Source organism: Poecile atricapillus, chromosome 9 (assembly GCF_030490865.1).
Source record: "Poecile atricapillus isolate bPoeAtr1 chromosome 9, bPoeAtr1.hap1, whole genome shotgun sequence".
Classification (NCBI taxonomy): domain Eukaryota; kingdom Metazoa; phylum Chordata; class Aves; order Passeriformes; family Paridae; genus Poecile; species Poecile atricapillus.
In genome coordinates, this window is record NC_081257.1 from 2,931,022 (window position 1) to 3,207,808 (window position 276,787).

General features: G+C 42.9%; 5 protein-coding genes and 1 long non-coding RNA gene across 12 annotated transcripts; 5 read left to right on the plus strand and 1 right to left on the minus strand.

The window, feature by feature from the left end:
- Positions 1-4,019: 4,019 nt before the first annotated feature.
- Positions 4,020-54,817, plus strand: BICD2 (BICD cargo adaptor 2). 3 transcript variants are annotated; one of them, XM_058845045.1, is made up of 8 exons: positions 4,021-4,486; positions 33,673-33,885; positions 36,771-36,923; positions 39,738-40,190; positions 41,146-42,165; positions 43,204-43,355; positions 49,293-49,503; positions 52,631-54,817. In XM_058845045.1, the coding sequence occupies exons 1-8, from the start codon at positions 4,247-4,249 to the stop codon at positions 52,634-52,636; spliced, it is 2,448 nt and encodes an 815-aa protein (XP_058701028.1). In that variant the 5' UTR covers positions 4,021-4,246; the 3' UTR covers positions 52,637-54,817. The 3 variants fall into 3 exon arrangements, with proteins under 3 accessions (XP_058701027.1, XP_058701028.1, XP_058701029.1); XM_058845046.1 differs by having other exon boundaries at positions 49,293-49,458; XM_058845044.1 differs by lacking the exon at positions 52,631-54,817 and having other exon boundaries at positions 4,020-4,486; positions 49,293-52,624.
- An 11,092-nt stretch (positions 54,818-65,909) lies between these two features.
- Positions 65,910-162,255, plus strand: FGD3 (FYVE, RhoGEF and PH domain containing 3). Of its 2 annotated transcripts, none has more exons than XM_058845042.1 (19): positions 65,910-66,183; positions 113,506-113,676; positions 118,004-118,172; positions 119,246-119,843; positions 126,252-126,341; positions 127,531-127,667; positions 128,906-129,062; positions 133,627-133,765; positions 134,515-134,573; positions 136,119-136,265; positions 136,928-137,020; positions 138,872-138,951; positions 139,356-139,386; positions 139,857-139,958; positions 144,113-144,175; positions 150,701-150,823; positions 153,109-153,261; positions 154,830-154,970; positions 161,279-162,255. In XM_058845042.1, the coding sequence occupies exons 1-19, from the start codon at positions 66,048-66,050 to the stop codon at positions 161,501-161,503; spliced, it is 2,814 nt and encodes a 937-aa protein (XP_058701025.1). In that variant the 5' UTR covers positions 65,910-66,047; the 3' UTR covers positions 161,504-162,255. The 2 variants fall into 2 exon arrangements, with proteins under 2 accessions (XP_058701025.1, XP_058701026.1); XM_058845043.1 differs by lacking the exon at positions 65,910-66,183 and adding an exon at positions 110,659-110,763.
- Positions 162,256-167,238: 4,983 nt separating this feature from the next.
- Positions 167,239-196,859, plus strand: SUSD3 (sushi domain containing 3). Of its 2 annotated transcripts, XM_058845055.1 has the most exons (6): positions 167,263-167,367; positions 168,355-168,461; positions 182,933-183,121; positions 185,425-185,572; positions 188,376-188,543; positions 195,745-196,859. In XM_058845055.1, the coding sequence occupies exons 2-6, from the start codon at positions 168,368-168,370 to the stop codon at positions 195,956-195,958; spliced, it is 813 nt and encodes a 270-aa protein (XP_058701038.1). In that variant the 5' UTR covers positions 167,263-167,367; positions 168,355-168,367; the 3' UTR covers positions 195,959-196,859. The 2 variants fall into 2 exon arrangements, with proteins under 2 accessions (XP_058701039.1, XP_058701038.1); XM_058845056.1 differs by lacking the exon at positions 168,355-168,461 and having other exon boundaries at positions 167,239-167,367.
- Positions 196,860-200,065: 3,206 nt separating this feature from the next.
- On the plus strand, positions 200,066-215,740 carry CARD19 (caspase recruitment domain family member 19). 3 transcript variants are annotated; one of them, XM_058845057.1, is made up of 6 exons: positions 200,066-200,220; positions 206,011-206,153; positions 207,968-208,121; positions 211,363-211,422; positions 212,974-213,045; positions 213,443-215,740. In XM_058845057.1, exons 1-6 carry the CDS (start codon positions 200,202-200,204, stop codon positions 213,553-213,555), a joined length of 561 nt encoding a protein of 186 aa, XP_058701040.1. In that variant the 5' UTR covers positions 200,066-200,201; the 3' UTR covers positions 213,556-215,740. The 3 variants fall into 3 exon arrangements, with proteins under 3 accessions (XP_058701040.1, XP_058701042.1, XP_058701041.1); XM_058845058.1 differs by lacking the exon at positions 200,066-200,220 and adding an exon at positions 203,710-203,731; XM_058845059.1 differs by lacking the exon at positions 211,363-211,422 and having other exon boundaries at positions 200,068-200,220.
- A 6,478-nt stretch (positions 215,741-222,218) lies between these two features.
- Positions 222,219-238,259, minus strand: NINJ1 (ninjurin 1). The gene is made up of 4 exons (XM_058845219.1): positions 238,040-238,259; positions 230,894-231,128; positions 225,630-225,791; positions 222,219-223,822 (listed from the first exon to the last, which is right to left on the minus strand). Exons 1-3 carry the CDS (start codon positions 238,106-238,108, stop codon positions 225,637-225,639), a joined length of 459 nt encoding a protein of 152 aa, XP_058701202.1. The 5' UTR covers positions 238,109-238,259; the 3' UTR covers positions 222,219-223,822; positions 225,630-225,636.
- A 100-nt stretch (positions 238,260-238,359) lies between these two features.
- On the plus strand, positions 238,360-243,344 carry LOC131582263 (uncharacterized). Its single transcript, XR_009278301.1, has 3 exons — positions 238,360-238,490; positions 238,962-239,079; positions 242,539-243,344. It is a non-coding gene; the product is annotated as an uncharacterized LOC131582263 (long non-coding RNA).
- Positions 243,345-276,787: the final 33,443 nt, after the last annotated feature.

Sequence of the window (276,787 nt, forward strand, 5' to 3'; positions counted from 1 at the left end):
CAAGTGGGTTGTGTCTGATGTTTTAAAGGCTTTTTTCCCCAGACCTAAAAGCAGCATCATGTGAAACAGCACAGGGATGGAGGACAGCAGTTCTGCCATGGAAGCCTGGGACCAAGGGCTCTTGCCACTGCAGGTGACAGTTTGGCACCTGGAAGTTGCCTTTCCTTTGCCTATATCTTTCTCATGCTGCTGGCAAGAGCAATGGCTGTCTGTGAAGGGAAGAGCAGCATTTCAACTGGCAGTGAGCAAAATTGAAGGCAGTAGCTGCTCTAGCAAATGTAATTTTGAGGGCAACATAGATGGACTTGAATACCAGAGTAAAGCTGAAATCTGAAGATATCTCACTCTCCTTTTCCTTTCTCCTTTCTCCCTCTCCTGCCAGCCACAGTGACCTGAGCATTTTTGCTAATTCATCGGCTGATTCAGCTCTTTGCTTGGAAATTTTGTTGCAGGTGACAGAGGTCACCTTAATTAAGTCAACAGTCAGACTCTGTGTTATAGTAGCCTGAGGATGGAGATATCAGCTCCCTTTCAGTACTGGGATCTGGTTTCCTTCACACTATTTGTTTTTTGGAGGGGTGGATCTTTATTTTGGGGATTATTTTGTGGTTTGCAGTTTTTAAAAATTTGACAATCTGCGTATAAAGACTTCAACCAAGGAGAAATACATACTGTACTGAACAATAGTATGTTAAATTTTAATCCACATAGCTGTGATAAACAGGGAAGGAGCATTCAAATTATTATAGCAATCTTCATTAAGTATATTTGTGCTGACAGACTATTTCTCTGGAATTCACTTGTTGTGTAAAAGAGAAGGAAAATACTTTTCTTCTCCTGAAACCCACTTCAGGTATTTCCAAGGCAATCATGCAGTTCTTTTTTTTTTCCTCCAGAATGAGTTTTAATACTTTGAAAAAATAATTTGGTATTTTTTCTCTGACATAGGCCACATATACTGAACAATCTAGAGGATTTTAAGTTCATTTTCACCTAGGATCATTACCATACCTTCACCAAATATCTAAGCAGTCCCAAAGTGGTCTTCTGCCTAAAGTTTTGGGGTTTTAATTTTTTAGTAGAAAATAAGAGGAGAAATTTTGAACAGCTTGCTAGGGTTTCTTCTGGCTGTTTCAGGGCCAATTTTAAGACTTTCTTGTTCTGGTATTTGCTATAGCTGAGCTGTACAAAAAATGCAGTGGATAAAAGGAGATAGAAATTATGATGTGCTGTACCACGCTAATTGTGGTACACTTGACCTTATCCAAAATAATGTATGAAAAGAAAGACATCTAGAAGGAGTTTCCTGTCTACAGTGACCCAAATTTTAAGCACACATTAGGTTGGTTTACACATTCAGATACCTGAATGTTTTGCAGCATTGGATATTGTGCCTTCCTGTTTTGGGATTTGGACCCAGGCTAAATAAAACTGGCATTCCAGGGCTTTGCCTTTGCTATGACTTTCCCACTAGGGATTTTTTTTTTCTGTGGGTTAATTTCCACAAGAAGAAACACTACCCGAATTCATTTTAGCATTCAACATGGTTCCTGTATAATTCTACCCCTTTATTCTTGGTGGATAGCTTTAAAATCTCAACAGGAAAAAGAAGAGCAACAATCTCCAGCTGCTGTGTAAGTCTGTATCACCAAAATACACTTAGACATGACACCTTGAATCAGTGGGGTGGCAGCGAAGCCTTTGCATTGATGGAGTCTGGGGACAGTGACCTGGGGAAATGGGCAGTGGTCTCTGGCTGTGCTCAGGAGCAGGTGATGGGCACTGGCCAGGCTGTATTATTATACAAGTTTTATTATCCTGCATTACTAGCTTGAAGGATGATGGGAACCTTAACTTTGACAAGTGACCCCAGTTTTCTGAAACTGAGCAGGAATGCTTTTGAATTAGCTATTGCAATATTTATAATTTCTGCCTTTGCATCTTGGGTAGTTTATAATATAACAAAGTTTGAAACCTAGAAATGAGCAATTTCAAAACCAGTTCTAGATATGACCTAGAAAACAAATTACCCAGTGAAGTCCCTTGTGCTATGATGAGTTGATCAGCTCATCTCTGTTAACCCTCCAAACTAGTCATATCTCACAATTCACTTGTAATCCCAGAAATATTCAGGATGTGTACTGAAGGTCTGTGTCCTGAGAGCAAGTCATTAAATGCAGGTTTCAGTTTATGAGAGGGAGGAGCACCAAAGGTAGTTAATGCGCTTGAGCCCAGAGTTGCAGAGAAAAACTGGAATGAAGGCTCAGAAAGCATGAGGTGAAAGAAAAAAAGCCAGTATTTATTAATAAAAATATCTTAATGATGAATCAGTTGTGAATGGGTGGGACTAGCAATATTACCTACTTGGGCAGACAAAAGAAAAACATAAAAGACCATGAAGAAATCCTAATAGTGAAAAACAGAGTGTGGAGGAGAGATAATACTGTTCTTTTCCTCACTTAGCTTTATAAAAGAGTCAGAATGTTTAAACCCCTTAAAAACATTCTGTGACAGTCATGATGGTACAGAGGCACACAAGAGTGAAAATGCCTTCTACTGAGAATTCTGAAAATAAAAAACTAAAGGAATTTCACATGTACCCTCTAGGCTGAGGACGGTGATTTGCTACTTCTAAGGTGTGGGTGACTGAGTGTCACACTGTTTGTCAGTGCTCACGGGACAAACACATACCTGCACTTGATGCACAGGGAACTCCAGGCAGTGTCAAGGCCCTGAAGAAAAATTAACCAAGGCAGCTGCATGAGTAACAGGCACGTTCAGCCAAGACACAGCTTATTAAAGGGATAAGGGATATGTTCACAGGCAGAAGTTCAAAGCAGCTTGAAAAAACCCTACAGCTGTGAGCAAATACATCGCTTTATGTTTGAGATCTTGTGTAGCACTCAAACACATAATTGTTCTTATTATGCTTGCTATTTGCTCACCCATTCATTACGGATTGTTTTTGACACTAGAAGAAAGTCCAGGCTGCACTGGCTTGGAATGAAGGGACGGTGAAGCCGCAGGGCTCTCCTGACAGTGGGAGTGAAGCATCTCCCCACCCCACAGTGGCACACACCCCCCACCTTTATGGGGCTGCTTAGGAATTGCAATGGTCCAGCTAGCAGAGGTTTGTCTCTGCTCAGTCTTCACTGTGCTTTAGAAATTAGTTCTATCCGTGGTGCCCCAATGCGTGTCCCGATCTCTGTGCCTTTGCCACCAAACGTGCCCAATGGGGCAGAGGCCGACGGCGTTTTCTTCACAAGCTGGCAAATCCTTTTCAGGCAGTTACCCAAGTGTCACTGTCCCACGGCTGGTCACGGCACTGGGCCCTGATGCGACCCATCCCTCCTTTCATCAGGTAGCTCAGCCACAGGGGAGCACCTTGTCCCGTGGCCGTGGTTATCCTCAGGATGACTCAGGGGACACGGTGAGGTCCCTGTCGGTGTGAGGGGAACACTGTAGCAGGAAGCCCACCTCTAGGTGCAGAACACCGGGAAGAGTGTGCTGGCAGCTCTCGGTATGGCGTGGGGCTGTTGCCAGCCTTCTTCTGCGTCCCTCGGTCCCCTCCGTGCTGCCGTGGCACCGCCCGCCGCACCGGAACGTCTCTCCTCCCACACGCTCTGCTGCAGGGGCCCCATCTCTCATACCCAGCCGATCCCGCCCCGAAAGCCCTCCTGAGCGTGGTCCGGGCCGCCAGGGTGCGTACACGGGCTGTGTGCACGGGATATGTGCCCGTGGTCCCGGGCCTGTGTCCGAATTTGTGTCGGGGGTCACTGGGGGCGTCCCGGGCTGGGCTCGCTGTCCGCCCAGCCCGCCCCCAGGCACCGCCGGGCGGCGCTGCCCGCGCCTCCCGCCAGGGGGCGTCCTCCTCCCCGTCCTCCACCACTCTCGCTCGTCGCAGTGCTTGCCGGGAGTTGTAGTCCAACGAGCTGTTCTGCGGGCGGGGAGAATAGCGCCGAGGACTCCCGCTCCCAGCGTCCCGCGGGGCGCCGGCACGGCCGTGCCTTTTGAATGATTTCACTGCGCTCGGCGCTTACGGCGAGTGCGGCGGCGGCGGCGGCGGCGGCGGGCGGGATCCTGGGAGGATCCGCGGCGGGAGCAGCGCGCCTGGCCCGTCGATGGCGGCCCGAGCAGGCCCTGTCGTGGCCGCCTGCGGGCCGTGCCGCTGTTAGGAGTGACAGACGGGCTGCGGCGTTCTCTTCTTCGCCCATCCGCCTCGGCGGCCGGCGGCCCCTCCGCCGACATGTCGCTGGCCATGGAGGAGGAGGAGTACGCCCGGCTGGTGATGGAGTCGGAACCCGAGTGGCTGCGGAGCGAGATCAAGCGTCTCTTCCAGGAGCTGGGCGAGACCACCCGGGAGAAGATCCAGGCGGCGGAGTACGGGCTGGCAGTGCTGGAGGAGAAGCAGCAGCTGAAGCAGCAGTATGAGGAGCTGGAGCTGGAGTATGAGACCATCCGCACCGAGATGGAGCAGCTGAAGGAGGTGAGGCGGGGGCGGCCTGGGCCCGAGCACGGCCGTGGCGGCTGGAGGGGCCGGACGGGAGAAGGCAGCGGTGGGAGCAGGGCCGGTTTGGAGCCCGGGGGCGGCGGGGTGACGGGCCCGGGGCTGCTGTGGGGCGACCGGCGGCTTCCCAGGCTTCGGCCTGGCTCCGGCAGGGCGGCTGCACCCTTCCCCAAAATGACAGCTCCGAGGCGCCCGGCTGCAGGCCGGCCCAGGAGAGGGAAGGGATGGAAAAAAAATAAAGGCCTTTCTGCCCCGACCGCCGCTCCTCTGAAGGGGGATGCGCGATGGAGCCGGGTAAACGCTTTTCTTTCTCTTCCCGTCTCGTTCCGCCTCGGGGCTGCTGTAGGGCCAGGAGCCGGAGCGGGGTTGCCCCTCCCCGGGTTGGGGCTGTCCCCACCGCGAGAAAGCCGAGCAGGCGGCGGGGGAGAGAGGGCCGGGACCAGGCTGCCGTGGTGATGCTGTCATATGCCTGCTTTTGTGTGGAAGGAGAAACCTTACCTTGGTGTTGATCACTTCCTCAGTGGGGACCACCACGAAAATAATACAGCAAACTCCAGTTCACTTAGCTTTGTTTCGGTGCAGGTCCTGCTGTTGGCATATTTTTTTATTATTTTATATTTAAGGGAAATGCCAGATCCAATCTGTACAGGAGAGTAAAGTTTGTCAGTAGAAATGCTGTATTAGGCAATTGGCACATTAAGTTTTTGTCGTGCAAGATCTCTTCTAGGTGTAGAATGTGGGAAAAGTGCTGTCCAGGGAGCAGTCAGAGAATGCAGAGTGTTGGTTTGCACTCCTTATGAACTGATTCCATAAGCCCACTGTAGAGTATGACCCAGGGGAACTTGTCTGCATATAGCTTTGCTTGGTTCAGTAATTTGGCATGCAGGCAAACCTTGTGCTGCTTTTCAGCTGATTTAGGCCTTGCGATTGCAAAGCATCTGATACAGCCTAAGAGATGAATATAGGTGGATTTGACCTGTACAAATTGTATCCACTGGGACTTAGCTTTAGTTTATTCTGTTGGAAATTGATTTTAAGTAAAATCAGAATACAGTATTTCAAGGAAAAGTAAGTCCTTCTAACAGACTGGTACAAAACCAGCTGAATCAGTGAATGCCCGCCCTTCCTGCATAGCATGTATCTTTTGGTCTTGTAAATAAAGCTTTATTTTGCTTTTATTGTGCTAAACAATCATAAGCAAAGAGATTAATTACTTTGAATTACACGGCTATAAACTGGTTATCTAAATATGCAAGCTGAACTGATATGCTGAGACCAGCACGGTTACAGCAGCATACAGAAGCAGAAACTTGGGAGTCAAGGGCAGAGGCAGCTGTAGAGTTGAGCTCAAGGGAGAGAAAAGTCAGTGAACCCGGTTGATAGGTGTGAAACAGCACGGAGAGGTGACAGGACTGGCACAACCTCACTGGGCAAGGCAGTGCCTGACACACCAGTGGGAGCCAGGATGCTTTGATGACAGGTAGTGCTTTAGTCACTGGGCTGTGCTGTGTGTGTTTGGGCATTACATGTTTTGACTTGCAGATGGAAAAATGCTTGATGATACTGTCTTCTTTCTTTTAGGGCTGTAACAATTGAGAAGCTTTTAAAAGAGATTAAAAAGAAAAGAAAAGAAAATAGCAGAATCAGCAATGATTCACACCTTTTTGCTTTTAACATTTTGCAGGATTTGCTTTGTGGAAGCATGTCCTGCTCTAATTAAGTCAAAACCTGGGAGGCAGACAATTCTGGGAGCAGCTTGAGGAGGACTCTGATAGCCTACACAGGCAAAGAGCATTGCTCCTCTAGCTTTCTTATGATGCTGTGCAGGAATCTGGTCTGCTGTAGGTCTTGTAAACCTTAAACAGATATGTGAAGCATATGCTCAGAAGAGGAGTTTATGATCTTTGCTGTTTTATGCAACTGGTTTTTCTCACACACAGCTAGAGGAGCGCTGCACACAAGACTTCCTACATGTCACGCTCCAACCTAAAGGGACTCCACCTTGGGTTACCTAAATTGTTCTTGGGGAATATGTGAGATTGATGTCAAACTAGAACAGAATTGTTTTCCATCTCTTGCTTCTTAACTGTGACTTCATGCAACCTTCTAAGATATAGCCCTTTTAGTCTCTATAGATCTTACTTTGTTCATCTATGCTGAGAGAGCTAAGCAGCACAAGGCTATGTCAGGCAGGGTGAGGGGCAAGCACACAGTGGTTCTCTGTCCTGCTGGGTATTGTAGATTTGGATATGCTTTAATTTGTTTAATACTATGGAGCACTCCTGTATCATGGCCCTGTTTATACCATAGGTAAATGAGTTCTGAGCATGGGAACTTTGTAATGCAGTTTGTTGAAAGTACATGCTTTTCTGCTACAGTCATCACATCTTTCTGGCCAGATTCTCCTCCCTGTCACCCAATCCCCAATGTGGCAGAAATTCAGACCCTTAACCTTTACTGTTGTATCCCTTTGGTGAGTGTGAATGGCTTTGTCAGAGTTGTACCCTGTTTTGTAAAGATGTCTGTGTACTCTCAGTATTTGCAATCCAAGTTGTCCTGGTGAAAATGGGGAGCTGCTCTGTCCTTGAACTGCTGAGCCTCCACACCAACCCCTTTTTAACTGGGGTCAGGTCTTCTCTAAGTTTGTTCTTTTACTTGTATATGTACTGACTTGATCTCGTGTATTTTTTAAGGTACTTTCTGCTGCATTTCTTCTGTCATTTTATTTGACAGAACAAAACAGAAATACAAACTGTCTTCTCAGGTAGACTTATTGTTGCGATACCACCTTTGCTTTTGTAAAAGGAAACTAATTTCAAACTGTAATAAAGATTATGGTAAATGTTTTCCCTAGTTCAGAGAAATAAGATACTGATTTTCTTGTAGTGAAATACTACATTGTGTTGTGAACATATAATTTTATTCATTTTTTACTCCCCTAAGGAGATGATGTAACTAAGTTTTTTCTGTAGGCTTTGTTTCAGCTGATAAGTCACTCTGCAAGCCTTTGTGATAGTGCTAATTGTATAAATGACAGGGCTGACTGCCTGCCTGAGCTGTAACATTTTTCTTACATGGATAATACATATGTGCCTTTGTGCACTCCAGCTCACAAAAGTGATGGTATGAGGGTGCCGTTATTGCTTTCCTGATGGTTTCTTGGGGAATGTGGCATGGAAAGTTTGCTTGAAAAAGAGGTTATCTGCTTTGCTCAGTAATTCAGAGTTGCTTTGAGATATCAGATTTATAACCAGCTACTAGCTCAGTTATGAAACTGGCAGCTGTCCAAAGCTCCTTTCTCATTAAGTGTCTATGTTGTATTGGTGGTGGTAGAATTGTGTTTAAACCCTTGGAAAACATGGGTATTATGATTAGTTATTTCTGTAATAATGCAAAAATTCATAAGTGGACTATGTCTATCCTAAAAGTCTAAAAGCACATGTCAGTATGTCACAGTTAGTGTAATGTGTATGGTTTGTGATTTTTAAGGGGAAGCAAGGTTACAGGAATACTGGCAATGATCTCCACAGGACTCTTCATTTCTTTGTATGGTAATTTCTTGTTTGTTTTTTGCCTTTAGGAATTGTATATTAACTTTAATGCTATTTTATGACTTCTCTGTAGATGATTCCTGGGTAAACTTGCAAGCTGACTTTGAAAGGAACGTTCAGAAGCATTGCTGCTTTGTTTCCCATGAACCCCAGGTGGGGCATATGATGCAACCGAGGTGATGTCCTGGGGCTGTAATATTTGTGCTGTTTGAGTTTATACTGAGGTGGAGTGTGTAGGATCTGTGATCACTGACAGAAGTTTTGCTTTGCTTAATTGACTTACATAGGTTCTAGTTAGTTGGGTATATTTCATCCAGGCTGGTTTAACATTTAATTATGTTATTTGTTATTAACGTAACATTTAACTGTGCATCTTCAGAAGTGAAGGAGGAATCATTCCCTTTCCTGTCTGTCTCTTGTAGTGCTGGGTCCCTTGTAGACAGACATTGCTTGCTGAAGTAGCAGTGATTTTCCCCACTGGATTTATCAAAGCATTTTGCCAGTTTGTACTGCTGTGCTCATTGTGTGTGTTAGAACATAAGGGCAAAGAGGTAAGAAACAGCTAGGCTAAAGTTACCTGAGAAACCCATGACAGACTGGGATTAGACCCTCTGTGCCTGTGAAACAATGCTGGATTGACCAAGTCTTTCTATTTAATTATGGTAAATAATGATGTTCAGTTGCAATACCTCTAAGGCCTCAGGTACACCTCTGCAGCCTCTTCCTAATAAATATTCAGGTGATATATTGATTCCTGCTGAAAGGAAAGGACATTAATGTCATTTGAGATTACCTCTAACTTGTCAGCACTATTAAAATCAAAGGCTTTAATGCATAAAATGTTTCTTTAAATAGACCAGCTTAGGTGAAATTTAATTCTGGTTATATAGATGTAAATCTAGAGTAGGAAAAGTACAACTGCAAATTGAATTTAGGAAACTGATACAAATTTTGCATATACTAATAGAAAGTGGTTATACTTTCCTGAATCTGTCTTGGAGACTTAATGGTGGTCATTACCTGGACTTCAACACCTGCCATACTTGAAATGTTAGAACACAATTGCTGTCTCTACTGTCAAATCAAACTGAAAACTGTGGGTGGGGTAAGCAAAATATTCCTGTGTAAATTAAACCTCTTATATTTTGATAAATCACTGTTGCTTTATATGAAGAATAGAGGCACCCCTTGATATTAATCTGATGTTTGAAGTGATATAGACACTTAGTGCTGTGTTCTGGAGAAACTATTTTTCTCACATACCCTTATTTAGGAAAAACCAAAATATGAAAAATTGAACGTTCCAGTTCTTCCTGGTGTACTAGAAATAGTAACCTGTAATGCTTCATGTTACTAAATTAATTTTCTTTGCCCGTGTTCCTTGAACTGTCTTTCTTAAAAATAATTAATAATATTCTTGAAGTGATGATTTCAGATTATTTTATGAAATTGCTGGATGTTCTTCTTGGTCTTTTTCTGATAAAATTAACTATACCTTACATATTAGAACATCCACAAATATTTGAGTGAATAGTAAGGACCTTCAGGTGGAATTATTTGAAAAAACCCCGTGTTTCTGCAAAGTGTCTTTCCCTAAACTGCTGTAGTCTCAGCTGAGAGCTGAGGTCTTGGGGAAAAGTCATGTTTTACTGTCTGTGCCATGGCCGAGAACGAGGGCTGTCCCAGGCCTTCAACACGCATTAGATAATTTGTTTCTAAGTTACTACATTAGGTTTTACACGGGGTTTCAGTGTTTGGCAACAGTAGTGCAGTTTGCTACCTGTTTTTTCCCTGGAAGTGTGGCAGTGAGAGTGCTCCCTGTCCTGTGGAGGGGATGTAGTAAAACTATGCTGTGGAACTGGGACAGATTTTCTTTGTTGTTTTTCTTTATTTTGGTTTTGTTCTTGAATTAGGTCAGTACCCCAGTTTGGGTTACAGGCATGTTGTATGTGGTTGTGCAGGTACCACCTCACCTAGAGTGTGTTAAAGCAGCAGCAAACAAGGAATGAGAGGAGCATCTTCAGCCAGTCTTTCTGCTGAGCCTGGCTGCCTGAGCAGCACAGACAGCAGCTGCACAGTGAGCAGGGTCCGCATGGCCTGGCTGCTGGCAATTAGCAGTCCTGGGGATACTGCAGTGGCAACGTTATTGTCAGGATGGTGGCTTTGGAGGTCTGCCCTGGGATGTAGTCTCTTTTGCAGCATTTTGCAGCACAAATAAATTGTTCATTAGAGCCTTCATTTGGCATCCTTCAGTGTGCAGTCCCAGATGTGGGTACGTGGGAGCTGGGGATTGAAGGTGGGATGGGAGGCTGTCTGGGTCTTGAGAGAGCAGGGGCAGACCATCTTCACATAAAAAACACCAGACCAAAGGCTGCGTGCTGGTGGCTTCTCTGCACAGGTGCTGCAAGGGAAGATTCCTTCCAAGCAGTACTGCTGAGGGCTGGAGTGAACTCAGAGGGCTTCAGAGTGGGAGACATCTGTGTGTTCCCACATCCTTGAAGCGGAAGTTTGTGCAGCCCCGATGTGGCAGACGTCCTGCCTGGGAACTGAAAGTCTCAAACCTACAGTCACTGGTGTTTTGTCACATGGGCTGTTGCAGTTTCCTCATTTCAAATCTTGATTCATCTTTTCAAAATCTATGGGAACATGCTTGCTAGTTTCAGGGGTATTAATACCCAATTTATCCCTTTGAACTAGGACCATATTTCTTCTAGTCTGCAAGAGAATTCTAATGATTTGGAAAATTGCCTAATTTTACTAGGAGGGGCAGGAGGGTGGGAACAGCAGTTCTCAAGTCTATGCACTGCCCCCAGACTTAATAGGTTCACCATTTCCTCTTTCACTCTCTGGTATGTGAGCTTGTGACTAATCTGTAGCAGCTTCAGGCTGTAAGATGACTTCCAGAGGGTGATGCATACTCCAGGCATTCATTTGCTTTCTTTCTCTGCTTTTGGCAGACTGCAGAGAATTGTTTGTTCAGATTTGGTAACCCAGCAACAGAGGAATAATATAGTGTGGGTTTGAAATATGATCTACAAAACCTCAGCAGAGGGAAATGACATAGATCAGCTTTGCCATCCAAATAGAATGGAGGACCCTCCATTTCAAAGAAGAGATGAAATTTTAGGTATAATACCTGCAAACTGTGGCTTTTTTTTCTTAGTTTCCCCATTCTTCAGCTCATCTTCCTTCTTTCTGCTTCCTCCTTTCCTCCTTCTCCTCTCTTCTCAGCTGTTTTCACTAATCTGGCTGAAATATATACCAGGCAGCAGCTGTCAGGCTCACCTTGCTTTGGAGTGGGGGTTTGCCTGAGGAGTCTGCTAAAAGGTGTGGTGTGTCTTGCCCACAAACAGACAGGTTTGCCACTGGGGCTCTGGGCAAGCAGGGACATGGGGCTAATTTTGAATGTTTGGCCCCAGCATAGTTGAAGCTCAGCATGGGAATGGATATGGATTCTCTGCAGTCCTGTGTCCATGTTCGGGAAGCAGCTGTGCCATACGAGGACCTGTACAGCTCTCCCTGAAACAAGTGGTGTGTCTGGTGAGGTGTTGAGTTGTGCTGGCTGGCCCAGACTCTGCAGTGTGCTGCAGCCCTTGTTCTCCTTAATTTATTTTTTTTCCACCCCTCAATTGTTGCCAGTGTGCAGTGTGCAAGCCCCCAGTATGGTGCAGAGTGCTGTGCTGTAGGCAGTGACACAGTGTTTGGTAAGTTCATTAGGAAGTCCTTTGGCATGTTCAGTGTCAGTGCTGGACAGAACTGGGGCTGTACTTCAGATCTGGCTCCAAGGCAAAGAAGTTTACTGCCTAATACCATAACTGGCATCTAACCTGCCCAAACCAAGGAAGATTCATTGCTTCCTCTGCACAGAGAGTTTGTTACATCTGATTTTAATATCCAAGGTCAGAATCCACTGTATTTTTTGATGATGAAGGATGTTGTTTGTTTGGAGCTTGTTATGTTGTATGAATGGGTAATGCTAAACCAGAAGGGATTTTCTCGCATCTTGTTGCACAAGGCTGTGTGTGTTTTGAGGGAGAAATTTGTTTGTGATGCCCAGAGTGGCTGAGAAGCATGACAGATTATCTGTAGTCCACTCAGCCCTCTAGCTCTTGGAAGCTATGGGTGGAACTTCTCAACAATGTGATATTAGGAAGCAAATGGAAAGAATGTGTTTTCAAGCAGTCAGTATATAATTATTTAGTGGTTTTCTACAATGTCATTTGGAGAGAGCATTTGGCCTTTGAAATAGAAATGAACTATTGTTGGATGGGTGTGACTGTCCCCAACAGGTAATGAGCAGTAACAAGTGTGTCGTGTAGCATGTAACCCTCAGCTTTGGTGCATACTATCAAATGAAGGAAGTTCATCTTGCCAAAACATACTTCCGTAATAAATTTAGGTCTCCGATTCAGCAGAAATCATCCAGCAGTGGTCCTGATTTAAATTTTTCTCTGGCTCAGTTTAATACAGTAGCTTTATGAGACTTGTATCCATGTGAGTAAAAGCTTCTGTCTAACTTGTATCTTGATTCACTGTGTTCAACAGCTGTGCAAAGCAGTTCCACTTGGCTCCCTTTTGGGGATGCTTTCAGAAAGTACAAGGTTTTAACCAAGAAATGGCTAGCCAGCTTCAAATGAAAGTTTGTCTTTGCAGACAGATAAGTCTGTCAGTGGTGGAGAGCTGATGGTGGTTTTACACCAGATTTGCCTGTTAATAGCTTGCTGTTTGTCTTCTCTTGCTCCAGATGGTTTATCGGGGTAAAAGCATGCTAGGTGCTGTGATGGTGAGCAGCAGAGATGGGATGCTCCCTGGGAAGGTGCCACACTACAGTGCATAGCTGACTTAGAAACTGATGAGAGATGGTATATTTTTAGTGAGAGTGAGATTCATGTTGCAGTGGTTGGCATGGATGAAAAGGTTTCAGGATGTGCTGATGAGGAGTATCTGCTGGTAGGAAGGTTCATGTGGATGTGCTAGACTCTTTTGGCTCTTGGTGCAGTTTACCAGGGTTGAGTGTAACATCTGCTTCCACCATTTCAGACACATTTGACTCAGATACAAAATGCAAAATATAAAGCATTTTTACAAGTTTCTTCTTTTAGGGGTTATTAATACCTCCATTTTTTTCCATGTATGTTCTCTACTAATTGAATCTACTTCAGGAAGCTACTTAAAGGTGGGCTGAAGCCAAAATATCTAAACTATTGCCTGGAAAACAAGACCACTTGCACTTAATGGCTAAATTAGAGCAGTGTTTGGGGAGTAGGATTGCTTTAAAACATTTCCCCTCCCCCCACTGGATACAACAAAGTCTTGTTGTAAGATTGTTCAGTAATCATAGAAATATTTTAAGAGCAGATTTGAGTCACTTGGAACAAACCAAGCTGTGGTGTTGTTCAGCTCTAGCGTTCAGTATTATTTGTGTTGCTACAGAGCAATCCATAAAAACGAAATACTGAATCCTAGCACATACATAAGTAACCACAAACACAAACTTATTTCCTATTCTTTGCCCATAGGTTATGTGACCTTCATCCTGGGAGTCACTGAAATCCCAACTGGACAATGTCCTGAGCACGTGTTTGGTGTGACCCTGCTTTAAGCAGGAAGGTTGGAGTCAGTGACCTCCAGGGCTCCCTTCCAGTCTTCAGTATCAACAATTCTACAATTCTGTTATTTAGCTGCTTAGATATGTATGTTTCTTACATACTGTGCTTTAAAATATGCCCCACAGGTTAAATTCTAAAGCTTAAACTAATTATTATGGTTCACCCCCTCCAGCTCTATTTAGTCAGTGAATATACACTGAAGGATTGAGTAGCTGAATCTACATTTTACCAAGGGGAGCATGTGAGACATAGTTGTTTGTCAGGACTTCAGGAGGGCTGAAGGAATGCTGACTACTGTGACACTTGCAGTATTACCTCTTAGGAAAGGAATGCTGAGAAGAGTTAATTGTCTGTCATTGTCAGGCATTTCAGGGCTTTATAGTTTTATTCCTGCATGTAGGCTTTTGCAGTGATCCTACTAATCCCTCTGATGTTTGGCAGTTTTGAAGCCCTCCTCTTACTCTTGGATGTATTCGGCATCATTCAATCCTCTATGGTTTAAACTGCTAATGTAACTCCTTAAACAATGTGGATGAATTCGGTAACCTTTAACTTCTGCGGGGTTCTGGGGTGGGAAAAATCCTGTATTCCAGGGTTGATTTTCACTCATGTGAGCCATTACACTTTCCTGTCCTCCTGGGATTCACAGTGGAGGTAGGCACAGTAGTGAATTGGAGGGAAAGACTAGGACTCTTCATGGTTTAACTGAGGTTTAAGTAGGTATCTTGTAATCTCTCCTTTCTGAAATCTGGGAGGGTTTTAGGAAGTAGAGAGGGCCTCTGAGGGCTGGGTGTAGACTTTTTGTTCAAAGCTGCTGTGATAGTGGACTTGAGCACTGTCTGTCCTGGAAGTTTAGAGGAAAACTTTCTCACTGAAATACTCTATTTTCCAGTCTCACATGGAAAGGGAGAACACAGCTTTCCTGGCAGTGTCCTGTTTCAGACAGCTCTTCCGCTTGAGCACTTAATAATAAATAGGCTTATTCTTATCCTCTCTGTAGAAGGAGACAAGGAGAAATGCCTACTCATTTCACTTGGGAAACAGGTAGAAACCAAATAATAAGAGTACAGTATATAATATACATATAATATATATATAATATATATTATATATATGTATATAGTGTAATAATAGTACAGTAGAGAGCTGGTAGTATATGCAGACACACACACACATATAGTAGCTATATATAGAGAAGCTATAAAAATAGATACTCCACTGGCTTGTAGCTGGTTGTTCTAATGTAGCCTGTGTGGCCAAGTGCCCTAAAATATAAATGCCTTACTGGGACTGAAGCAAATGGACCCTTTTAATGTGACACAAAGTCTGTTAACATTAAAATTGATCTGATGTTCCCTTTGACCTCCCTATTGTTAGGGTTTTTGGGGAGCATAGTAAGGCATTCATTCCTTTCATGCGCCTCAGTGTGAGGGATTGCAGCTGGGGAACATCTTGGAATCTGGCTCATCCAGGGAGGCTTTTGGGGCTGGCAAAGCCCCTGTGAGACATCTGTTTGCTTTTAAGGTTCTTGGCTCCGGGAATTGTGAGAACTGGCCTCAAAGAGCATTTATTGCCCTGTGGTCTGCTGCTCTCTATGTGTGTGCCCTTTTTCCCCACAATACACCTGAAAGAGCATTAAGGTTGACATGGTATTTCTATGTGTGTTTTATGAGAAATGTATTTTCTTTTTTTATTATCATTGTTCTCTGTGGCAAGGGTCGTCTCCGTAGAAAGTGATTAATTTGATGAAAGTATTTTTCTTGCCCCGGGCTCCATTTGTTGCCTGGTACCATGCTGTGCTAGTCATGTGTTAGCTTTGTCTTAGTGCTCATAACATTAAGCTTTGTATGAAGAATGTGGCCTTAATCTTCAGTAGGCAGTGCTGTACAAGGGAACAGAGCCTTCACGAGATGTGGAGCTCATTCAGATCCAAGTTTTGTGCCATTGCCTCTTCATTCAATGAGGCTCTAAAGCTAGATTTTACTTCTAAAGGATTCCAGAGCTATCAGGAGCAGCCCAGTACTTGGTGTCTGCGTACTCAGGAATGCTCTCCAATGCTCAGGCTTAGATTGTTTAACTCTTGAATTGTTTAACTCCTCTTTTTGTGTTTTATGATCTGTCTTAATGCTGCCTTTGGAACTGGTGCTGCAGCAGAGTATAGTTGTAGTGTTTTCCTATTGGATTACTGACCTATTGTCTTGAAATTTCAGGTCTGTAGCTAATGGGTATATGCCTGTTCTCTTTCTGCAGTGCAGTGGAGAAGACTGCAGTAATAATGGAAAAGTTATATTTGAGGAATTTGAATAACATCTGTGGGGATGACTAGAATGCCTCTTACTCAATTGCTTTCATTTTTTCTTTAAATTTCTGGTCTTCATGTGCATAAAACTAGTGTTGGTTTATAATGCAACAAATCAGCTTGCTGAAATTCAAGCTCTAAATATTAAATTCACTCCTGGAGAGACAGAGAATTCTTCATTGTAGTCTTAAAAAGTAGAACTGGCCTGCTTCAGTGTGTCATTGAGTACAAGATGCAACTCTCAGTTCTATGTTGGAATCATAATTTTGTTTTGAATTAATTGTGCTTTAGACATCAGTCCTGTATAGATGTACCCAATATTTTGTTTGGGAATGAGCAGCAAGGGTAGCAGTGACAGTGAATGAAAAGGAGTGTAATACTGTCCAAGGAAAACTAATAATGTACTCCAGAGTTTCCTCTAAGGTGTTTTTGAGAGCAGTTGCAGGCTACTTGGTGTTGAACTTTCAAAACTTAAATGTTTAAGAAAGAATGTCCTAAGCAAATGACACAATTACTGGTCAGGTTTTTTTCCAGGACTGGAGACAAACGTCCTATCTTCCAGGATGGGAGACAAGCCTTATGCTAAGAAACTGGAAGCAGTTAGGGCACAAAAAGGATGAGGCTGCCTGTTCATATCTGAAGTGAGCAAGCAGCTACAGACTCGTGTCTCTTCTTCCCACTCCTCCATCCTGCACTTGGTTTTGCTCCTCTTCCTTGGTTTCCTGCTGTATTCCATCACAGTCGCTGATCATCCTGCTGCCAGTGTTATCCTATGCCACTGTTTTGACTGTCATCTCTTATCTTTTCCCTTGGACACATGCTCTTTGCCACCTTCTCATAAGATTTGCTTTCTCCCTTGACACTAGTATTTCTTATGGCTCTTCATCTAATCAGTCTTTTTTTGACAGTTTTCTTCTCCAGCTCCCAGCCTCCTTGCTGCAGAGTTCTTTCTCCCCTCACTGGTTCCCAGGAAGCTGAGATGGCTCAGTCAGATGGGCAGTGGCTTCATCTTTCAGGCCTGAGGCTGTCAGCAATGCCGGGCACTGCCAGGCATGGGTAAGAAGTGGAGAGAAAAGGGGTTAAACTTTGGTTTAAGGCCTTGTCTATGCATAGAAATTATTACTTTTCATTGAACTTTTAAAAATAAAGCTGGGTTGAGTTAAACTGCAGTAGGCTTTGGGATGTCCTCTGCCATCTAACCTTGGATTAATCCAGTGCAGATGTAAACTGGACATTGCAGCTGCAGCAAAATCTGTTTCAACAAGAACTACATTTTCCTGGGTGCCAATCTGGAAGAGCACTTAGCTTTGCTCCAAATCAGAAGACATTTGTAACAGGCTCCAGAGTGAAAATGGGCTACTGGGAACCCTTGGCAGGGATCTGGCAACCTTCCACCTGAGGCACATTATGCATTTTAGCAGAGTTCTCAGTGCTGGAGAATACAGCATGCCACCTCTCTTGCCCTGTCACCAGAGAATGGCAGAGCTGAGGTCAGTGGGGAGCTTCCTTTGCTGGCAGGGCCAGGCTGATACCAGCAGGCAGGAAGTGGGCATATCCCAGGACTGGATCTTTGCCCAAACCAGCTGGGTCCTGCCGGGCAGAGCTCTGGGTGGTACTGGCAGCTGAGCCCTTCAGAAGGCTTTGGCTCCTCAGTGCAGTGTGGCAGCCCCACAGGCCCTACCCAGTCTGAAAATGCCAGTGAATGAGGGGTTTGTCTCTGCAGCTGCGTGCCCTCCGCGTTCCACCGCATCTGTCCGGTGGCCTCGAGCAGCTGCCTGGGGACAGCATGGGCTGGCTCTCTGCTGCTGGCCTGGGAGCTGTCACTGACCGCTGGGAAGCTTTGCAGGATCAAGGCTTTTCATTGCTGCCACTGTCTGCCAACTCCTATTGCAATTAAAAGGGTAATCTTTTCTAAATGGTGCTAAATTAAGGCTTAATCCCTCCCTCATGCCACATAAGAGGATGAATCCCTGGTTTTCTGAAAACAGCTTATTGTTTGGGCCACTATCCAACCGACCCGTACAACAATGGTCCTGGACAGTCTGTGGAGAGGACTCAGGCTTCTTGATCGGTCTGCCTGTAGATCCAGCTCCAGTCCCCTATGAGGTGTATGGAGAAATAGAGGAGTTAATTACCACTTCTTTGTATGGCTCATACCATGTGAAACTTGGGAGAAGGTTTCCTGTTGCTGAAGCCCTTACCCTGGGTGCTGTGGTGATGGGAGATGGCTTGGCCTGTGTCTGTGTGTGCTGGGTCCATGCTGTTGGCTCTCCACTCACCAGCCACCAGCCATGTGCTGTGCAAGGGTTGCATTGAAGCAAACAGTCCTGGCACTACAGGTTGGTTTGTTTTAATCAAGGTAGCTCTGTGCACAGAACTATAGTTTAAATTACTGTTGTTACATAAGGCTACTGCCAGAACATAAATCAACGAGGTGGGGGTTAACTTTTCCCCACTCTTGGAATTGCTGATCTGGATTATTAAACAACAAATTTCACCTTTGGGGACAGGAGGAGACTATCTTTTGAGCCCTTGTCAAGACTAGGCTTTTATGCCTCTCATTAAGGGAACTACTGTGTCTGTAGGGCAAGATGCAGTCAAAATGTTCATTTGCCATAAATACGTGGAGTTGTTTAGAGAAAATGCAGTCAAATAGGATGGAGTGGGGAGAAGTAATGGAGGACACAAGTTTGTGGGCAGCTCATCAGTGAAACATATCCAGAAGTTTGCTTAGATACCGTGTTTTTACACAAGTTCCTGGAGGGAAAAAAAAGTAATCTGGAGAATTTCAGTGGGATAATTCTAGCAATAGGACCTGAAATATACTATTATATAAAATCCTGTTAAAATCCTTATTATGTAAGATTTTTTTTTCCATCCTGTTCACTTATGATTCTATATAGCAGTGTCTGTAGTATTACTACAAAGATCAGACCTGGTGTGGGCCTTCTTGATCTGTCTGCAGCCCCGGGAGTAGATGGCTCCTGGAAAGTCTGGTCCTCACCCAAGTGCAAGAGTGAGTGGTTCTGGCTGGATGCTGGCAGAGGGGTTCACATGTATCACTTCCTCTGGTTTGTGACCTTGGGCAACTGAACCTTCACAGAGATGTTAAAATTAGAGAGAACAAAACCTGCATTGTGTTCCTACTGAACATGAGGTCAGAATTTAAGTCCAGATGTGTTTATTTGTTTTAAGATGCATTTTCAGTTAGCAACTACATGAAGGGCTGCTGGCTGGAGGATGGTGACAGACATGAATCTGTGACAGACATTCCCCATCTAACAAAACAAAAACATAGGCAAAACAGAAGAGCTGACCAAACAGCTGTTGTGGTGTTTGAATTAATGTGGCCTTTGAATTAATCCTTGGAACAGTTAGAATGATGGTGCCTTACATGTCCAAAATCCCAAATGAAGTTTACTGTATGCATTTTTTTTAAAGATGATAGTGACATTGATTTATTTTCAGTGTATCTGGCAATAAGATCACTGCTCAGGAATGTAAATATTCCTCCTGCTTCCTGCTGCTCAGCTCTGCTTGGCTGCAGTGTCTTGCTTTGCTGAAATCAGGGGTGTGATGAACTTATGAGCACAAAATAAAATTAGATCCATTATTTGGAAGGAAAATGCTTATTTTTTATTTTTGAGTAATACTTTATTATCTCTTCATTAGTACTCCTTATAAAAAGAGAGTCTGAACTCAGCCCTCACCTCTGTGTATGCAGTTCTGTCTTGTGGTGTTGCAATTTGGGATCTGCTATTCGTGGTCAGGATTTTGTTTTTCTCATGGTGGCTGTATTTATTGCCTACCACACAAACCACTCTGCACACCTTTACACAGAGAGTGTGAAATCATACAGGACCTGCATCAGTAGCACTTCATGCCTGGGTTTGCAGTTGGAAGCAAATAACCATGGAGATTCTTGTCTCCTGAAATGATGAAGAGCATGTAATTATTTTTAAATCTGTCTGGAGGGGGAGAAATTCAGTTCCCTATTTGTACCTACAAAGTCTCAATATTATTAGTTGGAAATTAATTCTTTAATGAAATACAAGATTTCTTTATGGTTTGACTTAGCTGTGTAAAGCTATTTTAGGAGCTCTGTGATCTACTTTCAAAGTCTCCAAAATCCACAGACTTGATTTGCTTCCTTTTAATTCTGAATGTCTAAGGCCTTAGGATAAAATAACAATGTAGTTATTCAAGTTTCTTGTCTTTGACAGTGTTGAACAGATTTCCTTTCTAATTTCAGACTTCCTTTCTAGTTTCTCTCTATGTGTGAATCCATCATGCTGTTTCAACTCTTCCTTGTTTTTCACTGGGTCCTCTGAAGCACTGTTGTCATTTCGGGTTTCAGACCTTGGCCTTGGGCTCCCAAGACAGAGCTTTTGCAAGACATCCTTTGGAACTTATGATCCACATTTTTGTTAATTTCTAACTGTAGTTAGAACTCTTTGTGCATTCTTACGTTTGGGCCGCAGTTTTGGAGACAGGCACACGACTGAACACACTAAAGGTTATGTGTCAACAGCCAAAGTTTATTGATAAAAACTCCCTTTTATAGGGGGTTCAAAATTCCTGTGCTTGAACACCTGATTGGTCAAGGTCTCAACACTGCTCAGTTCACTGGCTGGTGACATTTCTGCATTCAGGATTGAATGGGGTTGGCTGGGGTCCCCTGGTTAAGTTCAAATCCAGGCTATCGTTGTTTTACCCAGGGACTGGTTTATTTCTGCTCTTTATTGTACTAGGCTGGTTGAGTTTAGGGGTTTGTTATGGCCAATTTTATCTGTGCAGCTACAGACCAGCTGTCTGCTATACCAGACATCACAGCATGTAATTAACATTTGCTGGGCAATTTTCTGAAGAATTTGTTAATTCCATCTTTTCTACGTTGACTCCTGTGAGTTTTAAAGTATCTTTTAATTTTGAAGAATTTTTTAATTTTTTAAAAATTTCTAAAGTACCTCTGACAAGGTGCTTTACAGTTCAGCCAATAATTAAAAAGTCTGCACAGTCTTCTAAGTAACAAAAAAGAAGCACCCTTTGCCCCGTCCAATAAAAATCAGGCTTTTGTACTGTTGTTATTCGGTCATTTGTTTTAACTAATTCTGCTCTCTTTTTTGTACCCAGCAATTGTGTTCGATTAATTTGAAATCTGAGGACAGCTTTTGCTTGACCCTTTGCTGTTTCTTGCTTGCTGCTGCATTTCTGGCAAGGACAGAACATTGTGGGCTTTGTTTGGGTGCTTTCTGAAGCCCTATTTTGATTTTGGTGGGGATTTTTTTAATTTTTATTTTTAATGATTGTTTCTGTGAAAGTTTTCTGAAGTCAGGAGCAGGCTGTATTCACAAGCTGTCTTTGGGTTTCTCAGATTGCATCTATTGTAGAGAATTCCCAAGTTTATCTTGGTTTCAGACAAGTTTTATCTTGGGTCTTGCTGAGGTAAGGTCTCCTGTTGCAATTAGCAGCTTTGTCTTGCAAGCAGTGAGACTCATTGACTTCCTGTGGTACCATCAGGCCTGAACTTTGGAGACTGTGGGTTTGCTCATAAGGTAGGAAACAAAACTGAACTTAAATCATGAAAAGAATTTGAATGTTTGGAGAGAAGAGGCACTTGCTTTGTAGCTGATAGTGTCATAGTGATGAAGGACCTGTTAGATGGCCACAGATGACACATCCCAGGATAACCTGCAGTCTCTTTAGGTGTGCTGGATGCTGCTAGAACGGGCTTGAACAAAGCTGCAGGATCCGTAACATCTTCAGCACGTATGTGATGGTGTGCATGACTCTCTGTTGTGCTGTTTGTTTTAGCCAAAACTCTTGCCTTTGCCAGCAAGGACAGTGCCTGTTATTATTCTGTTTTGACAGGTATTCTGCTTCAAAATGAATGAGCAGTGGCTGCTGTAATTCTGACAGGGCCCTGTGAAAACAGCTGCCACTGTGCTTCTCCTGTCATGTGTGAGGGGCTTTCTCCCTTCCTGTGCGCTGCTGCTGGGACCCCTCCAGGGCTGGGGCCCTAAGGGAAGCCTCTGCTTCCTGTTTGCCAGTGTTTAAGTCATGCACCGGGGCTTCACTTCCTCCTGTGTTTTGTAGCTCTCTCTTTGCTAATCCTCCCCTTTACTCCAGAAAGTGTCTCATGGAGTTGAGCAGATGGAAATGCACTCGTCCTCCCTTTTTGAAGCGATGGTAAAACCCTGTCCTTGAATTGTTTCTGACACTGACACCTCTGGCAGACAGACATCTGAAGGGACTGGGCAGTACCTCACCAGCCACACACACTGGGTATCGACTGAGCTGAGTGCTCCAGATTAACTGGTGCACACCAGTGACTTGGCCATGGGGCTGTTGCAGCTGGCAGTTGCTCTCTGCAGGATGTTTGTACAAATTGCATTTTGAGAAGGCTGGGTTTTGTCCGTCTCCCTTCTTGCTTTTTAACCCAAACCTTAAAATAGAGGCTCAAATACATCTAGTGTTGATTTTTTTAAGCAATACACAGCCGTGCTGGGCAATGGTAATGTAGTTCCATGTATGCAGTTCAGTGTGAAGCCTGGATGTAGGCTGCAAGCAGAACATGTCAGAGGGAATGGAGATTTCTCTGGAGTTTGTTGTAAATTCTGTGCTAGTAGGACACAAACGATTATGCAGTTGTATTTGGGTTAAACTCTCTGGACCTTTGCTTAGGTTCTAGGGGGGAAATAAATTTGTTATTCAGATGTAACGAGTTCTTAATTAAAGGGCAATTAGGTAACAAGAAAATGTCTGCTTTTGCCATGCAGAACTAGCTACCATCAAATGGTACGTTTGATGAAATGCCTTGTGCAGTTGTGCGTGTGTGTGTGTGTGCGCCTCTGTGTATGAGAATGATTGAAGACCACTAAAACCAGAATCCTGAGTAGTAGTTTTGGTTTTTATAAAGCTCTTTGAGTACAGGTACAGGAACAGCAGAGCTCACAGGAGCACAGGTAACTTTGACATATGCAGGAAGAGATTCCACACTTAGCATTAGTCTCCTTTAATACTTTGGTGATTAAAAATCTGCTTAGACATTTTAAATAATTAGTCTGAGATTTTAAAAATTTATTTTAGTTTTCCCCAAAGTGCCCCATGTCCTGGTCCATTCTGGTACAACTAGTAGTAGGTACCAACAACTATGTGCTGAGCTGTTTATGCAGCCATAATTCTGACCCTTGTAGTGCAGGGTTTGTTCCTGGAAGCCTCTATTATTGCCACACCAGGGGAAGTCACTATGCTGTAACAAGCAACAGTGTAATAAGCTGTATATTACATATGTTTTGCCGGATGCAGCCTACTTCCTTGTGTTATTTCTAGAGTGGGTGTGCCTGTGCAGCAGGCAAGCATTGTTATTAGGAGGAGTCCTCATGCAGTATGATGCTAATGATGTGAGCTATTGTATTAAAAAAAAAAACCAAACAAAAAAAAACATTTACTTGAGTATCACTGGAGGATTTCATGCTTACTGTTATCCATACAGACAAAATGTCCTTGGCTGGGGAGCAAATCCAGTGAAGAGAATGGAAAGTGTTTTCTGTCACTAGTCTGTGTCTGTGTGTGTGTGTGTTTGGTCCTTTGATTACCAATAATTAAAGAGTGGAAGCTGTCTTCTCATCTCAATCTTGCTCCCAGTTAAAACAATTATCTTCTGGGTTCTCTAATTTCAAGTGTGGGGTTGGAGCAGAGGAGGTGAGAGAGAGGTTAAACTTAATTTCTTGGGACTGGCTGCTGAGCCAGGGAGCAGTTTCTTTGGTGCCAGCTGAAACTCTTGCTTGACTTTGGAGAAGCCTGCACTTAAACATCAGCTGTGTAAATGGATTGTGCTCATATGTAATAAGTAATCTTTCTTGTGTGGGAACAAGGATGTTATAGCTTGTGCTTTATTTTTATGTTCCCTTCCTAGACTAGTAATTAATAATATTGCAGCAACTTTTCTAAATTCTGAAGTTAATCATGTTGAGGCATGCTCAGCAGGCTTTTACAGCCATAGGATGGGCAGCCTGATACTCCAAATTTCTACAATGTCACTTTGTTTCCCTACTGTGCATTACTTTATAGGCACCAAAGGGTAAGCGAGCTCTGCTGCAGGGTTGTGCTGCGGTGACATTCTGGAAGGTATAATCCTTCTCCAGCTCACACCACAACATTTTATGGAAGGCAGTCTAGAATTATTTTTGTGTTAATTTGGCTTTCTCCAAAGAAAGTGTAAACCATTATTTTAACAAAATGAAAAACAGATCGAGGACTGGACTCTTTGCTGGAGTGTGCACAAATCTTCACCATTGCATGACCTTTTGGAAGATACTTGATGTCAGTATGGAGTGGGCTGACATGCTGGGGAGTGATGTAATGTTTTGAAAAGCCTCACCACTTCCCTGAAGGTACTAGATCTCCTGCAAGCTGTTTGTGACTCTATGCCTGCTGCTTAGTTAAGGTTTGTGTTTGGCCTCTGGGGATATTTAAGCGTGGGAGAAAGAGCCTACTCCCAAACTCATGGAAATGTGAGAGCTTTTGTGATGGTGAGGAGCAAATGAGGAGCTGAGATCTGTGTGGCTCTGCTGGCACCCAAGTGGTGGCTGGCCACAGGCTGAATGTGGGCTTGGGCTGTGGATGAAGGAGGTGCTGGTGCTGGGCTGGAGATCCAAGGCTGCCAAGAGGAATTTGGTCACACCTGCTGCTTGCAAGGCCATACACATTCCCAGTGCATATGCCTGACAGACTGCAGGCAAACCCTTGTGTTCAAATAGAAAAATAAAGCTTTTGTTCTTGCAGGTTGTGTGTGGGGCAGTTAATCTATTTCCATTTTGGTCTAATGTGAAGGACAGAATACCTATACTGGCTTTGTTAAGTTGATTTTAGTAAGTTTCTCCTCCTAACTTCAAATACATCCACATACATGTTTAGAGGACTGAGATCTCATTTGATTTTTCTTTCATGCTGTTGCAGGATCTTTTAGTGGTAATGTTTTGTTTTAACACCATCCAGCCTCCAGGCCCCACACAGCCACAGGACAGGTTAAGGTGGAACCAAAACTGGCCAAATAGAAACTTTCTAACACAGTTTTGAGTATTAGAGAGCAGGCATTCTTTATTGCAGCTGTGGTCACTTGGAGGATCTCTCCTCTAATCAAGTGCCCTGGTAAACAGAGATTTTATCATACACACAGATTACATACTCATTAGATATCCCTGCTTAGCTGATGTATATGTGTTACTTTATTTTACGTAATTGGAAGTCCTTATGTGTTCTTTGGAGTCTTCTTTGGTGGTCTTCAATTTCTGGTGTCCTTTTTAGGTGGCTGTTTTTCAACCCCTGCTTTTGAGGAAGTGCAGTATCATTGTTTTGCACGGCTTCTGCTTTGTCAGCCTTATCTGTTTCTCCAAGGTTACATTGTTCCCTTTATTTGATAAGAGTAAAAAAAGTATTGTTCTAGTCTACTGTCTTTATCAAAGGTGAAGATGAGAAGGAAAGCAATGATGTCAGCAGAGGTACTTCATGATGTATTTGCTCAGTTTCCAGTGATTTATTGATCAGGTGCTTACTGAACAGCAATGGGTATAATTTGATTAGTTACACTAAATGAAAGTTTTTTCTTCTATGAATTATTACAATAAGGGCTGTGTGAGTCCTTAATTGGCCTCATTAATCTTAGGCCTTAATTAATTTTAATGTACTTACAGATAACCCTACATTTTCCTTTATGAAATGTGTAATTTCATAAATTACACATTACTACAAACAGTAAGATCTTGTTGAGCTTTAAGTAAAGAGCTAACATTTTGAGAAGTAACGGGCTGCTTCTAAGTTTCTAGTGTCCACTGCACCCTTTGAAGGTTCATAACATATCTTCTCAAGACTAGTTATGGGCTTTAGTGAAATTATTCTTTGAGGTCAGTTGCTAGAGATCTAGTGTGATACTTACAGATCACTGGTCCTGGTTTTCAGTTTCTAAAAGTTATTTCATTATAGATCATGCCTACATCAAGTTTCTGCACAATCATTTGTAATGCGTGTCCTGCCAGGTGCTTATCTCGAGTGCCTGCTGAGGTGCAACAGTCTTACCAGGACACTACTGTACAGAGTCCACTTGCAGTCACTTCTTGTTTTGTATGCAGGGGAAGATGACCCAATGACCTGCTTAACAGGATCAGCTGGCATTGTGAACTGGCCTGTACAAATAAATAATTCCATCGAATTAGCAGAAGGGTTTAAAAATCAGCAATTGATGATCAAATTTCCTGCACTGTGACTTCTGGGAAGAGAGAGCTTGAGCTGTGTTTCGGTACCACAGTGGACAAGGGCACCCTTTGCACTTGTCAGTAAAAATCTCTAGGCTCCTCTGCTGTCTAGCTCCTAAACAGCACTGATGATCAGCAGCATTAACTCCTCCTACACATTTCCTTCTTTCTTTCCTTTGAGGCTTGGTCTGGAGCTGTGTCGATGTTGCTGGCAGCAGTTCATTGATCTGTTATGATGCACAGCAGAGAAAGGTGCCTCAGAATAGCTTGTTTTTCCTTAACCATCAGTTAAAGTTATCCCTAAAGGAGTACTTTTCTCTGTTGACTTGTGTGTCATGCCACCTCACCTTTCTCCCCTCGCACGTACCTTTGCTTTATTGATAAGAAAGCAGAAATCTGTGTTCGCCAAAACTTCCATTCCTCTCTGGTTGAAACTCAGTAGAATGCAATTGGGTCCTTTTTAATTCTCCTTCCCTGTTACAGTTATAGGAATTCTCCTTACCAAAAAACCCCAACCAAAACCAAAACCCCAGGCTTTGGCTGAGTGCCCATTGCAATTGCTGAGAGCAGCTGGACTTGCTGGTGGGCTGTGCTGGGGGCTGCTGGCTGTGTGGCTTTCCTGGGAAGGCGGCTGATGATGAAGGCAGCAGCAGGTTCTGGGGTGGCCATGGGGACACCATCCTGCCCACTGTTTCCAGATCAGGACACTGGGGATGAGGAAATGCTCCACACTGTCAGGGAATGTACTTTCAATGTCAGTAATCACATGTGTTTGTAAGTGACAGAGACCACATTTTGGGAGGATATATATTTAGCTAATATATAGCACGAGCTTTGGAACAAAAGCAGCATTCACATCTTCAATAGCAGCGATGCCCAGAGTCTTTCAATGGCACTGATGAATGACAGTGGTGAATGAAATACCCTGTGACTAATGTCCTTGGCTTTTAACTCCAAGCTTTCCAGGACCTCATCTTGGAAGTCAGAGTGGACTGACAGTCAGAGTCCTGGCAGGGCTGGCTTTGCTCTTTTCCATCAAAGGGAGAGAGCATGTACCTTCATCACAGTTTGGTGCCTGCAGGTGTGGGAGGGGAGGATCAGGGCTGATCTCTGTTAATCAGTAGAAAGCCTCCTGAAAAAAGACTTGAATCTCTCTTGAGTAGTGGTAGAGAGCACCTGAAGGAAAATGTCTTGTTTGATGTTTAGTCTCATGACTGTTATCCTTATTTTTTAAAAAAGGACATCTTGATTAATGGCAACTTTTTTTATTGGGAGCTTGGGTTCTGTTTAATTTTTATGGGTAAGACATTCTTTCACTCCAAAAGTAGCTAATGAGAGCCTTCTAAAAGGGGCAGTTTCTGCAAATCCTTCTTGATCTTCAGCAAAAAAGAAACAGAAACACATCTACCAGAGTGCTCTCAAACCTCAGCACAAAGGTGAATAGGCACCTCTATGTGTGTTTCCTCTGGTGATGGGCATACGTGGTACTGCTCTTCTTGTGCATGCATGCACACAGGCATCACTCTGCTTTTCTGACTTGATTGAGAAAGGCAAGGGACTCTTTTCAGACAAGCTCTCCTTTATTACCTTTTCCCTGTATTTATGTTAGCTTTTCTTGTTAATGAGTTTGAAATTATTTCCTCTTCTTCCTAACGTGCTTCTTGGAGGAACGTGTGCGTGTTCTGGTCTGCTTGTGGTGGTGCAGCAGCTGTGTTAATGTGACTCTGATAGCAAGAGGGGCTGAAGCATCTCTTAAACATCACTGTGTGAGTGAAGGAAGGGGTTAATGCCTCATGCTGCTTCATCTGTTGAGGATGGTTAGCATCATACAGCAGTGTTTCAATGCAGAGGAAAGGCCAGTGTGACATTTACTAAAGACTGCCCCTCCTGCTTGACATTTCAGCATCATGTGTGGCTGGATGCACAGCCTAGAAAATGGGAAGAAATGAGGACATGCACAGGTGAAGGAGACTTCATTTGAGAAGAAATGAGCATGGGGATTGATGATGTCCAGAAGTTGGTATCAGCTCATTTATAAGCAATTGTCTCTCTCTGCCCCCTCCCTACTTTAAATGGAGAACGCAAGTTCAGGTTTAGATGAAAAATGAATTTTTAAGCAATTTACTTTATGAAACTCCTTCAGTGAAATATTTGTGTTGTCTTCTGTTTGCTTGGGTGTGTTTCTGCATGGCACAGGGACCTCCCTGTCATTTTGACTGAGTATGAGGGGGATGTCACTTCCTCTGTTCATCTCTCATCTCAGGGCAGGTGGGCTGTGACTTTCCTTGTCAGTATATCTGCTTTAATATAGATAGATTTTATTTTTTTTTGCCCTTTCCTAGTTGTTGTGGTTCAGTGTGTGTAAGAAGACAGGTAGAGAGTGAAGGTAGTGCCCTAGAGACAGTACAGGGCAGCCTCCAAAGCCTCTAACAGCCCCTGTGCAGCACCTGGATTCTGGTCAGCTCTTGGCAGGCCTTTAGAGACATCAGCTCTTTTCAGAGGTTAATAGAGGGTTTGGAATCCTACTGGGTTTGTTCAAAAAAAGCCCTTTCCAGCATTTCTTTGGGGGGTTTTATTTGATAGTGACATCCCAGAATTTTGTGTTACTCTTCTTTTTAGTTCAGGATCCCAGAAAATATGGAAGCATAACCAGCATATTTTGGATGACTTTTGGGCTAAGTAGAGATCTGGAATCACAGATTATAGAGGCAAATAAGGCAGAACTGCTCTGATTTTCCTGAAGGCCTGAGAGTCTTGCTTTTGAGCATGACCAAGATCAGTCTGTGCTTCTCCCATATCACAGCAGCTGTTCCGAGAGCATTTGGAATTCTCCAAGAAGTGTGTTTCAGAGATTCTTCACATTTCATGTGTTCCATGAACAGCTGCACCGTGATAAAGAACAGCTTTCAAAAGATCATGTTTAAAATTTTAACAATGTTTTTAAGAACTTGGTATCTGAGCAGTACACTAAACTTCAGAGAATTGGGAAAACTTTCTTCTCAAAACTTGGAGTTTTATATGAAAGCATCCTTCAGTGTACTGCTTCATGCAAAAAACTATCTGCATCTGCATAATTGAGATCTTGTTCCTCCTGTAACATAAACAGATGAATCTGTTGTCATCAAACCTAGAGGAAGTTTCACCTTTTATGAAGTCTGTCTTTTGGAAATCAGTACTTTAAACTCAGTCTAAATGTAGTTTGATTCAGGGCTTCATTTGAAGTGAACTGGGTTTGCCCATTTGATATAACGCTGCAGTTTTTGGATTAGTCTGCCTCATCCATTTGCTGTCCAGATTCTTTTTTCCATTATCAATTGTTCTGGAGAGCTTTGAATTCTTGAGATTTAAGACACCATCATTTCAAATTTGTAGTAATCTCCTTAATTCAGCAGTAATATTTTCTGGGCTATTTAAGAATATGATAGAATGTATTTTCTATATGCCTTGAGTCTTCTGATGTAAGTAATTCTGCAAACATGAAAGCTGATTTAATAGTATTTAATAGCATTTTCGGTACTAATTTTTGTAAATCTTCATCAGCAAATTATGGTAAATTTTCTGTGTGTTTCAGGGATGTTATAATTGGGCAATGCTGTTTAGTGTATTTGAAAGAAGAGAGGAGAAGGATCTCATGGACTGGCATGGCTGGTAGGGGTGGCAGCTTGATCAAAGGAAACCTGTCAGGGTTTCAGTTGATCTGCAGCTTTGCCAGCAGGTTATGAGCACGAACCAAAAACTAATGTCTGAATGATTTGGTGCACTTCTCTAAGCTCGCTGCCTTTGCACCACATAACTTTGAGTCCCCAGCTGGGATGTGTTTCATGTTTGCTTGGTTCAGAGCTAAATGGCTATACAAAATTTGGGGTTGTGTTTTACAGAATTTGAAGTTGTGTGTTGGGGGTAGAGGTTCATTTATGTTGGTTTGAGATGGTGTTAAACCCAAGGAGGGCTTTTGCTGTGTGTCCTGTGCACCTTTCTGAAGAGATAGTTGTGAGTAAGTTGTACCTTTGTCCAGAAAAGTACTTTCCAATGCACTGACAAGCACAACTGAGAAAATAGCAAGGCAGCATTTTGGTTCATTAACTCTGATTTTGCTGTTGCCCTGATCTTGGGAATCTGGAAGATAATTGATAATCCCTTAACATTAGTGTCTCATAATTCCTAGAGGCAGCTGTTGGGCAGAGCATGATGTTTTGCAGCCCTCACATCAGAAACTTTTACTCTGTGAAGAGACACTCCAAAGTCTATCATTCCAATATAACTGAGAATAGTTTTCTTCCCTAGTAGAAGAAATAAGGTTTTGGAAGAGGAGGAAGAGCAGGATGCTCTTTGACTTCTGCTTCTGTGTTTTAAATAATGCCAAAGCAAAAGTAGAGGGGGGGAGATGCTGGACTTCAGGATGTATAAAAGTTTAGGGGTTTCATGCATAGCAGTAAAAAATCAGTTTTCCTTTTACTAGCTTGATTTAAGACAGGTCTGGGCTTGTAGCTATGGCAGGTAATTACATTGCCCTGTAATTTTGCTCTATTTTGTTAGAAGTTACATTTCCTGTTCTACACAGGAATTATGAAAATGTCTTGTAACAGTGATGTCTGAGGTTGTTCCTAAGTACATACAAGAGAGATAACAAAGCTTGGTTGGAATGGAAGTGCTTTTCAAGTGCTGTCTTATAAATGCACACAGCTTGAATTGTTCCAGGCTGCCTGTCCTGATGACCATGGCTCTGAAGGAGGTTTCTTGTGTTGTGTGTGTGTGTCAGAGTCTGTTTACTCACAGTTCTGTACCCCAGACAGTAATAGTCAAGCTAACGGCAGGGTTTCTGCTGACACTTCAGAAGCATGCTGGCTGAGAGCAAATAACAGCCTTACTGTGTAGAAATAACTGGAGTCCACAGGGAACAGCAGCATCCTTTGGTAGGAGTGACCATGAGCTTGTTTCTGTAGTTAGTGCATGTGAGCAGTTCCTGTTTGGTTGGGTCAGCTGCTCCAGGTGGGACAAACCATAATAGAAGGCAGTTTCTGAACAGAGAGTCTGTTGTAGTGAATGGAAAAGCTTCTCACACATAAAAGTAGTGATAACATACTGAACTTCAGCTTGCCATCAGCAGAGAATAGAGAGTTGTGATTGATGTCTCAAAACATAGTGAGTGATTGACAGCTGACCATGGAGTTAACAACACACCTTCAAGCCTCTGAACAAAAATATGCATTCTTTTATGGAAATGTGGGAAACTTGTAAACTGATGAAAAACTGTTACTTGGAAAAGTAAGATTTTATATATAGAATTCATTTTTTTACTGAGGCCAAAAAAATGCATAAACCTCTGAAAAATAAAGAGGTCTTTTACATGGGTTACTCAGTGTTAGTAGCTCTTCCAAATTTACATTAGGCATTCTCCTTTGAGGCTTAAGGCAGTCCCCAGCTTGAGGAGATTATGTGGTTTCTTGCACCTTTCTCTGAAGCATCTGGCAGTAGCCTCTGTAGAAGGCAGGATATTGGATTAAAAAAAAAGTCTCACCTTCTATGGTAATTTCTGTATTTAAATACTGCCTATCAATTGTGACTTGGGAAAAATGATGACATTTTCTTTCCAGATATTAAAGAAACCCACGGCCTAGAATCCGCCTTGGAACTTTCATGAGCAAATTAGTCATTATTCTTAAGAATCTCTCCCGTAGTGGCATTGCTGAGCTCCTTGATGGAATCATGCCTGGACTCTGAGGTCTGGCTGATCAGCTGTGGCTTTAAGTGTCCTGAACTTCCATTTGCTGTTTTGGCATGCTGCAAAGCAAATGGTGCTATTTCACAGGGCAAAGAGATGCCCATTGTCCCTTCCTCTGTGCCAGAGATTTGTCGTACATGCTGTGTATAAAAGGTGGATCTTAATTTATTAGGGGGAAAAAGTAGTGTATTTGAGGAGCTGGAGTGCTTTTTGCTATCCCTTTAACATTTATGGAGATCTTGGGTATTAGGCTTTTAAGCTGCTTTGTTGAAATTCATTTGACAAGGACTTGCACAGATGGTGCTTTTTGTCTGAAATATGGCGTTTTTTAATTTCCCTTAGGTTATCTTGATGAATCTGGCTAGAATTTCTGCAATAGATATTTGTTTCCTGTATCTCTGAATTGCTTATCTGAAATAAAATTTAGTCTGATAGGAGCAATATCTGTTTGCCTTTAATTATAGGCAGAGCTAGCATACTTGATCAGCTGTTTCAGCCCTGGTATAGTCAGTAGTTTCTGTGCTATTAATGTGCCTGCTGTAATATACAGGAATAATAAAGCACTGAAATCTGTTTATCTTCAAAGCAGATTTTTTTTTTCTTCTCTGACAGTATTTTTCTGAAGAGCTGGGAAAAGATGATCAATTGAAAGTGCATAAGATAAGGAGTTTGATGAGATGTTTCTCTGTCCTTTACACAGCCTGATATTAATGTTGACTAGGAAAATTTGCCATGTTTTGGTATCTCAAAAAGATACCATGGCACCTGGAAGCTCCAAATATGCCTTGGGTTGGATTGTGGTGCGAGTGTGTACAATTTAGCAGATCACATTTTTAATCTCATTGAACGTGGCTGATCAGCCTGGCAGTGTGTTACAAATAAAACTGCTGCAAGTGGCCATCTCTGCTGTCCAGCATGTGCCAGTGCCAGCCTCAGGCTGTCCCATCCTGCAGTAGCTGGGGTGTCTGTGTGCGCCAGGGGCGTGTGTGGAGAGCACCACCACAGGGACATCACCTGGAAGGGTGTCAAACAGAATGAGGACTCCAAAAAAGCAACGTGAGGAGGCAAAATAATGCCAATGTCAGGACTAGGCAGAGGCAGGCTGTGCTGTGTGGGCTGGATTTCTGACCTGCCTTTGCTGGCACACTGCTGGGGATTGATGTGTCGGGCTGGCTGGGGGATTGTCCGCTGACCTACTTCAGCCAGCGTGACCCCACTGGCTTAGCCTGGATCCGGAGCAGCCCTGCCGACATCGCCGAGCCCAGGGGAGGGGGCTGTAATCTCCCAGCCATGAGCAGCTGCTGGGAGCTCCCAGCCTGGGAAAGGGAGCAGGCTGCTAATGCCAAATGTGTGCTCAGTGATTCTGGTTTTGCAGAATGTGCGTGTGCAGCAGTACCTACATCTTGCAGTCTGAAAGCCAATCCTGTTTTAACAGCAGACTCGGGTCACTGCATTGTTGTTCCCTCCTACAAGGTTTATATGAGGTTCTACTTAAGCGTTCTGCAGCACAAGGCACTGTTTGGGTGCTGCAGTTTACTTTCAAGAGCACAGTGTTTGCCACTTATTAGCTTTTGTAAATCTGACCCCAGAATTGCAGGGTGTAGGAAAAGGTTACGTTTCTCTGCCTTGAAGAAATATATGAGGGTAAATGTTTTCAACTATTTAAAATTGAAGTTACTTATGCAGAGTTATAGCTTTACTGATAAAAGATGTGTTTTCTGACTCTTCTAGGCTTTTGGACAGGCCCATACCAACCACAAGAAGGTAGCAGCAGATGGAGAGAGCAGAGAGGAAACCTTGATTCAAGAATCAGCTACCAAAGAAGAATACTACATGAAGAAGGTTATGGAGTTGCAGACAGAATTGAAGCAGATAAGAAATGTCCTTGCCAACACACAGTCTGAAAACGAACGCCTTAATTCTGTTGCCCAGGAACTGAAGGAGGTGAGTGAAGATGCAGGAGGTTCACTGCAGTTTGGATTTGTTACATTTTCTGGTGCTATGTAACCAAAAAGGGAAAGATTCTTGAGCTGAAAGGTGATTTGACAGACAAGGAGCTGCATGTTTGGCCATGCTGGTCCTGTGGGTACTGAGCATCAGTTTCCTCAGTTCCAGATTTGCTGCCTTAGAAAACAGAGCAACCTTTTTAGGCCAAGCACAGAGACATGCAATTTTTCTGCTTCATTCCCAGTGCATATTTTCTTGCTGCAAATATTTGTGGCGTAATTTCCCTTTTTATCCCTTTTTCCTCCTTAATTTTTGAAGGCTTGGAATTATAACAGAACACTGCAATGCACAAAGAGAAGGATAGTAAAGTTTATAGTTGTGTGTTTTCTCTGATGAAGTGATGGCTTTTGCATTTAGGTACGTTGCTGAACATAATAACTTTGACCTTTTATTGTTTTGCTACTGAAACCACATATTTTTAAGGGGAAATAATTGCTGAGACATTACTTAAAGAGTTTAATTACTTATAAAATCTGTAGCTCAGCAGAAGTCTTTGTGGCATTGGTGCAGAAATTGTTTTGAGAGCTCAAACCATTGCTTAAATTCAGACTGGTAAAACTACAGAGACTGTAAGCCACAGATGGATGGATAAAACAGTCAGCAGTTATTATTCCTGAGCTTTCTTGCACCTTCCTTTGAAATACTTGTCTAGTCCTAAGCTAATCAACTGGCCTCCCCTGCCAGGAGGGGAGGCTGTCCAAGAGCCCACACCACATCTGAAGCTCAGCTTATTCCATGGCACCTCAGCTGCAAGTGTTTCATATAAGTTCTTTAGGACATAGTAACAAATATGTGGATAATATTTGGTGGTAAAATCGATGAGAAAATGTGAGTTACTTCTCTGGAGATGTGGGGATTCACTTGTGCCTCTTGTTGGGGTATAACAGAGAAGATCTGTGGTACAAACGGTCACAAGTGATCAAACAGGCCAGTCAACTTCTTTAACTTTGTGGAACAGAGCTGCAATCAAGCCTTGTCCTTAGACAGGGAAGCAGTTCCTAGAAACACAGGCACAGCTCTTGTCTGTATTTCCCAACCTTTAAGACTAGCTTAATGGAAAAGCTGCCCACCCGAGAGGTAGCGTGTTGTCTGTGAGGGATTCTGGTCACTTCTCAAAGTGCACTGAGCAGATTTCCAGTCTGCTTCCAGTGTCACTGAAACTAGAGGTGATAATTCTTTCAGATACTGCCACATTCTAGTCATCTTTTAAGGAGACATAAAAGTGTGAGTGTTAACCCTCAGCTTTCCTGGGTTTGTGCAAAGATAGAGGGACAGCACTTAGGCATGGAATATGAGCTATAGCAACTTGATGATCTTGAAAGTCTCTTCTAACCTAGTCATTCTGTTCTGTTGAATTCTGCTGAACTTATAATTTTCATTGGTGTACTGTAGTGTCTGATTTCAGCAATTTTGATTTCTTGGTGTGCTGTGAAGTTGCGCTCTCTTTGTGGCCAAAAAAACCAAGCAGACGATTTTATATAGTCTAATCTTTACCTGATGTGTGAGGGAATTGTAATTTAAATTTATTAGTCTTAACAGTTGTATGTGATTCAGTATTTGTGTTTAGAGCATGCCAGATTCAAGCCTTGGCACGTGCTCCAGCTGCAGACATTTCCCTTATCTCAGTGTGTGCTGTGTGTGCCTGTACCCGTGTGGTGACTCAGTGGACCCCTGCTGCACAGCCTCAAGGGCTGAGACCGTGTTTAGCTATCACTGGCATGTCTGTGTCTGGCTGGGAGTGGAGAGCTTGGAGGGAACCTGAGTTTGTAGACCTGAGGCTGAAATTTGCTTGGCTGGGCTGCAGGACAGGTGAGATCAGGCAGCAGATTCTGTGTGCCAGCTGAAGTGACAGGCTGCCTCTGTTAGCAGCTAGCAGAGGTTTTGAATTGGAACTGTGGAAACCCACCCTATTGCATCATGGGCACGGCTATAAAAATCTCTATTCCCTATTTGCCTATATCTGAAGCTAATTCTGTGAATGTTTTAGAACATACTTTCCACTTGGTATGAATTAAATGTTTGAAGATAAGGCTTGAAGAAAAATAATATTGGAAAAGCTAAGTACAGTGAGCCATTCCTATAGTTGTATATATTCCAGCTCAGTTTATTAAGTGTCTGTATATTCATGAAAGATCCCAAGATCATACTACACCAATGTATTGGTTTTTACTTCTTATCTATTTCAAAACAATGGTAACTTTTTCTTTGAAGTCTTTTGTTAAGTCCTGCATAAGTCTTGGGCCTGAGGGAAGGGAGTATTTTATGTCAATCAGTTTCTATTCTTTTCTACCTGAGATCTCAGATTTCATGAGTTTTAACTCTGTGTCTCTCTCCAAAAGGATTAATTGTATCATGTTTTCAGCTTATTGCTCTGGTCAAAAGAAAATGTCTGTTGAAAAGCAGCAGCGAATACATGTCCAAATAAGAACATCTGGAGTCATCTGAGTCTGTCTTTCTCTTGTGAAAAGGCCCTTCTTGTTAAAGTGGAAACAGATTTGGGCACTGACTTCTGGTCTGGAAAACTTTTGCTGGTTGCTACAGCCAGTGAAACAACACAGGTGTGAATGCTGCTTTCCCTGCTTGTTTCTTGACATTTTTCAGAATCAGTGGTGAGAATTTGTAAGAAAAGCAAGAATGCAAAATCTAATTGTTGTGTAAATGACTTGGTTTTCTGTAATTTCAGAGGGTGAGGGGAAGAGTTTCTGTTTCAATACAATTCAATTAATTACTGCACATAAAAAATATATAAAAGATACGAAATTTTGGAATTTAATTGTAGCTGAACCAGTTGCCATCATTTGGGGGTTTGTTTGTTTTTCCAGGTTAACCAGAATGTGGAGATTCAAAGGACTCGCCTGCGGGATGATATTAAGGAATATAAATTCCGAGAAGCACGTTTGTTGCAAGACTATACTGAACTTGAAGAGGAAAACATCTGTCTCCAGAAACAAGTGTCTGTCCTGAAGCAAAGTCAGGCAAGTTTTTCAACCAGTGAGCATTGCTTTGGTAGCACCAGTTAATTCCTGTGTTACAGTATGGTTCTGTCTTATTTGAACATCCAGCTACTCATTTTCTACCTCTGTACTACTTTTGAGACTATAAGCTCTATATTTTACCACAAAGACTTGTCCTTTCTAACTCCATTTATACATAGCCATAATACTTCATTGATTCTGCTTTGACTTCCAAGTCCTTCCATTGCCTTCTTTTTCTCTGATGGAAGAAAAGTCTCTATCACTCTGTTTTGTTACTTGGTTTAGTCATTTTGCTACAGTAGTTTTTCAGTGTCTCTTTACAATGCCCTCCATCCATCCATCCATCTTCCATCCTTCCCCTTCTACAGTATCTGGAAATGGGGTGTTTCTGAAATATATGTTTTAATTGCTACTTAATCCTTACCTTCTCTCTCCATTTCTGTGCTCCTCTTCTCTTCTAGCTATGTTCATTAAACCTGGAATGCTGTTATAGTTGCTCTGCACTTTCACATCTGTGTGTCTGCTTGTCTGAAAGGTCACATTTAATTGTGCAGTGCCAGCTATTTCCAGAGTTTTAGAAAACTGCATTCTTGTAACTTCTTAAGAACTTCTCTGAGTTATCATTTGTGGAGCTAATTAGATTAGATGTGGTCTTTGGAATGCTTCACTTATCTTCATCTATCAGGGTGGGACTTATTATTTCTATCCTAGTCTTAGTCTTATTCTTCAGGTAGCTGTCAGTCCCATTGCTTAAATAAATCTCAGTTGGGAAAGTGAAGGACACAGGCAACAAAGAAGCAAGGGCTGGAGTCCCTCTGCTCTGGAAACAGGTTGGGAGAGCTGGGGGTGTTCAGCCTGAAGAAGAGAAGGCTCCAGGGAGACCTTCCAGTGCCTAAAGGGGCTCCAAGAAAGCTGGAAAGAGACCTTGGACAAGGGGGAATGGCTTCCCACTGCCAGAGGGCAGGGATAGATTAAGTAGAAATTTTTGGCTGTGAGGATGGTAAGGCCCTGGCACAGGTTTCCCAGAGCAGCTGCAGCTGCTCCCTCCCTGGAAATGTTCAAGGCCAGGTCAGACAGGGCTTGGAGCACCCTGGTTTAGGGGAAGCTGTTCCTTACTATGGCAGGGGGAGGAATGAGATGAACTTTAAGATCCCTCCCTACCCAAACTATTCTCTGATTCTACACTTCCATTATAATATTCCTAAAATCAAAGTTCTTTAGAAGCACAACATTAATACATCTGTTGTAGTCAGCACGTAGTAAAATCTCTTTAGTATTTGCTGCCGAGCTCCTTCAGTGTCTGAACGAAAGCTGCCCTCCCAAGCTAGATGTGTGGGATATCAAATGTATTTTATTTATGTCCAGGTGAAACTCTCTGCTAGTCTTTATTACTTTGGGCCTCACTGCCCCAAACTGGGTTCCAGGTTGGACCTGTTCTGCACCTGCATATGTTGGGTCTAATTATGCAGTTTTGGGTGCCCTGTAGGAGGGACAAAAGGGGCTACTGTGCTCTAGATGCAGGCTGGAAGAGAGAGAGAACTGGTAAAATCAAACCTATGCAGTTCGTTACTTTTGGGTTTTACCTTTATTTTTTTTTTTTATTCATCATATTCAGAACAGCAGGTGAAAGTTCCCAGCTCTATGTTCACATTCTAGAATAACAATACTGGAGAGTGCTGCCATTCTGGCCCAAGTCAAATTTAACCCTAGATGCAATCTCAATACTTGCTAGTTGTTATTGACTGCTGTATTTTTATTCTGGAAACTTTGAAAATAGACTACAATCTGAAATATTTTATCTCAGTGGAAGTATACAGAGCAAAGAGCTTGTTCATTTCATGACAGTGGATTATCTAATTTTCTACCTTGTCCTAATCCTATTTTATGAACTTTAAATAATTCTAGTTTTTAATTATTCTAGTTACTGATGTAATTAGAAGCAGCTGTCAGGTTTTCCCAGGCAACACTGAATTGTCATGCTTGGCTCCTGGTTTGTAAGCTGTGTGTGGTTCAGAACTCCCAAGTTACTGTATGTTGACATCAAAGATGCATTTACCGATTTGCAAACAATAAATAATGTCACATATCATATGGTATGAGTTCCTTTCTTTCATGGTAAGGAAAAATATTCTTTGTTTCTTCCCTGCTTCCCACAAGTGATTAAAAATTTTACATTAATCGTTTGTGTACATAATTTCAGTGCAAGAGAGGTTTAAAAAAGTGCAGTATTAGAGGTAATAGATAACATGCCATCAAGTTCATCAATGTGAGTCTGAAGTGTAGAGTCTGAATTGTAGCCTTTTCAAGATGTGCTGAAATGATGATGAGAGAAATGCTAAAGCATTTTATTTTGAATGTATAAAAGCAGAGCTTGATCACAGTTTTAACCCAGTGGTGTATTTGAATGGCAGTGAAGCAGAGTGTCAAAATGTACCTTTACCATGCCAGGTTTTGGAAATATGACACTTAACTTTGTGGGAAGGCTGTCCAGGGAATTTGTTAATCAAACAAATGCTAGGAAAGACTGTTTTGGGATGCTTCTGTATCAGACACACTGTATCTCCCACTTGTCCTGATTGAGCTGGAACATATGACCTCATTTGACAGTTTACTTAATGAATTTATTCTGTGGTCTCTGTATTACATAAGCATGTTTACAGTCATAGTGCTATAACTAGACTCCTGAAACAAAAAAAGTATTTTATTACTATATTAATATTTAAGTGACATCAAACATTCAAAAGCAAAATGACTTGGTGCCTTGCAAGCAGACATTTTCATTAGCGGTTTCTCCCCCCATTTGTATATCTCCAGGTGGAGTTTGAAGGCTTGAAACATGAAATCAAAAGGCTGGAAGAGGAAACTGAGTTTCTGAATAGCCAGCTGGAAGATGCCATCCGGCTGAAGGAGATCTCAGAGCGCCAGCTTGAGGAGGCCTTGGAGACACTGAAGACAGAGCGGGAGCAGAAGAACAACCTTCGGAAGGAGCTGTCTCACTACATGAACATCAACGATTCCATGTACAACAGCCACTTAAACATCTCTTTGGATGGGCTGAAGTTCAGCGATGAAGCCACAGAGCCCAATAACGATGAAATCATGAATGGATTTGAACAAAACTGCCTCAGCAAACTCAGCAATGGCAAGAACAGTACTTCAACACCCAAGAAAAATGAAAGTTTCCCTCCAGCCCCAAGTCTGGTTTCGGATCTTCTGAGTGAGTTAAACATTTCTGAAATCCAGAAGTTGAAACAGCAGCTTGTGCAGGTAAATGGGTTTCCTAAAGACCTGTGCACTTCCAAGTTTGGGATGTACTTTCAGTCTTTTCGGCATCTCATGTAGTACTGTTTATACTGTGTTTTTAAATGCTTCATTTGATTTAGAATTTGAGGATGTTAAATGTTTGTCAGTGAAAAACCACGGCTTTTTTCTTTTCCTTTCTTTCTTTTTTTTTGAAATGCAGTGGAAGTGACAGTCATGTCCTTTCCTTGGTGGAAATGCAATACTTGCTGTGTACTTCACTGTGTCACTAGCGAGAACAATAGCGGTTTGTTTCAAAATTGAAAGTTGCTCTAATCACCTTCATCAAAAGGTGTTTTGTACTTATATTTTCTGTAATTAGTTCAAAGATCATGAAGTCTTAATCAGCACCAAGCATTTCTGTGCTGTATTTGTGCAATTAGGAGATTGGAAAGTTTAGAGCAAGGTACACATTTCTGTTTCCTACTAATATTTTGTCAAGTGTGTTTTAAATTATCTTCTGTAAGAAAAAGCCCTTTTGCAAAAAACTGTCAGAATTTTTTAAAATTAGAAATTTAACAGGAAAAACATGAAAAGGTTTTGGTATTTCTGAGTTTTTCATGAAGTTCCAAGCTTTCGCCATAGAGTAGCTGTGTGTTTTCTAGAATTTACTTGATATTATAGAAGACAGCAATAAACTTTAGCCTGTCGTTAGCTGAAAGGAAGTTTTCACAATGAGACCATCAGCTAGGGAGATAAATGTGTAAAAATGTCCATTTTGAAGAGGAGATAAGAAAGAGTTTGCAATGAACACTGTACTTGAGATAATTTTAGAATACATTGTAGAGCCTTTCCCATAATGTGCAAGTGATTGGATTTCTGCAACCATATGGACCACTGGCTAAGTTGCTGTCTCTTAGAGTTAAAACCATTTAAGTGATACAGTTCCCTTAACCTAGATGTCTGTGTTCCTGCATTTCAGATGGAAAGAGAAAAGGTTAACTTGTTAACGACACTGCAGGAATCTCAGAAGCAGCTGGAAAATACACGGGGGGCCCTCTCAGAGCAGCATGAGAAAATTGGCAGGCTCACTGAAAATCTGAATGCCATGAAGAAACTGCAGGCCAGTAAGGAGCGTCAGTCTGCCCTTGACAACGAGAAGGACCGAGATAGCCATGAAGATGGAGACTATTATGAGGTTGACATCAATGGGCCAGAGATCCTGGAGTGCAAGTACAAAGTGGCTGTGGCAGAGATTACTGACCTGAAAGAAGAGCTCAAAAATTTGAAGGCAAAATACAAAGAATGTGAGTCTAAGTATGAGGAAGAGAAGAGTAGATATGAGACTGAGAGCCAAGCTCTCACTGAAAAGATCACCTCACTGGAAAAGTCCAGTAGGCATGATAGAGAGCAGATGGGCAGGCTGGAGAAGGAGCTGAAGAAAGTCAGTGATGTTGCTGGAGAAACACAGGGCAGCCTCAGCGTGGCCCAAGATGAGCTAGTCACCTTCAGTGAAGAACTGGCCAATTTATACCACCATGTGTGCATGTGCAACAATGAAACTCCAAACAGAGTGATGCTGGACTACTACAAGGAAGGTAAAGGTGGGCGCAGTAGTCCAGAGGCCAAGGGAAGAAGGTCTCCCATTCTTCTCTCTAAAGGGCTGTTAACTATTGAGCTGGGAAAGACAGAGAATGGAAGTGGTGACAGCAGCCCATCCCCAGTGTCATCTCTGCCATCTCCTGTGTCAGATCCTCGGAGGGAGCCAATGAACATTTACAACTTGATTGCTATAATTCGGGATCAGATCAAACACCTGCAGGCTGCTGTGGACAGAACAACCGAGCTGTCCAGGCAACGCGTTGCCACTCAAGAACTCGGGCCAGTGGTGGACAAAGACAAGGAAGCTCTCATGGAAGAAATCCTGAAGCTGAAGTCCTTGCTGAGTACCAAGAGGGAACAGATAGCAACTCTGAGAACTGTGTTGAAAGCAAACAAACAGGTAACCATGTCTTAGAGGTTTGAAGGTTACCATGTCAGGGAATTAGGTCATGAGCACAAGAGGATTTATCTTTGAGGTCATTCTGCCATTTCCTCAGCTCTGTGGGGCTTTTGTTGCTGGTATTTGGCTAGTCTGAGGCTGAAGCTGGCTGTTCCATTAGAGACACCCAGCTATCCCAATTAAAGATGAGCACTGGGGCTGTAGTTGACTTCAGCTTCTCATGTGCTCCTGAGATTTTATTAAGGTTCAGGTAGCATCAATCTACTGTCTGTCTGAATTAGATGAGAATGCCATACATTATATTTAATGTAGGACACCTAAAACAAAGAGGTTTCCTACTTGAAAGAATTCTAGTAGCTACCCTTGAAAGAGATTTAAGTATTGTTCTCTCTCAAACTCAAAAATAAAAGAGAGCTTTCCAAGATCAGAATGTGATACAAGAATGTGGCAAAATAACAGAGGTGAAATATGAAATTAGTCTTTTGGGATTGGACATTCAACAACATCAGCAGTGCAGTAGGTGAAAATAACTTCCATTGAAGCACCACATGACATACTTTGTCTTCTTCTCTACAGTTAAATTGAAATTATCTTAAAAAAAAAAGGTATAGTGTTTCTTAAGAATGAAATAAGCACAGTAAGTTTTCACATTTTAATAAAGGTGTCCCAAATGTAAGATAGGTAAAATTCTCTAAGGGTTAGAGAACTGTGCTAGTGATTGACAAATGCATTTAAAGATATTAAGTAGATTGTTTTGTTCTTTTGTGTTGCTAGAAGATAGGTTTCACTACATCTATATTCTGTAACTTCCTTGATGCTGCTGCATGGTTAATGGGAGTAGAAGACAGCTATGTCTGTTCCCAGTGTACAGAAATGAAATTTTATTTTATCTGTACAAGATAAGTTGACCACAAGTTTAACATTCCAGTACAAAGTAATTGTTTCATCATGTGAATAGTGATTAAAAATCTTTTAGCCAGCCATTTGATGAAGAGTTTAATTAAATGTTATGTTTATGTTCTCCCTGGTAACCAACAGACTGCAGAAGTGGCCCTTGCCAACTTAAAAAGCAAGTATGAGAATGAGAAAGCGATGGTTACGGAGACCATGATGAAGCTGCGCAATGAGCTGAAGGCTTTGAAAGAAGACGCTGCCACTTTCTCTTCCCTGAGAGCTATGTTTGCTACAAGGTAAAGAGTATAGTGAACTCCACAAAATTAAGTTCCTTGATTGTGTGGGGAGGAGTTGAACATCCTTCCCATCCACCCTGCAGAGAGTGGAGCAGTTGGTGCTTTTTCCCAAGCTCATTGCTTGCAGTGTGTGTGTCTGTGATATGCTCCTATTGATGAGGAACATATAGTGTGCTGCTACAAAACACAAAGCTCTTGTGGCAGTATCTATTCAAATTGTCTGGGAGATTACCTGTTATCCCTGGTTCTTAAAGCCATTAGCTTTGAGAAGGAGTGACATTTAACAATGCAGAATGAGCATTTATTGTACACTGAAGATGGGACTCTGCTTTACCTTGATGATCTAGAAAAAGGTAAAACTGTTGCAAACATCCTGTTATTCTTAGGTTGTCCATCCTGCAGTTGTTGTCTGTCGTTTCATTGACCTGTGTCAGCTGATTTGATTGTTTTGTCTTTGGAACTTGCTTCTGCTTAGTTGTGCTTTGTGGTGCTAACAGACATAAAACCCTGCTGACACATAGAATCACTGAATGAATCACCAAGTTTGGAAGAGATCTTTAAGATCATCAAGTCCAACTGTCAACCCAGCACTGCCATTTAACCTTTAACCCACATCACCCAGCACTGGAAGCAGATGCTTTCTGAACACCTCCAGGGAAGGGTGACTTCACCACCTTCCTGGGCAACCTATTCCAATGCCTGACCACCTGAACAGTGAAAACATTTTAATATCTACTCTGAATCTTCCCTGTCTCAGCTCAAAGCTGTTTCCTGTGATCCTCTCACAGGAGGCAGAAGAAACTGGCACAGCAGAAGAAACTGCCCCCTCTGTCACTACTGCTTTCGGGCAGTTGTAGAGAGCAGTGAGATCCCCCTTGAGCCTCCTTTAGTCAAGACTAAATAAACCCAGCTCCCTGTTCTCCCTCAGCTTCAGTTCTTCTGAACTCCCTCAGCTGTTCCTCATTAATGCTCAGAGGAGCCAGAAAGAATTTTGAGAATTTCCAGAAAGGGATTCTCAGATGGGAATAACAGCATTTACCTCCTATTCCTGGTGCTAGATCTAGAGGTAATGAATGACATCTAGAGACAGTAAAAAGTCTGGGCTGCTAGCATCCATGTGAAAGCAAGGAGATGTCCAGGCAGACAAAGGCATTTCAGTATCCAATAGGCATGCTACAAAACCCTGTAAGAGATATTGTACACACACTCACATTTATGGCACTGAGGTGCCTGCTCTAGACTCTGTGACTCTGTGTCTGAGAACTAAAATGTAATGCTGTATATGTAGAGATTCAACCTTGATGAAGGTGCCTCTTGTAGCTAGGCCCTGGGTTGTAGCAGTGTTCTTCCAGGGATTTGTTGAAGTGTCTGTGTCCACACTACCATTTCATGTTCTTGGTGCTCTGCTTGGACACTGCTGCTAAGGAGAGTGAGCCACAGGATGCATTCCTGTGAAATAATAGTGGTGCAGAGAGCTCCTCACAGTATACTGTGCCAGCTCTTGTTTGGCAGTTTGTCTGTCCTTTTGGTTTTAATCAAAGTGGAAAGTCTTTAAAATATGGGAGATTACTGCAGCAGCAGTTACGTGTCTCCATGGTATTTTAGATTGACAAGTCCTTGTTTTGTTTGACAATTCATAGAAAGTGCCAGTGCTTGTATGTTGTAAAAACCAAAGCACATGCACAATTTGGGTGCTGTGGAGAGAGCTGAAGAGCTTGGAATTAGATCCTGGAGTAAGGAAAAGGTGGGGGGAAGGTATTTAAAATCTGTCTTTAGTATCAATTTGTAATATAAAGATTGAGTTAAAAACAGCAGGTGGCTGATCTCTTACAGCTGAATGCAGTCAGTGCTCATTTGCATGTCATTATAACTGTGTCTATGCTAATACATTTGCCAGCTTTTAATAAAGCTGAGAAATTGTGATTTTAATCCTGCATGTTTGAATTTCCTTAGTGGGTTGACAATTTAATCTCTTGAGGGGGAAGTAGTTGATGCTTCTTTCTAATGCCTCCTTCAGTCACTGTTGAGTCGCTTATCTTGTTTCCTTGAGAGTTGTCACATGGTCCTCATTGATTGCAGGGAAGAGAGGAAAACAGAGGAATGCCCAGGTGCACTTGGTTACATCATTTTTTTATTTTTTTTTTCTGGAGCAAAGCCTGATTCACTAGTGAATTTACCTGTAAATGGTATTAAAACTACTACATGTTGACCCTTACATAAAGCAGTCTGTAGAGCTAAGGCCAAACCAGTGTTTGTGGGAAGCAGTGGTATGCAGCTTTGGAAAATGGCAAGTTAGGTTTTTCAATAATTTGGCTTCAGAGAGTTTTTGAAGATTTAGTTTTTATTTCTCATCATTATATTTAACACTCAGGATGTTTAGTTTCTCGGTGTAGATATTTGTATATAGCTGGCATTGTCTTTAAAAAACTAGTTGATGTTTCCTTAAGCTTCTTTTTTTTTTGTTGTTAATTAGCTGTAGTAAGAAAATGGGGAGCATCAAAGCCTTGTGTTCACTATGTACTTAAAGCTGTAAATGTGTGAAAGTACAACAGGCTTATACTAATTTAATATTCTTCCTAAAAGCATGAAAGCAAAATCATTTTCTTTCAAAGGTGTTTTTAAAAGAAAGACATCTTCTATTCTGATTTTATTGAAAATATAGCTGGGAAGTAGCCTAGCACAGGACAAATTTAATTGTAAAAGGGAAGGAGCCTTTATTGTTCTGTCAAACAAAGCAGTAAAAATACACAGAACACAAAGATCTGCTGCCATAGCTGCTGCTGCTGCCAGCTAAAGCAGGTCTAGAGCCTGTGCTGTCCTAGGTGGTTAGGGAGGCAACATTGCTGGGTTTTAGTTTGGTTTTTTTTGAGAAAATTAAATTGAGAGTCAGTGAGCAGCATGAAGGAGGAAAGTGGGGCAGATCCCAGTCCACCTCTGCGTGCAGCATCTACAGCCACTGCTAGGAAACTCCTTGCCATTTCATTCCAGTAAATGATTGCTGTGCTTTGTACAGTGGGATGTTCCTTGACTCAGGACAGCCATGCTTGCACCAGGACAAGGTTTGAGTTTGAGGCTGTATGATTCCTTTTGGATTAAAGAATCAGGAAAGCAGGTTCAGGATGTGAAGGCTGAGTAGTTAACCCTCCTGCCTCTCCCCCAGTCGTCTCTTCTAAAGGAGAAAACAGTTGCTCAGGTACAGTTATAAACTGCAGCTGCATATATTCTACTGACAACACTTCCCTTTTGTGGGGAAGGAAGGAAAAACTTCCTGAATAGAGTTCTATGGAAAACAAAAGACCAAACAACCAATTTAGATATTTGAAATAGTGAATACCTTGTAATTTCTAAGGACAGTCAGTTGATGCTGTGAACTTTTGTGCTAACAGGAAGCTCTATGAGATAATGACTTGTTACAGTAATCATTTGGAGTCAAAATCCTGGCTTTAATTACAGCTTGGCTCACATGGGAAAGACTTCACTGCTTTCTAGACTATGCCAGGCATCTTTGTCACCAGTCAGCCATTGGCTTTGGCACAACTGGCTGTGCTTTGTCCAGAGGCAGGAGCGATACCAGAATATAAGGAAGATGGTGTAGGAAGTCTCTGTTCTGCTATACTGCAATGGTTTTGTTTTCTCTTCCATAATCTCTTTTTGTTCCAAATGGGGTGGGTGTGAAGAGATCTGCCCCCTCTGGCTGGCCTGTATTAACACTTCTCTGCTGTATGTCTTCACTGAGCTGAAGTTTTGGTCTACATTAACTTTGCATTCTGTACAAAAACGTGGATATGTTTTGATTCACAAGAAAGAAGCTCAAAGAGGATGGGGAGAAACCTCCCTGTATTTTTATGTTGCCCAAATCTCTTGGGAGGGTAATACTGAGCATGAAACAAGGGGAACAGGGACAGGTCACTCCAGTGCCAGATCATATTTTGCTGAAGCAATTGCATTCCATTCTTCAAGGAATTGGCAGTGCTATTCTGGGCATCCCCCTGGTTTGCAATAGTGGAGCTTGGAAGAAATCAGGTTTGAGGTGTGCACAGAAAAGACAGTAGAAAGGTCACTTCTGATATAACCAGACATTGCTTTTCACCTCAGATGTCATGAGTGTGTTTGAAAGCTGGGGAAAAAAACCCATGGCCCCACTGACCTCCCGGAAATCTTTAACCTGTGTCTTCCTCCCACCCTCAGGGGAAGAAGACACCTCTCTGACACTCTGGAGCAGGGCACAGGGTCAGTAGGATGCTGGGAGCTGTTCAGTTTTGTGACCACACCCTCCTTCTGGAGCTGGTGGCACCTTCCCTCAGAGGGGAGGACTCTTATGCTTTCAAGATTATTTTAGCCTTTTCAGACTTCCCAGGACTGTTTCAGTCTCAGTTCATCTCTAGAGCTGAAATGAGTCAATGGGACAAGATCTGGCCCTGAGTCTGGTTTCCACTCCCTGGAGTCTGGCGATTGGTGTGGGTCCATCTGAGCACACTGAGAAGGGCACATGTTGGTTCCAGCAAGATGAAGGTTCCTGGGTTTGTTTTCTTTTAGAGAAAGACCCCTCACATATTGGTTTCCCTGGGCTGCACAGTGTGGGAGTGGCTGTGAGGAGCTTCAGAGCAGGATGCCCAGAGATGCGAGGGGACAGATTCCTGTGCATGTGGGAACCCCAAACTCACCCAAACTTCCTGGTCTGTAAAGCTGCAGCGCAGTTATAATTCATGCAGCTTTACATTTCTATTTCTGAGTTACTGTTTAATTTCTCTGCATATTCAAAAATAAAAATCTGGTTTTTTCTTTTTCTTATTTCTATTCCCAGGCAAATATAATTAGGAATATAGGCCTAATCCTATAGGATTTAAAATAATTTAAAATCTGCTATTTAAAAGCAGGGAGAGTAGAATTTTGATGCTTGATATAAGTATAAACACAGCTGATGAATCTGCATATCAATGCAGTTTTGTTTTGTGGTGGGATTTTTTTTTCCAGTCTGCTTTATATTACCTAATGATAAATGTCCCTTAAAGTCAGGGCCTTCTCCATTTCAAAATTTAAAGAAACTTCTCTGCTGATAATTTTGCTTTTATGAAGAAGCTGCATTTTGCAGATGGTAAATTCCAGCTGGTACCTATGAATATTTACTTCTCTATCCATATGCATAAATGTTGTCTCTGTGCAGTAAATATGTACCTACATGTAAACTTTAATTTTTTAAGTTGTTCATGATGCAAGTTAAGCAGCTTCCAGGCTCAGTGACAATGACTGTAGATGGAACAACTTGAGGCATTTATACAGCTTTATCCCAGCCTTCCCACTAAATCAGTTCCTTTAATTGTTTTAAACTTGATTTTGATGGTGAGAACAATTAAATAAAAAGACCACTTGCTATTGAGAAGACAGCACTATTTATAGCATTATTGGAGTAGGTTAAAATAGAATTCTGAAAGATGCTTGTTTTTAATAATACAGTTCAGTCACCACTGGGGATTTGTTGCTTGGACTTTGCATAAAGTAACAAATGGCACAGTTCAGGTGGCCATTTCACAATGCTCCTGTTGCTGCTCTCAGACCCCCTCCAACCTGAAGCTTAGAACCACTGTGATCTCTGTAAGCAGAGACAAAAGTAGTATGACTGCATGGGGTCTACTTGCTATGGGAGGACATCTCACTGCCATTCAGACGTGAGTAGAGTTACATCGGACTCCAAACTTCCACTCTGCAAGGAGGCTGTTAATTATACACCATCTTGAAAGGCACATACATGAAATGCTGAGTGTGGGATTTTAAGAACCCCAGTGAGGAGAAGTTGTGGTTTTCTACAAGTTTAGTTAAGTTCCTGTTTAAGAGTGTAAGCAGCTGCAAAGCTATTGCTGCTGTATGGGCTGGACACAGCGGCTTATATTGGAAGGTGTTTATAATGGAAATGCTAAAGATTGATGTGTTTCACTGCAGATGTGATGAATATGTCACACAGCTGGATGAAATGCAGCGGCAACTTGCAGCAGCCGAGGATGAGAAGAAGACTCTGAACTCCTTGCTTCGGATGGCTATCCAACAGAAACTGGCCTTGACCCAGCGCCTGGAACATTTGGAACTGGACCACGAGCAGTCCAAAAGGGTGCGCACAAAGTCTGCCTCCAAAGCCAAGGGCAGTAACCCCAGTGTAAGTCATGTTCGGTCCTGTGCAGACAGGTCTGACGGGTCTGTACTGAACAACCAGGTGTTCTGTAGTGAGAAATATAAAATCTATTGTGACTAGGACACATGTCTAGAAAAACCATATTCTGCATCTTATTTTATGCTGTAACTGTCAGCGTAAATCCCCACTATCTAACGTCACAGTGAGTTGACTCGTACTAGTATGTTGTTGAACCAGGTAATACAGATTGTATTACAATGATCTAAACTGTAACTAATGCGTAAGTATGGGGATGCTATTTTAACAAGTTAATAGTGGAAAGCAATTAGCTTTTTCCACAATTAACATGTCTGGTGTTTGCTGTTTATGGTAAGTGTTAAGAGTACACCTGATAGAGTACGTATCTGGTGTTACTTACTGTAGTTTGTATAGCACAAATGTGATCCTTTCTCCAGGATTGCAGCATACTTCAATAAATGCTTTCGTAGGCAGAAACAAACAGAAAACCTTCCTTGTTACTGTAGCTTAAGTGGTGAAAAGCAAAGGTTAAAATTAGAGCTATGTCTTGGGAATGCAGAGCATTTGAAAACTGGTGTAAAACTTAATTTGCCTGTTGTAGCGGATGTTAAATACTTGCTGTTGTATCACCACTAACCAAAGTCCTAAAGCTTTTATAGGCTATAAAAGCTAGAAGAAAACTTGGTACATTATCTACACTCTGCATCCCTCTCTTCAGAGGGATAATCAGAAGAAACTTGCACATTTATATTAAAAATATGCAATATTAACTCCATCTGATAGAAAATTTAAAATGTTAAGAATTGGGATTCTACCTGGTACAGTTCCTCTTTAAGAAGTTATATCCTGAAAGGATCTATGTGGTCTTATGTTGTTCCTTGCAAGCATAACACTTTGGAAAGAACCTGTCTGAGATGTCCTGTACAGGAAAGAACCTGTAGCCACACAATATGTATGTGTAGAATTAATGCAACTATGGTCTAGCATTGTTGGTCACAAACAGTTTTTCTCAGCTCTCAGTATTAACCTAAATAGGTAGCATTTCAGAGCTCTGATAATTTTTTTAAGTAAATGGAAGATACTGCATTCCATATGCAAGCCATGTGTTTCACAGGGCTCTACATTAGAGGCACAGGAAATTGATCCAGATCATCCTGCTAATAATGATTTATGAAGTAGCTTAGTGCACATACTAATCTTTAAAAACAAATAAACCTTTGTCTGATACTGGACTTTTAAGGGGCCTTTATACCCACTTAATTACAATAAGTTGATAGTATAAAAGTGTACTTCCTAATTGGTGCCTACATAAGAGAAAAAGATTGAAAATGTTGCTTCTAAAATTGTGGAAAATTTGTGGAGCACTGAGAGGCACAGTTCTTTGTTTAACCCGGAGTTTGAAGTGCCTAGCCTCAGACTTTATTTTAATGTAAATCCCTGTTTGTTTTGTACTCTTTGAAATACTTTTTTATGCCTGTAGTGTTACTAAAAGAAACGTGAGCCTGTGCCGGTGCGGTGGTTCCCAAAGCCATTCTAACCTGTGCTGTGGTTGTGCTGCCCTGCCCTCCCTGTGGATGCTCACAGCTCGCTCTGTGGGCACGCAGGAGATGCCCCAGTGCTAACAGAAGCTGATAAGAGCATGGCTGGTTTTCCCACTGAGGGGAAACCATGGGAGATTTTGGCTTCCCAGATATTTTTAGGTATGTTGAGGGGAAGTCTTCTAAATTAATACAGTGAGATTTTAAGCAAATGAAACTTTGCTACGAAGCTGGGAAATGCTGCAGCCCAGAGACAGAATTGCATTTATTGATCTTGAGAGGAAGGAAAAAAACCTCAAGTGATTAAATTCTAATACATTTCCAAAACAAGACCGCTTGGGGTTTAAACAAATTTCAATTCTGGTTTTAGAAACTAGGCCCTGTGTGTCTGCTATTACTTCTTTTAGAAAATACTGAATTCTCCTGAATTTGAGCTTTAATATTGCTAAGTAGCAGGCTTGATATTTTAGAAGAGACACCTTTTATAATTTTCAATCCTGCTTTTCTCTTTGCTGCACAATCTTCCAAAAGGCCTTTATTTTTCTCATTCCTACATTAAGTACAATTTAAAAATACATGGTGAAAGCAGACTTTGAGTGCTAACTTTCTCTGCTGTAAAAGACTCAGTAACAGTTCTGCTTCCACCATAATAGGGAGCTTTAACACAGTTTTCACTGCTTCCACATCTCTAGTGACAGTACTTTTGCGAAATACTGATGGCAAAAAGGTAAACTGGAGAAACTAATTGAATGCACTGTTAGTTTGTTTTTTTTAAATTAGTTGGAATTTTCTGTAACAATTCTGGTGTTCTGGTGTTCAATAGTCACCAGACAGTGACTATTGCTTTCAGGCTTGGCTCATTCTTTCAGTTCCAAGTATGAGCAATTTTGCTATTAGCCCAATAGCCTTAGTGATCACTTCCATCTTCAGTCATTCCTGCAAATATTTAAAAAACCCTAAGAGTCAGCCTGACTGCTGTGTTAGTCTATCACCATTATGGTTTATCCTGTCAGAAAAAGAACTTAGGAATCGTGTAAAGTGACTTGATCCTGACGTTTGTATTTTTAGGTAATATTTAAGACTGAGTCTTTTAATTCTTGATTAACAATTTCTTGAGGTGTTCATTTGCTACTGTAAGTCTTTCATATCAGTCTCAATGGGTTGGGGTAAAGCATGGAAAATTCCTTAAGCCATCACCTACCTCTGGAAGCAGGCTTTTCTGAATGATTCTCTGTATAGGCCTGCATGATATACTGACCTGCATGTTTCTGGAGAACCTAAAGCTTCACTGAAAACATTTCTTGCACTCTCACTGCTTTTAACTTATGCTTGAAGAGCAAAGCTTTATTCAGTACTTGTAAGAATCCTTCTTTCTGCAAAGCTGTTGCTTCCAGGCTGAGCCCACAAAGGCTTTTTCACCCAGTGGGAAGGCAAATGTGAGCTGGAGTGGCTGCTGTTCCCCCAGCCAGCTAACAGACCCTCAGCCAACTAACCTGCCTGTGCAGCACATGGATGGGGTTAAGTTTTCAGTTGATTGAGAAATAAACACTGATTTATTTTTTTTCCTAATGCTATTTTATTTTTCCATTTTTCAGCTGTAGAGTAGTCCCTGGAGAAGGCCTTTCCAACAGTGCAACATCATTTCTTAGCCCTCCTCACTCTGGTTCAAAGTGGTGGCCCATTGCACACAGAGTGGAAACCACTGACCTGATCCTAACTTTTGAAAACACCTTTTCCTATATACTACCTGAAACCTTCCCTTTCTGCCTGAAGCTATAAAACAAACAAGCTTTACCTATAAGTGCTGCTGCAGTAAGAAACCTTACAAGTGCTGAAGAAACCTACTTCAAATGTACTGCTCACCATATTAGTCTGTGCTCTCCTAGAAAAATGTTGGATGGGGGAATTTACTTCATTGCAGATGCTCATTTTTTACCTGATTGTTAAACCTGTGCACTTTTGATATTTTTCTTTAGCTTCTTTAATTCCTTATGTAGAAGAGTTTATATAAATGCAGTGGTTTGTGCTCATAGTCTTTCTCCAGTTTGAAACTTGTGACTTATGAATTATATATCAGCATGTGGCAGAGATTTTGGGGGGGCTCTAGATCGTGATAAGAAAAGAGTTTCAACAAAAAGCAGGAGCTCTGCTAAACTATGTGCTGTGCTTCAGCATCTTTTTTTTATTAAAATGTTATGCTTTATATGTTTAAATTACTGATTTTTTTAACTGCCATGTTCATTAAGAAATCCAGGGTATTCAAATTCTGGGGTTTTTTTCATATTGTATTATTATTCTTAGGAATAGTTCAATGTAACAAGAAGAAAACTTGACTTTGCTCTGGTTAAAACAGTAATAGGCACTTGAAAAATATTAAATAAGTAGTATTACATATAAATTCCAGAATTCCTGGGTTTTAGGAAGTTGAAGTATTACCGATTAACAGAATTTTATACAACTATACCAGTTAAATTCCAAATTGGAATTGTTTTGTTACTTTTTCATTTTATTGTGCCAAATTATGGTACATTTAGAAAGAAAAATTCTAAAGTGGTCAGTGATAGGGTGTTATCTGTCAGCGCCTTTCTGTCACTCATTATTGCCAGTAGTGCCTTTGATCATTTGAAGGGAGACTCTTAGAGTAGCGTAGGCTAAGTCCTGTCACTTAGAAGGAATGGAATGGCTGGTTTGGAATTTGTTAAAGATGTGGAGCAATAAGTGCAAAGTGAACTCCCATTTCGCACATTTTTAATGGTAGGCTTACTATAGAGTTTATATATTCAAGGAATTGTAAAAAATTCTGTTAGTCAATGATATTTCATCATGCAAATCCTTGCAAATTCAGGGGTGTAGAGGGGAAAAAAAAAAAAAAAAATCAAAACCACAAACCTGAACAAAGCTGACTACACTTTGGGAACCAAATGGACTCATGATGAATAGATGAGCAGTGTATGACCACATTTCTGGTTTGGGTCTGGGAATGTGTGGGGAATGTGGCGGGCGGTGGTGGGGCGGGAGCCACGGCGCTGTGTGCAGATGTGAACCGCAGCACATCGGGATCTCCTTTGCATGTTGTATCTAATTGTGATTTCAGCAAACAGAAACAGACAAGTGCATCAACGAGCCATGCCGGGTTCTCAATGGCTTGGTGAGGCTCGTGTGGATGATTAAATTGGTACTTGCTGGAGGGGAGCCCTCCCACTTCTCAAAAAAAGTACAAATTGAGCTAATATTGACAGTGCAGAAAAGATTTCTGTTTGCTGGAAAAAGCATTATTATTCCTAGATGTGGGGACTTATATTTCCATCTTCTGTTACACTATTGATTCATAAGAAATATTGTTACATTTAAAATTACTACATTTGTATGTGGGTATTTATTTGAAATGATGTCAAAGTACTGTATTATGTTCTATGTGCATTACCTTTTAGTGGTGGGTTGGTCTCCATTTAACGTCCTGTGCATGTATTCTTGCCAAGTAACCTTTACACAGATCTGAAAAAAAAAAAAACTTGTAAAAGGATAACTGTGTGTTAATTGGATAACCTTAGGAGGAGGGGTGGAGGTCAAAACACTGCTTCCAGATTAATAAAACAGTTTTTAATCTAGGAAAGCAATGTGCCTGCGTAAAGGTAGTCACATTGGCAGGAACAATAAAAGACAAAAGGAATTGCGTGTTCTGCCTGTTGGTTTTGTGGCTTAAGAAGGTGCTGGTTTAAGTAGTCTGCTGAAGGGATTTTCAGCTGGGGGCCAAATAAATACTGATTTTTATCTGAAAGAAACTGAATATGTCACATGAAGTTTTCTGCAGAAACTGTTTGTTCTCACATTCAGGGAGCACCGTCCCCTCCTATCCTGTGATATCTTCATGGATTGGTTTTGGTGTGGATCAGACTGGTTTAATGTGTCACTGAATAGCCTTGCAAACACTTGTACTACTGGTACTGGGAAATAAGGGTAGGACTAAGGCTGTGGTGTCAGTGGTGACAAGTCATCCTGAAATTACATTTTAATTTCTTGTATACCCTCCAAAATACTCACATCTTCTTAGGGCCCCATCCAGCCTGGCCCTGAACACTTCCCTGGAAGTATTTCCTGGCCTGGCAGTGTTCCCTGAGCACCCTGCTCTAGTGGGAGATGTCCCTCCTCATGGCAGGGGGGTGGAACAAGATGGTCTTTGAAGTCCCTTCCAACCCATCAGGGATTCTGTGAAAATGCATTAAGTTGATGTTTGTCCAGTAGAATTAGCAAACTAACTCAAAAAAAGCCCTTAAAGGAGAATGCCAAAACTCTGAGGGCAAGGCTGAGGTTTGCCCTACAAATACAAAGATGTTCCTGGATCAATTACTTCATATTGTCTCCTAGAAACATGAAATACGGTTTTATACTCTAGTTTAACAACTCTTGTGCCCCCAGGTAGGATTCTCAGAACCATTCTGCAGATTGTTTCTCTATCTGGCAGCAGTCAGCTGCCTGACACCAGCTCTTCAATGTAATTTATAGCTGGAGTGCAAGATGCCAGTTCTTCCTTGGGCATGGAAAACACTTGCTCAGGGCTATGCTGTGAACTAGCAGAGCATTTATGCTGGGACACTTGCCCTGCTTCTAGAGGTCTGCATTTTCTGTAACAGGAGCTTTACCTGCAGGGTGATCTACAGAAGAAACATGTAAATCCATCTGCGTGCATGTGAGAGCAGACAGTGAAACAGATTCAAGAATGCTTTAGTGAGAAAGAAAACAGTCAAAGGAGAGTATTTACATTAAAAGCTTGTCTAGTGAATGACTATTAATTAAAACATTCATTTCATTGACTCTTTTCTGCATAGAGGAACCCCCTTCCTAAGCTCCGGGGGAAACATTGCCTCTGCAGAGCTGGAGGGTGGGTTCAGCTTTCCAGCTGCAGATGTGGCTGAAATTAAGTCTCTGGGAGAGGAATCTGCCAGCAAATGTCACACTACTGCTTGCTAAGGAATCAGTAATCCAGCAGTGATATTTTCTTTCTTCCAAGTGAGGCTTGAAAATGAGTTGCTCACTTCCCAAAAGAAGAACAGGGCAGATTTCTGGATGTAGTGAGATGCCTAAAGACCAGAGACCTGGAAGTTCCCAGGTACCTGGTTTTGTGGGATGAAGGCAATGAAAATTAAGAGAACTGCTTTTTTGGAGATCCCACTAGATAACATGGTAAAATTCAGCTAGACAAATATTTACAATAGAGTTTCAAAAATATATTTACATTCTTGTGATTTTTAAAGGCTAATGTACTAGATTGACCTACAGGATCAGGAAAAGGTATTTTTGTATCCAAGAACTTTGAAGAAACAATTAAAAACTATAAAGATCACCTCATAACCAAGCAAAGCAGCTAGCTAATGTGATTATTCTGAGTATATTATTAATTTTGAGTGTTACTTTGAATGTTTTTCTATAAAACCTTCAAGCAAACATTCATTAGTTGTTTGGAAAATCACTCAAACCACTCAAAAGGTAATTTCACCTGCCTTTCCCAGGAAAAGAGGAGGATGCTGCTTCCCCATGTAAATGCAAATTTCCCCAAGAAGGAGCTATCACAGCTGGGGAGGGAATGTTTTTCCTCATCTTTAAGGTTTCTCAAAGGTTACCTGAGAGCTGATCTGCCCCTTACCTTACCCAGCCCTGTGACTTTGGGATGTGTTTCTCCTGAACTAGCATCAGGGTTGATAATTATCAAGTGAAGGGGTTGTAAAATGCCCTAGGTCCAGCAACTGTTTAGAAAACTCAAAAAGCCCATGAAAGCCAACTAACAAGCTGGATCTGGTTCTAGATGTTAGAATACTTCTGAACCAAAGGTAATACACTGAGTGGGAGCTGTGTAATGAAAGCTGATTTTTGTGACTGTGCTGGAGAAAACCTGAGAAAAAATTTAAAGTTTAGACCAAACCTGTCCTGATACCTAACTAGGACAATGTATGTAATGTGTTATTTGCAGGTGAAAGTTACATACAGGAGCAAAGCCTGAGTTAGCTACGTGTAGATGAGGTGAGTTTAAGGCAGGCTGAAGTGAATTAGTGCATGTCCAGACCTCCACCAGGCTCATGAGAATAAGAATTTAACTAAGCTGAAAATTAATTTCAGGACAGAATCCCCAAATACTGTGGCTTTTGACTGAATCAAGTGTCATATTAGAAGGACACTCTGTGTAGGCCAAACATGCACCCGTGTGATTCTCTTTATGTTGCAAGAATTTTGAATAATTTTACATATTTGAAGCATCTCTGATGTTACTTTTAAAATAAATGTCAGCAGGTGGACATTTAGGCTGTGAATGTCCTAGGGTAAAATATTATAGCAGGCTTAACAGGCAGGAGAAACTTCCATACTGATGATTAAGAATATGGTTTTAAAGCAACCATGAGAGGAAAAAAGATGTTAAAAGAGCAAAACTTTAAAAAATAAATTCTCACTAGCAATTACATGATCCATTCTCAATAACAGCATTTTAAAATCTTTTTTTTGAAACTGATCATTTCTGCTTTTCAAACAGTGATCTATTTGAGGAATTACAATTCTCCATTATTAAGTTTAAGGAGACAGTAAGAAACAAATCATTTAACTATACACTTCTTCATATTGCTTGATGTCATTTCTTCTATATCTTCTCCACAAAACCTTTGTCCCTATCTTTTACACAGAAATTTTCATTTCAACATTGTCTCAGCATTCAGATACATGCTAACTCAAATTTAGGGAAAACACTCAATTTGGCAGTTCTGTAATAACAAACAATACTTTCTGGTGGTGAGACTGCTCCTTACTATGACAGTTATTTCTAATTATATTGACTAAACATTCAGGCAGCTTCTACTGATCTCAAATGTTACTTAGCTTTTTTCCCTCTGTGGCTTCTGCCCTGGAATTCAAATTAATGCAGCTCAAAGCTTTAACAAGGGATAAAGAATGAAAGATTTGATCCAGCAGTGAAACATCAGCTTCCTGCTATTGCCAGATGAACAACAAACCTTTATTGAGTCACGTATCAGAGTCCTGGAGCTGGAGCAGAAGTGTCTCTCCTGTTTAGCAGCCCGATGTCTCTCTCCATCAGGGAGCAGAGTGCTGACAGTGTCGCAGGGAGGTTTTACCGTGTGATCCTACCCAGCTCTAAGGAGTATCCTAAAATTGCCCTGCCTTATTAAGATGGGAAAAGCATTCATTCTTTTTAGCTGGTAATCAAGGGGTTGTTTAGTAATAGGTCTCAAAAATAAGATTTGGTTTGTAAAAGTAAGTTCCTTGTGGTTTTGTCTTCCTCCGTAGGGACAGAATTCCCAGCTACCAGCTCTCACCAGTGCTGTTTTTCCCAGTTGCTGAATATCCAGAGCAGCTCCCTTTGGAAATCAGCTCGGAGAAATAACATTGACTGTGGTCTACATGAAGGGAGGAGAATCCGTGGTGGGAGTTGAAAAATAGTAAGAAACATGAAAGGGATGCGACCCTTATGCATTAACATGCAAAATAGGATTACTGTCAACTGTGTGATGGGGGAGCAGTTCTGGCGGAGAACACGAGGTGGCATTGCCAGCCAGGGCCAGAGAGACACGGAGGGCAGGCCAGGGCAAGAGAGCCCGGCAGAGCCAGCCTGGGCCAGAGCCAGCACCAGCCACAGCACCCACCCTCTGCTGCTTCAAGGAAAATGGGAGCTGAGAGCCCATCAAAGCTGCTCACACTTCCTCCACACTAAAAGATTTGACTTTTGTCTCAAGAATTCTCCCCTTCACCCCTGCCCTTCTCCCTTTTGTTCAAGTTTGCCATGGTTACCCGTGCACTGCTCACCTTGGATGTATTTCTTGCTCTTCAGCGAGTCACTGGCTTGGCAGCTCAGGAGTATGAAGTTTTATGAATGGATACCAGTGCTGCAAGTAATTACCCTGAGTAACATGACAGGCAATAAATGGAACCACAATTGAGAAGAAGTTTTTATTTTTCTCTCTTTTTTTCAGTTGCTCTGATAACCCAGTTCACTTCCTGAATATTCACCATTTTTCCCCGTGTCACATAACTGTTCTGGGCTTGCATGGGATCTGTTGTGCGTAGTACTTGCCCTGCTTCTTAATCTCAATGCCTAGCAGGAATGGGTTGGGGCAGCAAAAGCTGTCTTCAGCTGTGCCAGGTGACAGGTTTGACAGAGTTCAGTCTGCACCTTCCCCTTTGCTCACCCATAACCCCGAGGCTGAGAGCTCTGCTGCAGTCAGGGTTTCACCCCAGCTGAGTCCAGCTGCCTGTCAGTGAGAGCTTGTGCTCATTCCCAGCTCCAAGGGGGGCTTTGCCAAAGGTAGGAAACCAGGCAGGCAATGCTGAGGGTCCTGCAGCACACATCATCCTATTGAACAGAGAGGAGCAAAGCTAAAAAAACCTGAAATCAGTCAAAAATCTCATTATGTAATGGATAGCGTGGGCACACGCGTGCCACATACATGCCTAGTTTCATTAGTTTTGGAAGTTTTGCTGCCAAGAGCTGATGTGGAAACTACAGTAATTAGTCCCAGTGGCATACTTGCTAAAATTGGTGTAATTTCTCACTAGCAGATGAACCTGCTACATGAAAAGTAATAAATAATTATAGTATTTAATCAACAATTAAAGGCTAATAGCACTCCTGGAAAGATTTGATTTCTCTCAGAGATTTGAAGGTACTCCACCTTGGAACAAACTCCACTCTTTGATCTGCAGTTCATCTCCAACTGTATTTTTTAACTTGTGAGTGAAGTCATATGGTGGAACAGTTGCTGCTGGTGGAAAAGTATTTAAGCCTCACAAATGGATTGCTAGTTAAGACCACACTACTTAAAGCCTGCCTTTTCTCATCATAGTGACAGCTGAGAAAATACAGGTATGAAGACAAACAGATAGTCTAACAGCTCTTGTCTATTAAGTATATCCAAAATGTCTGCACAAGGTGAAAACTACATCTAGTATATATTTTGGGAGATAAATATCTAGAAATAAAAGTGCTTTGGCTAAAAAGCCATTCACAGATTCTGACTTTCAAGGAAGTTCAGGCTTTACATAATTGTACATATATATATATATACACATATGGGGGTTGGAATTAGATGATCTTTAAGATTATTTCCAAGCCAAACCATTCTATGATTCTGTGATTTTAAAAACTTTTGTTTGGAAAAAGTCACCTAAGGTGTTTGTGCAGATCCATCGTACCCAATACATTCTGTGCCAGGGTTGGCCCACTGACTCCTTGGAGACAGGAGATGCAAACTGACGGTGCTTTTAATAAATGAGGTTCACATTCCTGCTTTCCTGGGTACAGATGATCACCCTGGGCTGTGGCACATGAGCTGCAAGGGCAGCTCTGAGGGCTGCAGAGGAACTCCTGAAACTCCTGCTAACACACAGACCAACCACGTCTGAGAGCACAGCAACTGATGATGGCTGGTGTGAAACTTCATGAGAATCTTTGAGTAGCTTCGTGAAGAGTCATAGAGAATCTGTTTTTAAAAAACAGACATTGGTATTCTGGATAATTTAATAATAGATTACAGAAATATTGTAATAACCATTTTGGTTTTGGGTTTTTTCAGAGTAAAGTTTTACTAAATATTTTGGCTTCAGCTGATTCGCTGGGTTACCCTTGAGTAACGGAGTAATTCCATAACTGATGACATGTACGTAGAGTGACAAAAAAAAAAGGAGATGAGAGGTCTTTTATCAGAATTCAAAATTAGTCAGTGTTTGTTTCTCAACCCAGACTAACAGTGACTAGGGTGAAAAAAATTAAGTGCCAGAATTGCCTGTTTCTGTTTAAAAGCTATACCTTATGTCTGCCAAACCACTGTGGCATGTATTAGAAGTCAACATTTCTGGAGTAAATTTCTAATCCAGTGGTGCCCAGGAAAAAACAGTATTTCCCTCTCCTGTTTGACAGAGATTCCAGTTTTAGTACCTTTCTAATCAAAGCAGCAATCTGACAGAATCTCAGTTTGGCTTTCAGGGTACTGAAAATCTTGGGTAAAATCTGCAATGCCCTTTAGATTATTTAATTTCTGAGAGGGTTTAACTCTAATCCTGCTCATTGGTAAAAGCACTTAGGTACCTCTGTTCTTCTTCCTTTTGAATAATGGGATTTGTGTTCCTGAAAGTCATTGATTGCAAAACACATCACCCTTGATGCATGATTCAATTCATAAAGCACATTTTGTTTTTGAAGGTAATGCAGAAGTCAGTGCTTTTTAAAATGTTTGATTGAATGGTGACAATCTGTAGCTCCTCATTTACTTTATAATGTGATACAATAATAAATTATGAACATGGGAGCTGAAACAATCTTCTGGGTCACTGAGTTCACCCCCACTGCTGAAAATTAATGTGCACATCTGACAAGCCTTCAGCTTTAAGTAATCTAAAAATATAAATGCAAACCCACAGTAAACAGAACCCAACCTATGCACAGAGGTTTCTATAACACTACTGTGCTCTGTCATGAATTCAGCCCTGGTATTCTGGCAACAGCCAGTAAACAGAGAGACACCTACAGACAGGTGAGGATCCTGCTGTCTGTCACAAATGTTGGCTGTCAGCTAGTGGGCAGCAACACCTCCTCATCCTCATCATCCTCTCCGGCAAGCATGGACAGTCACATATCAAATGTTGCCTTTCTGGTCAACATATGATGTGTCCCCTAATGATCCACCCTCATTTTATACCCCAAAGACTGAAGTGAATGGATCCACCACCCTTGTAGCTCATTGTACTTTGTCATGCAATGGCAACAGGGTTGCTGTCTTGTCCAGCCCAGCATTTAAAAGATGCAGAATGGTTCTTGTGTCCTCCTTGGACACAGAGGACATTTTCAGTTATGAAGATCAGGCTCTGAAAACAGGTGGTGCACTGGTCATTCATTACCTGTTGTATGAACCTAATTCTGCTTTCAGAGGCCCCAAATAACAACTCTAAGGTATATCACCTTAAAAAGATCTGAATCAATTTAAATAAAAAACAAAAAAAACTATTAAGTCAGTGTATAAAGAATACCAGTGATATTAGAAAGCCCAGGACTGGAAATGTTTCATTGCTAAGAAAAATTAACATTGAAGCCCCAGTAAATGTTTAAGTTCAACTACTTCATGATGTGCAGCTAAAATACTATTCCACTCTGCTATAAAAATCTCATGCCAGAGTTTAAAAGCTACCATAGGACCTGTGTCCCAAAAGGAGACCTGCTTTACTTTTATCTAGAGTTCCTTATTTCTGTATATTTTTCTGTGGGCTTTTTCCCCTTGGATTCTTGGCTGCTGTGGTAAGTGGGGTTGGTGAATGTGGAATAAACTTGCTTTTGCCTAAGATATCATTAAAAAAAAAAACCCAGACCCTACCACAGTATGGTTTAAAAATATTTTCCCTTGAAAACTATATTTGATCAATCATTTCTTTCTGACTTTTTTTTTTTTTTTTTTAATTTAAGAGCAACAGAATGAGTTTCTTCACTGCAGTAAAATTTAATTGTTTCTATTGCATTTGCTGGTGTAATCTCATTGTAAATGAGAAATAAAGTAGTTATGCTTTATCTGCAAGTGCAAAGGCCCAGCTTCAAATTTATGAGAATGAGATTGCACAAATACTCAGAAGACATCACAGTAATCTTTAAATCTTCATTTTCACATAAAAACTAGTCTTTTTAGAAAGGAAAAAACCTCCAATCAAAATTCCAAGATTTATAAATACGGACTCTGTGCATAAAGGAACTCTGTGTTTGCCATAGAGTGTCATATGATGGCAAAGCACATGAGGGTCACCCCAAGGATTAAATGATCCTGAACAAAGCAAAATGTGCATCTCCTACAGGAGAAGCATGTCAGACAAGCCCCATGTATCTGCAAAGCCTTGGCTTTTTGGTCTCCAATGTTTCATTAAATCTAGAAGAGGTTATTCTTACCCTCATTAAATCTATCTTTCCTGGACGTGCAGTGATAATCCTCACTGAGCTACCATGAAGGAGAATTACTTTGTATTGAGAGAGCTCATCTTGTAACAGAATTTTAATGCAATATTTCAGGCAACTTTTTTTATTTTTGGAGAGAAGGAATGTTTGTATGAACTTTGCTAACCACTCACACTACATTTCTTGGCCCTTTACTCTTACCCTTGCACACATGTGCGTTAGATACCAAGGGATTGAAAAGAAAACCAGCCCAAGATACAGACCACATTTAATAGACATTGCCCAGTGCTTCAAGGCTTAAAGGAGTTCATTGTACTGACCACAAAGTAGAATTAGCAGCTAAGATTTAATAAAACTAAGACCTTCAGGTGCTCAGCAAGGTCCAGTTCATTGCAGGTTTCCAACCAGTTTCTAATCTATTTGAGAGAATCTTCAGCTTTGAGACTAACACTGTGAATGGCAGAAATGACAGAAATGTTGACAAGGCAGACTTGTTTCCATTATGACTTCACAAGACACGAAGGGAAACAGCTCAGGTACCTGAGAGCGTTAGGTGAGAAGAAAAGGGCTTTTCAGAGCTGGATATATATCTGTATATATCTACTGCCTGCAACTCAGTGAAAATGAACTCATCCCATGTTTGTTGTTCAAGAGTCACAAACTGTGCTGTAAATAATCCCAGGATCATTTTGCTCCTCACAGTTTTAAAGGACAACATGCCTCTCAATTCAGGTGGGAAGAAAGTTCCAGTATTCAGGGGAGGTGTCCCAGCAATTTTTGTCTTCCCAAATCTGCACTGTTTCACTCTTTTGCTAGTGGTGTCAGACTACCTTCTTCTTAGCTTGTATTCCTTTCAATCCCTAACAGAGCTGCAAAGCAGAGCCCTTCTTTTCTTTGTTGTTTATCTGCTGAAACTTCTCTGACTCCACACGATTTACCTCGGCTGGAGACATGGCTTATTTCCCAGATGTACAGAAACTGACACTGGCCCTCTGTTACAAATTTGCTGGTAAAAAGCAATGCCCACAACTTGCTTAAATTGTTGACTCAGTCCAGAAAAACTTAACTGATTCTGTTCAGAAATATAAATTAAATGCTGCAGATACCCAGACTGTAGATACTAAGTGCCTAAAATGAAAAAATTGTTGAATTAAACCAACAAACAAACAAACAAAAAAGCCCAAAGAAAAAAAAACCAAAAAACTAACAACAACAAAAAAAAACAACCTAAAAACCAAACCAAACTAAAATGCTGGCTAGGGTAGGGAAAGAACTGGACAGGAAATAAATAGGTAATTTTAAGGGATACTGGTTATTTGATGCTCTGGTGTTATATCTAACAAGTTTAAATGCTTAAAATAAAGCTTGTCTCAGCTTCGCACTTGATAGCATGACCTTGCTTTCATGAGAGCAAAGAATCTGGGAAATTTCCAACAATTTGTAAGTTTGTTTCTGTTACTGAATCTCCATTATACCTGATAACCATGCAGCAACTATTGGTAAGCTTGGGTCTGTTCTGGTGTAAATGCTGTAGAGAAGACCCACCACATTTTCCTAAAGGAAAAGACTAATTTAAAAGAGCCATATCAATTTTTACAGCAATAAATGTCTGAAATCATTAGTTGTGTATTTAATTTGTGTATGTATATTAATGCTTTAAGTTAGGATTTTGAAAGTAACAGGCTGGATTTTCAAAGTGATAAGAAATCCACATTGGTTCATCACTGATGAATCTGCTTTCTCACTCTGGTTTATCTAGACCCATCCATAGAGTTGATCTAGAACAGCTACTTCTTTTATTCTGGAATGATTAGTCCTCAGAAATTAATTTTGGGAATGTGACTGCAAAACTGCATGTCCATTCCACCACACTACTGAAGCGCTCAACAGTGTATTTCCACACTAATCATCAACATTGGATATTTCAGGGGGAAGGTAAAGAGCAATGACAAACAACTGGGTAATAAAAAATAGACTAAAGCCCAAAACAGGTAACTTTTCATTTCATTGTGTTGCTGTTTTTTCCTGATGGTAAATGCCTTTGTAAAGACCATTTTACAAGTCTTTGTGCTTGATAGGTACTTTTGTTTTTCTCTTCATTTACTCCTTGTGATGAGAATCTGGGATCCTAAATTTCAGAAATCTCTGTTTTAAAGGTGTGCCTCACCTGAAGAGGCAGGGTTTTACCTCTCTGGAAGGAGAACTTCACCGGGACTACAAAAGAGAGCATCACCCTCCAACTCAGCTGCAATCCCTCCTACCTACAGCGTCCTACGACCTGTCCAGGCACAGAACAGTGATGGGCCTTCGGGTCTGAGGATTTAAGAAGCTCTTGCTGTTTGTAATGGTTCTGGGAGGTGGGAGGAGGCTGGCAGGGTTTGGTCCCCTCAGACTAAATTGGTATTTGAATTGCGCTGTGACACGTACTTGGAAGAACAGGTCGGTCAGAGAAGCCGTACACAGCCCGGGCTCTCTCCTGGGCCTCGGCATGTGTCTCACAGCAGCTGCACCGAGAAGCTTTTGGCTCCACGGGCAACAGCCGGTGGAGAGCCTGTAGCCCTTAGGTTTCCCTTTCTATCGCTTGTTTTGAGCTTCGCCCTGGGCTCGTCCTCCTTCGTACCGAAGGGACCCATCAACACCTTCCTGTGGCATGCGGCTGCTGAGGAGTTTGGGCTCCTCTTTCTCCCTGCAGCTGCATGGCGGAGTCCCCGGTTCACCTGAGGGGAGCGGGATGCCCTCGGTCAGCGCAGGGCGGCTCTGGCTCAGCGGGGGCTCCTCACAGCGCTGCCCCGGGGCCCCGTAAGCGCCCGGCGCTCCTCGCCCGGGGCCGGGCGGGAAGGGGACAGGAAAGGGTGTTCTCCCCCTGCCCTCGGGCCCCGCTCCCGGCTCTAGGGAGGGGCCAGTCCAGGCGGGTGCGCCCTTTCCCGCAGCTGCCCCCGGGCCGGGAGCAGCACCTGGTCCCCCGGCAGCCGGGCCGGCCCCTCCGGCGTGTCCCGCCGCCGCCTGGGCCGGGCCGGGCCAGGGGCGCATCCCGCCTCCGCCGCCTTCAGGGGCGCCGCGTCCCGCTGGCGGCGCCTCATGGCGCGATGCAGCTGCAGTGGGAGGGAGAGGAAACCCACCCCCCTCGCCCGGCGGCCGCCTTTGTAAGCGCCCGGCCCAGCTCGGCGCGCAGCGGCTCGGGGAGCGCCGGAGCGCGGCGGCGGGAGCAGATGGAACCGGAGGGTAAGGCTACGCCCAGCGCCCCGCGCCCCGGCCGCGGCTCCCCGGGGGAGCCCCGCGCTGGCCCGCCGAGCTCTCGGTGGCGGCGGCGGCGGCCGCGGGGAGCCGGGCCGGGGGCGCGGCGGTGCGGGGGTCCCGGCGAGCCGCGGGGTCTCAGCGGCGCGGGGGTGCGGGGAGGTTCCCGGGGAGGTTCCCGGGCCGGCCCCGCTCCAGGTGTGCGGGCCCCCGCCGCCGCCTCCCTGCCCTGCCTTGCCCTGCCCTCCCCTCAGCAGCGGCGGCCACTCCGCGAGGTCCCGCCGGCTCCGCTGGCGCCAGGGCCCCGCTCCGCCCGCGCCCTCGGCGGGGAGCCAGGGGCTCGGGGCTCGGGCCGCTCCGCCGGGGGTCGGCGGAGGCCCAGCGGAGCAGCCCGCACGGACCCGGGGGCACGCTCAACTAACTTTCTTTCTTTAATTGATTTTTTTTTTTTTTTTTTTTCTCCTTTTCGTTCCCCGCCCCCGCCAGCGGCTGGTGCGGTTCCGATGCAAAGCCATGGCCCGCGGGGCCGGCCCGTCCCGTCCTCCCCAGAGCGGCTCAAGCCAGGCTCCAGCTGCGGGCTCACCCCGCACACACAGCCGGCTCCCTGGGCGCCTCACAATGGCCAGGGAATCCATGTTTGAGTAAATGCAGCGCTGAGCTGTGGAAATATATTTTTAGTTCTCCCAAGACCACACAAAATCAGTTCTGTTCAACATTCAGTAAGACTGTTATTAACTGTATGGATTAAATGTATTTCCTGCCAATCCAGGCACTTATGAAATGCAGAGGTTTTTTTCCCTCTCTCCTTTTTAAATATCTTTTGGAACTGTTAGTACTCTGAACGTAAAACATTTTCAATTGTAAATTGGAAATCTCTGAACCATAATGGTCTCTTATGTTTAGTTGTCTGTGTCTGTAAAGGCAGCTTTCTCGTGGAAAAAGAAAGAAAGAAAAAAAAGCAACAAAGGGGGGGAAGAAGCCCTAAAACCTCTTAAGAGATTCATGTTTAGAAAACTGGCCACATGTATCGTAGCTGTTTTATAAACCTCAGTACCTATGTCACATTTTCCATTCCAAATATTGAGTGGTTTAATTATGTTAAAGGGATATACTCTACCTTAGTTCCATTGCAAGATATAGGGAATTTTAACACAAAGGAAAATATCTCTGCAACATAAAAGAATCTTGAAGTGCCTGATACGCAGCGGCACCAAGGAATGGGAGTGACTATTGGCAATTGTTAATGACCAGAATTGGTTTTGTTGAGAAGCATGCAGAATGGAAAGGGGTTCTGTATGGTGACAAATACATTGATAAAATGCATTCTTTAGAAGTTTGTCTTTCATAGAAAGCTGTTTTTCACAATGCTAGGTGGATGTTTTAGAGTTCATACTCCATCTAGCAAGAGCTGTGTTTATAATATCCCTTGAAATAAGCAAGCTGGGTTGTTCCTGATTTAGCTCACTTGTGACCCAGTTCTTTATATTGTATGTTTTCTTACCTTAATAACGCTAAAGAAGAATGATAAAAATGAGATTCTGTTTGAAGGAACTCCTTTTAAATAAATAAATTCTTATTTTCAAGAAGGGGAAGTTTTCTGCCCTGCTTCTTGGGTAGGTAAAAGCTGGATCAACCTAGGAAAGATTAAGGTGACTTGCAGAGCTGCTGAAGTTCCCCACCTGCCCAGGATCCAGAGCTGTTCAGGCAGTCTGACTTCTGGCACCTCCTGAACTTCTTGGCTATCAGTCTCTGTACGTTAATTTTTAGAGTGGTCCTTCCACATGGGTTGGAGCCTGCAGTAGCTGAAATGGCAATTTTTGGCTCTGTCAGTGAAGGAGCCAGGATTCTCATGTCAGTTGCTTGTAGATTACAATACAAGCAATATGTAACTTCAAGGTCAGTTGCTTGTAGATTAATGCAATAGGTGACCCTCTGTACGTGCGTGTTTATTTTCTTGGATGTGGCCAATGCTCTTCATTGAGATGCCAATGAGCTTTATTCCTGTTTTCGGAGTCAGGGCACTCAGTGTGGTGATCTAAGGGAAATCTGTAGAGCTTGCTTGCTCTTGTGGCTCTGATCTGATGTGCCCTGCTTGCACAGTCCTGTCTGGAATCATTCTTGGATGGAGCTGAAATTGCTGTTCAGTCTCATTTGGTGCATTTTCTTGCGTTTAAATGTATGTCTAGAGCTCTTGCTGAAAGTGAACCCAGGACTTTTCTCTTTCCAGAGGACTCTGCCTCTTGCCAAGTGTGCAGATCTAAGGCCTGTCAGGTATCTTCCACAGAGGCAGGGAAGGGAGACGGGGTTGATGCCAGGTTGCCCTTTCCTTAAGGAAACCCAGTGTAGTGTACTAATGCTACAGAAATACTGACCAACACAATTCTTGTGGGTGTTTCCCCAGCTCACAGCTTTGGCTGAGGTGATAATGTGGGACAAGGTTGGGACTGCAGAGCGTATTTGGTCTTGGGGTGTCTCAAAGGTACAAGAGAGAATATTATATTCAAAACAATAAAAACAGTAGAATCATAGGAGTGATGGTGCTCATGGCTTTTTGTGTGGGATGAGCTTCTGCAGTGTGATCCAGAATGAGGAAGACTGCCTTAGGTCAGTAGTGGTGGAAGTGGGATGTTGAAACCTTGTGACACCAGGAGCAACAGACTTGGGAAGTCAGAATCCCAGGCGATGATTTTTCACTCGTGCATTGTTCGCATTGCAGTGTTTTCAAGGCAGTTGTTGTGGCTCGGTGTTCCAAAGTATTGCTGTGGTTTTATACCCCGAGTTCCCTGATCAGGTGCAATGTGTTTGGTGTTGAGAAAGCTTTGTTCTCAAACCAAGTGTGTGAGATGGAGTGGTGTGGGCAGTGCTGCCCTCTGAAATATGGCCTAAACTCTAACCATTTCCTACTGGTTTTCAATGAAAAATGTGTAGCTAACTTCTGTAGGAGGTTCTGGAAACAGCTTTGTCTTCCCATGTGTCTGCAAGCTCAAAGAACACTGCATGTTCCTGACTGAAGTGTGTCTGTTGCTGCTGTCCAAGTTCAATAATTATAGATGCATGGGGTTTTTTCCAGATTGTATGGTCCTTTTTTATTTAGGGATCTTGATAAGATTATTGGAGGTCAATAGTGGTCCTGCTTTGGTCAGTGAGTGTGACCCAGTGGTCTGTGTGGGAATTCAAAGGGCAGGGACTGTACATGCAACAATACTGTGATTAATGCTTTAATTCCTCCATCTGCACTCCGGTTTCTACTAAAGCTATGAACTTGTGAAATGCTTTTGAGGAAGATTAATTTTCTTCTTCGAGCTGTTTTGTTAAAATTTACATTTTATTTCTTAAATTTAAATTTTTAATTTACCAAAAACTCAATTTGAAACTAAAAGAGGTGACTGGTAAAACCTAAGTAATGAATATTTCTAGCTCCCTGGATACAGATATTGCGTTAGACATTTGAGCCATTGATTGTGTAGATGTTAACTTGTTTGAGTTGACTGAATGGTGGCAGATTAAAAGCAGTAATAACTACTGTGGTATCCATTTGTATTGGCATTATCAAACTTTAATGTGAAATTTATGTTTCACTCCAGAGACCGACAATGATTTGCTATTCTTACATAATGATAAATATTGATATCCTTTTGAAAATGTGTCTCGTTCCAGATTCTCTGAACTAGCTGAAAGTTCCTTTTAAGTAAAAAATAACATGACTTCAGATATTTCTCAGATGTGGGAACAGAGTATATGACGTAGCCTGAGCTAAGATGAATTTGGGCATGAGTAAGAGAGAGGAGAGTGAAAATAGGAGGGAGTATATTTGAATTCCTTTCCATGATGTGGCAGCTCTCAAGCCGTGCTGCATGCCTGTCATCAGCTTTCAGGACTCTCGTTTTTTTTTGTCCTCTGCCAACTCCTTTGAGTACCCCATTGAGAACTGAGCCTGGCACCCCTGAGCACAGGACCCCAGGCCTCCATGGTGAAAATCCATGTGAAATTGAAAATAGATGTCTGCAGCTCCGTGTTGCATTCTCTGGAGCATTTAGGAGGCAGTCAAGTCACAGCACAGAACTCTGGCTGCTTTGGAGGTTATGAATGGTGAAATTTGAGATGCCTTTGTTGGTGGAACAATAGTGAGGTAGACTGAAAAGTACTTCCAGGGGAATTTTTTTCCCCTCCCTCTACTCTCCCCACTTCCATTCCCAGCCAGCTCCTAAAAGCAAGGCTTTTTTTAACTAGATTTGCATTTTACACTTTGCAGTATCTTAAAATTTTATGGGTCTTTGGGTTTTATTTCACAGCTTATGGCTGTCCATTCCATCTGTGCTGCCTGTAATTAGGAGTTCCTGGTACTACAACACCGAGGGTTTGCTTTACCTGGGTACCAGGTGGGTGCTGTGCCTGTGCAGAGGTGTGCTGGTGCAGGGTGTCCCCACTGGTGATGCTGACTGGGGTGACAGTCTCATGCTCATCTCTGCTGCCTTGGTGCTGTGGCCATTGCTTTTTCTGGCAGTGGTCACCACGTCCTTCTGTGAGAAGTACCCAGGTCTGCAGTTGTGGTCTGGCTTCTTGGGGTTAACTTGTTGAGTTTAAGTGGCATTATTTAAAGCACGTTGCCTCTGTGGTACCTGACCACTAACTCACAAAATGTTCTCTCCCTGCTTCTTCTTCTGGTTTTACTGACTTTTGTTGCTAATTTGTTGCTATTTTTGTCTTTCTGTGAAAGAGTTTGTTGCTGTTATCTGCTTTCTTGTTTTCTGGGTTGCACTTTTCTCAATATTAGCCTGGGGTTAAGACCCTTGTGTGGGACAGAAAGCCAATGATTTAGCTGCTATGAGAGGGCTGGGTGAAGAATTGAGGTGAAAGACCAAGAAGAGAAGGTTGACATAGCATAATCTCAGTCATGTCATGCAGGACTCCCTGCAGGATCCTTGAGGGGCTCAGCAAAGTGAGTTCATCAGCTCCTCATTTATAGTCCCTCCATTAACAGGGGGATGAAATTCCTGTCTTGAAGCGAGGCAGTTTGAACGACCTTTCAGATATGGGCATGGTACTTTTGTCCCTCAGTCTTTCTTCTCTCCTTCTTAGTATAATTAATTTTGTGCTTATGAACTCTAAAAACCACCTGCTCTTTCACAGTTAACCATTAGCATAAAAAAGGAGTGCAGGAGTGCTAAAATGGGATTTTTCTCCTTTGTTGATGCTGCCTGATGATGTAATGTGTGTTAAGTGGTGGGGCTAATAAATTTGGCTTTACTGTCACACGGCATCCCCAAGAGGCATTGTTGGTCCTTCTCTGCACGTGTGTTGGGCACCAATAGGCTGAGAAGGATGTTTTGTGTCTTGAAGAAATATGTCAAGTATTACCAACTTTGGTGTCTTAAATGCTGGTGACTTTCTAGAGAGCTCAGAGTCACTAAAGGCAAGAATAACCATTTCTGAATTTCAAGATTCCATAGTTCTCTAGAGTACATTTAAATGTGCTGGAAGTATTGATAACAGTTCAGAGGGCACTTTTGAGGTTAGGTCAGAAGCAGTCATTGAGCTGTGAATAGAGTCCTGTAGTATTAATGGTCTTCAAATCTGTTGTTAGTCATAGGAAAAATGCATCTTTTGAGATGACAGAACCTTCAAGATATTAGCAGGGACAGAGCAGACCACTGGCCATTGCTGTGAGAGGTGAGGAGCTCTGAAACATTCTAGGTCCTCATGCATGGCCATGAGCAACTACTTTACTGTAATTGCATTTTAAAAACCTGAAATGTCCCCTTCTGAAAAATTGTTCTAGTTCTTTTTTCTTTATTCATCTAACTTGATGCTGCTTCACAGAAATTCTTTTGTTTAATGTCTGTTCAAGGAAAGAGCATTTTTATGCTGGACTACTGAATGAATCAATTACATATGATATTTGCCATTTTTCTCTCTTCAAGCATTTTGAATAATCTCTGCTGAAGTATACAGAACCACTGCTAAAAGTGTAATACCTTTATGGTTAATTTCTGGTACTCATTGAGCTGGTAAATTAATGTGCATGGCTAAGACACTAACACGGAGTCCAGAGTTGGCACTGGTTAAATATCAGCTTGTTACTGGAAGCCCAACCTCTATCCTTGGGATGGAGCGTTTGGGTACAGTGTGTGCAAGCAGCATACACATCTGCACATGGCATCACAGCAATCTGGATGGAGATTTTTGGAGGATGCCAGTCTTGGTATTAAAGAACCTAATCTCTAAAAGTCCAAAGAACCCAGTAGTCACAGCATTTTTTGAAAGACAGGGTGACATCTAAATATTACTTGGATGTCAGAGGTTTCTCCTCTTTGTTTTATACTTCTGAAAAGCAGGCAGTATTTTATACTTCTGAGAAACAGGCAGGTGTCTAACTATAATGAAGGAATTTAACACTGGGCTCTAGTTTTCTTAAACTCTTGGCCTCTTTTTATTCTTTCTTTTTGGGTTTGCAGGCTCTGAGCAGAAATTCTCTCTTGGTAACTTAACCCTGAGCAAATATTTACATTCATGAGATTCTTGCTACTTCAGTAATCATTTTGGGCCTTGAGGTTGGAATAGGATGAAAGTTAATGTACCAAACACTGGGGCAAGGAACTGTGAAAGGAAGACCAAAGAAGCCTCCAAACATGGGTTTGCCATGTTTGATATGAGTCACCTGCTAAGTGTAGTTTGATTATCACTTCCAGAATGGGATCTACAGAGATACTGTGTTTTCTGCCACTGGCCCTATGTGCCTTATGGGGGCTTGTGATTTGAATTTCACCCAAAACTTTAAAAAGCAGAATAAAAATGTTTGTGTGAAAACTGAAGGGAATGAAGTAGTAGAACAGAAGACAGAGATACAAACAAAGGAAAAAGTGAGTGCAGTGCAAAAAAACCTGATGGGGTGTAGGAAGAGATTTTGGGGAAATAGGGTTTTAAAGTCAAAATTAGTAAGTAATCTGAAATTTTGTAGACGAGGAATCCTGCACAAAATGCTCTGGGAGATTAACTTGTGGGCACTGCAGAGGTAAGGGAAAGTAGCACCAACAGAGAGCTGAATAAATACAGTAGAGGAAGGATTGCTCTCTCTGCAGACCAGTGAACGAAAATACCGCAAGATCTCAGCTTCCTGTGGGTTTTTTTCCTAGATTTTGCTGTTACAATCCAGCATCATGCCTGGTACTGGCTGAAATGTTTCTGGGAAAGACAGGGGATGAGGGTCTACTCAGTTCTCATCCCCTTTGGGGGGGAAATGTGCAAGGCTCTTCATGGAGGCTCTCAGTGGAGGATGGAGCTTCCTCACACAAGCCCACCTTGACCACGCCTTTGGAGAGATGTTTGGAGCTCCAGGGATTTGGTTGTGGTCTGGCCCTTGGGTCAGCCACTGCAGCTCCATGCTGCTGCTGCTGGGATAGCTGAACACAGTGCAAGCTGGGCATTGTATTCCCTCTTAAATGGGATGGAAAAGGGGATTGTGCCCCCATAGGTAAAATTGTGCTGTTGGTTGATTTGGTTGTCCTGGAGCTGTGGCTGAACCTGCAAAAACCGGCAGTGATTAAGGCCCGGTCCCCAGGCTGTAGTAGTGTCTGTCTTGGAGCTCTTAGGGACTTGTATTGAAATAACATATATGGGTTTTCTATTTAATTTTTTTCCCCCATTTTTCCCTTGTTTGTTGATTATCTGCAAAGCCCCTGACTGGGGGTAGATGAATTTTGCCTGATGGAAAACCTCAGCCATTCCAATTTCCTGTTGGAGCCAGGTGTTCCACCTCTGTGAATTGCTCTCACTGGCTGTGGGAGTCATTCATGCAGAGTGAAGTTTCCCATGGAGGAACAAACAGTGCTGCCTGCTGAGCTCTCCCAGATCTGTTTTACTGATTGCTATTGAAATTCTTACAGCCTGTTTCTTGGTAGAAACACAGAGCCAAACATCAGCATTGAGGGGAGAAGTCTCCCTCTAATTGTTGCACACTTGAGAAATGCATTTCCTAAATTTTTTTTCATCTTATGCAAATACGTGCCTTGCTTTGCCATTCCTAATTTACTGGTGGAAGTGCAAGTGTTTATAGCTAGGGGAGAGTAAGATTTCCTCAAAACAGTAAAATAAAAGTAATAATTGTTTAAAATCCTGCCTCATCCATACTGTGTGGCGTTGTTGGAACTGGGTCTTTGGTTGGAGTTATGGCTGCTTGGTCTTGATGGTTGTGCACTCAAAAAAGTTGCTTCACTTGGAATGCAGAACAGATGCTTTTCTTATTCACTTGAAAGGATAGTCTGGTGCTTTGTTGGTATTTCCCAGACCATGCAAGTCCCAAAAGTTATTTTAAAAACTGCTAATCCTCTTCTTAGGACAAAGAAACTGCCGAAGCAAATTCTGAGGATAGGAGAGCTGCTGTGTTACTTGTCCATCTACTTTGGGGTTCTGGCCACAGACCAAAAACCTTTGTAGCAAATGGTTATGGAATAGCTGGCAGCAAGAGGTGGTTTTATTATTTCTTTTCTTTCCCCTATACTCAATTGTTCAAAAATTCCATTGTGTCTTAAAGCTGGAGGGTTCATCAGCTCACAGAATTCATGGAGTCCACGGAAACAGAACTTTTCTTATGGCTGGTAACAGGATTTCTAGTTGTTCAGAAACTGTATAGAGAGTTGTGCCATAGTTTTGCTTGTATGTTTGAGGTGTTAAAATGTTGTATCATGGCAATACAGCATGAGGGTGAATGTTCCACCCCACTCCTCTCTCCTCTGTGCAAAGTGTTGTATTTTGGGTTTGAGCTGATTCATTCCAAGCTGTCAGGAACCCGCAGGTGAGTTGCCTCCAACTGCACAGTGTGCACTGTTTTATTGTTCCTTTTCTCTCCTCCCTCACTGTTGGATTAGGTTTCTCCATGGAGAATCGAGCAGGATCTTGCTGAATGATTTTTGATGACAGCAGAGCCTCTATAGGGTGGTGATTTCCTCTCTCTTCAGTGGAGGGTCAGAAACCCAGGAGTCATAGGTGGTACCTGTAATCTGGAAGAGGCTTGATTAAATCCTCTTAAAAATCTTCAACCATGAGAACACAGGTTTTAAATTTGGCTGTTTGATTCCCTTACATCTGCTTTTTGCACCTACATTGCTCCAACAACAAAGATATTGGCTGCTAAGAGTATATTCCAAATCTGCCAAACACATTAGATTATCCTGTCTCCTGATTCCTGATCTGTTCCGTCAGCTTTATTGGATGAACATCAAACTCCTGTTGAGTCCTGGTCGTCTGTTTGTCCCACTTCCCAGTGCCTGAGGAATCCTCGAGTACTACTGATGTGGCTCAGCATCAACCTACCATTTTTTTTATTTTTTCCATTTCAAACTGTCCTCAGTCTCTTCCCTCTAACATATTCCAGTTATGTGGAACTTCCAGGATATTCCTGATGACATCTTTTCCCAAGATGTTTCTGCTGTGACATCTGCTTGGATGACTAATAAAAATGAATAAACCCTGAGTTACTGCAGTTTGAGCTGAACTTAGCCTTGATCTTTGGATCCTTCTGGAGACCAGATTGCAAAAATGTGCATTCTTGTGCATTACTTCCAACTTTCTTAAACTTTGAGTTTTATATCCAGAACATGGAGGTTTAGATAGATTGTGCTTGTGGACCTATGATAACTCTGTGCTGCTGTTTCCCTGGTTTATTATTTTATTTAATTTAATCTCCCCCCACCACTGAATTTATGTTCCACTATCTAGTGATGGAAGAAGCTATCATATTAAATGAGGCTTTTGAGTGTGTAATCCCTTGGTGTACCTTGAAGATTTCTGGTTGTGGTGATACTATAAATAGCAAAACCCATCATCATTGTCATTCCTTACTACCATGCATCCCCCAGGAAATCCTTCAGGAACATACTGAGGAGATGCTTGGCACTAAAAACTGATTTTTTATTTCACCAGGTAGTGGGAAAAATAAGATGAGAATCTAATATCCATTTGATTAGTAAATCAATGTATTTATCTATCTTTAGAAATGCATTAAAGATGTTTAAATGTCATGTGCCTTAGTTTCTGAAAATAGTGCAGAATCATCATTTGCAGTAAAGGCTTTAAAATACCTTTTTATGAAATAAAATTGTTTTTTCTTTTTAAAATGTTAGTAGGCATTTTCAAAGAGGGCACAGTTATAGAAGGGGGAGTAGTTCAAATGTGGTTCTGTAACTTCCATTTTGGTTTTGTTTGTTTATATTTTTAAGACTTGAAAATCAGACGGTGTTTTAAGGATTTTTTAAGTTGATGCTGGAGATTGCAGTGGTGTGTCCTTGCTGAGAAGGCTTGTGGCAGACCTTCAAATCCAAGTCCTTATTTTTCAGTCTGGTGTAGTGATGATTACTGTCATTTATTTCACTTACAAGCAGAGCATGCTTTTCAGCAACTTTGGTGTTAAAAGACATGACCCAAAGAAATTTTGTAGTTTTCCCCCTGGTGATTGTGCTGCCAGATAGATAATTGGAGGGAGGTCACACTTCCAGGGATTGACACAGGCTGGAGCAGGATAAAGCCTCGTCTGAACAGAGTGGGCAGAGCTTTCCCTGGGTGCAGTTTCTTGGATATCTTCTAATGTCAGTGGGTAACCAGCACAGGACTAGAGCTAATCAGCCAGACTGCATGCCCAGAGTTTCCCAGGGAAAGGGAATCTTTTGGAAAAATGCTTATCCAAAAGGAAGCCTGAACTGAAAATATGGTGGTAATGTTCAAGTTATTGTTTGATTTATAATCAGAGCTCTGCTTAAAATGATGCTTCTTAATTCTATGTATTTTTAGGTGGTGTTACAGCTGGGTAATAGACTTTTGTAAATATGTCTACTGAATGAATGTGTAATTAATGTCCAGAATAAAAGAAATGGAATTAACAAGATTTTTCTTCGTAAGGACTGCATTTATCAGATAGGTTTGTCTTTGTTGTCCAGCAACCTGGTCTAGTGGAAAGTACCCATGGCAGTACCCCCATGGCAAGGGGATTGGAATGTGGTGGCCTTTAAGGTCCCTTCCAAAGCAAACCATATGTGATTCTGTAATTCTGTGAATATGCAGAAACTGGATGTAGATTGTTACACTTCCTTGTTTTGGCTCTGACTTGCAGTGGATCTGATTTTCAGTGACGAAAATGTGCTGCTGCATCTTTAGCTGGCTCTGAATTTGTCCCCACTCCCTGCACCCAGATGGCCTGTTCAAGATGTGGTGTAGAGTCTTGATTTCGACTTGCTGGTATTGATTAAATTGTAGTGTCCCTTTTTTTTTTTTTCCCCCTTTTCCTTTTGGAATACATTAAATGCATTTTTAAGAGCTGGATGTCACAATTGCAGGATTTGAACTAGCTTGTTTAAACAAAAAACCCACAAAAACTGGAAGTCTGTATTTTTTCTACATTGTTATTTTTTACATTTACTTAATGACAGTCATGATAGAGGCTGATTTATGCAGGATTTGAAGTGTAGCTCAGCTGTGGATTTTTACAGCAGTTTATAGATAGCTTAGAAATGTTTGTAGAGGCTACATAGTGACAGTGTTTGGCTGTTGTCTGGCTGAAATATGTAGGATATTCATTAAAGATATTGATATCTTTGTTCTCTTACTTGGAGTTGACATAGATAGGTCAGCGCTGCTGCTCTCTGTCAATCCCACCCATTACATCTGTTCTCCATGTAATCCAAGGGCGAAAATTGAATTAAATAATTTTTCTGGTTTTGTTGATTACTGATATTAGATCTGATGTGGTTTTTGGCTTAGGTTTTATCTTGTAGGGTTGGGATTTTTATTATTGTTTTAAATTAATTGCTTTTTGTGAGAAATCAGGAGTATGACTTCCTTCTTTCCAGTCTGTTTTTCAGTGGTGACGATTATCTCCTAAATGTTAGCTCTGAGCTGACAGAGCCACACTCCATCAGGCACACCCACTTCTGAACACATTCCCAGCACACTGTTCCAGAAAGTTAATGCAAACACCTCCAGCTTCTTCCTTCTCTCAGCTTCTGTCATACTGACCATATTTGTGTTTAGATTTGATTGGTTTCCCTGTGCTAGTCTCCAAATTTGGGACACTCTTTAAGCTCTCTTCTGCTAAAGCATCTTGCAGGTGGTCAGCTCATGCCTTTTTGGGGCTGTCCATGTAAACTCAGCTGAGGTCTGGCCAGCATGGCTAAGGGTCTTCTGGCTGGGAAGAGACCAAAATCTTTGTTACAAGTGCTGTGTTTTGGAGAGTGTTTTTCTTGTTTCTGTTGGGGGATTTGTGGGGGTTTTTTAGGGGGAGGAAGGATATTGTGATTGGTTTTGTTTGATTTTTTTTATTTGGGATTTTTCTTTTGTTTGGTTTGGTTATTTTGTTTGTTTGGGATTTTTTTGAGTGTGTTTGGTTTTTAAGAAGGCCTTCAAAAATAACATCATGTGTTGTATACATGTGGGAATAGCTTCATCCCAGTGATGGCAAACAGCAGATCCTTGGCAGTATGAGCTCGGCTTTAGCTTGCATTATATGTTATTGGATCCTTGGATGGATTTTCCACTAGAAAAGAATCATTATCTTCTCAGTTCAGGTAGGCTAACCCACTACTAAAAGCTGGCTTGCAGTGTTTGTAAATGAGGGCACACCATAGTTTTATATCATGTAGCCAGGATTATTATAAACAGTGGCATGTTTTCTGCTCTTTGTCATTGTGCTTGATTTCATGGTATCATGGTTTGGGAATGATTCAGTGCTCCCACCTCGATTCAGTGCTCCCACCAAGACTTTCCAAACCATGCTCCACTTGCTCTCTCTCTCTTGTGGCAGCTGGAGAGGAGAATTGGAGGCACAGCAGGTAAAGATCATGAGCTGAGAAATCAATTTACTGAAAACAGCAGTGAGGTAAGAAAATTAATAATGAAGGCAACAATAGTAATACAGAATGAACAGGAAAGTGGCCAACAAGCTCGTGTGCAGGACCCCTGACAATACCTGACCATGCCATGCTGTGCCACCTGGAATGGACCTGGAAAATGATATGAAGTGGCATGGGATAACCTCTGGGTTCTGCAGTAAAAATTAACCCTGTCCTGGCTGTAAGCAGGACACAGGGATTTTTTTGGGATGACTCTTCAGAAACAAGCACTGATAGTCAAGTTTTTAGTGCTGTAGTCAGCCTGCAATACTAAGCAGACCCAGTACAGCAGAGGGAAAATACTGACCAGTGTCTTGTTAGGGGAAAAAATATTCTTCTGAGTCCATCAGCTTTGTAAGAAAATGGGTATCTATTTTCTCCATATTTAGGTCCCAAGTATGCTCAGAGTTCTGAACCAAATGTAGAGTTCCCTACAAGTCATGTTATGAGTGTTCTCCATATTCAAATGTTAGGTAATCTCCTTCAATTATCCTTAAAAGTGCTTGAGGATACAGATTGTAAAGTAATCTTAGTTTAAGATCTGGGGTGCTTAACAATTGGGGATTGTCTTCAGCATGCCAATATCATTAAGAAAAAGCCCAGGCTATTCTAAATAGTTTTTATGTTATCTTTTACACTCTCTATTTACAGGCTTGATAGGAGTATTATTGTTTATGTGGCATGAAAGGCTTTGGTCCATAAGACCAGGAAATGACAGGAAAAAAAATGTTTATTGCCTGTTACACCCATCTGTTCCGATGGGAAAATAAAAATAGGGACAAAATTTTGGGTTTTTTCCCCCTTCATTTTCCTCTTTGTCAGAGGGGATGTGTTTTTTACAGTAGAAATTGATGGAAGTTCCTTTTGTACTTCAGCTTGTGGAGTACATGGGTCCATCTGGAAAGACTAAATTTCTTTCAGTTTGGGAGATTAGGAAAAATTGCAGCAGTCAAAGAAAGGTATCTGTCATTCTTGAGGTAAATATAAGATGTTTAGTGATCAGTGGCTCAGGTGGTGACATGAGGGCAGGGGAAAAATGGGATGCTGAAAAGTGGGAGAATTTGGATTCTGCCAAAGGAAGGAGTCTTATTCATTGTGGAATAGTCTAAACTGTTGGCTCTGCAGCAGTTCCAGGGGTCCTGCAGGCAGATGACAGAGGTTGTCTTGGCATCTTAATAATGACTGATCAAATCTGGGAGAAGAAAATAATTTTCTGTAGTTCTGAGCTGTTCAGTAAGTGCTCTGCTGATGTTACAGGAAACTCCTAATTGCTAATATTGTCAGGAATGCTTCCCTGCCCCCCTCCCCCATTACAAAGTTGAGTTGCTACTGTGCTGGCTGCCAGCAGTCTTGGCACCAACACCAAAGGCAAAGCTAGAAAGATGAGTGTTTAAGGAATCTGTAAGATGTATGTGAGGAAAAGATTCCTTCAGGTAGAAGCTGGTGTCATCCTGGAGTTACATCTTTTTGTATTGGATAAAGTGGCATTTGATTGAGTCCTCAAGACTCACTCTCTGTGAGACCACAGATCTTCACTGGAAAAAGTGGGTGTTGTAGGAAACTCAGGATGTGGCCCTGCTAATTCTTGTAAATCTCTCAGCTTCTTTCCATTCTCCTAAACACGGGGTTTACAATCCCTAATGGGGCATGAGGACTCCTCACTGAAGTGGCTTTACTTGTCACAGTGGTAAGACATTCTGGTGCCTCGAGCTGGAACACAATTTTGGCACTGTTGCTGCTCTGCAGTTGGTGGAGGAGGGCTCCTCTTATTATACATGCAGAGTTCAGAGCTTTTTGTTCTTCTAGGACTAACAGCAAGATCATATCTTTACCTTGGAGCACCAGGGGTAAATGCATGGTATGTTACAGTAGACTGATTTTTAATTTCTTTTTTTAAAAATTTTATTTTAATAACTGTATTAACCTCTTTAGCTACCTAGAGTATTTTTGGATTTCACCCAAAATAATTGGGCATGGAACCATGAGGTTACTGAGAGGTAAGGTGCTGCTGTAGTGCTCTGGCTTCCTCTGCAGTTAAGCAGACCATGTTTTGCACTCAGTTGCTTGACAGTTTCTAATCGGGAGAATCAGAAACTTGTCCTGTTTCAAGTACTGACTTGGACTGTATGATTGAAACAACAGCCCCTTCAGATGTTAATATGCAGTGCTTACACTTTGACTGAATCAGCTACCTCTGAATTGAGCTTTGAGGTAATGCTCTTTGGTCTCTGTCAGTTCAGTTGGATGGACGTCTGCAGCAGTTGAGAAAATCAAGAGGATTGGCTTTGTTTCCTCGTGACCTCCTGAAGCTTTTTGGCTCTTCCATACTTCATCTTGGTCACTTGAGGACTTTATTTGGAGCTTGTAAAAAAGAAGATTAGGTTATTTGAGCTGTCTGTAAAACCCTGTTGGACTTGGTTCAGCTCTAAGGCTGCCCAAAAGCTTGGGCTGGATCTAGGCGAGCGTGTTACCAGCAGGACAGCTCTTTGCATGAAGGACTGGTGTGTTTTGGATAACCTTTAAGGTTTCAGCTTGAACCAGAGTGCACAGATACACGGTCTCCTCACAGCCAGATGGATCTGCTCTCCATCTGTAGCACTGCCAGTTATTAGTGGCAGCTGTGACTTGGGATGCAGAGAGTAACAAACCTTTTCTCAGCTGCCTGTTAGAAATTCCTGCTGAGAAGTCTGCTCTCACTTTCTCCTGGATAGACTGGACTTTGTGATTGCCTTCTCTCTTGTGTCAGGTTTGGGGGAAGACTGGATTTGGCTTATAAGGGAGGAGTATAAACAATTCTTTGAGTATTTCTGTTTCTGATTCAGGAGTAGGAAGCAGTTTAGTTGACATTGTTCCTCTTAGGACGTATTCTTAGTTTTTAGTATTTATTTATTAGTTATTTAGTATTTAGTAGATATTAGTAATTTTGCTATTATTACAGGTCGTGTGCTCTGAGACTGTGCTTGGCTACAAACCAAAACACAGTAGTGTGGAGTGAGGTGGGAGATGGCTTCAAAGGAGCTCTCTGGCTAGCACTAAAATGAGGATGGTGACACATCCCTTGTCAGCCCCTGGAAAACCTGCATAGTGGAGCTGGTCAGCCATGGTGGGGCCATGGCTCAAGGCTCAAATTGAGCCTTGGCTGCTCTTCTCTTTGATCCCACACAGGAAAGAAGTGTCAGAGAACAGATAAATTCTGTGTCTGTAAGGTGTCCTTTGCTCATCAATTTGACTTTGGAAAATGATGAAGTTGATGGAGTCTGACTTCATAACACAGAACAACCCAGTTTAACACAGAACTCAGCCAGTAGTCCCAAAAACTAAAGTAGGAGAACCTCAATCTGTCCCACTCCTTCTGGTTTGATGGCAGTGACAGCAAGAGATGCCCAGAGCCTGGAGAGGGATCACAGGTGGCAGGAGAACACCTGAAAGACAACACAAAGCAATTCCAGCTACTCCAGCCAGTAGATTGGCTTCATTAGGGCCTGGATTAAATTCCTCTATGCACATTAATACAGCATGGGAAATAAGAGTTAAGAGTTGTACCAGTTGGAGATGGAGCTAGGCTGAGAGAGCTGGGGGTGTTCAGCCTGAAGAAGAGAAGGCTCTTGGGAGACTTTAGAGCTCCTTGCAGTGCCCAAAGAGTCTCTAAGAAATTTAGAGTGGGACTTCTGATAAGGGCCTGGAGTGACAGGACAAGGAGAATGGCCCCCCAGTGCCAGAGGGCAGAGTTAGATAAGATTTTAAGAAGAAATTCTTGGCTGTAAGAGAGTGGTGAGGCTCTGGCACAGGGTGCCCAGAGCAGCTGTAGCTGTCCATGGATGCCTGGAAGTGTCCAAGGCCAGGCTGGACAGGGCTTGGAACCGCCTGGGACAGTGGAAGGAGTCTCTGCCCATGGCAGGAACATCTTGTTGAAATTAGACTATCTTTAAAATGCCATCGAGCCCAAATCATTCCAGGACCTTGACAAATAAAACCATGCTGTGGAGGCTGGGCTGCCTTCTCTGGCAATTTGCTTTTGCTATGATTTCAAACAATTAAAACTTGTTTTTGTTCCATCAGCAGCTGTGACCATGACCTTCCACAATAAGCAATGAAATTATTTGAAAGGCCAGGAAGATGCTGCTGTTTTTTATGTTTCATAAGTTAATCAACACTTGTCTTCTTCCTATAAACTGGAGTTATTTCCTGGAGGTGTGTGCCCCGTTGTTTGCTTACCAAGATTGCTAAATATGTTTCAAAATCAATGTCTTTAAAGTATTATGTTCATTGGAGGGGAGATTACTTTTCAGATTAAAGCATTAAAACTGATAGAAAATAATAATTTTGTGGTGATCCTGGCAGTGGCTCCTTTTTGTTTGTTCGTTTGTTCTGTGGGGGTTTTTGGTTTGGTTTGGTTTTTGTGGGGTTTTTGGTTTGGTTTTAAAATTTTATTATTTGTCTCCAGGAGCTTCATTAGTAGGAGTTTCTTGTAATCTATCTTTTTCTTCTTGGCTCAGGCTCTTACTTCTCTTTAGTGCTAAAAAAGGAGATGTTAGTTTTTTAAAATCATGATATCAGAGCTGATTAATTTGATTAATTTTGGTTGAGAGAGAAGCGCAGGATGTATGTTTCAAAGGCATAGAAAGAAATAGGGATTTCTAGTTAAATATTTGGTTTTTTATTTATAGGTTTGCAGCATCCCTGTTGGCTTTGATTAAGGCATCTGATTCCTTATCACATTTTTGATTTTTTTTTCCCTCATGAGGGAAAACAGCTTGACATTTCACCCAAGGTGACACTTTTCCTTTAAAGCTCCAGTTCCAAATTCAAGTAGTTGAACTCTATGACTCTCAGATTAGATTAAAAAACTTAAATAAATATTTGACTGAGATTTTTCAATGTCTTTGTTGGAGGCATACAGCTTTTTAGGAACTTTCAGACAGTAATTCATAAAAAAATTGTCGTTTCCCAAATTTCAGAGGTAATTCCACCACATCCCTGGATGTGTTATAAGAATCTTATGGCTGATCCTCTTCTAAACGCCTGCACCTGGCAGAGGTTTGGGCTTCTATTTTTTCTGCATCTCTGAGGCCATAGGTTAATATTGTCTCTGTTTAGTTCATTTAGCTTTTCCTCCCTAGTAAATTTTTTTGGGAGAGGTTCTTTGGTGCAGTTCTGTGTCAATCCACCAGATGACACTTGATGCTTAAGGATGAAAACATAAGTGGCCCTGCATGAAAAATTCTGTATTCCTATGTTGATTTAGAAAAAAGTGCAGATCATTTTCTTTCCGAAATGTTTTCATATGGTACTTGTAAAATTTGCGGGGTGTGTACAACACTCCCCATCCCTGGGAGTGTCCAGGGCCAGGTTGGACAGAGCTTGGAGCAGCCTGGGACAGTGGAAGGTGTCCCTGCCATGGCAGGGGATGGGATGAGATGAGCCTTGAGGGCCCTTCCATGATTCTATACTTTTGTTTAATAAGAAGTTACTGGTGGGAGCAAAGACCCTCAGAAGGTGTTTTCTTACCTCATCAGAAGGTGAGTAGTTTTGATATCCATTTGTGTGGTAGACCCCAGTACCTCTGCAGGTTTTACCACAATATTGACAGCAATTACAAACCCTCCAGGCTGGGATGAAATAGTTTACAGGCCACGGTATGCATTTGTCATGTTCTTTGCTGCCCTCTCTCTTCCCTTACCATCTGTTTCCCAAATCCTTTATTTTTCACTTTCACTCTTTTTTCACAACTTTTCTTATAGTGTTCATTATGTTCATTAATGTTCGTTTGTTCCAATTCAGTTTTGTCTCAAAACTCCATAAAAGAATTAGACCAAAACCATAAAGTGGCAACTGAGATAAACTGAGCTTTTACACTGTGTTCAAAAGAAATTTGAAATTGAACAAGAGGGGGTTTATGCATCCCTAATTAGAGGCAAAGCTAAGTGAGCATGACAGATTTATTGATGATAAACCTCAGTCCTGTTTAAACATCTGTTGAAGCTCAGCTTAATAAGTGATAGCAGATTATTGCTGCCTCAGATGCAGTTCCTGGGTGCCTGTGGGACCCTGGAGGAGCTTCACTGTGCTGTGTTTGCAGGACCAGTCCCAGCAATCCTGGGGCTCTGTCAGCTGTGCAAGGTTTACTACAAGTGTGCAGAAAATTGTCCTTCTTAAAATCAACTTATTTTACCTCCCAAAAAAAAAAAAAAAAAATATTCAGGATATTCTCAAGGTGTACTACTGAAGGGGGAAGAAGATGCATAAAAATTATTTTCTTTTGGATTAAAGAGGATGTGAACAGCTCCTGAAGGCAGAAGACTGCAACAAGGGCAACAGAATATTTACCTTAATATGAACGTGAAATTACTTGTGTGGAAAATCGTGTTTTACAGGTCAGGGAAGAGTGGAGTGGGACACCAGTCATGAGGTGGTTCAGTACAGCTCTGTTTTAGCGCTGCTGGCGTTAACTGAGGGCATGGGTGGTTTGTTTGACTCCATTTACACACATTTTCTCACTATGGGAAACTTGGGAATTTCTTGAAAGTGGTGCTCTGCCTTTTCTGTCTTCACTTGTGCCCCACTTTTTTCCTTAGTCCAACAGGTCCAAGTTTTGCTTTGTTTCATAACCAGTACAGTAGTTTTCCACCTTTTTCATACAGAGATCCCAATTTTTCATATTCATTTAACAGTATGGAAGGATCTTTCCTTGAGAAAATGTGGGGATTTCTGAGCCAAGAGTGTGTTGCCAAATGTTTGTCTAAAGGATGTCATTAGTATGGAGGGAACAAACAATAACCAGCCCAAATCCAAACCTCTTGGCAGCAAGCTACAACAAAGAGCTTTTTTGACTGTTTTGTGCCAAACATTTAAACACGTGTGAGAGGAAAACATTCAAAGCAAAAGGGTGCCATAAAATAGGCAAGTTAGTGCAAGACAAGTGCATTGTAACCTTGTTCCTCAAGCCAGGGTGCAGTTTCATGGCTATTTGAAAAATCAAAAGACAAAAGTAAATCCTCCTTCTGCAGTTACTGAGATAGTTCTGGGTCCACAGCATGTCAGGCCGGGCTCTGGTCACAAAGCTGTGCTCTCCAAATTGCCATGCTCAGCACCCAAAATAGCAGCTGGCAAAATTCAAAGAACTGACTCTCTTGATTTGTAGTTCTTTGTCTGGGTCCCTTCAGCAAAAACCTGCAAAATCTCAGCTGGGAGGTGTTTGAATGTCTGTAATTGATATATTGTTTCATGTGAATGGAAGTGTTACTTCATTAAGTGCTTTGGGGTTTTGAAAAATACCTTTTGTATAATAAGATTATTATTAAGCCTGACTAATTATGATTGAACGCATTCCAAAATTCAAGATGAGGACTCTAAAAACTACAGGCTTGAGTTGGTTTGAATTTTGCAGATCTTTGTACAGGCAGTGAATTTGGATCGATGCAATACTGAAATAAGGATTTTTAAAATTTTTTTAAATTTTATTTATTTATTTTTTTTTAATTTGTGTCTATAAAGCTTTAACTTTTCCTTTGGTGTGGTTGTTGCATGGATTTGCCTTGTCAAGCAAGTGTGCTGCTGCTGGTTCCTGGCGAGGAAATAAGGGCATTTGTACCTCTTAGGCCTGGTAGAGAAATGAGCAATTGAGTGAATTGTAACCTTTTTCTTTACAGCAAAGGATAAATTGAAAGGCAAAATTAAACAAAAATATTTTTGCTTTGTTTTTTAGAGAGCATGCATATGTACAGCTAATTACAAAAGCAGCAGAATAAAGCTTTGAATGTTAAAGCTTTTTTCATAAATCAGAAGTAGAGCAATAGTCCGTGTGAAAATTGCTGATATAATCACAGGCTCTTTGTTACTGTGCAAATTTCTGCAGAGTAATTTGTCTTAACGCCATTTTTTGTTGTTTCTGAAATAATTTGGAAACTAGGTAAGAGAAGGAATACCTCTGGTGGCCTAGTTGGATGTTTCAGTAGAGGAAAGCAGAGTAGCATTCTGCCTGCTCCTGCTGCATGAAGCCAGAAGTGCGGAGGGGAGGTCTCCTGTTCCACCCTGTGCTGGGCACTGATGAGGCTGCGCTTCAGATTCTGGGCTCAGTGTTGGGCCTCTCGTGACAGGAGAGACCTGGAGGGGCTGGAGGTGTCCAGGAAAGAGAACAGAGCTGGGGAAGGGTCTGGAGCAGCAGGAGAGGCTGAGGGAGCTGGGGGGGCTCAGCCTGGAGGAAAGGAGGCTCAGGGGAGAATGTCTCTCTCCACAAGTCCCTGACAGGAGGGGGATCATGATCTGCTCCCAGGGAACAAGGGACAGGACAGAAGGAAATGACCTCTTTCCCACCAGGGAAGATTTAGATTGGCTGTTAGGGACAAGTCCCATCACTGAAAGTGAAGCATTGGACAGGCTGCCCAGGTGGTGCTGGAGTGTTTGAACAGCCCAGAAATGTTCAAAAATTGTTGCTGTGGCACTTGAGGAAGTGATTTAATGGTGAACATGATGGTGCTGGTTGGTGGTTGGACTTGCTGATCTTCCAGGTCTTTTCCAGCCTTAGTGATTCTGTGATTCTGTTGCAGGGTTGTGTCACCTTTAGTCATAAAAAAACATTTCAATGAAATGTTCCACTTTTTTTTTTTTTTTTTTCTTTTTTTTTTTTATTGTCTGAGGCTGCTGCATTCTGGAATTTGGATGGGAATTGGCCCTTTTTTTTTTGGACATCCCATATTTACATTATAGATTCTTACGGAAAGATGGTTTCTGTTCTGGATAGTGTTACTTTGATATAAATCCTTATATGAGCCCACCTGCCTCTTTCCATGTGCATATTTGTTAATATCTTAAAAAACAATTTTTAATGGGCTTGTGAAAACCAATCCAAGGCTCTTCTACTTGTGGAAGACAAAATCTTTGACCTATGAAGCCTTGTATGGCAGCAGTGGCATGACCCTGTTTCAAGTGTGCCATGAAGAGGATTTGCATTCTTTGAAATACTTGAGCTTTTGCTTGGAAGAATTGATTTAAACCTGGTATCTTTCAAATACACTTACAGCTCAGTGCAACTGAACCCATATGGGATAATTCTCTGTTCTTTTTACCGCTTCTTGCATGAGATGCTGTTATGACACCAACTTCTCTGCATGGTGTCAGGCTCTGTGTGCTTCTTCACGTTTTTTTTCCAGCAGAATGGCGCATTCTGTCTGCATAGGGCTGTGACTAATGTGCAGATTCACTTTCTGTAGTGCCAATGGTGTTCTGCCAGTGTTTTAGTAGGGGATTCCCACAAGAATTCCCCTGCCTCTCCCATGTGGAGGAGTTGTGTGCACAAGGAATACATGTACTTCAGTTATTTTTCTTTGTGGGGTGGGAGAACAAAGGCTCCTATTTATTTCTTTCTGTTTGAAACAATGCTACCAGCTCGCTCACTGGTGCTGAAGGGAGTTAGCCCTGTCCCAGGAGCTGGCAGGACACTGGCCAGGAGTCCATGCTACAGTTCTGTTCCTGCTGTGAAACCTTGGCAACACTTTCCTTTTTTTCTTTTTTTTTTTTTAATTTTCTGTCCTTTTCAAGTATTCTTTGTTTGAGCTGCGAACAAAGCCTGTTTTTAGTAAGTATTTGTACAGTGCCTATCTCGATGGGCTCTGCTTTCCTTTGGGATTGTTGAGTGCCTTTGTATGAATAATAAAATTAAAACTAGCCAGTGGTCCAACAAACTGCTAGCAAAGTGCTCTCATCAAGAGCAAGCCCTGGTGTTCTACATCCCTGAGCTTCCAAAAAACTGTGAAATCCCTGGAAATGCAAGTTGCTGACATTATACATGAACGTGTATTCAGCTAATTGCAGAGATTCATTCTCCTGACTGATGACTTCAGGATGTCACAGAGCTGAGCACAGTGTGCTGCTCCTGTGCACTCTTTGCTATGGGAGCACTGATGGGGATTTTGGGAAGAAAATTGTTCAGTGGTGTTATTTGTGGATAGATTTATACTCATGTTTTTATAAAGAGATGATAGATAAAATTAATCATGAACAATTACTGTAACACTAGCAAACTGTCTCCCTAAGTTTGAAATTATTAAAGGGAGTGGTTGTCATGTGTCATATACACATATAGATATGTGTACATATATATAATGTATAGATGCATGCATATATATATTAAAATACTAAATATAAAATATATATTGTAATTTAATATAATGTGTTATAATTTATTAATTTTACTATATTAAAATACTAAAAATTAAGAATTAAATGTAAAAAATTAAAAATAATTGGCCTGGCTCATGATCTTGCTAAAACTGTGTGGTGTTATGCACCATTCAGAGCATATGCCTGTGGTTCTCCTTGCACAAAGACTACCTTTGTTTTTTGGGTGAAGTCATGGTCTGTTTTAAACCCCATGTTTTAATAATGAAGTTCACTGGAAACTGAAGGAAATGAGACCATGAGGCTTTGTCCTGATAAAAACCAAACTGGAGCTTGCAAAGTCAACTGTGAATAAATGTCCATGTCATGGTTTATGGTTTCAGCTTTCAAGTTTTGTTCCACTTTTCTAAATGTTTTGGAAGAAATATACAGCTCCTATCAGTGACCTCTTACAAATAAGTTCTGTTTACTTCCAATGCACTTTCTGACTATGAAAATAAAATGAAAGCGGGAAGAGGCACTTCACACCTTTCATATTTGTTTCTGATAGATTTCACTGAGTTGAACTTGCAGCTCTCCCTGTTCCCCATTTCATGCTGGCTCGGTTCTGGGTTTTCTCCTGCTGTGGTTCCAGAGCAGAGGGCTCTGGGGACACACAGCCCAAGGACGAAATTCAGAAGTGTTTGTGCTTAAAGGAATGGTCAGCACTGCCTGTCTGTTGTCCATGATGGTAATAGTAATTATAACCTCTTATAAGTACAGTGAAATTTAATACACTTATTGAACATGTGGTATGAAATGGCTGGATCAAAGGTCTCTAAAGACCCATTAACCTAGCTTTATTGAGGAGTATTTTTTTTTTGTTTTTTTAGTAGGAAAATTACTCAGTTTAAGTAGGTGAAGTTATTTGGGTGTTTAAACTTTTTTTGCCACCATTTAAACCATACAAGTGATTTAAACCCCTCTCCTTATTTTTACTGCAGGTCTTAATGGGGGGAGTTTCTAAAATAAGTTTCAGAAATTTGTATGACCAGGGCAAAAATTTCTGTTTAGTTTGTTTAAGACTAAAAGAGCAAAGATGCTAAGTTCTTAAAGGAATATATTTTGGCAGCAGAGGTGATTGACAGCAGAGCTTGTGCCATTTTCTCAAAAGTTACTTGGTTTTCAAAAGTTTCTCTTGCAACAGAACAGAACTTTTGCTGTCTTAATGCCTTTAAGGTTCCTCCTAGTGGCCTGGAATGATCAAGGTTTAAAGTTGCAGTGCCCCTGGAGTGACTGCATATGCTGGGGTAAATAATAATTAATGAAAACTGTTTTATGTAGCTTTTTAAAACTGATATTTTAAAGCAGACAGGGTCTGTAGGGTAGCACCTGTATGCCTTATTAGTGCATATGAGGAATTATTCTGCTGCTGTATGAGAAGGAAATGCTGGGTGTTAGCAGAGATGGGGTTTAAAATGTCGAAAACTTCAGGAGAATTGTGAACAGTCACCTTCTAAAAAATCACTTCACTTTCCTTTGAGGTGACTTGGACTAGGTTGAAATATATGGCAAACCTGTGTGGATGACAAAAATACCCTGAGTGTTCTGCCTTCCTTAACCAGTTAGCTCTGCAAAGGAGAAAATTGTAAAAATACATATTGCAAACCACAGAGTGTCTCTGGATGTAACGGGGACCTCTGTAAATCTCCATTTCCATGGGCTGGTGTGCCATTTCACCTTTAGTGAAATTCTGGGACCAGATCACATGATGCACTTGTGCAGCTCTGACAGATTAGTAATTATACTTATTTTTCTTGGTTATTTAAAAGATACTACTCCATTCAAAAAAAACAAGGCTCTTTTGCTTGCTCCACTGTGGCGAGAGTGATTCATTGCATCTTCTAAGGTTTCTTTTTAATTTATTTTTGGTGCATGCAGCTAATGATAGTATGGATATGCAGCAACACAAGTGGCTGCATCAGATACCAGTGTTGTAGTTAGGCAAGCTGACTTTTCCTTTGTTTCATTGGCAGGTGAATGTAGTTGTCAGAACATAAAATACAGGGCAAACAAATAATAGATATCAACTTGTTCTCTGTTTTGCTGGGTACATGATTTGAAGTGATAGTTTGTCCTTAACAATGTCTTTTTTTTTGTTTTGGGATTTTTTTGGTAATTTTATATCTGTTCTTCCAATAAGAGGTTATCAGTCATCTAAAAGCTACCACCAACCATGAGATTAACTCTTCATTTCTTTGCACATGCAAAGTTCTAATAAAAAGCTTCAAGAAGATTACAGGAGGATCATGTAATAATTAATAGCCACTCATTTTTCAATTTTGTTCCATTTATTTTTTTGCAATAAAAGACGAAAGTCTGTTTTTCCCCTCAGCTTTGCACATCTGATACCTTGCCTTGTTACTAGGAGACGAGGTATGATTTGTATGATGCGTATGTTCCTCTCCTGGAGCACAGTGATTTTACCCCTATAATCACAGGAATGTTGGCTGGTCAGTCTGTTGCTGTCTAGCTGTTAGAAAGTCTAAAACAGTGATGCTTTTTTGTTTGTTCTGGGAGGCTTCAAAGAAATCTCCTGGCTGCCCTTTCCAGACACTCCTGGCTATGTACAATTTTTGTATACGGATATAAATAAATATATTCTTGACTTTTAATAATCAGTATTTGCTCTCCCTGCAATTTCTTGGCCTTCTGCTCAACCTCACTGTTTACCTTTGTCTTTCCCTGGCAGCTGCCTTTTAAAGAAAAGAATAATCAATCAGAGCTCCCTGGTCTTGTTGAGTTTCCCTGGTCGTTGATGGTGTGGCTTTTAATCTGGTTTCCTGAGTGAGGTTTATGCACTGTGCTTTCTGTCCCTTCTTGCTCCTCAGGGTCATTTCAGAGCAGTCAATAAAAGGGGTAAGGATCTATACAACATTTTTTTTTCTTTTTTTTTCTGTTTTTCCAAAATTTATTAGCCAGATAGACTGGTCCCTAGAAAGGAGACAGTGGACACGTGAGTTGGCCTGGATCAGCCCCATCCTGGACTGGTTGGTGCCTGCTGGAGCTGGGAGAGGGGTACCATGGAAAGCTGGCATGGTGTGAGGAGATGTGGCTGGAAACTCCTAAGCCCATGCCAGGTGAACCCTGCAGAGCTGCTCCATGGCTTTGGGTTGCTCTGGTTTCTGGCTGTTTAGATTTTTAAGCCCTTTCAGCCCTTCCCCACTGTCTGTGTTTTATAGTGCTTTGCTGTGTTTACATTAGCAGATTTAATTCTGCTCTTCCTTGGCTTTGTGTATGAAGTGAGATTTTGCTGTGGGTGAAATTTTGCTGTTGGTGATTATAAAGACATGATGGCGAGGCCACCTGTAGGAACTCGGGAAAGCAGGGAGAGTTGTACTGTGTGACCTGGAATCATCAAAACTGATTTTTATTGTGATACCATAAAATCAAATTTGTGTTTTATTTGTATTAGGGTTTTTGATTTGTGGCCTTGTAAAGAAATGTTGAACTCGTATTTGGCTGAGGAGGAGGAGAAACGGTGGGAATAAATGGATTGGAGTGTTTGCCCTGCTTCACAGGGAGATGGACCTTCCCTCAGGTCCAGGAGGGGTTTCTCTGCTCCTGGGCCAGCAGTGTGTGTTCTAGGGATTTTATACGTGTGAATGTAATGTATTAATTCATCTTACTGCTGTGACATGTTGCAAAATCTTTTCATACTTTTTTTCTTCCTCTCAATTCAGACTGGGGCAGAAATTGCTGCAAGTGAGGGAGGAGTCAGAAAGGGACCTGGCCTAGGTTACTTCTCCCAGCGGTTTTGCCCTGGTCCCACTTGGGTAGAAGATATCAGCCACTTCTCCTGGGGCACTGGCACCTCGGTGGTGTCTCCTTTTCTCTGACATGGACTGGAGAGATGAGGGAGCCCCAGGGAGAAGGCAGCTGTGTGGGGGCTGGCTGGAGCAGCTGTGGAGCAGCCAGCACTGGGCTTTTCAGAAGAAACTCCAAAGCCTGACAGGTTTTTCCTAGCCTTGTGCTCAGCTGGCTTGTAATTGTTCTCACAGTGTCTCTACTCCTCCTTTTATATGGCCCACAACTTGCTTACCTCCTCTCTTTTTGGCTTTACTTTCTAAACAAGCCCATTGGAAATGATAAATAAATAAATGGTGGATTTTGGAGTGGATCACCTTCAGCTTCTGTGCTTGCAAATCAAAGTGGTCTTTGTGTTAGTGCAGGTTTTTTGGTGTCCTCTACAGAGAGGCTAAGGAGTGAGGTCTGGCTCATGTGCCAAGGTAGAGCTCTCTATTTATAAACTACTGTTAAAAAACTTTTTCTGTGTGTTCACAGACAGTGTTTGGAGAATTTTTTGATGTGCAAAATTAAATTACATTGGTAATAGTCAGTGGTGAACTGATGATTGCAGAAGTTGCTTTGTTCTGTGGCAAATATTGCTCAATGAGTATTGCACTTTGGTTGGAGCATTGTGTTAATGTCACTGTAGTGAGCAGCTCTTACCTCTTTCTGAGGTTGAAAAAGACCTACAAGATCATCAAGTCCAACCTTTGAATCTTATGATGGCCAGTAAACCATTTCACCAGACACCATGTTTGCTCATTTTTTGAACTCTTCCAGGGGCAGTGACTCCACCACTGCTCTGATTAGCCTGTTCCAATGTTTAACCATTCTGTTTCAATTAAAGAATTTTTCTTAATATCAAAAAAATATTACTAATAATATCCTAAAATTGCTAATTGAATTTGTATAAAATATAATCAGTTTGATGAAATTGTATTGGCTGTTCTCACTGGGATTTGGTGCCAGGCTTCCACCTCCCATAGATTATTTTTGTTGACTTTCCATGGGGATCCTGACAAGACCCAAGGAGGGGGAGGGTGGCAGTGGTGTGGGTCAGGATCTCACGGAGGAGCACTGTGGAGCAGTGTGTCACAGTGTCACTGGGCTTTTGTTGATGATCTTTTCTCAGTTCTGCAAGGGACAACAAGATCCTTGAGGTGATCTGCTTCATACTATGTGTGAGAATTGTTTATGAGAGAAAGGCTACCCTGTGTTTTCATGACAAGGTGATGCTCCTTACCAAGCCTTCCTGAAGCTAGTCCTCCTTGCTACAGCCTCAGCACTGCAACAGGTTCATTTTTGTCAATCAAGTTTTAATTGCAACTGAACATTAATTTGTCATTAATTCCTGCATAAATTCCAATATGTAAATAAAGTTTCTTTAGCTCCTCATTGGAGGGATCCTGTACTTGTTTCAAGCAGCATCCTCTCAGCATTTTAGGGAAGTTTCATGCTTTTCAACTGTGTCAAATATGGTACAAATGAAAGGAAGTGCAGGTAAAATTATAGTAGTAATAGTAAAACACATTTTCTTCTCCTGGACTACACTCCCACGCAGTCTGGCTTCAGAACATCTCCACTAAGTAGCAGGAATTGCCATCAGCGAAGCCCCCTCCCCTTCCCACATTTATTTCCATGGTAACCCGGAGAAGGCATTCTGCAGCCTCAAAACTACTTTTGCTCTTTCATCATGCAAGCCGGCATTGTCAAGGGCTGAGTGTATTCCTACAGCTTTGAATGAATATATATAAAAAAAAAGAAAAAGCCTGAATTTGGCTGGGCAATTTTTATTTAGGAGGCCCTGCAGCAGGAAGGAACGGGCAACCTTCAAGTGACCTAGTGTTGGTACATTGCTTAGTAAGGAAAAAACAGTCTTGCTTCATTAATTGATTAACGGGGAGGGTGGGGGTCATCAGGATGGTGTGTGTGAAGCGAATGCCTTGTTTTCCTCGGTGCTGGGAGGTGGGCGGGCGAGGGGCAGATGGCTGGCCAGGCTGGGCTGGCGAGCTGCCGGTAAGCGTGCATGCTGTGATCTGTTCAAACAGCGCTTTCTTGTGCAGTCTGTAATGCTTTTTCAGGTATCATGTAGAAAATGGTGTCTTACTGGATGCCTGCTCTTCAGCTGTGTTGTGCATTAGCCTTTTCCTGGTGTGGAAGTGTGGGGGGGTTTGGCGGTGTTGGGCAGCGCTTGCTGAGTGTGAGCAATTTAGTGCTGGTAGTAAAACATTTGCTCTTTCCATGCAGCTCCATAATGAGCTGTATTGGTCTTGTTTTTTGAAAATCCGTATTTATGCAGCATTTGCGTGTAAATGTTGAGAGGATTTTATTCTTTCTGAGCTGGCTAAGGCTGTTTGATTGCTCTGTATGATAACAGCAGCATGTGGAACACAGTACTCGGTAAAAGAAAACCAATTGCTTGCAAACAGTGCCTGCAAATGGGGGATGAATGAAATGATGTTGTAAGTAATTATTTTTTAAATAATCTGGAAGCGGAAACCTGTTTGGTCAGAATGTTGTATGGTAGAGGGATTGGATGAATTATTAATTTGAATTTTCTGCTGATGTCTGTTTCCATCCTGTCTGAGTACCTGATTCACAGTGCAGGAAAAGTATTTGTTCAAATATTTCAGAGGTGCTGCCTGATCAAAGGATTCAGTTGCCTTTTGATTGGCTTGGGACAAGCTGGCAGGATTTTTTTCCCCTTTCTTGCATTATTTGGTTGGGAGGGGTGAAAATGTAGCCTTTTTTCTAAATGTGTCTGAAGTACATAAATGACTGAGGAGTCACCATGACAACATGGGGACCTGGACCAGACTTCCCTTCCATGCTTTTGCTGTTTTGTTGTTTTAAAATATTTGTTACTTAGGCATTCCTTAAGGTATATGAGGATTCCTCATATCCTTATTCCTTAAGGATATGAGGGAGTATTTTACAGCTCCTGCTGCTACAGGGCTTTCAATGATATCCAGCTCTTAAAGTAAATGATGCATGTGGGGCTTTTTTGGATTAAGCTCAGCACAATTTATGCAGTTTGCTGTACAGTTAAGGTGGGATCTAAACAAGGACATGAGCACCTCCAGCAGGAGTTAAGGGCCCGCCTTTCCTGCAATTTTGGTGTTGCAGATCTTCTGCTGAGCTCTTCTGTGGTCCTGAGGATTCCTGTGTGCTTGTGGTGTTCCCATGTGGAACCCAGAGCCATTCCTGAAAGTTATGTCCAAGCTAAGGTGTAAGAGAATCTTTGTTCAGGAGTGCCTGGAGTTAGGGGCAGGCTCAGGGACAAGAAGAAAAAACACTGATCATGCTCAGGAAACAAAGTTCTTGCACCCTTCTTTGCTAAGAGGTGCTGAGCGTACCTCTCGGGGGGGAAGAGGATTTTGTGAGATGTGTTGCTGGCTGTTCCTCTCCACTTGTTGGGACGTGGTGAAGCCATGCTGCCTGAGGGGAGTAAGGTTTGTGTTCAGCTCCTTTCTTCATCTGAGGCTTTCACATTTCACCACTTACAAATTTTGGAGTGGTGAACACAGACTGTGAGAAGTTGAACCAAACAGAGCATTCTGCACTCTCCTGAAGCCCTGGCACTGTTCAGAAGGGAATGAAAGTTTCCTCAGGTTAGAGAGGGTGTGCAGGGAAGGCAGTAGCTGCAAGCACAGTGAGGTTTTTTTGCGAGGCTTTGATGGGGAGTTGTGGAGGAACAGCGTTTGATTTCTGGTCTCCACTGCCACAGCTGCAGGCATGTGTGTAGAATTAGATGTGCTTATCTTGTGGTTAATATTTTGGGGTGATCCAGCTTAGGAATCTTCTAGAAGAGTATTGACTTTGGGGAGGAGACATCTTACCTGGACATCTCTCCCTGGTGCTGTCTTCTCCCTCCTCCTGTCAGGTTTTCTAGGGTTGGAGAAGTGTTTGTTTTGTACTTGTAGCAGCAACCTATGTAATTGATAATGGATTTGGTGAAATAATGACTAGTACCAGATGTTCTGTGGAGGTGACATTTCAGGGTCAGCAGAGGAGGGTAATTACATACTCCTCAGTTATCATCATAGTTCGTGATGGAAAAAAACCACTATCATTTGGCTAAATGAAAGTAAAAATCATTGCAGTTGTCACTTGTGCCCATCTAAACTTGGAGGGAAAGGATGTCTGTGACATTTTCTGAGAATGTATGGATTTACTTGCCCTTGTGGCAGAGTTGAGTATGTTTCAGTACTGAGGCAATGAAAAGTAAGTACAACATGCCAGTGACTTTCACCTTGTATTATTACACTGCATCTCGACATGAGAATGTGAAGAACCATGCATTTTCCTCTTGATACCCATTAACCTAATGTTTTATTTGATGCCAAATGAATAATAAAATGACTTTTTTAATTTGGAAAATCTTGAGTTCTGTCTTATGCTGGAGCTAAGTTTTCAAGTAATGCTAAAAATAAATTTTATACAGGTGGGTAGGATTTTCTCCTCTGAAAAACCACATGTCTGTGTGATGTAGCCTATTTTCCCTTTTTCTTGAAGTTACCTGATGTTATAATTTTGAATATAGAAAATGTGCAGAAAACGTAGTCCTTTAGAAATTCGTCTCAAACATCTGAGAATATTTATTTTGAGACAGAGGCTCAAATAATGAGATAAATCTCAATATGAGATTCATCAAAATGAGAAAAACAAGTAAGAGCAAGAGCCTGGTGGAGTTATACAGACTTTTGTGGTTGCATACCTTGCTTTCAAGATTCTTACAGTTAGGATACATATCATAATGCTAGAGGCAAAAACTTTAAAGTCCTGAATTTAGGAGTAGCTAAAAAATAAACATAAACCCACGCTTCCTTTCCCTGCCAAAAAACCCCAACTACAAACAACAAAAGAAACCTCTTCTTATTTCAAGTGTTGGAGTCAAGCTTGATGCTGCAAGGAAATCAACACCAAAATAAATCCCTCTAACATATGAAAATCCAGTGGGGAATAGGGCAGAGTGACACTGGCCATGCCATTATAGCATTCTTGGTACTTAAGGATTCTGGTGATGGAAATGATGCTGTTTGCTCCACCTGCTCTCAGCAGTAGTGCTCTAAGCACTCAGTGATAGTCACCTGAAATCAAGGCATCTGTGTTTTTTTTCTTATTAGTTTTATTCATTTCTGAGTGGGAAAAAAAAGTCTTGGTTTCAGTCCTACAGAATAGGAATAAGTTAATTTACAGTGTTTTCTTAGGAACAGCCTTGTTTTGCTGAGTGTCAGAGCTTGCAGTGTAATCCTGATTCTTGTCCCTTCCTGGTGCAGGGGCAGTGTGGGTTCATGGATCGCCATGAAGAACTGCATCCAAAGTTTAAAAATTCTTTCCAGCTTACAGGCTCCCACTTACCACCCCTTCAAAAAAGGGAAGACTTCATCACAGTGGATAAATTCACAATTCAATGTTAAAATTGAATCTTGTTTTTTATAAAGCTGTTGTTCTTTGCCATGCTCCACTCCTCCCCCCTCCCCCCCCCTAAAAAGTAATTTCTTCATGTGCAAGTTCCAACAGGAAACCAAAACTGAGCCTTTTCACTTAAGCATGGGATCAGTTGAAGTTTAATTTCCCCTATAAATGTGATATGGCAATAGAAAACCCTTGCCACAAAAATTGCAGAGGTTTGGAAAACACACTTCATTGAAAAAACTCAAGGTCTCGATCTCTTTGGTTATAAAAGGCAAACTGGTTTAACTTAGGTTATATTTAGTAAATGAGTGGTAAAAATGTCATGGTCTGTGAAGGTGGAAAGATCAAACCGGAGTTATTTTCCTTGTAAAGGTGACTTTGCTTTTAAGAGAAATAAATGGTATCCGTTTTTGAATACTTTCAATATTCTGATTCCCAGTGAAGAAGTATTTTGTTGCAGAACAAGAGGTTTTGATATATTTTTTTTCTGTGCCATTAGGTAATAATAATTGAAAGGAAGTGTTTCTGTTTGCTGGCCAATTGAGTTGCAGTAAACCATGTCATTCCCAGGGTTCTGCAGTGTAGTACCTGTCACAGCAGCAGCCCCAACTCCTCTTTCTGCTGCCTTTGGTGTCACTGTGGCTTTCACACCACTGCCCTGTGCATGGGATCAGCTCAGTCAATTCTGAGTCGAGTCAAAACCTTCTAAGAGGAATGTAATGTCTGTGGTTGAGGGAGCAGGGAAGAAAAACTCTTTCAGTGGGAGGGTGTTAAGTGTAGTATAAAACCACACCATTAATCCCACCACCTGTATCTTGCACCTGTGTTAAATAATGTCCTTTAGCCCAGGATTTACCATTTCTTTCTGCTGTTGGGTGTTTAGTCTGGTTTGTTAAAATGTCCTTTTCTGGAACTACTACTCTGAGAAGGAGAATGACGATAGATACAAAACGTGGAACGTTGGCAGTGCTCATCTGCTGGTCCTGCCAGGTGTTGAGTTTCCCTTTCCTGCCCAGCATTCTTGTGTTGCCTTGGTCCAGCCTGGATGGAAAAATATGAAGGGCTTCAGGACTGGGCCCTCAAAGAGTTAAATACAGAGAAGTACTAATCAGTGAATATTTAGGTCATGGAGGACTGAGACTGGAGAAAGGCAGAACATTACTGACAGCCAGGGGGTTTATGTTGGGGAATATCTTGTGTGGAGTAGTAGTACCAGATTTTGACTTTGTAATTGTACTTTCTGTTGTGTTTATGTTCGTAGTTGCATTGCTGTTGCTTTGCAAGAGGTGAGGTGTTCAGTATGACCCTAAATGGGCTCTCTAGAACCATTGCTTGTGTCTTTCATCATGTCCTGGAGCACTAGTCAGAGCTGACTTTCTAATAATCACAGATACTTAGAAGATTACCTTTAATCTTCAGGCAATTTGTTGTCTTTTCTGAGGAAATGGTTACAAAATTCAGTGTCTTACTGACTTTTTGCAGGGCTCTGACCCCTAAATTACTTCTCAGTGACATGGATAGTTCCAGTTTGAAAAGTGTGGTATACAGGCTTTGCCCTGTCCTTGAGGGCTTTGGTTCCTGAGGGCAGGGCTTTCAAGTCTTATCTCTCTGTAAAATGTCATTGAATATCCATGGTGAGATCTACATAAGAATAGTAATGATGAGCTCACAGTGTGTGTATGTCCCTGGGGAGAGAGGCAACTCCTGCCTGCTCTCCCTTATGGCCAGATGGTGGTGACTCCTAAAAGGCTTGTTTGCATCCTCTTTGAACACCAAAACTGCTTGAAGCCTTTGCCACTTTCAGGTGATTAAACAATTAAATTTAACAAATTTAACAATTTGTTTGTTTAAATATTTTTTCAAAGTCAAAATCCAGTAATTTTAATTTAATGTTATTATGTGTATTTCTAATAGATTGCTGAGTAGATTGGAATTTTGTGCTGTTAAATGTTAATACAATTTAAGTTCTTTAGTCAAAGAAGCCAATATATTGTTGTTTTTATACAGCTTTTATGTTTTTAATTCTGAAAATGTTTTGGAATAAAACATATCTTACTGTATAGAAGAAGGAACCCTAATGTATAACATAGTTTAGAAAGTGTAATAAATTAAATTTTACTTGATATGAAGAAATTTGTATGTTTTCGTGGCTAGAATGAATTCTTTGATGGAACTGTAACCAGCTGTTGTAATTCCATCATCAGATATGGTCACTGAACTGAAGTATTTGGAGAACATCCCTGGTTGGGACACTTATTCTGAAAACTGCCTGTGCTTTGTGTATGCTGTGCATTCAAATGTTATTCAGTGTTTCAAAATGACAGGTACAGAATTGTAAGATTGCTACAGCACGTATTGGGTAGCTGCTTGTATTAAATGCAAAAAGAACTGGAGGTTAATGCACTTCATGTGTGTTACACTAAGCCAGTCACACATTCCTGTTACCAAATTTATCCCCTTGTGGAAGATTAGTAGAAGATGAATGTAGAAGTCCTCAGTAGAGTGCATCTTGTGCTCTATGCCTTTCTCAGCATACATCTGTGCCAGGGGACATTGCCTTTTTGTGCATCTGAGAATCCCAGACTGGCTGCTCTGTGGAGAGGAAGAGGAATCTGTTCAGTTCAAGAATGTTTTTTGTAGATATTGGGTTGGGCATGCTGTAGGAGTTGCATTCAAGTATCTAGGCAGGAAAAGAAGGTGAACCATGGTGAAGAAGAGGAAATACTCTTGGATCTGTGACCAGAAAATTATGAAGAGAGATTACCTAGGATTCAATTTGTTTCTAGTTTTATTCTGGCTGTTTTTTCACAAGGCCAGATTGGATGGGGCTCTGACCAGCCTAGTCTAGTGGAAGGTGTCCTTGCCTGTGGCAGGTGTTGGAATGAGATGGTCTTCAAGGTCCCCTCCAACCTAAGCCATTCTGTGATTCTGTAACTGCATCCCAGAGGGAGCAAAATACCTGATCCTCCTGACCATTCATGCAAATGAGCTTTTCAATTAAAAACCACCTTGAAGCAATCATTTTGCTTGACAAGTCTGATCTTTCTTTTGCCACAGTACAGCACAGAACCTGAGCAGAGCGTTCCCATTCTGAGAACACAGCTTCAGCCACTGGATGCTGGAGCTCAGGGCTGGTCCCTGGTGTGGAGTGTCTCAGGAGGGCTGAGAGGTGAGGCAGGAGCACAGAAGAGGGAATGGACAATGGGGAATGTGCCCCACACACAGTGGCGTGGTGACACCACTGCAGTGGGGCTGGGGGAACAGGGCTGTGCAGAGCAGGATGTGCACAGCAGGCTGTGCACTTGGCCTAACCTAGAAATTGCCAGAGGTGCAGCTGTCCTGTTTGGCTTCTCTGAGGAGTGCTGTCCCCCTGGACAGGGCAGGGCAGGTGGGGAGACACGGCTGCTGCAGACTTTGCATATATTTCTGAATGCCAGATTTGGATATAGGGGGATGACACCTGAGCTCTAAGCTAATCTCTGAATTAGCTTCAGTTTATTTATGAGCTAGGATAACATGGCTTAAGGTGCCTTTTGAGCAGTAACTTTGCATGGTGACAATCATCCCAGTGTTTTGAGGGGTCTGCCCATCATATTCCGAAGGAGATCTCAGTGCCACAGGGGAGTGTGGCTCAGGGCTGCAGCCAGTCTGTGTCATGATCAATGACAGTCAGTGAGTTGGAATGTATCAATCATTCCCAGAATCAAGCAGGGTGACCAGGCCATCATCAATTATTGATTCCTATTGCAATTCGTGTATGCACGTGCTTGATGGTTTTTGGTTTTCTTTTTGGAAGGGCTGTGGAGGGCTCAGTGGTGTTTGCTGACACCAGCGTGCTGTCAAGGAAGCAGGAAGTGTCCTGGGCAATCTGGAGATGTATTCATGTTACTGCTTTGTTTTTTATTGATGGATACTAACTCAGGTCCTCACTTTACATGTGAAGATATTGCTCTGAAAGGTGTCTTGTTCCTCTCCATGTGATGTTGGCAGCAGCTAAAGCTCTCTGAAGCCAATATGCCATAATAGATCTGAAAAAACTCCAACCAAACAAAAATTATTTATCCACAACCCATTCTAAGCAACTGTTAGGATTATGATGTTAGTACTAAATTACACTCTCACTGTCAATTATTATAAGAGCTCAAAATTGTAAATTTATTACAAGAGTCATTTATTATCTGAAATAATCTCGTAATGATCTTTTCTTTTACTGTCTTTCTTCTACAGTGAAAATTCTTTGGATTTTTCTTAATAGCGTCTTAATTTCTGTAATGGCTTTTATTTTTTAATCCCTCTAGTCATCCTTTCTTAATAACGCATCTTTGCCAATAAGCAAAGATGCTTTGTATACATGGATATTTCTCCATTAATGGAAGAATAATATATAATAATGATGCAGAAATTATATAGAAACCAGGAATTATTGAAATAGTGACTACCATGCAGTATGTGCTGTTTTATGCAATATAATTTAAAACACAAATATTCAGACATCCTGTGCAAGTGACGTAGTTTATAATTATCCATGTTAGCTACACATATATATTGGAAAATGCTAGTTGCCTGTTATATTTTATGTAATGATAGACCACACTCTAAGTTTACTTAGGAATTGAAAGCTGTCACTTAAGCAAGAGAGAATGTATACTATTTTCACAGTAATAATTTGGATGTATATTTTGGGTTAATGGTCTGATTCTGAAATTGTTGCCTGTTTCTGTTCAGCTTGAGCTTCCGACTGCTTAAAGATATTTCTTTTCAAATTATTTCTGGCAGAGTTGTAATTCAATTTTGAGATGAAGTATGTTGTTTTTTTCTTTAGAATGAAGATTTAGCAGTCATTCACAGGGATTTTGTTGTTTGTGACTTAAAACTGATGTCCCAAATGATAACTTGGGTTCTTGCAAAATGTCCTTGGTTTTCACATTGTAGTGGCTATGGATTGGATGAAAGTGCAATTTTAGATAACAGGAGAGATGAAACAGCTGCTATAAATACAATGAATTAACTGAGGTTTTGTTGGGAAAACTAATACTAATTCCTTTTACTCCAGTTTTTCTCTGTACTTTATTAGAGGCCTTTGATCTGGTGTTCCTTTCTTTGGAGCTGAAATAGCTCTGAAGCTGAAATTTTGGCTGAAATAAAGGATGCTTTATGCTATCCTCTGACTGGGATCCAAAATACTGGAAGTGGTTCGGTGGTTTTCAAGCTCTTCCACTTTATTTATCTGTGCATTGTTACTGTGGACAGCTTTAACCTTTCCCAGGTTCTTTTTCTTGCTCTCACTTTGGATCTTAGAGACTGTGGATCACAGAGTGAGGAAGCATTGATCTAAGCCTGTTTGCTCTTGGTTCCTCCATCTGCAACGTACAGAAAATGTTTTTGTGTTTCCCCAGGGCTGGAAGAGATGTGGAGTTTGAGCTGAGGAGTGGCTCTGGGATAACCTGGGTGTGTAGGTCTCTGGAGGAGCAGGGTGCAGAGCCTGAGGCTGCAGAGAGGGTAAAGATTGTGTTCTCTGGTCAGCTGAGAGACAAAGGACTCTGCACGATTCAATGTGAATCAGGCAAAAGCCATTTATTTTGCTTCTAAACATTGTTTATATTTACTTCTTATCTGGGTCTACAGAGTCAGGCATTGTTTAATTGATAGCTCCACTTTGTCCACACATCTCTTGATCGGGAGCTCTGTGTGTCCACCAGGCAAGCACACATCTCTTTTCTTAATCTAACTGGTAGATGCTGTAAGCATCATTTTACTTGGTTTGACACCCCTTTTTCTGTCAGCTTTTCTGCTTCTTCTTTCTTCTTGCAACATCAGCTTTTTTATCCACAAAGATGACCTCATTCTTTAGTTCCAGAAGGCTAGACTGGTTCATTTAGCCCATGTCCATATTCCTGTAAATATGATCTTACATGTGGCCTTGCTATGAGCAGAGAGATTCAACTGGGTGATCTCCCCAAGCCCTTTCCAACCTCAAAGACTCTGTGGCTTGGCCATTTTCTGCCAAAGCTTTAAACTTCAGGTAGGGTGTTGCTGAGCCACACTGAGAAATGAAATATGCTTTGTTTTAGTAATTATTGTGAAATTGTTCTGGATTTTGAAATATGCAGCTCTGCTGTCAAAATAGTGTAAAAATATTCACTGTGCTTTTCAATAATGAAGTAGAATTTTCTTGATTTCTGCAGTGTGGAGTGACAGCACATTGTGATCACACAGAAAAGCTAATCCTGCCTTGCAAAGCTCACTTCTGTAGCAAAGAACCTGAGCTCAGTTTTACATATTTTTATTTAGTACCTAAATAGACTTTTAAATCAGCAAAGACTAATTATTGGTTTACTAAAACTAATGAAACAATTCAGGATTATAAAGAGAAAGCCAGTTGTTTGGGACACTATTAGAGATTAATTATATTGTCATTAAATCTTAAGGGGAGGGTAATTTTTACTCATCTTGCTGGTTAAATGAGATCTTGCACATTGCAATGTGTGACATTTAGAATATGCACAGGCACATCAACTGAGCAGAGAGGGATCCTTGCATGCTGCATTTGTCATTAGGAATAACAATTTAATAAGCTTTTAGTAAAAGAAGAAATGAAGCACATGAAACATTTTTTGACATGGTTTTGAATGAAGGCTGGAATTTGCTCATAGGACTTGATCAGGCTGCTTCTCATCATTGTGTCTTTTAAATCACTGGAAGGTGGGCATTGTAATTGCTTCTTTCTCTTCTTCCCTCTTCCCACCAGTTCTGGGAATTGGAGATCTGCCATCTTTCTCTTTGTTCTTGGGAGAGAATCCCAAAGACACTGAATCACCCAGCTGCAGGTAACCTGAAAGGAACAAACTGAGATGGCTTTGGCTGCAGTAATTTGTTTGTAGAATAAATCTCTTTAGGTTTTTACAGTAATGGATCGCGCTGGTGTTGCAATTCCTGTGTTAAAGTAGTACAGATGTGAAGTTGCAGGTGTATTATTAGCCTGAAATAGTTCTTTGATTTGCACAGTCAGTGTAATTATTAATTAGGACTCTTTCATCATAATGAAAAACCTTTTACTTGTCAGGGGAAAAAGAAAAACAAACTCTCTGCTACTCTAAGAGGAAAGTCTCAGGAATGCTGAATAAAGATTCTGCCTGCATTCCCTTCATGGGGATCTGGTGTGGGCATCTTAGAGGAGAGTCATCCAGTGTGGGCATCTGAGAGATGATACAGACATCTGAAATCAGGGAGGCCTCTGAGGCTGTCAGGCAAAATGATAGCTTCAACTTAGGAAATCTGTGGTGAAAATGAATTTATAGTTGCAGCTACAAACTGCATGTGATGCTCAGCTGCCTTTGGCTGATCTCTGGGGACACTGCAGAGGGATCAGTTCTGTATGGGGTGTTCCCTTCTGGGAGACCAGGAGTTGTCTGTGGGAAAGCATCCCTGTGTCGTGGTGGAATCAGCCAGACTGAAACTGGAGACCAGAGCTAAACCGAGTTAATAACCAGAAACATGAGATGCAAAGTGAGTTTGAATGGGGACGAGGCAAGAGGAGGAAAAGATAAGTAGAAATGTTGCTGCTGTGCTGAAGGGTCCCATAGTGGTGGTGTGTGGGACTTGTCCTGTGAGTCAGAGAAATGCCCTTACTTCTGCTCACCTGGCTAGGATGAGAATGATGAGGGTAAAATCATCATTATTTCTTGGCTATAACTAAAACTTCCTGAGACAGAGTTCTAGTCTGTTTCTAGTACTTAACATAACTCTGCATGTTATCTGCTCAATACTCAATCCTGAACTCAGGAAAAAGGGGAAAAAAGGCCATTATCTTGTATCTTCAATGAATCCTTTTGCAAAAGAGCAAAGCAAAGCAAAATACGGTCTTACAAATTAATGAACTCTGGGTTTCATGTTAATTGTAATGAAATATATGAATGAAAACCAGTCCTCCTTTCCCCTTCAAAATTAGGCATCTGCAACAACTTAAGATGGACTTTGATATCTGGACCTTGGCATCTGCACCTTGGCCAATGCAGGAATTAAGTCTTGAAATCTGCTGCTGAAGTTAAACAAGTTGCTTTGCATTTCATCACACAAAAGTAGGACAAGACTTGTGTGCACCCAAGAATGCGTCTGGCTGCTCATCCTTTCTTGCCTCCCTTTCTCGAGTAAAGGAGCAGCGTTTGACAGCCCCATGTGATGTCTGAATCTCCTGATGTGTGCTGTGAGCAGCGTTCTGGCAGGGCTTTTGTCTCCTGCAATGTCAGGCTGGCTGACACCTACCCCAGGCTCCTTCTTCTTTACTTTGTCACTCTTTGTGCCTCAGTCTTTTTATGTCATCTAACCTGCTTTTCTTACTAGATGGGAGAATCTCAGGGGTTTTTCTCTTCTACCTTTGATGTTGTGTCACAGAAAGTTACTGTGGTGATTATTTTAGCCTAATTAAGCCATGCCATTTGAGGGGGAAAGTCAGCTAAATGATTCCTCCAGGAGAGTGAGATTTTCACAGCCTCTTTGTTATACTTTGTTAGATCATAAAAGTTTGTAATTGCCTTCCATTTATGGGGATTTGATGTTCAGTATCCCCTAATGTCTATTTTCTGGATGTCAATATGAAGAGCAGGCCAGATGTAAATATTGAGAAGACTATGGCTAAATGCAGGAATTTGCTTACCAATGAACAGTCTCCAGCCCTAGACAGAGAAATTAAACATGCTGTTTTCAAATTGGAAATCTGTTTCCTGTGTGCCTTGTGGGAATGTCACTGGAAGCTTGAAATCATAAGTTTGCCAAAGTTTGGGACCAGATCTGTAAAGATATGCCCAAATTCTGAGTTATTTTAGAAATGCTAATGCAAAAGTTACTGGTGGGCACCTGTGTCCAACTCAACTGAGAGATGAAACCCAAGGCCAGACTGATACTCTCCAAAGGGATACAAATATGAACAAAATAAGAAAGAATAACTCTGGTACAAGTTTGTCACAGAACATCATGAGAGAACTTGAGAGTTGCCACTCAGATAGGTGGGTGTCAGTCTCTTCTCCCAGTTAACAAAGGACAGGACAAGATGAAACAGCCTCAGCTTGTGCCAGAGGATGTTTAGGTTCGATACTAGGGAAAATTTCCTCCCTGAAAAGGTGGTCAAGCCCAGGACAGCGGTGGAGTGTTCAAAAAGGGGAAGTGTTCAGAAATGTGTGGAGGTGACGCTTGGGGACATGGTTCAGTGGTGAACATGCAGGTGGTGGGGGGAAGCCAGTGAACTAACTCAGAGATCTATTCCATTCCTAATCATTCCATGATCCTGTGATACTGTGGAAAACACACAATGTTGATATTGGTTCAGGACATTGACTGTGTAGTTCATTATCACACTCAGCAGCACTGCAGACACAGGTCTAGAAATTAAAATATTTGTGTTAAACCACATGAGAGGACATATATAACTACTTTAAAAAACCTCTCAAGCCCCCCAAAATCCATCAGTCCTCATCTATACTCCAGCAGAGTTTAAATTATAATCACTTAGAAGTTTATTAGCAAAATATAGAGTGACAAAAAGGACTGATAAACCTGCACAGCCCTGTAGTTTGTGGCTGACTCCTGTGACTGGAGGGAGGCTGGGGCTGTGCAGCAGAGGCGTGTCCTCAGTGTGGATGTTAACAGGGGGCTCAGTTAAAACACAGTCACTAAAAACACCAGACCTTTTTTTTAAAACTTTGTACCAATAACCTCAGGACCTGAAGGTAAGTGCTTGCTAACTGCAGTACCACATCCTGTTTCATACAGGAAAGAAAAATATTTTTGTTTCGGGGCTTTATTGTGCCTGTTGTTAGTCCTGGAGGAGAATATATTCTGTGGTGCTTTACTTTGTTTTCTTTCTCATTTTCCTTCTGAGTGAAGTGCCTGCTTGATTTTTTGTCTGGGTTTTTTCCTTTACCCAGTGTAAAGTTTTATGTAATGCCTTTTTAGCAGCAGGATTTCTGAGACATGCTTGTATTTTTGCCTTTTCTTTACCTTGTCATTGGGTAAGTACCAGGATTTTGTCAGGAATTTGGTTTGCACATCTGTGTTGAGTAGTGCTGCAATAAAGAATTAGGTGTTGAAGCTCCTCATTTCTGTCACTCAGAACTCTTCTGACCATTGTAATTATATAAATGTAAAGTAAACACTTGAGAATCACTTTTGTAGCCAGTTTTTAATAGCAGCTTGCCAGCTAAGCCATGTGTGAGGGAAAGGCTCTGGTGCCCAAGCTGCCCCTGCAGTGGTGGGGGACCAGAGAGCCTGGACTGACACTGCATTGCTGCTTCATGGAGGACTAAAAGTGCCAGCAGGGCTTCTGGCTGGACAAATGTGAGTCTGGAGGCTGAAGTTTTTAAATTTACATGCAGGATAGAAACTGAGGGCTGTGCTGTAGTACCCTGTCTGGAGAGCATTGGGTGGGCCAAGGAGCTTGCTTTATTGTTGTGAGGAAAGGCTTGATGTAGGTCTGTTGAAAAGCTAATTCTTTAAATGAAACTATACCAGATTAAATGAATAATTAAAATTCTGTGAATGGTTTCTTTAAAGCAGTTGTGGAGAAATCCCTGGCTGCAGGATCAAGTGTGAAATGTCCCAGAGTGCTGGAAGAGCTTTGCACAGGTACCTGGATTAGGTGCTTTTCTGGATAGGGCAATAAAAACAAGATTGCAATGACAGATACAGAGACTGAAATGAGCGTGTAAAAGAGGTTTTTACTCCTTTTATGTAAAAACCTGCTCAAGCCAGAGCTGAAAACTCCTTTCTCCAGAATATGCCTGTTGTGATTCAGATGATGAGAGATGTAAAGTGTGTGCCAATGCTTGCTGGTAAAGCACAGCCTTTATTTGGATTAGCTTGCAGGAATGTACTTCAGGAGACTCTAATGAGAATAAAGGCAGGGTATTTTGCTGCAGGTTTATGGAAGATATAATGGTAATGATGTTCAGTAGTGACACTAGAGATGCTCTAACATCTGTTAGAGAAAGCATCCTCTCCTAAGGCAGTTAAAATTGGTCAGAACAGGATGAAAGTGCAGCAAATCCAAAAATCCCAAGTAGTAGTATTATAGGTCTAGGGAAACTTTTGGTCCTTCTTGTGCTTTACATGCACAAATTTGTTGATTTTAGTGATGCAATTCTCTCTGTGAAAAGCTTTTTTTTGTGTCTGTGTTTCTGTGGTGGTGTGAGGTGAACTGAATTTTATACCAAATTTCTGGCAGCCCTGCTCAGACTGAGGGATTTGGCAGGGTTTGTCAGCACTGTGTTTTTTGTAAGAACCCAAAGCAGCAGCCCCTCTGTGGCTCCTCAGAGATGGAGTCTGCCCTGAAATGCAGCATTCATTCAAAAATTTTAGATTTTGCTTCATCCTTTATTATTTCCTGTGGAGATTCTGATGGGAGAGCAGGATAGGGGAAGAAGAAGCTTTTAACATTTTGAAGACATTTGATGTAAATCTTCTAGCAAGCTCCATATCTTGCTGATAGAATTGCATTTATTGTCACTTTTGTGGCCCTTCATTATTGTCACTTTTTGTGGTCCCCCATTTCCCTTCTCAAACTGTGAAGCAGACTGTGAGTTTGTGTCCTGAGAACTGTGTTTTTGTTGGTTTCCATGACATGTTACTGCTGTTACTGACTGTTCTTGCATTAAAATCAAACTATACCTAAGCAAAAATCTCTATAAAAATATGACAGAGGCCTACAAGAGAGCTAGAGAGGGACTTTTTACAGGGGTATGTAGTGATAGAACAAGGGGGAATGGCTTCAAACGAAAAGAGCTTAGGTTTATGTTGGATGTTAGGAAGAAATTCTTCTCTGTGAGGTTGGTGAAGTCCTGGCACAGGTTGCCCAGAGAAGCTCTGGCTGTTCCATTCCCAGAAGTGTCCAAAACCAGGTGGGATGAGACTCTGAGTAACCTGGTCTAGTGGAGGGGAGCTGGAACAGGATTGTTTTTGTTGAAGGTGCCTTCCACTCCAAACCATTCTGAGAATCAGTGATTCCACTGTCTAGCTTTCTCTTTTCTGTTTCAGAAGATTCAGGCTTCTAAAGCATCCACATCCTGTGTGTTGCCTTTCAGAGGGTTTGAAAGTCAAAGCCAGCAGTAATCTCCTGTGACTTGTGCTTAGCACACTGCTCCACGGGCATTTGCCACGTTTATATGCTTTGACTCACCAACCGCAGTGGTGGTCGGAAGTGAGCTGGGGGAGGTCAGTTCCTGTGAACATGGCATTTAACCCATTAAATTAAAGCTGCAGCAGGAGCTGTTCTTCCTTGTTTTCGGCTGTCTTGCAGCTTAAGCAAGTAAGAAAAAATGTGTGAGTCTCTGCTCGAGCACAAGTAAGTGATACACCTCTCTTTTGGTGGGGAATTGCAGTCCATGCCAGATTCTTGCTTGCTTTGGAACATAAATGTTTGCTTGATTGCATCTGTTTCTGAAAGCTTATGATGGTAACTTTTCTGTCACTCTTTTTGCTGAATTTGATGTTTTGGAATGCCAGAAAAATGTCAGCTAATTGTTGTCAGTGTCACTGAGCTGGGTTCTGTAGCAGGGCTGTACACACACTGCCCACACCCCTGCTGAGGTCCCAGCTGGGCTGTGGACAGGAGGAAGAGGTGAGCTCCTCTTAAACCTCCTTAAGTGGTTTTGAGGAAAATGCTGGAGTTAATAAAACAGCATAAGAGGAAGAATTTATGTGTGAATTTATAAAATAAGGGTCAAAACACTCTGCTTTGCAGTACTGTAAATAGTGATTAGAGGTTTTAGCCCAGACAAAAGGGGTGTCTGGTGGTGCCACACATTTGACACCAATGAAGGAAACACTAGGTTTTGTTTTCAGTGTAAAAAAGTAAGGTGGCTTACAGCAATGAATCCCAGGAGGAAAGAAACAGGAATTGGATTTTAATTCCTTTTGAAACTTCGCAAAGTGATACAGTACAGTCCTTTTTTTTGTGGCAGTGGTTGAAGAATGGCGGATGCTTAGGGTACCTTGTACTTTATCCCAAGTCATCATGGGGTAGCTGGGCTTGGTTTAGGATGTCCAGCTGGGCATTCCCTAGAGATGTGGTGCCTGAGGGCAGGAGAAGCTGTGGCTCTCCTCCAGCTGCTGTGGGGGCTGTGGACGTGTCTGGCATCTACCAGGACTTCATTGCTTTGCCAGAGCTGAAACTGGTGCCGTGCTTGTGTCATCAGACAGCACAGCACAGCTTAGAGGGGTCTTCTCCAGTTTTCTACAGCTGTCGTAGGTGCAGAGATTTGTCCACTGAGGAACTGGATCACTGAAGGAATTTTTAAGAAAATACAACATTGCTAGATTGCATTCCTGTCACGCTGGTGAATACCTGCTGAAACACTGGGCTCTGTTTTCTGCACGCCCCCCTTCTAATTTTCTCAAATTCAGGCTTTTCCCTTGTGCATTGTTTTAATTTCTGGCTGTGTTGAGCTACTGTTCACAAGGAAGAAGTCATAGTCCTTCCCCTTAAAAGCTGGCCTGTGGCAGCACTGCTGCTGTCACAGGGAGCTTTTGGTACCCAGAACTGAGCCATCAGCATAAATTCTGTCAGTGATGATGTGTTTGCAGTAATTTATTAATCTTCTTTAATAATCTTGTCTGTTTTCACTGCATTTTTCTGTTAAATGAAATTATATTTGAATAGAACCTAGTACTTTTAATTTCCTGGTTTTAGCTGGAAGGATGTTTTAATAGCTGGTCTCAAATCTGCTGAGAAGAAGATTTTTGTGGTAGAAATGCTAATGAAGCTTCAGCCAGCAACAACTGGCAGCCATACATGGGGAATTTAGGGATTGTATATTTGGGTGGCAGAGATCAGTAAGTAGATTTGTGCCATCTGAATCTATTTTTGACAGCAAAATCTTCAGTCTGCATAGCTCAGATCCAGGGGCTTTATTCAAAAGGTCACATCCTGATTTAATACCATTAATATAAATCCAGGATAATTTAGTTGATGTGAATGGGAGTGCTTTTCATTTCAGGTTGTTGATCTTAATAGGAATCTGGCTGAAAGTAGATTGCATTTTTGAAGCTAAAGCCATGTTGTTGAAGACATCACAGAAAGGCAAAGACTGGTTTTTCACCTTTAGATGAATCCTTTCTATGTGATACAGGCTACACTCCACTCTGGCAAGATTCTGGTAAATTCAGCTAGTCCATTTCAAAACAATTATAGGAAAAGAGTGTTTGTCATGTTTTCTTTGCCCTTTTTTAGTGCATTTATGTTCAAATTTCTAAATTTGATGTGTTTTTCCATTTCTGAGAAGTGCCAGAACCCTATATATTTATATGTTCATATGCAGCAACTTTAAACCACATTCCTTTTTAAACTCTTTTTAACCTTCTCATGACACACTAGAAAAGCTGACATAAGGGTTTTGTGTAGGCTTGCCACAAGTCCAGAAAAACTCCAAATCAAATACTGCAGGGTCCATGATGGTTTGTTTTCCGAGTCTTCACAAAAGTGAATCAAGAATGTAAAACTGAAGACCAACATTTGTATTTAGCACATCTTCCTCTGTGTTGCCACTGGATTGTATCTTAATGGCATCTTCTACACTGGAGCCTTTTGCAGGCATGTTAATATTTTATGTAAGGAGGGGTAATAAATAGGCATAAAATGCAATTAGTGATTAAATGACTGATTAAATCTCAAGAATCGGCATTTGTACCATTCCCACCACGTGGAACATATTTCTGAATCATCCTATTACAGTTGTATTTTATCAAGTAACATAACTTTATATGCTGCAGCACTTGTATTTCTGCTTGGAGAAATCCTTTTGAAATGTTTTTTAGCCTTTATATTTGCTCTTTTATTTTGTGTGTCTGTGGTAAAAAAGTAAATAATTAATTAAAGAAAGGATTGCTGAAATTCTGCCTGTCTTATCAGTCAGGCAGTTTAACAGGGTTGTAAAGGCTGGGTATATTGGTTGTAATAATTTGTGAGTGAAGGGCTCTCCCCTTCCCTTCCTCAGGAGCTTGGATGAGTGACATACTTCCAGAAGTAGCAAAATTTTCTTCAGGATCAATAGAACAAAATAAATACTGACTTCTTTCCTTCCCTCAGGTTGCCCTTGTTCTCCTTTTCGAATCAAGTGTCACATTGACTCCAATCCCGTGTTGGAAGCATGTGGGGAACTGCAGCACCTCAGCTCAGCACAATGTCTCCATCAGGCTGGAAGGAAGCCCAAAACCAAAACTGCACTGGCCAAAATGCATCCTCTACAGAAACCCCAAGGCAAGTAGCTTTGTCCTTCTAGAAATTGTATGAGCTCCTATTGCACAGGAAGTATAATATTTTAAAATTATTGTTTCGATTTGAGTCACAGCAAAACAGTTACTTTTACATTGTAATGTATGGCTGGTAAGGTTTTATTATCTTCATTTTCCAGTGTTAGATAACCACTTAGAGAAGCCTTCAAGAAGAAATTGATTCAGCAATAACCAATTACTTAGCTTGTCATGTTATATTTCTTGTCCTGTTGTTATACCTCCTGTAGCTATGAAGTGTAAGTTGAATTTAACAGTATTGTTTATATTTTTGATAAATCTTTTTAGAAGTAGTAATAGGTTTATAAAAATTAGGTTTATATAAATTAGGTAATAATATCTTATTGTTAAAACCTGGTCTGTTTTCCATTTATTGTAAGAACTATGTATGGCAACAGGAAATGCCTAAATAGAACAAATGTATTTTGAAAATATGAAGTAGAAGCTGAATCAATCACCTGTGGGCTGTGGTACTTCCACAGAACTGCCACCTAATAGTCAAATAGGTGGCAATCCCAGAGTATGAGGGAAGAGGAGCCATGAAGAAACGTGTCCCAGCTGGTCTCCAGCTGTTCTTCTGGTCTCCCCAGGCTTCTGAAGTCTACAAAAAAGACTGCAGGAAATTTCTTGAAAGAGTATAAATTATTTTCATGTTTCTTCATCAGCAAAATGACATGTGGTGTCTCTTTGTAATGCCAGTTTTCCAAGAGCCCCACTCTCAACACCCCATGCTACAATTGATTACCCTGGTGTATGTACTGGGTGCTTGCCTCAAGGGAATGCAAAAACATGGAGCTTGAGAGGTGTTTGGAACAAAGGAAGCTAAGCCTCAAGAAGGCACTAGGTCCACAAACCAAAATGTTTAGCAGATAAGGGTCCATGTGATAGATGGTCATTTTCATCTGAAAAAGAGGATATTTTGGTGTTGTATGCACTGAGCCATTGCCCCACCACCCGCTCCCAATTAAAATATCTATACAAAAGCAATTCAGCCTTAAACAACAACAAAGAGAGCATTGCATTTTCTGATTCTGGAAGTAAACCTTAAGCATTAAGTTAATATACTACTCCATGTTTGAAACATCTCACATGGTCTGTGTCTTTATGGGCTACACCAAGACCTCTAGGTGAAAACTCCAAGTTTAATTAGTGGTTGTTCCATTGTCAGTAATAACAACAAAAAGGAATAGCAGAAGTGTCTATTCAGTGAGATCTGGAATGAGTTCACCTGGTGCAAATACTTTGCTGTTGTATTCATGGCACTGATTTCCAATCACTGAGGATGTAAACTGGTTTTTCTATGTGTATATTTCAGAAAGTTGGAGGGATCCTAGTTAGGCTGATTTGAAGCCATGAGCTGCTGTGTAAAACCTTCAGCAGGAGGAGGAATGAGGAGAGACCTTTTCAGCATGTGGCTTCAGCCTTCAGGCAGCACCTGAAAATGCTTTGTAATGCTAGTATCTTCCATGTAGCAAAATTCTAGCTGAAAAATCAGAGTTTGGGTGGAAAGGAACCTTAGAGCTTATCATGTTTCATCCCCTGCCATGGGCAGGGACACCTTCCACTAGACCAAGTTGCTTCAAGCCCTGTCCAACCTTGCTTGGACACTTCCAGGAATAGAGAAGACACAGCTTCTCTGGGCAACCTCTGCCAGGGCTTCACCACCCTCATGGGGAAGAATGAATTCCCATCTAACCCTGCCCTCAGTTAGGAAGCCATTCCATCTTGTCCTGGTGTCCCAGGCCCTTGTCCAAAGTCCCTCTCTGGCTCTCTTGGAGAGAGAGCATTTTAGGCACCAGAAGGGGCTGTAAGCTCTTCCTGGAGCCTTCTCTTCCCCAGGCTGAACACCCTGCCAGCTCTTTCAGCACATCTCCAGAGCAGAGAGGCTCCAGCCCTAGCAGTGGCCCCCTCTGGATTTGTTATAACAGATCAATGTTGTTCTTGTGTTCGGTCCCCAGAGCTGGAGGTGGGGTCTCATCAGAATGGAGAGAGGGGGAGAATCTGCCTTACCTGCTGCTCATGCTGCAGGTGGGGATGCAGTCCAGGACATTGTGAGGTTCTGAGCTGTCAGTGCACATGGTCAGGTCATGTCAAACATCTTGACAACCACACTCCAAAATGCTTCTCCCCAGAGCTAATCTTGTTCCATTCTCCACCCAGTCTGCATCTGGGATTGCCCTGACCCAGGTGCACTTGGCCTTGAACCACATCTGGTGTGGCTGAAATTTTGCTTGCTATGCAGTTCTTGGTAGGGTTAGTGGCTTTGCCTCCATGCTGACAACTCCAGTTCTCAACATTACTTCAGTAGGTAAAAATTCAGAATTAACAAAAGTGTTTTCCTGCTTCCTTTTGGTGCAGTGCAGAGTGGGTTGTCTGAGGTCATTTAGATGATTCCACTAACAGGAAAGACATCAAATGTTTGCATGGACAGCAGTGAGACCCAGTGTAATGCTTTGATATTATTGTAAAACCTTTGGGTGTTATGGATCAGGGCCAGCTTTGAAGGCCTGATGGGGTATGTGGAGTAGGTTCTGACATGTCTGCCTGCTGCACTCTGCACCCTCTGTAAGGAGCACAGAGCTTGTCTTTGGCTAGATGCACCAGATGGCTCCGTGGATACTTGTTCTTATATTTTATAATTTTAAAAATATTTTTACAAGGAAAAATATGGCCAGACACTCACTGGTCACATGGTGTGCACTTGAAAACCCGGTGAACATAACACAGATCTTCACCATACCATTTATATGCAAGAAGATTTTCTTTTCCTGTTTCCCTGTTACGCCTGCATAAGATAGGGCTTGTAGAGGTCTTTTCAAAATTGGACTTTAACAACTTTATTTTAGGATAGGAATTTCAGATGGTTTTGGAGATTGGGAAAATCAGTCCTCTTATAGGAAGAGGACCTGTCAGATCCTTAGAAAATTTGATTTTATTCTTTCATGCTGAAATGAACTCAGTAATGTAAGAAGTTTAAAATCTGCCCTGTACTCAGAACTCCAAAATGCTTGAACAGCTCTTCATCACTGACCTGGGCCACTGCCTGGCTGTGACTACTATGGCAGCTGCCCATCTGCTGGAGCAGGGCAGACATCTGGGCTGATGTGGATCTTAAAACAGATGCAAAGCCTTCTGCAAGAAAGGGACAATTGGAATTGACTTTCTGGGTGCATATGCCTCTGTTTGTGCTCCTAAAGCAAGTAATATTCAGAATAGCTGTTAACTCAAGCCCCGTTATAGTGCTGGTCACGTGTGCCAAATGGATGATCAGAGTCAGAAATGGTTGAAAGAAACTTCTAGAAAATGTTCTTTAATACAACATGTAGTTAGAATTTACTCATTTAACCTGTCAACTCCTTGGATAGTCTAGGGAGCACACTTGGCAGTGCTACTCCATGCAGTGTGTGCTTTGGGAACAATCCCACAGCCAGTTTTCCTGCCTTCCAGTGTCAGTCCCAGCAGCTATGGGAGCTGCTTTCCCTGTATGAAACCATGACAGCATGGGAACCTGTTGCCATGAATTACTGCCTGTGTATGATAAATCCTTTACTCTGCAGTCAGTGGAAGATCTGAACAAATTGTTTAAAATGACATTACATTTTAATGCCCTTTTTTTAAATACTGTATTAAACTTTGTACCTTGGCCTCCTTTTGAGTCCTGAAGTGGAATGTGAGTGTTCTTACAATACTTGTTTTATTTATACTGTACACAACTCAACATAGAACCAAAAGAGGAAGGAAATTTGTGAAGACTACTATACCACAGACAAGAGGGGGGAGGGAGAATGGGAGGAAGAAAAGCCATTATGTTCAGCCTGTGGCATTTTGGACCAAACAAACACAAGGCACTGAAATCCATGCTGGGGCTGGGTTTTGATGGTTTATTTTGGGATGTGGTTCATCCCTCTGCTTTTTTTTCCCCCCAATATGAGATTCAATGGGGTGCCAGAATTTTGAGAAGTCATGGAAGGGGAAGCTCATTAGTGTGATTGAGATGGCAAGCAAACTTGCAAACTGAAGTGTAAGCTGTGCATCCTGTTTGGTAATGAGGAAGCAGTGCAGTGCTGCAAGCCGCTCAGTTTGTTAGCACGGCTAAGCCAGCTGTAGAAACACAAAATAGAAGCCTGACTTTTGTCTTTAGCAGCTTGCTTTGGTGTAAGCAATACTTCAGGACTGCACCTGTGCCACTTACAAAGAACGAGGAAAGAATGCAAACCTCTCGGTCTGGATTTTGTTTCCAGTTTAGGATAAAGAAAATGGAGATTTATCCTGTTTTTTCCCTTCTTTTTCATTAGTACCTCCTAAACCTGTCCATCTCAAACCTGGGCAGGAAAGAATTCCTCCTGCACCATCTCGGCCTTTGCCAGCTGATCCCAAGTCATCAAGGAGCTTAGCACCTGGAGAGGAAGAAATCCCAATATCAGCAGGAGTCAACACGCTCATTGAGAAATTTGAAAGTATTAGGTAAATATGGCTTTGAGAGATCTGCTCTCCCTTTTCTGCATTTTTAACTTAGAATATAACAGTAGAAAACATTAACTGTGATGATCACATGAAAAGTCCTCTTGGGATGTTTTCTACTGCAAGTGCAAAGCTTCACTGAGGACAAAGTATATTTTTAATAAAAGCTGCAAATTTTAATTTGTAACATACAGTTATGCTTAAGGAGCTTAAGACCTACTGAATTTGGTAAGATTCTAACAGAGGCAAGTAGCACACAATCTGCTTTCAGTAAGTTGGTTCAATGTGGGAATTGCAGCATAGGAACTTGATTGTTATGATATGAAATAATTGAGTTTTCTGTCTGAGATACAATAAACATCAGCTCTTGCTTCTTGGAGGCAGGGAAGGGTATAGAGTACTGTGAAACAATGCCGTGTGTAACAGCAGCTGTTCTGAAACTTTGCATATGAAAGACTCTAAATTGGATAAAATACATGTATTTTGCTGTAAAACCAGCTCATTTTACAAACACATGAAATATTTCCCTGAAAAACAAATCTGCCTGATGGAGCTAAGTGATGGGTTTTTTTCACAAAGAGGGTGATGGAGAGAGGCACCGTACTGTGCCTTGGAGTGTTGTCACCCAGGTGAACCTGTTGTGTTTCAAAAAGGAAAAGCAGTGCCTTCTCATGCTGCAGTGCATCCTCTCTGGCAGAAAATACCTTGCCACAAAGGCTTTGCTCTGTTGAAGAATGAGAGTTCCTGTTTAAATGAGACCAGAACCAATTGCTTCTTTTTAGAGGCGATTCCTTCTGCTCTGAGTCCTCAAACCAGACTGTTCTTCAAGGTGACATGGAAAGCACTGAAGGCCCAGGATTCTGGTGCTGCCATTTCAGTAGTGTAGGGGTGATGTTTTTTCATTGGATGTTGTTGGGTGATCATTATTACTGCAATGTGCACACTTTTACCTTCTGGGATTGTCAGTGGGGTGCAAGAAATACAACTTGAATCAAAGGACAGTCAGACTCTCCCTTGCAGGGCACTTGTGAAACCTGAGTGTTAATATGGCTGTGGTGCGTTCTCTCCACCCACAGGCAACCTGTACATATTCTTCAAAGGAACCAGCTAAATTTGGCTCTTAAGATGGAACCTGGCCTGGATTCATCCAAGCAGACGAGCTTGTGTGACTGTGACACAGCAGCTTCTGGTGGCTCTTCCACAAGTGACAAAACTGAGTTGGATGAAGCGGAGCCCAATGTACCGTGCAGCACGGATCTGACTAACACAGACATCATGAAAATTAAAGAGCTGAGCATAGGTGATAACAAAAGCCATGAAGACTGTACTGCTGTGACTGTGAGCAAAGAGCCCCAAGAAGAGCTTGGCAATAAAGACTCAAGTGCAGAACTGAATGGGAGTGGTAAAATTCCCAACAGAGACAGCGGCATTGACAGTCCTTCTTGCAGTGTGGCTGGGGAAACGTTCCCCAGTGAAGAAGGAGCAGAGCAGAGGAAACCCAGCATGGCTGGGAACCCAGGAGAGGTGGAACCTGACAGAAAGGGCACCAAACCTTCCTCTGTAGAGCAGAAGAGAGACTCCATGCAGGATGAGGACAGTGACATTGATGAAGGAAGCAGTGAGGAGCAAGAGATAGCAGAAGTGCCAAAGTTAGAGTATTTGGATGTAAACAAGGTAAGACAGTTTGTTCCTTACTATTGAGTGCTCAGAAACCAGTTCTTGACACTGGCAAGAGGCCTCTTGCATCCCTTTCACACATTGTTTGGATTATTTGCTTGGCTGTTTTTTCCTCAAAGGATCACGATAAGTCAGTATTATTTCCTGCTTTATGCAGGTCCTAACTTATTCCTGACCTAGACAGTCTTTTAGAAAGGTTCCCAGCTTGCTTATAAAGGTTTCATATAAGAGAATCCATCACAGCCAGAGGTAAGCTGTTGAAATTCAAATACTTTTGTAGATTGAGACTCCCAAGTTGTGTTTTTTGTTTGGGTTTGTCTAGGTTCAGCTTGCTAGAGCATGTTGTATTCCGTGGAGCTTCATGTTATTCAGAGAATTAATTGGATAGTGCATCTTGCAGGGTCAGGACCTTGCAAGTAGGCAGGATCAGAATCTTGTCTCACACAGAATTTGTTTTAATGTTGTTTTGTGTTGTTTAAAGTTGTTTTATGTCAAATTACTCTTCAGGAAACTGTAGCTGGAAAAGAGATTTTTCTTTGATTCCAAACTAACGTAGTCCAGGCTGTTGTGTATTTGCAGCAGCTATGTAAGATTAATGACAGATTCCTTTGATTATCAGCTTATCAGGACAGTTATTTTTAGAAAAAGCGCTGTTAAAAGGGATCTGACTTTTTTCCAGAAAAAAAAACCCAAGAATATTGCAAAATATCTGCAAAATGTTCCACTTTTTGCACTTTTTGTTTGGTGGCTCTTTTTGTTTGTATTTGGGGGTGTTTGGTTTTGTTAGCTTTTTCTCCCCCACCAAGCCATGATGACAGTAAAGTTAATATTTGGGATTTTTGTGTTTTGAAGGATATGATGAGCAGCTGCAGCGAATGATCTGTAGCTAGTGAAGTGCGGCATCCACACCTCAGTTTGTACAAATTTGGGTGCTTCTGTTGAAATCACCAAGCAGATGATGATTTGTGTCTGTCAAGCGCTTGTCCCTAGGGAAAAGTGAACATTAGAATGCATTTCTTAGTTTTTAGGTCAATCATCTGGTGACTATAAAGGAGCGATGAAAATGGCAAACAAGTTCTCAGAGCTTGACAAGTGTGTTTATACATACATACACATGCTGTGACATATTTTAATGATTTTATATTCATAATGGGTATGTATGTGCATGTGTGCCACTGAAATATTATTTAAAAGATACGTTATTAGTTGCAACAGGCCAGGAAGAAACCAAAGAATTGTGGAATTTCCTGAGTTGGAAAGAACCCATAACAATCACCAAAGTCCAACTTCTGGAAAATAATACATTACATTGAAAAAAGTCTTTAATCAGGTAATTAAATTTGCAGTTTGGACTAGGAATGCTGTATCAAACCAAGTGTGACAACCCCAAGCTAAACACTTTACCATATGATTAAGAAGTTATTTGTTGACAAATGCCAATGTTTCGTAAGACATCGATGATTTGATGGCTGTTTTTAAGTCTTGTTATGTTAAGCGTCCATATAGTAGGACATAAAGATGACAAAACACAGAATTATAAGGTTGTAATTCTCTGGAGCTCACCTGGTGAATTTATGAGAGAGGTATCTCCAGAAGAAAACGCATCTGTTTTGGTTTTTTTATATTACCCTTCTTCCTGAGGTGCATTTATGTGATGCACTGCAGGATTTCCCTGGCAGTTTGAGCTGATTTCTCCATCTAAAAGGCAGTTTGGAGTTTACCAAGCTACACTAAGTCACCTTGTTTTTGCAGTCACATAGAGGAGGAAGGCTGAGAGAGCAGCTGCCTCTTCTTCAGTGTAAAGATTGTACCCTCTTCTGGGAGCACATTGGGGGAAACCAATTTCTGATCTAACTGATCTAACGCTCACAGGTCCACCACTACACTGTGTCCCTAAACACCACATTTACCTGTTTTTTGAAGACTTATGGGGTGGTGACTCCACCACTTCCCTGGGCAGCCTCTTCCAGTGCCAGAAGAAGTTTCAGTGAAGAAACTTTTTTCAAATATTCAGTCTAAACCTCCCCTGGCACAACTTGAGGTCTTTTCCTGCTCCCCCCTTTGATTCTGCTGCAGATTTGGGGCACTATGGACTCAGGGTTGGACTGAAGGGCTATAGCTTGCAGCAAGGACAACTAATGTGATTCAAAGTTGACTTGTTCCACAGTTATTCTTAGGCTGGAATTTCACATCACTCTTGACAAAACTGATGATTTTCCTACTTGAAGGAAGAGAGGAGAATTCAGTTGGCATCAGGTGCTGGCTTGGGAGCTGGGGAGAGCTCATCTCCTTCAGAAGGCCTTAAGCTGGGAGAGTGTGTCTTTCTCCTGCATTTCCCCTCCTAACCCTAGTACCAGGCTTTGCAGATGCACCATGAAGGTAACCAGTGGTCTCATTAAATATGAAACTTTTTATAATTGGAGGAGAATGCATAAGTACAGCTGCAGAGTGATTTAATGATGGCTCAGTAACTCCTAGGATGTCAGGGTAAGTGAAGCTCATGAATAACCATTCTTTTCTACTTCAGTTATCTCTCCATCTTCCACCCAAGCCTGCACACAGCCCATGGCTGGGGAAGGTAACCTTGCCTGATGTGTGACTGGTATTGTTTCATTTAGTCTAGGTTTAGCTATGCAGTGACATGGCTTTTTTTAGGAGTCTGTAGAAGTCTAACAGGGCTCATTATGAGCACAATCCATGTTTTAAAATCTCAGGAGTGACTTACTGAGATTTCCAGTTATCTTTTATCAAAATAAAAATGAACCAAGGGGAGCTTATTAGTTTTGATAATGTCTCAGAAAATGTCAGGAGCATCAGAAAATGATGCTGGACTAACCTGGATGGTTACAAAGATGGTTACAAAGAAAAGAAGTGATATGAAAGTGAGACTGAGGGACTGTCACACTCCAAAGTCCCAAGACTTCTGCTGACTGTCTGGAGAGCCTGAGTAATGCTTCTGGGAGGGGTATCAGTGCTTCATAGCTTTTTATTTAGGTATTTTTTCACTAAGAGTAATATATGCTCATTTGTCATCACCAAAAAATGCTTTTCTCCCTCTGTCCTGCTTCCTGCTGTGTAAATAGTAACAATTGACTCCCACATGGGTCTCATGCATTCATGGACACATGCTTCCATTCTGCATGTTCATGGCTGGAGTTTCACATCTGATTTCATTGTGCAGTGTGTGTTGTAAAATTTGGCCTGCAGTCCTGCTACTCAGACCTTTGGGTGAGATTAGCTCCATGTATATTCTGAAAAAAAAGTCCATATGTCAATGTTTTAGTCATAATGTTGGTTGAGAAAATTCAGATATGCCATCATCATCATCATCATCATCATCATTATCATCATATTTGGTTTGAATATCTTAATGAAAATGTGATTTCAGTGCAACAAGGACAACCAAGCACAGGATAACTTTTCCATATTGCTTTCAGAATTGTTGAGTAGGAAGTGGTCCATAATCTTTCTGAGACTTTTTGTGTTCTGTGCAGAGCTGACTGGTGGGATTTTGAAGAATAATCATGTATGATTTTAACCTAAGCTCTACCCCAGCAGCTCTCTTGCAAGATTTGCTGAAAGCCCTGTGTGAGACAGATGCTGACTGAATTTAGTTGTGCATACCCACTGTATGAAAAATGGTTGCAAGATTTGAGGTGCAAATGCATTCCAAGTATGAATCTGACCTTCATGAGAACCTGGTTCTGTTTTTCAGGCTGTTGTTTCCTTTTATTTAAAAAGCTTTATGGACAGTTGCAGCTGAAAATGAATTTTTGAATCTTCCACAAAGAAGTGAAAGTGCATCATGCTGCTTCAAGCACTAAAGTGAACTTTCTGTGTTATGAAGTCAACACTTCAGTTTTCTCATCCTTCTTGTCACCCCAGCAGCCACACTGTTCCACCCAGCCTCTGCAGCAGGTGTGAGGTTCTCTAGTGATGGCTGCACAGGAGATGCTGTGGCTCTGGCAGGAGCACTGCACAAAGCAGAGCATAATCTCAGTTTGCAGATTGATCTTTTCCTTTAGAAACATGGACCATGAAATATCTCATTCCGAGTGAACTGGAGGATGGCTCAGGCTTTGTTAAAACTATCCTGCCATGGCACAAAATGAAGTTAGAAGAATGGGACTGCCTCACATTTAATTAATCTACAATTTCATTTAAAATGTTATGCCTATTGAAAGGCAAATATGTTGCAAATTTGTCTGAAAAGTGTTCCTGTCTCCCTGCCTAGCAGAGAGAGCAACTGAAGATAGAGTCACTCTGTAAAACTGAGCTCAAGCTGAGTCTATTCAGCCCTTGTTTTGTATTTAAGCAAATGTCAGCAAGTTTTCTTGAAATATAAACTGAATAGCAGATGGTGAAGGTCAGGAGGTCAAAAAGCGCCTGTGTTATGTAAAGATTTACTTCTGAGTACAAATGCATTTGGTTGGAAATAAGTATTTTTCCAATTCTGAATTCAAACAACTCAAAGTGTGCTGTTGGTGGCTGGCATGCCAGCTGGTTACATCAGTACCTTTCATTTGAGCATTCCTTTGTGCCCAGCAAAACCAGCAGATAAATTCTTTCTTGGTGAGAAATCCTTGTAGTTACTGGATTTGACTGGCCAGCAGTGTACTTGAGTGTAAACTTTAATAAGATGTCTTTGCTTGGAACAATTCCAAAACTTATTGTGCTGTGATTTTTTTTTTTTCCTCCTCCCCTAAATATTAATACACATTAAACAGAGGAGGGCATTGCGTAGCATGTTGAAAGAGCTTGAAAGAATATTTGAATTGACTTGGTATAATTGGAGAGGCAGGGCAGAGAGACTCCATGTCAAAACTTTGCTCATGGCATGTTTGCCTGTCTTCAGATTTGTGCCTGGAAAAAGAGGGCTTGCTTCAAAGGAGGTCTGATGTTGCTTCAAATAAAGGAAACCTATTCAGTTTCCTTCAATAATACATCATGGAGCTGTGGGTGCATCATGCCAAGTGGCATCTCATTCCATGTAGGATAACTGTGGGTCTGATTTGTTGGAGTTCATGGCTTGCTTTGAAAAGCCTTTGAGGATTTCAGTTGTACTGCAGTTTGTCTGAGTGTGTGTGGAGGGCGGGTGTTTAAATGTTTCTCATCAGCTTTATTTGGAAACAAAATAGAGTGATGTTGAAGAAGCTTAAAGAGAGCATTTATTTGGTATTTTCCAGCAATCTGATGGTGACCCACAGGGTTATATCTGGAAGTCCTTGCCCCAGATACGAGCACCAGAGACAGGCATTTGGGATGGAGCTACTGGTGTCAGGCCCAGAGGCTTCCTGAACTGGAAATTGCCCCATGTGTTTAATAGACTTCAGCTGAATTTTTCCTCCGTGGATATTTCTGGTTCTTTTGTGAACCTCTGTGAAGGTTACTGCTGGCAGTGCAGTGTTGCTTGAGGAAGCAGCCCCTGAAACAGCACCTCGGTGATTTTATTTGATGCCCTTCAGTTTTCCCATAGAAATAGTGATTAATTGCACCCAGTCAATGTTCTCCAGTTCAGGAGTCATTAATGCACCTCTTCATTGCATGTCTTTTTTTCTGGATCCAGCCCAGTGTAGTTTCCTTACATTTGATCATCCTTGCTGCCCATTTTCCATGCTTGTATTCCTGAATACAAGCCAGCCAATGCTCTGTTCTGGACTGCTTTCATTATATTTAGGCATGGTGTTTAAAGTCCAACACTTAAAAAGGTTGTTGGAAAGCTCAAGCCTGTATTCTGGTAATTCAGGTATTTTGAAGCACTTAGTGAGTGAAGGGTCTCTTTTGGCTGAACTGTGCCTAAAGTCAGTGTTTTATAACTGTATTTAGAGTTTTAAAGTAGCCTTTTCTCATTTTATTTTTTTTAAATGAGCTTAATGAAAGGCTTCACTGAGTGATTTGGGTTACCTTGCTGAAAATTCTTTCCAGGGAATTGGCCTGTGTTTAAAGCTGCACAGAAATCTTAGAAATATGCCATAGAGAGTAATGCTGTGCTGGCAAGGGCAGAAATCTGGTCAAATAGCCTGGTTTTCATTTTAGTTACAGGACCTGACTCCAAAAAGGAGAACAGTTGATTTACAGTCTGTTGCCTTGTTTTTCAAAGAGACTAGACTTATTTACAGGTTTAGAGGATGTTTCTGGTTCTTTTTATAAAGCCATAATGAACTCAAGTGATGTCCTGACCAGCCACTGATTGCATTACTAATTGCTCTTTCAGAAAACAACATTAAAAATGTCTCTGGAGCAAAGTGATCTTTTGAGAGATGTGGAGCGGATTCTGAAATGTGTTAACCTCTTTCACTCTGCTGGTAGGGATTTTGGACACTGACAAAATGAAAACCAGAACAGTTAGTGGAATTTAGGTGTGGAGGTGCAGATGGATTATGTCATTTGTAACTTTTTTTTCAGTGTACAGAGCCCCAAAAGCTATTCAACATCGCCAATGAGCTGCTCCACACGGAGGAGGCGTATGTTAAAAGACTCCATCTCTTGGACCAGGTAATTCCATTTTGAATTAACTTTCATTTCTTTTCAGTGGGCAGTAATGACATCTCCTGTCCATTGCCTAAGCTGTAGCTCAATAGAAATGCTGTGTGTAGGTGGAAGATGGAGTTTGTTTGCCAGGCTGTGTGCTGAGGGTCCAGGGAGCTTTGGGCAAGGGGGTTCTCTGAGAAGGAGCCAGAGGTTTGGGATGGCAGGAAGGGAGATGGGAAAGGCCAAGACACAGACACTGCCAGCATTTGGTTCCTCTCTGGGTGTATGGGGAGGGGAAATCACAGGAACACTGAAGGCACTGAGAAATGATGAAATCTGTGATTGCTCTTTGATGGGAAGAAGTTGAAATTTTACTAAAATCAGGCCACATGTGTCACCCCCATGCCTCCAGCAAACTATTTCTTTACTGCTGTGTTTTGTAATTGTTGTCCATCATGTTTACACGTGGGGATGAAGTGAAACTGATGTGATGAGTCTGAGCTTTCTTTCCCATAGACTTTGAGTTGATGCTACACAATTCAGGCATTTCTATAATTATCTCAAAGAAAAAACCCATGAATGTGCAGGAAAGAAATAAAAATGGGGATGAGACACATTGCTAGCCAAGTGCTTTTTAAAAATGAGTAGAAGAAAAAAAAAATGAGAGAAAGTTGTCACCTGGCTAGAAATGTTAGCAGCTCTAACTTGGAGAACCCTTCACCCTACAACTCTTGGAGCTCTATGCAAGACTTACAGTGTTTGTAAGAGATGAACAGAGACTGTTTCTAGACCACAGAAATCTAGGGAATGTCTTTTTCCCTTTTGTTCAGTGTAATTTTTCCTACTGAGAAAAACCCAATCACATGGTTAATTTTGCTTTGTGTAAACATCAGTAAATGCTTTTCAGGGACTGGATGTTCTTTGCAGCTTGCGCTCCCAAATATGAGATGTCTGCTCTTCTCAGTTATTTCAAGCTTTTTTGAATTTCAGCTCAGATTTTCCTAGTTTTTTCTGTAGCCTGTAGTGATATATCTAACCCTGGTTGACAGTGGGTTAAGTTTTGTGAACCTCCTGAAGACTCCAAGGCTACCAGCGGTCAAAATCTGCAGCTCTGTTCTAAGCAGTTAGCTTTGTAAAATGGCAATCTAAAATCAGCATGTCTAGGACTGTTTTTCGCTAAAAAATGTTGGTACTGTCTTGTTGCCTTCTGCAGGTTTTTTGCACTAAATTGTCTGAAGCAGGGATTTCATCTGATGTGATAACAGGCATCTTCTCAAATATTTCTTCCATCTACTGTTTCCATGGACAATTTCTTCTTCCTGAGCTCAAAACAAGAATTACACAAGAATGGTAGGTAGCTGTCATTACAATTATTTTAAAAATACATTTTCAAGAAACTGTAGCAACCATAAGGCCTAGTCTAATTCCAAATTTTTTATTGTTTAATGCAGTAGTTACATTAGTTATTTAATATGTTAATGTGAAGTCTCTCAAACATTTCTGACTTAGGGAGTAGGCCTGAGCACTCAAAATTTCCAGAATACATTGTGAGCACTTTTTCAGTTCAAAGTTACTGCCAGAGCTGTTTTCCTTACTGCATTCTCACTCTCCTATTATTGCAGTACTATGAAATTACAGTACTAGGAAGGAATGAAATTGCTTGTTTTGGCTCCAAAGCTGAAAGAAATATTTTCAAATACCAATTAAAATTTGGCTACTATAATAAGTTGCAGGTGGGACTTGTTGATTTTAGAGGTCTTTTCCAACCCTAATGATTCTGTGATTCTGTAAGTTGCAGATAAGGCAGAAGTGCAGTGATAGGTAGAAAGGTTAATTGTAAGTCAGATCTAGGAAACCAAATTCGAGGTGACAGATGGGCTGCATGGTGTCCTGCAGTCCCAGGTACCCTGGCTGACCAAGACAACACCAGGGCTTGGCTCTCTCTTGGCTGAGTCCAGTCTTCACATGCTCATCAGTGATCAGGAGGAATAAATGTGTGCCTGACTTGCACTTTCAGGGATAACTGTAACAAAGGGGAGGAGAAGTGTAGAGTCTGGGAGTCAGAAGAGGACAGAAGCTTGGCAGCTGGCTAAAGACAGTCATGCACAGGCAGACTGGGGGAGAATGGCTGGCTCTCTGCCTGGCAGTGACTCTGCAGGAGAGAGATTTGTGCCTAATGCTGCTCAGCCTGGGCTTACTGGCCCCTGGGGATCTGAACTGAACCATCTCTTTGCATTAAAACCAATTCAGATGTTTGAGTATGGTGGAAAAGGTTATTTTTGATAAGTAAAAGTTTCCCACGAGATTTTGTGCTGGGCAGAAGAGATATGTAGATGTAGTCAGTCTGCTCTTCTCTTAAGACAGTGAGGGCAGAAATGTCATCCCTTTTACATCAGGATTCAGGCTGGAAGTTTCATCTAGGATATTGTATAGGTTCCCTTAAACTGAACTTAACCTGTTTTGATTGCACATATGTGTAAGTGCTTGGGATGTGGGACACAACTGTGGAAATCTCACAGCTGTGTTTTCTCTCTGAAGATACCATTGATTTCCAGAGATTTCAATACTTACCTGTCTCTTTACCATAGGAGTGTCAACCCACGGCTGGGAGATATCCTGCAGAAACTTGCTCCTTTTCTGAAAATGTATGGAGAATATGTAAAGAACTTTGACAGGGCCATGGACATAGTGAACACATGTATGCAGCGCTCCTCTCCCTTCAAAGACGTTGTTCAGAATATACAGGTATGTTGTTAATTGCTATGAATCAGACTTGAGATTGTAATGATTTAGGAATGATACTCCACAGTTTAGAGACTCCAATACCACACTGCCACTCCTTTGTTTCCCCTCTCTGCCCTTTTTCCCTGCCCCTTCCCCTGGAGCATCTGAAGAGGAGAGCTGGAGACACAAAAGAGAAAAATCATGGGTTGAGGTAAGAACAATTTACTGGAAACACCAATGAGATAAGAAAACAAACAGTAAAAGCAACAATATTAAAAATAAAAATGTACTAAAGAGAGAGTGCAGAGCTCAATCCAGCTGCAGCCACGTCATCCAAACCACTCCCTCCAGTCAGTGTGCCACACTTGCTCCACCATAAGGAACCTCCTCCTCTGAAGTGAGAGCCTCTCTTCCAGCCTGGCGATGACCTGAGGTGTTATCCAGTAACACTGGGGCCCTGGCCACACCCCCTCCTGCCTACTGGGAAAAATTAAGTTTCTGTTGGCTGGAATCAGGAGTGAGAGATCCTCACTTAATTCAGTGTGCTTGTTTCCCAGTGAATGATACACCTTGTCAAGATAAGACACTAATACTAAAAATACACAGTTTTAGTGGTATTCCTTTCTTCTCTTTTGCTGGTATACAGATGTCACACAAGCTTGTATTTTCTTGGTTTTTGTTGGGTTTTTTGATTTAATTTAATTTTTAATATGGCTTTAAACTGACAGAGGGCAGGGTTAGATGGGATATTGGAAAGTAATTCTTCCCTGTAAGGGTGGTGAGGCCCTGGCATAGATTGCCTGGAGAAGCTGTGGCCCATCTCTGGAAGTGTTCAAGACCAGGCTGGATGGGGCTTGGAGCAACCTAGGACAGTGGATGGGGGTTGGATTGGATGGTCTTCAAGGTCCCTTCCAACCCAAACCATTTCATGATTCTGTGATTTAAGAGGAGTATCAGAAATCACAGAATGAAACTTCACCCTTGGCCAAGCAATTCTGACTCTTTTGGATTTGTCTTCTTCATTTCTAACTTTAATTTTTTTTTTAATAAATACATTTTCATTCTGAGGTGGGTGTGCTTTAGTTTGAATATGTCACTGACCACATCTGCTGTTTGTCTGGTTTTTCTGAGGCTTCCAAGTGGCATACTGCTCCTGGGGTCACAGCTCCACAGGAGGATGCTTTACACAGATTTTCACGTGTTTTCTCATAATTACACAAAAAGCTGCACAGTAAGAGGGGAAGAGCTCCAGTTATGCTGATGTCTCCATAAAACTGCTCTATCCTGCTCGTCCCCTGGGCCAGCTGAAGGGATGCAGGCTCCAGCACACTCATGCCAGTCCTGGGAAAGCAGACACCATGGTTCAGGAGGGGAGGGCTGGCAAGGAGTGGGTTAAGCTGAGCAGGGAGCACAGCTGCCTGCCCTAAATGGGGGCTGGGGGCCTGAATGGCTGTGGCTGGGCCAGCTGTCAGGAATCAAGTAATCCCCTAGCAAGCTGGGAGAGGAGAGGCCCTGTGTGGAGGTTTAGGGCTGTGTCAGAGACTCAGAAGTTTGGAGAAGCAAGGACTGGGGGAGGTCATTTCCTGCTACGCTGCTGCTCCACATGGCCTTTTCTTACTCTTTTTCTGCCTGTACCCATCCTGCTCCCACTGAGGACATGCACACCAGCACTGTGTTTTGCTGTCCTCAGCTTGTGGCAAGCCATGACTTTCTGCAGGGTAAATCCATTTGGGACTGTTTTTCCTACAGCACAGGCAACTCCCTTCCCTAAAATTCACCTGTCTCTTCCCACCAACCAGCTTCCAACACAAATGACGTGTGTCACCTGTCACTCTGCACTGGTTCAGGCCATGGGCAGCTCTGCTGTTGCTTGAGCAGAGCTCTTGCCAGGCAGTGTGGGCACTGGCAGTGCAGGCAGCCTATTGATGGCAGAATTGCACTGGAGGATTTCTAATCACACCTGCACAGCACCTTTTGCTCTGTTGCTCAGTGATCATAGGTGTAGGAGGCAGAGATTGGACCCAGAATGCTTAGACCACCCATCTGACATATCTCTGCACTATCAAAAGCCACGTATATCATCAGTATACCAGTTGGAGTGTGTTGTGATCCTTCAGGGATGCACTGTCTACCTAAGCTGCTAATGGAATAGTGTATATATAATGTACAGGTTAAGGCATTCACTGTTACTAATCATGTTAAATTAGGGAAAGCAGAAAACAAAAATCAAATGTTACTTATAAGTTGATGACTGTGACTTATCAAGTTTAGTCCTTTGAACTTCTGGAAGGATAGCCAATATTTTTCTCTCAGACATTCATCCCATTATCTCCTGCCTTGCTGTGAGAATGGAGCGAGTCAGCAGCATGCTGTGGGCTGGAATATTTATGAGGAAATTGTAGCTACTTGAAAAAAGTTCCTTTCTCTAAGAAACACACAGTAAAATTAACGTGGTTGTAGAGAGGCTGTTTACACTAGAACAGACCACATTAGTGGGGTGATGTAAAAATACTGCTGTGTAGAAGAGCTCGTGTGTGTCTGTGGTTAACATGTTGCTGTGGAGTCAGATTACTTAGCTAGCAGAAACTTCCTGTGTGCTTGAAAGCAAGTAACTGATTCTTACTGAGATTGTCATCTCTCCTCTTTTAAATAGAAATATTCTTTTGCTTCACAGGATCCTATGAAAGCATGTACACTGCAATACTCAGTGCCATTGTAAGCAGAGCACCTCGGTGCCTTATTGGATGATGTTTAGTGTAATCAGACTCAAACCTCCTCCCCTTCTTGGCCAAGTGAAAAAGAAGTAGAATTTGAGAGAGCTCTGCTTTTCAAAGCTGCTGTGTGAGCAGTGTGTCTGCTGCTCATACAGTGAGCTCTGGCAAGCAATACATCCCTGGGGGCATTCTAATTTCATGTATTTGGGAGAACAGTGCTGCACAGGGCCATGGATGGGAAGAGCTTTTCTGAGCCTTCTGAAGGAAGATAGTTGCATATCAGCAGAAAACACCAGACATGGGATGAAGATTCACATAAAACCTGCTAGCTCTGATACCTGCTGTTGGGCAGGAAGGCTCCACGGTCGTATGTGGAGGGGCTGGATGTGAGCGTGGTCTGAGGATGAACAAGGCCAAGTGCTGGGTCCTGTCCTTGGTCACAAGAGCCCCTGCAGCTCCCAGCTGAGCCAGAGGGGCTGGAAAGGCCCTGGGGGTGCCGCTGGCAGCAGCTGAACAGGAGCCCAGCTGGGCAAGAAGCACCAGGGCACCTTGGCCTGTCCCAGCCCCGCTGTGGCAGCAGGAGCAGGGCAGGGCCATCCCCTGTGCTGGGCACTGCTGAGGCCCCACCTCCAATCCTGGGCTCAGCTTTGAGCCCCTCACAACAAGAAAGAGCTGGAGGGGCTGGAGCGTGTCCAGAGAAGGGAACGGAGCTGGGGAGGGGCTGAGGGAGCTGGGAAAGGGGCTCAGCCTGGAGAAAAGGAGGCTCAGGAGGGACCTTCAGGCTCTGCACAGCTCCCTGACAGTGAGTTGTGGAATAAGGACTTTACAATTAAAATTGTAAAGCAGTATGCTTTATTCCAGCTGGGAGACATCATCCACCATACACATGTGTGTGATTGAGACAGGTTTCAGGTTTAGATACACATTGATCCCACAAGCCCACACCTCCCTACCCGCCCATTCCCTGCCCATTCTCCACCTCCTGCTTCATATTATAATGAGTCTGCTGCAGTGCCACACCTCCTGGAGGTCACCAGCAGATGTCTTCTGATGAAGTAAAGACGTCTTCCTCAGTGTTCACTGGCTGATCTCTGTCTCTGGGCAGGGGCAGTGGGGGTTTGGCTTTCTCCCAGGTCAGTTTGCCCTGGACAAAACTAGAAGCCTGGTTCTTGCTGGCTTCTTAAACCACAGGTTTTGCTTTATGGGATTTTCACAATGTACATCTTATCTTTATGGCCTTTACCTAGCAACTAAATTCCTCTGTGTTCTGTTACAAGCTGTTTCTACCTAACAAGTTACATTCCTAGGTGTTCCTGTTACAAGCTGTTTCTGCCTTTAAAATAAGCTATATTTATGTTTCCCTCCACCTGCTTACACTTTATATGCTTTTAAAATTCTGAATTTTCATAAGCATACATTTTTCCCATATAAACAGATGGGTGGAGCCAGGGGTGGTCAGGCTCTGTTTCCAGGAAACAAGGGACAGGGTAAGAGGAAATGACCTCAAGCTGTGCCAGGGGAAGGTTTAGATTGGGTATTAGGAATAATTTCATGATGGAAAGGGTTGTCCAGCCCTGGCACAGGCTGCCCAGGGCAGTAATGGAATCACCATGCCTGGAGGGATTTAAAAGACATGCAGATGTGGTACTTGAGGACTTGATTTAGTGGTGGCCTTGGCAGTGTTATGTTTATGTTTGGACTTTATCATCTCAAGGGTATTGTCCAATCTAATGAGTCTGTCGATCCATGATGGCTTGAGAAGCTCCTGTACACTCCTCTAGTTTTGTGTGAATGGTCATTTTTCATTGCTGTTAAACACCAAAGGCAGGAAAAAAACAAACCCTCCTGTTCTTGTTTTCTGTGCATTACAGAAACAGGAAGTGTGTGGAAACCTGACTTTGCAGCATCACATGCTTGAACCAGTGCAAAGGATTCCTCGTTATGAGCTTCTCCTGAAGGACTACTTAAAGAAACTTCCAGAAGAATCTCCAGACAGGAAAGATGCTGAAAGTACATGTAAACTCCTCTCTGTCTAACAGCACGATGACATCTTGGGCAGTTTTTTCTTCACATGTTCAGATACATAAAACCAGGACTATGGTAGAAATGGAGATTTGAATTAATCAAATTATTGCCAAAGGGATTTTGAATGCTTTTGGAGTTGAGAAGAAAAGGGTTGGAATGCCTGCTCTAGGAATGAAAGCAGCTTTGGCAAATAAACAGCAACAATATGTTGAAGTTTGCTATAGTAGAACATCTAACACTTTAATGTTTAATCAGTTATGTGGCTAAGGACAAAGACAGGAAGATATCCTTGCAGTAGAGGAAGAAAGGAGGAATGGTTTTAAATTTGTATTGCATTTAAGTGTGTATTTCTTGCCAAGAAAGCCAGATAGACTATATTTATATGGTGAAACAGGAGAAATGGACCTCTCTTGATAATGAGGAGTTTTTGATCTCAGCCAAAACAAGGTCCATGTCACCATAAGCAGGCAAGCCCTATTTTAGGAAAAGAATCTTAAAAATATGCTTGGGAAGACTGGTGATGGGTTCTTTGTGTGCTTTGGCTCATCTAGATTTTTAGGAGAGAAAGATGAAACATAGATCAGCTGAACAGGCAGAAGTGATTGTGTCTGTAATTGCTTATGTATCATCAGTTTTGAAGGAAAAACAATTCTCAGAGAGGTGAACCCATCCCCCAAGGTGCTATTAAAAGATATAATCTAGAGAATGCTTAACTATTGGTACCTTTATTGCAGAGTCACTGGAGCTGATATCAACAGCAGCAAACCATTCCAATGCAGCCATCCGGAAGATGGTGAGTAGCAATTCCAGGATGGAATTGTGACCTGACTGAAACATTTGGCTAAACTGGGGGCCTCCCATTGCAACAGGCTCAGTACAGTAACTGGAGAGGAATATCTGACTGTCAGTCAGGCTTTCAACATCTGTTGGATGTCTGAGTTCTTTTTATTGTGAATGCAGTTTTCTGTGGCTTTTTGGACTTAAATTCCACTTCCCTCATTCTTAAGGACCTAATGAGTTGAAAAAGGAAGTCTTCATAAAAGACATTATTTGCTTTTCCTTGAAAAGTGTTGAAAGTATTCCAATTAGGCCCATTCACAAGGTGTCCTTGCAGATTTTCACACTGGTTTTTTAGTCCTACAGTTCTTTGACAGAATGAAGGTTGATTTGATTTGATTTTGGCTCATCTTAAGTGCACAGAATGTGCATTTTGCATGCATCAGTAGCTTCAGAAGGTGCTGCTTTAAAAGCTGTGCAGTCACTGTGGAGATTTTGGACATTAGCACATGTTTTACATGTAGAAAAACTAGTGCATTACCATTAAAATAAATGGGCTTTATAGCTGCAGATGTTATCCCTTTGGTGCACCTGGGTGTCTCAGGACATTTTGTATCAAACAGACCTGAAATGCTGTGTATCTGGCTTAGCATCCATTGAATATTTGGAGGAACAAGGTTTGTATTTGCTTCCCCAGCTGGTGGGGACACCATGAGACCACGTTTCCTGTGGCTGCTATGTCTGTGTAACCAGCTGATGTCTGTGTATTGTCAGTACGTCTGAAAACACAGTGAGGAAACCATCTGTTTCTATTTGAGTCTGGCATGTTCTCTTGATAAGGATATATTTTGGTGGAAATTTTTCTGTTAACAACTTTTCCTGGGGGCTGTGTACAGTATCTCTGCAGTTATCAGGAATATGAAACAACTCTTTGGCTCATTGGTTTCTGTGTTGGTTGCTTTTTCTGTTAGTACACCAGAACCCATTGGAAAAGGCTACTTTAATAATTTTTCTGCTTGAGGCCCAAGCCAGACTGAAAGGAAAGTGAGTGCTGTAGCAAAATCTCCAAAAGTTAGTGGAGGGTTGAATTAATTGTTGGCTGTTTACTCTTGTTGTGGTGCAGTAGAAAAAATAAATCATGCATCCATTATTTGGTAATGTACAGGTCTCCAATTTGGCCATTGATTTTATTGGATATTGCTTCTAAAATTCCAAAGATTAATATTTGGACTTGATCTTAGAGTTCTATTTCAACCTTTATGGTTCTATGATACACATTTATTATTGAATAGTAATAGTCTAAAAGTATCAAATAAATTTATCTCAAAATGTCATTAAATAGTACGATCCAAGTATAAATAATCCAGTATGACCAATCCAGAGTGGGGAATAGCACTGAAAAGTATGCAACAGGTTTTAATATAAATGCGAAGATATAGTGGAAGTGAAAGACAGTTTTTTTTCAACTTACATACATTTACCACAGAAATTAAATGGTGGGCAATAGACCACATGGAATCATTTTTTTTTAATTTAAATTGATGGGGGTTTGTACCTGCAGGAAAAGATGCACAAGCTTTTGGAAGTCTATGAGCGCCTGGGTGGTGAAGAGGATATTGTTAACCCAGCCAATGAGCTCATTAAAGAAGGACACATTCAGAAACTTTCAGCAAAGAATGGCACAGCGCAGGATAGGTATTTGTTCCTGGTGAGTGTTTTAGTTGCTCTTTTATTTTCAGGGTTGTGCTCAGCTTGGATGGGCCTTAGAGCATACTGGTCTAGTGGAAGGGGTCCCTTCTCATGGCAGGGGGTGGAATGGGATAGGCTTTAAGGTCCCTTCTAACCCAAACCATCCTTTGACTCTATGATTCTGTGGTATGTTTCCATCTTCCTAAGCTTAAAGACAAAAAGCATTCACCAGCTGAGCCCAGCTACTCCTTCAGCAGCAGTTTTGTAGCTTTTTTCCTCAAAAATTTCTTTTTTTGTTCCATGCTGTGCCTTTGCCTGATGCCTTGTCAGGCTTAAAGGGGTTTTTTCCATCTCCTTCTTCAGAGGCTGAGTGCCACAGGAAGTGGTTTCTTGCCAAACCACCTTGCTGCAGGAGATGGCCAGCTCTCACTGGCACTGGGAGAAGATCTCTCGTGCTTTTATGGCAGTCAAATTCAGAGGGAGGGCAGAAGGGAGAAGTGACTGGCTGATGTGTTTGTGTCTGCCCACTTCTATTGATAATGATCCATCAGCCTCACTCTCATCTTAAATCTCTCCTTGAGAGCTGTGTCTTAAAATAAAACTCACCAGAGCCCTAAAGTTTGACGGTACAGGCTGTGTGCAGCATGTAAGTGCCTAAGCTAAACTCTTGCCTCATTTCAGTTTAACAGCATGGTGCTGTACTGTGTGCCAAAACTGAGGCTGATCGGCCAGAAGTTCAGTGTCCGAGAGAAGATGGACATTGCAGGACTGCAGGTTTGCATCTCTTCCCATTTTCTAATGCACCTTGATAGCTTTGGATCCCTGCTGAATCCAAACATGTAACATTATGTGAATGTTAAAATATAATAAAATTCTCAAACCTGGCTTTGGATCACTTTGGATCAATGCAGCTTTTCCACCATGAGAAAGAACTCAAGGTGCTGGAGTGTGTCCAGAGAGGCACAACAGAGCTGGGGAAGGGTCTGAAGCATAAGTCTGATGAGAGAGCTGGGGGGATTCTGTCTGGAGATAAGGAGCTAGACCTTCTTGCTTTCTACAACTGCCTCAAAGGTTTGTGTAGCCAGATGAGGGTTGGTCTCTTCTCATGGATGAGAGGAAGTGGCCTCAAGTTGCACCCAGGGAGGTTTAGGTTGGAATTAGGGAATATTTCTTCCCTGAAATGGTTGTCCAGCCCCGGCACAGGCTGCCCAAGGAAGTGGTGAAGTCACCATCTCTGTAAGTGTTCAAAAAAAACATGTGGATGTTGCACCTGAGAAAGTGGTTTTGTGGTGAATGTGATGGTGCTGTCTTGATGGTTGGACTTGAGGATCTTAAAGATCTTTTCCAACCTTAATGATTCTATGATTCTATCTCTTTTTGGGTTTTTTTGGTTGGTTGATGTTATGAACCAGTTTAACACAGAAGACCAGAGGAGGCTAAGCCTCTGTGAATTAAATGGATTGAACCCAGAAAGGTTTGAAATATACTCCGAAACTTATTAAAACTAAACAAAGTTAGATGTTGATGCCAAAAAAAGTGATATATTTTATTTAACAGCAAAAGAGGCTAAGAGAAATTAAGAGAAAAGAAGGAAAGTAATAGAAAAAGAGGTGTGCACAGGTGGGGGGACAGGGAGAGGGTGACTGGGGTTACCCTTCCCAGGGTCCCAACAGCATTGCATTGCTCCCCTCCATCTGCTCTTCTTGGTGGTCCTCCTGCCACCCATTGCTGAAAAGTATGGAATCCAGTGGATTAATAAAGTGGTTTGGGCCAGGTGGGAATGCCCACGTGCCTCCGGTGTGGAGGGCAACTTTGATGCTGTCCCTTGCAACTCTGTGATCTGTTACAACATCTCTGGTGCAGGGTCTGGGGACCTCTTTGGGGGGTCTGTAATGGGCCATGACTCTGCTGTCCTTTGTGTGGATGCAGATTTTACCAGGGTGAAGGGGCCCACAGCTGAGCTCCTCTGTGCAGCTGAGGATGGGCATTCACTCTCTGATCAGAGACCTCCTCCAGACACACCCAAAACCTCTCCTAACCCCACCCTTTGGTGAGAGGGTCTGTTCCAGCCTGGCAGCTGATAGTCCCGAGGTGCTAAGCTTGATCCCTCTGTGAATGTATTCTTCTCCCCTGAGTCACTTCATCTTATCTCTATCCATTAGCAGTGTAGGGCTCCAGTCAGGGTTTTGGTGGTTTTCTCTGCAGCTTTTGTACAGTTTTGCTATAACAGGCCAAAGTCTTTCATGAAGATGTTTAAGACATAAATTATAGCATTTCAGTCTCTGACAGTTGGGTTTTTAAAATTTTTATAAGAATCATTCAAAGGAGAGCAGAATAATGGTGACTGTGTGACATGTTTGGATTGAGAGACTTACCTTGTACCCTGGCTGGCACAGGAGCCACCTTCTCCCCCTACTGCTGTAGGACTCTGGTTGGTGGTACACACCCACAAGTTTTGTAGCAAGACAGGTAACTGTGGAAACAGTCCCTTATTTTTTCTATTTCTATACTTTATTCCAAATGATCCTTTCAACTAAGCATTCCAAAGAATGACTGTATTTGTAAGTCATTAAAAACTTTGGAAAGACACGATCAATGAGTAAAAAGCTGATGTGCTTTTTACAGGTCCAAGAAATTGCCAAGCAAAATGTGGCCCATACGTTTTCCATTACAGGAAAAAAGAGATCATTGGAACTGCAAGCCAGGTATGGTACTTGTTCTGTCTTTGAGGGTTTGTGAATATGTGTGGAGAAATTGATCTATGGGCTGTGCTAGTGTGAAAGAACTTTAAATCATGAGGTGAGCAGCAGAGGTGGGTAACTTGGACATGTAAGAGAATGTTGGTCCTAAGTCAAAGTGTGTTGATTGCCTTTATTGAATGCTTACAGTGTTTATAGTAGTGCTTGTAGGGTCCACTGTGTGAACAACTCAAGTATTTTTGGCATTTGGTAATAATTACTGTCAATAATTATCAATAATGTTTATAAAATAGTGGATAGCAAAGCTAAAAATGTAATGAATATAAAGCTGTGAAGCTGTGAATTGAATTTACTGAAAATACTGTAAATAGAATGATGATGTTTTCTCTATTTTTCTTTTGTTTTAACAGGACAGAAGAGGAGAAGAGGGAATGGATTCATGTTAGTACAAAGCACCATTGATAAGGAGGGAATCACCATGCAGGCAGCATTTGAAATCATCATTTTGGGGTTCTGAATGAATGTGGCTGTGCAGGGAAGCTGGGTGGGCCAGTCTGATAGAGCTGCTCATGGAGAAGTGTGGAGCTCAGTCAGGGTCCCAGTGCTGACCAGTTGGCCCCAGAAAGTATCTGAGGACTCCAGTGGGCTTCCCTTTCCTGCATTCCTCAAGCCCAGTATGAAAAGAGACCTTGTATATTCTTCCAGTTTGACTTGTAGAGACACTGTCTGATGGCAGTCTTTGTTTTTAACTGAAGCAATAATGGGTTTAGCACCACCACTTAAGGTTTTTAAGTTTCCCTTTTATTTATACAATTATAAGGGTTTTTCACCAAATGATAATCCTACCTATCTTCCTATGAGGGAAATTTTTTTTGTGATGCTTCTCATCTTTGCTGATATTTTTGTCTCAGGTCATTCAAGCCACAATAGAAAAGCACAAACAGAACAGTGAGACCTTCAGAGCTTTCAATAGCTCTTTTTCACAAGAGGAGGAGCATCTTCCTGATTCCTCAGTAAGTACCAGTGCTTCATTCTCCTTTGCCAGAACAATTTTACCAACAGTTAAGAACTGCACAGCTACCTTTAAATTAGTGGAGTCTTGTTCTGGATTTTTATATGAATTACAGGGCAGTCATCTTCATTTCTCTGGCTCTCAAATGTCTATCAGTCTCAGCTACTCAGCCATGCAGATACAGAATAAATTACCCAGGACAATTCAATGCCCAAGACCCATCAGGCATGTTTTCCAGGCTGGTGTTTTTTTTTTAGCAGAACAGGTATAATTCCTCAATGTTATAAGTGCTTAGCTGTCTAGAAAGTTATTTGTGTCCCTGGGAGGTTTTGTTCATTACTTCTCCCCATCTTGTCAGAGACATAGTTTGGGATTATTGCTTTGATGTTATTTTGTTATTATTTAAAATATTTTAAAGACTTGGAAGGAAAATAACACATTTTAAAAGCATCTTAAAATACTGTATTATAGATAGTAAATATATTTCAGAAAAATACTCTTCAACTAAATATGTAAAATAGTCTTGAAAGTTAATTGTTTCTCTACAGCTGTAAGGAATCACTGTGTTGTGTTTGCTAGGAATTTTGTTTTAGAAGTATTCACATCAGGACAGCATCTCTGCATTCAACTTGAAAATGATGGTGATAACCACAGGCATTTGCTACAAACTAAAGAGGAATGGGGCTTGGGAGAGCAAAATATTTAGATATATCATACAGTGCTGTCTGTGACTTTATGACTTCAGACATCGTAGATCTTGGAGCAGAGGGAGAGAAGGTCCATCTGCAGGGATTCAACTTCAGAGCTTTTTATCTTCCTCCTCCCCTGTCTCACAAAATTGTTTAGGGTTTTTTTTTTTGTTTGTTTGTTTTGGTACCTAACTATTTTTGACATCTCTCCTTGGAGGTTCAGGACTGATTTTGTGACTCAATAATCTGGATTTTTTATCTGACTGATTTCCCAGGGGCCTCAGGAGAGATGCTGGATATCACTTTCATCCCAGCATAATCAGATTGACAGTGAAGATCTCAATGCTCCATAGAGTCTAGAATCCTTCTACTGATAGCAACCAGCAATGAGCTATTTTCAGAATCTGGCATAGTTTACTTATTCTGATATATTCATCAGCTAAAAATACTTGGGGAAAAAAATAGAAAATAATCAATTCATGCCATTATTTTTCCATTAACTCATGGTTGCATTCAGAGCCAGGATGTTTTGATGGAAAAAAATCTTGCTAGTAAGCTAACTAATAAGCACACTTCTTTCTGTGTAATTAAGAAACAGCATCTGGTCAAGTTCATTGTTACTATCTTGCTTTGTAAATTCAATTTGATTTTGCTTCTGTGTTCATGGTGTAGCTACATAATTACACACTTCATAAAAGCCAAACAGAGCACGAGTCTGGTTTATCCCTGTCTGTGGTATTAATGCAGTCTGTACTGTAATTTCTTTAATGCCAGAATACTAACCTGCATTTTTAGGAGATTAGCTTCTCTAAATAATCATCTTTGAAACTGATGTCACAGCTAAATGTGACAGTAATTGCTGTCAGTTGAAGTGAGCTGAAAGTTTTTCTGTAAGGAAAACTGGACAAATACTGAGAACATTCTAACTGCAATACACTGCACTGGGTAGCATCCACCAGACATCTATGGAATATCGGGCAGCAGCTTTAGAGGAAAAAGTGACCCTTTTTTTTCATCTCATGTGTCAAGAAACAGATATGCACTTGTGGATTCCTGGCTGAATCTGTAACAGCTACTAGAAAGTAGCCTGTAAAATAAGAGTCAAATTGGTTTTTCCCATCCTTGGCCATATATTTTCTCTGTTACGGTGATTAGGACTGGTTGCAGTTCATGACCAGTGCATGCAACTCTGAGCATGCTTGTGTTTCATGCTGACTCACATGAGCTCATATCAGCATTCCGGATTGGTGTCAGCCTGAAATCTGCCTACAGAAAACTTATGGTTTCTGGGAGGTGCAGAGATGTGAAATTTGACCTACTCTTAAGATTATGCCAGTGCAGGTCTTCAGCAATTCATGAACTCTCAGCTGTCAGGAGGGCAATTGCCAGTGTCATTGCCAGTCAGTGCCAGGCAGGGTAATGGTAGCAGTAGTCTTTTCAAAAAGTATTTTTAGAAAGCTTTCAGGTTCCCTTGTGGTTTAGTTTCTCCATTTTTACCTGCAGCATTTCCAGGCCATGTGAAAGGTGTTTTTAAAAGCTGTCTAAAAATGTTCCCAAGGAAAAGGACCTCTTGTACCATTTCTTCATCTCAGAAGAGCTGGAGGCTCCTGGTGTGGTGATGGACCCAGCTTGTGCAGTCTTGGAAGGCTGGCAAGGAAAAGTGCTGCAGAGAGCTGAGCTCTGTGGAAGTGGCATCCCTAGGATTTGAGACTGAGACTGCTTCTGTTAGTTAAATCATGAATATTAGATGCTGAATCATCATTTTTTCCCTCCGCTGTTTCTTTCCCCATAGATCTGGGGTGGTTCTGACAAACATGTCAATAACTGTATTTGAGACACTGTGAGTGGTAATGGTAACTTAACAGGGAGAAGCCCTTTTGAAATATTTTCCAGGTAAGAGTAGAGGGTATTTGATTTTCAGCCCATTATTCCAAATAAACAGACAGACATGGGGATCTGAATAGGCAACAGGACAAATTTACTCTTCCTTAAATTTGCTGGGGGTTTTCTCGAGCTCTTCTTCAAACTGTGTTTTTTTCTCCACATTTCTTGTGGAGAAAATGTCTTTCTCCCCACATTTCTTTTTCCAAGACCCATCACAGTGCACAGATGTCCTTTTACTAGGCAGAGTAAAACACTGGGTTGATTAGGATTCCAGTGAAAAGAACCCCCTTTGCAGGGAGGACAGAGGAACTGATGATGTGAATGCCTTAGGTTTGCTGGGTTTTTTCAGAGGTAGAAATGGGTGATTAGAGCTGAGTAGTGGTGCTTCCCTTAATTCAGTCAAATTCCCTGAAGAAGTGCTCTAGGTCGACACAGCCCTGGCCCCAGGAGATGCATATGTTCCTTTCCTTGTTCTAAAGAGTTGATTGATTGTATTAGAATATAAATAGATCCAATGAGGCATCAGAATTAATAGATCTTCAATTTGGCCACTTAAACAGAGATTAAACCTTCTTGCTTGAGAATGAAATGAAGCCAAAATGCACTAGCCATTTGGATAATCTTGAAATTAGAGATCTTGTCTGATTGGCAAAGGAAGAATTATCTATGGGAATAACAGGAGAATATATCATAAAGAATCTAATAGTTTGAGAACCCCATGTAAATTAGCAAACTCCCTGTAAATTAATTGTAGATATGGTGCTTCTCCTTTCTTTTCAGAATGTATGATTTTGGTACTTAATGTACAAAGCTTGTTATTTGCCCTCTGTATGTTTTGAATACTATTGAATGTATATCTATCTATATGTATGGCATACATACAGATCTATGAATATTATATATGAACTCTGTAGGAATATCTATAGATATACAAACATCTATGTGCATTTAGTACATATGCATCACTATAATTTAACAAATAGAAATGCCACTTTGCATTTATTTAGGGATTGAGATGTATTGCGAAGAAGAGAAACTTAACAGAGTGATGTTTTAATGGAATAAATTTTGTTCCTCTCAGAATAAAGTGCCTTCACAGAGCCCTTACTGGTCTGGCTGGCAGGCTTCGATAGAGAAGTGTCCTTCAAACCATGGCACCGGCTTTCTGCAGCAATTCAGTGCCATCTGTAAAATCATCAACATCAGAGCCCACCTCATATTTGAGGGTAACTGAGCACATGTGCAACATGTGCACCAGGGCTGCTGGAAGGTGTCCCTGCTCATGGCAGGGGGCTGGAACAAGATGAGCTTTAAGGTCCCTTTCAACTCAGACCATTCTATGATTCTGCAATCTGAATTAAACTGTGCTCACAAGCAAAGAGTTGAGGGGCTGAAAGCAAAGTCTTCTTCTTCCCCCCCACCCTTGGTTTTTGTTTTGGGTTTTTATGGGGGGGTAGCTTTTTTGGTGGGATTTTTTGGGGTTTTTGGGGTTTTTGTTTTGTTTTATTTTTTTCAGTGTTTAATATATTTGAGGAAGAATGTCCATGTTGAATCTGTACTGTGTCATTCTGTTTCTCCTCAGATAGCCAGCACCAGCTCAGTGGAATCAATGCCAGGAGCAGATGGTGGTGGTGCATTAGGAGGGGTGAGTAACTTGAAGCTAATACTTTAGTCAGAGCAGTGTTGGGAGGTGGGTTAAGTTTGTTTTGTAGCAGGAAAAAAAAAATCATACTTCAATATAGGTTTTATAGGTGTAGTGGTTTAGATTTGCCAATTTGAGTTTCTTGGCCAATACACCAAATATTGTGGTGGGTTTTATCCCTGGCTGAAATCACCAGGGCACGCACTTATTTCTTGCAGTGAGATATAGATTAGGAGAAGGGCAAAACAGGCTTAAAACTTAAAAGGTATAAAGAAACTTTATTAACAGGACTACAAGAATAAGAAGCATCGGAGTAAAACTTCCTTTTCTCTCCCTGCCCAACTTCTTTCCTTTCTCAACTGACCACATAAAGACAAAACCTGGGATGTTAAAGCAATACCAACTATACAATAGTCTGTCATCAGTCCTTATAGGGAGAGGAGTTTTCTCTTGTCATATTATGGAGACTTCTCTACAAGAAACAGTTTTCTCATGGCTTTTCATTTCCATGAATAGCAGCTGTCCAGGAAAAGTTCCGCATTGTGAAATTCCTCCCATTTTCACAGCCCTCCTAGAGGTGTGTCCATGGGCCATGAACTCGTGAGGTATTATTTTAAGGATGAGTTATTCAAAGGCAAAGGTTCTCTTCATCTGTCTCTGTGACAGAGTGGGAAACAGAGAACCTCTGGAACAGAGGTTTTCTTCCCTGTGGGCAAAGGGTCTTCATCACTTTCATCTCTCTGTTCAAGCTTCTCATGGGATCACAGCTACTCTAACATCAGCTTGGCTTCATCAGTGGATGCCTCTGTCACATTTACAGTTTGAATACTTCATCCCCCCATACTCTCTCATGAATTAAAGGAGATATTTCAGTGTCTCGTTGTCCATCTCCATGGCCCTACCAAAAGGATTATTTCAGCCCCATTAGGGCGTCTCCTCATTCTTCTTCCATCTGAGGCTTGACTCTTTCTTTACTGACCTTGGTGTTTTGTCTTTTTATGTGTCCTCACTCTTTTTCTGTCCCTGGAGGGAGGATCAAGGTCTGCAGGTCTCATCTGTGCAGTGACAGTGTTAAATCTCACCAGGCCTGCAGATGGTGGTGGGCAGTGGCCGTGGCAGTCACGGTGTTGGATTTCAGGTGTTGGATTTCAGGTGTTGGGTTTCAGTGTTGGGTTTCAGGTGTTGGGTTTCAGGTGTTGGATTTCAGGTGTTGGATTTCAGGTGTTGGATTTCAGGTGTTGGATTTCAGGTGTTGGATTTCAGTGTTGGATTTCAGTGTTGGGTTTCAGGTGTTGGGTTTCAGGTGTTGATTTCAGGTGTTGGGTTTCAGGTGTTGGATTTCAGGTGTTGGATTTCAGTGTTGGGTTTCAGGTGTTGGATTTCAGTGTTGGGTTTCAGTGTTGGATTTCAGGTGTTGGGTTTCAGGTGTTGGATTTCAGTGTTGGGTTTCAGGTGTTGGGTTTCAGGTGTTGATTTCAGGTGTTGGGTTTCAGGTGTTGATTTCAGGTGTTGGGTTTCAGGTGTTGGGTTTCAGTGTTGGGTTTCAGATGTTGGGTTTCAGGTGTTGATTTCAGGTGTTGGGTTTCAGGTGTTGGATTTCAGGTGTTGGATTTCAGTGTTGGGTTTCAGGTGTTGGGTTTCAGTGTTGGGTTTCAGGTGTTGGGTTTCAGGTGTTGGGTTTCAGGTGTTGGGTTTCAGGTGTTGATTTCAGGTGTTGGGTTTCAGGTGTTGGGTTTCAGGTGTTGGATTTCAGGTGTTGGGTTTCAGGTGTTGGGTTTCAGGTGTTGTGTTTCAGGTGTTGGGTTTCAGGTATTGGGTTTCAGTGTTGGGTTTCAGGTGTTGGGTTTCAGGTGTTGATTTCAGGTGTTGGGTTTCAGGCCGTGCTGGGCCCCTCCTTCTCCCTGCAGCCATTGCTGGGAGCGGAAGGTGCTGGCTGGGCCTGGAGCCGGCAGTGAGGGCTGAGGGGGCTCAGTGTGGGCGAGATGTGGCCGCCGTGGCCTGGCCCAGCCTGGGCCCGGGACCCCCCGGCCTCCATCCCCTGCCCGGGAGCCGCTGGGCTCCGGCCTGGCCTCCCCCCCCAGCCGAGGCCGCACAGGCCGCAGGGGAGCCGGCCCGGCCCCACCAGAGCTCTGCTGCCTTTCCAGCCTGGAACCAAACTGGGACATTTCCCGGCTTTGTGGCTTTTAAAATGTCAATCTCACAGAGGCAGATCTAATTTCTAAATGGTGCAAAATGTCAGTTCTCAGAACTCGCCAGCTATTGGCCTGTCCTGGGCACAGAGGAAGCTCCCAATAGCTTAAAGAAATCACTTCCGTGGGTGGTTTCCTACTTCTTCCCCAAATGTCAATCTATGCCAAACCAGCACAGTTGGGTTTATATCCTGCTGTCTGTGGCCTCAGCAGTGCTGCCATTGGTTTCCTGGCTAAGTTACACCCATAGCTATTTGCCATTTGCAGCATCAGGGAATTTGAATCCTGCTCAGATGTGTCACAAAAAACAGCAAATAAACTCTCCAACCAATTTGCTGGGTTAGAAAGCTGACTTTATTAACAGTGCTGGATGCGTGGGGGTTTCTTCTCAAATCATGCAGAAACTTCTTAAAGTAACATAGCTCAGGTAGCAGATATATGCTGCATCAGAATTGATTCCTTCAGTTTGTAGCACTGAGTTTGGAGAGGGGGAGGTTTGTGTGGGCTTTTTTTGTTTGTTTGTTTTTCATGGGGATTATTTTGTGGTTTGTTGGTTGGTTGGTTTTGTGTGCATGTGTTTAAATTGTGATAGGGAGTTACACTGATTATTTGAAGGAAGAAGAGGAAAAAAGATACCAGGAAACCTATGTGTTTAATGCTGTTGCATTGTATAACTCAGGATTTCATCTCCAGAGCCAAATTTTGAGTAGCACAGCTTCCACAGTATGCTTTCCATGTTTTTGGTAGTGCAGAGGAAGAGATGATAGTATTTTTGTATGTCTCTGGCCTGTAAAACATTGGCTGCCACAAAAGCAAAATATACTTTCAAAGGTATTACTCATTTTGCTCAGTAAAACAGCTGTGACCGCTCCTGAGCCATACACAAGGTTAGACCTTAATAAGGTCTGTTTTTTATCGTTCTTATCTCTCTTTTCTAGATTAAAAGATTTTCAGGATATGCTTAGGGTCAGTTGAATCTACTGAAAATTAGCCTCAACAAGAACAACTACCAAAAATACCCTTACTTGTAGAGACATGCTATAGGATGTTATGTATCAGCATGGCTATTTTAGTAACAAAGGAGCCATTTAGCAGCTCCACCAGATCTCTGGCCAAGCTTGGAACCTTCTGGTAGAATGCACAGTGTCAATGCAAAGCTGTTAGATAAGCCAGAAACCTGACCTATACAAAAAGCAAGTTGTGTTTGTGATTAGTGTGCTTCTTGCTGGTTATTTTTTTTGTTACTTCATATTTTCAAATATTTTAAACAATTTTTTCCTTATTTATAGTCAGTTTTGTGATTAGTGTTTTGTGCCTTGAGTTACAGATGCTGTTTTTAGTGGGCTACTTAAAAAAAAAAAAAAAAGATGTTTTATAGTATTAAAATAACCCAAACCCACATAAAAATTTTGGTTGGTCTTAAGTATCTTCAGAAAATGTAAATTTTATTTGTAATTGAATTAACAAATTGTATCTTTTTAGTTGATTATAAATAGTTGTGGCAGTGATTTGAATAGCATATCTTGGTATGTTAAGTAATTTTCCTTAAATCCTGCATTTAAAGAAAAATTTAATTTCTGACATAGAAATAAAAATGGAGTTGATCAAAATGATAAAGGTAAAAATACCCAAAATTGTGTAGTATTGATTTTGGGCTCTAATGTTGCTAAAAATGGGTAATATCGATGAGAATAATGAAAATGTTAGTTGGCGCTTCAGAAAATATGAATTTTTATGACATCCCTTTAGTAACAGTGAGAGCACAAGCAATGCATGGTGTGCTCAACAGCTTCACGTGCAAACCACTTGGTGGTAGTGGTGGCCAGCGAACTGGGAGTGCCTTCCTGTTCTTCCCCAGCCTGCTTGAGAGGCTTCTGGGATTTTCTTCAGCATTTGCATAAGCAGACAGTGAAATCCTACTGCAGGGAGGATCATCTGCTTGTCTGCATCATCATGCCTTTTTGCTGAATTGTCTTGCTGCTCTGCACTGCTAGTGAAAGTTATGCTCAGACTTCTGTGTGCAGGAGGAAATATGAGCCTATGGAAATTGTCTTAGATGTAGTCTTGCATGTATAATGTTGGCATGTAGAGAAACAAACTAAAAGGTTACAAAGTTCAGAATTTGCTATATAATTTAAAATTATTTTTCACTTACAGTAAGCATTTCCAGAAGCACTTGCTGATGTTCTACACCATTGTGGGTTGCTCCAAGTAATTAATTTATAAATGGAAAATACACCTGCAAGAGAATAATGAGAAGGAAAATAACTAAAACTGCTTTGTAGCTCATGTGTCTGCTCATGTAAGAGTCTCATCAGACAGTATTTATGAGTACATGAACAACATTGGGGCTGAATTTCTACTTGCTGGGCCAGACAGAATGAAATACCTGAGCACAGAGAAGCTGTGGCTGCCCCTGGATCCCTGGCAGTGCCCAAGGCCAGGCTGGACAGGGCTGGGAGCACCTGGGACAGTGGAAGGTGTCCCTGCCATGGCAGGGTGGGACTGGATGGGCTTAAAGGTCACTTCTACCCCAAACCATTCTGGGACTGCGTGATTCTCCAACGATATAATGAGTAATAAATAATGATAACAGCGGCCCACTGTTTTTCTTGCTGTTCTTACCAGCTTTTTGGTGATTCTTCCCTGCATTTCAGAAGCAAATGGAGGCAGCATAAGTTCACTAAGTTCAGATGTCTGCTCACCTAAGAAGGCCAGCCACAGGCCTTCATCTTGCAGTCACATGAGTTGTACCTCTTGCTGGGATATATTCCATTTTTCCATCAAAATTTTAATATTGGAGGAAACTGTCATGATTTAGAGAGTTAAATGCAGTAGAGTAAAAGCAAGCAGTCAAAGCAGCCTGGTCTGAAAGAAGTAGATCCTGGCTCTGAACAGATTTTATGTGAGTGTATTATTCAAACTCATTTGTATCAAGAAGCTGAAGTGAAGGCAGCTCTGTGTTATCACCCCTTTTAAAAGGCATCAGTGTTAAATAAAGTAGCTTGTGTAATAAAGGACACAGTTGCAAAGTGACTGTTAAATTTATCCACAATGGACAATGTGAGTTACGGTGCATGTCCTTGTTTGTTACAAAAGCCCCTCTGTTCAGATGATGTGTTAAGAGCATGTGGTAAGGTCACCTGAACCATCCCTGGGTGGGATGAGGGCACTTCCAGTGCAGGATGGTCTCCTTGTTTTCACAAGAATGGAAAGAAGTTCTTTAAAAATTCTTTTTCAGTGTCAGCAGTTAAATAACGTATTATTGAAAAAGTCTTTCTTCTAAAATAGTTCATTGGAATTTGCCAAGTAATAAAAGACTTTTTCGTATTTATTATCTTTTCTGCAACTACAACAGCAATGTTTCAAACTCGTGTTCTCACTGTATTCTGACAATATTGTTGAGAAATACTGTGAAATATTGCTGGCATTCATCAAACACTTAAAGACATCTTTATGCAGTGCCTTGTGTTTTTGTGATCTGCACATTGTGTTGGCAAGTTAATCCCAGAATCATGGAATGGTTTGGGATGAAAGGGACCCTAAAAATCATCTCATTCCAACACCCACTGTGAGCAGAGACACTTTTCACTGAATGAGGTTGCTCAGAGCTGAATCCAGCCTGGCCTTGAACACCTCCAGGCTTGGCAAGTCCAGTTTATGCTGGATCCAGTAATGATATTCTGTTTATCAGCAAATGGTGCAATAGTGTTTGCTGAGTGACTTTAGGTACCAGCTTGGATTTGGAGGCTAACCTTACCTGGCCTTCTAGACAGCAGATGGTGCAGATCTTTCTGGTGTGGGTGTCCCTGCCTTCCTGAGGAGTTTTATGCTTCATCTTGGGCTGGGAGGGAGCCTAAGAAAACTCATAGATTAAGCATTTGAAGTTGGGTGGCACAAAGTCCACTCCCAATACCATTCATTTCTTCAGTCAAGCCATTTTCCCCAAAATCTTCACATCTCCTCCCCACCCCACCAAGGGAGGGAAGTTTACAACACACTCACAAAGTCAACATGTACCTTGAAAAAGAAAGAGGTGAGTGCTGGAAGGGAAGCTTTTTCTTGAGGCCATTCCTCCATCTCCTCACTGACAGACAGGGAGAGGAGATTGTTCCGTGGCAGTAAGGACATGAGTGGGCAGAGAGGGGCTGGGGCCACATAATGTCCCCCCAAGACCCCTGATGGTTGAGCAAGCCCTCCAGCTGAGACAAGCAGCAGAGTCATGCAAATTCTTTCCTAGAATGGTGTGAACCCCATCTTTGTCAGTGGAACTCCATCAACAATTTTGTCATTTTCTAATTATTATTTTTTAATCACGTACTTGTACTTTTAATTTCAGAGTGATTCCTCTAGGAAATCTTCCAAATCCAAGCGAGACAAAGAGAAACAGTCTTGTAAGAGCTGCAGTGAGAGCTTTAACTCCATCACGAAGAGGCGGCACCACTGTAAGCAGTGTGGGGCAGTAAGTATCCCAGCACACTCAGCTCTTGGGTTTCTTCTGCAGAGACCATTGAAGACAATTTTTTATTTTTTCAGTGCAGAGATTAATAGGCATTCTGGTTCATGGCAAGTCATCAGAGCAGGTTTTTCCACTTGCTTTACTCTCTCAGTATCAGGGGGGAAAAGAGCAAAACTGGTGCAAGGTTCCTAGTTTGTGTTGGTTTAAAGGCAAATTCAGTGCCTCAGTGGACAGAAAGAAAGGTGGTGCTTTTCCTGGGGGTGGGTGTGTATCTGGGGTTCTAACTTGTTTGCAGAAGCAATGGCCTTCAGACAGCCTCACTTCACCCAGACAGCAGCTCTTCTAAAATAAACAGCTGAGCATACAATATTAAAGATGGTATTAAGCTATTAGAGAGCATCCAAAGGAGGACAATGAAGATGGCAAAGCCAGGTGAGGAGCAGCTGAGGACACTTCTTCTCTTCAGCCTGGAGGAGAGGAGACTGAAGGGAGACTTGCTGGAGTCAACAATTTCCTCTGAGAGGAAGAGGAGGGGCAGACTCTGATCTCCTTCTGTGATCTCTTTCTAGGAACTGAGGGAATGGCCTGAAGTTGTTTCAGGGGAGGTTTAGGTTGGATATTAGAAAGAGGTTCTTCCCCCAGCGAGTGGTCAGGCAGTGGAGCAGGCTCCCCAGGGAAGCAGTCACAGCACCAAACATGCCAGAGCACCAGGAGAGTCTGGACAACACTCTCAAGCACAGGTTGTGATGCTTGGGGATGCCCTGTGTAGGGCCAGGAGCTGGACTTAGTGATCCTTGTGGGTCCCTTCCCACTCAGCATACTCCATGATTCTGCATTTCTTTCCCTAAATAAAGGCTGTGCAAAAGTGGTTTCCTCCTGCTTGAAAAACCAAAGCAAATGTCTTCCAGAGAGGCAAGGCTGAGTTACTGAAGGCCCTCAGCCACCTCCTTTAGAACCATTTATTGATGGCTGAGTTCCCTTTTTTTTTTTCCCCTGTAAATCATAACCATGGCCAAGATGAGATGGATTTCTGCAAGATGACTTGAAACCTCATTCAGTGTTCCTAATGTAACTAAGAGAAATGTTATTTAAATAACAGTCGTAATTTGAAGTAGAGATAAATTTTCTGCTGCAGAGAGATCTGAATGTATAGCTAAGATATTTAAAGAAACCTTAATCTCAGCAATCGAAATTAAATTGCTATGGAGGAGGCATTTTTACCCTAGAGTTCGGATTTTCAACCTTCTGGGTTCGTTTTTATTAATAATTGCTTAAATAATGAAATACATTTCTGGGTGTTTAAAATATCCTCTTGCAAAGACAGTGTTACTAAAGAAATTAAATAGTGGCTTTCCCCCAGGAACAGGGAGATAACAAGAATTACATCATTAATAATTTATTGTTAAACCATTGTTTGTTGTGTAATGCCTTGTGGTGTGGCAATAGCATTCAAATTAAAGAAGTTATTTTGTCTCAATGAATGACTATCTTGTTGCTAGAAATGCTGTCTTGCTTTTGTTTGGGTAACATTTCCTGAATTAAGGCAGTTCTTTTCATATAGTAATTAAAATCTTACAGTGAACCATGTAACAACATATATGTGTTCTACAGGTTTGTGGTTATTATTGTACAGAAATTCAGAATGGGTGTCCAGCAGGCTGACACCCTGGAGACAGTTTCTCTCCCTGGAGCAGGTGTATTAGAGACAAGTTTTTAGCATGAAAACAGGATCTGGAGCTGCCAGTCCAGCATTGTCTCCAAGCACTGGTTCCTCAGGCCCAATGTGCCACTGCATGCTCTTGGCAACTGAGGCACACAAACAATTTTAATGGATAATATATTGAACTGTGTTCTTAAAATAGTTGGTGCTTTCCAGATTCCTCAGTTCTCCAGGATGTCCTTGATTGATGAGAGATGTCAGCCACTTTCACTCTGAAAATCAGTCCTTCTTAGACCATTAAAATGCACTAATTGCTTTGTAAACGTAAGCTCTTTTTGTCTTACAAGAAAAGACAAGAAAAGCAAACTTGCATGATGTTAGTCATACAGTATTTCCCCAAAGACATTAGTTTTCTTCCATTTGGTATTCTGGTATATGGGATAGGATAACAAACATGTTAATTATTAAGGGAGGTAGATATACTGAATATTATATTGGTCTCTCTATCTTAAGTTTACATTAGCTTTCATAGAATTTTGCTTTACTAACAACCACTCTGCAAGTCAATTTCTCTGATAAAGGGCTGTGTTTTAAACATGGCTAATTAAACACCATCTGTCTGTTACAGGTGATCTGTGCAAAATGCTCCGAGTTTAAGCCACTTGCAGATAACAGCCGCCATAATCGAGTGTGTAAAGAGTGTTTCCTGCAGCTCCCAGCAAGCCCCTGCAGCCCTGGGGTGGAGGCAGTTGGGGAACAGAAGAAAAGACTGGCTGCAGAGGTACAGTCTTTGCCTAAGAAACTTTGTGTGGCTCTCTTTTTTTAGTGTATTTATTAAAAACTGATCAATTTGGTTTTCTTTTCTGCCTCACCGTGATATTTAATCCTCTGACCTGTAACTCTCATTGAACACACCTGCAGCCTGGATGCTGTTTGTAGCTGGTGAGCGTTCATCATAGGGTGCTGGTCACACAGGGATGCACACAGGTTTGGCAGCTGAGCTTCAGCTTCCAAAGTCACAAAAAAGAAGGAAAACCCTCTGACTGCTTTCTATTATGGTGTATTTCCAATCTTGAGCTGTGCACAGTAACTGTTCAAAAAATAAGATCTGTTTTTTCACTCTTAGTTCCATGTAGCAACTCTCTTGCTTGGGGGCTTTGTCAGTTTTGTACCCAAACACATCCAAGATCTCAGCAATAGAGTGGGGTAAAGCTGCAGGTCTGCCTTGCCCTGCCCTGAGCTGCCAGGTCTGCAGAGTGCAGAGAAAGTTCTGGAGCTGGAACCTGACCCCATCAAAACCTTCAGATCTGGTATAGATGTGGAATGACATGGAATATAGCTGTTTCCCTCTGTGGCAGGGGGTTGGAATGAGATGGTTTTTACAGTCCCTTCTGACCCAAGCCATTTTGTGATTCTGTGATGTATGCTCCAGCTGTGCCTACAGATTATGAGCTCTTCATGGGTGCCAGTACAGTCTGTGGTATCTCATGACAAACTTTGCAGCACTCTTTCCGTAGGAAAAGTTTCAGGGGCAAACCTGCAGCTACACAGGGAAGAGAGGGCCCTGTTAATCTGAAAAGCTGAGAGGCAAACCAGTGAAATGGGACCCATGGCTTTACTTCAGGAAGCAGATTACAGCAAAAAGCTGTAAAAACTCAAGGAAAAGTGTGTCATTTTCCCATCCTCTATTCAGGCTGCTCGTTTTTTTTGTTAAATCTTCAAAGGATGAGATAAAATGCAAGAAAGCCAGTGTATAGAAAGAAAAGATCAGAGTCAGGCTTTTTCTTTCCCTTCTATTTACATTAAACTTTCTTAACAAGCTTAGTAGCAGCTGAGGAGACTGCCACTTAAATGTTATTAGCAGCTGCCAGAAATCTTCAGGAGACTTCCGTGCAAATCCTAATGCAAACAGGAATTTTGATTTTCTTTGCTTTCTATCAGTACACAACAATTTCTTCTTTTTTTATGCTCTGATTTGGCTCCATCCATGCACAAGAGGATCTGTTAATAAACCCTTAGCATTAATTTGAAGTAATCTCCCAGCCTACTTTGCTAAGCAAGAAATAAGCTGCATCATCTTAATTACCATTCTCAATTTACTGGGTGGAAGTTGAATTTAGCTTCATGTCTGCTGGGAATGGTGGTTCAGCCTCTGCCTCTGTCACATGGAATTATGCTATTTCTTAATTGTATGCAATAATTATTAATTTTTATTTAGTTATGGCCTATCCAGTATTCGCCCTCAAGAGTTGACTGCACCACTTGAGTATTTTATATTTAATTCTAAGTATTTTGCACACTTAAACATAAATGGAAACAACTCTGTTTTGTTTTTTCCCCTTCATCCAGAAGCAAAGCATCCTTGCGGCTGAAAACAGCCTCTTCAGCAGCTACCTCCAGTTCCTTGAGAAAGGGAAGACTTGGTACAAAATGTGGGTGACCATCCCCAGGAATGAGCCTCTTGTTCTGTATCTGCAAGGAAGCAGCCAGGTAAGATGGCATTCACAAAGGTTAACACACAGGAAAAGAAAAGCCTAAATTTAAATATGTTGAGCTGAGAAATGGGTCAAAGGATTTGGCTTGGTTTCAACAACAGAACTGAATTTGCTATTCTGGATCTGGCACAAAGCCTCTGAGATTTTAGGTTACCTTGTTACCTGTACTTACTGCTGATACAGCTGTGGACAAATGTTAAAGCTCATTGCTTTTCCATTCAAATATTTAACAAAAAAAAAAAAAGAGGATAAAACAAGAATAATTAGGTTATGCTTTAGCTTTTTTCAGGTTTCAGACAGGTGTAGTCAAGGGTTTTATTACTCTGTCATTAGGGAAAGCACTTTCCTCTTAAATATATAGAATTCCAAAGGAGGCTGGATATTGCAATTGCTGGAATTGCTGGTTCAAGCTTTTTTTTTTTTTTTTTTTTTTTTTTTTTTAAAAACAGAAACAAAAACTAGTTCTGGGTTGATGGGATAGAGGAATTTGTGAAAATGTAGATGTTCTTCAGCCTGAAAAATTATGAAGCTCCTTGTCATAGCATCATAGAGTTTTATCTTTGCTTGAAATACTTACATTGGTAAGAGTTTTTTGTCTCAAAATGTACTGTTGAAATTAGCTAGCATTTGTGTGGGATGAAAGTCAAGGGATAGAAACATCTGTATCCAAACTAGAAATATCTGTCATGCTTCCTTAGCATTGAAGAACAACAGTGCTGAAAGGAGATTCCCCATATCCAGTTTTGCATTTGGCATTTGACATATTTATACAGAGCTTTGTTTTATCTCCTGTGTGAAGGAGGAATGGAACTGAATTCAGTCAGCCATTACCCTGCTGTAGTTGTAGTGATAAGAAGGTTTTCTTTTTATTAGCATCTGTTGGTGGCTGGGAACAGTCAAGGAAATCAATTTTCCCTGTGATTTTATAAAGTATTTCAGAGTAAAGCTCACCCTGTATCTGATCAACAAATACTACACTTTGTCATTAGAGTTGTGTTCATTTTGCAGCCTGTCACCAGAAGCACCTTTGGCTTTAAACAAGTTTGTCTAATGTTTTAAACATAATGCTTAAAGAGGCTGAAAGCTTGAATTTGGAGCTTCAGCCCCCTTGGCTGTCTCTGTGTTTCCAGCCCCACACTGGGTAAGGCTCCAGCTCATCCCTCCTAACCAGCAGGACATGAAATTACACATTGGAAAAACAGCCTCAGACAAGGCACTGAAATGAAGGCAACAAATCCAGTCTTTGGCTCTCTCTGGAGTCAGGGTCTGGGGAAAGGAGCAGTGCTTTAAAAAGCCAAGCAGAGAGAACAGCTTCACCCACAGAACTCAACTGATGCACAAGCTGTGCCTCAGCCAAGGGCCAGTGCAAGCCCTGCATCCACACAAACCAAGCCAGATTGTCTCACACTTGGGCAAGGAGAGTGGGAGGAGAGGGAGAGAAGTTTAAATTCCTCAGCCTTCTGTTGAGGTCTGAGGCACAGAAAATAGGCCTTTATTTGTGATGCTTGGCTCTGACACCTGGGAGAGCACTGAGCTTAGCCTAAAAGTCTAGAGACAGCTTTTAAAGTTAAGAAACTAATAATGTGAGTGTATAAGTTAGAGATCTCTTAAATCTTAAATCTTTAGGTAAAAAAGTTAGAGTTTGGAGTTTTAGTTATATTAATAAGTAAATCTAAGATGAATACTTTCGGGCATTGTCTCTTTCTCCTTCTTGTCCTTCTTCTTTCCTCTTCTTCTTTGGGTTTTTAAGTAATAATAAGTGATTGAACGAAAAAATCTGCAGTGCAGCACACAGGAGTCAAGACATTGAGCCACTAAAAAAAATAACTTATTTAACATTTGTTTATTAGATAAATAGACACATAAAAGACCTAAAAGAGATTCTTTGTTCTCCATTTTACACCTTTCTTTCTTAGTGTATGTAGCTCCTTGTACTCTGTATATACATAATATAAATAAAAAACAATTAACAGCTGAGCCCAAACAGAAGAAAACAGCCTCTCTCTTGTCAATCTCAGTCCCAGGGAAAAAGAACCCAACCACCAGTGTCACCACAACAACCTTCCTCAGAAAAAATGTGTGTCATCTAAGAGTTGGCAGGCTGAGAAGTTGAGAGCACCCCTGACACAGTATGATTGAGAATTTCTCCTACTACCCAAATGATTGTTGCAGTACAGCACCAATAATAATCCATGGACATAAATCACCTGCATTCAGTGCAAACTCAATGATGCTTGATTTTGCAGGCCCCACCTGACAGTCATGCAAAGCCACAGATGGAAGCTGGAGGAGCTCCTCTGCTTCAGTTGCTGTGTACTTTGTCCATGTCCTGCCAAATTGGATCTTGAGCCTCTGGTGATATCATTAGTAAGATCCTATTCTTTTAGGGAAAAAGGCTGCCTTTGGCACTGATAGTCAATTCTGTGACAGTTAAATTTAGTGGTTAGTGTCCTCAGCTATTTCAGGGGTGAGATAAATCTCTCAATGAAGTGTCAAGAAAGCAAAAGGACAAGGTTATTTATCTTACATTCCAAAACCAGGATTTACTGTCTGGAATGAGACTACAAACAACAAAAGTTATTCCTTTCTTCAAGGGCTTGCCATTCCCATTTTTATACTTCAATTTGCATCCAACTTTTTGCAGAACAAAAATTAGGAAACCAGTCCTATTTCTTGATATTAATCCATCATTCTTGTTAATTCTGGTTTACATAGGATACACTACAATTCTGCAGAAAATCTCTTCCAGAGCTTCATTGTTGGTGTCTGAATGTCTGGAATCAGTTGGGAGCCACTCATGTGCTTAAATATTCTTTTCCCAGGCTTAGCTCTGTTTTGCACAGCCACCTCTGCAGATGTCACAGACCTCTTTAAACCTGCAAAGGAGCATTTCAGTGCCTGAGATATGTCCTTTGGGAATAATATTGCCAACAACGGTATTAAAGGTCTTGAAACAGAGTAAAATAGAAGTTTGAAAGTTGGGGGATTATTGTAAAGAGGAACAGAAAGAATGGCTGCCTCTTGGGAGGAAAGAGCAAACCAAGCTGAATCTGGAGCTTTGGATACAGTGAAAGCTTCTTCCTCTGCACCCCTGGTCCTCACGCCAGAGAAGGGATGCTAGTGCAGGTAGAAACATGACTCACAGACTTAAAATAGCAAGAAATCTGCTCTTTTGCTTTAGAATGAATTAATCCCCTGAGTGTTCACAGTTCAAGTCTTGTATGAGGCTTTATAGGTGAGGATTCCCAGCTTGTTTAGGTTTGGGAATCATACCAGTTTGATTTGTCCTCAAATGGAGTCACAATTTGTACAGCTGCTTTCAGGTTTATCTCGGTGAAATTGAAAGAGTTTACTTGTAAAGGAAAGACCACTTCAAGTGTAAGGAGCAGCAGTTTTAAGATAAATTATTTTTTTCAAGGGCTCCACCTGGACCTTCTGCCCTTGTTGGCCTTGTAAAATGCAAAGCTGCTTGCAAAGCTCTGACATGAACTTACCTGAGATGTGCAAAGTTAAGGCTTCCAAGCTAGCTGGAAAAGTAATGGATTTTGGAGGAATATGAAGGGGAAAACTAGTATAGCTAGAGCTAGTATATTTATGTATATATCAGATCAAGCCTGATCCAAGAGAAAATTTTGATTTATAAAGAAGAAAAATCTTCCATTCATCATGTAAATGTGATTTACTTTTAGTAAATAAGGGAGTAGCTGAGTTTGAAATTGAGCTCAGTGTTTTTGAGAAGTTGTTTTTTTGGTTTTTTTTGCTTGCCTGTTGATCCTGCAGCCCTGCACAAAACTCTGCCTGCCCTTTTTTGGTCCTGAAGATCTTTGCCCCACAGGAGTTTCTCAATGACTTGTGTAAGGTTGGGGTTATATCGTGAGTGGATAAAGAGTGGAGTTTGGGTAGAAAAAAACAGAATTAGGAGGGGGGAAATGTCACTGGTGGGTCACTGTTGTCTGAGAGAGTTTATACACTGCAAAGAGCTGTAGTGCAAGAGGCATGTCTGTATGCAGGGGTGCCTGAAACAGAACTGCCTGTGTGGTGGAACTGAGTTGTCTGCTCCCAAATCTTAAAGCCTGGGTGTTGCAATGGCTGTAACAGATCAATAAATACATGCTGCTGTAATGACCTAGATAAATAACTCATTTGTGTTGTTCTGCTGAGAGTCAGGATGAGTGCACAGTGCTTGTGATTGCTGACGGTATTACACATCCACTAGATTTTTATCTCTCACTCAGTATCTGAGGAAAATTATTGTAATCAGCCCTAAGGTGAAGTTCTTTCAGCACAGGGTATTTTGGTTTGATGAGATACCAGTATCATGCAGTTATACTACATTACATGCAAAATTATTTTAAAAACACAGTCCAACCAGCCAAATCCGGTAGGCTCTTAAAACTAAAACATGAATTTCATCTCTCTTGTAAGGCCTGTAAATCCTATTACATGCTCAGTATAGGGCTGGAATTCCTCCTGGGTGCACCTGGATTTACTGGGCTTCAGGTAGGAGGGAAGGGCTCAGGGGCAAAGGACATTCACAGATGCTGCTGCTCCCAAAGAAAAGTCTGGATTGGGGGTGGGGTATTCCTCAAGGCCAAGTGTTTCACCTTTACCTGTCAGTAGTACAGCTTTTCAGAGATAATGTAAATCCCTTCCTTTTGGATCAGGCAGGTACAGACAAAGTACCAAAGGCAGCATATTAAGGGAGGATGCAAGACCAAAGGCAGACTGCTTAATTTGCCTGTGTCTGCACATTTTGGGTAGGTGCAACACATACAACTCAAACATCAATTTGCTCTTACAGTGCACTTCGTGGCTACAAACAGCATCATTTGTCATTGTCATGGCAACCTACAATTTTCCATTTGACAAGTCTAAATGTCTACTCTTCCCAACCAAGACCAGTGAAGCAGGCATGGTTGAGCTTGCATGTGCTCTTGTGCATTTGTGTTCATCAGTCCCACGTTTGCTTGCTTGAGCAGTGCCATGTGTGCAGGAGCTGCTCTGTACATGCCACTTCTTCTGCATGGGCAAGACCTTCCTGTTTATAGGGATGTGGCTGTGGTGTCAGGGAATAGAAACTGTGCTGCATTTAGAACAGCTAGTTACACTCAAGTGGGAACTGAGTGTAACTTTAGTGTTTGGCCTAAAGCTGCCTTAAATGTCACTGAATAGTGCTTGGTCTTCAAGCAATTGGACTCTGGCATTTTTGCAGGACAATAACAAGCAATAGATGAATAAATCAAGAAGGCTGTATTGATTTAATAAACTGTGATACATTTTTGACTGTATTTCTTGTCCATATAGTTAATGTATGTGTTTGAATTGATGTGAGTAGTTTTGATACTTGAATTACTTTAGACAAAGTGTTGGAAAAGGAGGCACTTTTTTTGGCCATTGTTCTCAGAGTTTTGGTCCTCTTTCAGATTTACCAAGTCATCTGCATTTGGTGTGGGGGCTCAAAAAAGAATGACTTTTCCATTTCTCTGTGGGATGATTTGTTAGCTTTGGTATGGGGCTGCAACACAAGCAGCTGCTACAGAAGGTGACAGCTTTGTACAGATGCTTGGTGCCTGTGTGATTCAGACTTCAGTTTGGGGACTCATCTTTAGAAACAGTTTGCTGGGAACAGTTAAAGAGGTTGCTTAGCCATGGCACACCTTGCCTTGCTGAAATATGTCTTCCTTGAGAGCTTAGGAGAGGAGTTGGTTGATGCTCAAGATGTGGCTGTTAGAGCTGTATATTGCTCCTTAGATCTGTGAGTCAAGCTGGCTTTTAAAGGATGGTCAAGAATTTAAGCACTAGCTTCCTTGACAACTCTCAAAAACATCATAAATGACTGAAAATCAAAAATTGTCTTTTCTTTCAAAGACTTTTCCCTTGCTCTTTAGTTGCCTTGGTGTCTCTCAGGGTCCAGCTTTGCTTATTTGCTTCCTTTTAACCAAACCTACAAAATGCCCAGTGATGTTCAAAAGGGACAACACCAAACTCTTCCCTGCTGGATCTCATTTTCTGTACTTAATGCAGAGGAAATTTTCTAAAAGACACATGCATAAGTTACATGAAATGATAATAAAATCCCTGGCCATGTTTACTGTGGAAGGAAATCAGTGAAGTAAGAATAAAGCAGAAGAATGAAGTCATTGCTTTTTGCTGGTTGAAGCTGAGCAGTCGGTACTGTCCCCGCTGAGCAAGGAGTCTGTGTGCTTCCCGCAGTGTGTGCCTGCCGGCCCCATGCCCTGTTCCTGCCCCTCCTGCCCCATCTGCGCTTGCTGCAGAGCTCTCACTCTGTTCTCTCTCCTTTAGGATGGACGGAGCCCACGGCCCATCCCTCTGCCTGGCTATGAAGTCAGTTTACCAGCTTCCGGTGAGAAGTTTGAAGTGAAGCACGTTTTTAAGCTTTGCCAGTCCCATCAAATTCTCTATTTCAGTGCAGAAGATGAAGAACTGCAGATGAAATGGATGGAAATTCTCACCAAAGCTGCCAAAGGGGAGACCGAGGATACAGCTGAAGGGCTCAGCAACCCTTAGAGCAAGTTTCATTTAGTTTCTTTCATACATGCTATAAACCATCACTTGAATTTGGTATTCATGGCACTTTGGAATCTGTATGGCTTTATATTTTCATGTGTCTGCATAGGAAATTCAGTGGTTTCTCATCTTTTATTGTACATTTTTCACGTACAGTAGTTACCTGCCATATATTATGTTAAAGGAAAAAGTAGTTATAGTTGGTGGTGGTGTCAATGCTGGTTTTAAAACAAAAGACAAGGAGCAAAGCATTCATTTTAACAAAGGTAATGGAAAACCATCAGTCTTTTGTTTTCCTAAATGTATATTTTCCAGTCCTTTTGATTGCTGTTGAGTGCAGGATGTGTATAGTCTGTGATTAGTTCTATAAATGCTGCCTCTTAAGTTAAATGTTGTAAAGGCTTGTGCTGGCCACTGACATTCCATTTTCTGCCTCGCCCTCCTGGTAAGGTCTTTGTGATGTGTGAGCAATGTACTGAGTATTTTCTGGTTGCTAAAACCATGTCTCTGCTATTTTGAGATGACCTGTTCAAATGACAAATACTGTAGAACGGACTTCTAAAACTGACTGCAAATGGTGCAGAACATTAAGAAGCCTCATTGATTTTAAGCATTTATTATATTGATTGCTTTCTTCTGAAACCAATACCTTCCTTCCTTCTATTGGAACCCATTTTGATGTAAGTGAACAAACATTTTATACTGCAAGCTGGGTTATGATCAATAAACAAGAACATTTTTAGTACACACCATACAAAAAGGTGACTTTTTTTGTTGTATTGGTTAATTTAAGTGGCCTAGATTTTGTTTATATAATTTGTAAATAATGTTTCATAAGTATTTTAAGAATTTTTAAAAGACCTCAGCTAATTAACAGGATTTAGTGCATAGTGTAAGAGATATTTGTATGAACTGAATTTGTAATTTAATTTTTCTGTTCACCTGTTTTTGTCTTATTTTCAAACATAAATGCTTATCTATTTAAATAAAAATTCCTGCAGTTAACTCCTGAGCCAGATTTCCAAGGCACAGCAAAGTTTAGGTCAACATTTACTATAGATTAAAAAAAATATATAAAAGTCCAAAACAAACCAAAAAAAAAAAAAAAAAGGCATGGCTGTTCCTAGTGGTAGTAAGCATGTAGTATCACTCAAAATGAAATAAAATCTGTCACAGTACTGTATTTTTAAATGGTTTGGTTTAACTTTCATTTCCTCTTCAGCCTTCCACATTTTCTGATATTGATTGAGAGGAAGAAATGCTCCATACAGAGAGTTTTTTAGGCTTGTTGAAAATTAGTGATCTGCATCAGTGAGTATTTTCTGAACCTACAGAAAACGACTTATCCTTGTTTGGGGTTTGGTTTATTTTTTACATTGGTGAATAAATCATGTATCTGAAGTCCATGATGATAAAAAATTAGAAGTCATGTATTTGATTATCTACTGGAAAATTTTCTTGAGACGTGAATCTTTCCTCCCTACCCACCCTGTCCCAAGAGTCAACACAGAAAAAAAATTCTTGAAGAGTAGCTTTTACCATGAAAAGGAATTCTTTCCAGCATATGTTATTTCTTCTCCCAAGGTTCCTTGAAAATATAATGATGTAGAGTGCTTGCCTTGAAAATTTCCTCATTTAGTAACATTTCTGGTTTGGAGGTGGGAGTTTTTATTTGGTTGGTTTTTGTGTCTCATTCTATGAGTCTAAGCAAATCAAGGGAAATGTGCTTAGTGAACAGTTTAACAAGCCAACATGCAGTAATGCAAGAGCAAAGCTCTCTCCCAGAGCAGCCCCAGGCTGCAGGATGCTGTTGTAGGAGAGTCTGTCCTGGGCTGCATTGATTGACCAGCACAAGGTCCCAGAATACAGTGCTGTGAAATCACAATCAAATCCTCTGAGAAATCACTAGATGTCTCTGAAGGCTTGTCCTAAATTTACAGCAGGATCTAATCTTGTCCAGATCAAAGGCTGGAGGGACAGGACTTTTATTTCATTCTCCTTCCTCATTTTCTCTCCTTTGGAAGGAAGTGGGAACTCCCAAAGCTGAAGAAATAGGTGTTGCTGACACTATTTGTCATGAAAGCTGTAAGCTTTAGACTTTCCTTTGTCATAAAAGCTGTTCTTCTGAGCTCAGCCTGCTTCTGTGCAGAGGGTTAGCACAGGGATTAAGCATCCCATAAATCCTACTTATGCCTTCGTATTAGTGCATAAATAAGATTTAAGCCACCAATAGCCCCTTCTAGCTCTGTATAGAGCTGAATTATATATCTGCTGGCCATGATAAGACCAGAGGAAAAAATTCAGATGGGGCAGCAGCAGTTAAGTTTAACCAGGGGACTGAATTTTGATGAAGTGGGGATTAAAAGTACAATACCCATGGCTTCGGTGTGATGACATCAGCACATCTCAGAAAAGATGCCAAAATCTCACAACAAGCCAAGAACCTTTTCTGTGCATGAGGGATGTGGCCTGTGGAGCTGCACCAAGTCCTCTCCACTTTGCTGCTCACAACTATGAAGTAAAACACACCAGGTCTTTGTGACTGTGCCTGTCAGGTCAAGGCACCAGACCCTACCTGCCTCACAGCCACGACATTCCTGCTCTGAGCATGCTGGGGTAGAATTAAACCAAGCTGTGGTGCTCTGGGCTCTCAGACACTGCAGGATCCCAAAATTCTGCTGTTTGGGAGCTAAATCTCAAAAATCTGTGAGAGCTTTCTTGGTCCCTCCTGTCAACAGCTGGATAAACCTTTCCTTTGCTCCTCCAGGAGCTGCTGTCTCTCTCCAAGGTGCCCATCATCTCTTGCCTGAATTATACTGATGTCTGTCATTTTTTTCTTTATTTTTTCTGTAAATTGACAATCACAGATTAAGGGGTTTGAGCAACCCTGGATTCGTTTCAGGAAGATTTCATTAACAAATCAATTATCGGTATTTAATCTCATTCCCACACATTTTTCATTCTGAGTACTTATTTATTAATTTTCTTATTCTGTTAAAATGTGGTGTTATACCCTCAGAAGGAAGAGCTGTCAAAAGGCAAAAATACAAAGAACTGGCAAGGGCAAGGGAAAAAGGCAGTGACAGAGCAGACAGGGCCAGCCTCCAATTATTTATTTCCTTCCTAGAGCTGGGATGCACATTGATGGGTGCTCATTTTGCAGGTGGTGGGCAAGTGTGGTGGTCAGGATGAGGAGCACACAGAATTACAACTTGGAGAGACACAGCATTCCAGAAATTATCTGGGTCCAGTTGATCCAGATCCAGCATCTTCTCCACCTACATTTGGCCCTTTGGTACTGTACAAGAGTCACTGCTTGGGGCTGAGGGGCTGAGGCTCAGCTGAGGCAGCCTCAGGGAAAGAGGGGTGGGAGCAGGGCCAGCCAGGAGAGGAGAAGGGAGATCAGCTTGCTGCTGCTGGATGGCTGGGAAGCTGCCATTGCCAGGCTGGGGCTTGGGACAGTGTCCCTGCTTGTGTCCCTGCAAGCCCTGCAGCTGCCCAGGCAGCTTTGCTGGGGACTGGCACTTCAGCTGTCTTGTGCCCTTGGCATGCCTGGAGCCACCTCTAATAACTAGGATTTAAAGAATGGCAATGCCTTAGGGCAGCTTAGTGAAATCCAAACAATCCCTAAGCAAGAGCAGCAAGTGTCTGGCTGGGGCTGCCTGGCTTCCCCTGATGCTGAAGGTGAAACCAGAGGCCTTGGATTTACGAAAGCACTCACCTGCAGCCAGGGAGGTGAGTGACACTCTGTGGGGTCACAGTGCCTGTGCTGTTCCCAGACATGTGGAGCAAAACCAAACCTTACAAAAAAGCAAAACCTTACAAAGCAAATCTGAGTGCTGCCATGAGGTGAGTAGAATTCAGATGCTGCTGCTTAATTTGCTTCTGTGAGTGCCTGTAAGGAAAGATTTGACTTGCAACACACTTGTGTTCAACTTGAATTGTGTAACACCAGCTGCAGGGGTAGTGACTTACAGAAAAAACTACTTCTCTGTCTTTGGTATTCTTCTAGTTTCACTCAACTTGACTGGAGGAGCTGTAGTTCCTTGTTGTCTTTAATTAGATTGATTCGTATTTGGCATTACTGGAAATACAAACCTAATTAATAAGCTGCAGCATTTTCACAAATTCTGGGGTTTTGCTATAATATGACCAAGCATGGCTTTTTGAATGTTGTTTAGTTGGAGAGATGGAAATAGCAGTCCCTTTAATCTGCAGTACTCCCGAGGCCTCCCTGCTAGATAAGCTCACAGGAAAGAGTGCTCCAGCCAGCAGCACACTGGGCCATGTCACCTTACATCTGGGCATGATCTTGCTCCATTTGGTGTTTCCAGAAGAGCCCTAAGAGGTATTTCAGTCTATTTGGGTTTGGCACACCTTGGAATTTCATCTCTCTAATCTGTTCTTGCAGACTATTTTTTTCCTTCTAATTCCAGGTGAAAAACAGAAGGGGAGGGTATAATAGTCCTAATAGCTCCAGTGCTTGGTGTGGGCCGCAGACTGTAGGCTCAACACCAACACACAGAGCTTCTCCAGCAGAGCCTGGTTCCTCCTCTTGTTTTCTGTGGACACAGAAACGGTGCAGACCATTAAAGGCCTTTTTTGGACCCAGTGCCAGTGTCAGCAAATCGAGGATCTCAGCAAAATCGAGGATCTCGAGATCCAGACTCAGTGTGGTGATGCTGCCAGGGCAGGACGTGGCAGGGGGTGACACGGCCAGGATGTGACAAGCACAAAATGACACACACAGCGCGTGCATTTGGGTTTCACCAAGTATCCTGTGCAGGTTGCTGAGTGCCACCCAGCTTCAGAGAGGATGATGGATCTGGGAACAATCCAGTGGGCTTAGCTGCAGATCCCAGTGAAAACAAACACAACTTTGTAGACCATAAACTGGATGTATACAAGAGATTCCGCTCCTGGAATATAACCACATGAAGAGCAGTAGACTGTCTGCAAGACCAGACCCATGAGAACTGGACTGGGGTGCCCACGAGCACCAGCCCGGCTTCCTCGGGGAGTGACAGCAGGCAAGAGAGGACAGGCAGCGGGCAGGGCTGGCAGGGGGGAACAGGCAGCGGGCAGGACAAACAGGGCTGGCAGGGGGGACAGGCAGTGGGCAGGGCTGGCAGCGGGGGACAGGCAGCGGGCAGGACAAGCAGGGCTGGCAGCAGGGGACAGGCAGCGGGCAGGGCTGGCAGGGGGGAACAGGCAGCGGGCAGGGCTGGCAGGGGAGACAGGCAGCGGGCAGGACAAGCAGGGCTGGCAGGGGGGACAGGCAGTGGGCAGGGCTGGCAGGGGAGACAGGCAGCGGGCAGGACAAGCAGGGCTGGCAGGGGGGACAGGCAGTGGGCAGGGCTGGCAGGGGAGACAGGCAGCGGGCAGGACAAGCAGGGCTGGCAGGGGGGACAGGCAGCGGGCAGGACAAGCAGGGCTGGCAGGGGGGACAGGCAGCCCGTGCCTGGCACCGCGGGCGCTGCCGCATCCCCGCCGGGCCGCTCGTGGTGCCGGGGAAGGGCCGGGCCGAGCCCCGGGTCAGGGCACGGCGCTGTCCCGAGGCTCCCCCGGCTGCGCCAGCCCCGAGCGGCCCCTCCTCTCGCTCCGCTGCCGCTCCTCCCCTGCCCCGCGGGTGCCCGGCTCCCCGGGCCGGGCTGTGCTGCGCTGCTGGGCCCGGCCCCGGCGGAGGCGGTGCCGTGCCGTGCCGTGCTCTGCTCTGCTCTGCTCTGCTCTGCGGTGCCGTGCACCTGCCCGGCGGCTCGGAGCGGGGCTCGGCAGGGCCATGCCGGCAGCCACCGCGCCCGGGCTGGACGCGCCGCGCTCCCCCTCGCTGGGGCAGGACAGCGGCCACCCCCGCGGATACCCAGGTACGAGCTGGCCCCGCATCGTTCCTGGACGAGTTCCGTCCCGCGTCGCTCCGGAGGGGATGGAGGGATGGAGGGAGGGAGGGAGGAAGGGAGGATGCCAGCGGGGGAAGCGCCAGACCCCGCTCAGGGTGCGGGATCTCTCCGCGTAGGGATGCGGGGTGCCGGGCGCAGGACGCGGTACCTCCGGCCGGAGCTGTTCTGTTCGGGACACCCGGCCGAGGCTGCGTTACCTCCCCGCTCCTCCCGGGCCCCTCCCGGCTCACCCCGTGCCGCTCCCGCAGCCGCGGAACGCGCTGGGGACAAAGCTCCGCACCCTCAAGTTCCTGGCCCGGAGCTGTCCCGGAGCCGTCCCGGAGCCGTCCCGGAGCCGGCCCGAGCACGGGGGGTCCCGGCGGTCCCGGAGACCCTGAGCCAGCTCTGCGGGGCTGCACTCGGGACATGGAGCCATTCCACCTTCACCAGCGGGGCCAGCCCCGAGCTGCGGGTCGGGCCGAGCACCCCCAGGGCTGCCCGGAGCAGCCCCACTCCAGAGCCTCCAGCCGGCTCCCCTGGACCGCCGGAGCCCGGGGGGGCCGAGGGGGATCCCCGACAGGAGGGGCTGCGGTTCAGTGAGAGAAGTTCGGGGTTCGGTCGCTGGGATGGCCGCGGGCACAGGGGACGAGGAAATGGGGGCAGAGGGGAGTGTCTGACAAGGATGGAAGGTGCTGGTTCTCAGAGACATCGCTCCGGGGCACATGTCACCGGGCTGGGAGGGAAATTAAGATACGGTGTTTTAATGGAATGTGGTAATACATTGAGGGGTGGAATGAGAAACCAATCAAAGCTTTTTCCTTCTTATCTTTCTCTTCTTTTGAGTTTTGTTACTCAATTTGGTTGCATAGACCATAACATCCTTTCAAAAACTCTCTGGCTTAAGTGGTTTCAATAATTTGGGGGTAATGTGAGGTGACAGAGGGCCTAAACTGGTGGGACATGTCCATTGCACAGGGCTGTGGTGTTGATGGGTGTCTGGGCCTGGAGGGAGCAGAGCCATGGTCTGGACTGCAGGAGATGCTTGTTCCCAGCCACAGCCACCTCTGGAGTCCAGGAGCGAGGTGAGATGGGAGGATGCCGGAGCTTGGGGCAGCTCTGGTGACCTGCTGCTTGCTGGGGTTTCTTCCTCTGTTCTTCAGATCACAGGGCAGATGGGCTTTTCCCTGGCTTCAATGCAAGCAGGGCTGAGTGCTCCTGAAATCCAGGGACGTCCTTCTTGTGTGCAGCCTGCATATCCTTGCGATTTATTCGCCTCATGAAGTTCTAACAGACTTTATTAATGACCTGATTTTGTTGTGCCTATAGAAATTGGCAAATGTATTTGGGCTGCTAGCACAGCAATGCTTTAAATTGTATCTTCTGAAAGTGCTAGATTGTTTACTTTGAATTTAATAAAGCAGTTAATTTGAAAATGTGAAACGAGTTCTGGGAAACCTGCTTAGAGAATTAACTCAAACCCAAGTGTAAACCTTGTTGCTCTAGCCTGATAGTGTTGCTAATTATTGACTTTTATGTATTTTAGAATGCTGTATATTTGGCTGCTTTTATATGTTGTGTCAAAGTCTTGTGGGGCTGGTTTTGCCCACACTAAAAGGAGTTTTGGAAATCATATGTCCTGTGTTGCACGCAGACTTTCTGATTCTGTATGGGTTAATCTTGCTCTGTGTAGATCCATGGCAAAAGAGCTAGAAATGCCAATCTGCCAAAAAATATTTGGTGATCAAATTAGAAATCCACCCTCAGTTAATCCCTTGGATATTTACAGACCTGGCTCCTCTCAGCAATATCTCCAGCCAGAACAACAAAGACCATTTTTTCCAGTCCAACTACACCAAAACTGTGGAGCAGGAGCTCTCAGCAAGGTACTAAACTGGAACACACTGGGTCAGAGCTGCTGCATTGGCTGTAGGACCAGCTGGGATCCCTGAGCACACAGGGCTGTGCCAGACATGGGCTGGGAGTCTGCTCTCCATGCTCCTCATCCTCTCTGCCACCTCACTGGGGTTCACCATGGTGCAATTCCACCTTCACAAACACCCATTTGGAACTATGAATTGAGTCAGGTGGACGTACTGCTGGCAGTTGTTGTACAGCATTTATACAGTATCTTTCATTACACCTCATTTCATTTCACCTTATTGGTGAAATGATCCTTTATGATTTTTTTCAGGCCATGAGCAATAGGGTGATAATAAAGATTTGCACAGATAAACTCCCTCACATGTTCCTTTTGAGAGGATGAAAAAAAATGTGACAGGATTTCCATTTGAATTAACGCATGAATGAGAGAGAAATTAAAGGAAGTTCCTTAGTACAGCCTTGATGCCTGTAGTACTTAGAGGGTCTTAGAGCTTCCTGAGACACAGCTGTGAGATTCAAACACCCTGTGCTTCTCCTGGTCTTGCCTTCTTTTGCAGGACTGACAGGAGTAGGGAGATCAGTCCCACCCTGTGTTTGGGGAGGGCCAGCAGTGTGCTTCCCTGGCTCACCCCGAGGGAAGGGCAGCAGGGCAGAACCATGGGGCAAGGGAAGAGCACAACAAATGTCTGAAATTCAGAAGAGCCTTCTGTACCATGACTGTTGTGCTGTCACAGGGGCATTTAGAGTGTTACTGTGGTGGTGTTCTGTGGACACTCATCAACCAGCACTTGCCACGCTCAGTAAATTCTCTGGAAAAGGCTCTGAGATTCTGAAAGGCTTGTGTCAGGTGCCCTGAGCACTCCCCTGCCCTGTAGGAATCGCAGTGGAGCAGGATGCTGTCATCAGCCACTGAGGTACTGGTGCCTCTGAAGCTGCCCAGAGTTTACTGGGGGCTTTTGGGTGAAACAGGAAAGAGAGGAAGGAGCACAAAGGCATGTAATTATTTTTCGTCCTTATGTTGCTGAAGTGGGAGGCTCTGGCCCTCTGGTTATCCAAGGTGGTACCTTTTTTTCTGTAATTCATCTCATTCCTCAATACCCTCCTGTAGCTCTTTCAGACCAGGCAGCACATACTTCTGTCATCACAGAGATGCATCCACAAACACGAGTGCAGCCACAGACAGAGAGACAGTAAATGCAGGATCTGGCAGAAACACTCACTATGACAGGTTATAAATCAGAAGATTTCACTGCTGAGCTGTTGTCTTGTAGTTGTGGTTCTGCCTTGTCCCTCCACTTTCCAGACCAGGGAAGGGGAGAGGTTTCATGATGTGGGAAGTGCTGCAGGCTGCAGTGAATGCTCCATTCAGACCTAGTTGTGGGAGGAATTATCTAGCAGACACCACTGAAAGAAGGGGACAGGGTCTCTGGCTTAGAACAGATAAAAGTTGCAGTTTGCTGGAGGAGAGGGACAGCACATATTGGCTCAGTTGTAGCCTGGATGTTGATGGCCAGGGTGGGATGCTGGTACCAGGATGTACCTTTGGTGTGACTTGAACTGTTTGCTCTTTTGTTGTGAGCAACTTTATTTTTCTAAAGTGAATTTCCTTGGCAGTGCAGAAACCAAAATTATGTTACTAAGAACTTAGAGTTTCTCTTCCAGGACAGCAAAAACAAAGTTGTTCTTCAAAGCCAGGAGCGCTGCTGCTCTGTAGAACGGGTGCATGGAATTTTATCACCTTGTCCCTGCGATCCTGAAATGTGGTTCAGTTTTTAGGCTGCAGAAGAAAATATGGGTCCCAAATTTCCATTTCCACAGGACAGAAGGTGATACAACTTGGAATATATGGGCTTGTAATTTCTCCAGTTATTTCTCCTTTCTTGTTCTCCCATGAGCTCAAAGTAAAACCTTGTGTTGAGTAATGTAAAAGAAGTGGCAGTTGCAGAATGTCAGCTTTATCTCCGGTACTGCAAGGTGTTAATCTGGGTGGTTAGGCATTTGCACCAGGCATTGATAGTGCTCTGAGGGAAGGATTTTTGTGCTTGTCACAAAGCTCTAGAACAGCACAGAATAGAGAATGAAGAGAGTTACTGGGTTTTCTGAGTCCTCCACACTGTAAGACTGTTCCAGGTGGTATTCTCCAATGCTTCATCCTAGGTACTCTGAAATGACCTAGATTAGAGAGACAGATTATTAGTAGACTTCTGAATTTCAGCTAATGAATGAGATTAGCTGAATGCTTTGGATCCAAAACATTGAAATTTAAAAAGTCACAGTCTCAAAACACAGAAGCACCCCACTGACAGTGGTTAACACAGCATTTTCTGTGTGGTGTGGCATGGTCTACTTTAAAGCACAAAACCACTGCCAGTTTTGCTGTTCCCACTGTGGCAGAGCCAGGACATCCTTGGACCTTTCCCCTGGAAAAGCAGAGCATCCCCAAGCATCTCTGCAACTCTACAGCAAAGAGATTTGTAACTATGCTGGAATTGACATGATTTTGCTTATTAATCATGATTGCCACTGACTTTTTATGTGCACTGTAGATTGTTGCCCTCAGTATTATGCTGGGGACAAGCTAACACATAGGACAATTGTTAGTTTTCATCTAGGCATTTTATTGACATGCTGTCTTTGAAATGCAGCCGTAGATGAGCAAGCATGTTATTCTAAGGAGCAGTTTTGACTGGCTGAGTGGATCAGGATTGGTAGAGAGGTGATTTTGCAGTCTGCATGAACGTCTACCTCTCATTTGGCTGTCAGATGACAGTGAGAAATGCAGAAGTAGCAGAATGAGCAACTGCTCCCCAAAATAAATCGATTCCTGTGTCTGCTGAGGGTCTCAGGGATGAGGTTGAGCTGGTGCCTGGGTTACAAACGAGGCTCTGCAGCAGAGCAGAGGCCCTGTGGCCCAGCAGCATCTTTAGGGGGGTCTGTAGCTGCTTGGAGGGACAGCACTCGTGACTACTTCAGCCCAAACTGGAGTGCTGGTGGCTGGTAGGAGCAGTGCTGGGGAAAGGGATGGGTTAACTGCTTGCCTTTCCTCCCAACAGACCTGAGAGAGATGATTCCATTATTATTTCTGGGATGAAATAAAGCCAGCCACAATGCTGCTCATGTATGCCAGACTCCTAAGCAGAATGGCTTTGATTGGGAATGGATTTGAGGAGAGGTGAAAATAGGGACAGAAGTTGAGCAGGGTGAAGGGATGGTGTACAAAATTCCCTGAGTGTATATATGGGCTGAGAACAGTGTGTGGGAAGATGATTTGGACTGGTGGAGCTCAGAGAGGTTCAAAGGGCAAGTTTTGGGTCTTGATTTTTCCTGTTCACAGGAGCAGAAATTTGTGCCTTTGTGTGAAAGCAGAATTACACCCAGGAAGGTTTCTGCTTACAGCCACAGTTATTTCCAAGATCTTTACCACCTGATTGTGTCCAAAGAGGCATCTGGACTGGACACAGAGGTTCTGCTTTGCTCTAAGAAGCAATGCCCCACAAAACCAGGGGCAGTTTTACACAGGAAGGAGAGCTCTGGTGTTTGGCCCATTATTCTTAATACCTGCAGAAATTTAGATTAGGACTAAGGTTTTCATTCATTTAAATCTGTGTCAGCCCAGAAGCTGTATGCTCAGGTGTAGCTCTGAGTTCCCCAGCCATGTACAAAGGAAGGGCAGGAGACGGGGCTGCCATCTTCAGCTCTGCTCTCTCAAGCTGCTTGTCATTCTGTGCATAACTCACCTGCAATCATTGACTTTTTAAATGGGAAAAAGCAATCACAATGCACTGGTTCCCTGTCCTTATACTGGCATTCCTGTCAATCTTTGTGCCATCTTGCACCAGTTCCTGTGTGCAGGGAGGCCGAAAGTAGATGTGTTTATTGACTTGTGCTGTTAATCATTGCTGTGCCTGAGCTGTTCCTGGCAGGATGCTGCGTGGCTCTCCCCGAGCAGTCTGTGGGGTGCTCGGGGGCTGCACATCCCTCTGCATGAAAGCCCAGAACAGGAAAGCCAAACTCTCTCAAGAAAAGAACCAACCAGGAGAGAAGAAAAAGTGATAAAACCACACAGAAGGGTTTTAAATCTGGCTGTTGGTTTCTCAGCCCATGAATGATTTCTATCACCAGAATAAAAGGCTGATATATAGGATATAGCTAACTTTTTCAGACTGCTGTCTAAATCAATTATTCACAGAAATTCTTGCTGACAGTTGTGGATGCCAGGTCACAGCTCTGTGGTGTGCATTTCACAGCTTAACACAGCAAACCAAGGACAGGAGCAGCTTCAGATTGCTCTTGGGAAAGACTTAGGGAAGCCAAAGTGGGCCAGCCAGGGGGAGGGGATGCAGGTAAGGTCTGTGACATTCAGGCTGGTTTTGCTTAACAGGGTGGTTGGAAATTCCCCATGAAAATTAACAAACCTGTATTCCATCATCTGTTATAAAACAGGAAAGTGGTTTCAAAGAGAAAATGTTGAAAAGTTTCTATATTCTTTACAAATCAGTTCTTTATGGAAATGCAATTCCTACAGTTTAAGCTTTTTGGCAAAAAATTTATATATAACCATCAAGAAGCATGCAGGTCTGGTCCACCTAAAATTTCACATTGGGGGTGGATTTTTTAATGACTGAAGTGGTTTTTGTCCTGCTCAGGACCCTTTCTCCTTGAGAATTTTTTGGTCGAGGTAGGTCAGTGCAATGTGGCCCCAGCAGTGGGGATTTCTGTCATCCATAGAGGTTGTGCCCAGTCTGGCAGGTGTCATGCATAAGCAAGAGACCACCGGCCACATCGTCCAGGCACATCTGCTCTTATCCTCCCTGTTCAGTACCCCAGCGTGTGCACATCACTGTGCACAAGCCAGACCAAAGAGCTGGTGCAGGCAGATAAGCCAGAGCCAGGCAAGGCAGATATGCAGCCAGGCTGAGCTTTGTGTGCTGCAGCACCCAGAGCAGTGGAGGAGAGTGGACTGTGTTGAAGGTGGGCAGTGGACATGCAGGAATGTTGTCCTTCCTCCAGGAATCTTCCCATGGGGCAGCGCACAACCTCTGTCCTGTCCGCTTTTCTGGTGGGGCATCCTTCATCCTTCCTCTGTCCATGGCTCCTAACAGACATGTGCTTTCCCTGTGGAAATACACATGGAGTTTCCTTTGGCTTCTTCAGTGGCTGTCCTTCCAGCTAGGGGATCACTCTGCACCTGTTGAGCCAGGGGCAGGGGGCCTGTCCGACCCCCAGCTCTGCCACCAACTATCCCAGATAAAGGTCCCGAGAAGGAACGGCCATCCAGGGAGCCTGCAGCTTCCAGCCAGGGGTAACCCTTAGGAGCAGTCTGGGGCTTCACGAGGCTTAGGAGGGATTTCTGCTCTGTGAACAGCTCAGATCAGCCCAGCTCTGCTCATGGGTTACCACAGCCGACGCGTAGACAAGAGATGGGAGCCCGTGTAGCATTCCACAAAGTCATTTAATAGCAGGCTTCATGCAAGGGGCCAGTGATGAACTTCCACTGAACTGGGCAAAAGCTGGGCTTTTTATAGGGAAGGGGAGCATTGGGAAAAGGGCCAATGGTCTGAGACCGGCGTAAAGTGGCCAATAGTTCACAAGAAGATAACATGAGGACCCAAAGCAGGAAGGGGCCACAGCTCAGTCACCAGGACTAAGTAGTTTTGTCTTATCTTAGGGACAGATCTCCAGGTGACCTGAGAGAGTGGTGAGGCCCTGGCACAGGGTGCCCAGAGCAGCTTTGGCTGCCCCTGGATCCCTGAAAGTGTCCAAGGCCAGGCTGGACAGCGCTTGAAACAACCTGGGATAGTGGAAGGTGTCCCTGGCCATGGCAGGGGTCAGAATGCAATGAGCTTTAAGGGTGTAGTGGTTTAGATTTGCCAATTTGAGTTTCTCAGCCAAGGCACCAAATATTGTGGTGGGTTTTAGCCCTGGCTGAAATCACCAGGGCATGCACTTATTTCTTGCAGTGAGATATAGGTTAGGAGAAGGGCAAAACAGGCTTAAAACTTAAAAGGTATAAAGAAACTTTATTAACAGGACTACAAGAATAAGAAGCATCAGAGTAAAACTTCCTTTTCTCCCCCTGCCCAACTTTTTTCCTTTCCCAAATCACCACACAGAGACAAAACCTGGGATGTTAAAGCAGTACCAACTATACAATAGTCTTTATCAGTTCTTGTAGGAAGAGGAGTTTTCTCCTGTCATGCCATGACAGGAGTCCTGTCTTCTCCACAAGAAACTGTTTTCTCGTGGCTTTTCATTTCCACTAATAGCAGCCACCTGGGCAAAAATTTCTGCCTTCATGAAATTCCTCCCATTTTCACAGCCCCCCTAGAGGTGTGTCCATGGGCCATGAACTCATGGGGTATTATTTTAGGGATGAGTTATTCAAAGGCAAAGGTTCTTTTCATCTGTCTCTGTGACAGAGTGGGAAACAGAGAACCTCTGGAACAGAGGTTTTCTTCCCTGTGGGCAAAGGGTCTTCATCACTTTCATCTCTCTGTTCAAGCTTCTCATGGGATCCCAGCTACTCTAACATTAGCTTGGCTTCATCAGTGGATGCCTCTGTCACATTTACAGTTTGAATACTTCATCCTCCCCATACTCTCTCATGAATTAAAGGAGATATTTCAGTGTATCATTGTCCATCTCCATGGCCCTACCAAAAGGATTATTTCAGCCCCATTAGGGCGTCTCCTCATTCTTCTTCCATCTGAGGCTTGACTCTTTCTTTACTGACCTTGGTGTTTTGTCTTTTTGTGTCCTCACTCTTTTTCTGTCCCTGGAGGGAGGATCAAGGTCTGCAGGTCTCATCTGTGCAGTGACAGTGTTAAATCTCACCAGGCCTGCAGATGGTGGTGGGCAGTGGCCGTGGCAGTCACGGTGTTGGATTTCAGGTGTTGGATTTCAGTGTTGGATTTCAGGTGCTGGATTTCAGGTGCTGGATTTCAGTGTTGGGTTTCAGTGTTGGGTTTCAGGTGTTGGGTTTCAGTGTTGGATTTCAGGTGTTGGGTTTCAGTGTTGGGTTTCAGGTGTTGGGTTTCAGGTGTTGGATTTCAGTGTTGGGTTTCAGTGTTGGGTTTCAGGTGTTGGGTTTCAGGTGTTGATTTCAGGTGTTGATTTCAGGTGTTGATTTCAGGTGTTGGATTTCAGGTGTTGAGTTTCAGGTGTTGGGTTTCAGGTGTTGATTTCAGGTGTTGGATTTCAGGTGTTGGGTTTCAGTGTTGGGTTTCAGGTGTTGGGTTTCAGTGTTGGGTTTCAGGTGTTGGGTTTCAGGTGTTGGATTTCAGTGTTGGGTTTCAGTGTTGGGTTTCAGGTGTTGGGTTTCAGGTGTTGGGTTTCAGGTGTTGATTTCAGGTGTTAGGTTTCAGGTGTTGGATTTCAGGTGTTGGATTTCAGTGTTGGGTTTCAGTGTTGGATTTCAGGTGTTGATTTCAGGTGTTGGGTTTCAGGTGTTGGGTTTCAGGTGTTGGATTTCAGGTGTTGATTTCAGTGTTGGATTTCAGGTGTTGATTTCAGGTGTTGGGTTTCAGGTGTTGGATTTCAGGTGTTGATTTCAGTGTTGGATTTCAGGTGTTGGATTTCAGGTGTTGGGTTTCAGGTGTTGGGTTTCAGGTGTTGGGTTTCAGGTGTTGGATTTCAGGTGTTGATTTCAGGTGTTGGGTTTCAGGCCGTGCTGGGCCCCTCCTTCTCCCTGCAGCCATTGCTGGGAGCGGAAGGTGCTGGCTGGGCCTGGAGCCGGCAGTGAGGGCTGAGGGGGCTCAGTGTGGGCGAGATGTGGCCGCCGTGGCCTGGCCCAGCCTGGGCCCGGGACCCCCCGGCCTCCATCCCCTGCCCGGGAGCCGCTGGGCTCCGGCCTGGCCTCCCCCCCCAGCCGAGGCCGCACAGGCCGCAGGGGAGCCGGCCCGGCCCCACCAGAGCTCTGCTGCCTTTCCAGCCTGGAACCAAACTGGGACATTTCCCGGCTTTGTGGCTTTTAAAATGTCAATCTCACAGAGGCAGATCTCATTTCTAAATGGTGCAAAATGTCAGTTCTCAGAACTCACCAGCTATTGGCCTGTCCTGGGCACAGAGGAAGCTCCCAATAGCTTAAAGAAATCACTTCTGTGGGTGGTTTCCTACTTCTTCCCCAAATGCCGATCAATGTGAAACCACCACAAAGGGTCCTTCCAATCCAAACCATTCTGTGGTTCCATGAAAGCAATGCTGCCCAAAATGTGATGGGTGTTAGTCTCAGCACCTGAACCCTTGCACGTTGTAAATTACATGCACTGAAAAATCTGTTTTACCTACAAAACAGACCACAGAATAAAATAAAGGAAGTGGGTAGGAGTGAGCCTGAGGTATCTGCTGTAACACAGGTGGGAGCAGAGAACTTATTTGAGCATAGATGTGTAAACACAGAGATAAACTCTCTTCAAATACCTTTTTGCTCTCCTTCTGAATTGCATGGAAATTGCATATTAATGGGAGAACAAGTTTTTGTGAAAAAGTATTTTTACAAATGGTTAATGGTGGCCTGTAAGAATCATCAGATATTGGGTTTCCTCTATCACACTCTAAAAAATGATTTTGTCAATAGAAACATGGAATGTTTTCTGGGGAATATTTTCATTTGGAAATGCTGATCTGAGGCAAGTGCCAGAACCACATATTAACAAGCTGCATTTCTTTTGCCAGGTAATGTGCTGTGACAGATGTGTTCCTTAGGTACCTGCAAGTTTTACCCTGTGCTGTTATCCAGATGTTCCTTTATGTGACTGGCCTGGAAGAACAGTCCTGTGGCTGCTGTTCAGTTCTTGCAGGTCTCCATCAGAATTTGGGGTCTGAAGCTCCCAGAGCAGTGGTGGCCAAGCCTGGCCCTGCCTCTGAGGTGGTTCTTGCAGTAATGGGTGTGCGGATGTTTTGGTGCACGTGGCTTGTGCCACACCTGAACCTCCAGAGCTTCCCCCAGGGAGTAACTTCACAGAGCCATGCCTGTGTGCTGGAAGGCAGACAGGTCTGTAAGAGCCCTCCAGCATCTCCACAACAGCTTCCATAGCCTGGGTCTCACCCTGCTCTTTTACTGTGGGTTTGGTGTCATGTTTAACACTAATTTCTTTAAAAGCCATGCCAGCATCTGGATTTTCTCGTGGGAGGATCAGGAGGATCCTGGTGGTCATTTGCTGGTTTAAAAGCCCAGCCCTGGCAGGACTGGAGGCCAGCTCTGCAAGGAAGGAGCTGCATGGTGTCAAGGAGACCAATGCCAGGGCCAGACAGTTTTACTCCATGGAACATGCTTTACTACATCTGCTTTATTTCATGTTTCACTTCCAGCTGCTTTTCTTTTGCTTGTTAACACAGTGAGCTCTTCTGTGAGTTTGCTGTGGATGCTTAACATGCCTGTGATTGCAGGGACACCAATTTCTGAGGTGTGCTTCTGTAGGAAAAGAGACTTGCAGCAGTAATATTGGTGTGTTTATTTTCTAAAGGGTTGAGAGAGCCTAGTGTTCTCTTGCTTTCTGGCATCTAGTTATTCCAGCATGTTTTAGTGATATTAAATCGCCAACAATAAGCAATGCAAAGGGGTTGGCCTTTGTGTGAGTGGGAATAATGAGGTGAAGGCATGGATCACCCTCTTTCTGCACAGACACCAAGTGGCACCCTTGCTAACATGCTTCCAGGTAATTACTTCTGTAGGTTGGATCATTTTGATAGGTACTTATGCAACGTATTTGATTTTTAGTCACTGTTTTGCTGTGGAAGGAGCACAGGAAATGTTTACCAGGCAGGCATGCCTAGGTTGCACTCTCATTTATTTTTTCTTATCAGCAAAGCATAAACCCACAGCTTGCTGACAGTGAAACCATATGGTTCCTCTTTTTGACAAATCAATTTTGCAGTACAGATAATCCTGTCTGTACATGAGAAGAGATATTTTGGATTATTTTAATTCTTGCATTACTCTCTGTTTTTCAGTGCCTGGAAATTATGTATGTGTTTATTTCTGAACCCAGAGGTTAGGGTGAATTAAGAGTTTATGGAGGACACTGCACTTTAGTGTCTGTCTTTACTTTGAGGATAGTTATTTGTCATATGCAATAACCCGTTTGTTCTAGCCAGTGCCAGACAGCAGCTTCAGATTCAGAGATTTTCTGAACACTGGATATCCTCTCAGCGTGAGGCCAAGTTGAGAATTGCATTTTTATAAAAGAGCTTCTGCTCTACAAAAAGCTGCAGAAATAGCTGCACAGGTTCTGGGTTGGAAGGAACCTTAAAGCCCATCCAGTCCCACCCTGCCATGGGCAGGGACACCTTCCCCTGTCCCAGGCTGTTCCAAGCCCTGTCCAGCCTGGCCTTGGGCACTTCCAGGGATCCAGGGGCAGCCACAGCTTCCCTGGGCACCTGTGCCAGGGCATCCCCACCCTCACAGGCAGCAATTTCTTCCCAGTATCCCACCTAAATCTGCCCTGCTTCAGCCATTCCTCCTTGTCCTGTCCCTGCAGGCCCTTGTCCAAAGTCCCTCTTCAGCTGTCTTGAAGCCCCTTTAGGCACCAGAAGGGGCTCTAAGATCTCCCCAGCGTTTTCTCTTCTCCAGATTGAACAATGCCAGTGCTTCCACCCTGTCTCCAGAGCAGAGGGCCTCCAGCTCTCTAATTAGGGGATTTATTCCATTTTTACAGTTTTTAATTTTTGCATTTCTGGGTGCCAGCAGTTATGCAAACCAAGACCTGAACATGACATTTTCCAGATATTTAATAAATCAAAATGTAATTCTGGTCAGCACAAATGTTTGTGTTTTACCAGGGAGCAGTGCAGCTTCAGACACCAGTCTCAGTTGAAAACAAAAATAAAATTGATTATATTAATAAAAACAATAATAAAATTCTTGATTGTAGTAGATTCAGTCTGATAAACATGCCTGAAAAGTATTCAAAAAAGAAGTCTATCTGGAACATCTGTTTATGTAAGTATAAGGATGGAAGCTTACTTAAACATGATTCTTTGGAGATGTAAGGGTAAAATTAACCTAGCAGAAAAGTGAATTCCATGGCTGACCATGAAAACATTACAGGTAGCTAATAGTGAAGGATGCTAGAGCTTGCAGGAAAGTTTTCCAAACATGTTTTTAAAAGATGATGATTGAAATTAGGGCAAATTTTATGCAGAGAAGCTAAATCTCAGCTTGGATGAAATTCAAAAAAACATTCTGGAAAAACTCCATCTGGACATTTCAATCAATGAAAAGCATTTCAATCAATGAAAAGCAAAAAGCAGTGACACACTGAAGTTATTTTACTTTAGTGGAATGAAATGGTGTTGAGAAGCTCCTAAAACAAGAATGGCATTTCTCCTCTACATGAGTGCAGGTACATGAAGTTGTTGATGAGCTTTCAGCTCAGGTACAGAAGGTTTTGGATGTGTAGCTCTCACTGAGATGCACCTCTGTGGTTCCAGCCCCAGTCACATTCATATGGGAATGATCCTCTGGGCACGATCCGTGGTGCTGTTGCAGCCCAGGGCAAAGCATGGAAATACCCACATTTTGAGGGGATGCTGGCAAGTAGACATTTCTGTAGAGCTCAAGTGGAGCAAAAATATTTTAAAGCCCACAGCTGAGGAATGGTGCTGACAAAGATCACTGCCAGTCAGAGGTTTAAGCACTTGGCAGACACCATTGTGGGCAAGGATGTGGCAGGGAAGATTCAAAACACCCCAGCAACTGCAGCTGCACCTGTTACACAGGAGGGTTCTGGTTTAAATTAAATACATCTTTAAAGATATTGTGGATATTGTGCCATATTATTTGTTCTTTGGAGGACAATGAGTCCAGGTGTACTGGACAGTCCAGGGGTACTGAGTGCCTCTACTGAGGCTCATGTGGTGGCCCAGCAGCTGTGCATCCAGTCCAATTCAGCTCTCATCACTTTTTGCATGTTGTACAGCTCAAAGAGTCACCAATGTGAACTCTTAAAAATGTGGTCTGATCTCTAAAAATAGCCTTGAAATTGTAAAAAAATCAACCAAACAAAAAAACCCCAAACATCTATATGTAAAATCTTTATTATTTTTGCAGTTCAGGGCAATTGTTACTCATGGTAAGCCACAGAGTGATTAAGATAAAAAGAAAAGCCTGAACTTGTAACACTCATCTGGAGTGAGGAGGAAAGTTGTCCAGTACATCCTGTGTACTGGAATGTGGGTGGGAAGGACAAGAGGTGAGGAGAAACCATTTGTATCGAAAATATTTGCTCTCATTGAGGCCAATTGCTGCCATAGTAAGTGGCTGAATGAAGTGGCAAAACAAACAGAAATAATCTGCATGGAATTAAAGAGCTCTGGTTTTAAAAGCTAGTGCTTGGTGCATATTTACTCAGTAGATTAGCCCAGTAATTGTCCCTGGGACTTCTGTTTGGTCTTTTGCTGAGATTCCTTCGGGTTTGTTTTCCAGGGACAGGGAGTTTAGGAGCGTGAATTTGAGATAGGTGGGACACCTGCCTGCTGTGTATGATCTAGGGACTTAACAACAATTAATGACATGGGGGGAGTTTTAGCATTAAAAATAAAATAGATTTGCTAACAACATGTGGTTCTGTCAGGATGTTCTCATGGAGGCTGTAATTTCTTTTTGCCTGTAGATGTGGAAAATACATTTTCCCTCTTTTAATATTTTTGTGTGTGTCATCGTAGTGTTTGCAGCACTGTGCCTCTGAGTTTTCTCAAGTCATTTGGAAATCCAGTGAAAAACAGGGAACTTGGGCTCTGATGCAGAAGCAGTGCTGGTTTTTGTAAAAGTTAAAAAAACCCCAAGTTTCTAGATTTTGTCAATGCACATGTACAGACCCAGAAAAAGTATTTGTTACCTTTGAAATGATCTAGATGTTATACGTTGTCTTAATGACCTGACATTGAAAGTTTTGTTTAAAATGACTGTAAACAAGGAATGTTGTGACAATAGAACTCATTGTATGAAGTTAGTGGCTGACATTAGGTGACCAAAGGGAGAACAGCTCCACGGCTCAAGGAGCAGCTATATAAACAATAAAGTTATAGAAAAGTGGAACAAACAAAAATGTATTAAAAATTAATGATTTACTGTAAAGCTGAGTTTGTCACTTGAAAAGGGAAATAATACATATGTGTGTGCATTTCTGTGCCAATTTCATGTGGTTTTTTTTTCCCTTGGCCCCTTTCAGCCAAGCCAAACAGAGATGCAGTGCTTGTAAAGATAAGTTGTGGTCAGATCATGCCAAGGTGCTACCAAGTAGGCTGAACTGCACGATCAGGCCAGTAGATATTGGAAATTTGCATAGGGGAAGACATGTAATGAATACTCCCAGCCATCCTGAGTATTAAATTAATCAGAATCCAATAACACAGGGAACTGTAGGGTACTGTGCCACTCAAAAATGGTGCTTTTTTGGGTTGTTTTTAGTGTTTTAGTGTTCACCATGTACCAGCCTGAGCAGATAATGTCACAACATCAGTTGCTTTGTGCTGGGGGTGAGGGCAGAGGAGCTGTTGAGTGGCACTGATGGAGAGTGGCCATGGGCTGGTGCTTGGCAGTGTTGGCCACCCCGAGGTCTGGGATTTGTTCTGCCCATTAACTGTGACTGATTTACAGTCTGGAGCTGATAAAACCTCAGAGGACCCTCAGTGTTGGCAGTGGGGCTGCATTGTGTCTGTGCTTGCTCTGCAGGGCAGTGCAGCCGCCTCCTCCCGCCCCAGCTCGGCTCTCTCCAGCTCCTTCATGGCAATGGCACCGATGTGGGATCAGTGCTCGTGTTCCAGTGCCCCGCTGAGCACCAGCTGGAGGGACCAGGCATCGTCTCCTGCGTTTGGAAAGGGAACAGCACGCAGTGGACAGCTGGAGTGCCCTCCTGCAAGCGTAAGGTTCTTCCCAAAGCCTGCCCCTCTCTTGCCCTGCCTCTCCTGCAACGTTAGGATTCGTTCTAGATAACTGAAAAAAGAAAAAGACAAATTCAGTTTTCTTCAAAGTTGCCCCACTGATGGTAATTCCACTCCATATGTGTTCTGACATGCCATCATCATGAGGCAGAAAAGACTCTGCTGGGTCCATCCCTGATCTCATGTCACTGGTAGCACCTGGAATAACTGGCTCTAGCTAAAAGCTGTATGCTGCTTTAGAGAATGTATGGGTGTCTCAGTTAAGAGGCAAGTTTAGGAGAAAAACACTCTGGAATGAGTGTTCTAAAAAACAGGTTCCAACAAGCCCTTTCCACCAATAAGAAATGAGTACTATGAATTCATTCATATGAAATGAAAGTGAAAAAAACCAACCATTTATTCACAAACAGATTGCCCACACAGTATGGGAAAAAAGGTAAATAAGTGCTAGACATTGCACTGTCAGATTTTAACACCACCACCACCACCACCCCCTCTCCTGGAAAAAATACCAACCCCAAAATGCCAGGGGAAGATAAAAGCCCACAACAGCCAGCAGCCAGGTGGGGAGAAGGATGAAACCAGCTCCTGTCTCAGGGAAAAAACCAAAAGTTTCACGCAGCAGCTCAGGCAAACAGGTGGGAAGGCAGTGACTGTCGGGACAGTCCCCTGTCCACAGGCACAGCAGGTGGAGCAGGTGTGCTTTCCCTCTCTGGGCCAGGCTTTTTCTGAGGTCTGGGGCTGAAACAGAGCAGCCCCTCTCTCCCACCAGGGCTGATTCTTCTCCTGCAGCTTGTTCCCTCTGATATCAAACCAAAACCAAGCCCTCCAGCTCACCTCGAAAAGCCACCAAAGGATTGCTGCTGCAGCCTCTCCAAGCCCAGGGAAAGGAAAAAATAAAGCAACGAATTTCTGCCTGGGCTAACAAAAAAACCCCATTCTAGCCAAGCAAAACCCAGACTGCACAACTTCCCTGGACTGCTGGGGCAGTGAGGCTTTGAAAAAGCCCAGCAAAGGGCCCCAAGGCCCCCCCCCAGACCCACCTTAGAGATACAGCAACCATTTTGGGGCATAAAGCAGAGGATCAGGGAATAGACCATCATCATAAATCAGCCCAGCACTGTGAGAATGACCAACTGATGTGCAAGCATATTTGTGAACATCTCATCTCCTGGCAGTCTTTTCTAACAATGACAATGTTTTTGATGTAAAAGAAACACAGTGAGACTTTTTGAACAATTCTTGGTTGTTGTCTGTGGGCAGCTGCATGGGGAAGTTACATATAGAGAAATAGTGTTGGAATGACAACAGCATTAACTACCTTTTAGCTGTGTTCCTTCTTGTTTGTTATAAGGTTGTTACTAATTTAACCAGAAGTAGACCCAAGCAAAACTTGGTGCCCCTGAGCTTTGAGGTGCCTCAGACCTTGTGTCATTTCAATTCCTCAGTGGGTACATTGCTCTTACACTTAGTGCTCTCTCACACACTCAGCTATTCTTACCTCTTGTTTGGAGATCCCATAGAAGAAAAAATGAGAGAAATCTTTCCCCCAGAGGCTGCAGAAATACACTGCTTTGTCTGTAGCTCAGCTAAACCATTTATGATGCTGGTCATTGTGACATTGGGAGAACTAGATGAGTTTTGAAACAAGACACGCTTACTGCTCCAAGTGAGTTGGCAGAGATCTGTGTTGGCTGTGCCACACCACATTCCCACTCCTCCTTTTGTCTGGATAGCTCACTTCCAGCATCAGATCCCTGCAAATACTCAGCCTTGCAGGCCACTTCTTCATCCTGCATCCTTCCCCAAACAAAGGAAGACCTGTTGTTTGCTGCCTGCCAAAGAGGATGTAGTTACATGGAACTGTCCTTGCTCTAAATGGCTTCTTTAGGTCCATGTACCACTGTTAGTATTTGTTTTTGTAGCTTCAGTCCTTGTTAATGAAGAGTCTGCAGCTCATCTGCATTTGATCTGCCAACAGAGTTGTGCTTTTTAGCTACTGCAGTGCTAAGAACACTGTGTTTAATTAATTGCAGTGGTGAAATGCTTGTGAACAATTCATTAGTAACTTATAAACAGGGGATTTTTACATAGTCCAGTTTGATGCTTGCGTAGGTCTAAGCTGAAGCCAAGATTCTCTGGTATCTTGACACACAGTAATGTGGAAGTCCTTACTGAGCAGAAGTGTGAAGCAGGTAGGTTTCAGCATGTTTTAATGAAAATGTGAAAGATAAAAATTTGTGGACTGATCTTAGAAACATTTCTGTGTTTGCTTTGCTGCAGCCATATCAAAGTACGAGACTTTTGGCTTTAAGGTCGCAGTGATTGCCTCCATTGTGAGCTGTGCTGTCATTCTGCTGATGTCCATGGCTTTCTTAACTTGCTGTCTGATCAAGTGTGTGAAGAAAAGTGAGAGGAGGAGAACTCAAAGGTATGTCAAGAAGACACTTTTAATAACAATGTAAGAGTGTACATCATATGGACCCCATTGCTGTGATAACAAGTGCTTCAAAGTATTTGCTGCTTGCAGCACTGTAATGATGTTAATTACTCAATATCCTTAATTTGTAGGTCAGGCTTTAGGCTTGGAAAGAAAGACTTGGAATTCCAGAGTATTTAAATACCTGGTGCCTGTTCATATCAGTTAACCTCAACAGGCCTGAGGAGATATGGATTTACCCAGGATTATGCAGAAGCTGAACACACAAGTCTTCTTTTCTGGCACAGCATTTCTCTCCTCAAGTTATTGAAGATTGGCAGTGATTCCCCTTCTTCTCTATTTCTTTCATTTTTTTCCTTTCTTTCTTTCAACACTGCTGGGAAATGGAATCTCCCTGTGCCAGAGTCATCCAGACCCTCACCATCTGCAGAGCATCCTCAAAGCTGTCCCAGTGTGGGGCTGGAAGGACAGAGGATTTTGTCCTCTGCCTTGGAGCACAAATCAGTGGATTATAAACAGGAATATGAAGAAGTCAAATTTTCAATCCAGTCCATTATAAAAAGTCAGTGTGGATGGTGTCAGCAGGAGCACATTAACCTGTGGGCTGGAGCCAAGCTGCTGCTGCTCACGAGAGCATCCACCTGCAGTCACTGCTACAGAAAACTTTCCATGGGAACCTGGTTTCCCCTCTCACTTTTGTTGCTGGTTATTCCCACCAGTCCATCCAGTGGAGTGGAGGGAGGCTGGGGAAGACAGTAGTGAAGGTTTCTGTGCTGAACTGTGCTTTATCTGAAGCTACATGGGAACCAGCTGAAGGGGAACTTCTATCATTCAAAATCCAAGTGTAGCCAAAATAGAGATTTTCTGTTTCTCTTGAAAGATTTTTTTGTGTCAAAAAATGGAAGTCCTTCGTGTCAGTCATAATATTAGGTTTTTACTGGTAGTATGAAATAAGTTGCTTTGAAATGAAAGGTTAATTGACATTTTTGGAAGTGCCACTTTTCTTTTGGTAAGACTATTGATATCACAATCCTTGTTTTTCATTTATTTTAAATGAAGTTTTGTAAAAGGTAGCCATTCCCGTTATTGTGATGACTTGATATTTTTCTCTTACAAAAGAAAAGCCCTTCACACTGGACATTATGACCTGATTCTGTCATCAGGCTGTAAAATGATTGTTTTTGCTGAGACCTTCTCAGTTCCCTGCTGCCCCTGTGCTCCTTTCCCTGTCTCCTGAAGGAGCTGCTCCATCCCATTGGCAACAGAGCCCAGCTCCAAGGGCCCTGCAGACATGGTGTGTCTTATCCGTTCTGTCAGAAAGAGCTGAAGTCACGAACAAACTGTCCCTGTCATGGGAGAAAAAGTAAAATAATCCTGTGTGAAACTTGTCAGGTGCAGTGGCAGCATCTCTGTTGGTGATGGAGGTGGAAAAGTGGATCAACTTCTGGATGCACAAAGCATTAATCTGACAAAAAGCTGCAGGCTTGATAACTTAATACAAAATGAGAACTCTTGGGGGGAAAATAGTGCAGTAAGTGTCTCTTAGACCATATGTGAAAGATGAGCTAATCTGTACCTATGGAGCAGAGAGGATGTCCTCACCTTGCCTGTAGCTCTGACGTCTGCCTGTCTTCTTTTGGCTCTTAGTTGGTCACCTGAGAGATCACCTCTGCCTACAAACCTGCCTTGTATGGTGTCTAATGACCTTTGAAGTGTCATCTTGTGTTTAATAGGCTCACATAATCATTAGGATTGGAAAAGAGCCTTCAGTTGAACTGTCAGCACAGCACTACCACCATGTTCACAACTAAACTGCCACACCCACGTGTGTTTTGATGAGAAAAGGGATTAAGGCTGCTGAAAGGCCTCCCACCCTTCATCCTCCTCACAGATCTTGGCCCACTGAGGGAGCCTGGCTGCTGTTTTCTTTGGGAAGAGCAGGATTGTGTCCCAAGAAGACAGAAATGTCACCAAAATCAGCATTGCCAGTTCTCACAATTTGATCTTGTGCTTTCAGCCAGTGAGAGTGTCTGATTCTGTGAATCTTAAAGTTCTTTTAAAGACAAGAAAAGAAATTGTGGATTTTTTTTCTTGCCTCAGAGTTGCAGAGACCAGCATGAAAACAGCCCTGAGCGTTTCCAGAATAGAATTCTGACACTGAGGGAATATGATCTGTGCTTAACAAAGGCAACATTACCTGTCTCCTCCATTTTTAAGTCAGTATGTTTTCAACCTGCCTGGTGATTTTGGAAACCTTAAAAATGGCAGTGATTCAAAAAGTCACAAAAAATAATTTTTTTTCCCGAAATAATTTATCCCATAAAATGGAGATGCTCTGAAGTCTTTTCACACACAACAGGATATGGCCTGATGTCACTGATGAAGGTCTGTGAGAACACTGACACATCATCCCACCTTATATGACTTTTCTTATTACCTGTAGTCTGGAAGAACACTGAATCAAATGGACATAATTCTTGGAGGTTTGTTCCTTTGAACTATCCACTGGTGCTCATAAGAAAATTGCTCTCATTTTCTTGTTTGTTTGCTTCTGAGGAGTGCTGGACAGTACTTAAAATAGCACTGTTTTACACATTAATATTTATGCTATTGAAACCTATCTTAGGGTGTTATTTAAATCTCTACAAGTTTGCCTTACACATGAAGTTCAGCACATATTTAAGTGCTTTCTTCAGTAAACCTGGAATGAGATTTAAACTCTAGAGAGTCAGGTCTGTGGTCAGATAACAGCCATTTATCACAGTACTGCTTCTACTGCTTGGTGTATTCACAGAGAAATGCAGCTGTGGTACCAGTTAAGGACTGAAGAACTCGAGCACATGCAAGCTGCTTACTTTGGTTATAAGGGAAGAAACAATAACAACAACAATGAGAAACTCAGGAATATTTCTGTATTTGGTGATGTGACTAACATGGCATATGATAACCAAGGCTTCTCCAGGTAAGGCTGTTACAATATAGTGGATTTGAATGAGGTGATGGGATCCTGGCTAATCACTAACCAGAGCTAAAACCAGCTATGAGAGCAGGTATATCAGCCTGTGCACCCTGAGCCAAAAGTCTGGCTGTTTTGCATATGGAGAGTGGGTTCTGCTTCTAATCAGAGATGGAAGTGTCATTAAAGGTGATTCTGAATAAAACTCTCCTGGAATTGCTCTTGGAACAGATGTGACCCTTATTTATACCTTGTTCCCTTTTCCCACTCAAATAAGAGCAGTTTAATCAAGTAATTAGTAAAAGAGGCTGATTTTTATTATTTAATTCTGTAAAATGAATAGACATGCAAGGTAAGATGTGGGAATTCTCCATTTCATGAAGACAACAAATAGCCTGTCAGCTTTGTATTTCACTTGCAAGGCTTATATTTTGTGTGTAGCAAATTAGGCTAAGTTTCCTCATCCTGTGTTCACCTGGCTTGCTGGAACAGGAGGAGAGTGCAGACACTGGGGAGATGCAAACATGGAGCTGGGCTGGAGGACCAGCATGAAAGGACATGTTCCCTGTCTGGGTGATTGCTGTGGTACAATTTCCCCTCCAGTGTGAGGTGGGAATGTTGGCAGCCTGTGCCTGGAGGAAATCTCTAAACCTGTGGGTGTTGCTGCAGTGATGAAGCTGTTACAGCATTGATTATCCAAAGAAATAAACACAGGAACATGGCATGGCTGGAAAACAGCAGAAAATCTGAGGGCAGGCAGTCCCAAAGGAAAGATTCTGTGTATTTCTGCATATCCATGGTCAAGAACAAACCAAAAGAGAATTTAAGCAAGACTCCTCAGGGAAGGCTCAGGCTTGACCTGAGGAAGCATTTGTGTACCAAGAGGGTAGTCAGACCCTGGAACAGCATCCTGGAGGGGGATTCATGGTGGTGGCCCAAACTGGCATCACTCAAGAGGCATTTGGACAATGCCCTTAATAATGAGCTTTAGTTTTTGATCAGCCCTGAAGGGATCAGGCAGTTGGACCCAATGATCCTTTGTCAGTCTCTTCCAACTGAAATATTTCAGTCTAGTGTGGTGTGGTGTAGTCTACTGTACCCTATCATCCTATCCTATCCTATCCTATCCTATCCTATCCTATCCTATCCTATCCTATCCTATCCTATCCTATCCTATCCTATCCTATCCTATCCTATCCTATCCTATCCTATCCTATCCTATCCTATCCTATCCTATCCTATCCTATCCTATCCTATCCTATCCTATCCTATCCTATCCTATCCTATCCTATCCTATCCTATCCTATCCTATCCTATCCTATCCTATCCTATCCTATCCTATCCTATCCTATCCTATCCTATCCTATCCTATCCTATCCTATCCTATCCTATCCTATCCTATCCTATCCTATCCTATCCTATCCATCCTATCCTCTTTGTGTCTTAAGGTTTCAGACACTTGGAGGAATTGCCCAATGCATCACAAGATCTCTGAGCACAGCAATCCTCCTTGGTTTTCCTATTCAGAAGCTGTCTGAAGAGGTGCAGGGGATGAATCCTTTCCTGCCTGCCTTTTCCAGGGCTGCAGTACATGCTGTTTCCTGCAGCCCAGCTGTCTCAGTGTGGTTCTGAGACCTCTTGTCTGCTTTGGCTGGGTTGAGTGTGGCAGAATAAATCAGGTTGGGTATGACAGTGCCCAGAGAGAGATTTTAATGTTCACAGGGACTGCATGGTCTGAGGGGCTGCATCCAAACACCTGGGGCATGGTTAACTTCACAATCTAAAGGGGTACCTGAGGGCAGGGGTCCAGGGACATGATCTGTTATGGAATGACTCCATCAGCATCCCCCCAGCACCCCCTGCCAAGGCCTCGGCTTCATTCCCTCCGTGCCAGGGACCTGGTCCAAGGTGTTACCCACCCCAGCTAATTCAGTTCCCACACCCAGCCATGGGCAGTGGCTCTGCAGTCCACTCAGAAGGGGAACCTGAGATGAGTGCTGCCCATATCTGACAAGGGAGTGGGTGGAGGACTTACAAATTCAGTCATTTTTACAATAGGTTTCTCTTTTCTTAAAGAAAACTGTTCTGCTGCTTCTTGTAGCATATGAAGTATCTGGAAGAGTAAGAACTCCTCCACCCTTGAAGAAGACCCTCTTGAGTGTATGTTAATTCATTTTTTACTAGAAAAGCATGTGGGTTGTGCTACTTTTCAGACTTAATTGAATAGGTTTAGAGATTAACATTTTGATTCAGTACTTCAGGAACAAAATACTGTAAGAAGAGATAACATAAAAAGACCATTCCTTCAGGTAAAGCAATATAAAATAAAAATTCAATTCTTTCAGGCAGGTAAGGTATTTGTTAAGATTTACAGACAAATTTAGGATTGAAATACTGATCAGTTAAAGCAGTGCTTTTAGTATGCTGACGAGATAATTTTGGCTGCAATGAGGTGACCTGATGTCAGTACAGAATGCTGATGTGTAGAAGTTATAAATAACAGAGAAGCCCAGCTGTGAGACAGTAGGGGCTCCATTGTGCTGTTCTGGATCTGGCAGCCACAAAATTAGAACTTTTCCCCTCATGTTTGAAGCATAGAACAAACATCACGAACATGTACTTTTGCAAGGAAAACATTGAATTTTAGTGGCAACTGCTTTAGCTATAATGAGCCTCATTCTGACTGCTTTGCTGGTTTAACAAATTGCTTTAAAATGATAAGAAATATGTGTACAAATACCAGGATCATTAACTACAGAGTGCAGTCACTCCAGATGGCACCTCTTTCATTTGGAGGTAAAGAATCATAATGAGGATGAACATACCAATTTTTAGCAGAAATATGCATGACCTGCAAGTATTTCCAGCATATATGCTCTCTTACATTATTGAAAACACTAAATAATGTTGAGCAGGGAAAAACAATTTCCAGATCATGGTGCTGCTGGGAGGGAGGTGTTCCCCAGCGTTGTGTGTCAGAAGTTCAGAGCAGCATAGATAGATAGTGCTTTTCTCTGTGCTGCAGAGGTTTGGGCCAGATTAGCTGAAAACAAGGGTCTGTATCTAGGGAAGGGAGATTGGCTGCAGCCCTGGGCCACGTAGTTAGAGGAGAACAATGTCCATGAGCCTTCAAAGCCATCCCCAGGAGGATTGCTGGGCAGAGGGCTTGTCAGCATCTTGGGAATGGTTCTCACAGCCTGACTGCAAGATGTACCAGGATGTGTTATTTTTGAGTCAATTCTTTTCTGATGAAGAATAAAACCTGACGCTGCTGTAACCCTTCTCTGGAGCACTTGCTTGTGCACCCAAGACAAACAGTCCTGTGCCATGCCAGCAAGCAGCCACATGGGAGAGCTGGGATCAGGCAGCTGCCAGAGAAGGTACAGGTTGTTTTCTGCCCCGTGACAGGCATGGGGTAAAATATCAGTAAAGGGAAACTTAATGGCAGCTGTCCTTCCTCTGTGCCAGCTGCTGGTAGTGTTTGAGAGACGGAGCTGAAGGTCACTGAGACGTTCTCTTGAAGAAATGGGTGTCCAGGAGAAGAGTGTGACGTGCAGAGTGGGGTCAGCTTAACACCGGCAGGGACTACACTCACCTGCTGCTCAGGAAGCTGTTCCAGGGCTTGACAACTCTGTCTGTAAAGAATTTTTTTCCCAATATCCCACCTAAACCTCCCCCAACAGAGCTTAAAAAGTGCCTTCAGTTTTCAGCAAGCAGGCAAAGCTTCACAGCAAACTGGTGCAACAGCCTCAGCAGAGCTGCTGCTCTAGGAAAACAGGTTTAAAATACAGGGTGAGGAAATGCAAATAAACAATTGTTCTGATAAACATCATTGCCAGTTTTCAAATCTGTAAAGAATTATCCTATCCTGCTGTAATGTACATCAATTAAATTTTAAATATCCATGCAGGGAGGGGGCTGTCTTTTGCTTGTTTAAGTAGCTTGTAGCGTTTTCACTTGTTCTGTAAGTGAAGCCATCAGTTCCATAAATAACACAAGGAAATGTAAGTGTCCTGTGCCAGAAATGGGAGCCCTGAATCCAATTGAAACACTTCTGGTCTGGCAAAATACACACAGCCTAGTGTAACATTGTAAGAGCAAACAGCAAACCCTTCTGGCATGAAGAGACATTAAAGAACCAGGCACTCCCCTTTTGGAACCTATTTATAAATCATCATGTGTAGAAGACACTGTCCCAGGAGCAGCACAGATAGCCAGTGTAAAGAAAACACTGAGAAAGCTCATTTCAGTTTGCATCAGCTTTCTAGTGATGGTCAGAAATAGCCACACCTGGGCTCTGTTACTTTGTTTTTCACTGCAAAAGTGCTGTAACCTGTCCTGGAATCAATACTCTCTTGAGTCAAGGGATGTGCGAATTTTTTGTAAGGGGAATTGATGATCCAGCATTTTCCACACTCAGGAGAACTGAATGTATCTGTACACTAACTCCTTTTCATTCTCTGTTAGCTGAGAAAACCAGTAAAAAAGTACTCCTGATCAAAAATGCAATTTAAAGAGAATCAAAGAAATTTGGTGTGGTTTTATGTCTAGTGTGGAAGCATTTGGAAGAAGTTGGGCATTCCAAACTTGGACTGTTTAGAGGTGAATTATTTTTCACAACTCTAAGTCAAGTTATAAAACATTCTCTATGAAGTAGCTGATCTGACTGCAGGGGCAAGTCAAATGGAAAAGCCCATGTCTCAGTAGGCTTAAAGTCCTCCTTTCAGCTATTCACACAGCTGGAGCATATTACCAAGAAGAAAAAATCCTTCTGCAGAGAAGCAGGCTGGTGTGTTCTCACACAGAAGATATTTTTAGCAGCTCAAATTTTTATACCAGAGCCCTTTCTGACTACAAGATGCTTTACCATTGTACCTGGCAAAAAGCTAATAAGGGCAATCTAGCAACAAAGAATTCCAGCTGAAAAGGTTTTGTGGAAAATCCCAAAGCCAGCGTCCTGTTAGGAGAGTGTGGCTCAGCACTTTCAGCATCGCTGTGGGGTTTAATACTGCATCCCATAGAGCATCCAGTGAAAGGGCTGCAAAGGGCAAATGACCTGTTTGATACAATTGTATGGAATTGATACAGTTCCCTACACAAAATCTTTGATTGCAAGGCACAAAGGACTGAAGGGGAGGAGACCCAGCATAGCAGAGGGGCAGATTTCCTTTCCCTGCTTTTCCCTGTTTTTCCCTGTGACTGGTCCAGCCTTGAGCTGCTCTATTCATGGAGTTTGTTTGTTTGTTTGTTTGTTTGTTTGTTTGTTTGTTTGTTTTCCCTCTTATTTTTCCTCTGCTCCCCACCACCACCTTTTAGAGGCTCAGGTCTTCCCAGTACCTTTCAATGTGCAGGTTTCAAAGAAAGCTGAGTCAGGGAAAGCAAGCTGTGGTTTTACCTTGGGGCCCTGTTTAGAAGGGTAGGATAAACTGGCTTTTAAATTACACCCATTTCTGAATTTCAGTCTTAACTGTCATAGCAAGAGCTCGAAGGGGGCATGTACAGCAACATGTGCTTTCAATAGAGCTGCTATTATTGTTTTCATAATGCTTTCCTGATTACCCCAGGGTCTTGTACAAAGCCACCAGGCATACAGCAACAAAAAAATCCCCTCCCATCCTCTAGTATAAAAGCTGTTTTGAGAGGCAGTGCCAGCACCAGGCAGCTTTGTGGCTGCGTTCTCACACGTCTCGGATGTCCTGTTAACAGTGTTTTCCCTCCAGCAAGGAGCAGCTCTTGAGTCACACAAAAAAATATTTTTGAGAATCCTCTAAATCCCATTGACAAATGCTGTGATGGCTATTCTTCTCCCCTGATGGGAGCTCCAAATTTTATCTGTCAGATAACGGCTGTCCTTGTCAAATGCATCATGCACTTGGCTGTGCAGCACCCAGGGCAGGTTTATATTGCCAGGTAAGAGTGCAGAGAAGGGTTCTGGTCCTCTTGCTGGGATGTTTTGAAGTAGCCCAGTTGGGAACTGGAGTTAAGGAAAGTTGAAGTGCTTGAAAAAAACAGTCACACTTATTCAGGACAAAGTACAGAGCTTGCAGGGATGAGAGAGCAAACTGAGGACTGTGTCTGACTGAAGGTCACCCACGCAGAGCAAAGCCCGCTGCGTGCACAGTTATCCCTTGGTGACACTGCAACCCTCTTAATAGCTCTTCTTATCCTCTGCTGAGGTGAAACCCCACTGGCTTCACTGTCCCTCTGATGTGCTCAGGATTTGATCCATTGCAGGGAAGAGAGGTGCCTACTGTCTAATCCTACACTTACAGAATCACATAATCATGGAATGGTTTGGATGGAAAGGGGCCTTAAGGACTATCTCATTCCTCCCCTTGCCATGAGCAGGGACACCTTCCACAAGATCAGGCTGCTCCAATCCCCATCCAACCTGGCCTTGGACACTCCAGGGATGGAGCAGCCACAGCTGCTCTGGGCACCCTGTGCTGACAGATGTCAAGGAAGGGTTAATAGCTCCTGAGATGGGAGGAGCGGGTTGCTAAGCCAGGAGTACATTTCTTCTCCAAGTACACTTTTAGTTAGTTTGGGTTCCTGAGTTGGTGGTGGGCTATGGGTAATTGCAGTATTTCACAACATAGGGCTTTATAGCAGAAAACATCAGGGTGGGATGCCTTCTGCCCAGGTGAACTGTATTTATTGCTCTATAACCAGAATACCTGGACTTGACAGAGCTGTAATCCAGGCAGGGCAGTTTACAAAGACTTTTTCTTATCAAAGGTTGTTTTGCTGGCCCTTGCAAGACTTAATTCCAGTCCTTCTCTGTGTATGTGCTGCTTTGATTTGATTTTTATTTTGACCTTTGACTATCACCTCAAGAAGATGGAACTGAGTTCCTTATACTATAAAAAAATAAATAAATGCACAACAACAAGTATCTCAGAAGATTTTCTTTTGGCAGTGAGGTGTGGAGCATTACCCCACCTAGCTTCTGTTTCCTGATAGCAGGTCACAGGGGTGCTCAGTGCTCAGTACCCAGCAAAAAGGTCTTGAGAGCTTGTTGAGGCTCTTACCATGACACAGTTATTTGCCCCACTGCTACCAACTGGTTTTGATGCTGGGAGAAGCAATTCCTTATGTTATAGCACAAGGCATTTGTGAAACACCTGATGTGCCAATAAAATGCACAAATTCTGTATCTTCACCAGAATGAATGAAACAGAAATAACTTTTCCCTTTGTGCTTACAGGTGCCAGGAAGAGTGGAGTCGGGATGATGCAGTTGCCAGGTGTTGCAAAGGCAGCAGTCACCTGCTGAAGGCAGCCAAGAGCAGTGGTGCTCCTGGGACACACGCAGGACCAAGACACAACACCACACTGCAGACAGTGAACTCCATACACGTTGTTGAAGTCTACAGTCATAAGGATATCTACAACAAACAAACCTGCCAGATACCTGGATAGCTGGTGTCTGAAATGCAGCTGCTTGTCTGGACCAAAATGAAATTTTGATAGAAAATGTGCCTTAAAGACAACATAGATAGTTCATTATTCATATGAATTGTAAGTTTTCTATATTCCAAGATGGTTATTTAACAGAAATGCTTCAAGGTCTCATACAAATAAATATATGAATGTTGAGGCTGTCAGTCCAGAGCTGTTCTCTGCTGTGTGCTGTGCAGTGTGACCATGGCAAAAGCATAATGTCCTTCTGCACAGCTAGAGAGTGGTACCCAATTTGCATATTTGCCTCATATGAGGTTGCCAATAACAATTACACAACACTCAGATTCCAGTCTTCTTTCAACCAGTGGGTTTTGTAAGAATTTCAGAAATAAAACTCCCCCATATTTTTACAAACTAGCATGGTAGAACTACCAAAAAATGGTTTTAATTTAATGCCCCATCATTTTGGATGAGGAAGGTCTTTAATCTGCTCTGCATTTAGGGACCATGTGAGACTGGTCAAAGGCCCATCTGCAGGTGTGCCAGCCTGCAGGAGAGGAGATCACAAAGGGAGGGATGTGGTGTTTGTTGTGCTGTGCCACACCTCGGGCTCCCCATCACTGAGCTCCTGCAGCTCCTGCAGGTGTCCCAGTGTGAGAGCAGCTGGTGTGAGAGTGGAGACTGTGGTGCAGCCTTCCTGGAGCTGCCAGCTCGGGATCACTGCACCATCATCCCTGTGAGAGCTCTCTAAATAAAGGGCTGAGGTAGCTTTTGAAAGCCTGCCTTCTTTTCCTATTGTTAATCTGTTCATCCTATGAGAAAACAAGGTGGGTTTTTTCCTTGTTTTGTCCCTTTTAAATAGTTAAGTAAGTCAGGTTAAATAACTGATATGGCTCTTTTACTACTGCTTATATGCAAATAAATCCTACTTATAGTATATTTATTTTTGTTCAAGTTGAAGCCTTACTTAATACTGTCATCAGCTGTTTAATGGGTATCGTCACATCCCTCTCATAGGTAGAAACACAAACATAGCAAGCTGCAGTAATTGTTTTATAGTATATCCCCTTGGTATGAACCAGGCATCCTCTCACGACCTGCAGTTCTGAAGCTTCCATTTTGAAATTCAAATTACTGTAACTTGCTGGCAAATACCCTCTTCTATCCTGGCAATACTCTGCAGACATCAAAAACACGTGCTTGAAATTCAATAACATGGAAGTTGCAGCAAAAGAGCTTTTTTCTTATTTCTAATAAGCTCATTTCTACTGTACATTACACCCATGTGCACCCTGCAACACACTTCTCATGCACTGCAAAGAGGAGAATGAATGTACTTCCCATCACTCCACCCAATTAAGTTCTCAATTAATCCAATTAATACTAGCCATTGTTTATCAGGACATAGTTGTGCTGTGAACTATTTTGCCTGCAGTTTTCAGTCCCCTGTCACAGCTTCTGTACCCAGCAGTGTGGGCAGCAGGTCAGGGGAGGTGGTTTTGTCCCTCTGCTCTGCTCTGGTAGGATCTCACCCGAAACTCTGTGTTCAGCTCTGGGACCCCAGCACAGGAGGGACCTGGAGCTGCTGGAGAGAGCCCAAAGGAGGCCACAGAGGTGCTGCGAGGGCTGGAGCCCCTCTGGAGCCAGGCTGGGAGAGCTGGGAGAGCTCCCCTGCAGAAGAGGAGATCCAGGGATACCTCAGAGCCCCTTCCAGAGCCTAAAGGGGCTCCAGGAGAACTGGAGAGGGATTGGGGACGAGGGAGAATGGCTTTTCACTGCCGGGGGTTAGATGCAGTACAGGAAGGAAATTCTTGGCTGTGAGGGTGGTGAGGGCTTGGCCCTTAGAAAATGGGAAAGGGCAAATCTAATAAGGGGAGAGAAGAGAACCTCGAAAGTACCAGAATGGAAGGGTTTATCTGATCCCCAGAAGTGTAGAACAAATGGTTAAACAATTCCTTCGCAAAGAAGATACATCTCAACCTAGGATTAAAAAGAGCTATAGGCATGGGAGGGAGGTGTTCTGTCCTGCTGGCAATATTATGTTTAAAGTAAACGTGTGAAGGGTGGCCAAGATATCCTTGATCCTGCCTCTCTGCAGCTCCTTTGAATTTCCTTCCTCTTCCCATCTCTATGATTATGTTCACTGAATTCCATGATTTAGTTTCCTGGTCTTTTAATTTTATTATGTGGCTTTAAAATGCAATAATATGACTGCAAGTGAAATAAATTCCCTGTTGGGATGTTTGGGTCAGCACTTTGTGTGAGCAGACAGCCTGGCTCCTGCTGGCTTGCAAAGCTGAGTAATGTTGGATGGGACAAAGTGCACCCTGGAGCTGGCAGGGATGCTGGCAGTCCTGGGAAGCACCCCAGAAGGCAGGTGAATTCACTGTCCCTGTGCCAGAGCACTACATGACTAGCATTTATTTGGGCAGCTCATGCAAGAGGCAGCAAAGCTACACCTAGATAAGGAAACAACACCCAAACTGTTTGTGTAAGATTTGTGGCTTGGCTCCCTCTGGGAGGTTAGCTCTGATGGCTGCACCCCCTGGAGTTAGCTTTATTGCTCATGCAAACATCATTTACTGTCAGAAGGGGGAAAAGCACTGTGCAGGAAGGAGATGGGAGCAGCTGAGACTCTAAAATAGACACTTTAAAACTTGTAACTCCTAAATATTTGCTGGCCAGTGGTTCCAGCTGGATTCAAGCTCCTATTTCTGCTACAGAACACTTGCATTTCCTTGTGTATTTTATGAAACTGGTGGCTTGCACACTGCTCACAGAAGTGTTTGGCACAGGACATACATTTTATCTATAAACTGGAGTCTGCAGTGGCTTCTAACCCGTGCCTGGTACTGGCCTTTACTTCACTCAGGCTGTGGGTTTCATGCTGGCTGCACACCATCCTCTCCATCATTCCTGCCTGTGGGGATCAGACGAGGCCTGGAGCTGGCACAGGGGTGACTTCCATGTGAGGACATGCACCCCAAGTGGCTTTGTTCCTTTCCCACAGCTCTGCAGAACATCAGTTTGCCAAATCTGTCAGCTGTTTATTTACACACCTATTTTAAGGGGAGGATGCTCTAACAGCTTTATTTGCTTCCTGTCTTCAAAGAATTCAATTGTTTGGGGTTTTTTTAATAATTAGTTGAGTATATTTTCTCATGTGTACAATTTGATTTGTGCTTTACAAGGGGTAAGATAAGAAGCCAAGTGCAGTATTGAAATGTTTGTGAAGGTAGCTGTTCATTCTCCAAGAATCCTTGCGATATTTGCCAGGACTATTTGTGATCAGTATACTTGGATCTGTTCTACATACCCATTCTTCCCTTATGCCAGGAACAAGAGATAGAGAATTTTTCCATTATCTGCACCATCTTCTTGTTTTACTAATGCTGTTAAAATTTCCAAGGATTGGGTATCACAGAGCAGAATTAGGGGTGTGTAATTCACTGGGTACAAGGTGAATACACAGAAAGTTAAAACTCAGCAGGGGTTTCCAGACCTATGGATGCTGCAGGATATCATTGAATTCTCATTCTTATCATTGAATTAATTTTATGTGCTGAAATGGACCTTGAGGGATCATGGAGTCCAACACCTGGCCCTGCCCAGACACCCCAACAATCCCAGCCTGTGCATCCCTGGCAGCGCTGTCCAAACGCTCCTGGAGCTCTGGCAGCCTCGGGAATGTCACCATTCCCTGGGGAGCCTGGGCAGTGCCAGCACCCTCTGGGGGGAGATGATTTCATCCAAGTCAGTTCTGTTCCCATTTCATGGTTTGGCTTAACTGCTTGGGAATAAAGAGCTGGGAATTTGCAGCACAGCTTCTCCTTTTGTGTTTGGAGTCAGAGAACTTTTTTCTTCATCGCCTTCTAACCAACAAAGTAATCATACCAATAATCATACTCTGACTATATAAATAAGATTGGAAAAGAACCCATTTTATATGCAAAGCAACACTAGAAATTATTAGCGCACACAAAAAAGCTTTCATAACTTTGAATAAACAAACATCTTGGTTCTCAGAGCTAATTACACGTCCTTTAAAATCCCCAGCAAATTGCTGCTGAGTCCCAGGCGCAGAGGAGCAGCCGCCCATCGCTCCTGGCAGAGCTCTGCCGGCTGTCACAGCCCGACTCGCTCCCTCCCCGTTTACTTTCGCTTCCCAAAGCTGCCCGTGACCTCTGCTTATCCCGCAAGGAGGATCGCACCGCGGGGGACGTGTGCCGGCCACGGCACGCACCCACCCCCAAACCCATGGATGATGCTCTACAGAAGCTGTAAGTGCACATTTGTAAGGAGGAATTCGGGCAAAACAACGGTCTGAAAATGGAAATCTGTGGGAACAGGAGTTCAGAGCCGGAGGGGAAGTGGCTCTGACGGGAGTGGCCAGTCGGTCACTGCCTTCACAATTCCTTCCCCTTCTTAGAGCTTGTTTTTGTAAATTATTGACTAAAACTTGCTGAAGGGAGCCTAGTGCGCAATCTGAGCTTTTAAGAAATACTTTATTGTGTTTTCTTAAGCACAAAGAAAGACTATTAGAGGAGCTGCTTGCGCTATCTGGACTCAATCTGTTGCCAAAGAGATCCAGTCCTCTGGCGGTGGGAATATAACAAAGTGTACTGTGATTCAACAATTAACAGATAAAACCAAACACTACACGATGATGTTGCCAGGACAAGGGTGATATTTAGTAACTCAAATAACTCACTCAAACAAATCGGTTGGTTTGGTTGGAGAAGCAGCACTGGCTTTTGAGATCAGCTAAGCAGGAAATCAGTCTGCTGGGAAATAAAACGCTGCGGTGCCGGTCACTGGCACGGCCGCTGAATTGGGAGTCAGAGCCCTGAAATGAATCAGGGCCTTGGGAAGGCCGGGCTCTGTCAGGAGCGGGGCTCGCAGCACTGAGCCCCGGAGAGCTCTGAGCCCTGCTGCTCGCGTCCCCCGCTGTCACCGGCTGTGTCACCGGCTGTGAGTGTCATTGGGTGTGAGTGTCACTGGGTGTGAGTGTCACTGGGTGTGTCACCGGCTGTGAGTGTCACTGGCTGTGAGTGTCACTGGCTGTGTCACCGGGTGTGACTGTCACCGGCTGTGTCACCAGGTGTGAGTGTCACCGGGTGTGAGTGTCACCGTCTGTGAGTGTCACCGGCTGTGAGTGTCACCGGGTGTGTCACTGGGTGTGTCACCGGGTGTGAGTGTCTCCAAGTGTGAGTGTCACCAGGTGTGAGTGTCACCAGGTGTGTCACCGGGTGTGAGTGTCACCGGCTGTGACTGTCACTGGCTGTGTCACCGGCTGTGAGTGTCACCGGCTGTGAGTGTCACCGGGTGTGAGTGTCACTGGGTGTGTCACCGGCTGTGAGTGTCACCGGGTGTGAGTGTCACTGGGTGTGAGTGTCACCGGCTGTGAGTGTCACTGGGTGTGTCACCGGCTGTGAGTGTCACCGGGTGTGAGTGTCACTGGGTGTGTCACCGGCTGTGAGTGTCACTGGGTGTGAGTGTCACTGGGTGTGTCACCGGCTGTGAGTGTCACTGGGTGTGTCACCGGGCGTGAGTGTCACTGGGTGTGAGTGTCACTGGGTGTGAGTGTCACCGGCTGTGAGTGTCATTGGGTGTGAGTGTCACTGGGTGTGAGTGTCACCGGCTGTGAGTGTCATTGGGTGTGAGTGTCACTGGGTGTGAGTGTCACCGGCTGTGAGTGTCACTGGGTGTGAGTGTCACTGGGTGTGAGTGTCACCGGCTGTGAGTGTCACTGGGTGTGTCACTGGGTGTGTCACCGGCTGTGAGTGTCACTGGGTGTGAGTGACACCGGGTGTGAGTGTCACCAGGTGTGAGTGTCACCGGCTGTGAGTGTCACCGGGTGTGAGTGTCACCGGCTGTGAGTGTCACTGGGTGTGAGTGTCACCGGCTGTGAGTGTCACTGGGTGTGAGTGTCATTGGGTGTGAGTGTCACCGGGTGTGAGTGTCACCGGCTGTGAGTGTCACCAGGTGTGAGTGTCACCGGGTGTGAGTGTCACCAGGTGTGAGTGTCACTGGGTGTGAGTGTCACTGGGTGTGAGTGTCACCGGCTGTGAGTGTCACTGGCTGTGAGTGTCACCGGGTGTGAGTGTCACTGGCTGTGAGTGTCCCCAGGGGAGGGCATTCGGGGCCAGCCCCAGCCCGCTGGTTCCCTGCGGGCAGCACGGGCACGGCCTGGGGCTCTGCAGGATCCTCCTGTGCAAGGCTGTGTGACAGAGCCCCTGCGTGCCACCGGCATGAGGAGGAGATATGTTTAACCTCCCCTTCTTGTGGATTTGTCCGAGTCTGCAGGACAAAAATACCTCCGTGCAGAGCGGCTCCGTACATCGCAGCATTCCTCAGGGATTGATTTTCGCTTCCACTTCACTCGCTGTGAATCACTCACTTGGAATCACTGTGTGCTGAAAAACATTTAGATTTGTATCGGAGATTTCAGTCCATGTCACACTAAGATTGACCAACAGGTTTTCTGTTTAGTGGTTTAGATTCCCATCATGTAAAAAGTTCTCAAAGCTTTTAAATTTAAAATTTCTAAAATTTCCAAAGGTTTCCAGGGCAATTTTTTAGCAGAGTACAAAATGCAATGAATTCACAAAGGTATAAAGGGGTCATAAAAAAACCCTCAGCATGGCATTCTCCCTCTGCTCCTTAGTATTAGGCAGCCCCTCCTGCTGTAGTGTTTTAATATACATGTGGAAGTGAATCGTGGAATACAAGAATGGTTTGGGTTGAAGGGACCTTAAAGATCATCTTGTTCAAAACCCCTGCCATTTCCACAGTGCCAAGTAGCTCAGCCCCATCCAAAATGGTCTTTAAAATATATAACAAAAGGAATGATAAAATTCCAAGTTCCTTTTCACAATGTTCCTATTTTTTCACTAAAATACATTGCCAAAATCACACCAATGCAGGCGTGATCAAGGTCTCCATGAGCAATAATAATTATTTTAAAAATTATTTTCATGCTTTTAGGAAGATCTGGATTCCAGAGGTTAGAAAGGATAAACTCAGGGTGATTATACTCTACCGATCTACTCCAGGATATGCACCGTGAATGTCAGAGCATTTGACAATGCTTCAATCTTCTGCATATTTATCCCTAGCAAGGCATATTCTCTTCCATCCCTTGCTAGGTAATTAATTGTTGATGACATTTGGTGCGAATGGCAGGTTTTACATCCACAAATTTGCTTGTACTTTTCCCCCTCACAATGTTAAATATCCCAATTAATTAGATGTTTCACTGCAACCTTTTCTATGAGAGAAGCTGGGCTTGAGTCGCTACCTGCCCAATGGACCTTACGTGTCCAGCTGCATTTAAACACGCGATGTGCTGCAGCACAGGGAAAATATAAATTCTACATGTGTGTTGTGAAGATGTAGACACGGTATTCTGGACAGTGTATTTACCTCTGGACATCACGGCTTTACTAATCGTGCATTAATTCTTTAAAAACTCGTGGCCGTGCAAGTGTAAATTGACGCCTCTTCAGGGCACGGCCTGGTGAGCAGGGACATTTGAAGAACTGTTTGAGCTGGGAGCTGAAGGCGCTGGGAGCCCCGGGCTGGGCTGGGGGGCTGAGGGGGGCCCGCCCCGGCCGCTCCCCCGCCCCGGGCTCCGCTCCCCCGCCCCGGGCTCCGCTCCCCGGCTCGGCGCTTCCTGCCGCGGGCCCGTGAGGCGGAGCCCGGCCCAGCGCCGCCCGCCCCGGCCCGGCCTGGCAGGAAGGCGGCGGGGCTCAGGCCGCGGGCCGGGCGGGGCTGGCGCTGCCATGGCCGGTGAGTGCGGGACGGGCGGGCTCCGGGGAGCCTTGGTGAGGCGCCGCCGCGCTCCCGGGCCCGGCCGGAGCCCCCGGCCGGCGTGGCGGTGTCTCCGCGGCCCCGGCACGGCCGTGGGTCGGGGTGAGCGCCCCGGGGCCCCTCACGGGCCCGGCAGCACCGCGGGTTCCCGCACGGCCGGGCCGCTGAGGCGGCGGGCGGGGCCGGGCTGGCCGCGGGTAGCGGGGGCGTGCGGAGCCCCGGCACGGTGTCTCCGGTGTCTCCGATGTCTCCGGCAGTGCCACGTCCCACACACCGGCACACGGGCTGTGTAAATGTGCTGTTTAACCCCAGCCTCCAGCCGGCTCGCTCTGTACCTGGGGAACACACAGGTGACTCGGAGGCCCGGTTGTTTCAGCCATCGTATGGAGCGTGGAGGTCTGGGACTGTGTGTAACCTGATGTCGCACTCTAGTATCAAATGCTTTTTAGTGTCTTGCTCACTGCAGTTTCGCTAAGTTTTCCTCTTGTCTTTTAAAAACTGTTTCAAGTAAAAATGATTTACTGAAGTATGCAATTCCCTGACACGTGGGTGTCAGTCTCCTCCCAAGCACCAAGTGAAAAGATGAGAGGTAATGGCCTCAGGTTGCACCAGGAGAGGTTTAGGTTGAATATTAACGAAAATTTGTTCATTGAAAGGGTTGCCCAGGCCTAGTACAGGCTGCCCAGGGAAGTGGTGGAGTCACCATCCCTGAAAATGTTCAAAAATTGTGTGGATGTGGAACTCCAGGACACAGTTTAGTGCTGATTATGGTGATGCTGGATGGATGGTTGGACTCAATAGTCTTAAGGTTCATTTCCAACCTAAATGATTCTGTGATTCTCTTGACTTGCTGTCAGAGACTTTTGACTTCTGGTAACTTGCAATAGCACATGGCAGTGGGTGAGAGTAGCAGGGGAGGGCAGCATCTTGTTTTTCACCTTTCTGTCATCCTTCCAGCCCAGAGGAGCAGACTCTTTGCCTGTGCATTTGGTAACCAGTGCCATCTGAACATCTCAGACCATTTCTCTGCAGCCAGTCTCCTTCTTAAATCCTTGGCCTCCCTTTCTTAGGCTCTTGAAAGGGAAAAGCCAAAACTAAATTAGTGTTAAGCTAACATTTTGTTGAGAGACTTTTCCCTCTCTTCCTGAGATGCTTCTGAAAGGAGTTGTCACGGACACGTACAAATGGTTTGATCATCAGATCCAAACCTTACAGGTTTTGGTTTCCAGCTTTCCTGTATAATGTTTATGAAAATCACCTAGGAGTTTTACAGGAAGTAGCAGCTCCTGTTTTCACTGTACAACAGACACCACTGAGGTTTCTGGAATGGATGTTTGCAAGTTCTGTGTTTTACAGAGAATGTCAGAGAGCTGCATTGGGTTTTGTGTCTGTTGTATTTAAATTTATCTCCTTAATGATCCTGTTTGTTTGCTTGATAAGAAGGCTTTTAAGGGGAAAACAAACCAAAGATGAAACCATAATAAAGACACAGTGGTGTCAGAGATAGTGTCCAAAGTCCTTATGTAAATATTAGTGGAGTTATTAATGTGTAAGGAAGCCAGGAATGTGTACCTGCCTGACTAAAGGTGGTTGGCAGCATTTTTGCTCCCAGGGCCCAGGTATGGATGAGAGTGTTTGCATGTTGCAGTGTGGCAAGGGAGGGCTGATCTCAGTCTACAAATTTGAAATGAAGCTGTATTTATTAATTTACTATGATAAATGTGAAATGGCAGTGCAGCTCCTTAGGGCCCTGTGGCTTTATCCAGAAGGGCAGTGAAAGTAGATCATAGAGAAATATATGCAGGGGATTGTGACAAACAAAATCCTGTTTGATGTTTCTTGTACAGAAAGCAACTTGAAGTTTTTTATGCTAAGAATAGTTAAGCAGAAACAAAATTACGAAGGCTTTTTTGGCAACCAATATAACCTGAAAGTTCTGTTTTGTCATAAACGTCATAATCTGACTTCATAAGTGATAAAGAATTTATCTTCAGTGATTTATTAACTTCAGGGCTGTATTTGATTAAATATCCATCACAGCTTGACTTCTAAATGATTTAGAGTCTTCTCCCTTTGGAAAGAGAGAGGCAGTAGGAGTGACCAGCCAGAAGTTTGGATAGTTCAGCTTTCTAATGTTAGGTGGTGGTGATAATTTTATTTTAGCTATTTAATCACTGGTAGGAAAATGAAATTTATGGAATTTTAAAACAGCTTATTAATTAACTGCTGTGGTTTGTTCTGTGTTATTTTATCTCTAGATCAGTCTTATTGTCAACGGCTGCAGCATGACATGCATTTCCTTACAAGCACCAGCCGACTGAATGAGCAAGTGGTTGATAAAATTGTTCTTCAGCTTAACAGAGTCTATCCCCAAATTCTCACCAATGAAGAAGCAGAAAAGGTAATTGGAGGAGTTTTGCTGTGTCTCTGAGTGCTGTGTTGCTTTTGCAGGTCACCCTCTTCCTGACACAACCCTTGGTGCCACGTGCAGCCAGTCTGGCTCACCTCCTGCTTGCTGACCAGCTGTACCTGGCACCTCGTGTCAGAGGAGCAGTCACAGGGCTGGCACGTTCCCTGTGCCAAGTGGTCATGAGAGAGGATGCTCTCTTCAGCAGCAGCTCAGTGCCACGGTCCCTGCCACGATCGGGGGCGCGCAGTTGTGCAGCCAGTGCACACCCATCCTGTGACCACATGCCTGGCGTGCCTGTCTCCTCACATGAGGTGGTGTGGAGTGGCACACCACGTGATCTGTGCTGCATCCATCTCTGCCCACAAAATCATCTGTATTAGCTCAATCAGTTTTGCTGACCAATTAATCATTCTAAGTATTGGTAGAGAATGGGGGGGTGTTAGTCCCACTAGTAAGTGGGGAACTGTGGGAAGTAGATGGAGTTAATATCTTGCAGTGGTGCCACCACATATGGAGGAAGGCCACCCTCCCTGACATGAAGCTTTCAAAAATGGATAGCTCTTTTTAGGAAGAAAAAGCTTCTAATCTTGTGTAGAGACAAAATTAAAGTCAGCTAAGAGCTTCCACAATCCTACTTGTAATAGTTTGTATTTGCCCTCTGCTGGCTTCATGTCTGTACAGGATTTTGGCATATCAATATTTTAACATCAGGAACAGTAGGTCCAATTCTACCATAATCAAACTCCATGGGGACAGTTAGTGTTTTGTGGTGTAGAGCAGAGCTAGATCATTTTACTGAGGCTGTCTATGCCACTTCCCTCAAGAGGTTCAAAATAAATCCATAAAGAATCTGAAACATGATTTGTGACTTCTGCACTTAGGCAAAAATGAACTGTTTTTTTATGGGTCCAGGCAAGTTTGTGTCAACTCTAGTGAGTGTTTAAGAAGCTTAAACCAGCTGTATCTGGTAGACCCCGTGGGAATTTTGTCAGAATAAGGAGTGTTGTGTAAGGTCTGTGACATTCCTGTCCCCCTCGAGCAGCAATTGTTCTTAGCTCAGTGTGCTGCAAAGGTTATCCACTGTGCTGCTATGAAATATGATGCTTTGCTGAGAATGCCTTTGGATTTTTTCAAAATAAATGGAAATAAGTTTGATGTGTAAGGCTAGTGCTGCATTTTCCTTCTCTTTGTAAGGTATCCTAATACTCATCACATTTAGCACGACAGAAAAAATGTATTTTCCTCTGCAGCTGTTTGCCAACCTAAGTAATGGGACTTTGTGCCTGTTGAAGTGGGTACACAGCAGTTAACTGTGCTGCAAATAATAAAAAACAATGAAATAGGAAATCTTGGGATGATGAACGCTCCAGTGTTGAGACTAGGATAAGCAGTATAAACTGCCTTTTTGGGGATCATTACTAGGGAGCTAAGGGCAAACTTGAAAGCATCAAACTTTATTTCATATTATAAGATTTGCTGAAATAGTCTATCTACAGCTGTAAGAATTAAACTGTAGGATAGCAAGTACCATGTCAGCTTGGATGCAGGGAAGACATCAAATGCAGAGTGTCTTTCAGAAAAAGGCAGGAGAGGCAATGTGCTCTCCATCAGACTCTGCTGACCACATGGAGCTCAGTGCTGTGCAGTGCATGTATATTCTTTTTAGGTTTCCCTTTTTGGCTCATTCTTTTAGTAAATATCAAAGAAGCTCTGTAACTTTGTTCCCTGGCACAGTGATGTAAAATTGATCTTTTAATCTCTCTTCTGTTTTAATCTCTTTTCTGATAAATGCTTTTCTCTTACAGTTCAGGAACCCAAAGGCATCACTCCAAACCAGACTCTCAGATCTGTTAAAACACCTCCAAAAGAAAGGAGACAGACACTGTCAGGAGTTTTACAGGGCTCTGCAGATCAATGCTGAACAGCTGTTTAATGACCTGCCAAGCAGGAAAATCTTGAGTAAGTTAATTTGTAAGTTGATTGATTTGTGGATTTCCTCACCAGTGTATTACAAAACCTCACTTAGATGCAGTGCAGGTCATTTAAACAACCTAAACAGGTTATAAAAAATATAAATAAACAAGTAACTGAAATAATTTTTGGGGTATACTTTAATTCCTTCTGACTTGAGTTTTCCAAAAGCTGTAAAAGGATTTTGTCATGTAAAATTGTAATTACCTGAATTTTGTCTTTGATTTTGAAAGAAGCAATTTGTATTACCCAGCACAAACTGGTGGAAGACCATTTTCTTGCCTGCTACAGAGTTAACCCACATCCATACCTGAATCCTTGTGAACTGGGGAAGCCTCAGAATTTCAGATGAGCCCCAGTCCCAGCTGACTGAGCCTCGCAGCAGCTTGAAGGCAATGCTTTGATCTGATGTTCACCTTGCAGAATTCTTGCACTTTGGGGAACAGGCTCTTCAATCAGATTGTCTTGGATCTGTCATTTTGACTTGGGTAGAGCTCAAGAAACAGGTTTTTCTGTCAGGCTGACTAGCAGTTAGCAGACAACCTTTATGAATTAAAAGCAGTTTGGGAAGTCTTGGTATAGTCACTAGGAGTAAAATTTCAGGATTGTTTTGATGTTTAAGAGTTGAAGCCTTTTAATGTTCAATAGCACATTCTACAAGCCATTTTTCAAAATGTAGCTTTACAAGGAGACTTGGATAGGGTCTGTGGGATGTTTTCACTTTTAGCTAGAGCAGAAATGTGCTCATCCTTGCACATGATTTATGTGGTGACTCCAAGCTTTCCTCAGGTAGCCATGAATAGGCAGGGTTAGGGTTTCTCATGTTCAGACTCTGCATAACAAATACCTGTGTAGAAGTGCTTCTTGTTAAACATACAGCTCCTTGTGGCGCCCAAAAACTGTTTTGCTGCTGCTGCTGCAAACTGCTGACTTCAGTAACCAAAAGTCATTAAATTCTCTGTTATCTTGGTACACTCTTCTATGTTACCATCCTCAGAAGGATGAAGATAATTTAAAGAACTGAGTTAAAACATTACTGTGTACTGAGGTTTGGCAGTTTCTTTCTGTTGACCTAAGAAATAAATACTGAGATGATTGTGTTAATATGCTTGCTGCTTCTTAGAGTTCTGTAATTAAAACAAATGTCTGCATTCTGGATTGAATGGTCAAGAAACATCTGTGCAGCTTTTTGAGCTAAAACTGCAAACACTTCCATGCTTCAGGAAAAGTTCCTTCATCAGTATAAGGAGTAACTTCTCATTGAAGTGAACTTGGACATTTTCAGTATTAAAGGCATTATGCTTCAGACATCCAACATGCACAATTCATTACTCAAGTGTTACTCCTTGGAAGTGCTCAAGGAGTGTTCAGAGCCAAGATCTGTGGGGTCCAGAGCAGCTTGGTCCCTGGAGGTGTCCCTGCCCATGACAGGAGTTTGGAACTGGATGGTCTTCAGGGTTCCTTCCAACTCAAACCATTCTGTAATGCTCTTAGCAGTAGTTGTTAAATTTAGCACAAAACATTTACAGAACTGCCACTAGAATTTGTAAATGTAAAGAAAAAGGAAAATCCCTATCATGGGGATTTTGTTGTAAATGCAGGCTGAGGTGAAACAAGCAGCATTACAAGCAGCTGGAGAAATTATTGATATATTATTATTAACATGGATGAACCATGGCCAGGACAGAGTTCTGTAATAGCTACATGCAGCTATACATGGGTATTTTTTTCAACAAAGATTTTTTTCAACAAAGGAAATCCTTTCAAATATTTTTCATATTTAAGACAGCTTTAAAATCTGTGCTAGAAGATAATTTCTTTGCCTGAAGTGTGAATTGCCAGTGAAGTGTCTGGTAATGTCTGAACATTACCACTAGAGGGGGGGTAAGGCACACGCTGTGGGCAGCAAACTGGAGTTTCCAAGGGACTCAGAAAATGTTTTTCTCTCCATGCTGACACAGACTGAAGGGATAAAGGCTCAGATCAGCCCCACGCAGCGATAGAAGTGGCAGAGATTTGTCTGTGCTCTCCTGTGCAGTGTGAGGATTCTCGAGCTGGAATTGCAGCAGCCCCTCAAAGGGGCAGGCTGGGTGAGGCTGCCAGGGGCACACCGTGCTCACAGAGGCTTTGCAGCAAAGGGCTCCAGATGCTTCTGTCCTGCTCCAGGGCCATGTCCTGGCCCCCTAAACAGAGGGATATCCCCAGCAGGGGAGATGGATGGTCCCCTGTCGAGGCACCTCTTCTAGATCCTGGTGTCATGTAAAAGGAGAGCAGTTGAAACCCATCAGTCTTAAATTCTTCCCTATTGACAGCCAGATTCAGAGCTCTTACCTTTTTTTCTTTTTTAACCTTCCTAACCCTTTGACATTTGGACTTGTTTATGGTAGAGGTCTTTTCCAACCTTTATGATTCTGTGAGTCTATGACTACAGAAAGGTTTGGCTAAAAGAGTGTTGCAGTTTGGTTATGTGTTCTGGAAGGTCACTCCTCTGCCATGTCTGGTGACAGCTGTGCACGCCCCTGCTGCAGACAGCATGATCTCCACATCTCTGTGGCAAAGGCAGCTCTGAAAGGGTCTTTGTGGACAGACTGGGAACTACTGAACACCTTGTCCTAAGGCCAACCTCCTTTTCTACTAGAATTTGCAGAAAGATAGAGGCCAGAATTATTTGTGCCAAATGCTAGCATGTAGAACCTACAGAGTTTTCAAGAAGCTGGGCATGTGTTCAGCTGAGACCTGCATTTTGTAAATAATCTGCACCAAGAAGTTTTTTTATGTGCTTTACCTGCTAAATGCATCAATGCCCAGGGATTTGCTCAAGAACAAAGAATGGTTATACATTATATTATAGAGGTGTTTTCAGATTAGTGCATCTAGAAACAAAGAGTTTGTATGTATTACAATGAAAATTGCTGGTTTTGTGAAGGATTATCTCCTGCTTTCCTAACCTGGGAAACAAGTGTAATGTTATTTATGTGGTCAGAGCTTAAGCAGATGAGAGGTGGGGCTGCAGCTATTTGTAGTTGCATTCAGATGACTCTGCCCATGTCTTTTGATCAGTCCAGCTTTAACTCTAGCAATGATTTACTGTTGGAGGGGTTAATACTTTATGTCAATATTGGATATTTTTCTGAAATGTGTTGTTTTCAACCATTTTGCATGTGCTGATTATGTTTGTTTGTTTGCTTGAGCTGAGTACTAACTTTTCATGTGTTGCTTTTATTTCTAGAAACCCCAGATCCCACAGAGATAGACACTGACAAGGAGCAATATATGCTAAATGACAGGGGTAAATAAATCATACAGTGTCACTGGATGGAATGGCTTTGCAGATTATGATGCAATTTATTATATCATGCAATTTTCACTTCATGTAACAACTACTTTGGCTTATGATGTCTTTACTGTCACAAGTTAAGTAGAATTAATGGAGGAAAATATACTGAAAATATACTGAGCTACTGTTGTGGAAACCAGTGCCAGGAAATTGAAGAGACTATAGAGTATAATCAATATTTACAATAGTATTGTTTACACTATTACAGCTAAATTCTTCATTTCCTGTGATTCTTTCAATGCCTGTCTATTAATTTTGTGTAAGGCCATCAATAACTTTTTTTTTTCCTTTTTATCCTTTTTTTATACTTTTCAATTTTTTTTCAATTTTTTTTTTAAGCTCTCAATTTAACTACAAATCATTTGAAAGCAAGGACAGAAAAGAAGGAAAATCTTGAATATATTTTCCTTAGGAAAACATATTATTTTCCCTCCCTCTGTTCAATGCCAGATTACAGAGACAAATTTTTTTTTCACAGTAGAATGTTTTGAAAATAAAGATGAAGAGTTCTTACAATTTATAATGAACTGTTGTATCATTTAAGTTCAGTGTTTTATTTAGAGATTTAGATACAATAATGAATTATGCCTTTTTTTGCAGTTTCCTGAGAGAAAACTGAAATAAGTAGCAGAAACTACTATGTATATTTTTCTGTTGTGGTGTGTTGCTCTGACTATTGAACCAAATTGCTGTTCAGACTTTCCACATTGCTGTTGCTATCTGCAGCATAACAATACAAGATGAACAGAGAAAATGCTTGGAAATAAGAAAATTAAGTAATATTTTATTTTATTTTTACTTACTACTTTTTTTTTTTTCTTTTTTTCTGAGCCAGCCTCAGACTGGAGATTGTTTGGCCACTTGCCACCCTCCTTGGGAGGGTCCATGCCAAGGAGCAACCAAATCCTTGCTCCTTTGCTGTTTCTCCAGTGTCCTTGTCCACGTAGTCAGCTCTAAGAATTTGTTGAGGCAGTACACTTGTCCTTAAATTGATGGGTGTAGCTTAATTGTATCTGCTAAGAGAGGTGTAGTTTAATTGTATCTCTGTTTCTAGTGAGATAGTAACCACAAACAGAGTATTGGGTAAAAAAGCAGATATAAATCTTTATGCTGTTTTGTCAATGGATAAGTATGAATTTGAAAGGTTTTATTGCACATCAGTACTGACCATCACCATTAAACTGTGATTGTTTTAGTGATGGTCCAGGCAGGCAATTTCCAGGAGATTTGGTTTGGAAACTTTTCCTTAAATACCATAGGCTATAGCTAGATGAGCAGAGGGGAACAGGGAATGGTGGCAAAGCAACTGTAGTAAAAATTAATTGCAGTCCAGTAAATGTGCTTCACAGTACATTAGCTACAGAACATACAGAACTGTGAATATATTAAGCTTCATTTGAATATGCTTAATTACGCATATTGATAGCAATTGGTGATTTATGAACTGAGCTGAACTTGTGCTGCCCTGCTCTGTCTCAGTGTGTTCCCTTGCCATTTCTGTAGGCCCGGTGTTCTTCCTGGCGTGTTTCAGCGTGGCTGCAGGACTGGCCCTGTTCTGGTACTGCTGTAACTCAGGTGAGCTGCTCAGGGGCTCCTGGCTGCCTTCCTCAGCAGGGATGGAGCAAGCTGGGCTCCTCATCTGACAGGGCTCCCTGACAGGGTGGGTCAAGGTGGCATCATTCATTAATGAGCTCCGGATACAAATTGCACAGCAGACGTGCTGGGGTATAAATAATGGATATTTTGCCTACAGAGGATGCCACAAATAGAGGCTCTTTTTAAAGACAGTCTTTAATCTGAACAGATTCCTTGTTTGTCTCTCTTGGCAGTTAATTTCTACAAATGGAAGGAAATGGGCTTTCCTCTAGAGTTATTTTCAATTGGTTTTTATTTTTTGCAGATGCTGCTTCCTAGCTAAAACAAAATTTAACTGTGTTCACTTTCTCTTTTTCCTCTCATCATTCTGTTTTAGAAACACAAGTCATAGGAAGAGCCAGGAGAATCTTGGGCTTTTCTCCTATTATCATAGGAAGACATGCTAGAAATATTTGTATGTTGTATTTGGAAGACATGTCAAGAAATTAAGGAAAAGCTCTTCGCATGTCTGTACAGTACCTCGGCCAAAGGAACCCAGTGGTGCATAAAAATGTCCTGTACTCATACCAAAGATTTTATTAACTAGCTTCATCAATAATTGCCTTGCCTCCAGATGTATTTGGAATTTCAGTTATAACGTCCTTCTTTATGGGAATGGACCGTTTATTTTTGTAAATGCTTAAAGTATTTATCATTTGTATAAAAAATATTTTTATTACAAGCTTTAAAATGATCTGTTAAGTGAGTGTGGGTCTGAAGCCATGTTTGCATATGTGTTTTCCATACTGGAATGAAGGATCACAACTTTTTGAAGAACTCTGGCCTGTCTTTTATGACAATTAATTTCAGAAAAGAACTTAAACACATGCACTCAAAGCCTTACTAAGAAATGTGTCTCTGTCTCAGAATTGTCTGTTTTGTCCAGATCCATGTAGTCACTGCCTGAGCTCAGGTGGGCACTGGCACCTGTGAGGAGTTTTTGGGGGCCAGTTCCCTTTACATGTGCCTTGTAGTCCCTGTGTCTTCTGATTGCCTGTTGGTGCCTCATCCCAGCCTGCCTTGTTCCCTGGCACACTCAGTGCTGGCCCTGCTTTCAGTGCCTGCAGCTGCTGCAGGCTGGTTCCCAGCCCATGGGGTGTTCCAGGGAGAGGAATGTCTGACCTGAAGCTCTTCAGACTGCCTAGAGAATGTTCCAGATTAATTTAGCTTTTCCTTTCCCGGTGAAGTGAAGGGAGGCTCTGCAGAGAGACGTGGACAAGTTGGAGGGCTGGGCAGTCACCAGCCAAGTGAAGTTCAACAGGGGAAAGTGCCAGATTGTGCACCTGAGGTGGGGCAGCCCTGGACGGGCTGGGAAGGAGATGCTGGAGAGCAGCACCATGCAAAGTGACCTGGGAACCCTGGTGGATGGAAAATTTGTTATGAGTCAGCACTGCCCTGGCAGCCAGGGGGGACATCCCTGTCCTGGGGAGCACCAGGCCCAGCATGACCAGCTGGGCCAGGGAGAGGATTGTCCCACTCCACCCTGCACTGGGACGGCCTCACCTCGAGTGCTGGGGGCAGTTTGGGCACCACAATATAAGACCAAAGTACTGGAGAGCTCCCAAAGAGCACTTCCAGGGGTGGGGCAGGAACAGCTTCTCTGGGCAACCTGTACCAGGGCTGGGAGAAGAATTCTGTCCCAGTATGGTACAGGAAATTGACTGTGGCTAGGGCTGTATTTCCTCCCTTCCTGAGGCTGCTGGAGATGAGATTGTCTCTCAGGGAAAAACACGATCCAGAATGAGTTATTCCAAGGGTTAGAGCTGGAAGGAGAAAGAAAAAGTGAGTCTTGGTTCATCCTAGTGTGAAAGGACCTAACAGCAAAGAGTACAAAACAATCAGTTCCTTCATTAGTGCCAGTTATTAATTTGAACAGTAAATGTCAGGCTGCCTATAAAACTGGCATGTGCATAGGCTTGGAGAGATTCTTTTTCTTGGAATATTTTTCTTTCAGGAGCTTGCTTCTCTGCAAGCACATCTATGCACATCTGGACAGTGATAATTCCATTTTCAGCTCCTGTAGGAAGCACATGTGCACCTGCATGGGAGTCAGGTCCTTCTGGGCAAACAGTGCTATGGACTTGGGAATAAATCGAGCAGGGTCTTGGATGAAGCTGTTTAGCTGCAGAATTTTCAGTTTCCCTGGCAAGTCAAAGAACAGCTTGGCCTGTGCTGGATTAATTTATAAACAGGCTTCACTCTGTGCAGGGAAGTTGTCCCAGCTGGGTTGCAGGTGGTGCCATGCTGAGGGTGGAGACCATCCTTGTGAGCACTGTGGCTCCCATGCTGCAAGCAGGAATTGTACAGGAGCTGTGGAAATGGTTAAGGCCGAGTGACGGGACCGTCAGTATGCAGAAAGCTGGGAAACAAAGTGATAGATCCTACAAAGAATTTGCACAATTCCATTTAATGCCAGACTGCTATTTAAAGGACTTGGTGAAGGATGATATGCCTGATGAGCTGGAGTGGGAATGAAGTGATGATTCATTCTGGGATGCACTGGGCTGCTTTACAGCTGCTGGATGGAGTTTGCAGTTAAAAGTGCCTTTGCTGAGGCAAAGCTATTCCTTTTGTTTCTTTCATTTGTTGTTATTTTTCTCATACTGTAATAAATTGAAAACATATTTGGTCAAAATGTGTCATTGTGGGTGCTTTTCCATTCTGTGTGCACAGATGCTACTCCATGTTATGCCATGCCTTGGCTCTACTGCCAAAATTCAGTTTGCTGCACTTCACAGGGCCTGTGTCCTGTAGGAATTTCCCTGAACGTACATCTTCTTGAATCCTCTGGAAATTAATGTCTTTCTCTTTTTAATGGGGTGAAGCTGGCAATTAAATTGAAATAAAATCCGAGAGAAGAATGCTGCTGTTTTTCTTGTAGTTAATACACTGCTCTTCTTGCAGAAGTGCCCCGTGGTTGTTGCCCTCCTGTGGCTGCTGATCAACCCCTCCTGGGTTCTGGCCTCTTCATGGTTATTTTTTTCTGGGTATTTGCACCAGATTTTTAACATTTTCACCTGTGCAGTTTTTCTGCTTAGCATGTTTAGGGATCTGGAGTTAAACAGGACTTATCAGTTCAAAGACCGGGTGTCTTTGGGTTAATCCTTGATTTTGTGTCATTTTGGGAGTTCCAAGGGTCACTGCCCATGAAGCCTTGGAGGTGCACTGGAAAGGGACTTTGACACACAGTTCATTTTAATTGCTGCTCTGACCACCCAAGGAAAGCCATGCAGACAGATTTGTTACTGTTCTGCTCTTTGGCTGAGGGGGAACTGCTGGCCTGGGTGCCTCTGTGAGCAGTGTTGAACATCTCACCAAAGGAACTTGTTGCTGTAGCAGGAGAATCATGGGATCATGGAATTGTTAAGGTTGGAAAACACCTGATTAAGGCTGATGTGGCACCACCACTGTGCTTACCACTAAACCATGTCCTGAAGTGCCACAGCCACATGTTTTATAAACACTTCCAGGAATGGTGACCTCACCACTGGGCAGCCTCTGCCAGGGCTGGACAGCCCTTTCCATGAAGAAATATTTCCTAATATCAAATCTAAATCTCCCCTGACACAACTTGAAACCTTAGGTGGAGCCACTAACCCAAAGCCAGGATTGCATCTGCTGCATCTTTGGGGACAAGAGGAGCCCCAGAGCTTGGCATTGGATTCTGTTGAACAGGTGGTTGTGGAGGAAGTTCTCTGAGATAACTTCATCAGGAGGAGAGATCCTCTTCATCCCGTGCAAGTGGTATCTGCACTCCGCCCCTTTCCCGCTGCTTTGTGGCTCTGGGGACAGGAGCAGCTGTGTTGGTGGGATGGGAGGCTGTGGTTGTGCTGGTGCTGTGCTGGGCAGTGACCCCTCTGCCTCTGCAGGAGCAGCCTTGTGCCAAAGTGCCAGGTGAAGGGACCAGAGCAGAGCATCAGGGGCATCACCAAGCCTTGGATATGACTGAAACATCGGCCTGATGAAACTACAAAAGTACAGGATCCAGGGGAGGGGGTAATTGTCTTTCTGTCTTCATCTCACCCACTACATAGGGATGTTATTAGAGCCAAATGGAAAGAAGTCAGAGGCAGGAGATGACAGGCAGGCAACACTGCTCCAGTTAATTCTGTACCATTGCTTTGGCATGAAGGAGCATTTTGGGTGAATCCTGAGCTGCCCTTTCTATTTTGGAGCACAGGCCACTATACACTGTGGTCACAAGGAAAAGCTTTCTGCCATGGTGCTGTTGATAAATCTTTAATAACATTGTGTCTAGTAAAGCAAAAACCTTTCAGACTCAGTCTGTGCTTCACGCACTGGTAACAGGTGAAGTTGGGTGCCAGCAGCCAGAGTGCCACTGCACCTGGATAAATCACAGGCGAGACGCATTCTCATGGCACAATTCACAGGAAATCCTCCCTTTTCCATAACAAAATATTTCATCACACTCAGGTGGTTGTTTTTTTTTCCTTTTAAGCCCTGGTTTTAGCTGCCCTGGGGTCTCCCAGTGCTCAGCCTGCCATCCAGAGGCTGCTCTGTGCCATCCAGCAGTGCCCTGTGGCTACTCCCTGCTGAACGCTCTGCAGCAGCAGAAACAGAGAGACCTGATGTTATTTTTCCTCTGTGGGCTCTGAGGTAATTCATTTTAAAAGCTCCTAGTGGAGGTTGGATAGAGGATGCCTGTGCCTCTTAAATATTCCTGATCCATAATGGTTGCATACAGCTGGGTTTTGCTTTACCTGTGCCTCTGGAGCTGGCTCACAGTCAATTTATCATGGCTACTTTGCTCTGCTCTGGAAGAACTCTGTTCTCTCACGAGGTAGGGAGATGATTTACATCAGGTTGGAACCAAATTCAAAGCCCAGGTATAACAGGTAAGATTATAGCAGAAAATAATAATTATTAGTAACAATTTAGATAGCAGTTTTCTATGAAAGAGTTGCAGTTATATCTTTCAGGGTATTCCCAGGCCAGGAGCCCTGTGAGATACAAGTGAATCTCATCTTGATGAGCTCAGAGTCAGTAAGAAAACAAGTAGGAAGTAAATTTCCCACTCAGAACTGGATGAAATTCAGCCCTGGATGAGTCTAGGCTGGTCCTGATTCTGGAAAGATGAACAAGATTCATTCCATCACACCCTGTGTCTGCAAGTGAAGAGGACGTGCAAATTAAGAAAAATATTAACAGTGAGATCAGGTTTGAAGATTGCAGGACCTCTGTGTGATAACCAGGGTTCCTTCAAGATGCTGTGGGGGGTCCTACCAGTGCAGCTGTGGGATGTGGGGCTTTCAAACCTGGTTTTTTATCAGCATGGAGGAGAAATAATTTTTATGGAGTATGAAGGAGAGCACTGACACAGACAGGCCCATTGTGGCTTGCTCCCAGTGCTCCTCAGTTTGCGCCCTTCACACAGTCCGTGAAGCTCAGTCGCGTTCCCAACCCACGTCCCCAGGACTGGAAACTCCACAAGGAATGGAGGGGCCTGAGGGGATACAGTCATTTCTTTCCTGAGCAATGCTCTCCTTGGCATGCCTGGTGAATCATGTTTTCTGACACAGAAAAAAATAACTCCTATTTCAGTGTAAGGACACATGAAATAGCTGTCTCCCTCCGTACCTTCCAAAGTCCAAAACAAATCCAAAGCAGAAGGCCCTTCCCAACAGTTTAGATTATTTTTATCCTTCATGTCAGAAATCTGGGGTAATGTTGGGTGGTGATGAAACCGATTAATTCTCAAATATTTTTGGCACCAGTGAAAATGTTTTGCAATGTTTCAGTAGTCCTGGTGTGGCGCTTCCTAGCATGGCATCATATTTACCACTCACCTCCCAACCAGTCAAAACCTGTACCATTAAAAAGGGGGTGTGGAAACTTCTAGGCTGGAAGACTGGAGAAAAAGAGAGCTGAAGAACTTCAGGAAGGAGGCTGAACGAAAAAGGAACCTGAGTTTTTGCCATCTCCACTTCTGACAAAGCTTGACTTGCCAGATGAGGAGCCTTTGATAAGTCTCTGTTCGTGGCTGGGAGCTGGGGCACTCTTCTTGGGAGGCAGCCAGATTAGTAAATAGTTCTCATTATGAGAACCCAAGGGCATAAAATGAACCATGAAAACAGACCTGCAACAGACTGCAGAGGAAAAGTGAATTCAAAATAACCCATAGCATCCAATAGGAGGGCAGATAATAATTTGTCACCACCCTGTTAGGAAGTTTGCTAGTTGTTGGTTAGATATTATTTTGAAAGGATTGTATTCTGTGTTTCACATATCCTGCAATGCCACGTCAGTGACCCTCCCAGTGGCATGGCCATGGACTAAGAACATCAGGAGCGAGGATGGGTGGGGGCATTTACAGGCAGAGCCAAAGGCTGGGCTCAATGATCTCTGAGATCTCTTCAACCCTAAATAATTCAGTGATTCTGTGACTCTGTGATTTCATACAGTGAAAATACATACAGTGAAAATTTCAAACAGTGAAAATAATTCAATCAGCATGAAAATAAGAAATTCCTGCCAACAGCTGCAGCCTTTATATACCACATTTTTTCCTGTCAGTGTCTTTGCTGTGGATGCACCTCCAACAATGTGTGTTTGCTTCCTGACATGCCCAAGAGCTGTCTGCTATCAATCAGCTCCAGTTGTTTGGTCAGCTCTGCCCATGCTCCTGCCCCCTCTGCCCTCCCACTGCTGCCAGATGTGTTCAAGTGTCAGGATGGGAATTACTGGTGGGGAGAGGGGTGAAACTCCAGGTACAGCTGACACATCACCTGGATGCAAGCCAGCCTCTAATGGAAACTCTGCTTTAAGGCCTGCTGTGGCCATGCTGTTATTTATCTCTTCCTGGAGTGCCTTCTCTCATTTATTTCAGTTTACTTCTTTCTCCAGGGATGTCTCAGCTTCTGGCTCTGCTTCAGCTTTGTTGATCACCTGTGAATGCTGAGGGGCTCTGGCAAGATCGCACTGGGTGGGGCCCTGCTGGTGGTGCCTCCCCGACCCCTTTCCAGGCTGCACCATGAGCTGAGAAATGCACCTGGGCTCAGCTCCTCCTGAGCTTCTCAGAAATACCTGGGAAGTATGGACCAGTACATACCAGTATATATATACAGTATGCATACCAGTGTATACCAGTACATACCAGTACATACCAGTGTATACCAGTACATACCAGTATATACCAGTGTATACCAGTATATACCAGTACATACCAGTACATACCAGTGTATACCAGTACATACCAGTGTATACCAGTGTATACCAGTACATACCAGTGTATACCAGTATATACCAGTATATACCAGTGTATACCAGTGTATACCAGTATATACCAGTATATACCAGTACATACCAGTGTATACCAGTGTATACCAGTATATACCAGTGTATACCAGTACATACCAGTGTATACCAGTGTATACCAGTACATACCAGTATATCCCAGTGTATACCAGTATATACCAGTACATACCAGTGTATACCAGTATATACCAGTACATACCAGTATATCCCAGTGTACACCAGTATATACCAGTATATACCAGTGTATACCAGTACATACCAGTGTATACCAGTATATACCAGTGTATACGAGTTCTGGTCCAGGAACTGGTGCTGTCCAATTCCTCCCAGTGTCCACCCTGAGCCTCCCCTGGCCCAGCCTGAGGCCGTTCCCTCTCCTCCTGTCGCTGTTTCCTGGAAGCAGAGCTCACCTCCCCCCCAGCTGCCCCTTCTGTCAGGGAGCTGTGCAGAGCCTGAAGGTCCCTCCTGAGCCTCCTTTTCTCCAGGCTGAGCCCCTTTCCCAGCTCCCTCAGCCCCTCCCCAGCTCCGTTCCCTTCTCTGGACACGCTCCAGCCCCTCCAGCTCTTTCTTGTTGTGAGGGGCTCAAAGCTGAGCCCAGGATTGGAGGTGGGGCCTCAGCAGTGCCCAGCACAGGGGATGGCCCTGCCCTGCTCCTGCTGCCACAGCGGGGCTGGGACAGGCCAAGGTGCCCTGGTGCTTCTTGCCCAGCTGGGCTCCTGTTCAGCTGCTGCCAGCGGCACCCCCAGGGCCTTTCCAGCCCCTCTGGCTCAGCTGGGAGCTGCAGGGGCTCTTGTGACCAAGGACAGGACCCAGCACTTGGCCTTGTTCATCCTCAGACCACACTCACATCCAGCCCCTCCACATACGACCGTGGAGCCTTCCTGCCCAACAGCAGGTATCAATACTCCCAGCAACCTCAGTGTCATCTGCAAACTCACTGAGGGTAAAGAAGCTGCTAATTAAAATATCTGAATGGCAGCTGAGGGGATACAGAAACCAGGATGGTGTTTTCTGCTTCAGCCTATTTTATGTAAGACTCAGAGAATAAGCACCAGCAGTGACCTGGATTAGAAGACAAATACTAGAGTCAGTTCCAGTAAATATGCTTGTTGTCACCTCCTTTGGTAAGCAGAGCTACACTGAAAATCCCAGCCCCGGCTGTTCTGGCTGTGCAAGGGACTAATGAGAAGAGCCATGAGCAGCGCTCACCCTGCCCAGAGCTTATGAAACAGGAGCAAACGGCTGACCTGGCAGGAACTGCTCCCCACACAGCCTGGAAAATTAATCTCGCTTCATTATTGATGACCTCTTTTTAAAAGAGATATTTGCCTCCAACCAAGAACTCTGAAAAAGCACAGCAAACCAAAGAACAAGTCCAAGAATGAGTCAAACCTATGTATTTGTTTGCTGCCCCTCAGAGATACTTGCCAGGATTTTAAAGCAGCACCTGACTTAAAAGAATAATAATCCTGTCATTAAATTATTTATACTTGAAATCAACTCGCAGATGCTTCTGTCTCCTAAAAAATACATGAACTCTGAAGGCTTCAGAGACTTAAAATACAGATTTCATGTCTGAGAATGTTTTGCAAATCTTACTTAATCACAATAAAAACATGGGAAGCGGCATCAGAAGTGTGACAGCCATGAGTGGGCATGAAGAGTCCTACAGCAGTTGGTGGTTTGTAAAAAATAAATACAGGAAGTTGTCCTGCGTGCCTCATTCAGAATTTGTTCTGAGCTATGTTTAAATTAGTACAGCACACACAGTTAAACCACTGCCTGCTGGATACTGGTTAAATACATGTTACAGTGGAAATGAAGCAACAAAAGACAAATTAGAAAATAAAAAAGAATGTCTATTCCATTATTAATCACACAAGTTTGATTTTTTCCTGTTACTAATCCATACAGAACATACACATGAAAGTCTGGTACATCAATGGGCTTTGAGACATAACCAAAGAGAAAGATCAGTAATAAAAACTGTAAATGAGATGAGACATATGAAGTCAAACTTCTAATCTTATGTATGAGGGAGCATTGGAAAATTGATACTAAGAACATTGATTAATACAAATCTGCATCTACATATAAGTGCAACCTAGAAAACTCAGATTTTTCTGATTGCAGGTATGATACTTTGGAAATAAAATGACTGAAATGTTTTTGTTTAAGAAATAATAACCTACACCATCACTGGGAATAGTGTATTTAGAAAAAGTGTTAAGTCCCTGAGCCAGCAGGTAAGGGCCTAGAGGGTATTTATATATATATATATATATATTTAAAAATAAAAATTTAAAAAGTTGTTTTGCTTTTAGACATAATCTCATAAAAGTAAAAAAAACGCAACAATCAATGATGGGAAGAGAGAGAGGAAACTAGAGAGAAAAACTCAGTTCATTTTGCCATTAGAACTGCTGCTGACAGGCACTTGGTACCAGTTTAGCAGGTAAAGTCCACCCTGGATCCCCCAGTTTACCAGCTGAGCCTAGAAAAGGTGGCACTTTCTCCAACTGAGTTTCCAGAAATTTGATATAAGAAAGAACCTTCTACAATGAGGGAGGTGACACAGGGTGCCCAGAGAAGCTGTGGCTGTCCCTGGATCCCTGCAAGTGTCCAGGCTGGACAGGGCTTGGAGCAACCTGGGAAGTGGAAGATGTCCCTGCCCATGGCAGGGGTGGAACGAGATGACCTTTAAAGGTCCCTTGAAACCAAACCACTCCACGACTCAAATAAAAACATATAATGCACAGAATAGCAGTTCATGGTACAAAACCATTAACAATTAGGTTATTGTTATAACCTAATGAAGGACATGGGAATTTTAAGTGTGTCCAGAAGAAACAATACAAATGATTACCTGTGAAAGAAAAAAGAATGCTGTTTGTTTCTGTTTGTCTCATCTTTGCTTTAGCTAGAGTGGAAGAAAAGAAAAACAAGGCACAGCTACCTTTACACGCTGCAAAGGAAGAGCCCTGCTGGGCTACACAGCACATGGGCTTGCTGGCAAGCTGTGAAATAAAGGACAATGTGACCACACCAGAATCAAAGGCCTGACATTTCCTACCATGGTGGAAATGACAAATTGCCACAAAAACCAAAGCCATGTAAAAAGGAAAGTCTTGTGAATTGCTACAAGATGGTATTTCCTTGTTCTATGTGTTTATGTAGCTTCTCCGAAAAAAAATTAAGTTTCTTCAGAAATTGAAATGCCAGTATTCCAGAAAAACAGCGTCCTTGGGGCAAAATCAACCTTTTCTTAGGTGCCCAGCCATTTAAATATTAACACATGGGAAAATTTCAGGTATGCAAGTGTGGCTGAAGCTTGAGAAAGCTGCTTGGTGTGTCCAGCTTCTTCAAATCATTTTTCCTTCCCACTGTGACCAGTGTAGCTGGTTCAAGTGCAAATGGCATCTACAGTGGATGCTCCAGGTCTCTGAAACACAAAGATACTGCTATTTTAGTGATACAGGAACTGACACATTTGCTTTAAAGGGGGAATTAAATTTTCTGTGGAAAAGGGTGCATAATAGTAAAGGTGAAGTCAGAAAATGGTGGCAACCCACTTCTCTCAGGGTTTTGAGGAGACTTGTGGCAACAGACTAAAACCCACTTATTCTTCAATCTACATTTAGATGACCAGATGTTTTTAGCAAGGGCAATGGGTACAAATGAGCAAACAACAGCTGTAATGTTCTAAAGCAATACAGAACTTTCACATTTAACAAGTTTGCAGCAAAAAATAGGACACCACATTTGGCTGTTTAATTAGGAAACTGAATGTGTGAGAGCATGGAGGCAGGAGCCCACAGCTGCTGGTTCTGTTCTGAGCTTCCCTATGCCTATTTCAGATCCTTGCCTCTGCCCCTGTCCCTGGTATTGTGTATGTTTCCTCCTGTGAAGGCAGCTAAAATTCCAGTAATCCTTCAAGCAGCTCTTTTGGCTTTGCCAGTGTAATTTTGGGGTTAGTTCTTCAGTATTGCTTTAACATGTACTGCTGAAGTCAACTTCCTACCTGTATTTCTGATAATACCTCAGATAACCTATGTGCTCTTTGCTGCTAAAATTCAATATTTATTAGTCTGTTTGTAGTGACTATAGCCAGAAAATATAATAAAACTATCTTGTTTCACTGCCTGTGAATTTCACAGGTTTTGGTTAAAGCAGAAAATTCCACCCACACCCTGAGATAAATTAATGTAGTTCTTCATCTTCCTAGTAATTTTCTGCACTGGTTTCCTCCCATACTGTTTCGACTGATGATAAATTTTGGTTTGATTCCCATTCTTGTTGCACCACTCATCTACAGATTAATGCTTTAAAGGCCTTGTATCTTCTTTTTCATGGAGAAAGGGTTTCCTGTAGAAGTTTGCACAAAGCAGTAATGTTACATGCATGGGCTGAGTGCACCACAGGCTGTCAGCTCAGTCATTGCCTCTTCAGCAGGTCTCTGACCCTGGGCTGAGACCCACAAGACCAAGAGCCAGAGCAATGTTGGCACACACAGACTTAGCAGTGCTATTTTAAAGGCAGATGTTGACCATGGTGCCTCTTGTGTTACAAGCCTACAATTTAGGTTTATCTCCTCCCAAACTGCTCATCATAGCTATGATGCTGGGAAGACACCCAGTTTGATCCCCACAATTCCTTTATTTGTTCTTCTGTGTAAGTAAAGAGCAAAGTTGAAAGTGCAGGTAGAGCAACAACATTGTCCTAAATAACCACTTGTGAAGTGACAGCACTCATCTTTGTGGGCTGAGTCTCCCCCAGAGCAAAGCCCTGTCCCATGGAGGACAGAGGAGCCGACACAGGAACTGAGGCTCCAGCATGTGCAGTGTTACATACCAGATTTAACAGCCTTAGCTACTTGGAAACAGATTGTCTTCAGTGTTAAATAACAGACTGGATGCAAACTTTCCTTAAAAAAAGGAGAGGCATTTGGAGAAAACAGAACAACATGATTTCCCTTATTGTCTCAGTCAGCAGTAAGGAAAAGGAGTGGCTAGGCCAGGACAACCCTTACACTTCCTATGGGTGACACATGTGCTGCCATCAACTTTTGAACTCCACATTCACAAACACACTGTAATAACTTACCCAGCAGCTTCTGCTTTTGCACTAATGGGAAATGAACTCAGGTATTTGCAAGAACTTGCAGAGTACAGATCAGCCTGTGGCTGTTTCTGAAGTGCATCCCTGGGTGCCATGCCCCAATACCTCATGCTGCAGGAGACCACACTCACCTGGTCCTTACTGTCTTGATGCTGACTCTGCAACTGGTTTCTGTACTCCAAAGGCAGTGATAAAAATATTCACAACTACTATAATGAATACTAGTCCAGTTGCAAGGTTGTTGAGGAAATTCAGCTTTCCATGTTTTGCAGGGTTGTTAAGGTCGTATTTTACTTCAAAGAGAAAGGAGAAAAAAAAATGTTTAATGATATGTGTATTTCAAAATCCAGAATAAAAGGTTTCATGCTGATGTAGTTAAAGAATTTATCTTATGCTAAGCTATTTGGATAAGTCATATTTAAAAGGGAAGTCAGATTCTGCAGTGTCAGTGAAAGTGCTAAGGGGAAGGTCTGTAACCACAAGGAGCCTATTAGCTTTCAGTAATTAGCATCTAATCTCTGTGGAGACACGTGGGAAGTAATGAATACACTACCATCCCTAGAAATCTTTTGAGTTCTTGATGTTTTGAAGCCTACCTGTGCTGCAGACTTTCAGCATTTAAATGTCTTTAAAGTCTTGAATACATGACTGAAACTTGATGAAACTTCATGATGACCTTGATGAAGCTTCATGAAACTTGAAGCCCTGAGAGGATGAAGTTAAATATCCTAGCTAAAATGCTGCAGATCTCATTACCAGTGCTGGATTTTTTTCTGGTACATGGATATTACTGGTACCCTTCCCCAGCCTGTACTCCTCATACTCCCTGCTTTTTCCCTGATTCTGTTTTAAGAAAGCAAGGGCACTGCATCTGTTAAAAAGAGGGAGCTGTCAGAGCAGTGTAGCTGCACTCCTTTCTACAGAGACCATCCACTGTGTAAACATTTTCCTTTGCTTCTTGCAGCTGCTTTTTGGTTGAACTGCTAAAGGGAGGAGTGAGGGAGGCTCACACAAGGGAGATAGCATTAATATAGCGAAAGCTTTGATTCCAGGCTTATGATAGCATACAAATTAGTTACATTGGGCTGGTAATAGGTTTGGTTGAAGACAGTGAGAAGTCTAGGACACTTGCCTGGCATCATAGAATCATTAAGGCTGGAAAAGACCTCCAAGATCACCAGGACCAACACTGACCAAACACCCACTGAAACACCATGTGAAAACCTGAGTTTCCTGTCTGTGTTCTCTGGCAGTAAGGGCCCTGGAGCTCAGACCATTGGCTGCATTCTTTTGATGCTGGTGGACCGAGTGCTGATGAATTCTGGAACATGTTTTGACAATGGGTATTGTCTATTAAGACAATATGACTCCAAGTTCTCAAGAGCACAGATCACTGGAGCATGTGTCTGCATGTGCACAACACGTGAGAAAAAGTTTATACAAGTTTTTACTGTAAAACATAAAACCTAGAGCTCCTTCTGATAGGCACATACAAAGACATAACAGCTAATGACTCTACCACACAAAATAAATCTTGTTATCTGCTTGTACCATCATCATCCTGTTCCATACTGCAGAAGTGAACCACTGAACCAATAGCCTTTGTTGTTGAAGCAGTTGAGTGGTCACAAACACACTTGTGACACTGAAGTGCAAACAGCCAGGTTCACCTGGGGTCCCTAATAACACAGTTTTGGTTTCAAGGAATTCTGGGTGCCTGTTCAAGTCGTGTTTGCTAAAGCAGTGTAGTCAAACATCACAGGCCAGGCAAAGCAGTGAAGAACAGTGTGGGGAAACTGCCCTGAGAAGCTACTGCACACCTGTGCAGACATGAAATAATTTAAATTTGGTAGCACTTCAACCAAGTTAATACATCTGTAAATCATCTGGAGGCATGTGGATGCTCACACCTCAATAGAACCTGGAAGGACTCTGGTACCACCATGTGAATGTAGAATAAATGAAATGGAATCAGTAGTTTTGAAACATGGAATAAGAGCATTTGAGACAGTTGGAATAAAATGGAAAGGCAATAATGGCCTGACCTGTTATATGAGTTAAAAGCAACCATGCTGAAAGGCAAACTGACACTTTCAGAGCTGTCCCTTTGTCCAAAGGAGGGTCAGAGAAGACAAGTAATACTTGTCAGTTTAGGAAGAGCTCTAAATATTGAAGTAGAATTGCAGTAATCCTGTCTTTGTAATTACTGCACTTAAGATGAGGGTGTATGTGAAAAATGTTCTTAAGAACAGTTATTCTTTCAGTATTTTATTATAGTAGATTACTATGATTTCATGCCACTGAAACTATTTCAAGACTTTCTTTGCTTTTCTTCCAAAAAGTTAAGGTCACCAAATCACTTCCAAGGACAAGTTTGCTGAACATTACTCACATTGTTTTCATGAAAGGCTCATTAGGAAGAAAAAGCTTTTAATACCTACTAGAATCTGCAAGAACTGGTAGCTCCCAGGATAAAACCCTGACTCAAGGAAAGAAACTGGATGGTGGCACAGACTTCTGCTTGGTCTTGTGAGAGCTTAAAGAGACAGAATTTCATGGCTGGACAGAAGCAAACTATAGACGTATGGACAGAAGCCAAAACTATAAAATATACATTGTGAAAAGCAAGTTCTTGGTCTGATGCCTGTATCTTCATACCTCCATCTCTTATCTCCTGTCTTCTTTCTGTCCTTGACTTCAGCAGGACAACACTGCTCCAAGAGTGCATCACCATAAGCCAAGGGCTCTGTCACCCTCAATGTGACAAAGATAAAATTGAGGGCAATTTAAACCATTTCAGCAGTGCCTTGCAGAAACAAGCATTAAAAAGCAGTATCTCAGAATATACTGAGAAATTATTGCCCAACAGAAAGACAGGGAGCTTGTTTACAGCCTCAAAGTCTGCTCAAACAATCAGGGAGATGCCTTCAACTGAGGAACATAAAAGTATTTTGCAGATTTTTCCATTACTCGCTTTCCACACCTCCCAGCATCAACAGGTTGTTTTTTTTCCAGTCCCCTTCTGGAATCTCCTCTGAGCCAAGACCTGGATTCAGCTCTTGCACCAACTCTAACAAATGCAGAGACAGCTGAATTCTGTCTCTTTTGTAAGAAAGAAAAAAGCCACATCAACTGTGAATATTACAGGCCATGTGTATCCTGGCTCCTTAGGAACTTTCTCCTTGAACGAACATTGTTTTTTCAGCTTGATAACAGAGCAGAACACTGAAAGATTGACAGGGATGCCAAAGGTGGCATCCATAACTCAATAAATGCCATGTGTGAACTCTGCCTTTTCATTTACATTAGGCCCAAGGCCAGTTATCTAGCTCCCACTAAGGTAAAGGGTATGATTTGAAAAATGTTATGAAAATAAATGATCCCATATCACTAGCAGAAATGATCCACAGCTGTTTCCTACCAGTGGTGGTGTCATTTATTCGTGGTGGGCAATGGCAGATGCAGTTTGATTGCAACACAGCCAAGCTAAAGACAACATGCCACACCAACATGACGATGGACATTTTAACTTTTACTTCCCCTTCAGAGTTCCACATTCACAATATTTTCTTCTATCACTGATATGGAAGAAATACATTTCAGTCATAAGATTAAGTAACAGGTCTTGCCAAAAACATTATTATGAAACAGGATAGACGGCATTATCTTATCTGGCCTACTGGTGTTTCTTTAAAAATATTTCATAATTTTGCTTCCTCAGGCTTTCTTGGGAAAAAAAAATATTCATAGTATGGGCAAATGAGTAGGAGGAAGTTTATAAAAATTGAAGATTTCACATAAAGTTGCCCTTCCTCCCTCTGTTGGGGTATTTCTATGGTTTCAAGAGAAAATCTGTATTTTTGGATATTAGGAAAAAATTCTTCACTGTGTTGATTTTGCATTGGTTGACATTTAGTGAGGAGAGAAGCCACCCACAGAAATCATTTTCCTGAGAGAAGCTGCTAAGAGCTTCCTCAGTGCCTAGAAAATACCAATAACTGGCCAGCTCTGACAATTGACAACCTATCAAACCATTTAGAAGTGGGTCCACCTCTGTGAATTTATTTTAAAGACAGGCAAGGCCAGGAAAGCTGTCTCTTGTTTCTGCAGGACCAGACAAGATATGAACCCTTTCACTACACAGATGAGACCTTGATCCTCTCTCCAGGGACAGAAAAGGACAGAACGATGAGACGTAGAAAGACAAGATGAAGACACCAAGGTCAGTGAAGAAGGAGTCAAGTCCCAAATGGAAGGAGAATGAGAAGATGCCCTAGTAATGGGGCTGAAAGTTGTTTTGGCAAGGCCATGGAGATGGACGATGATGTACTAAAATACCCCCTTTAATTCATGAGAAAGTATGGGGGGATGGAGTGTTCAAACTGTAGACTTCAGCAGAGGCATCCAAAATTAAGCAAAGCAGATGTTGAAGGAGCTGTGATCCCATGAGAAGCTTGAACAGAGAGAGATGAGAGTGATGAAGACCCTTTGCCCCCAGGGAGAGAAGAAGACCTCTGTTCCCAGAGATGAAGAAGGTCATAGAGACAGATGAGGAGAGCCTTTGCCTTTGAACAGGTATTATGGGGTATTATTAAAATAATACCCCGTAAGTTACATGGCCCATTAACCCAGCTGTGAGAAGGCTGTGAAAATGGGAGGAGATTCACAATTGCAGATTTTTCCTAGGCAGCTGCTATTCATAGAAATGAAAAGCCATGAGAGAACTGTTTCTTGTGGAGAAGTCTCCATGGCATGGAGAGAGAAAACTCCTCTCCCTGTAAGAACTGATGAAAGACTACTGTAGAAGTAGTAACTAATTTTAAATCCCAGGTTTCTTCTCTACGCTTTCAGTTGGGAAAGAAGTTGGGCAGGGGAAGGTCTGAAGGTTTTATTCTGTTTCTTATTATTCTTTTAGTTCTGTTAATAAGCTTTTCTTCATACCTTTTAAGTTTTAAGCCTGTTTTGCCCTTCTCCTAATCCATATCTCACAGCAAGAAATAAGTAAGTGCACTGGTGATTTTAGCCAGCACTAAAGCCACCATAATATTCGGTGCATTGGCCAGGAAACTCAAACTGGAGAATCTAAACCACTACAGTTGTCAAGCACTGGAACAGGCTGCCCAGGGAAGTGGTTGAGTCATCACCCCTGGAGATATTTAAAAGATGTGCAATTGTGATGTTTATGTACATGGCTTAGAACTGAACCTGTGCTGGGTTAACTTTTAGACTAGATGATCTTAGAGGTCATTTCCAACCTAAATGATTATATGATTCTAACCTGAATCAGTTCTGAGGCAAAGTCTTTTTAAAAGCAAAGGGTGTGTTTATTTACCATCTTACAGACTCTGTCCTATAAGAAAAATACAAGTCAGTGAATCTTACTGCTGCTACCTACCAAGGAATATCAGGAGCACTCCCACCATAACTTGCAGGGTGAGCGAGAGGCTGATGAGAATGATCAGTGGGATGTAGAAGGAGAAGGAGGGTCCTTGCTCCATGACAGCTTTGAGCTGGGAGGCGTTGGCCATCAGCAGGGCGATGTCCAGCATGCTCTCAGCTGCACTCTTCTTGTTGGCATAGTGGTTGATGTTGATGGGTCTGTTCCTTTGGAACCACTGCCACGTTCTGCGCTGGAGCCAGCAGAGGAAAATGGTTATTCACATCTCTTAATTGAGTGAGACATCACTTGGCCCATCCAATGATTCCTGTGATCATACAGGCAGAGCCACAGCAGCACTGAGATTTTCTGTGCCGCTTTCCACTGTTACCCCTGTCCTCCAGAAGGAGAGCAGAAAACAGTGCCTGCCTCTACTGCCCTTTGGCACTTTTTCCAGCTTGCCCTGTAGGATCAGTTTAAACAGTCAGCATGCTTCTACCCTGGGAAAAGGAGAGACTGGAAAGGGTGAAAAGTTTGCACTGAGAAAATGTTGGGAGGAAAAAACCACTGTAACACAATCCAGCAAACAACAGGTTGTTGTGATTAATTTACTCCTGAAGGCACACTTAAAAATACAGATACTTATAAAATTCACTTTCTCTCATCACACATACAGAAAGTTCCTTCATTACTCGTGAGTCTTATTTTAAGGACTGATGTGAAGTCACTGTGTGAGCTCTGCTTACTCTCCTTTCCTTGCTTCTCCTTCCTCTGACATGCCACTGTCCAGGGCCATCCATATACCCATACAGAGATGTTTACACCTAACTATCAAATGATCTTTTGTTGCCAAGAATCTTTTTTCCTCCATTTTCACATCAGCTGATTTTGGTTTGGGGTTGTTTTTTGTTTGTTTGGTTTTTTTTAATTGCTCTGCAAACAGGAAAATTAAAAACCATCTGCAGGGCAAACCTAGGGCTAGTTAATCCAATGGGATGAATATATGAGTGTTTCCTGATGATGATCCATGTGACCTGACTTGGAATTTGACTGCTTGTCTCCCAGAGGTGCCTATTTCTCCATGGATTAGATGCAGCTTAGGGTAACTAGCTCAGACTTAGCTGCCCAACTCCATGACAAAGGAAGTCGTGGTTGTATCCTCAGGAGGCTCTGAACAGCTTAGGAATTTCATTTCTGCTGCTCTCACTTCTAGATTTCAAAAATAATAGACAAATACATGAAAAGTAAGCTTATTCTAGCTGATTTCTTTAAATCTACTTCTAGATACTTTTTTACTGCCCAAATGTGTTCCTGCTTGCCAGAAAATCCTGTGGAAGAAGTCTTGCTTTGCAGGTTAGTTCAAATGCAGAAGACACACTCTAATTACTCTCCTCAGCAGCACTAAACATGATCAATTCCCAAGCCACTTGCCACAGTCCAGACCTAAAAGCCTCCTTTTAATTAGGGTAGATATTCATGTATGTATTGCCAATTTTTCCAGGGCATTTAAACACCAAACTTGACCTATTTTCACCAGACATCTTGTCATCCATCACAAGCCTAAATATTTGACTAAGTGCAATTTGTCATAGGGCAGCAGCAAATATCAGAGCTTTTTCTCAGCCAGTGATCTTGCCTTCACCAGGAAAAATGATCTGTAATCATTAAAACCCCAAAAACAGTCACTTGCTGTCTCCTGACTGATGCTGGAAAACCATAAAACAAAAAAAAAAAAACCAAACAAAAAAGCAAATTAGCCTTGTTTTTTGGGAGCAAGCTGAAGACCACTGCCAGAGGTATTGAAGCTGATGCAGTCAGTACTACATGGGTACTTTTTAAGATCAGACCATGTGTTACACTGCAATATATAGAGTGCAATGAAAGAAGAGGTGTTGCCTTAACCTCAGGAGAGTGACAACCTGTACAACAGAAATTATAGCAGAACTTGGTTATGTGGCTTTATGGCTTCAGGGAGATTCCAGGCATGCAGCAACGTGTGCAGCCCACAGCACCAAACACTTACTGTGCTGTGATCACCCACAGGGCATGGAGAGGGCCAGGGCAATGTTTGCAGATTTTCTAGAATGCAGGTAAAGGAAGGCTTTTCCTGCAGGTGTCACTTGGCAAAAGAGCAGTATGCATTGCATGTGACCTGCTTCAGCCTCAGTGCAACCAAAACACCTCCTCACACACATTCAACATTCAAATTTCTTGGTAAAGACCAGCTAAGCCCTTGGTTCGTGTCTCCAGAGGAGTCTGAGCAAAGCCAGCACGTGTGTTCACACGTGTGTAAGAGCCAGGTGCAGCTGGGACTGCATTCCCTGCAGTGTTCCCTGCCTGCCTTCAGGCCCCCAGTGCTGCAAAGCTTCAGCCTCTCAGCAAAACAAGACCTGCCCTGCTGCTCTATGCACAGTTAGACAAAGGAGGGAAGTGAAAAGCCTCTCCCTCTTGCTCCGTCTGTGACGGGAAGAATCCCATGGCAGAGCTGATTTTCACAGTGACATGGTGCTGTCCCCACAGGCAGTACCCCTCTGGGTCTCCTCCCAGAAGCAGGGGCTGTTTGCTTGCCCAGAGTACTGAACTCTGCAAGGATAAAGCTACAATGCCATGTCATAAACTGGCACATTTTTGGTTCTCCAAGACAGAACCTTCACTCTAAGATTGCATGGTACTTGTTCTCAGTCCCCCCGTGTTAGTACAGATGCAGCCCCTGCTTGCTTTGCTCCCCATTTCAAAGGTACACCCAGAAGAACTGAGTCCCTTTGAAATACAGAAAGGATTTATTGGTTACATTTATTAAAAAGCAGATACAAGCGTCTCTGCAGCAAATGTCCTTAGGTGCTGAGTTTCATGAATCACAGCTAAGCCTCACCTGGTGATTCAACAGGAAGGAAACAGCACTGAAAATGGAAATACATGAAAACAATAAATTATCTTTTCTAAATACAAATAAATACTGTAAATTGTTATAGTAAGGATTACAGCAGTTTTCTTTCTATTTGAGGTTAGTTATTAATGCAATTTTATGGGCCAACAACCTTGATTCAAAATAAGAATGGACCAGAATGAACTCTGGGTCTGTGGTGCCATAGAGAAGCTTCCTGAACATCTCGTGCTTAGGAATAAGTGTGAATTATAAAACAATGGAAACTTACCACATAATAATGAAGCTGTGCAGAACTAAAGCTGAGCCATACTGAACTTAGTGAGGCTGCTCTTTACTGTGCTCTGCAATATTCTTCCCAATCAGAACTGTTAAAAAGATGCTAAAAAGCAATTTTGTTTAAGAAGTAATTTACTACGGTTTTGAAGTACTTATCTTTCAGAAAAATATATTTTTCTGGCTAATTTTTCCAGATCTTTCAGGGGAAATTTCATGTTTGAAAAAATTCCAGTTAAATCAAAAAAAGATGGTTCAGACATAAAAGAATAATACAGGACAAAAATAGAACACCATTTCAGAACTTTTCTTTTTTTTTCTAGGATCAAACCTACAGTTACAGGATTGAACTAGCAACTTTACACTAACATTTAATAATTCTCATAGTTGTAGAATTTCTGTCCACATCTCCATCACCTACACACTGAAATTGCAAAGGGCCACTCTGAAGTCAGACTTCCCCTCCATCTCAGAAATCTTGCTGATCTAAAAACAAACAGGTAAAATATTCTACAAAGAAAAAGATATTCTTCCAACAAAAATATTTTAAGCTGTATCAGTCATGTAATGGATGATTACAGAATCAGATGACATGATTACAGAACAGGCTGAGTTGGAAGGGACCCACAGGGATCATCCAGTCCAGCCTCTGCCCAGACCTCCCGACAACCCCACCCTGGGCATCCCTGGCAGCGCTGTCCAAGCTCTCCTGGAGCTCTGGAGCCTCAGGCTGTGCCCATTCCCTGGGGAGCCTGGGCAGTGCCAGCACCTCTGGGGTTAGAGCCTTTCCCTGAGATCCACCCCAACCCTCCCTGACACAACTTCAGGCCATTCCCTCAGGTCCTGTCACTGCTCACCACAAAAAGACATTAGTGCCCCTCCTCTGCCCCTCACGAGGAAGTTGTTGAGCCCAGAGTCTCCCCTCAACCTCCTCTTCTCCAGCTGAACAGACCAAGGCTTCCCCTCCAGGCCCTTCACCATCCTCGTGGCCTCCTTATTTCTAATTAATCCTTTGTTCCTCCTCCTCAGAAGACATTCTGTGGTTTTTCCTTCAAAAAAACATTAAATCACTTGCTCAGCTTAGCACTGACTCAAGAGAGAAAAACCCCTACCCCTGGCTCTGGAATGAATCATCAGTTTCATTTCCCATGGAAATTCCATTTTGAAGAGAAGGGGAGATGTTCACCCAAGTACCAACCCAGTGTAGCAATAACTAGCTCATGAAAACTCTGCAATAACATCTTGACATGCTGTGGTTCAGGCAAATACAAAAAAAAAAAAAGAAAGGAAAAAAAGGGAAAAACTCAGCATGCTTTTGTACTTCACAGACATCATGATTTTCTAGCAGCTTCAAAACCTTAAGGAGAATCTTAAACTTCTGCTTAAGAATCACTTTTTTACAAACAGTAAATGCAAGTATGACTACATCAAGAAAAAAACTGGTAATCATGTTGAACTCCTGAGAGCTAAAGAAGTTAATATTAAAAAAGGGAAAAGTACAGCCTGCTGAGGGCCAAGCACTGTTTTCCTAAAGCTGTACTGGTTCCAGGATCCAGTTAGAATATTTCTACTCATGAAATTACCAAATAATGTAAATAACTAGCACACCTCATGGCTAACTTTGTGAAACGAAGGAGTAACGTAAACTTGTTCACACAGATATTAAAGTTTGCTCCTGTATAATTTTTTCTGCCTTACTATTCTTTCCAGTCATTTAGTCTTACAATAGTATTTCTCACAACTGGGCTGTGGACTGCCTATTTTGTGTGGTTAACACACAGTTTACTCTAGCTACTTAAAAAACATGCAAGCAAAAACTTATCACCAATAGTATCAATATTTGAAGTATACTGAATACTCCAAATTCAGTTTGATATGAGTAATGAGAACATACCATTTCAGGCTATATGCAGCAAATTTCAAGTTCGTACAGGCTGGTTACTTCCAGTATGATGCCAAGAAACCGCCATGTTTGAAATTACTTTTATGCTCCAAATTACTTCTGAATATACAGACTTCAACACATTTTTAGGAATAACATGATTAAAGCTGTTTATTTCTACTATCCAATTCTTGTTCAGCTTTTCCATAGATCTTCTTGAACTCCTTCATCCAGCACATCCTGTTATCTTGGAAACACTAAACTAGATTTTTACAACACAGCGGATGGAAAGTGTTTCAATATGGACCATGAACAAGGAAAGCAGCTAGATGGATGGAAAAACAGTTACAATCTGTATTTGTGTGAACAGATCCTTTGAAGAAGAGATGAGATACTTTCTCCGGATGCAATTATACACATTAGTCAGTGAGGTGTGCCACGCCAGCCCAAGCCTAGAAGCAAGGAATTTTTTGCTTCTAAAAACCTGGCAGCTGCTAAAAAATGTATTCAAATGAATGTTGGAGTAAAAATAAACCACATCAAACCAGTTTGTGACCACTTGTTCAGAACTACCAAAAGCTTAACTGGTCTTTTTAAAATTTGTACGCTTTGATTGCTTTGAAGGTAACAACTACACCTGCATTTCATGTCAGCTCTTCTGTATGAGAAGGCAGTTTTGAGAAGAGCACAGATGCTGGGAGAGGCAGGAAGGAAACCAGGGTAGCCCATGTTCTGATGCCTGTGAGCATTCCTCAAAGCAGACACACTTTTGACTCCAATACAGAAGATTCAGGCAGCTGCAGATGGTCTCCCCAGGTTTAGGTGCCTGCTGAGCTGGGGTGCTGTTTGTGTGACTTGTGAACATTGGCAGATTTTTAAAGGTACCTTCTATTCAGAGATGGGCTTTTGAAAAATCTGTCCCTGTATGTTTTACCTTGCATATACTTTGTGTTTGTGTGAGAAAATTTAAAAAGTGTTTATGAAGTTCACTGAAGTGTCACTGTGTACATTTAAAACAATGGAATAACATGTCTCACTGCTTATTCTTTACATGGCACTCACTGAGAACTTGAGTTTTGATGGGAAAGATGTAACAAAAGGAGAGCTGCTTGCAAGTGAAGATGAAGTAAAACAGGAAAGTTGCTGAAAAATTCTTGGAGCAGACCACATGGGGAAAAAACCCCCCATCAAGAGCACTTGTGATGCAATCACACAGATATGTCGAAAATGAGAGAACTGCTGAGAAGTCAGAGGTTTAGAGGAAACCACTCTAGACCACCACTTTGACCTGCATATCCCAGCCTTGATTCACTTCAGGCAGGATTTCCAGGATTTACTAAAGATAGTTTTTTATTTTTCTCAGTTTGATATTCATGACTCCAAGGGTTTGTCAGGGAGGGAGGGATGGAGAAAGGACAGATGTGCTACACAATCAGTCCAGTCTGTCTGTAACCAGAATGTTTTACCAGTGACACAGAAGAGGGTTTAGTACAGCAGTTTCTCTGTGGCAAGGACTTGGGCTGGAGTAAGAGCTGCCTTTTGAGTTTAGTCCTTTCCGAAACAAGATAAAGGACACTCTTCTACCAGTCTGCTTTTTTCAGATAAGTGGCATGTTCTACAAACATCCTTTATACTTAAACATAATACCAGATGAATACTTCCCACTGAGGATGTCCAGTCATACTTTGACTACACGGAGTAGGAAAAGGCTGGGTATTCTTGGTTTTATTTAGATTACTGCATGGAAAATAACCATTCAAGCACTACCACTTCAGTAATTCCCCCTAGTTTTGTAATTGTTTGTTCTGGGTGGATGCAGAGCCCCGCAGGTGGAGAGGAGGGCCGTGCTGGCAGGTGCAGGAGCCGGGAGCTGCCGGGGATGCTCTGCCCGGCCACACGGTCCCGCCGGCGGCCTCCCCGCACAGAACGGCGCGGAACGCGTGCAAGGCAGGTAAAAACCCAGCAATAACCGAGCAGCACCGACCACCGGCACACCCCGCGGAGCGCCCGCCCCGCCCGGCCCCGGGATGGACGCGACGGGCCGGACACAGCCCCGGGAGGGACGCGGGTGCCGGGACCCCCCGCCCCGCCCCGCCGGGCCCGGCCCTGCCCCGGCCCTCACCCGCTCCTCCGCCGCCTCCGCGCCCTCCGCCGTCCCGTTCAGCTCGTGGGTCTCGCTGCCGGAGTCCATGGCGCCTGCCCGGGTCCCCGCTGTCCCGCCCAGGGCCGGGGGGAAGTTTCCCCGCGGAGCAGCGGCTCCCGGAGCCAGCCCGGCCTGCCCTCACCGCGCCCCGGGGCCGCTCCACCACCAGGACAGCCTTCCCCCGCTCCTCCCCGCCTCCTTCCCCGCCTTTTCCCTCCTCCTTCCCCTCCTCCTTCCCCTCCTCCTCTCCCCGTCTCCCGCTCCCGCTGCTGGCCGGGCTTTGGTGCAGGCCGGGGCCCGGCGGAGCTCGGTGCTCTCCCAGCGCCCCGGGCGGGCGGAGCGGAGCCCTCAGCGGGCCCGGGCCCGGCCGGCCTGCACTGAGCCCCTGTTCCCAGTGCTGGCCAGAGTCACATCGCGTGTTACTGCCTTTGTAGGGAATAATCACACTGTGTGTTACTGCCTTTGTAGGGAATAACCACATTGTGTGTTACTGCCTTTGTAGGGAATAATCACACTGCGTGTTACTGCCTTTGTAGGGAATGATCACATTGTGTGTTACTGCCTTTGTAGGGAATGATCACATTGTGTGTTACTGCCTTTGTAGGGAATGATCACACTGTGTGTTACTGCCTTTGTAGGGAATGATCACATTGTGTGTTACTGCCTATGTAGGGAATAATCACATTGTGTGTTATTCCCTATGTAGGGAACTGGTGATGGATGCAAATGGCTCATTTCAGAAATCTGTCTTGATAAAGCGGAAGACTGGAGTTCGATTGTTCAAAGAGCTCTCTGATCAGTGTTTTTAGGATTTCAGTATCATTATTCTTTTTTTTTCTTTTTTCCTTCTCATCGTCCTATACATTTATTTCTCCCTATGTTTATTTTCCCACCTGTACAGTGACAACGAGCATGTAGAAACCCAATCAACATACAGGTTTGGTGGTGATGGGACATCAGAGGAACACTCAGATGCATAGAAACAACTGCCAGCAAGAGCAGAAATGTAAAAAATAAATGTAAGTAATTGGGTTTTGTATGGCCACATGTAATCTCTTAAAACCTGAACTGCTCATCTGCACCAAAAATGTTCCTGAGTGGTTGCTAGTGCAGTGGGCTAGAAAACGCTGATTTGGATAGATCAATAAAGTTTGTTGTTATAGTCAGTTGAAAATGGAAGAAACAGTGTATCATGACAGCAAAGATGTATGTGTATAAACGACATTTATTCTTAACAAGTCCAAGGCTTCGAAAGGTATATTGCTTTCCTTAATTTTTGGGTTTGTGGTAGCTAAACTCCAGTAATACACTCAGCTAGGCCAGCCTTTACCAGATATATTACCTGTTCATTTAACAGTCATTAAATATGCATGAACCATAATTGTTGCTGCATTTGGATACCAGGACAACCTGGTCAGAACCCCCTCTGGTTGCAAGCATCCAGTGACATTTTCAGAGATACTGCTATATTTTTAATGACACCTTTTTTATCTTCTGTACCTCCTTGCAAATGCATTTTGAGAACTTTGGCTGTTGTAAAGGTTTGATGTGCTCTAGTGAAATTATTCTGCCCTTAGTCCTAGAAATGAGATGTCTGCTCTTTGGACATGACAGTGACAGTGCTGAGTGATTCCTCCTGTGTGCAACTCCCTTTGAGCTGCACAGTTGTGTGCCAAGGACACCTGGGAGTGAGACCTGTTCTTAATGCTGTGGGAAATGGGTGTCATTGCAGTGGAACTGGGAAACAGCTGAATTTGTGTTTGTGAGGTATACGCTCTGAAACAGTAGTTCTCTGTTGAAATTTGCATTTGTCAGTCCAGTACAATTTTTTTTAACAATAAAATTTCCTGTAATCCAGCCTTTGAGTTAGTTTCGTGGGTTGAATCTGAAAAAACAAATTTTTTGCTGCTTAAGGAGAAGACCCTGTGCTCCCTATGTGGAAATGGCCTCAGACTCCAGCTGTGGCCAGAGAGAGGCAGACTGGTGATGTGATCAGGAAGGAAACAAGACAACACTCTGTGGTGGGTGCATCTTGTTTGTGTTATAAATGAAATTACAATTTTACAACTAGGTCTATTGAGTTAACAGCAATTTAATAACAAAAAAAATTTACATAAAAATTTAATACAATTTAGTGAATTGAATACAAGAATGCAGTTTAGTAAAATAATACAATTTAGTGGCTTGAATAGGAATTTGGTATAAAAGGAATACAATTTAGTAAAAGAGTAACATTTCATGAATATATTCAGATATATATATTTATAGATATATATAAAGATATATGTATATGTGAATATAGTTTGCCAGTAATTGAGTATGATTAAAGCATAAGCAAAACTGACTGGAGTTTGGAGAGGGCTTCTCACCCCACCTCACATATGAAACAAAACAATTCAAACTGAACTTACATACTGTATGCTTATAAATATTCATTAATGTTTCCAGTAAGTCTCCTCCTATTTCCGATTCTTAAATTTTACATCACTATTCTTCATGGCACATGCCTCACTTGTTGCTAGGGGGTCCCAGTCTTCTTTTGGTGGTCTTTGGATGAAGGCTTACACTCATCCTCATTTTCCAGGATAACCTTACAGGTTGCAGTGTGCGTACTAAGCGTTGTGTTTTGCAAATAAGCATTATATTCCATTAATTAGTCTTACATTTTATAATTTCAGGCCCTATGCTTAAAGTTGCTCCAACTTTGTCCATCTCAAGGTTGATTTTGTCTTGGCACATTACTTACCTTAAACTGCATCCTGTATCCTGTTTTTAACATGTAACATCTGTAAAGGGATCCATCTGCCTTCTAACACTGATTCCTTTTATTGCTTTATAATAGCAACTTTTTTAATACAATTTAGTTAGCATGAATCACCTCTATTTATTACATTTGTTCGTCAATTACAAAAAGAGAGCCTGAAAGTGTTGTCACAGGAGTCTGAGTCAGGGGTTCTGGTAGGTGTTTGTCAGACCAGATACTGCAGGGGGCACAGACAATCCTTGGGACCACTGTCAGAACAGCCACTGAAATCTGGATGGGAATATTGAAAACAAAAAATACCTCCACTGATCTGCATCTTTGCATCTTAGCTATGAAAGGAATTTCCAGTCTCTATTAGACTCTCAAGCTGTTAGCAATTATTAACCATTTTGTGTTTTTTTTCCCTCCAAATCACTGTGATGGCAATGATTAGGCACAGAATGATCCTAAATGAGGAAACAATTAGAAAGGACAGGACTGCTGTGAAATGCTCCAGAATAACTCGAACTGCAGGGCTGCTTGGCAATCAATGGTTATGTCAGAGTCCTGCAAGTGACCTGAATGTTTTTATTTACTATGAGCTTTCATGAGAAGCCAGTGATCAAGGCAAGGGATAGTGCCCTTCCCTCCTAATCAGTAGGACCTGGAAAGACATTCTGGAACATTTTCCAGACATTCTGGAAAGACGTCAGTGGAAGGTTCCCTGTCCATGGCAGGAGGGCGGTGACAAAATAATCTTTGTGGTTCCTTACAACCCAAAACATTCCATGATTCTGTGATTTAGGTTTTGCCTGCTCAGAAGCAACTGGTATGGGCTTAATGCATGAAGCACATATGGACATTTTCAGCCTCTGTTATTGGGAAGATCAGTTTCAGCAATTATGTTTGTCCATTTTGGATTTAAAATCTAGAAGCCAGTGATTAAATATATTTTTGCTTAAAATGTGCTGCCTTGCTTGGCACACACATGTTTGGAACAGAATTTTTGAGAAAGAGAAGGTTTCCAGCAGGGCTGGCACAAGTGCCAGAAGTTTCCAGCACTTGTGCCAGAAGGAAATTAGTAAGCTCCTACCTAGAAATAAGCATCTATGCAAGTGTTTTAGCATTAAAATTGGGACATCTGGAGTTTGTGAAAATGCTCTGACCCAGGATATACAATTTACCAGAACTCTTTTGGATTAGTTTTTGATGCATTTAGAAGTGTAAGGCAGTGAATTTTCCCTGTAAAGAGCAGGAGGTGCTGCATGCAGTCACACACTGCTGTGCAGTGTGCTGTGTTCACAGCACATCAGCTGTACACTCAGATCAGCTCTCAGCTGCTCTGTTCTGCCTTGCACAAACAGCTGTTCCATAGTTGCAGTTCTGGGTGCTGTTTGGAGCAGCTGACGTGCCTGCAGGGTGTCAGCAAGGCTGGGCCTGGCAGGGCTGATTTCAGGGAGAGGAGGGACCCAAAGGCCCTGGGCTCCTCTGGAAGGGAGGTGGCTGGGAGTGCTCACAGGTGTCTCATCTGAAAGTGAAATACGAATCTGCAGCATGGCCACAAGTCATCTTCTCACAAAGAGAATTGTGCCTGGGCCTGGCCTGGCAGTGTGATGTCTGGCTCCAAACCTCGTGTTCAGAGACAGCTGTGTGATCCCCCAGCCTGGCCCTTTACACAAATTATTGGCATTCCTCCCTGGAGAGTCTGATGATCTGTTCTGTACATATTTTTCAGGTGATGATGACAGTCTGCCTAGTTCACTAATTCTGGAGCACACTTCCTGAGGAGATCTGGCACTCCTGGCTTAAGCTTTGTATTTGTATTTGTGTTTGTGTTAGTATTTGTATTTGTATTTGTATTTGTATTTTTATTTGTATTTGTATTTGTATTTGTAATGCCTGCTTTGGGGTGTGCTTACACTGCTACACATTTCCTGCTTCCACACAATGCTATCTGAGAAACTTGCTACAGCCTTGTACTTAAAATAGGAAAGAAATGTCAGGAGTTTGGATAGAAGAGACTCAATAGGAGGAAATAAAGCTCCTATTTTTATCCTCTTCTAAAAGACATCATAATGTTTATAGTTTCTGGCTGAAATTGTATAGCTTAGTCTATTTCTATATATTAATTTCTTCTTTCAAAAGTCCTAGTAGAATCTCTGTGCCTTTTTTCAACCACAGCATATATATGTGTGTATATTTACACACTTGTGCAATTAGAGGATGTGTTTTTTCTGCAAAATTTGTTATGGAAGTTGTAGAGCTGAGATGAAATGGCATATAAAGTTGTAAATTTGGCATGTTGCGACTGGTCTAAAAGTTCTGCTGGGCTTGAGCATTCTCTTTTATAAAAATGTGATGTGTGTTAATGATTTCTTTTAGCTGGTGATGTGTCTTGCTCATAAAATCACATTCATGTGGGCCTGAAGCTGTGTAACTTAGCTGTTACAAAATACACAAACAAGATGGTGTTTAGGAGGTGGTAATGTTTTTTAGAGGATGTACTGCTATTTCACTTCAGAGGTGCTGAGTCTTCATCTAGGTAAGGAATGAGATCAGGAATCTGTTGCATTTACATTCCCAAACTGTGTTGTCACTGTTTCATTCTAGCCAACTTTCTTACTATCATTAATTTTTTTTTATAGATTTTATTATATCAATTAGGTGGAGAACGATTTAAATATATCTGTGTGCAAACTCTGGGGTTTAATGTTTACTTTTGAAAGGTGAAAGTAAACTTTTTTCATCAAATGTATAGGCAGTGATAGGTCAGAGATGACCCATTTGAAGTAATATATCCCAAACCAAGGAATTCAAAGAAAAATCAAACCTAATGTACTTTTCAGGCTTGTGCAGGGGTGCAGCAGTGATCTGGAAGAGGGAGTGGAAGGAGGTTATCTGTAAACCAGAGTAAAGAATGCACCTGTTTAAAATGCCAGCTCTCAGTACAGGTGTGAATCTGAATTCTGTGTCCCCACATAACTTGTCAGCAACCAGGCAAATAAGAGAAGAACCAAGGCCTAGAGCTACCATTGGCAAAGGGTGATTCAATGAAAAGACTAATCTAGTTAAATGAGAAGGCCTTTGTGTATGGAATTACTCCCAAATGTAGTGCAAAGAACAATGCGTGCTATTGAAATGCATTTGAAAAAAAAGAAAGAAAGAAAAAAAAAAAGAAGAGGAGAGGAAAAAAAGAAGAGGAGAGGAAAAAAAGAAATAAATGAGCTGTTCAAAGGGTTCTTTTGTATCAGACTCATGCTTTCAGGAGGAGTTCCCAGCTTCCAAGATGTACGAGGAGGGGAGGGAGAGATGAAGGAAGAAAAAGAGACAATTTCCCCACAAGGTAGAGCAGCAGCTCCACAAGTGACAGCAGTGCTGAGGTTCCCAAGAGCCCAAACATCTGCCATGAAATGGTCCACAGGGAAGGCATGAAGAAAGCAGCCTTCATTTCCAAGGTGCAGCCCCTCCCCATTTGTTGTGTCTTTGATTAATATTACTATCCTTAAAAAAACAACAAAACCAAAACAAAAACATCCAACCCCCCCCAACAACAACAACAACAAAACCCCACAAAAACAACCCCCAAAAAACCCCAAAAACCCCCCAAAAACCAACCAACCAAGCAAAAGCCCCAAAACAACAAAAACACCACCAAAAAAGCCAGGTGATGTTTGCCAGGTGATGTTTGCCAGCAGTCCCAGATTTGCAGCATTGGTCGAGGTTTTGGAGCTGCTGTGCAGCAGTAGGATTGTGTTTGTGTGCAGGGCTGTAAGGCCTGATCCCTTTTGGAGTTTTTGTGCTCTCTCAAGACTCAGTTCAGGTTCCACAGTGTGCATGGGATAAATTTATGTGTGCAGAAATACTGCAGAATAGGCTTGTGAATGTGACTGATGTGTACAACGTGGGAGGCAACATGTCTGGAGTGTGCAAGAAGTGGGGCTGGTTTTGTTCTCTAGGAAGAGTTCCTAGTTAAAGTTGTTTTTTCCAGAATTTCTGGAAGTTTTTGCTAAATTCTCTGGATAATCCAGGTTGAAAGAAACATCAGGTCAGCTAGCCTAACGTTTTGCTCAAGTAGGGTAAGCTGTGAGGTCAGACCAGTTGACTTAGGGCTGGCTCATGCTCATTGGCCTTTAAGAATGTTTTGGTAGTTTCTTTGTCATGATAATATTCCAGTTACAAATTTACAAATACAAATTTACATCCCTTTCATGTTTTCTTTTGCCACGTTCATAGACAAAAGCTTTTTGAAAAGCTATGAATTTTACAGTATAACTTTTAATTTATTTGTTTGATTTTTAAGGAAACCACATGAAATCTTTAGGTTTGGATGATTTAAAGTGATATTCACTTCAAATCCCATTGTGATAGACCAGCTAGGTACCAAACACAGATTGCTGTTTATTACTGACACACAGCTTAAAACAGTGAGAGGAAATTCAAACCCAGATGGAATTTCAAGGCCAAAAATCACTATTGTGGTCATTTTGCCTGGATTTCACACAGCACCACTCACAGGTTGCCCGGGAGCTCGTGGCTGAACCAGAGAAGGACAGTTGGCTTTGTTGAAGTCCTTGACATTGCTTTTAAAGCTGATATTAAAAGAACTTGGCAGCTTTGGGGTGTGGTGAACACTCAGCCTACAGACTAGACTGGACTGAAACCATTAAAGGTGATACATAAGGAAATTTTAAAATCTGTTTCACCTGGAAGTGCTGCGTGGCCTCAGCAGAACCTGTAGACATTAATTCTGCCCATGGTCTGCATTCCCCTCTGCAGTTATGCTGAGAGCTGTCTGTAAAAATACTAGTTTTCAGGTGTTTTACTGGCAGACTATCAGAAAAACATTGCAAATGGTTCTCTCTTCTGGTTCCTATCTCCAGAAACATGTATATACATAAGGGCATTTTTCTTGCAAGACCTCTTGCCTGTTGAAAGCAGCGCCATCTGGCTTTGTCTTCCTTTTTTTCACCAAATACTTGATGCAGTGTGTAAAACTAATTCCAACATAACCAGTTTATTAGCACTGTTGCCATGTTTTCACTTCTCTAGATGCTTATACTTGCAATTACTTCCCTTTACTGGCTTTTCTGCATTTACTTGCTGAATAACTCTTGTGTTTTTATTAAATCATAAAGATGGTTGCACTAGTTGAGAATGATTTTCATTGTCTAAAGAGTATAGTGATCATGGAATTAATAGTACATCAAATAAATACAAAAGGTATCAAGAATATCATATCAGTTTTATAGCCCATGGATATATAAGCATCTTTGTATTTACAGGGTATTTGTTATAATTAATTCCTGTCTGTTTTCATAGAAGCTTTGTGCAGCTCTGTGAGGGCAGCCAGGGACAGCAGCTCCCTGCTGAACTGGGCAGGAGCTGGGGTTTTTATGGGGGAAAACCAATGGGTTACAAAAGATCAGCACACTCACCAAGCATGGTGGGACAGCTCACCATGAGAAGAGAGGGTGGCTTTATCCAGGAGGTATCTCCTGTAAGGCAGGGTTGAGATAAGCTTATCCCAGCTCCCTCAGGGCACATTTCTCCAAGGGAAAGTCTTGGCAGGCTCACCTACCTCCACAAGTTTAGGATAACTGCCCCATTAAGACGCATATTTTACTTTTTTAACTGTGCTGTGACAGTTTCTGCCATTGCCAAACTGCTGCCAACATCTCTGTTTAATGCTCCCGTTACTCATGTGAAGGAGCTGAACATCAGTCCAGTGCTACTGAAATACTGAGGTGTAGAGGAAATTACCCTTTGATAAATGGGGCTTAGATCTGCAAATGTGATTTTTAAACCCCCTGTCTAGTTGGAGATTAAAATCAATAGTTGTGCTTCTACCTAAAGAAATCCTTTCACTGAGCATCCTGCTGCTGAATCTGCCTGAAAGGTGAGCCCTGGTTAATTCACCTCCCCGAGGATCTGAGGATGGAGCTGTTCCCCATCCACCCCAGGGATATTCAGATTGTATTGATAAGACTGAGGTCCCTCTGCTCTGCAGGGTGAAGATGCAACTTTTAATCATAAGCCTTAGGGAGGGTAAGTTGGTAGCACTAGATAAAAATTTGGGGTTATGCCAGGAGTTTAGGGTCTCAGCCCAGCATGGAGCTGCTCAGTGGTGCTTTGGGGAGCACAAGGAAAGCCAATCCAAAATCAGTCTTTTGCTGATCCAGCAGATATTTCAGGGGAAGTGACATGACTGCAGGGTGAAGGGCAGAGCACCCTGACCCTGACAGTGACAAAGCCGTGGTTATGGTGTCTGGGGCACAGGTCTGAGCCCCTCCTGTTGGGAAAACAGTGAGCTGAGTGCTCTGACAGCTACACTGCTGCACTTCTTTAGGCAAAACACACTCCTTCATTTCAGAAAAGAATCTCACCCATCTGCTGGAGGGGGAAAGTCATTCTAGGTCGTGAGTCTTCATTGAAGCTCGGTGACTTAAATGTCTGAGGATAGAAGGAAGAAAAGTTACTGCCTCAAAACACTGGCAAGCCAGGCATGCTATGAAAGTAAGCCCCAAAGAGAAACCCAGCATTGCTGGCTGTGTCCAATGCCATTGATAAAACAACTGGGTGCAACCACAGAATCCCCTGATTTGCTTTGGGATCAGCTGCCTCAGGATGAAGCGCTGCTAAATGCAAGCTCTGCACTGGATCTGGTTCCCAAGGGAGCTTGCAGTGATGAAACACGGGCTGCATCCTGTGCTTGGAGCAGGAGGTACCTGCACAGCTGAGCTCTTATCACTGCCAGCCTCCACAGCCTAGGCAAGGCTGGGCTCAAGGCGTGGGTGCAGGCAGGATTTCATCTTTTGGGCTACAGCTGTCTCTGCCACAGGACTCTGGAGGATCACTGTGGCTGCCAGGAGAGTGAATTGTGAGGCCCTAAATCAGTGTGATGGATTGTAAAAGGGTCATAATTCAAGGGGAAGTCATTAGTCCCTTCTGAGGATTCCATTCTTGAGCACCAAACCATTTTTCTGACTTCCTAAGTAGGCAGGAGGATTGAGATATGAATTTAACTTTCTCTCTGCCATTGCTTTTCTGCAGGATTAATATACAAACAAGAGGTAATCAATGACAGAGACAGGAAATGCCCTAATGCTGAGGCCAGGGCAGCTGTGGTTTGGATGCTGTTGTGTGCTGCATCTCTAGGCACTTGTTTCTTATTTCAGAAGAGAAACTCTAATGGTAATGGATACTTACACCACAATACTGGGCAGTCTCTGGACCTTCATAAAAACATTGCAACCATAGACTCAAAATACAGAACAGCAATTTTGAAGAGGTTAAAAATGACCAAGGCAGAAATTAACAGCTTCACATTTTTAAGAAAAGAAAACACAAAATTTCAACCTAGCTTAGAAATGCTGCATTTTTTTTTTAATATCAGTGGTGTATAAAGATGAATGAGGAAGATGAGAAAGAAATCTGTATGTGGTTTCCTTAGCCTGGCTGCACCATGCCCCAGCCACCCTGTTTATATTATGGTGTAAGCCTTGGTTTACATTATGGTGTAAATATTGACAAGTATTATTGTCAACTATTATGGTTAATCTCCTTCTTGGTAAGTAACATTGCAGATTTCCCTGGCAGATGCTTCTGCAATGGTGCTGGCTGTATGGGAAGTGAGACATTAATACCTTGAGCATAGACATTAAAGAACTGCTGGCAGGAGAAATGCAAAATGTGACAAGTAAAACTGCTCTGATATACTTAATTGCTACTGGTCAGTTACTTAGCTCCTAAAAACACATTTCTCCCAAACCTAACACACCTGGCATGAAGGTGAAAAGCTTAAAAGTGGGGCTGTTTTCCAAACCACTTGCCTGAAAATATTGTAGGAAAACTAAGATTTTCAATTGTCCCAATTTGAGGGATGCCAGTTACTGATTACAGATATGTTCCAAATAATTTTTGTCTTAATGTATTAAAGAAATCAGAATTAAAACTCCAGAAAACTTCATCTTTGAGACCTTTATGTCAGATCCACTGCTAGTTTGAAGACCACACAGTTTAGACACCAAGATGGACTTTAACATCCTGGTTCCAAAAATCACTAATTTTTTTAAGTATTCTTAACTATTTTCAGACTAGACATAGTCAACTGCATCTTTATTAATTTTAGTGGAGTCTTAAAAGTGTATAATCAGATAAAATAAGAAGCATGTGTATGAGCTATTCTGGCAGAGCAGCAAGGCTGTTAGGAAAAGAAATTAGATATTTATTCTATTTTCACTGGGACATGGGATCAGTGTGGCTTTCTAGGAATTTAATTTTTTTTTTTTGTAACCTTAGGGCAAAGTCTGAAGTTGAGTTTGCAGTGTAAATCCTCCCACCACCCTGCCTTTAGATGGTGTTCATCCAAATCATAGAGAAAGCAATGCAAAATGGAATTGCACTATTGTATGGGATGAATTGTTGGAAACCAACATCTAGGATTCTATTACTGTTATTGAAATGGCTCCAGTTTATTAAAGGAAATTTAATCCAGTAAGTATATACAAAGCTTGCCTGTCAGTTTATCTGACTATCTCACAATAGACTTTTCTCCTTTTTTTTTTCCTTCTTTTTTTAATAAATCTGTCAGAAGCAGTAAGAAAAGGCATCTTTGGTCAGTGCTCTGAGTCAGTTTGTTCTGATGCTGCTCAGGGCACAAAATACATGCTTATGTTACCATGTTGTATTAATGATCCCAAGAAATTATTTGCTTGCTTTTAAGCAGTGTGCCTCGCTGTAGACAGCATTACTGTCCATTCAGGAAATTAATTGAAAGTACAATTAAGGACAGTTACACAAGGCTTGAAAAAAACACAGCCTCACAGAGCCAAACCAGCACAAATTAACCAGCTGCACGTCGCAGTTCTTCAACCTGCTTTGATTCTTTGGGAGGATTTGAAAATGGCTGATGTGTTTAACTTAGGTTTTTCACAAAGGTTTTAACAAAACTCCTGAAATTCCTGAGTAATCAAAGTAAGGGGCCCTATTAAACCATGAGCTAAACCCTGGTTCAGCAGCTGCAAACAAAGTTGAAAGTCATAAAGCTGTGTCTGTAGGTAATAGTGAGTGAAAGCTGGGGTTAGGGTAAGTGTTTGGGTCAGGGTTTAGGGTTAGGGCCAGGGTTTAGGGTTAGGGGTTAGGGTTATTGTTTGGGTTAGGGTTTGGGGTTAGGGTTTAGGGTTAGGGTCAGGGTTTAGGGTTAGGGCCAGGGTTTAGGGTTAGGGGTTAGGGTTATTGTTTGGGTTAGGGTTTGCGGTCAGGGGTTAGGGTTAGGGTCAGGGTTTAGGGTTAGGGTCAGGGTTTAGGGTCAGGGTTTAGGGTTAGGGCCAGGGTTTAGGGTTAGGGGTTAGGGTTATTGTTTGGTTTGGGGTTAGGGTTTAGGGTTAGGGTCAGGGTTTAGGGTTAGGGCCAGGGTTTAGGGTTAGGGGTTAGGGTTATTGTTTGGTTTGGGGTTAGGGTTAGGGTTAGGGTTAGGGTTAGGGTTAGGGTTAGGGTTAGGGTTAGGGTTAGGGTTAGGGTTAGGGTTAGGGTCAGGGTTAGGGTTAGGGTCAGGGTTTAGGGTTAGGGCCAGGGTTTAGGGTTAGGGGTTAGGGTTATTGTTTGGTTTGGGGTTAGGGTTTAGGGTTAGGGTCAGGGTCTGGGTTAACATTAGGGTTTTGGGTTAGGGGTTAGGTTTAGGGTTAGCGATTTCTGCCCTTTTGGGAAGGCTGTGGGGGAAGGGTCAGGGTTAGGGTCAGGGTTAGGATTAGGATTAGGGTTAGGGTTAGGGTTAGGGTTAGGTATTTCTGCCTTTTTGGGATGGCTCTGTGGTCGCTGCTGCCTCTCTGCCAGGGGAGAGTTTTCCTGGGAGCCAATGTGGTGTTAAACTGTGCCATGGTGTACGAGGCTTTCCCTGCAGCAGGACCTGCCATGCCATCACCTGGGGTGCTCTGCAGAGAGGCAGAGCCAAAAGCAGCTTTGTGCTGGGGCCCTCAGATGCTCTGAGATTTCTGCTGAGCTGAAGATCCTGAGTATGCGCTGGAACAAGAAAGCTGCTCTCAGTTTCCAGCTCAAGTTAGAAGCCAAAAATCAGGAGTATGGTGAAACATGCCTTCAGAAATTACTCAAAGGAAACAGAAGGCTTTTAGTTAAGGTAAACCAGGCCTGTAGACAGTTCATTTGAGGATACTTTAGGTTAGTCTTTTGAAATATGATTCTAGAATACAATCAGACTTTTGCACAGGTTTTTCTGCTATGCAACTGAATTAACAAAAGGATAATAAAATTTAGAAGGTATTTGTCATGTTTCTCTTTGTATCTGCTCAGATTCAGAGATGCAGCTTGCTTTGATTTAAGGAGCTCGAGGATATCTAGAGCCATTTTCTTCAAACATAATTCATTATAGACTTGCTATGAGAAGCACCTATGTGGTGCTGGAAGGGCCAACAGCCCAGTTAAGGAGAAGATCTGCAGACATAGGCAAACATAATTGATAACACTTTTTCATGGGGATAATGATTTGAGAAACAACCTGGCAGAACCAGGCATTACCTCTCTAATATTTATACTGAAACATGCAGTGGAAAGAGTGTTAAACTGCCCACCCCACTCCAATATTTATATCCCAACGGGGTGGTACTGTGGTACAGGGCACAGCTGTGTGTGCTGGCTGCCAGACAACATTCCTGGGTCTACCAGTGCAGAGCAATCATCCTCATGCATCTTTAAAGACACTTTTGATTGTTGAAGTGTTCATGGGCAGGGAGCTGCTACCAGCACGATTTCCAAGTTGTGGATGTGTGGGTGAGCCCCTTGCTTGTCATGTCTGTGTGTAATGTGCATCTTTTATGGGAGAGTGCTCCTGGTGACCCTGCTTGAGCAGGGGGTTTGGGCCAGCTGAGCCCGTGGTGGTCTCTTCCCACCTGACCCATTCCATGGTTCTGTGATTCTGTAGTGGAAAGAGAGCCTGCATTTTTGTGAGGTGATCCAGATCGACGTTGAAGGAAATCCTGCAGTGAGCTTTTGCTGTGTTGAACGTGAACCAAGACTGCAGTAAAACATATAAAAATGTTTGTGTTAAAATGAAAAAGAAAAAAAAAAAGAAGACATTTGATACCTGCTGTGTAGTTTGCATGTTTGATCTCCCTTGCCTACAATAGCTTTTCTCTGTTTCAGTTTATACAGAGTCTGTAGCTGTGGGTTTCTCTTCTTAGCTGGTAGTCTTTTGTAGGAATAATATACACTGGCAGGAGGGAGAACCAGGCTGCTTCCAGAATAAAAATATACTGCCTGTATCAAATGTCCCATTGACTTTCACAGCCTGTGTGGGAAGAAAAAAACTTATTTAAAGTCTGTATTGCTGTGAGGTCTTGTTGGGGTGGTTTTGGTTGGGAGAGGAGATGCAGTGAACACCTACAGAGACAAATACCTTCGTGTGTACGCTCCTCTGCCAGTGCTTTCCTTCCCCCTTTCTGGGGGAGACTCCACAGCTTCCAACCCCAGCTGCAGAAGTGACCTTTGCTTCTGGCAGAAGGTCTTTTTCTGCTGAGATTTAGGCTGGAAGAACACAGATATCCTCTTTACAGAGTTTACCAAACCTCATCATTGACAAACAGGGTCAGAGACCACTAGTCAAGGGGTTTCTCTGTTCACACTGCAGCTGGAGGAGGCTTTCGTGCAGGGGGATTGCTGGGAGCCCTCCCATGGGGAATGGCCACCATCCTCAGGAATTCTAATCCATCACATAAAATGGAAAAGCCTTTGATTCAAATGAAGGTTAGGTGTGTTACTCATTATTCTAAATCTGGGGCTCGAATTAAACTTGGTAAAAACCCTAATGCTCCTGTGAACACTTTTCAGCTCTGAGTAAGTGCAAGCCAGGTCCAGGGAACACCTGGAAATGTGGAACACCCTGCAAGTCCTTGGGAGAGATGAGGAAATAACCCTTGGGTGGATTCAGGTTGCCAATTAAAATTTAATTATAGCCTTTGGCAACATGAGAGCAAAGGTTGGTCTTTGTGCAGTCCTATAAATAAGTTAAAATAAGTTAAAGCCATTAGGTGCACTGGTCATTGTGTACAAGATAGCTTTTGCCAGTAAACTCAATCAACATTGTGTGTGAGACTGCTATTGTGAGCATAACTGCGCAGAATGCAGCTCAGCACTATTCTATTTAATGTAAGAGCTCCACAGCCTACCCACCTTACCCATTGCTTCAGACAGAATGGGTGCAGAGAAAACCTGGAACAGGGCTGGCTTCTCCTAAAAATCCAGCAGAAAATGGGAAGAGATGGTAGTGCTCTCAGTGTCCCTCCTGAGAGCATCCAGCCCCAGGCAGCTTGTTGCTAGGCAGAGGCACAAAGGATACCTTACATGCTCCAAAGAGGAGTCTGTACATTAGATTTTAAGAAAAGAGCTGAATTTCTGTCAAGACGTTCACATATTTAGTTTTTCGTGCTGGTGTTTGATATTAATTTTAAAAGCAGTCCCTAATTTGCCTTGCTGACTGATGTGTTTTAGCTGTGGCACAATTTTAATGCCTCCCATTAATTTTTTTCTCCTCTGCAATTAACTTATAAAAAAATCAGGTTTCCAGGGTTTTTTTCAAATTTTTTGGAGAAAATTGCCTTGAGTATGATTACTGTGCCATGGCTTTTTGCAGTGTGCTTGTTCATTCTCTTACACAGTTAAACATGTTTTATTAAAATGCAATAGTGGTAATATCATGCAGCTGCAATTACATTATGGAAACATTATCTTCATAGGATGATGGGACTTCAGGGACGCAACATAGTACAGGTTTCCACAAAAGCATCTTGGGGTTATTTTACCAGCATGATTATGTCTCTCTAGGCATGCCTTGAGACTTCTGCAATGCTCTTAGACTGAATGCAGAATAATAACAAAACCTGAAAAGTAGCTTTTCCTTAAACTTTTAAGCAGTTCGACTGCCTTTTTGGGGTTTTTAATAGCTGGAAGGATTTAATCAAGCAATTAAAAAATAATAATAAAACTAATAAAATCAATAATAGAAATTATCTATTTTTATATACCTGTATTTAGACAGGTATGTAAATATATATATATCAGACAACACCTGTGTATATGTGACTGCCCACGTAAGTCCTATTGGAGCAGCCCAGTTCAGTGATCAGATATCAACAGATTTCTTTTCCTTTCACTTTTCTCAGCAAAAGACAGGTAACATAGAACCTTAAAGCTGGCCTTACCTGTTGGCCTTGCTACTCCCCTGAGCAGCCTGTTGCAATGCTTTACCAGATTTTCGGTGAAGAAATGTCAACTTGTGCTTTTCTTTTCCATTGTTGGGAGGCTGGGCAGAGCCAATCTGAGCCATGCTGCTGCTGTGTCCTTGTGCAGGTCTGGAATGACTCTGCTGATAACTCAGCCTCAAACCCCTTGTGTGATTGAACACACCACGTGCTGTGACGTACTGAGCCTCCAGTAAACCCTGTGCAGGTGCAGATGGGTGTCCTGGGGGTGGGAATGGCCTTTTCAAATCTCTTTGAATTGGAAGTCTCTCCCCTGGCTGCTGGCTGAGATTACTGGCACACCCAACATTGCCGGGGTGCGTGGTTGTTCACAGCCAGCCCAGCCTGGCTGGGCTCGTGCACCACTCAAACATCAGCCATCTGTCCAAGCAGCTCCTGTTTGCCACCAGCCCTGGGCTCTGCACATCTGTTTTATGCAAGGTCCAGGCTCTCTGCAGCTGCAGCAAACATCTGGCAGCTGGGGGAATTGGCACACCACATGCACCACCTGAGGATGTGCTCTGATTTGTGTTTCTGGATGTAAGAATCTGAGGGATTTGAGGAGTCCTGAAGTGTCTGGGGTTCTTGTTTTTAATTATCACTTTTATTATCAGCCAAACAGTTAGATATATATGTTTAAAACATTTTTTTAGTCTTCTATAATGAGTCATGCTCTCAGTGAAACATGGTCTGTAATTATGTTCTCCCTTGGTTTTCACAGTGTCTAAGCATTCCTTTTACATTTGTCTAAAGCTTGTACTGTTTCTTCTGCCTCATTTTAATTTTTATTTTAAGCCTATGACTAAGAGAAACAATTTAAAAACCATTAGAGTGTTGTCCTTGATGATGTGCTCATCAGAGAACAGCTCGTAACACTCTCCTAGGACTAGAATTATTGTGCATCTTCAAAGCTCAGCTGACAGAAACCAACCAAGCAAGGGAATTAGCCTGATCTATGGGATAGAAGAAATCCCTTTCTGAGTTTGCCAGAACAGAATAAAAAGGACTATTATTGGTGTGAGGGAAGAATTCTCCACCGGGGCCCTGGCCGGCAGCCTGCATTGTGAGACGTGGATTATCCACCACTGGAGGTCTGCTAGGAACAGGCTGGAACAAGATGTAACTTGGCAGGAGCGGTGCCTGCTTTGAGGAGCCTGCCCCAGAGCATCGGGCTGGCCTGGGTGACCTCTCCACACTGCTCTTTTATCCCTGCTACTCCAACAGAGTTGTCTTTTTTCCTCTTGACAGGCAATACAAATCTAAATGCCTGTGCGTAGCTAAGCAACATCTCTGTCTAGTTTTGCCCCCAAAAGTCATTTTTTCTATCTTTGTCTGTGAGAAAATAGAGAGGTGGAGGTTGGCTCAGACCCCAGGGGAAGGCTGCAGAGATGGAGAGGAGCATGGAGAGGGAAAGCCCATGTGCTGTTCCCATGGCAGTGTTCTCCAAAGGAGCACACACCACACTCAGGACCCGGAGAGCAGATGGACAGGTCTGTCAAGGGGGCTTAGAATGCAGGACACACACACAAAGATACACAGATGGGTTCCAGGAGAGTGATCCAAAATATTTTCAAATTCCTTTTTAATCTGTCATTAAAAAACTTTACTAGTTGATCCAGATCTGGAAAACTCATGCCTCTAGGAAAACCTGCTGCAATTCTTTAAATCTATCCCATGCCTTTGTAACCTTTTGAGTTTGCACAAAAGGTGTAATGTACTTGGTTTTAAGAAACAATAAGAAGAAATGTATTTAAATCTGCTGTAATTCAATGGAAGGCCTTTGGGATTCTTAGAATGATGTATCCAGGTAAAGCTGGATGGGGCCTTAATTTGCTTGGGAAATGCAACCATCCTGAAGTGGTGGATGTTGTGCTCTTAACAGCAGTGGGTTGTTTTAATATGTTCTTACTGACAGGAATTAACACTGTTAAGTTGTGATGCATCAGAATTTATAATCCTAGAGCTTTTTCTTTTACTTTTTAATTTTTTTTCTTTTTTCTCCAGAGAAATGTATCTCATCCAGTCCTTGGCTGGGCAGGGTGGGAATGTAGCAAAATCACTCCTCTCCCCTTCTGAGGCAATTTAACACCCAAAAGGTGCTTAGGCCATATTCAGCTAGTAACTGTCCAGCAGGGGTTTTATCCAGAAGTTATTAAATTTCTTCATTATTTGAATCGTTCAGAGTGCTCTGGAAATGTCACAGCAGTCAGTGAAAACCACTGACAGCTCTTCACATCCTTCCTAGGGTGTCCTATTATAGCTAAAAATGCATCCAGTGTAAAATAATGTAATGAAAATAGGCAGGAACCCTCTCTCTCTCTCTCTTGAGCTAGTCTAAATTTAGCAAGGAACCCTTGCTTAGTTTTTAATAAAGACAGCTTTACTATCTTGCACATACTAATAGAGTCTTCTTTTAATAATAAAGAAGACAATATTCTTAAAATTGCTTTATCATCAGTTAGTGGTTAGTGCCACGATACTTGGCATGCTTTTACTTGGTTTACAGCTGTGATGAGACATAAAATCATAAAATCACAGAATGGTTTAGGTTGGAAAAGGCCTTAAAGATCAACTGGTTCCTACCCATATCTTCATTTTTAGCCCAAGAGTCACAAAACTGGGCAGCCACTACCTTTTCTGGGAGCTGAGGTGTTAACCACTGCTGCCACTCCCCACACAGCATCCTCACCTGATGTGCATGTCTTATCCAGCTGCTTTGTGTCCTGCCTTCAGAACATCCTGAGGGGAATGCACAGCTCACTGAAATGAGCCTCAAACCAGGCTTCCCTCACAGCTTAGCCCTGATATATCACAGACATTGCCTGCTCCATTACCTCTTGCCATTGAGCTCTCTTCCTTTGAGGAAACTCGTTTGCATTGCAGAAGGAAGGTCTGAAAAAAGTTAACTTGAGTGAGGAGTAGAGTTGCATGGCAGTGAAGCCCTAATGAAAACACACAACAAGGTGGAGGACTGCTGAAAGCAGGAGGCTGTTGAAAGTGGGGTGCACTATATATTTTATTTGTGTTATTGGCATCAAAAAGTGGGTTTGGACAGTGTGAATCTTTACCCAGCTACAGCAGAAAGCGACACCTCTCTGCAGCTGCACTCAAACTGTCTCTCCTTGGTGGGCTATGTCCTCTCTGACAACAGAAATAATGACACAGTAAAAAAAAAAATTGACCAAAGGCTTTTGTAACTCCCCATAAGTGTTTCCCTGCTGGTTTTCCTTATTTTTCTGTATCTGAAGCTGTTATGTTAATGAACATAACAACATATCTGCTCAAATGTTCATTAACTTCAGCTCCAGAATGAGCAGCTGGAATCAGCACATTTCCCTACAAACTGCTGAAACCTGGAAGAAAGATTGCAAGACCCTGATGCATCTTCCCATAGCTGCTGGTTCATGATGGTGGGGAGCCAGTTAGTGAGCCAGGGTGAGAGCCTGGCAGCTCCTGCTCCTGTGCTGAGTCTGGATCAGAGAGCCACAAACCCCTTGCAGCGCCGGCAGGAAGCTCTGTAGCATTTTCTTCCTGTTGTTTCATGGTTAGAAACTGCAAATTATCGCACAAATGCACACATTTGTATGGCAGTGTGAGTTATCCTGCTTGTTTTTATTGTAGCTGTTGAAGTCTTAGGTTTCTCAAAATTCTGTTTGCTTTAACAAGGAAATGTCTCTGCTGTTGTGCTGGGAACTTCCTCTGTGCCGCTTGGTTCCACCAGATAAAGTGTTTGAACCACCCAAGTGGAAAATGTAAAGAAAAACCACCCAACAAAAGGGGAAGGCATATTTGCTGAGTTGCAGCTGGTTGTGTGGATGGTGGAGCCTGAGCAAAGGGAATCTCCTGTCCCCAGGTGAGGTTCAGGTGGAGCTGTGCCTGCTGCTGTGGAGAGCCCGTGTGGCTGCACCATCTGTGCAACACGTGGAGGGACACAATCAGAGAATCACTAAGGCTGGAAAAGCCACCTAAGATCGAGTCCAACTGTTAATCCAGCCCTGTTCATCACTAATTCACGTCTCTAATCCATTCTTACAACATTCTAAGATGCTCTGTCACCTGTCTCTTGCACAGGTTTACTCACCAGGGTCGCTCACGTTGGGGATCCCTTTCCCAGGAGCTGTGCACCACGAGCCTGCTCCTGCTCTTTGCCAGGGGGATGCATTGAGCAGGAATTGGTCAATCTCTGTGTCTGAAACTGTCTATTTCAAAGTCACAGGAATTAACTCAGCCAGAGGAGCTGATCTACAGAACTGTTCTCTTAGCTAATATCTGAAATGCCTTTAATGAAAATTCCAGAGTCTAATGGGTCTTGTCTAAAAGCACCTACTTCCAATGACTTATTCCAGTAAATCCATGCTTATAGAGTGCTCAGTTAATCTCCATCACAGCACTCATTTGGCTTTTGGGGGTTATATTACACCCACAGTAGATTAATTTCGGGCTGTTGTATTTGTTCTAACCAATTTTCATAATGAAAGGGTGATCTCATTTATTTTTATTTACATTGTAATTAATGACAGGTACATATCAGATACTTGGAAAATGCTTATCAAAGGCCTGGGGTGATAAACTGGGCCGAAGTCTCCCCAGAACAAACTGCCAGCACAAACTGGAGCATATTCTTGAGATATCAGTGGTTTAAAGAAGGCGACCTGTATGATTATTATTATTAAATATTTCTGTTTCCATTGTGGGGGTCAAAACCAGCTTCCAGAAAAAAATGGGAAATAATTAATTGACTCATCAAAGTACATCTTGGTCTGTTCTGTAGGGAAGTTTAGCTGTTAATTTATTCAGATCAAGTCACCTACCTCCAGCTGTCTTAAAACGCATTCAGAAGAAGGGAAATATTCATTCTAGCAAAAATAGTACCAAAACTATAAAATTAAGAGTAGGTACTAATTATTCTCATCTCTGGAGGAGAGAATCTGGAGAAGGCGTTAAAGCAAAGAGAGCAAGGAAGTAAATGTGAACGACTCGTATCACAGCTTTCAAGGAGAAATTTAGTTTCAAAGATAAAACCTAAAGACTTGGGGTGAACCTAACCAACCAAGCCACAAAATGGATAAAATTTAGTGTTGATAAAAAAAAAAAACCACAATAGAAAAGAAACTTGAAACATCTCTAGACATTGCAGGGATGAAATTAAAGGAAGCTGATCAGTGTGGCTGTGGCCATATAATAAAATGTGAGAAGCTGGATAATAATCTAGATAAATGCCACAGCAAATGTAACCATATCCTATTTGAGATCCACATTGCAGCCTCACCTGCAGCACAACTTTCAATTCTGTTTGCAAAAGGATTGTTTAAATAAAAACTACTGAGGAAAGCAGGTGAGAGATAAGCCAGACAAATGGCAGGCAGGGAGTGTATGGGTAAGAGGGGATGTGCTTAGAGACCTGAAGAGAAATCTTGCACTTCTGTGTACTTTTGTTGCAGGAGCAAGTGTTTTAAATCAAGAGGCATCCAACCTGGGGCATTGAAAGGGCAATACCCAGCTTCACTGAGGAGACACTTGTCTTCTGATGCTGCCTCTTTGCTGGACAAACATCAAGCACTAGAAAAGATGTAAAAAACACCCCTAAAAATTGCTTGAGCTGCCATAAATGATTGCCATCCTCAGAAATCTACTTCTTAAATCCAGAGCAGACCCCGGGGAACTGCAAATGTACCAAAGGTTTTCTAGGCACCATATGGTGGTTATGAAAAAACCTAACACAGGCCTATTTTTGAGTCAGCAGAATGGCAAAGAGGAGGGCTAAGTCTTGGAAAGCAGCTTGTTCATGATTATGAAACTCAAAGTGGTAGACAGGCTCAAGCCCTCCACACTTCAGCAACACTTGCTCCATATCTATATATCCATATTTATAAGTCATTTTGCTAGGGGGACATTAATCAAGAGAGAAAATAGTCTTGCTCCAGCCTGCAAGTGAAGAAAGTGTCATGACAAAAGAAAAGCAAATAGAGCTATTTTAAGATATTGGAAGAGGTATTAAATGCAGCCATGTACTCGCAGAAGGTTTAGCCTTGGCTGCTGTCTCTCATCCTGGGCTGCCCTGGGCAGGCTTTGCAGAGCTTGTGTCATCCTTTGATAAAACAAAGGCTGGTAGTGCACAACTACCTACAGAAATGCTGGCAAAGCATTTCACAGAATGTTGATAAAAGCAGACTGATAAAAGTGCCTTTAGGACATCTGCCTTGCATGAGGAGGTTTCTGTTGCTGTGATCTCTTGCCCCATGTCACAGAGACACCGTGGGATTTTAATAAATTCATTAGAAAGTGTCCAAAGGAGGGCTATGAAGATGGTGAAGGGTCTGGAGGGGCCCTACAGAGAGGGGCTGAGGACACTTGGTTTGCTCAGCTGGAGCAGACTGAGGGCAGAGCTCCCCGGGGGCTGCAGCTCCTCCCGAGGGGCAGCTCCGATCTCTGCTCCCTGGCACAGGGACAGCAGCCAGGGAACGGCTGGAGCTGCCCAGGGGAGGGCTGGGGGGGTATTGGGGGAAGATTCTTTCCCCAGAGCCTGCTGGGCACTGAACAGACTCCCCAGGGTTTGGTCACGTCCCCAAGGCTGCCAGAGCTCCAGGAGCATTTGGACAACGCTCTCAGGGATGCACAGGGTGGGATTGTTGGGGTGTCTGTGCAGGGCCAGGAGCTGGACTGGGTGATCCTTCCAGCTCAGGAGATTCTATGGTTCTATGGTTTTACTGATGCTGTCACTGTCCTTCTCCATGGCACTCCCAGAATCTCTGATCCCTTTGTTGCTCTCCAGAGGTGCTGTGTTTGGGAAGGGTGGGATTCTGTGTATGTTTATATGTCACACTGGGAAAATGCATTCCCAAGCAGTGGTGGTTCCCTTGCTGTGGTACAGCCCCGATTCCTACTGCACTAATTCTATTATATCCTTGATGTAACAATCTCAGGGATAAGCAGATGTATTTAAATAGGACACACTTGAAACTGATCTTTTATTGTTCCAATGTTTCTATTGTTTGGTAATTAGATCAAATGGACCTGAACCCAATAGCAGAATTTGGCACTGAATAGCGAATTCTGCTATAAAATCTGCAAGATCACAGGAAAGAGCTGAATTCAGGCATCAGGGTTCCAGTGCAGAGGATAAAGGTTTATTTTTGCTCCCCTGTGATTCAGATCAGGGATGTTCGATTTACAGATAGAGTTTCAATTACTTATTGAAGTTGGAGTCTATTGGTAAAACTAGAATAACACTTTAGAAAATATAAATGCTTAAAAGAGTGAGCTTGAAAATTCCCTACTGAGGTATTACCTTAATGCCTTATGGAGTGCAATTCTGCCCCACAAAATGAAATAGAAAAAGCTCCAGCTGTAACAGGATATTGTACAAAGGGGAGAACAGAGAATTTTGCTTTGAAATAATAATAAAAATATTTTGTTAACCGGTTTTATTTCATTTTTATCAAATCTTTTCTGCAAACCTCTGAAAATACTTTGTAAATGCATCTGCACAACAGATGTAAATTTGTACAAAAGATTTTGTTGTTCAGATTTGTCCAAACTTGTAATGCAATGCAGTAAAGAATGGTCTGTGCCCTGTTGTCAAAAGTCGCCAAAAAATAATTAGAATGCCTCTTTGATGCATGACCTGAAAGCTCCATGTTTCAGCTGCTTTTCCATCCTCTAAAATCTTTGGGGTTTTTGCACTGCACCCTTGATTACAGCAGTATTTAAGAAGCAATGATATTATGAGGTGACCCTGTTTGAAGATGATTATGATCCCCTATAAAGTGCAAGTAGATTATCAAAAACCCACTCACAACTAGCACCAGCAAAAGCATTGTTTATCCTGCTTCCTACAACAGCCAAGCTAGAAACCCTCCTTAAGGCCCAGTTAAAGAAGCTATGGAATGTATAAAGTAAAGAAGGTATGGAATAAAATTAGGCATCCTCATTTGAATCCTCAGTTGTTTCCCACAGTGTTTTCCACCATCCAGAACCATGTCTGGCTTTGACTTCCATGTCCTGTAGAAATGAGGGCTTTTGCCAGTTTAGGCTGTATATTCTAAATTTTACCAAATGTTGTGAGCTGCTTTAACTTGCTGGCCAAGAAGTGACTTCCCCAGCAAGAAAGAGCAGGATCAGCATGTTGGAAGTTAGCTTTAGGTGATGCTGTGCCCAGGGGAAATGCTGAGCCATCCTCAGCTCCTGGTCTGTCAAAGGACAGCACATTCAGCCTCTAGAAACTGTCACCCTATTTGCAGTTTATTACATCTCATAGAATCCCAGAATGGTCTGGGTTGGAGGGATCTGAAAGATAATTTTGTTTCCCCATGGGCAGGGACACGTTCCACTGTCCCAGGCTGGCCTTGGACACTTCCAGGGATCCAGGGGCAGCCACAGCTTCTCTGGGTACCCTGTGCCAGGGCCTCTCCATCCTCATACCCTTTCATTACCAATGTAATGAAAATTGCAGATTTAACTTTCCAGTGTGCACTGAAGTACACCAGCCCCTCATTCATTCCCAGTCACATGCTCATAGTTCCCTGAACCTGTTGCTCAGGCATTTAATTGTGAAAGGCACACACTTTTCCCTCTTCAACTCAAACTTCTCTGTCTGATACCAATATGCTTTGCCCAGCTAAAAGGTGACATTCAGGTGATGCCTGTTCCAGGTGAGGACTGTGCTCACTGGGTGCTGTCAGCTGGTGCTGCCAGAAACCATTATCCTTTCCTTGCTCTGGTCTCCAGTAGCAACACGGATTTCTCCCCATCTCTGGTGTTCTGACAGAAGCCCTGAAAGGTTATATATAGCCTTTAGATGAAAATCCTAGAAGCAAACCAATTCTTACAGTTATGGAAATAGCAGAGATTTCAAAGTCTTTGAAAACTGATTTCCTTTCTAGGAGGGTGCTGGAAGAAATCACTGAGTTTGTCTGATGTGCCTGAAGCCACTCTGGTGTTCAGGAGCAACAGACACTGTGCACATCATTTGAAATAATCAATGACTCAGCAGCTTGGTCCCATCTCCCAGGGTGATGGGCTCATGAGCCATTGATCTCCTATCCAATATGCAATTATACATCTCCCTCTTCCACTCTTTCCCTGGGGTTGCACCCGTGATTAGTATGGATTGATCCTGTACCAGTGGGGAGCTGGGTGTGTGTTCATGTTTGTGGGGATGCACAGGATTTGCTGAGCTTCACTGGCTGGAGCACGTGCCATGGGAAATGGAAGTGGAGGGTCAAAGAGAACAACTGAGGCTCTTCTTCATTCTGCTGCATTCTCATATAATGGAGCATCATTAAAACCTCTGGATGATATCTGAAAGGATGATAAAGCTCACAGAATTTAGCTGACATTCAGAAAAGGAATTTGAGTGTTGAAGAAAACCCTGTATTTTAAACAATTCTTGTTAATCACATTCTGTGCTAGTTTTCCATGCTAATATTATCTTAGATTTGGGAGGCTATTATCAGAATTCCACCCTCTAATACAACCATTCCAATATTTCGGTGCTGTGCACTTCATATGACCTTTTTAATATTCTGTTGCTTGACTGCTGCCTATTCTTGTTCTTTTTGCTATTTACAGTTTTCCATCCCCATGGGGAAGGAATAACTGCACTGACTAATAATGACAATGTGGTCTGCTGGAATGAGCAAAAGGGTTCCTCAAACAGCTACAGCCCAGTGTGGTTATGAAGTTAGGATTTACAGCAGTCTCATCACAGGGGCATTCCCCTCTATTCCCACTGAAGTTTCTGAGTGTTTTGCCATCATCTCAGTCATTTGCAGAGAGCAGGAACAGCACTAAAGAGCTGTTCCAAAAAAATTTACAAGACCATGCAAAACTGTAAAGTGGGTATTAGGAATACAGGTATTACTGGGTTTTTCCTCCTCTAGTGCAACACAGGGTTTTTTTAGAGCAACACAGTTTACAAGCAAAAAGAGATGAAGCCTTAAAAATGTGATGCTAAGAAAGAGCCAGAATCTGCAAAAAAGTCAGGATCAGAAAATTAAGTTAATATGCCTGGACAGAAAAACTGAGATCAGAAACTGGACTTTCAGCACAATTTTTTATGAGGTAAGAGTAGTACCAAGCAGGAAGGAAAACTGGCAGATACCTTTTGGTGTCTCTGGCCCCCAGGGCAGGGCCCACAGTTGCTGCTGAAGCAGGACTGGTCCCCTCTGAGCAGCTGTGACAACTCCACAGCACTGAAAGCCTGGAAGTGCCAGGAGATACCTCACTCTGCCCTGGAAGGCTGGCTTGGGAGCTGGGAGATCTGTCCTGCTTTCAAAAGTTCGTTTTAGAAGAACAAAATGTTAGCAGAATTTTGAAGATATGTTATTGAGAGTGTTGGGTATGTGGCTGAAATCCAGAAGGTGGATTAAAAGCAGAGAATCAGTGGTGTGTGTAATAGCTCATTATGGATTTATGACATTTGGTTTTGTGAAGGAATTCTTCTACACCTGCATGAATGAAATAGAGCACACACATCCTTCGAGTACCTTAAGGGGGTCTATAAAAAAGATGGAGAGTGACTTTTTGCATGGGCAGATAGTGATAGGACAAGGGAGAACATCTCTACATTTGGATTAGAGATTAGGAAGAAATTCTTCCCTGTGAGGGTGGGCAGCCCCTGGCACAGGTGTAACCCTGGATCCCTGGCAGTGCCCAAGGCCAGGCTGGACAGGGCTTGGAGCAGCCTGGGACAGGGGAAGGTGTCCCTGCCGTGGCAGGGTGGGACTGGATGGGCTCTGAGGTCCTTTCCAACCCAAGCCATCCTCAGTTCTGTGACACTTGCACACTTAAAGAAGCAGAAGAGGCATATGAGCTTAGGGTACCATAGGATTACATTTTTCCTGGCTGCTGTGCCACAGTGACTTTGGCAAGATGTGAAGGGCAGCACTCCGGGGCTGCAGAGGGTTTTTCCTTTGCTTGTTTAGCTTTTGGTACTGGGTAGAAGCTGTAACACTCAAAGTTTTGAAGAATCATGGAATCATTGAGGTTGGAAAAGACCTCCAAGGTCATCAAGTCTTCAGCCAAATCCCACCATGGTCACTAAAGCACATTGCAAAGTGCAATGTCTACTCTTATTTTGAACAGCCCTGGACTCCACCATGTCCCAGGGCTGTTCCAATGCTTTCCCACTCTTTCAGTGCACTTTTTTCCCTGATATCCAGCCTGAATCTCCCCTGGTGGAACTTGAGGGTGTTTCCTCTTGTCCTGTCACTTTTTACATGGGAGAAGAGATTGAGAGGCCCCCTGGCTCCAGCCCTCTGTCAGGGAGCTGTGGAGAGGCAGAAGGGCCAGAGCTGCTGCCTGAGAAAGGCAGCTGTCTATAAATAAGGAGCATCAGATGTAGAACCCGATAAGGAGCGAGGAGAGCGTGCAAAGTGTGCTCTCTGAGCCAAAAATATATGGCTTAAGCTTGTGTTGTGTGTACTGCAATTAACACTGTAAAGGTTATCTGAATATTCTCCTCCCATAGCAAGAACCTAAATTATCCCTTTTATCCCAGAATTAGCAGAAACAAGAAAAATACAGACTCTCCAGGAGCTGGTTTGCAGCCCAGACCCCTGGGAGAGGAAGGGAGAGGGTGAGACACCCCTGACATTCAGCAGAGGAATCCCAGTTATGTCTCCTCTTTGCCAAGTCCAAATCTGTCTCTTGTGAGAATGCTGCTGGATTGGTAACATTCAGAATCAAGGAATTTGTGCTCAGCAAGGCACTGGCTCCCAAAAGGAGCTGATTTCTGGGGTCAAAGGGAAATGAAGAGCCTTTCTCTCCTTCACCAGCTCCCAGTGCACAGAGAACTTTTCCTCTAAAGCCATTTCTTTATTCACTTTTTTCCCTAATCAAAGAAAAGGGGCTCATCCTTATTGGCCTATGTAAGAAATCTCTGGTGCAGGTGCATGAATTCTCAAAGCAGTTGGGGTGGGGTCATGGCTTCCCTTGCAAGGAATTATGTGTTGGAATTTTTCTGGGGTGCTTTGGCTCCTCAGCCTAGAGATCCCAGGATATGCAAACATAACAAGAGCAGGTTAATGTATAGAGCATATTCCCTATAGCTTCAGGACCATGTGTGCTATAGAAAAACCCAAAGAAGGTTTCCTATGTGTCCTGAGGCTGCTCCAAAGCCTGTCCAGCCCCTGGCAGAGCGCTCTGTGTGCCGGTGATTGACTCCTGGCTTTGTGTTCCTGTGGTGCCCTGCAGGGTCCGGAGCTGGCACAGCTGGTGTGAGGCACCCTCACCTAATGGGATGGTGCACTGTAGAGCTGCCCTGAAATAAAGGAATCGAGATGTATTCTGTGACATTACAGATTAATTTCCCTATGGAGGAACTGAGTAAATTGAAAGTAAAGTTCTTTGAAGCTTCTCTAACTCAATCTTGTGACCTGCTGTTGAGGGATGCATTAAAGCAAACGCTGTATCACAAAACCACTGACAGTGTGGTATCTCAGCTGCCTATCCTGGTGTTCACAAAACTTCATCAGTATGTTTTTGCAGTAAATAAGTGAGGAAGGGATCACAAAAGGGCTCAGATGTTGCTCCCAGATGCTGCTGTGAAGAGTGTTTGCTAGCAGCCTGCCTCCTTGTAGTTAAGTCTGGAACAGCCTGACTTAGCAGGGAACTGTCCAAAATCCCACTGCCCTCCTTTTCCTCTGAGACAGACAGAGGACAGTGCTCAGGGCAAAGCTAATGTCCCTTTGGGATCTGGGTTATTTGGCCTTTGCACATTGTACAGTTCCTAATGGCACACAGATGTTCCTGGGAGCTGGGAAAGCTGCCGAGGGCTGCACTTCCAGCCCAAGCTCCAGCTCAGCAGAGAGACCCTGGCTCAGGGTGCCCAGAGCAGCTGTGGCTGCCCAGGGACACCTGGACACGGCTGGATGGGGCTGGGAGCAGCCTGGGACAGTGGAAGGTGTCCCTGCCTGTGGCAGAGGTGACACTGGATGAGCTCTGAGCTGCCTTCCCATCCAAACCAGGCTGGAATTCCATGATTCTGTGACATCTGCCCTTCAGCTGCTGAGGAGCAGCTGCACCTCAGTGTGAGGAAGGCATTGTTCCCTCTGAGGCTGTGTAATTTCTCTGTTTAATCCCTAAATATGCCTTTCTGCTGGCATTCCCTGTGCCCAGGGGAGGAGCAGAACACACTACTGGTATTTCTAGTATTTTTCAGGTTGCCAGAGAAACAGTTGTCTGTTTGCACCTTACAATCCTGGCATTTGGGCCCAGTTCCTCCAAGAAATTGTCCCAAGAACCCCAAGAAATAATCAGGGGTGGGATTTTTTTTTTCCTCTCAACCTTCACTAGTTCCCCAGCATCCCATCTCCCTTCCTGTGCCCTCCTCTGTCATTTCTCTCAGCACTGGGAGAGCCCTGATCGTGAGGGGAATCCTGGGATAGAGAGGGCAGTGCTCAGGATCTGCTCCTGGGAAGAAGAACCCTTTGTCACAGTCTCCACACCCATGCTCCAAAGGATTTTCCTCAAGACTTGGTGGCCTGGCATAACCTTTTGTATCATGATTCCCTTTCAAAGGAGCTACAAAATACCCCTTTCATCCTTCCTTCTCCCTTTCCTTCATCCTTTCCTTCTTCCTTTACTTTCCCCTTTCCTTCTTCTTCCCCAATCATATAAAAAATGGGGTTTGCTAAGCCTTTTCCCATGTTTATTTCTCTTGTGGATGCAGTTCCCAGTGTGGAAGGTGCTCCCTGCTCTTGCTCTGTGGTCATGCACAATGCAGGAGAATGTGATGCCCTGGGTGGGGAGGTGCTGGTCCAGGAGCATCCTTCAGCTGCCCACCCCTCTCCAAACACAAAAGAGCTGCCTGGTTTGGATCATTTGCAGTCTAAGTAATGTGAGAACCAGAAGTACTCAGGAGACTGATGCTCAGTGGGGAAACAGGAGATGCTTCCTCAGAACACTGAAGAAAAGCAACAGATACACATCACTAGACGAGGGTGGGTAGATATTTTCATGTGTAAGAACAAAGTGGGAGACAGTGAGAAGCTGAAGCTAGGAAGAGGAGACTGCTGTTCTGTAATACTGTGGGTTGTGAAGGCAGGAATGGCAGCAGAGCACAGTGACTGCCTCAGCTGGAGCGATGGAGACAACGCTGAAAGCATCACTGCCTCTGGAATACATTCTGGGTTCATAACACATGTTGCTAGGAAACTTTCATATTAAAAGGCATTCATCTTTAAACCCTGGGAACATAGTAATAGCTTCTTCTCTGTGCTAGGGAAGATCTTTTAATGTCAGTCCTGACGTTACTGAGGCAAGTAATATGTGAGAGGGAGAAAAATACCTTGAATTATCTTGGGCAAAGATTAAAATCTAGCATTATTTTTAGATAGCTTGCGGGGTTCAGCTGGGGTTTAGTCATTCTGGTCTGACTAGCAAGACACTGATGAAACATAGAATCATACAGCTGTAGACTACCCTGAGCTGGAAGGGACACACAAGGATCATCCAGTCCTGCATTATTGTCACTCTTTCTTTTTTCGTTTGGGGCTGCTTTGTTGAGGGTTTTTCCTCTCAGTTTTTCCTTCCTTTCCTCCCTGGCTTGTGGTACTGCCACCCCAACAGTCCCAGAATGATGTGATTGCCAGCCAGCACCCTGAGATGCCTCGTGGCTGCAGTGGTGGCTTCACTCTTGCTGTCACACCCTCCATCACAGCGGTCCAGCCAGTGAACTGCACAGAACTTGCTGCTTTTATTCTCCAGTGTGCTCTCTCCCTCTATGCTCTGGGCACACCAAAGCATATCTGGCTGATTTCCCATGTCAAATTCAGAATTTAAAGCATGTTATATGACACTTGATGGTTCCTTAAAAATAAACAAAGGGTAAAAGATCCCCCAAAGCACTACTGAGAAGAGTACTGTGAGTAGTTGTAAAGGAGCTTTATTATTACTCTCACTATGGGACTTGTCCCAGGGTGTTGGCACCTTTCCCATGTTCAGCCTCTGTCTGTGCTCTGGGGGAGCACTGCAATTCTGAATGATTCACTGAGGGGGAGAACACCCTGCTAGGGTTGACATTAAACATGTGAAGTGATTCTAAAAGTAACATCCTTGGGGTTCTGTGCAATGAAGATTGTTGGGTGGTTTCTTTTCTGGATGAAAATGATGGTCTTATCACATCAGCTGATAGACCTGGAAAAAGCAGACACGTTTTTGAACTCAAGCCAATTCTAACTAAAGACCTGTGTAATGACACCAGAGTGGAATTGGCAGCTTGAACGTGTGAGATGGGACAGGGCATCTGAGGGTGTTCCTGCCCTGGAGATCAGGGCTATCCCCATTCTCTTCATGAGTTTCTTTTGCCTGCCCTATCTTTCTCCTAGTGTTTTCAAAACAGAATATTGGTTAATTTAATGTCTGAAACATTCCAGAGCAGGAGCCATCATTGTTTTTGGTGCTGGTAACACTATGTGTGTCCTGCCCAATACACTGCTGGCACAGAAATCAGCAACACCAGATGTTTGTGGGCCAGATGTGTATGTCCACAGAGGCACTGGTTCTGCAAGAGTATGACACTTCATTCACCTCATAAAAAAAAATTATCTGCAAAGAGCTTTCAAAATTGTACACCACCATGCTTGCCTTGTTAGCAGATCAGTTTAAATTTCTTGGTCTGTTTTTATGAAATCTAATGTAGCAGTACTGCAGGAAAAACATTTACTACATGTTTGTCAAAATTACCTGCAACATGCAGGTGTTTCTAATATGTGGTTTTGAAGTGAGAAGATCACTGAAATATTTGTGGGTAGAGCTAAATAGACAAATATGCACTCTATTAACAAGGAACTTGTTATTTCTGTTCATATTTATTTATAATGTTTATCTAGTGGTATACATTTTAATGTCTACAGCTCAAACACAGACACAGGCATGGAGTTGGACTTTATGAACCTTGTGGCTCCCTTTCAGCTCAGGATATTCCATGATTCCATGGTAACCAGCAGCATGAGGAGACAAGTACTGCAGGATCACAAGTTGAATAGTGGATAATAATTATATTGCAGGGAATCTCTTCCTCAATGCTCTACTCATCTGCCATGTATGAGTTAGAGAACACAGGTAGCTGCACATTGAATTATGGCAGCATAAAGGGAGATCAAAGTTCCTCTGAAACCATTCTAATGCTCCACCGTTATGGCAACACCTTCTCTCTTGTGCCACTTGGTGGAGCTTGGTGATTTTGGCTCTCACATACATAGTTTTGTAAACTTACTCTTCAATTACACAACCAGCTGTCACTGTGGCTTGAAAATGAGCCAAATCCCTGCCCAGAAAGTAAACTCAAAAGTGTACCATAAATTCTAATGAGCAAGATGCTGGTGCCTAGCTGCTAACGGCTTTGGTAATCATCTCTTCTCTTAAAAGCAATAAACGTATAGTGTACTAATTTCAAAGGAAAAGCTAAAATATGGGCTTAGAACCTTTGAATTTATGATATAAAGGATGAGAGATGGGTAGTATTGTGTCGTGTTTGGTTTGTTTTTCAGATTTAAAATCATGTTTTAATTTCCCTTGCAGATTTTTGGGATCTATCTGGCTGGCAGATATTTGTTTGAATGCATGTTTTCACTCAACAAGCACATGGACAATGTGTAGACCCACAATTATTATGGGAATTATGGGAAATAATTATGGGAAATTATTATATCACATTCTGATCCTGCCTTCATTTAAATCAATGGCCACTCAATGCAATTAAACCAGAATTGGGACCTTGCCTCCAACACTGCACTTGTGCTTAGACCCCAGCTGGAAATTCAGGAGATTACACCAATTTCGTTATGTTGTCATCTAAACTATCTGTTGTTAAGTATAAATTAGTTGTTCTACAAATCTTATGGAGTTTTTGTTTTGTATGTTTGTCGAAGACTTATTTTAAATTATCAGACAAATACTACTGTCCAGTTAATGATATCTGATGTTTTGAAAATACTGAATTTTAACACTTGGACTTGAACTCCAGACCTTGGTGTTTGGCACCCAAAGTGAGATATGTTGCTTTTATTTTTGGTGGTATGTTGTAACTAAGAGTTCTCAAAGGCTTTTCCTAAGCCCCCCTCATACAGGATGCCAACTGTCTTGGCAGAGTCCTGAGATCAAGGGTTCATCTGCAGCCTTTGCTGTTGTCAGGGAAAAGGAAAAAGAACAAAGGGCTCAGTCCTGGAATCTATTGTCTGTGGTCTGAGGTAGAATCTTCAATGGATTTTCTGGCTTCCTCTTGGGAACTGGAAACAGTAATTGCAGCTTCTTTACACCGTGGTACTTCTCAATGTCTTTTTTGTTGTGTTGGACTGACAGATGAGAAGGAAATTTTGACATAGCAATGTGCCATACATATTCATCAAATACTGAAAAATGGTAATATATCAACATTCTTCTGGAATATTATTCTACAAGGCAAAAGAGCAAAACTCTATTAGGACCTCTAAAAGCAATTCAGAGCTGGCTATGACTCTGCAACACACATGCACCAGTTCTTATTCCAAGAAGAAAAGCCACACATGTAATTCTGCCCAAAAGGATGATGCAGCTTAAATTGAGTTAGCCTGAAGAAAATGAGGCTTGTGGGGAGATCTTTTCACTCTCAGCACCTCCCTGACAGGAGGCTGTAGCCAGGTGGAGGTTTCTCTTCTCCCAAGTAACAAGTGACAGGACAAGATGAAGCAGCCTCAAGCTGCCCTGGGGGAGGTTTAGATTGGGTAAGAGGGAAAATTTCTTCACTGTAGGAGTTTTCTTGCTCTGGCACAGGCTGCCCACAGTGATGGTAGAGTCACCCTCTCTGAAGGGATTTAACAGATGTGTAGATGTGGCACTTGGGTAACTGGTGGGTAAGACAGTGCTGGTTGGACTTGATGACCTTAGAGGGCTTTCCCAACCTGAGTGATTCTATTACTTTTTCAGATGTTTGCAGGGGATTCAGCAGAGAGAACAACAAGATTATATCAAGCAACTGCATACAACTGCATGAGATGAGACAAGGCTCTCTGCTATGTAGCCCAAGCTCCATGTCCGAGCACTGAGGCCAATTATCTCAATTATCCCAATTGGACTGCCTGGTCTCCAGTGATGTCCTGGCATTCCAGCAGAGCAGTCAGCACTGAAAGGCCTGCTCATGTATCCCAGGTGTCATGTAGCTCAGCCACCTTGGGGCTCCAGAAGGTTCCTTGTCCTTGTTGTGAGCCCTAAACAGGCTGGAGCTCTGTGTGCCCGTGTGGTGACTCCCCTCAGGAAGACAATGGTGTTAGCTGCTTACTTAAAACCCCTTAAAAATGAAGTGTCAGTGTACTCAACAGGAGGCTTCCCATGAGGAGGGTGGAGGATGAAGGTTAAAAATGAAATGTCAATGTACTCAACAGGAGGCTTCCCATGAGGAGGGTGGAGGATGAAGATTAAAAAGGAAATGTCAATGTACTCAACAGGAGGCTTCCCATGAGGAGGGTGGAGGATGAAGGCCACATGCGTTGGTCCTCAAGCCTTTTGTTGCCATCCATGTGTGACACAGTATCTGTATTACTTAAGTGGTTAACCTTTGTTTTAAATATTGTTTTAACTTCAGGTTAATGCCATGGTAGAGGTGCTTGTGACCTTTGAGTGTTCCTCAGAGTGGGGTGTTGGGGCTCACTGGATCCACATGGGCGCAATACCCACAGCACAGCACCTGTTCCAACTCGTTTGTGACAGGAGCCTGGCACTGAGTGCACTTTACATGGAGGGAGGGGTTTGTGCTGAGGTTTTGTGCTCTCACCACTTCCTCGGTTCATGGAAAAGCCAGGATCAAAGAGCTCAGTATAACGAGCAGCGTTTCATGGAGACGAGATCAGCAGATGTTCTTATTGAAGTTAGAAGAACTTATGCCCCATCTTTTATGCTAGGAAGAATAATGGCTCTGTCATTATGTCTTAAATCTGCCTATTTTGCAACATAATGTGTTAGATGGGCTCTTTGATAAAATACAGCTTCATGCTAAAAATAAAAAAGTAAAGGCTATTCACTCGCTCAATTTAAATATTAATGTTTTGGAAAGTCCTGACCGTGCTATTAAGTGTCACATTCAACTCCTTGATTTGGTCTGTTTTGCTCTGTTCCTTGTTTTGATCTAATTCTTACATTGCCCTTTCCATCTATTTTGTTTTCATTATATAGGTACCCGAGGGATCATAGCAGGAAATGGCACAAGAGGTGAAAGAGGTTTTCAAAAAACCCAATCTGCTCTTTGAACTCATGCAACCCCTGTGGCCACGCAGGAGCATTGGGAAATTAATTGGGTCATTCATTTGTGTTTATGTCAGGCTGAAAGCCATTGTTTTCTGGCAAAGAAAAGCAGATGAATAATTAAATACAAATTTTGGAATTATGCAGTAATTTTAAAACAACTATTCATCACTGGTCAGATTTAGGGTGGGAAAGGTGACAGGCTGCCTGTCTGAAAAATAAACCTCACCTTCATGAAGTGGTGTGGAGAGATGATTCTTGATGTAAATCATAGAACTGTAAAATAACTGTGTTTTTGCTGACTAAGCTGCCCTTCAGGGAGGCCTGAACGCAATTCCCTGGGCACAGCTGGCTCCTGGCCTGGGGAGCAGCAATCACACCTCATAAATCCATACAGCAATGAAGATACTGCCCATTAACTTCTGTGCAGCACCATTAAGCTTGTTTATTTAAGGAACCTGAGAGGTAATGTGGTGGCATACTGTTATGCCTATTAAATTCTGTAGGAATTAAAAACATGGAACATTTTTTTAGTCTAAGCTTGTGATGCATGTTAGGATGATGCGTTGTACCAGTGTCACACTGCAGGGCAAACAAAGATAAATGGAGCCCAGCCCTTCCTGAGGAGGGTGGCACACACCTTCCCACCCCTCACTGCCTGGCTGCCTGACCTGCAAGGTGAGTTTGCCAACAGCATCCATCATTCTGACATACAGAAATGCTTTTTTACACCTTTGTGATTAGTTTCTATTAACTCAATGACTTAGAATCATAGAATCAGAGTGATTAAGGTTGTCAAATACCTCTAACATCGTCCAACCATTAGCTTGAGATCAACTGATACTTTGGAAAGAGTTCTTTACCATAAAGGTGGGGAGGTCCTGGCACAGGTGCCCAGAGCAGCTGTGGGTGCCCCTGGATCCCTGGCAGTGCCCAAGGCCAGGCTGGACAGGGCTTGGAGCAGCCTGGGACTGTGGAAGGTGTCCCTGCCATGGCAGGGGTGGAATGGGATGACCTTGAATCCTTCTAGGATTCCAGGATTCTACGATACTTGGACCACTGTATCTATACTGTCTCTATAAACAAATAGTTAAAATAGCAGATGACCTAACGGAGAATATGTTGTGGAACTGAGTTTTTAACTGATCATTCTTGTTCTTTTAAAGAAAAAACAGTTACTACATAACACTACCCTGGGTCCCAGAGCACATGTGCAGGTGGAAGAGCATACCCTGGGTGCAACTGAAAGTAGCTCTCAATAGGTATTTGACCTGATTTCAATCCAATTATAAATTATATAAAAAAACAAGTTAATAGAAAAGTGGAGGCTATGGTTTCCATGGTCTCCTGCAAGCATTTATTTTAAACAAATAAAAAAAATTCTCAGTATCTGAGAACCTGAAAGTCAAGCTAGTCGAACTGGACTGAACTTGCTCACTCAAAATGAACAAACATGGAAAGAAAATAAGGGCTGTTATTAAGATGAAATGATTCTTCTTGTCCCTTTTAAAACCAACACTAGCTATTAACTGGGACAAGCTGTCCTGCTCTGTGTCAGTGAGTGACTGACTGTTCCTGCCACAAGTGAGGGGAGTCAAAGACAGAGCTGTGGTAATCTGCTTGTCAAGTGGAAATGCCCATCTCTCTTCTGGGGCGATGTGTCTCACTTGGTGCCATGCATGGGGAGAGAGCTTCACCCAGGGCATGAGCATCTTGACTTTCATTCCTGTAAAGAGCAGCTCTCCAAGTCAAAGGTTTGATTAAGGTCATAGTCTGAGGTAGCACCTTCACTGCCTCTTAGTTGAAACATGCTATAGTTCCCAATGTCATCTGTATACCGGTCAGCTCTCGAGGGTGAAGCTGCTTCCAGCTTGCACTGATGATGGCTGATGATCCAACAATCAGGAAAATGGCAAATGTTCGTCTTTTTCCATGTCCTTTGGTAACAAAGCACACTGATGTAGTATGCTGTGTGGATAGAACAACATCCTTGTGCCTGTGTGTCTGCTGGCTGGCACTGGCTGAAAGGGGACAGCAGGAGAAACAATAACATGCTTCTGTCCTGGGTAAACTGAGGAAAGTAGAGGCAACCCCATAAAATAGCTTATCACAGGATGGGGAAGGTTGGAGGGGACCACAGTGGGTCACCTGGTGCTCATGCTCAAGCAGAGTCGTTCTTGAGCACAGGATTGTGTCCACAGACAGTTCTGGAGTATCCCCAGTGCAGGAGTCTCCCCACCCTCTCTGTGCAGCCTGACAGAAGTTCTCCCCTGTGGAAAGGTAGCTCGTAGGTGACTGTACCCAGTGGCTGAGGGCTTTGGCTGGATGGCAAAAACAAAGAGTGCATCAGCCTGTACTTTGGGCTTCATTCCAGCCTGCTGAGCATTCCTCACCCAGCAGGCATGAGCCTGGGACAGGAGGCTGGCTTGGGACTGCTTGAGCACAGGACATGGGAGAGCTGGGCACTGCATCCTTCCCCAGCTGTGTGTCCATTGTGCTCATTGACACCGGGGAAAGCCTGGAACGACAGCTCCTGATGGCTGAGGAAAAGTTCTCTGTCTGCTGGGCAGCCTCCCTCTGCTGGGATGGGCCATTGTTTCCTGCTGTGGGGCGCTGGGTCAGACACTGCCCATGCTGTGCCACACTGCATCTGCACAGCTCTGCACAGCTCATCTGCACAGCTCTGAACAGCTCTGAACAGCTCTGCACAGCTCTGCACAGCTCTGCACAGCTCTGAACAGCTCTGCCCAGCTCTGCCCAGTTCTGCACAGCTCTGCACAGCTCATCTGCACAGCTCTGCCCAGTTCTGCACAGCTCTGCCCAGTTCTGCCCAGCTCTGCCCAGCTCTGCCCAGTTCTGCCCAGCTCTGCCCAGCTCTGCCCAGTTCTGCACAGCTCTGCCCAGTTCTGCACAGCTCTGCCCAGCTCTGCACAGCTCTGCTGCCCAGATCTGCCCAGCTCTGCTGCACACCTCTGCACATCTCACCTGCCCAGCTCTGCCCAGCTCTGCCCAGCTCTGCCCAGTCCATCTGCCCAGCTCTGCTGCCCAGCTCACCCACCTGGGGAGGCGGAGCAGGTAGAGGGCAGCACGGAAAAGGTCAAACAGCAGATGTGGGAAGAAATTTTTTATTTCCATTTTAGTAATATTAAGATCAGACAGACTTGGAGCACTTGGTAGTGGATCACAGGTTTGTGACATGCAAATTATTGCTAAGCTTTCAGTAGACAAATGGACACAGGGAGAGCCCTGGGCTCCTTCTGGCACTGGACAAAAACTCAGCTGTGAGAACAGGTCCTGTTTCACCTGTGGAGCCCTGGGAAGGGGTCAGGGGACACCGGTGCAGCTCAGCAGTACTTGTGTGTCCTGAGGCAGGGGTGGGATGCTCCCTTACACCTGAGGGTGTGCAGATTCCCTCTTTCCTCTGACAAGGCCTGGCAGATGGGGAAATCCAGTGTCTTCTTTTTTCCCGCATATTTTTCTCGATTGTGGGTTTTGGGGTTGGTATTTGGTCAGCTCTAG

What these genes read in the sequence shown, in the direction of transcription:
- BICD2 (XM_058845044.1), top strand. Translation starts at nt 4,247, where the DNA reads ATGTCGCTGGCCATGGAGGAGGAGGAGTACGCCCGGCTGGTGATGGAG. An exon ending in CTGTCCTGAAGCAAAGTCAG is followed by an intron (nt 36,924 to 39,737) that starts GCAAGTTTTTCA and finishes GTATATCTCCAG; the next exon opens with GTGGAGTTTGAAGGCTTGAA. An exon ending in TGAAACAGCAGCTTGTGCAG is followed by an intron (nt 40,191 to 41,145) that starts GTAAATGGGTTT and finishes CCTGCATTTCAG; the next exon opens with ATGGAAAGAGAAAAGGTTAA.
- FGD3 (XM_058845042.1), top strand. Translation starts at nt 66,048, where the DNA reads ATGCAGCTGCAGTGGGAGGGAGAGGAAACCCACCCCCCTCGCCCGGCG. An exon ending in AGAAGAGGGAATGGATTCAT is followed by an intron (nt 139,387 to 139,856) that starts GTTAGTACAAAG and finishes TTTTTGTCTCAG; the next exon opens with GTCATTCAAGCCACAATAGA. An exon ending in ACTGTAAGCAGTGTGGGGCA is followed by an intron (nt 150,824 to 153,108) that starts GTAAGTATCCCA and finishes TGTCTGTTACAG; the next exon opens with GTGATCTGTGCAAAATGCTC.
- SUSD3 (XM_058845055.1), top strand. Translation starts at nt 168,368, where the DNA reads ATGGGTGTCTGGGCCTGGAGGGAGCAGAGCCATGGTCTGGACTGCAGG. An exon ending in TGGAGTGCCCTCCTGCAAGC is followed by an intron (nt 183,122 to 185,424) that starts GTAAGGTTCTTC and finishes GCTTTGCTGCAG; the next exon opens with CCATATCAAAGTACGAGACT. An exon ending in GATAACCAAGGCTTCTCCAG is followed by an intron (nt 188,544 to 195,744) that starts GTAAGGCTGTTA and finishes TTGTGCTTACAG; the next exon opens with GTGCCAGGAAGAGTGGAGTC.
- CARD19 (XM_058845057.1), top strand. An exon ending in CCAATGAAGAAGCAGAAAAG is followed by an intron (nt 206,154 to 207,967) that starts GTAATTGGAGGA and finishes TTTCTCTTACAG; the next exon opens with TTCAGGAACCCAAAGGCATC. An exon ending in GCCAAGCAGGAAAATCTTGA is followed by an intron (nt 208,122 to 211,362) that starts GTAAGTTAATTT and finishes TTTTATTTCTAG; the next exon opens with AAACCCCAGATCCCACAGAG.
- NINJ1 (XM_058845219.1), bottom strand. Translation starts at nt 238,108, where the DNA reads ATGGACTCCGGCAGCGAGACCCACGAGCTGAACGGGACGGCGGAGGGC. An exon ending in CGGAGGCGGCGGAGGAGCGG is followed by an intron (nt 231,129 to 238,039) that starts GTGAGGGCCGGG and finishes TGCTGGCTCCAG; the next exon opens with CGCAGAACGTGGCAGTGGTT. An exon ending in AGTGCTCCTGATATTCCTTG is followed by an intron (nt 225,792 to 230,893) that starts GTAGGTAGCAGC and finishes TTCTCTTTGAAG; the next exon opens with TAAAATACGACCTTAACAAC.